The sequence below is a fragment of the Triturus cristatus genome, chromosome 4_2, assembly GCF_964204655.1.
Source record: "Triturus cristatus chromosome 4_2, aTriCri1.1, whole genome shotgun sequence".
Classification (NCBI taxonomy): domain Eukaryota; kingdom Metazoa; phylum Chordata; class Amphibia; order Caudata; family Salamandridae; genus Triturus; species Triturus cristatus.
Genome location: NC_140586.1, coordinates 511500634 through 511788991, shown reverse-complemented (window position 1 = coordinate 511788991; position 288358 = coordinate 511500634). Strand labels below are relative to the sequence as shown.

At 45.7% G+C, this 288358-nt stretch overlaps 1 long non-coding RNA gene across 2 annotated transcripts; it reads left to right on the top strand.

Moving 5' to 3' along the window:
* Positions 1-64492: 64492 nt before the first annotated feature.
* Positions 64493-287715, top strand: LOC146834643 (uncharacterized). Of its 2 annotated transcripts, XR_014960319.1 has the most exons (4): positions 64493-65699; positions 66919-67060; positions 209141-209277; positions 287585-287715. It is a non-coding gene; the product is annotated as an uncharacterized LOC146834643 (long non-coding RNA). The 2 variants fall into 2 exon arrangements; XR_014960318.1 differs by lacking the exon at positions 66919-67060.
* Positions 287716-288358: the final 643 nt, after the last annotated feature.

Here is a 288358-nt window from a genome sequence, read left to right as displayed (position 1 = left end):
TCTACTACGAAACATTCTGGCTCTGATTTCCTTGCACTGCTTCTGTCTCCTGGTTTAGGTGGGTCCATGTCTTTAACAATCTTTTATGTTCTTGCAATGTGCAGTTTGTCCACTCTTATTGTTTCTCCTAGTCATATTTTAGTTTTCTTTATTTTGTAATCTTTGTAAATTTGTGCATATGGTTTTAAGAAATGACTTTGTCATCTTACCAGTAGCTCTTGTAGGCATTGTAACTATGTATAGTTATGTAACTATTGTTATGTAAAAAAAACAAGTATATTTTAATTTTTACCCTAGCCAATCTACAAACTACTTTAATACTGACTTACACATTTTTTCAAAACAGTTTTCATGCAATGTTGCAGTTTTAAATCTACAGATGAACCTAGAAATATTACTACATGCACCTACTTCAATATAATAAACCTAGGGCAAAACACAAAACTTTATTTATTTGTTACCTTTTAACATTTAGCATCTTCTTGTACAAAACAGCTACGGCATATCTCACTTCTCGCTTATACATGGTAAAAGAACAGTTTATCCCTTCTGTAGTAAATTTTAAAATGAACATCAAGGCAAGAAGGCATATTTACAATCCCCAGGCACTTTCCGGAGCATCACTTTTTTTAATACACAGGCACCGTAATGTGGGGCTTTAAAGTTACAAAGCCGCACAAAGCCACTCTGCGTAGTTTTTCATGGACTTACAAATTCAAGTGCTTTTCAGGCCGCACTTTGCATGAAAGAAGCATGCCATGGTTGTTGCTGTGGGTGGTGCTCCCCAGGGGAGGTGTAGGGAGATGTAACAAGGAGAAATGCTTTTCTTTCTGCTCATTTTTTCCTGTTTCTATGTGTGCTGCATTCTACAGCATGCATACGCAGAGGAAAATACCTCTTGTTATTGTTTCTGTGCAGAAAGGTGTCCCTTCGGGTTGCAGAGGTGGCTAAAGCTTCCTATGGGAATTAAATTATAAACGCAACCTTATTTTGTGCACCAAATTCTCAGTCCCCACTGCACAGATAACCCCCAAACTTTCCCAATCAATAGTACCCACGTGAAATGTTTTTTGCAAAATTCATAGACATAGAAGCAAGACACATGCAGGTAAGACAGTACAATAAATTGTAAATCATTTAACTGATATAGAATAAATCTATATATACACAGATAATGTAACATAAAGAATAAATGAACCATATTGTATGGCTCTTATAAATTAAATGAGAAAAAAGACTTTAATTCAGTAAATCTCTCAGAGCCTCATAAAGGAGTGTATGTGCAAATTGTGGCACAGAAAGAGGCGTGGGTGGTGCACTGCATAAGCTAGGTGAAAGGTATTTTCGTTCAATAAGGTCTGGGTGCGCAATCAGGGTGGTGTTATCCGTCCTAACACCATCAATGAACAGCTGAGTAGTGTCTTACAGAGATCTGCAAGTACATCCCCTGGGTAGGCACTCCAATGGGTAATCAAACTAAGTTGATTCATGCAAAAGTGAATCCTTTTAAGATGCGTGTTTTTAAATGCTTTTATTCAGCAAATTAGTTCAATTCGATATTGTTTGGCATATCAAATGTTCATTTGTAATCCATACTAGCAGATCTATGAATCTTGATCTCCTATGCATTTCGGGCTGGGACGCCCTTGGTCACGGAGCACTGTTGAGGAAGGGAGGGAGGGATGAGTCAGTGAGGGTATACCGCCTGGATTTACACGTGCTTAATGTGACTAAGTGCAACAATAACTAAAACGGGTGTGTTTGCTAACGTTTTAGTGACTGAGTGAAGGTACTGGGTAGTGCAATGGAAATTACTGCGTGTGTTGGTTGAATGCGCGCTGCGCAATGACATGCTGGGTTCTGTAGCGCTGTGGGCGAAGAACACTTACTTCATAGATACCGGTGGCAAAGCGTGCCGTCCATCGCTTAGTCGAGGGGTCTGCGTGTGGTGCGGGCGGGTGCTCGTTATGTTTAAACACTCGTTGATGTGACGTGAAGAAACGTAAACATAAACAAAGGACTACTCGGAAATATGCACGGTGGCGGCCATCTTAAAATGTGGGAAGATAGAGTACAGGTAATGCAAACTGGGGAGAATGCAGAGAGACAATGTCAAAAAACAGAAGTAGTATTACATGAATAAACAGTAACATAATAAGCAATGCATCATATTAGTATTACAGGTAACAACTATACTCAATACGGTCATTAAGACCATGCGGCTTCAGAGTCTGTAACAGATAAATCCATTCAAGTTCTCTTTTTAACAAGAGTTTATGATTGTCAATCCCTTCTCGTTTGGTGAGGGTTTCAAGTACTATGAATTTTAATTGGGCGATGGAATGCCGAGCCTCAGCAAAATGCATGGCGATGTTGGATTTCTCAACTTTCAGCCTGATGTTAGATTTATGCTCGTTGAGGCGAGTTTTAATTTTCCGTTCGGTTTTACCGATGTACAGCTTTCCACAGGGACATTTCAAAGCATATATCAAATTCATCGAGTCACAGGTAGCATCAACTTGAAGTTTGATGTTGTGACCTTTCATTGGGTGCTGGATACTGTTGCCTTTGATGACACTATTGCAGTGATTGCAATTGAAGCAAGGTATGGTGCCACGGTGTTGTGTGTGGGTTTCAGTGGGTTTAGACAAAATTTCCTTGAAATTTCTGCTTCTTGTGTGTGCAAAAATTGGTGGTTTCTCAAAAATGCCCTTGAAGTCGGGTTCACTTTGTAAGATGGGCCAGTGCTTCCGTATAATCTTCTTGTATGTAGGGCTGGCTGTGGAGTATTTGGATACTATCACCATACGTTGTTCTTGCACTCTATTGCTTTTCAAAAGGCTATCTTCTCTGGTGATGAGAGCAACTCTAGATTGTGCTTCATTCAGAGTATGTTCAGGATATCCTCTAGCACGGAATCGTTCACGCATCTCATTAATGCGCATGATGTATGTCTGTTCGTCTGAAACGATGCGTTTAACACGCAACATTTGCGAATATGGCAGGTGTTGCTTCAGGGACCCTTGGTGGAAGCTGGAAAAATGTAAGGTATTGTTTCTGTCTGTGTTTTTTCTGTGTAAGTCGGTAATGAATCCCTCTGGTGTGATCTTGATATTGACGTCAAGGAAGGAGATATCTGTGTCACTTATGTGCCATGTTAGTTTTATTCTTGGATCTTTGCTGTTGATTTCTGTTAACAGATCCTGAAGAGACTCCTTGGTGTTGGACCACATGAAAAACAGGTCATCTATATATCTGACGTACATTTTGGCATGATCTTTGAACTTAGAGTTGGTATATATGTACTGTTTTTCAAAGTTCTCCATGTACACATTTGCATATGTTGGGGCAGCACAATTTCCCATCGCCATTCCGGATAGCTGTAAAAACCATTGATTGTCTAGCTTGAAGTAACTGTGATAGAGAATAAATATCATCAGTTCCATGAGGAAGGCCTGCATGTATGTCTTTATCTCACTGTTAAGCAAAATTTGTTCGATGGCTTCAATGCCTCCAAGGTGAGGTATAGATGTATAGAGAGAACTCACGTCTGCAGTGCATAAGATCAGTGGTGGCATATTGTTGACTTGGATGGATGATAGTTTCACAAGGAAGTCTGTAGTGTCTTTGATATAACTAGCTGTGTTAACAATGAGAGGTTGGAGGTACTTGTCGAGAAATTTGCCTGTATTCTCATGTATGGATCCTTTTGTTGACACTATTGGTCTACAGGGTGGGTCTGTAAGATTCTTGTGTATTTTGGGACACATGTGGATCGTTGGACTTCTTGGATGTTCTGTTATCAAGTAATTTTTAGTTCGGTCTTCAATTGTACCAGCTTCATGGGCTCGATTAATGATTTCTTTAAGTAGATTCTGGAACTCAATGGTGGGATTATTGTCCAGTGCCTGATAGGTCTCCGTGTCTTGTATATGTTCCCATAGTTTTTGTGTGTACATACTTGAGTTCATAATTACTAATGCACCTCCCTTGTCAGCCTTGGTACATTTTATTTTGGGGTTGTTGGCCAGTGCTTTAAGTGTGTCACGATCCTTGTTGGTAAGGTTGAATGCTCTCCTTGGTGCTTTGTAATTGATCGTCTGTAGATCGTTGCGTACTAGTGTTTCAAATAAATCAATACATTTATGACTACATGGAGCCTGGTAGGTGCTGGGGGGTCTTAAGCCTTTAAGCTCATCCTCTCTTGTGCTAGTTGTGGTGTTTGTTACTGGTAAGACATTGTCAAAGAAATGTCTAAGTCTTAATTTCCTTGTGAACTTAAAGGTACTGACCTCTAGTTGAAGCAAATTAGTCACAGTGGTTGGAATGAACGAGGTACCTCAAATTGTGGCACAGCACACTGCATCCATTGATAAACTATCTTATGTTGCAGGTTACCTGAACTACGCCATTTGTACTGGTAATGTAAAATTAAGGCTGGGGACGGCCAAATAGTGCTAAAGACCCTCTAAATTAGGCTATCTTGCTTATAAAGTTAGGCAAAGTTGGTTTCAACAGCGTTGGCGAGGGAGACTGGCATACAGCCAAAGTGGGCATAGACTCACTCACTTGAAGTCAATGAGTGGGTACAGGTAGCCTGCTAAAAAGGAAAATCTAAGGAATTCATACAGTGACGTAAAGCTAGGTGCCCAAGTGACTATAATTAAGTGAAAAAAACAATTACAAACTGTTCATTGTGCCCGGGAGTAATCGGGGCAGTAGGGCGGGAAATGTGCAGCAGGAAAAATTACAAGTGCACTGAAAGTGCTTCATCAGCATTCATCCCAAACGGAATTTTGCAGTTCATTAGGAGAATATACCTAGACTCCAGCCTCCGGAGTGCTAGCTGTCTGTTCCCTCCCCTTGGGTTCTTTGGGACAGTGTCAATTACAAAGTAGGAGAGGTCTTTTGCATTACCTCCATGGCACTGATTGATGTGTCTAGCCACAGGATAATTTGCATCGTCATTGGAGATTGCCCTGAGATGTTGTAAAATTCTTACCTGTATAGGGTGTATAGTGCTTCCCACTTATTTTTTGTTGCAGGTTCACTGCAAGATATAAACTGCAAAGTCACTTTTACAAGTATAGCTTCCACAGATTTCAAAAGGTGTCTGTCTGAAAGGTGTTAATACAGTCCTGGTGTTAATCCCGTGTCTGCAAATCTTGCATTTAGGACACTTTTGGAAGCCTCTATGTGACTTTAATCAATCATTGCCCTTCGTGATCCTAGGTGAGTTACATACCAATTCATTTCGCAATGATTTGGCTCTTCTAAATGATATAGGGGGGACTCGGGCAATGTTGGAGCCAATGACTGGATCACTTCTGACAAAATGCCAGTTTTTGTAAAGGATCATACGGAGATTGGTATGGTATGTATTATAGCCCGTGATAAGTCTAGGGGTACCTTCTGGTATGGTAGTTTTCCTCCTCTTACTATTGTATTGACTAAATAGTAAGTCTCTTCTCTTGATACATGATACTTTGTCCTGAACTTTTCTTAGTGTTTCAGAGCTGTATCCTCGAGACTCAAGCCTTGAAAATAAATCATTTGTAGCTACTTTTAGACTCTCTGCTGTGCTGCAGTCACGATTCATCCGAAGGCACTCAGCATGTGGAATACTTTCCTTGAGTTTGGTGGGATGGAAGCTGCTCGCATGCAAGATGGAATTACCAGAGGTTGGCTTCCTGTATGTTCTGGAGTGTATTTCATCATTTTGCTTCTGTTGCAGGTGAATAACAAATTCAAATTATTAGCATTGAGATCTGATGCAAATTTGCATGCTGACTCTTCAGACCCCTGTCTATATATATGTGAACCAAGAAACAACGTTACACGTGCTCTCAGGAATAACCACAGATAGAAGTGCACGTAGATTTATTTCTTCATAAATCCAATATGACGGATTGGATTTATGAAGTGCTCGCAGGAATAAGCCACAGATAGAAGTGCACGTAGATTTATTACTTCATAAATCCAATATGACGGATTGGGTTTATGAAGTAATAAATCTATGTGCACTTCTATCTGTGGCTTGTTCCTGAGAGTGCGTGTATCTTTGTTTCTTGGTACATGGATTATTGCCGGAGGCTCCGCCGGCTAATGTGCCACCTTCCTTTGGTTTCCAGGTTCCCGGAAAGAGCGCCTTTTCATATATATGCCTGCAAGGGTATTGTTCTGGCATATACTGGGTGCTCCCTTGTGTCTGGACAAAGCTAAACCTCTCTGAAGAGCTGTAATGACAGCGAAACACATGTCAGGGGTTGCTTTCTTTCATTTCAGGATGGCTTGGACGGTATTTTACTAATTCTAAGCTGTAATACTGTGGCTGGAGTGGTAAATGGCTTTGTCATTTTACAGCTCGGCATTGATAGCACTGTGCTAATACTATGCTTAAAGACTTTGCTGTAGAAATGGCAAAAGACTTTGTCCCTTTCTATCTCGGCATGGATAGCACTGTGCTAATCCTATGCTTAAAACCTTTGATAGAAAAGCAGACATTTGAGGTGAGCAAATTTAGAGTGTCGCTAGTGTTGAGGGTGCTAAGAGCTGCCTTCCACCTAAACTTGGAAACTACCCAGAGTTCTCTGCTTTTTTTTGCATAAATTATGTGTCACTCTATGCTTTCACGGGTATTGTTTTGATATATATTAGGATTTTTCTCAGTTTAGGAGTAGTAAAGTTAGGAGTCCTAACTTTACTACTCCTAAACTGAGAAAAATCCTAACTTTAAGACTTTCGGTATTCACAGAAGGCATTTAGGAGTCCTAAAGTTAGGAGTCCTAACTTTACTACTCCTAAACTGAGAAGAATCCTAACTTTAAGACTTTTGGTAACCACAGATGGCATTTAGGAGTCCTAAAGTTAGGAGTCCTAACTTTACTACTCCTAAACTGAGAAAAATCCTAACTTTAAGACTTTCGGTATTCACAGAAGGCATTTAGGAGTCCTAAAGTTAGGACTCCTAACTTCTGTGAATACCAAAATGAGTAAGTGCCTTCTGTGAATATCAAAATGAGTAAGTGACTTCTGTAAATACCAAAATGGTAATAAGTTTAGGATTTTGTCTTAAGTTAGTTCTGGGAATCTGTATATCTCAGTAATACATGTGTGAGTAACTACATATGTGAAAGGCAGTATATATGTGTGTTAGAGTATATAAATCGTTATAAGTGAGAGTGTGTGATTATGAGAGTAGCTGTATGGATGAGTGTGTGCATGTATCAGTGATTGTATAAGAGCGTAAGAATGTGCTAGTATTTGTATGAGTAAGTGATCTGGTGTGTGTATAACTGTATAGGTGAGTAAATGGGAGTGTGATTAATTATTTGCATGACTGACTAGGTGTGTGAGTACCTCTATGGATGAGTGGCAGTGTGTGAGTGTCTATATAGATGTATGAGTGCAAATGATAGTCCTGTACTGAGTGACCCTAAATATGAGTGATTGTACGGGTGAGTGAGTGGATGTGCGTGTGGACCTAAGAATCAGTGAGTGGGTATGTAGTTATTGGTGTTGGAGTGTCATTGGTTTTGAGAATGCCCGTCTGTAATTTAGAGTGGGTGTATCAAAGGTTATATTAGGGTGTGAGAAGATGCATCAATTTATCACATGGATGATGTCATCAGTGATGTCATCAGTGATGTCATTTGAGATGTCATCAGTGATGTCACTGCCCATGTCATGAGTGATGTAATATGTGACGTCATCAGCAGTGCATTGCGGGGGCGCGAGTTATAGTTAGCTGAACTAACTTTAACGGGGGAATTTCATTGGTTTTGTATGAATGAAATGCCCACCTAACTATAACTATAACTTTCCTAAAACCTATGGTTTTTTCAGTGAATTTCAAAGGTTTTTTAAATGCTAATTCCTAACTATAACATATCTGAAACCTATGGTTTTTTCAGTGAATTTCAAAGGTTGTTTAAATGATAATTTTTAAATATATTGTTATATTTAGTTTTTGTATACTGTTTTTCTACATTTTTTAAACTATTTATTTTTACATATTTTATTTTTTAAATTACATTACATATTTTTAATAGAAATTGAAAAAAAGTTTTAAAAAACATAGCAACTCTAATATTGTTTTTATTATTTTTATTTTTTTAAATGTATATATAATTTTTGTTATTGTTATTTTTTTCTATTTTTTTGGAGTCGCGCACCCAACGCTAGAGGAGTCTTCCACCCGATGAGTTAGAAGTCGTGCACCCAACGTGTAGGAGTCACACACCCAACGCGTGCACACCACAATGAGCGCCGTGCTGGGTGCGCGACTCCTAATTTGCCAGTAAAAAAAAAAATAGCACCTATCACTAATTTCTATTCTCCCCGGGGACCCCATCCCCCGGGGCCTATATACAACGTGTGGGACCGTAGGGGGAGCCCCAATGCCCCCACGGTCCCAGCCAGCTCCCCGCGTCCTTCGGGAGCCGACATTGCTTTTCCACACGGGGAGCTGCTAACATGCAGCTCCCCCTGTTGAAAAGCAATATGGTTTGCATTTTGAAAGAGAGAACCGATTTCCCTGCTCTCTCTTTCAAAATCCAAACCAAGTTTGCTATGACAGGGTGGGAGCCTCAGCTCCCGCCCTGCCATAGCAAACAGCAGTGTCCCGGGGGTGGGCACCCCAAGACACTGCAGGAGCCGTCCCTGGTGGGTGGCGGTCCCCAGGGCCATTGACGACTCCAGGAGGAGGGCCATGCGGCCCCCCTCCCACACCTTCCAGGGGTGGGGTTCCCTGGGGCTTAGGGGGGCCTTTGAGCCCCCCCACCCATTTTTTTGAAAGCCTCGGGGGTAGTGGTCCACTGGGATGGGGGTGCCCCTCTGGGCCCGCCCTCTAATTTAATATTTTTGCCTCCGGGATTTGGGCCCCCCGGTGGCTAATTATTAAAGAAGCGCGGGAGTCCGTGCTTCATTTTTTTACGGCAGGATCTGCCTGCGTGCATTTTGCCATTTTTTTAAATAAAAAAATGTTTTTGGGCCCTGGGGGTCCTTGTGGGACCCCCTAAGCAGGTCTAGAGGGTCAGGGTATTTCTACCCTGCCCCCATTATACGTTTTGCACACTTGATCCACTGATTTCTTGAGCCTCGCTTCTACCGAGGCACAAAATGGCTGCCAACACTTCCTGGTATGGAGTGTTGATAGCCAGTTGACAGCCAATTAGCATGCAACTCGTGATTGGGAGGGTGCGCGCTGGGTGCGCATAGGGTGCGCGGATCCTCCGAGGCCATTGATATATATGTGATTTTACTTTTGATTTTCTCAGCAACTACTGAACCGATTTCTACCATTTAACCAAAAGGCATGAGTGTGAACCAAGGGATACCTCTTTGCCAAATTTGGTGTAATGTTCAGCAGTTCGGGCTGTAGCTGCGATTAAAGGTTCCTATGCAAAATTGCATGGGGAAAACATGTTTTGGGACCCCTCTTTTTGCTCAGCCCCCGCTTCACAAATCACCCCTAGACTTTCAAGATAGGAGCGGACCGGAGCTCCCCACCAGTTTTGAAAATTTCGCGAAGATTCGTCAACCGGCGCCAAAGTTATTCCAAATAGAATGTTGTGGATTTCCTATGGATAATAGGTCCTAACTATAACTACCTACTGGTGAGCGCCAGTAGGTAATATATATATATATATATATATATATATATATATATATATATATATATATATATATATATTCTGCTCCAAGGTGTCCACCTGTAAGTAGCACTCGACCAGCAGCTTGATTTATGTGTAGGTAGGGACGGGGATCCGCTCGCAGGAGCCGCTCCGTAGTGGATTTGCCTGACGTGTTTCGAAGCTCCATATGCTTCTCTTCAGAGGCTTTAACGGAAACGGTGTGCACAACCGCTAACCCACTTCGCCATTTAACATATGACACACCCACCAATGGGAGGCTCAAATGAGACTGTGCATTATGGGAAGTGTAGTGCGGAAAGCACATAATCAAGTCCTATATGGACCCTGCAAGTGGGCCCGTCCTTGATCCTATGTACGGCTGCTGTTCCACTTTCGTGGCCCCCAAGACTTCCGGGGTGGTGCATACTCCGCGGCTGGACGGCCGCGTGTTATATTCTGCTCCAAGGTGTCCACCTGTAAGTAGCACTCGACCAGCAGCTTGATTTATGTGTAGGTAGGGACGGGGATCCGCTCGCAGGAGCCGCTCCATAGTGGATTTGCCTGACGCGTTTCGAAGCTCCATATGCTTCTCTTCAGAGGCTTTAAAGGAAACGGTGTGCACAACCGCTAACCCACTTCGCCATTTAACATATGACACACCCACCAATGGGAGGCTCAAATGAGACTGTGCATTATGGGAAGTGTAGTGCGGAAAGCACATAATCAAGTCCTATATGGACCCTGCAAGTGGGCCCGTCCTTGATCCTATGTACGGCTGCTGTTCCACTTTCGTGGCCCCCAAGACTTCCGGGGTGGTGCATACTCCGCGGCTGGACGGCCGCGTGTTATATTCTGCTCCAAGGTGTCGACCTGTAAGTAGCACTCGACCAGCAGCTTGATTTATGTGTAGGTAGGGACGGGGATCCGCTCGCAGGAGCCGCTCCGTAGTGGATTTGCCTGACGCGTTTCGAAGCTCCATATGCTTCTCTTCAGAGGCTTTAACGGAAACGGTGTGCACAACCGCTAACCCACTTCGCCATTTAACATATGACACACCCACCAATGGGAGGCTCAAATGAGACTGTGCATTATGGGAAGTGTAGTGCGGAAAGCACATAATCAAGTCCTATATAAGAATATAACACGCGGCCGTCCAGCCGCGGAGTATGCACCACCCCGGAAGTCTTGGGGGCCACGAAAGTGGAACAGCAGCCGTACATAGGATCAAGGACGGGCCCACTTGCAGGGTCCATATAGGACTTGATTATGTGCTTTCCGCACTACACTTTCCATAATGCACAGTCTCATTTGAGCCTCCCATTGGTGGGTGTGTCATATGTTAAATGGCGAAGTGGGTTAGCGGTTGTGCACACCGTTTCCGTTAAAGCCTCTGAAGAGAAGCATATGGAGCTTCGAAACGCGTCAGGCAAATCCACTACGGAGCGGCTCCTGCGAGCGGATCCCCGTCCCTACCTACACATAAATCAAGCTGCTGGTCGAGTGCTACTTACAGGTGGACACCTTGGAGCAGAATATAACACGCGGCCATCCAGCCGCGGAGTATGCACCACCCCGGAAGTCTTGGGGGCCACGAAAGTGGAACAGCAGCCGTACATAGGATCAAGGACGGGCCCACTTGCAGGGTCCATATAGGACTTGATTATGTGCTTTCCGCACTACACTTCCCATAATGCACAGTCTCATTTGAGCCTCCCATTGGTGGGTGTGTCATATGTTAAATGGCGAAGTGGGTTAGCGGTTGTGCACACCGTTTCCGTTAAAGCCTCTGAAGAGAAGCATATGGAGCTTCGAAACGCGTCAGGCAAATCCACTACGGAGCGGCTCCTGCGAGCGGATCCCCGTCCCTACCTACACATAAATCAAGCTGCTGGTCGAGTGCTACTTACAGGTGGACACCTTGGAGCAGAATATAACACGCGGCCGTCCAGCCGCGGAGTATGCACCACCCCGGAAGTCTTGGGGGCCACGAAAGTGGAACAGCAGCCGTACATAGGATCAAGGACGGGCCCACTTGCAGGGTCCATGTAGGACTTGATTATGTGCTTTCCGCACTACACTTCCCATAATGCACAGTCTCATTTGAGCCTCCCATTGGTGGGTGTGTCATATGTTAAATGGCGAAGTGGGTTAGCGGTTGTGCACACCGTTTCCGTTAAAGCCTCTGAAGAGAAGCATATGGAGCTTTGAAACGCGTCAGGCAAATCCACTACGGAGCGGCTCCTGCGAGCGGATCCCCGTCCCTACCTACACATAAATCAAGCTGCTGGTCGAGTGCTACTTACAGGTGGACACCTTGGAGCAGAATATAACACGCGGCCGTCCAGCCGCGGAGTATGCACCACCCCGGAAGTCTTGGGGGCCACGAAAGTGGAACAGCAGCCGTACATAGGATCAAGGACGGGCCCACTTGCAGGGTCCATATAGGACTTGATTATGTGCTTTCCGCACTACACTTCCCATAATGCACAGTCTCATTTGAGCCTCCCATTGGTGGGTGTGTCATATGTTAAATGGCGAAGTGGGTTAGCGGTTGTGCACACCGTTTCCGTTAAAGCCTCTGAAGAGAAGCATATGGAGCTTCGAAACGCGTCAGGCAAATCCACTACGGAGCGGCTCCTGCGAGCGGATCCCCGTCCCTACCTACACATAAATCAAGCTGCTGGTCGAGTGCTACTTACAGGTGGACACCTTGGAGCAGAATATAACACGCGGCCATCCAGCCGCGGAGTATGCACCACCCCAGAAGTCTTGGGGGCCACAAAAGTGGAACAGCAGCCGTACATAGGATCAAGGACGGGCCCACTTGCAGGGTCCATATAGGACTTGATTATGTGCTTTCCGCACTACACTTCCCATAATGCACAGTCTCATTTGAGCCTCCCATTGGTGGGTGTGTCATATGTTAAATGGCGAAGTGGGTTAGCGGTTGTGCACACCGTTTCCGTTAAAGCCTCTGAAGAGAAGCATATGGAGCTTCGAAACGCGTCAGGCAAATCCACTACGGAGCGGCTCCTGCGAGCGGATCCCCGTCCCTACCTACACATAAATCAAGCTGCTGGTCGAGTGCTACTTACAGGTGGACACCTAGGAGCAGAATATAACACGCGGCCGTCCAGCCGCGGAGTATGCACCACCCCGGAAGTCTTGGGGGCCACGAAAGTGGAACAGCAGCCGTACATAGGATCAAGGACGGGCCCACTTGCAGGGTCCATATAGGACTTGATTATGTGCTTTCCGCACTACACTTCCCATAATGCACAGTCTCATTTGAGCCTCCCATTGGTGGGTGTGTCATATGTTAAATGGCGAAGTGGGTTAGCGGTTGTGCACACCGTTTCCATTAAAGCCTCTGAAGAGAAGCATATGGAGCTTCGAAACGCGTCAGGCAAATCCACTACGGAGCGGCTCCTGCGAGCGGATCCCCGTCCCTACCTACACATAAATCAAGCTGCTGGTCGAGTGCTACTTACAGGTGGACACCTTGGAGCAGAATATAACACGCGGCCGTCCAGCCGCGGAGTATGCACCACCCCGGAAGTCTTGGGGGCCACGAAAGTGGAACAGCAGCCGTACATAGGATCAAGGACGGGCCCACTTGCAGGGTCCATATAGGACTTGATTATGTGCTTTCCGCACTACACTTCCCATAATGCACAGTCTCATTTGAGCCTCCCATTGGTGGGTGTGTCATATGTTAAATGGCGAAGTGGGTTAGAGGTTGTGCACACCGTTTCCGTTAAAGCCTCTGAAGAGAAGCATATGGAGCTTCGAAACGCGTCAGGCAAATCCACTACGGAGCGGCTCCTGCGAGCGGATCCCCGTCCCTACCTACACATAAATCAAGCTGCTGGTCGAGTGCTACTTACAGGTGGACACCTTGGAGCAGAATATAACACGCGGCCGTCCAGCCGCGGAGTATGCACCACCCCGGAAGTCTTGGGGGCCACGAAAGTGGAACAGCAGCCGTACATAGGATCAAGGACGGGCCCACTTGCAGGGTCCATATAGGACTTGATTATGTGCTTTCCGCACTACACTTCCCATAATGCACAGTCTCATTTGAGCCTCCCATTGGTGGGTGTGTCATATGTTAAATGGCGAAGTGGGTTAGCGGTTGTGCACACCGTTTCCGTTAAAGCCTCTGAAGAGAAGCATATGGAGCTTCGAAACGCGTCAGGCAAATCCACTACGGAGCGGCTCCTGCGAGCGGATCCCCGTCCCTACCTACACATAAATCAAGCTGCTGGTCGAGTGCTACTTACAGGTGGACACCTTGGAGCAGAATATAACACACGGCCGTCCAGCCGCGGAGTATGCACCACCCCGGAAGTCTTGGGGGCCACGAAAGTGGAACAGCAGCCGTACATAGGATCAAGGACGGGCCCACTTGCAGGGTCCATATAGGACTTGATTATGTGCTTTCCGCACTACACTTCCCATAATGCACAGTCTCATTTGAGCCTCCCATTGGTGGGTGTGTCATATGTTAAATGGCGAAGTGGGTTAGCGGTTGTGCACTCCGTTTCCGTTAAAGCCTCTGAAGAGAAGCATATGGAGCTTCGAAACGCGTCAGGCAAATCCACTACGGAGCGGCTCCTGCGAGCGGATCCCCGTCCCTACCTACACATAAATCAAGCTGCTGGTCGAGTGCTACTTACAGGTGGACACCTTGGAGCAGAATATAACACGCGGCCGTCCAGCCGCGGAGTATGCACCACCCCGGAAGTCTTGGGGGCCACGAAAGTGGAACAGCAGCCGTACATAGGATCAAGGACGGGCCCACTTGCAGGGTCCATATAGGACTTGATTATGTGCTTTCCGCACTACACTTCCCATAATGCACAGTCTCATTTGAGCCTCCCATTGGTGGGTGTGTCATATGTTAAATGGCGAAGTGGGTTAGCGGTTGTGCACACCGTTTCCGTTAAAGCCTCTGAAGAGAAGCATATGGAGCTTCGAAACGCGTCAGGCAAATCCACTACGGAGCGGCTCCTGCGAGCGGATCCCCGTCCCTACCTACACATAAATCAAGCTGCTGGTCGAGTGCTACTTACAGGTGGACACCTTGGAGCAGGATATATATATATATATATATATATATATATATATATATATATATATATATATATATATATATATATATATATATATATATATATATATATATTACCTACTGGCGTTTGCCAGTAGGTAATTATAGTCCTAGTTTCCATAGGAAAAGCGTTTTTTGATTTGCTAATAACTTTGGTGTCGTTTGACGAATCTTCGCAAAATTCTCCACAAGAAAAGGTCTATCCAGGTCAGCTCCTATCCTGAAAGTTTGGGGGTGATTCATCAAGCGGGGGCTGAGAAAAAAGGGGGTCCCAAAAAGTGTTTTCTCCATGTTAATTTCTATAGGAAAGTTGAGCCAAGGCTACAGCCCGAACTGCTAAACGGAATTACACCAAATTTGGCAAAAAGGTAGCGCTTGGTTCAGAAAGCGACCTTTTTTTTTTTAAATGGTGTAAATCCGTTTAGTAGTTGTTGAGAATTTCAAAAAATAAAAGTCTGAAAATATATTTCCCATAGGAAACTTTAGCCAAGGCTACAGTCCGAACTGCTGAACGGAACTACACCAAAATTTGCAAAAAGCTAGTTCTTGGTTCAGAAAGCGACCTTTTTTTAAATGGTGCAAATTCGTTCAGTAGTTGCTGAGAAAATCAACAAATAAAAATATCGATACCTATGGCCGCAGTGGGTTCGCGACCCCTGCCGACCACGAGCTACACTGTGATTGGCAACCATCTTGTGACTCCCCCCACGGTTCCCAACAGAGAGGCCAGGCCCCGGGGATGGGGTCCCCGGTGCCAGAAGTGGCCTGGGAGGGAAAAACAAATGTAGATGTGGGTATGCCTCGGAGGATGGGGTCTCAGAGGGGAATGTAAATTAATGAAAGTAAACGTTTTTTTTTCAAAAAAGCTTGGAGTCGCGATCCTAGAGCGGCTTTCAGCGCAACCCCCTAGTGTGAACACGAAGGGTGAGCGGCTCTCAGCGCGGCCTCCTAGTGTGAACGCACTGGGTGCACGGCTCTCAGCGCAGCACTCGGGTACTTCTCAGTTCTTTAAAACACCGAGGGGAATATTCTCAAGGACACATCGCCGAGTTAACAGCACTTTATCGCAGCCAAAATGGCGATAAATTTAACGCACCATTCACAAGCTGGTGCAAACAGCCCATATCACCAGTTTACCAGCGATAGCAGCCTCAAAAAACATCGTCACGGATGACTCGGGCTAATATCGCTAATGAGATACAGAGTAGGCGACCAGCAAGATCGGCAAAGAGAACACAAAACAGGCGATAAGGTGCGTTAGCACCAGGAAGTTTACACCTGCGCTCACCTAGTGTAAAGTCGGACTAAAACCTGCAACATGTTATGTTAGGTTATGTTATGTTATATTTAATTTATACAGCGCACGGCTACTCAAAGAGTGTTTCAGCGTTTACTCCGGAAAGGAAGATGCACACAGATCAAAAGCAAAGAGCAGCTTGTTTAGTTTTTTCCTAAAAAGCAATGGATCCTGGGTGCCCCGGAGCACCAGGGGCAACATGTTCCAGGCCAAACCAGCTTTCCGAACAAAGGAGCTCCCGCCAAGCCTTTGGCGATTGAACCTAGGGGTCTGTATCAGCAGCTGAGCGGATGAGCGCAACAGTCTCCCAGGTTTATAGAAGACATATCTCTTCTGAAGATAAATAGGGCCTAAACCGTAGAGCGCCCGATGAGCGATGGACAGCATTTTGAATTTTAGACGAGATTCAACTGGGAGCCAATGCAAGGTGCACAGATGGGTGCATACACTATGCCTAGATGACAGACCCAATAGCAGTCTGGCTGCCGAGTTTTGAACTACTTGCAATTTCTTGGCACGAAAACCTTTACTATTGACCAGAAGGGCGTTGGCATAGTCCAAGCAGGACAACATCAGAGTGCGGATCACAGTTTCTTTGGCACTTCTAGGCAGAAGGGGTATAAACTTCCTCAGGATTTTCAAAGTGCCAAAACAGGTCCCTGCCAACTTTTTCACTTGTGTCGAAAAGTAAACATTTTAATCGAACCAGACCTTTTTCCCACAATGGGCCAGGGAAAATCGGGAGGCCACAGCCTTTCTCTGAAAGCTACAGAGAAAGAGCCATACAAGAGCACCTCAGATTTTCCTTAGTTACACTTCAGCTGTGCATTCGCAAGCCAGTGAAAGACAGAAGACAGACAGTGTTGTGCAGCCACGAACGAGTCATCCTTCTTACTCCAGGAAAACAAAAGCTGAGTATCATCAGCATATGCCATCACTTTGACCCCTAATGACTCCGCGAGATAGACAGCGGAGTCACATAGATGTTAAAAAGAAGGGGGCTAAGTGATGACCCCTGCGGCACGCCAGTTGTCACCTACATGAAAGGGAGCCCAGCCAACAGTCACACCTGAATGACAACAGATGCCATGGAGCCAACGATCATGCAGCTCGGACACCCAAGAGTGCCCCGACACCCCTCGCCACCACCCCCTAGTCTGCCATCCCCCCCGACCCCCTCCAGACAAACAAATGTGACAGCAACCTTTCGAAATCTGGAACGTAACAAATCGGCTGATGTCGCACAATTATATCAAGATGCATGTGAGGTTGGACAAATGAGAATCACAGTCATATATGGATTTACATATAAAACATTTTATTAACAGAAAACAACAAAATAATCCCTCAACAATCTGTGAATCACAGCCTGCAAGACAAAAAGCAAGATAAGATTGTGTGTCATGCGCCTATCAAAGGTGAGAGAGAGAGAGAGAGAAAGAGAGATAGAGAAAGAGAGCGAGAGAGAGAGAGGGAAAGAGAGAGATAAAGAGTGAGAGAGAGAGGAAGACAGGGAGAGAAAGAGAGAAAGAGTGAGAGAGAGGAAGAGAAAGAGAGAAAAAGTGAGAGAGTGAGAGGAAGAGAGAAAGAGAAAGAGTATGAGAGAGAGAAAGGAAGAGATGGAGAGGGAGACGGAGTGCCGACACTGCGGACAAAACCCTCACAGCTCACCTTTCCACCACCGGTGTGTCTCCAACCACGTGTCTGGACATACTGTAGCGCTCAAGCTCACTCATCTGAAACATAGTATAGAATCAGTAATGGCAGAGTACATACAACTGCACACGCCTTCATCGCTGTCCCGCCCCTGCGCACCCAGGCTGTTGCACACCATCCACTCCTACTGCCCAGAGGTGTCTGCCTACCCCTGCGCACCCAGGCTGCTGCACCCCACCCACTCCCGCCGCCCAGAGGTGTCTGCTCGCCCCTGCGCACCCAGGCTGCTGCACCCCATCCACTCCCGCTGCCGTAGGGGTCTGCCTGCCCCTACGCACCCAGGCTGCTGCACACCATCCACTCCCACCGCCCAGAGGTATCTGCCCGTCGCTGCGCACCCAGGCTGCTACACAACATCCACTCCTGCCGCCCAGAGGTGACTGTCTGCAATTGCGCACCCTGGCCTCACTGCTCACCTTTCCACCACCGGTGTGTCTCCAACCACGTGCCGGAACCTACTGCAGTCCTCAAGCTCACTCATCTGAAACATAGTATGGAATCAGTAATGGCAGAGTACATACAACTGCACATGCCTTCATCGCTGTCCTGCCCCCTGCGCACCCAGGCTGATGCCAACTATCCACTCCTCCTGCACAGAGTTGTCTGCCCACCCCTGCATACCCAGGCTGCTGCACACCATCCACTCCCACCGCCCAGAGGTATCTGCCCGTCACTGCGCACCCAGGCTGCTACACAACATCCACTCCCACCGCCCAGAGGGGACTGTCTGCAATTGCGCACCCTGGCCTCACTGCTCACCTTTCCACCACCGGTGTGTCTCCAACCACGTGCCGGAACCTACTGCAGTCCTCAAGCTCACTCATCTGAAACATAGTATGGAATCAGTAATGGCAGAGTACATACAACTGCACATGCCTTCATCGCTGTCCTGCCCCCTGCGCACCCAGGCTGATGCCAACTATCCACTCCTCCTGCACAGAGTTGTCTGCCCACCCCTGCATACCCAGGCTGCTACACCCCATTCACTCCCGCCGCCCAGAGGTGTCTGCCTGCCCCTGCGCACCCAAGCTGCTGCACACCATCCACTCCCACCGGCCAGAGGTGTCTGACCGCCCCTGCATACCCAGGCTGCTGCACACCATCCACTCCTACTGGCCAGAGGTGACTGCCCGCCCCTGTGCACCCAGGCTGCTGCATATCATCCACTCCCACCACCCAGAGGTGTCTGCCCGCCCCTGCGCACCCAGACCTCACTGCTCACCTTCCGCAACCTGCGTGTAGAAAAGAGAGCCCACCACATGCCGCTGCAAGCCTCAAGCCCGGGGCCCGCAGACAGGGCATCCTCCATATCATGCAGCCCCAAAAGTCATGGAACTTCTATGATTGGGTAATGTGGTGAGGACGCCATCATGTCACCTCCGGGCCAGCGTAATGTGATGTCACAGGCCCCTGGGCCCCCATGCCCACATGCACACCACACGGATACTCCCCGAGAGAGGTCAGATGTGGCGTCGAGCACGTGCGCCCGGCCCTTTTTATTGACAAGGTCATGTGTCCTGTGATGCCTGTGCTTGATGGGTGTGGTGTGGGAGTAAACCAGCCGTAAGGGAGTGGCTGTGGCATACTGACAACTAGACCTGTGACCAGCAGATCACTACAATGAAAACCTGGGCCATGTAGCATTGTTGTCCCTCCCTGTAAGCGGAGTAGGCTGGCCTGGCATATGCCAGTCCTGCCTGAGGCTGTGAACAATGACTCCGGAGCTCTGGGCATGGTTCTGTCATGGGCTGTATGAGGAATCAACTGATACAGGTGTCCCTGTTGTAGTGCTGCTGCCACCCGGGCCGCAAGCGCCAATGTGTCACCCTGTGACCCAAGTCCCACAACATGGCCAACATGGAAGGTGGGAGAATCATTGACCCTACATTCATCCATGTAAAATGTAAATTGATACTTGTATAGCGCACTACTCACCTGCAAGGGTCTCAAGGCGCTTGTACGAATACCGCTGTGGAACCCATCCTGGCTTTCCCTGTGAGGCGTTCACTCCTGGGCACCCCCAAGGTGGAGGCCAGGCATCCTTAGCGTTGTGGGGGCTGTTGTGGAGATTAAGCAAGCTATTGCCCAGAGTTGCAGGTGGGACTCCATGATTGGAATGGCACCGAGGCGAGAATTATCAGGTCCGTGGAATTTTGAGCCCAAGACCTGCTGAGGCGGGGAATTGAACCCTGGTCCCGGGCTAGACCTCTGCATCAGGGTCTGCCGCTCTAATCATTGAGCCACACTTCTCCACATAAAAGGTCGTGGACATGACACATCTGTGTGGATATGAATGTTTATTGCACATTCAGTGGAGTGTTGCAGCTGTAGCAATACAGGGCTATGCAAAGCCCAAATTTCATTTTTTGGCACATGGAGGGCAGCCAATTAGAGCCAAGCTCATGCTCGGGGGTTAGGCTCCACCAACATATGTACTTATCCAATCACTCCGCCAATCCCCAAGCACTTATAAATTCACTATACAATCTCCTTGCAGTACTCTAATGAGTCAGTCTCTACCCATGTAGTTATACAATGACCCAGACAAAGTTACATAACCGAAGTCTTCCCCACTACCAGAGGTAACATGGTTGCGTGCGGTGTCCACAGCACAATGTAAAGTTGGAGGGCCCAGGGGCATCATGCATACATAATGAACACACGGACACAGTTAGATAGATAGTGGAACTGGGTACGGGCACGCTTGGGTCCTTTTTATTACCAGGGTCACATGTCCAGTGACGTCTGTGCTGGATGCGTGTGGGGTAATCATCGGATCACACACAGAGATTCAATCAATAAGGGTCCATGACTTGTGCTGCACTAAGGTAGGGGCACCAGATGTGAAATAACACACAAAATATTCTATTGTAAAGGGTCCATGACTTGTGGTGCACTGAGGTAGGGGCAGCAGATCTGAAATCATACACGAAAGATTCTATCATAAAGGGTCCATGAGTTGTGGTGCACTGAGGTAGGGGCATCAGAAGCATTCAGCGTGTGCGCAGCCAGCGATGATGCGTAGTGCGGGCAGGCCGCACTGGGAGCAATGTCTGTTGCCTACTGGACTGCGTCATCTGCAATCGCGACTCGATCTGAATTGTGAGCCCTGCTGTCCGCAGTGTACATCGAAGGCAGTAGTCAGCACAGACATCGAGGAATGCTTTTTGTCACTTCCTCTTGACAAAATCCAAGGACATGGAGTACAGTTCACTCTGCAATTAATAAATCAAAAATGAATTTGGATTGTGAGCTCTGCTGTCCGCAGTGTAGACTGCCATTCAGTGTTCCTTTGGACTTGCAAGATGAATTTGGTCATTGTACTAAAGCTATAACTGATATAAAAACCAGTTCTTGAAGCAAGGATACTAAAAGGATATTGTTAGGATACACTTGAAGGACATTGGTTTTGATTTTGGTGCACCTTCCCTTTTGTACATGGATTACGTTGTATTTTAATTGTGAGCCCTGATGACCGCAGTGTAGACTGGAGGCAGCTGTCAGCAATGGCCCACAGCCACGTGTCAATGACTTGAGTTGCATAGAGTTAGTGGTACCTGAAGCACTCAGCATGTGCGCAGCCAGCGATGATGCGTGGTCCGGGCGGGCCACACTGGATGCAATGTCTGTTGCCTAATGAATTCTGCCTTAATAAGGCTACATGGCAATGACTTGTGGTGCAGTGAGATAGTGGCACCTGAAGCACTGAGCGTGTGCGCAGCCAGCGATGATGCGTGGTCCGGGCATCCTCACTGGGAGCAATGTCTTTTGCCTAATGAATTCTGTGTCAATAATGCCACGTGGCGGTGACTTGTGGTGCACTGAGTTAGTGGCATCAGAAGCGTTAAGCTTGTGGGCAGCCAGTGATGATGCATGGTGGGGGCGGGTCACACTGGGAGCAATGTCTGTTGCCTACTGGACTGCGTCATCTGCAATCGCGACTCGATCTGAATTGTGAGCCCTGTTGTCCGCAGTAGTCAGCGCAGACATCCAGGAATGCTTTTTGTCACTTCCTCTTGACAAAATCCGAGGACAAAGAGTACAATTCTCTCTGCAATTAATAAATCAAGATTCAATTCAAATTGTGAGCTCTGCTGACCGCAGTGTAGGCGTATGGAACAAAAGATGAAATATGTATGGAATACATTGTCAAAATTTGTAGGTTTCAGGGACGTTATAGTTAGTTGCCCACTTGACTCTGAAATTAATGAATCAAGATTGAATTTGAATTGTGAGCTCTGCTGACCGCAGTGTAGGCCAGAGGCAGTGGTCAGCAAGGGACCACAGCCACGTGGCATTGACTTGAGCTACAGAGAGTTAGTGGTACCTGAAGTACTCAGTGTGTGCGCAGCCAGCGATGATATGTGGTTCGGGCGGGCTGCACTGGGAGCAATGTCTTTTGCCTAAACAATTCTGCATCAATATAGCCACGTGGTGGTAACTTGCAGTGCACTGAGTTAGTGCCAGTGGCACCTGAAGCACTCAGTGTGTGCACAGCCAGCGATGATGCATGGTCCGGGCGGGCCGCACTGGTAGCAGTGTCTTTTGCCTAATGAGTTCTGCCTTAATAAGGCTACGTGGCGATGACTTGTGGTGCAGTGAGATAGTGGCACCTGAAGCACTCAGCATGTGCACAGCCTGCGATGATGCGTGGTGCGAGCGGGCCGCACTGGGAGCAATGTCTCTTGCCAACTGGATTGCGTCATCTGCAATTGCGAGTCGATCTGAATTGTGAGCCCTGCTGTCATGCAGCCTGCATGGAGAACAGGGGAGTGTACATGACTGGTTTGGGTGGCCCGAGAGGGCGACCAAACAGTCATTACGCATTCAGGAGTGGGCAAACTACTCCTCCCCTACCCTGCTCCATAAGCAGAGCAGCCCCGACCACCTGCCCGCAGGGCACATTCTCAAGGACTTAACGCCGAGTCATCGGCACTTCATCGCAGCCAAAGTGGTGATAAATTCATCGTTCCATTCACAAGCGGGTGCTAACAGTCGACATCACTAGATTACCTGTGATAGCAGCCTAAAAAAACATCGCCATTCCTGTGCAAAAAGCCGCGACAACACCACTTCACAACATTCTCAACGACCAGCCAGATCGGCAATAAGATCACAAAACATGCGATAAGGCATGTTAGCAGCAGGGATTTAATACCAGCCCTGACCTGGTGTAAAGTCGGACGACAACCTGCACCAGAAAAGGGAGCCCAGTCCAGAGCCACACCTGAAGAACAACAGACGCCATGGAGCTACTGCTCATACAGCTCGGACACCCGAGAGGGCCACAACACCCACCGCCACCACCCACAGGCTCTCTACCCCGGGCACCCCCCCTGGACAAAGATACTGCACATCAATATTATGAAATCCTGAACAAAACAATTTGCCTAAAGTCGCACAATTACAGCAATTAACATTCATGTGTGGTCAGAAAATGGCGAATCATTTATCCATCATTGGAATTCCCAAAACAAAATTTCATTCAAATAGAACTCAAGACTATTCGGAAGAGTCATAGCGGGTCTTCACTTGACAAGCTGTAGGTCACAGCCTGGAAGACAAAATTCAAGAGAAGAAGGTGTGTCATGCGCTCATCAAAGGACAGAGAGAGGGAGAGAGAGGAAGAGAGAGAGAGGGAGAAAGAGGGAGAGAGGGAGAGAGGGAGAGAGAGAGAGAGAGAGAGATTGTACAAGGAGTGCAAGGCCGCTCTGGCTCTTGGCTCTACATGCCAACTGGTGTGTGTGTATCGCTATTGGTGCACCATAAGCCTAAGGCCTGGCCTCAATTGCAGCACTAAAGCCACATCACATTTCCAAAATGCAAGCAGTAGTCAGACAAACATTAGGGATGAAAACTCATTTGTCTCAATACATAAGGCGGAAGGACAGCTGCACCTCCGACCTTGGTCTTGAATGCAGCTGGCAGCCCCTGAGAGAGATACCATGGCAGATGATGATGACTCCCACACCACGAACTGCGCTAATGAAAGACCAACTTATCCACACCCCACACACAGAAGTCCCTGCTTGAGGTACCCCTGCATGGAATGCCCTTGACACTTACGTACACAACAACCCATTCTCCCAAATGTTGCACACACATACGACTCATTGCTCCAAGCTGTGGCATATCATCCACATAACTGCCGCAGAAAAGAAGAGTGCCGGTTCCATGAGACCCACCAATGCAATGGCAGGCCATCCCGGGCACCTGCACCACCCCCGTCATGTGGAACAGTACCGTGCATGCATGCCTCATTTATTTGAAGCACTGCCACTGGCAGTGTTGCGCATCAGTTACCATCTGAGCTTCCGTCTTGGGTGCGTCACCTGCGTCCAGCCCGGGTTCCACTGTCGATGATGCACATTCGAGTGGCCCATGGATGTCTGCCTATCCAACAAAACAGTAGCTGAACTGGATTATGACATGTGTGTGCGCCCCCTGTTGGATCAAGATCAGGAGTGTAACCGTGATACCCGTGCATGGGATGCCTTGATATTTTGCGTAAGTGCTGGCAGTTGTGCATGGGAGATTGCACAAGTCCTCATGTACAGTGACCACATCGAGGCGCTCCCTTATTGGGCTGTGTTGCGGATTGGTGAAACGGCGTGGACGGAGCACATCTGTCCGGACCAGTTAATGGATTGGCTCACCCTCGTGTTCGTTGAACTCGACAACGACGTCCTCTTGGAACTGATTGCCCCTGAGGCTGCGCTCGCCTTCATGGACGAGTAACTACGTTCCTGCAGCCACAACTCATTGTAACCCAGAGCACAGGTCCAAACACCTTGCCGCATATTTGACGAATGGTCACATATCCCACCACAACAGTGGACATGTCTGCATTCACCTGGACTCAGAATGCATGTGCGTGCATCTAAGCGTGTTGACACGCACCTGTGCAAGGTGAGGCAGTCCCATAGGTGGAGCTGCACGGCGTCGTTTGGCAGCGTTCCGAAATCGGACATACTGCTGGAGGGAGAGTACACACATGGCAAGGTAGTGCCACATGTGACCTTGATGGACCCTTTCACCTGAATACTGTCAACAGAGCAGACAGTCTGCCCAGTCCGGTTGTACAGCACTATGCAGATCCCCTGACAGGGGGCAAAGAGCAGACGCCAAACATCACATGACTCGTCCAACTAGGCAAGTTGGGCTGAGAACGTTGCCATCCTTAATGATTGGGGTTTATTTCTGCCTCCCCATTTCTTGCACCTCTACATGTTCCTATGCTGCCTGTTTGTGTCTGAAGCATTGGTCTGCATGTTGGTGCCCTTCTCTTGCCCGTACTGACACGCACATGCTAATAAAGTCTACGCAACTTCACTAGTGTTCAACTGTGATGAGTGTTGATTAGAATGACAAGTCGTGTGCCTCAATGAGGATTGTACGTACACAGGGAGGTACTGGCTGACACATTTCACTTGGGAGTGAGTTCCCATTGACAGCTCCACCTCTGTGAGCCAGACATTGTGGTTGGGCTAGTTGCTGGTAAACCTGTGCTCTTACGTGTCTACAGCAATGTGAGTATGGTGTCCAACTTCTTGTCATGTGGACCATTGTGATCCATCAAAACAGGCTGTGTCCATACAGGTGAGTGTGAGTAGGTATGCAAAGAGATGTTCTGTTGTTACATGTGACGGGGAACACTACTTCAGGGCTACTACCGATTTTGACATTTATGCAAACAGCCCTATTTAATACATGGATGTGGGGCTACTTTGGGGGTTTGCGAGATTGGTGTTCATGAGCAATGAGGTCACAGCTAGTTCACACCATCACAGTCATCTAATTGGCCAGGTGGGTCAGGGTCAAACATGCGCATTGATGTCATTTACCAGTGTTAGACCTGGCACCTTGGCATGAGTCTCCCTTCCACTTTTTATCGCTGTGCCTCATGTGTTTTGCTGGTGTAAGCTGCTCAGAGCACTGTGCTACTGCCAACCAGTGCCACAGTGCAAGTGCTCCCTATATAAAATGTATATTTTGGTTGGATTCCATGATTGGGTTATTTGGTTTACTGTCAGACCCCAGTAAAGTGCACCAGGAGTGCCCAGGGCTTGTAAATACAAATGCTGCTGGTGGGATTGCAGCACTGGTTGTGCCACCCACAGAAGCGGCCTGGTAACATGTGTCTAGGGTCTGCCATTGCAGAACCTGCGTGCAGTCTGGTACTGTCAGCGCTTGCCAATCCCTAAACCTTCCCTTAACTTCATATTAGTCACCCCTATGGTAGGCCCAAGGGCAGGGTGCATTGTAAGCATAAGGTAGGACATGCCCTGATGTGTGTGGCATGTCCTAATCGTGAATTACAGCCATTTTCGCTTTTCATTATTGTAAGGCTACCTGTTCTCCATAGGCCAGAATGGGCTGTTAGAATTGTTACATCCTATGATCCTAACAGACCCAGGGAACATGGTAGAAAATCGAGTTTAGTATGCCTGAACTCAGAATAATAAAATACATCTTTTAGCAAAGTTTATTTTAATGTTCTGTGTTTGCAAATGCCACTTTTAGAAAGTTGGCATTTGCTTGCCTAACCATTTCAGCCCGCCTCTGCGCTGATGTGTATCTGCTGTCTGGTTTGTGTGAGTGACAGGGCTGGGGAATTCCAGGAGACAGGCTGGGCAGCCAGGTGGTGAATAGGAAGATTACACCAGGATGGGTGGGAGGAGTGCACCTGGACTTTGAATAGGGCTGTGCTCTGCCACCACAATGCTGGATCCACCCCCTGTGGAGCGTCTGATGTCTCTGCCCTGCACACTGAAAGCAGAAGCCTGCATCATGTCAACAAAGTGCTCAGAAACCAGACCGAACTAGGAAAGGGCCCCCCTGGCCTGTAAGAACAAAAGAAATGTAGTATAAATGTAGGAGCCCTGCTCTTAAGAAATTAGATCCTGCTACAAGATGAACCTCTGCCTGAGGGGAAGGAACCGGGAAAGCTGTAGGAGGAGTACTGTCCCTGACCTGGGGGATTGGCCTGCAGTGGTTGCCTTGCTGCTGAAGGAGAGGAGAAAGATTGCTGATAAACTTTACTTCAACTTGTGCTTTTTAAGATCGCCAAGGGCTTGTGACTGAGCTTGCCCCCTGAACGAAGTCCCAGGACCAGTGGACTTCACCCCCTTGAGAATCGCCACCGAGAACCGCCGTTCTCACTGCAAACCCGAAGCCGAGGAAAGCGTGTGCTGCCTAGATCAGCGTGCACACTAGAAAGCCTGTGCCCCGCTGTCCGGCCCAAACAGCGTGACTAAGGCCCCACTACGAGCCATAGCTCGCACCGTGAAGGAAGGACTTTGTGCCACACTTTTGTTTCCCCTCTTCGAATCACACTGCTCTGGCGTGCCCCCCTACCCCTGTTGTGGGCAGGCTGTGGCACGTAGAGTGGTTGGTACGTCGCTCACCATCGGAGCGTACTACCTGCTTCGCACCGCTCTGAAAGAAAAGGCGCCGATCTCAAGGTACGGCTCGTACGCCGCACGAATATCAAGAGCACCGTATCTCTGCACCGTCCCCTCAAACAACGTGACTGAGGCCCCCTATGAGCCGTAGCTCGCACCGTAACAGGAGGACATCGCAACGTACAAAGCGCTTGTTGTCATCGCATCGCCCGTGACGAACTCTCCAAGATAAAGGTACTGTGTCCGCTTCGCACCGTAAGGTGTACGCTCCACACCGGAGCATCTGCAGCGTTTGTGAGCCCCGTTTGTTAGCACCGCAGGGTGTATGCTTCGCCCGGAGCACCTGTAGCGTTTGTGAGCCCCGTTCGTAAGCACCGCAGGGTGTATGCTTCGCCCGGAGTATCTGCAACGCTTGTGAGCCCCGTTCATAAGCACCGCAGGGTGTACGCTTCGCCCAGAGCGTCTGCAACGCTTGTGAGCCCCGCTCAAAAGCATCTTTTCATCCCGTACGGACCGTACGAAGTAACACGAACTGCACAGAACTATAAAAGACGCTGGAATCAAGAACTGCTTATTGCCAAGAGTATTGTGGGACTTGGGATCGTTATTTGCTATTGTGCAAAGTCTACCTATATATAAAATAATTATTTTTGATAAACTCAGTGTGGAGTCCATTTGTGGAGTTGCCATTGAATTACTGTATGTGGTCACAAATGCTTAACCATCACGCCCTGAGATAAGCCTTGTCTGCTCGCGCCAAGCTACCTAGAGGGTGAGCAGGGGTTGTGTTAGGAGTGTAACCCCTTACCCTGACTAGAGGAGAGGATCCCTGCTTGACACAAGTACCTACCTGTGCCAACCAGAGACCCCCGATTCTAACATTGGTGGTCAGCGGTGAGGATTCTGAATTTGCATTTGTGATTCATGTACAGTGATTTGGTGAACACCACTTAGTGAGTTCAGACCAATAACGCAGCCACATACTTGTTTGATTTTTGTTTGCCAAGGAATCTCCATTTTTGAAAAATCATGCCTGGTTCAGTCATTGTTGAGAAGGCGCCATCTGTAGTCTCTGAAAGCGAAGAAGTAGAATGGGAAGAGGAGAGACTAGAGAGCTACACCAAGGCCCAGCTGAAGGGCTTCTGCAAAAAATTCAAAGTCCCTCATGTTGGATGTAAAGTCAAAGCAGACCTACTCAAGGCGCTGAGGGCCTGGATTGAGTCAAGGTCACCTGGAGTTATGGAAAGCAAAAAGCTGGCTATGGAAGAAAGAAGAATCCAAATGGAGCATGAAATGAAGTTGAGGGAATTGGATCTAAAGGCTAAGAGTTTAGAGTCCACTCCCTCTGGTGGCAGCACACCGTCAGTGCAGGTAGAATCAAGGGTGTACATACCAAAAGATGTGGTGAAAGAATTTTTTTTAAATGATGAAATAGGGCAGTGGTCCAAAGCCTATGAGGTAGCCATGTCTTCCCACCGGGTCCCTGAGAAAGATTGGGGAGCGGGGTTGTGGGGACGGTTCCTTAGTGAGGGGCGGGACACACTGCTAGATTTACCCTCAGATGTTCATAATTCTTACCCATACATGAAGAATGCTTTGATGGCCATATATGGGTTAACTCCTGAATTGTATAGGCAAAGGTTCAGGGGTTGCACAAAGATTCCAAACAGTATGTATGTTGAGTATGCAACTTTTTTCTGCAGAGCACTGGATGGTTGGGTGAAGGGTAGCAAGGTTGATGATTATCAAGGGCTTCTTGATTTAATGGCATGGGAGCACTTGTCCAGTAATTGTTTTCCAGAGCTACGCCAGCACCTGATTGATAGTAGGCTGACTAACCCTAGGAAGCTTGCTGATGAGGCGGACCGCTGGGTCAGTACCAGGGTCCACAAGGGTCCAGTGGGAGACTACACCAAAGGTGGGCAGGGCCCCAAGCAGAAGAGTGGGGGGGACAGGGGTAACCAGAGGGAGTTCCCAAGAAGGCCCTAAAGTAATCCCCAAGGGAACCAAGGGAAAGGTTCTCAGCCTCCCCCACCCCAGAAACCGACCCGGGCCCCGACAGGTCCACCTGTTCAAAAGGGGCCCATCAAATTTACAAGTGTGGTAACATAGGTCATTTTGCATCTGATTTAAAGTGTCCTTTGTTTGGTAAACCAGCACCCACTGGTGCTCCACCCCGGCAGATGGCTAGTGTAGCCTTGGGGGAGGAGATGGCAGTCCAAGGTGGGTGGGGACCTGCAGAGATGTCCCTTTTCTCATTAGGAGACTGTGAGATGGTCCCCCAAACCCAGATGCCTGATAACACTAAGAAATACAGGCAGTGGGTGACCATCAATGGCCGTAGGGTGGAAGCTCTAAGAGATACAGGAGCCAGTGTGACAGCTGTCAAGTGTCACCTGGTGTCTCAAGAGCAGGTGGTCCCAGGAGCATTCTATCCAGTTGTTGCCGCTGACAACACAGAGAGTCACTGCAAGGTGGCTCAGGTTCCCTTTGAGTGAGGGGGGGTCTCTGGTACTCTTCAGGTAGCTGTGAGGCCCGCCATGCCTGTAGACTGTCTGTTAGGGAACGATTTGGAGAGCTCACCTTGGGCTAAGGTGGAGCGGAGTGCTCACTTGGAGATGTTGGGTATGCCGGATTGGGCATGTGTCACCACACGGTCCATGGCAGCAAGTAGAGGTGCTCAAGAGGTCCTGGAGCCTGAGTGGGAGGCCCAGGGACCGGCCTTAGAGAGAGGAGGCAGGGGGCACGGGAAACCGGCCCCTGAAGTTCCCACGGTCCAGGAGGAAACAGACCTTGAGGGGGATACCCTGGAGCCGACCGGAGAACAGATAGCTGAACTGGGGGACCTGCCTGAGCTGACCCATTGGCAGCAAGAAGGAGGCCCCTCCAGGGAGGACTTTTGTAAGGCGCAGAAAGAATGCCCTTCTCTCGTGGGTATGCGGCTGCAGGCTGCAGACCAGGCCGCAGGTGATCAGTCTGGGTTCTGTGCTGGTGGTATCCCAGAGCTTCAGAGCCTTCCTACTGGGGCTGGCTCACGTTGTGCCATTGGCAGGACATTTGGGGCAGGACAAGACCTTTGAAAGGCTTGTCACCCACTTTTATTGGCCTCAAATGCGCAGGAGTTCAGACACTCACTGCAGGACCTGTCAGACTTGCCAGGCAAGTGGAAAGAGTGGAAGGAAGCAGAAGGCTCCTCTCCAGCCATTCCCTGTGGTCGGTACCCCATTCCAGCAAGTGGGGATTGACATTGTGGGGCCACTGGACCCAGGACAGCCATGGGCAACAGGTTTATCCTGGTCCTGGTGGACCAAGCCACCCGGTACCCGGAAGCCATCCCTCTGAGGACAGTGACGGCCCCCGTGGTGGGACGTGCACTGATGGGAATTTTCTCCAGAGTGGGATTCCCTCTAGAGGTGGTGTCTGACCGAGGTACCAATTTCATATCCAAGTATATGAAATCCCTTTGACAAGAGTGTGGTGTAACCTACAAGTTCACCACACCTTACCACCCCCAAGGAAATGGGTTGGTTGAGAGATTCAACCGTACCCTCAAAGGCATGATAATGGGTCTGGAAGAACCCATGAGGCGTAAGTGGGACGTCCTCTTACCATGCCTTCTCTTTGCGTACCGTGAGGTGCCCCAGAAGTCTCTAGGGTTCAGCCCCTTTGAGCTCCTGTATGGCCACCCAGTGAGAGGACCTCTAAGTCTGGTCAAGGAAGGCTGGGAGCAATCTCCCAGGAAACCTCCCCAGAATGTATATAGCTACATGCTGGCCTTCAGGAATCAGACTAGGCGATTCAGGCAACTTGCTGAGGCAAATCTGGAAGCCAGCCAGGAGGAGATGAAGCAGTGGTAGGACCAGAATGCCACTCTGGTAGAGCTTCAGCCTGGACAAAAGGTGTGGGTCTTGGCCCCCGTGGAGCCTTGTGCGCTCCAGGATAAGTGGACCGGTCCCTTTGAGGTTGTGGAGCGCAAGAGTCCTGTTACCTATTTGGTGGACTTGCGGTCTCCCAGGAACCCCTTGAGGGTCCTACATGTCAACCGCCTGACGCCCCACTTGGAGAGGTCCCAAGTGGGCATGCTCTTGGCCACAGATGCTGGCATGGAAGAGGAGACCTAGCCTCTTCCTGACCTCCTGTCAGCCCAGGAGCAAGATGGGTCAGTGGATGGTGTCATCCTCTCTTCCACCCTGACCCCTGAGCAACAAAATGATTGTCGCCAGCTGCTGGGACAATTTTCTGATCTGTTTTCCCTGGTTCCCGGTGTCACTGATTGGTGCGTCCATGATGTGGACACTGGGGATAGTACACCTGTGAGGCACAAGGCCTACAGGGTGACTGACAGGGTGAGGGCGTGCATCAAGGAGGAGGTCTCCAAGATGTTGGCACTCGGGGTAATTGAGTCCTCCAGCAGTCCTTGGGCCAGCCCAGTGGTCTTGGTCCCAAAGGCTGCAGCGCCGGAAGCCACACCCGAACTCCGGTTCTGTGTGGACTACAGAGGACTCAATTCAGTCACCAGGACTGACGCACACCCCATCCCCAGAGCTGATGAGCTCATAGATCAGCTAGGGGCTGCCAACTACCTCAGCATGTTTGATTTAACGTCTGGGTACTGGCAGATCGCCTTGACCGATGGGGCCAAAGAGAGGTCAGCATTTTCCACCCCAGATGGGCACTACCAGTTCCGGGTTATGCCCTTTGGGATGAAGAATGCCCCTGCCACCTTCCAGAGGTTGGTCAACCAGGTGTTGGCTGGACTGGATTCATTCAGTGCTGCCTACCTGGATGATATCGCAGTGTTCAGCTCCACTTGGGAAGAACACCTGCGCCACCTCTGGGAAGTGTTGATGGCGATGCGGAGGGCAGGCCTCACGATCAAGGCGAGTAAGTGCCAGATCGGGCAGGGTTCCGTGGTGTACTTGTGGCACCAGGTTGGGAGAGGCCAGGTGGCGCCCCTTCAACCCAAGATAGAAACCATCCTGAATTGGGGGTCGCCCAAAACCCAGACAGAGGTGAGAGCCTTCCTAGGTCTCACCGGGTACTACAGGAGGTTTGTCAAGGGGTATGGCAACATTGTTGCCCCCTTGACAGCGCTGACTTCTAGGATGCAGCCCAGGAAAGTGATTTGGACTGACACCTGTCAGAAAGCTTTTGAGGCCCTGAAAACTGCTATGTGCACGGCGTCCGTGCTCTTGGCTCCCAACTTCTGCAAAGAGTTTATCGTTCAGACAGACGCTTCAGAGCATGGTGTGGGGGCTGTTCTTTCACAGATTAATGAGGAGGGCCTGGATCAACCTGTAGCCTTCCTTAGCAGGAGGTTACTTCCACGGGAACAGAGATGGAGTGCTATTGAGCGTGAGGCATTTGCTGTGGTCTGGGCGCTGAAGAAGCTAAGACTCTACCTGTTTGGGTCTCACTTCCGGGTTCAGACAGACCACAGGCCCCTCAGATGGTTGATGTATATGAGGGGTGAGAATCCAAAGCTGTTGAGGTGGTCCATTTCCCTACAGGGTATGGATTTCACGGTGGAACATCGCCCTGGTACAGATCACGCCAATGCTGACGGTCTGTCCAGATTTTTCCGCCTTAGTGATGAGGAACTCCCTGGGGTAGGGTAGTTCTCCCCACATTTCAGCTGGAGGGGACACGTGTTAGACCTGGCAGCTTGGCGTGAGTCTCCCTTCCACTTTTTATCGCTGTGCCTCGTGTGTTTTGCTGGTGTTAGCTGCTCAGAGCACTGTGCCAATGCCAACCAGTGCCACAGTGCAAGTGCTCCCTATATAAAATGTATATGTTGGTTGGATTCCATGATTGGCTTATTTGGTTTACTGTCAGACCCCAGTAAAGTGCACCAGGAGTGCCCAAGGCTTGTAAATACAAATGCTGCAGGTGGAATTGCAGCACTGGTTGTGCCACCCACAGAAGCGGCCTGGTAAAATGTGTCTAGGGTCTGCCATTGCAGAACCTGCGTGCAGTCTGGTACTGTCATGCTGACTGTGCAAGCGCCCCCGCTTGCCAGTCCCTAAACCTTCCCTTAACTTCATATTAGTCACCCCTATGGTAGGCCCAAGGGCAGGGTGCATTGTAAGCATAAGGTAGGACATGCCCTGATGTGTGTGGCATGCCCTAATCGTGAATTACAGCCATTTTCGTTTTTCACTATTGTAAGGCTACCTGTTCTCCATAGGCCAGAATGGGCTGTTAGAATTGTTACATCATATGATCCTAACAGACCCAGGGAACATGGTAGAAAATCAAGTTTAGTATGCCTGAATTCAGAATAATAAAATACATCTTTTAGCAAAGTTTATTTTAATGTTTTGTGTTTGCAAATGCCACTTTTAGAAAGTTGGCATTTGCTTGCCTAACCATTTCAGCCCGCCTCTGCGCTGATGTGTATCTGCTGTCTGGTTTGTTGGCATCGCATCGTCCGTGACGAACTCTCCAAGATAAAGGTAGGTTGGTGGTGGACTTGCGGTCTCCCAGGAACCCCTTGAGGGTCCTACATGTCAACCGCCTGACGCCCCACTTGGAGAGGTCCCAAGTGGGCATGCTCTTGGCCACAGATGCTGGCATGGAAGAGGAGACCTAGCCTCTTCCTGACCTCCTGTCAGCCCAGGAGCAAGATGGGTCAGTGGATGGTGTCATCCTCTCTTCCACCCTGACCCCTGAGCAACAAAATGATTGTCGCCAGCTGCTGGGACAATTTTCTGATCTGTTTTCCCTGGTTCCCGGTGTCACTGATTGGTGCGTCCATGATGTGGACACTGGGGATAGTACACCTGTGAGGCACAAGGCCTACAGGGTGACTGACAGGGTGAGGGCGTGCATCAAGGAGGAGGTCTCCAAGATGTTGGCACTCGGGGTAATTGAGTCCTCCAGCAGTCCTTGGGCCAGCCCAGTGGTCTTGGTCCCAAAGGCTGCAGCGCCGGAAGCCACACCCGAACTCCGGTTCTGTGTGGACTACAGAGGACTCAATTCAGTCACCAGGACTGACGCACACCCCATCCCCAGAGCTGATGAGCTCATAGATCAGCTAGGGGCTGCCAACTACCTCAGCATGTTTGATTTAACGTCTGGGTACTGGCAGATCGCCTTGACCGATGGGGCCAAAGAGAGGTCAGCATTTTCCACCCCAGATGGGCACTACCAGTTCCGGGTTATGCCCTTTGGGATGAAGAATGCCCCTGCCACCTTCCAGAGGTTGGTCAACCAGGTGTTGGCTGGACTGGATTCATTCAGTGCTGCCTACCTGGATGACATCGCAGTGTTCAGCTCCACTTGGGAAGAACACCTGCGCCACCTCTGGGAAGTGTTGATGGCGATGCGGAGGGCAGGCCTCACGATCAAGGCGAGTAAGTGCCAGATCGGGCAGGGTTCCGTGGTGTACTTGTGGCACCAGGTTGGGAGAGGCCAGGTGGCGCCCCTTCAACCCAAGATAGAAACCATCCTGAATTGGGGGTCGCCCAAAACCCAGACAGAGGTGAGAGCCTTCCTAGGTCTCACCGGGTACTACAGGAGGTTTGTCAAGGGGTATGGCAACATTGTTGCCCCCTTGACAGCGCTGACTTCTAGGATGCAGCCCAGGAAAGTGATTTGGACTGACACCTGTCAGAAAGCTTTTGAGGCCCTGAAAACTGCTATGTGCACGGCGTCCGTGCTCTTGGCTCCCAACTTCTGCAAAGAGTTTATCGTTCAGACAGACGCTTCAGAGCATGGTGTGGGGGCTGTTCTTTCACAGATTAATGAGGAGGGCCTGGATCAACCTGTAGCCTTCCTTAGCAGGAGGTTACTTCCACGGGAACAGAGATGGAGTGCTATTGAGCGTGAGGCATTTGCTGTGGTCTGGGCGCTGAAGAAGCTAAGACTCTACCTGTTTGGGTCTCACTTCCGGGTTCAGACAGACCACAGGCCCCTCAGATGGTTGATGTATATGAGGGGTGAGAATCCAAAGCTGTTGAGGTGGTCCATTTCCCTACAGGGTATGGATTTCACGGTGGAACATCGCCCTGGTACAGATCACGCCAATGCTGACGGTCTGTCCAGATTTTTCCGCCTTAGTGATGAGGAACTCCCTGGGGTAGGGTAGTTCTCCCCACATTTCAGCTGGAGGGGACACGTGTTAGACCTGGCAGCTTGGCGTGAGTCTCCCTTCCACTTTTTATCGCTGTGCCTCGTGTGTTTTGCTGGTGTTAGCTGCTCAGAGCACTGTGCCAATGCCAACCAGTGCCACAGTGCAAGTGCTCCCTATATAAAATGTATATGTTGGTTGGATTCCATGATTGGCTTATTTGGTTTACTGTCAGACCCCAGTAAAGTGCACCAGGAGTGCCCAAGGCTTGTAAATACAAATGCTGCAGGTGGAATTGCAGCACTGGTTGTGCCACCCACAGAAGCGGCCTGGTAAAATGTGTCTAGGGTCTGCCATTGCAGAACCTGCGTGCAGTCTGGTACTGTCATGCTGACTGTGCAAGCGCCCCCGCTTGCCAGTCCCTAGACCTTCCCTTAACTTCATATTAGTCACCCCTATGGTAGGCCCAAGGGCAGGGTGCATTGTAAGCATAAGGTAGGACATGCCCTGATGTGTGTGGCATGCCCTAATCGTGAATTACAGCCATTTTCGTTTTTCACTATTGTAAGGCTACCTGTTCTCCATAGGCCAGAATGGGCTGTTAGAATTGTTACATCATATGATCCTAACAGACCCAGGGAACATGGTAGAAAATCAAGTTTAGTATGCCTGAATTCAGAATAATAAAATACATCTTTTAGCAAAGTTTATTTTAATGTTTTGTGTTTGCAAATGCCACTTTTAGAAAGTTGGCATTTGCTTGCCTAACCATTTCAGCCCGCCTCTGCGCTGATGTGTATCTGCTGTCTGGTTTGTTGGCATCGCATCGTCCGTGACGAACTCTCCAAGATAAAGGTACTGTGTCTGCTTCGCACCGTAAGGTGTACGCTCTGCACCGGAGCGTCTGCAGCGTTTGTGAGCCCCGTTCGTAAGCACCGCAGGGTGTACGCTTCGCCCGGAGCGTCTGTAGCGTTTGTGAGCCCCGTTCGTAAGCACCGCAGGGTGTACGCTTCGCCCGGAGCGTCTGCAACGCTTGTGAGCCCCGTTCGTAAGCACCACAGGGTGTACGCTTCGCCCGGAGCGTCTGCAATGCTTGTGAGCCCCGCTCAAAGGCATCTTTTCATCCCATACAGACAGTACGAAGTAACACGAACTGCACAGAACTATAAAAGACGCTGGAATCAAGAACTGCTTATTGCCAAGAGTATTGTGGGACTTGGGATCGTTATTTGGTCTTATGCTAAGTCTGCCTATATATAAAATATTTATTTTTGATAAACCCAGTGTGGAGTCCATTTGTAGGGTTGCCATTGAATTACTGTATGTGGTCACAAATGCTTAACCATCGCGCCCTGAGATAAACCTTGTCTGCTCACGCCAAGCTACCTAGAGGGTGAGCAAGGGTTGTGTTAGGAGTGTAACCCCTTACCCTGACTAGAGGAGAGGATCCCTGCTTGACACAAGTACCTACCTGTGCCAACCAGAGACCCCCGATTCTAACACCCAGGGTGTACCTTTTTGTGCAATCAATGTCCATGCATTCATCCATACTGTCATACTTGATTAAACATAGACATGACACATCTGTGTGATTTAGAATGTTTTATTCACATTCTATGGAGTGTTGGAGCTGGCGCAGTACATGGCAATGCAAAGCCCACATTACATGGTTGCCCAGTGGAGGGCCAACCAGAGTCCTTTGGGGAATGACAAGTTACTTGGAAGAGGAAGAGTTCAGTCCGCAGCCTGATTCCTTTGTCATTGGTAACCAGAGCAGGAATGGCAGTCCATGTCGGGGTCCAGGTGAATGTCACAGAGTGTTTTGGGGGACAGTGGAAGGTGTTTTTCCAGGGCATGATGCAGAGGGATGAACCAGGCAGGAACCGGCCATATGGCGGGGATTAATGCTAGAACCTTCTTTCTCACACAGTCATTACCATCCACATATTAGTCCTCTGATATGTCTTCTGTGTCCGGTGTGTCAGGTGTGTGTGGTGGTGTTATGGCTGCATCACTGTGTGCCACCGACACATCAGGGTGCAGAGGTGTTATGGCCGCATCACTGTGTGCCACCGACACATCAGGGTGCAGAGGTGTAATGGCTGCATCACTATGTCACTGACACATCAGGGGGTGGAGATATGTATGTCGAAGTCCCTGCAGCAGTCATCTGGGACAGGCTCTGTGGCAGCAATGGCAGAATGAGGATCTGCAGGGCATGGAAGAGCCCAGCTACGTCTCGCTGGTGTTCAACCGTGGCAGCCATCCTTCCAGCCTGCATCCGCTCCATGTTCGCCATTGTCCTCCACTGCTGTGCCAACTCTGTTCTGTCCTCGCTGGAGCCTATCTGACTAGACAGTTTTTGTATCTGAGTAATGGCTCCAGCGAGGTCAGCCAAGAATTGTTGTAGAGCATGGAACGGACTGTGTGTGTCCGATAGGGACTGTAAGTGGTCCCTGATAGGACTTATACACCCAGGTTTGGCATCCAGTTTTGCTACCATGAGGTTGAAACCCACCCACACCTGTTCAGCCAGCTCCTTCTGGTAGTCTAACACACGGCGTTGGAATGCCATGTGTCTTTCCGTGAGGTTGTGTGAGCCAGCCGTGGTGGTGACTGCTTCCTGCTGTGTGGTCTGTGCAGGGGGTGGGCTCACCTCAATGCAGCTGGGCTGCCCTGCTCCTTGGGCTGGCGTGTGGAGGCTGTCCACGACCCGTTGGAGGGTGTCAGAGCAGTTTGCCAGGGTGTCCCCTTCATCATCAGTGAAGGGATGTCTGGTCTGCTCTGCAGGAGGAGTTAATTGTCCCTCTGCAATGTAAAGGGGAGATGCAGGTTAACAGTGTGTTCCATGTATGTTGATGCATTGTACATGTTATCAGGAAGACAGCGTGAAAATGTACACTGTCACTGTTTTGGGTGAGCCGGCTATTTGATGGGAGACAGTGGACATTTCGACTACATGACGGATGTGAGGTTGTACTCATACATTATCACCTCACAGTTTCCTCCTATGCCAGATGTGATTGGCCAGTTTCTGCGCACAAGCAGTACCAGTTGTGTCCTCTGTCCTGTAGTGAAAGTGTTGCACTTTGTACCACATTCACGTCAATATTGATGTGCTGTGATTGCTATGTGTGTGTGCCGCATTGTGGGAGAGTCGCCCCTGCAGCTCTGATTTAGCGGCCCCTTATCCCTTTGAGGTGGTGTGCCTTAAATTTGTGTGCTTTTGCGGTGCAGAGATGTTGGCAACTTGGGTCATTTGTGCTCTTGGACGGTTTTTGTACTCTTGTGCATTGTCTGCAGATGTGTTGTTGACGTCAGGGGTTGTATGTGCACATGAATGTGTCAGAGTGTGACCTGCGCCTTTGAGAATGTGATCCACACTAGGCCACCTCAGTGTCATGTCGTGCCCCATGTCATGTATTTTGACTGCAGCCATGCTATTGGTCAAGCAGTGTCACTGGCATCATCAGAGTGGCTCACAGAGCGGCTACTTTGCAGGATTCAGCACATGTGCATGGGTAGGTTGTGGGATTGGTGATAGGGAGGGGGGTCCCTTGTGCACATGGTAGACGAGGGCCTACTTGGTGTTTCTATGTGTGCTGCAGTGTGCAAAGGGTATCAGGGACATGTTCCACAATCACTGTAGGTGTGCAGTGTGCTACACATACTTGTGCATGTGTGCCATTGTTCCCATCTCCCCCGTCCCTTCAGTCCCTGGTCGTTACTCACCCTGTTTCTGTTGGGTCAGGTCATATCGAGCTGTGGCTGGACTCCCAACTCCTTTACCATCTCCACACTGATGACTGGGGCCACCATTTCCTCCAGCTCATCCAGCTCCTCCTGTGGCGCAGGACTTCCCCCTCCGGTCGCCGTTTCTGCCTTCCAGTTGGCAACGAGTTTCTGCTTGGTTTGGCTGTTCACGTATGACAGTGCCTCTTGACCCCCTCCAATGACCTCATCGACACTCTGACTGCATTCACGTTGTTCACGATGGACTGCCATATTTCCATTTGTGTTGCCAATGTCACAGTGGAGGTGACAAACAGTTGTAAGTAGTGTTCTATCACCTCTGTGAGGATGATCCTGTTGTCCTGCGGACTGAACCCCGTCTTCCACTTCTCCTTACCCTTCTCTGAACACGGTGTTCCTGGCTGGTCCTCTGTGGGGTTTGTGGGGTTCGAGTCGTCCTCTGCACTTGGTCTGGGTGCGTCCATGGTGCTACACAGTTTATTTTGGTTTAGGTGTGTTTTTTTTGTTGCTTTTATAGTGAATTTTCCCGCATGACGTGTGGAAATTGCAGGCCTGGCGCTGGTTGACGCTGATTTTTGTATCACGATTTGGGGTATCGCAACTTTTTTCGCGTTCATGTTTTGCATTTTTTCGGTGTCGCATTTATTTTTGCGTGGATTTTTGGTGCGTTGTCCTGTGACTATCGCATGGTGCCACTGGGTTGGGAGTACAATGTTAAAACTGTGTTATTTTGTCGTGATAGCCTGCGATGTGCCGAGTTGCGTTAAGCTAATTTTGCAATAATTATCACACGTTCTTGAGAATATCCTCCTATGTTTTTGCTTCTCACACTGTGAGAAAGCAGTGGGGCGACGCTCCTCCACTACAGCGGAGGAGCCGCCACTGTTGTTTTCTCAGGCGATACGTTTTAGGGGCGAGCATGGGAATGCATGTCCTAGCACATGCGTCTCGCTTGTGACACAATGTTCTATACAGTAAAGGGCTTGGAGCCCGCCCATGCTTACCGATTGTCTGCTTTTGTGTCACTCTTCTGTGTAACTGTTTTAATGTGTCAGTGCAGCCAAAACGTTGATTTTGCCGCTTGCTGTGGAGCAGTGACCAAGCACAGATTGATTCAATTCAATCAGTGCTCATCCGCTGCACCCAACGTGATGCTGGTACCATTTTTTAGTATTCCAGTACAGTGCCCTCTCCAACCTGTCTTGCTTGTCTCAAGTTTCTGTGAATCTTCTCTACTTCCCTAAACATGAGCGTGGATCCAGATGTCCGGCCATTTTTTTGTTATCTATTTCTGCAGCGCCGCTTCTACCCATCCCCATGGCAGACCTTTCTGTCTTCATCCCACACAACCTCACATGTTATCCAACCTGAGAGCATTGAGACGTGCACAATTCATTGTTCCTTCTTCTCCATTTTCAGTGTTTCTTTCTCATTGTCATATGTACGACTATACTCAGGGTCCACCAGGCCCCTCCTCCTGAATATTTTTCTTGCCTGAACTAAAACACTAAGAGAAAGTAATTTACCCAAGATCACATCAATTATTTCAGTTGGTGAGCCAGGACTAGGAGCACAAATAGTGAACATCTACTTTGCAAACAGTCCAACATTCTGATGCAATATTCCATAACCAGCTTCTGGGCACAGCAGCGTTCATTCTCAGATTATAGGGTGTGGGGAAGGGGACTGCAGCAGCCAGTCATGTCCCTGTCACATGGAAGCCATTTTGGTAGTTTGTTTTGCTTACATGGATGTTGCATGCGCTGCCAATCCCTGGCTGCTTTTTAGAACCTGAGTATCTCTGAGGCCTTCAAGTCACCCGGCTTGTGACAAGTGTGCAAACATGAGGGCAAACAAGTGAAGTACTGGGTATTTTAAACCCAGCGGTGCAGGGGCACACACCCTATGACTTCTGGGTTCTCCCTGTTCCAGACCTACAGAAACACAGAGTCTTCTGGGTGAAGTCAAAGATTCATTTATTGGCTGCAGACCAATTACAGGTATCCTAGAAGTACAACAGCGTGTATGTTCTCAGGAGACTGCTGAAAAATCATAGAAACGGACTTCTTCTTAAATACACTTTTTCCTGCTTCAGGCATACATTCCTAGGTTTATGATACGGCAATATACAAGTGTACATTTCAAACGAAAGAGCAGAGTCATGATGACCATCCCACATTCCAGTTAAGCCAGCCCACAATTATTTACACAGCAAGGTTCAGATCCCACATCAGATATCGATAGGCCCCAATAAAACACGGGCAGCTCCTGTTGATAGAAACAAGTCATAAAGCAGGAACAGTCAGGTGTGAAAGAGATTAGCCGGAGGCTTGTGTGGGATGAAAGGACTTTATGGCGTGTCAAGCCCTGATGCTAATCACAGGTGGCCGGAGGAAGGGGAGCTCGTGAGACCAGTTTGACCTGGGAGAGCAGAGCCAAGCTGCCCAGGTCATGGAAGAGTCATGGAAAGGCAAATGTGCTGTGAGGCCCGTATTTGCTTCATTATAGCCTATGTGAGGGCAATCACAAGATGGCCACCGCTTCCAAAATGGAACCCGCGTAATGATGCAGAATAACGTGTACGCAGTGCATTCATAGCTCGAACGTTATACAAAGCACTTGTACATACCGCATTAACCATTTGCGGTTCGCTAATACCAGGATAGACAGGGGTGGGGCCCTGTCCCCTACGCGGTCCCAGAGATTAAAGTACGACAGACCCTCCTTTTGCCCTTACATAGGCGATCACTATACTCATCTTAATCCGAGTCTAGGTCAATGTTCACAAAGTCATGGAGATGTTGCTGTAGCATCATCCTATTACTTAGCTCGTCCCTCGATACAGGTTTCCTTACACATAATGTAGCACAGAGGCCACATATCGCAGTAGCACACTGTATGCACAGACAGAACAGGAAAAGAATCGCTAAGATCATTCCAATGACCATTAGAACTTTCCAACCCCAGGCAGATATCAGTTCCCAGAACCACCCCACCAGTGACCAATCTCCTTTATCCACGTGTATGGATTCAGATATTCTATGGAGTCTGGAGATGGCTTGATAGACTGTTGGAGCGTTATCTGGTATGAAAATGCAACAACTGGATTGGATAACCTTACATACCCCACCGCGGTCTGCAAGAATAACGTCTAGAACCATGCGGTTCTGCAAAGTCATAAGGCGATCCGCTTGGAGCTCAGCTGTCAAATTACCGAGGGCACCAGCCGTTACATTGACAGTGGATTCAACCACACGAGTCAGTTGTCTCAGGTTCCTACTATTTACCATAGGTCCCCAAAACGGCAGGAAACCCAAGAAGAAGTCTCCCGCTTCCTGACCGGCAGTATCCTCCTTACTAATTACGCCCCTCACAACTCTGGTCTTGTGATAGTCAGAGGCAGCAGTAAATGTTGGCGGTAGCAGATTTGCAATATAACATGTGCCCGAGAAATCAGGGGGCAACCATGTATATGCTCGATCTTTGCAGATGAAATATGTGCCCTTGGCAGCCAAAAACGCAGGAGAAAACTGTGATGGGAAAGTGTACGTTTCAGTACAGTCACTTTCCCCCAGTTGAGCTCTAGGATTCTGACCATTACCTTGTAAGCAGAACCGACCTATGTGGGGTACGACCCAAATTGGGGATGAGATTTTTCGCTGTCTTTCACCCAGACTAATACTATACCCCGTTGCGTTCCATCCTACATAAGGTCTCAATTCTTCCTTGGGTATGGACGAGTATGCATCGATATCTCTGCTCATATCGGCAACTCCTTTCATCAAAGCCTTATTATTGGTGATAGGTCTAATGGAACGCGGCTGTCGAGGGGAGTACGTATCTAGAGCATAGAGAAACATGGTCTGGAATGCCCATGATGATCCATTATAACTAAATGGCAGCACCAAATAGGGAATACCCTTATTAATGGTATGTGGCATTAACCCACACACCCAGCAATTGGTTGTATTCATTACTAGTTGGTGCTGGTGCAAGAGCTGAATAAACGAGTTATTTACAAATTCTGATCGTCTGGTTTGTTCGTGTTCAGGCAGAGGGTGAAAAGAGTGTGAGGAGGCAGTAGGAAGAGGTATAGGCTGTACAGTGGGTGCAATGGGCTTTTGAGAGGAGAAAAATACAAATCCAACGATGAACATTATTATACTACATAGTATAAATAGGCACAAAAATACAAAACATTTACTCTTTATAATTTTACACATCCTTGCTTTAAAGTTCATTTCCTCAATGGGTCTCTCCATCTTAAAAAACTCCATCCTCTAATCGGGCCGCTCGCGGCGGATGAGTTTCTTCTGCTAAGGAGTACGCCTGTCAGTCCAGGGAAACGCCCTAGACCAACCAGAACCGTTGACCTAACGTCTTCGGCCTGTACCCCAAAGTCTTGGCACCGCGACCCTGCGGCTGAACCCGGATGGTGGTTCAAAAAACAAAAATCAAGAAAGTCCTTCAGATGGGAGAGCTTATAATGTCAAAAAGGAAAAATAGTAAGGAAATCTTTATTTGTCCATAGGCCTTGGTCTCAAATTATAGCGGAGACGGCCAGGTGCTGTTTGATCCTGGAACAAAAGTTCAGCTCTGTGGTGTCCAATCGATTTAACGGTGGCACAGCTTCTTGCAAAATATCGTTACTCTCTTGGTCTGAAGCTGTGCCTCTTATGCGTGCATCACTGAACGGCACAAAACGAGGTACAGTGTCCGTTTCAGAGTCGGCGATACCCTCCTGGACCCACCGGTCATATGGCAGGGGCAAGGGGACTACCTTGCAGTGGGTGCCATGGACCCAATTCCTTTTCCCTTTCACTCGAACCGCTGATCTCGTTGACAGAAGTACAAGGTGGGGACCGATCCAACGAGGCTCGTCGTTGCTCTTGCGCTGGAAATTTCTAATCAGCACCCACGTGCCAGGGTCGATAGAGTGTCCAGGAGTTTCAGAAGCTTGGGGAAGAGTATCATGCACCTGTTGATGTAAAACACGTGGTTTAACAGTCAAATCATACAAGTAATCGAGTAGTACTGGATGCTCGATCTCACTGAATTTCGTAGGCCTTGGTACACCCCATACGTTGGCCGGGCGGCCAAAAACCACTTCGTAAGGACTAAGTCCCACTCGTGAGTGTACGGTCATTCTGGTGGACAGGAGTGCTAAAGGCAGAGCGTCAGGCCATTTAAGACCGGTGCTCGCCTGGATTTTGGCCAGTTTAAGTTTTAGAGCGCCGTTGTAGCGCTCTACTAATCCAGCTGATTGGGGGTGATTTGCAGCGTGGAACTTCTGTTTAATACCTAGCCCCTCACACACATTCTTCATCACTTTACCCACAAACTCACTTCCATTATCACACCACACCATTCTTGGCATTCCAAACCTAGGGAAGAATTCTTTCACAAGGGTTTTGGCTGTGGATAGGGCAGTGTTATCCTTTAGAGGATAGGCCTCTACCCATTTTGAAAAAGCGCAGACAACCACCAATACATATTTCAGGTTGTTGCACCTTTCCATGTGGATAAAGTCCAGCTGCAAAACTTCAAATGGATATGATGGGGTGCAAAATGACCAGCTGGAGTTGGGGTTCCCCTACCAGGGTTATATTTCAAACATACCATACAATTCTTGACCACATTCTCTGCACACTTGGGAATCCCAGCATTCTGCCATACTGGAGCCAACAACTTACAAATTCCTTTCGTACTGATGTGTGCCATTCCATGTGCCATTGTAACTACTGGAAGCACATATGCATCAGGCAACAACCATCGCCTATGTTCTGTCAGATCAATCCAACAACCATTCTCATCCAACTTACCCACACTTTCTCTCCACTTGCTTAATTCTTTCTCTGTGGCTTCAGCTTGAAGCGACTTCACACTTTCTATTGTGTTTTCACACATTCCAACATCATCAACCCATCTTGCGGGGCCTGCAACATACATTCTAGTCTTTACATTCTGTGCCGTTTCTTTCGCGATCTCATCAGCAAACGCATTCCCACGTCCAACATCATCAGTGATTTTCTTGTGCGCACTGCATTTCATAATCGCAACTTGCAACGGTAGGGTCAGTGACTCAAGGAGATCATTCACCAACTTGCCATTCTGAATTTTAGCCCCATGCGAAGTCAGGAGCCCACGTTCTTTCCACAATCGCCCAAAACTGTGAGCCACGCCAAAGGCGTACTGGCTATCGGTGTATATATTCACTCTCATTCCTTCAGACAACACGCATGCTCTTGTGAGGGCGATTAATTCTGCTGCTTGGGCCGAATTATGTGGCACTCGTGCAGTTTCCACAACCGTGTGTAAAGTCGTGATAGCATATGCAGCAGTCGTGTCACCATTAGGGAGCTTGAAACACGAACCATCCACCCATAAAGTACCATCACACTCAGTCAGGGGAGTATCTTTTAGATCTACTCTCCCTTTCGTCTCTTCCTCTGTTCTGAACAGACAATCATGTTGCTCAATCTCATCTAGGTCTGCTGGAATTGGTAATAGTGTAGCTGGATTCAACGTGTTGCATCTCTTTATGTGTATGTGATTTGCTAACAGTGTGAGCTCATAGCCTGATAATCGCGCACTAGTCAAGTGTTGTGTCTTGGTCCTGTTTAATAATGTGTCTACAGCATGTGGAACCATAACGATCAATGTGTTGTCCATTACCAGACCAGCAGATTGTCGGATAGACATAGCTGCAGCAGCTGTCGCTCTCAGACAGCTTGGCAATGCCCTCGCTACAGGGTCCAAGGTTGATGAAAAATATGCGCATGGGCGCGGTCTGTCGCCAAAAGGCTGTGTTAACACTGATAACGCACAACCATCTTTCTCGTGAACATACAATGTAAAAGGCTTGCTGTAGTCAGGGGTACCCAACACAGGAGCTGAACATAATGCATTGCGCAATTCCACAAAACTTTTCTGGCACTCTTCAGACCATGGGATAGGACTCGGTGTGTCTTTGCATGTTAATGCTAACAAAGGTTTTGCCAACAAGGAAAAATTGGGGATCCAGTGCCTACAGTATGAGGTAATGCCCAAGAAAGCACGTACTTCTCTCTGTGTTCTTGGTACACTCAACTGTGCAATGGCTTGAATTCTTTCTGGGGTCAGCTTCCTTCCCTCCTTCGACAAGAGATGACCTAAGTAGGTCACTTCTTGTCGACAATATTGCAGCTTTGAGAGAGACACTTTGTGATGGAAAGCAGATAAATGACGCAACAATGATAATGTGGCTTCTTTACAGATCTTCTCAGTATCCGCGGCAATTAGTAAATCGTCAACGTACTGAATCAGGATAGCGCCACTAGGTAAAACAAGTGCATCAAGCTGCGCTTTCAAAGCTTGGCTGTATATTGATGGACTTTCACAGTAGCCCTGGGGAGCGCGTTTGAAGCGGAAGCTTCGGCCTCCCAGACTGAAGCCAAAAATGTCTCTGCTCTCCTCTGCAATTGGGATGCTAAAGAAAGCATTCTTTAAATCGATCACTGAAAACCATGCAGCAGAGGCTGGAATCATCGTTAACAAGGCAGTTATATCAGGGACAACTGGAAACTGTGGCACAACAATCTTATTAACCTCTCTAAGATCAATCACAAATCTGTAAACAGGTGGCTGTGAAGGGTCCGTTCGTTTTAAGACAGGTAAAATCGGACTATTGCAAACGTTGCCTCTTGTCTCTTCAATTACACCCTTATTAATCAAGTCGCTGACAATGTCTAACAATGCTTTCTGGCCTTCATTAGAGATTTTGTACTGGGGAATACGTGGCAGTCTGACATTAGCCTTTAAAGTTACCACGTATGGCGGTATCTCCAAGAGGCCCACATCATTGGGACCAGTAGCCCAAAGGACATCCGGAAGGGATGACAATTCAGGCGGCATTGTATTTTTAGACAAGTACATCGGGGAAATCACTTTCCTGCCTACTGTAAGTTGTACTCCTGACGGTGAACAATACAGTGTAGCATGCAATCTTTTTAACAAATCTAACCCTAGCAAATTTTCACCACAACCTGTTGTTAGAATCAGGGGTGCTTTCAGCTCGCAAGGCCCAATAGAAAGTGACATGGGACTAGAAATCGGGTTTCTAACTGGGGCGCCAGAAAAACCTACTGAAACATTTATGTCGCCAGACAAAGGTGCGCCAGGGAGTTTTGAATGCATGAGTGAACTCTTTGCAGCACCAGTGTCTAGCAGAAAGGGCTCCGTTACATTTGCTGTAGTCACCTCAACATACGGTCCGCTCTGATCCACTGGCACTGAAACAACTCCCTCTCTCTGTCTACGGCTGTCCTAGTAATCATTATTTTCTGCATCGCCGTCCTCTGCATAATAATCATTATTGTAGTACTGAGCTGTATTACTAGTCGCGTTGGCTTGCTGATCAAAGCTATTGATGGTATTTTGAGGCGGAAGAGGACGCGCGTTCTGGGGAACATTTCCACGCCCTCTGCCTCTAGGAGCTTGCTGACCACCCCTCCCTCTTGCGCCATACATATTGCCGTTACGCTGCATCAATTTAGGGCAACTATATTTAAAATGACCTTCCTCTTTGCAGTATGAACATTGGTTGGGACCTACAGGGACACGTGGTTGATAATACCCATTCATTTGCTGATTGTTCTGAAATTGTTGGGGTTGGTGATAGACACCTTGGGGTTGCCTATAATTATTCTGACCTCCACGTGGCGGATAGGCCTGCTGTAAAAGGACCTTTGTTTTTAGTTCTTTAATTTTCTTTTCTGTTCTATCTTTCTCGTCTTTATCTCTGTTTTCATAATACTGTGCAGTAGCCAGTATTTGCGCTGAAGAGGAAACAGCCCAAGAACTTTCTGAATCTTTTAACTTTTTACACAGGTCAGGAAGTAAATTCTGCACAAATTTATCCACAAATAACCGTTGGCCACCCTCAGTACTCATATCTTGCCCACTGTGGTCAATAAACGTTTCTTCAAACCTGGTAAAGAAGTCTGACACTGTCTCATCTTTCTTCTGCTTGCATGCAGATAGCTTGTCCCAATTTACGCGCATCGCGGGCATTATTGTCTTCATATACGTGATGATTCTACCAGGGAGTTCTGCTATTAAAGGCTCTGGTTTCGCGCCACCAACCTGTCTAGCGTCAGCAGCGATGATGTTAGCCCATGTGTCCCCTAGTTCTGCAGCATGATCCGTATTACGAATGGATCCCCACAAAGGCTGTGGAACCACATTCCCAAACAGCATATCTATGTCAGCCAGATTCATTACACAGGATTCTGCAGTTTGTGACAACTCCTTATAATAACCGGTAGGGTTTTTACGGGGATCAGGCAATGTCTGCTTAAGTGCTAACACCTCAGATCTTTTCCATGGAACATGTACCCAAATACGCTGAAAATGTGCTAAGACAGGTGGATTAGCATTTGGATCAGCAGGTCTCCAAACTGGGGGAACCTCACGCATCGGATATTGGCGTGCTTTTACCCTTTTTCCCACAGGGACATCAGGTTCAAACAATGACTGTTGACAATCATCATTCCTGAAGGATAATACAACCGCAACTGCTTTATCTACATCGCGATCCACAATGGTACCAGTTCCAAAATCAAATCTCACTCGACACAACTCCTGCGGGCTTGGGTCTTTACCACTATCATCCAATTCCTCACAGAGAATTTCGCACATTTTCTCAAAGACATACCTCTGTTTTGGGGCATCCCATTGATGGAAAACGTTGACAACTGATTCCACATCATATAGTGAAGGGAAAACAATCCATCTACGCGCCATGCGATCTATTACCTTTTTCTCATCGGGGTTAGGCAATTGACTGCGCAATTGCTTACGCTGTAAGCCAGGAGTCGCACAGGATGACTCAAAGAGAGGCGACATTAACGTAGTAACCACATTAGCTAAACGCTGTCGCGCTGAAGGAGAAGTTGAGGCGAAAACAGGGGGATAAACAGAGGGGAGGAAAGAGGATGTAGAAACAGGTACTGGAGTGGTGCAAGGAAGAGTGTCAGGGGAGGCAGCTGCTGAATTAGACAAAGTCGCAGGAAGCGCGGGGGCAGTTGGAAACACAACTGGCGGCCCTTGAGAGGGCTGCGCTATAGGGATAGGAGCCGGCTGCAAAGCAGCTGGCGGTAGCGGCAAGGCTTGCAGTATATTAACTGGAGGTGGCATATTCACAAGCTGGGGAGGCGCCGTGGCATTTTGAGCATACGGGGGTGGCGAACTCAACAAATGGGACATCAGGGGATCTTTCTCCTTTTCTTCGGACTCATTCTGCTTAGAGTGCGGTAAAGCTGGGTAACATTTGTCGATCCCTAACTTACGCTGTCTGTGCAATTGCTCATTCATCTGTTCCTCCTCATTGTCCTTGAATTGTACAGCTGCTTGCATTACCGTCATACCTTTCTCTCTCTTAGTCTTTTTCGCTAGCTTAATTTCCTTCTGTTTGGCTTCCTTCCGCCATAAGCGGAAAGAATCAAACATCGCCGGCCGGGCTTTCTTTTTAAACAATTTAATTTCCAAATTATCTAAAATATCGGTATCGAAACTACCATTTTGGGGCCATTTTAAAACACCGTCTTTTCTGGTGTAGTGGATCCATACTTCGTTATATGCAATGGGGCCTACGCCATGTTTTACATAGAGCTCATAAGTTGGAGTTCCAACCGGAGGAACCGGACATGATTCCTCCAGCTGGAAATCTCTTCCACAACCCAAACAAAACAATCTACCAAATATTCTAGAACCAGGCATATTCGCTCACTAGTCTAGATCCAAACGTCAAAGGATTATCGATTACGATAGTCTCGTGAATACACGAGTCCTCTGGCTTTGGCGTTTGCAAACTCCAAATTTCCAAATCAAAACGATCCCGAGGGATACCAAACAAATGGGAGACGCTCCACTTATACTTAACTGAATATTGATGATCGATGGCGTCACCAGAAGACTCTCTCGATTGTTTCGCTCTATCAAAACTCGTCAAGGGTCCAAAACAGGTTGATTAATCAGGGCAGCAGTCCTTCGTAGCCGTCGGGACGCGGAGAACCTCGCAGAAAAGACTTTCGGACCACGTCGACATGCAGGGGTCGATGAAGTGGCGGCCTTCCTCCGGAATTTCCACACAAAGCTCCTCACAAACCTCTGGCTTGGACTGGTACGGCTGAAATCTTCCCGAGTTAGGCGCCAAACTGAAGTACTGGGTATTTTAAACCCAGCGGTGCAGGGGCACACACCCTATGACTTCTGGGTTCTCCCTGTTCCAGACCTACAGAAACACAGAGTCTTCTGGGTGAAGTCAAAGATTCATTTATTGGCTGCAGACCAATTACAGGTATCCTAGAAGTACAACAGCGTGTATGTTCTCAGGAGACTGCTGAAAAATCATAGAAACGGACTTCTTCTTAAATACACTTTTTCCTGCTTCAGGCATACATTCCTAGGTTTATGATACGGCAATATACAAGTGTACATTTCAAACGAAAGAGCAGAGTCATGATGACCATCCCACATTCCAGTTAAGCCAGCCCACAATTATTTACACAGCAAGGTTCAGATCCCACATCAGATATCGATAGGCCCCAATAAAACACGGGCAGCTCCTGTTGATAGAAACAAGTCATAAAGCAGGAACAGTCAGGTGTGAAAGAGATTAGCCGGAGGCTTGTGTGGGATGAAAGGACTTTATGGCGTGTCAAGCCCTGATGCTAATCACAGGTGGCCGGAGGAAGGGGAGCTCGTGAGACCAGTTTGACCTGGGAGAGCAGAGCCAAGCTGCCCAGGTCATGGAAGAGTCATGGAAAGGCAAATGTGCTGTGAGGCCCGTATTTGCTTCATTATAGCCTATGTGAGGGCAATCACAAGATGGCCACCGCTTCCAAAATGGAACCCACGTAGTGATGCAGAATAACGTGTACGCAGTGCATTCATAGCTCGAACGTTATACAAAGCACTTGTACATATCGCATTAACCATTTGCGGTTCGCTAATACCAGGATAGACAGGGGTGGGGCCCTGTCCCCTACGCGGTCCCAGAGATTAAAGTACGACACAAGTTAATCTGCCAGTGAGATTCACAAGCCATATTTATTCTCTATGGGAGACTTGGACAGCCCTACACTATGGGGGGGGGGAGACCCCAATGGTGAGCCGAGAAGCCACAAGCATGCATACACTTTCCTGTGGTAGTGACGAGAACCACAGGTAACTGAGTAAACACGGGCTGTAGAAACAAGATAACCCTGTGTAGTGTTTAACACATCTAAAATATCACCAGACGTAATGTAAAGGTAGGAGTTACTGTCCTGTGCCCTGGCTCTCATCGCCCCTCTTCTATTTCACTGGCACACTGCCCATAATAGTGATCCTTTCCGGTGATGTGCCTCCTAAAAATGTGAAGAAATGTAGGCACTTAGTTTCTAGTCATTTAAAGCAGAACATCCTAAACCTTTATTTGATTTGTCCAAAGCTCCACATGTCCATGCTTTCTTTTACACTAACTAGATCTCACTAATTTCTTTTCTCGTTGATGTTTTACTTGCTTGCTAACCCTCTTTCTTCCTACTTAAATTCTTACTTATTTTCTTGCTTCCTTCCTCACTCTCTCCTTCTCGCGTGCATTCCTTTATTTATTTTCTCTTTATCCCTTTCTCACACCTTGTAACACAGTGCCTGGCTATCTGGTACCCCCTTTCAAAAAGGAGTTTACCATCTCAGGGGCATATTATCAAGACAGGCGAAAAAATGATCGCCGCTTTAGCGGCAGAAAACCGCCGCTAAAACGGCGATAATGGGCTTGATAATATGCTCTATGGAATTCCAATTGAAGCTCAGGTTAGATGTCCTTCACATCTAACATGGGCTTCAGTTGGAATTCCATAGAGCATATTATCAAGCCCATTATCGACGTTTTAGCAGCAGTTTTCTGCCGCTCAAGCGGCGATAATTTTATTGCCTGTCTTGATAATAGCCCCTCAGTTTTACACCTACTCACCAAGTTAAAACTTGCAACAAAAATTATTGATAATCACATAGGCGAATGTTAATGCCAAATGTCACTGTTTCGTTCATAAAAACCATAACAAAAAGCTTTTTCGTATATCATTATGGGTACCACAGTCATCGAAGTCCAATTTTACTGAGGATGCAATCATAATTCCAGTAAAATAATTCAGAAAAACACAGGAAGCATGTCAGTTACCCAAGTATGAAATTGTTTGTAGAAAAACACTTTTGAAATTCTCAAAGCTAAAACAGGCAAAGGTAATAATCTAAAGCAGGGTGGTAAAAGTGTCATGGTGCAGGCTGCTGGTCTCAGGCAAGGGCAATAAATAGTAACAGAAGCGTAAGCCCTGCATGCGACTGGATGTTTCCAAGTTTCTTAGTGCTATAGCCAGTTATGAATTTTTGAAAGTATTTGACAGACATTAAAGAAATAAAATTGATCATGAAGATATCAATTAAAAGACTATAAGCTAAAACAGACAGAGATATAACCCAGGGCAGGATAGTAAAAGTGCAATTGTGCCGGTTGACAGACTGAGATATAAGTAATAGTTAAACAGAGACAGCATGAAACAAGAGGAGTATTTGTTGCCGCGCTGTAGCTAGGTGTTTCCAGGTTTCGTAGTGCAATGGTCAGTCATGAGTTTTTGTGAGAGTTACCACAGTAAGAGTTGATGGGTAGTGTAGAAAGGTGGAATCTGACTGCATGGTTGCCCCTACTTTTTTCCTGGTGTTTTGATGGTTTTTGACTTAGTTTGGCTGGGAACCTGCTATTCAGGTCCCCAGCCTAGCTGATTTTTCTTATAAATTGATTGCCTGTGCTTTAGGTACACCACAGATTGGATCCTGAGGTACTGCCGCGGTCCCAGTGATTCCTCTCCTCAGGATAACGCTGATGCTATGTGTGGGTCCCCCGCCCATCCGTCCCCTGTCCGGTGTACGTATAATACCCTCGGACGAGAAGATAGGTGGGTGAGGGAAGGAAGGGAAGGAACAGCGGGGAGAGAGACCTGGAAGAAACAAGAAGACGGATTAGCCACGGCTCCTCTCTACCTCCCCGATACACCCCAAACTAGTCCTTCCCCCTACCTGGAATTCCTTCCTTCCTGCTACGAACGACGAGCTTGGGTCCTCACGGGGACGCTGGAGGGGTCTCTGGTGTTGGGGAGTCCAACTTAGGACGCTCTCAAACTATTCCCTGATCCGTTACCTCACGGGAGGGGCGAAGAGTGAGAGGAACCTATTCCCACATAGAGGTTCGCTCTGAATGTTGCTGTGGCGGGTGGTCTCAATGTGCCTTCCTCAATCGCCCTCCTCGTTGCTTCACGGGGAGGCGATGGGATAAAGGCTCGGAGCTTCCAGAGGAACCAGGCGCTGCCACTCACGCCCGGGAAATCCTGGGGCGGAGGAGCGCCCGGAGGTCTGAAGATGCGGGTGGCGCTGCCACTCACGCCCGGGAAATCCTGGGGCGGAGGAGCGCCGGGAGGTCTGTCGGTGCGGGTGGCGCTGCCACTCACGCCCGGGAAATCCTGGGGCGGAGGAGCGCCGGGAGGTCTGTAGGTGCGGGTGGCGCTGCCACTCACGCCCGGGAAATCCTGGGGCGGAGGAGTGTCGGGAGGTCTGGAGGTGCAGGAGGCGTCAGGGAGGACCGGCCCCTCAGCTGGTCCGGCGGCGCGGAGTGAGACCACCGCGGCGCGCTTACCTCCTTGGGGGTCGTCGTGTAGTCTGCGTCTGTGAGATCCTCGCCGGGTCTCAGGCGGATCAGAGAATCAGGGATGATGCGAGGGTCTGCTTGGAGCCGTTGGTCTTTGCCAGCTTGGACGGGAATCATTGGCCCCGCCTTCCAGGTTGCCGTGTCTTTTATGAACGCCCGCGGTGACGTGATGTTTACTTCCGGCGGGTGGCGCGGGGACTGCTGGGAGTTGGAGTCCTCTGCTCTCGGAACCGCGCCGTCGGCCCCTTGGATCATGACAGCACACCCCTCTTCACCCCGGCTACCGGACCGCCGGAGCCCCCGGGCCTGGAGGGCGAACGACGGTGGAAGGCCGCCACCAGTCGGGCCGCGTGCACCGCCGTAGCCGGCTCCCACGAGTTCTCCTCAGGTCCGTAACCTTTCCAGGCCAAAAGGTACCAAAGCTTGCCCCTCACCAGCTTAGAGTCCAGGACTCGGCGAACAACGTACTCCTGTTCGTGGTGCATCCAAACTGGTGCCGGGGGCTTCTTCACCGGGCACAGAGAGGGTTTGAGCAGCGACACGTGGAACACCGGGTGGATGCGCAGATGCGGGGGCAACCGCAGCAGCACCGCCACCGGGTTCACATGTCGTACCACCGGGTATGGCCCTATGTACTTCGGGTGAAACATGCTGGGTTTGCGGAAGCGGATGTTTTTCGTGGACAACCATACTTTTTCTCCCTTATGGTACACTGGTGCGGGTCTCCGCCGCTTGTCCGCTTGCGCTTTGTAACGTGTCTTTGCTACCTGTAAGCTAGCCCTGGCCTGTTTGAGAGCGGAGTGTATGGTGCTGAGTCTGGACTGTAGATCAGGAAGGGACACCGCCTCCCGGGGGAGAAGGAAGGGAACAAACCGGGGGTGGAACCCCGAAGCAAGAAAGAAGGGAGTGTGGTGTGTTGAGGCGTGTTGTGAGTTGTTATAAGCCACCTCTGCCACCCAGAGCAAATCAACCCAAGAGTCCGCTGCTTTATCTGCGTAACAACGCAGAAATTGTTTAAGGGTTTGGTTGAGTCGCTCTGTCTGCCCATCTGTCTGGGGGTGGAAGCTTGTGGACAGGGAGGAATGGATGCCTAGCTGCTCACACCACACCCTCCAGAACCGGGCGGTGAACTGCGCCCCCTGTCTGACACTATCCCCACCGGGAGTCCATGAAGACGCACCACGTGTCTCAACAGGAGTGTCGCCAATACCCCTGCTGAGGGGACTTGCTTGCAGGCGATAAAGTGTCCCATCTTCGTGAGATAGTCGACGACAACGATGATGGCGGTACATCCCTGGTCCTTCGGCAGCCCCACCACGAACTCTATGGAGATCCGCTCCCAGGGATTCATCGGGGTTGGAAGCGGCATTAGCAGTCCTTGTTGTCGTTGATGGTCCGTTTTCGTCTGTGCGCATACCGCACATTTTTTTACCCATAGCAACACGTCCGGTCGCACGGAAGGCCACCAGAACTGTCTCAACACCTTCTCCAGGGTCTTGGTCCCTCCCATGTGCCCTGCGCTGGGGATGTCATGGCACCATGAGAAGACGAGTTTTCGAAGCCGAAGCGTGGGAACCAACACCCTGGACCCCCACAACGGAAGACCCCGGTGTAGCCGCCATTCTTTGTGGCTTCGTAACCATGACGACCAGGCGAAGGTCTGGATTCCTTTCTTTACCCCCTGTATAAAGGACTCGGTCTTCAGACTGCCTATGACCTGTTCTGGAGCAAGAATGGATTGCTCGGGAGTCACCGTAGGGAGACACGGAGGACATTGGCGTGAGAGGGCGTCGGCTTTTCTGTTCAGCGCCCCGGGACGATACGTCACCACAAAATGGTACTCCGCGAAGAAGAGCATCCATCTCTTTTGTCTAGGCGAAAGATGACGGGCGGAACGCAGGAATTGGAGGTTGCGATGGTCCGTGAACACGGTCACTTGATGACGAGCCCCCATCAACCAGTGCCGCCATTCCAAGAAGGCTTCCCGTATGGCGAGCAGCTCTTTCTCAGAGATTGTATAGTTGAGTTCAGCCGGGCTTAGTTTTCTGGACATAAAGGCCACCGGATGGAGTAGCCCGGTATCCGGCTGCCGCTGAGATAGAACAGCTCCCACCGCTTCGTCGGACGCATCGGCTTCCACAAGGAACGGTAGCTCCGGCTGTGCATGACGTAGAATGGGGGCTGATGTAAACGCCTTCTTGAGCTGTTCGAATGCGGTCTGGGCTTCTGGAGACCAAATGAAGGAGGCTCCTTTGCGGGTTAACTTGGTGAGTGATGTTACCGTTTGGGAGAAATGATGAATGAATCTCCGGTAAAAGTTCGCAAAGCCGAGGAAGCTCTGTATTTCCTTCACTGTGGTCGGTTGTGGCCAAGTGGCCACGGCTTGCACCTTCCGGTCGGTCATGATCTGTCCTTCGGGGGTGAGCAGAACGCCAAGGAACTCAACGGTGGTAACGTGGAACTCACATTTTGTGAGTTTGCAGAACAGTTGGTTTTGTTCCAGGGCTCTCAACACCGATCGTACGTGCCCGACGTGTTCCTTGGAATCAGACGAAAAGATCAAAATATCGTCGATATAGACCACGGCGTATTTGTCCAGAAAGTCCCTCAATACTTCGTTGAGGAAGTATTGGAAGGCGGCCGGGGCGTTGCAGAGCCCGAACGGCATCACCAAGTACTCGAACAAGCCGAATCGGGTCTTGAACGCGGTTTTCCACTCATCTCCCGCTCGTATCCGAACCAAGTGGTACGCCCCTCGTCGGTCTAGTTTCGTGTAGATCCGCGCTTCCCGGACTTGTTCCAATAGGACGGGAATGAGCGGCAAAGTGTATTGATTCCTGATGGTCATCGCACTGAGGGAGCGGTAGTCGATGCAGCAGCGTAACTCGCCGTTGGCCTTGGGGATAAAAAAAAGGGGGGATGCCGCCGGAGAGCTGGAGGGACGAATAAATCCCAGTTTCAAGTACTTCTCTAAGTACTCTTTCAGATGACAGGTTTCAGGACCCATGAGGGCGTACACCCTGCTGCACGGAACGGTGGCTCCTGGGACCAGATCGATGCGGCAATCAAAGTCACGATGGGGTGGCAGTTTTTCGGCCTTTTGCTTATCAAAGACTCCGGTATAAGGCGCATAACAGTCGGGGAGAACCACCTCCTTCTCTGCTGCCGTGGCCACATGGTGCGTGGTTCCGTCTTCTCTCCCCAATGGTTCTTTGCTGTGACGGCAATGGATCTGGCAGAAGGGAGACGTGAACGTTACCGTGTTCGTCGCCCAATGTATCTTAGGTTCGTGCAGCCGCAACCACGGCAACCCCAGGATGATCTTACATCGAGGGGCTCGTATAATATTCAGGGTGAGCCACTCCCCATGTTCCTTCCCTATTGTCACCCACAGGGATGGAGTGACTTGCCGAATGGGACCAGATTCCAACTCCTTGCCATCGACGCCATACACCAATTCGGGAACGTCCTTAAGCAGGAGGGGGATTCGCAACCTCTCCGCTTCCTCGACATCCATGAAGCAACCCGTGGCTCCCGAGTCAATCATGGCTCTGACGTCCAGAGGGGTGTTGTCAACCGTCACTTGTGCGGTGATAAACACATGGTCAGGTTCCTTGGTGACGTCGGCCTCCAGTGAAGGGATGAACTGACCGCTTGAAGGCTTCCCTTCCCGTTCCTTCAAGCACGGGGGTTTTCCGCCGGTCCCTCGACGAGGCTGGCCGTTGTTTGACCTGTTCGGGACCTGCCGGTCTTCGGGCGCACCGGGCATTCGCGTAAGAAATGGCCCTTCTTCCCGCAATATAAGCAGAGGCCCTGTTTTCGTCGGTGGTCCCGCTCCGAGAGAGTTACGGATGCTCTCACCGTCCCTATCTCCATGGGGTCGGGCCTGGACGATGTTGCTTCTGACAAGCGGGGCTGCTCGAACGGCGAGGAGGCCTTGTCCTTCCGTTTGTGTTCGCCTTTTCTTTCTCGGAGTCGATATTCGAGCCTGGAAGCTAATTCTATCATGGCCGAGCATGTGAGAGGCTGCGGGTCGATCTGGGCGATGACGTCTTTCAGCTCCTCCGTGAGCCCTCTGTAAAAGATCGCGGATTGTTTCGTTTCCGGCCAATCGGTTTCGGCTACCAAGCGGCGAAAACTGTTGACATACCCCAGGAAATCGGAGGGGGTCTGCCGTAGGTCTAGAAGGTCACGATCGGCGGAGAAGGTGTCTGCTCTGCGGTCGAAAGTTTTCTCGAACTCCTGCCGAAAGGTGTCGCAATCGTATAGGAGGGCGTCGTCTCTCCGTACTATGGGGACCGCCCATTGCGCTGCCTCCCCAGCTAAGTAAGAGATCAAGAATGCCACTCGGGCCTGGTTCGTGAGGAAAAGCTTTGGCTTGCAGTGGAAGTGTAGTTGCACCTGGGTTAGGAAGACCTGCACTTTCTGGATGTCCCCGTGGAACCTCTCCGGGGGGGCCAAGGGGATGTGAGCCGGCATTTCTACTACTACCTGTGGTGTGGCTGACTGGGGTGGCATTCCTGCATCGAAGGGATTACGTTGCATGCGGTCTAGACGAGCATGCAGGGCGACGGAGTCTGCCCTGGACGCCGCTAGTTCTAGCTGAACTTGGGCCAAAGCGGTCATCACATCGTCCAGTGAGGCCATGTTTTCGCACCGACGAGATCAGGAGGAGAAATATTCGTGGGCCAATGATTCTGTCGCGGTCCCAGTGATTCCTCTCCTCAGGATAACGCCGATGCTATGTGTGGGTCCCCCGCCCATCCGTCCCCTGTCCGGTGTACGTATAATACCCTCGGACGAGAAGATAGGTGGGTGAGGGAAGGAAGGGAAGGAACAGCGGGGAGAGAGACCTGGAAGAGACAAGAAGACGGATTAGCCACGGCTCCTCTCTACCTCCCCGATACACCCCAAACTAGTCCTTCCCCCTACCTGGAATTCCTTCCTTCCTGCTACGAACGACGGGCTTGGGTCCTCACGGGGATGCTGGAGGGGTCTCTGGTGTTGAGGAGTCCAACTTAGGACGCTCTCAAACTAGTCCCTGATCCGTTACCTCACGGGAGGGGCGAAGAGTCAGAGGAACCTATTCCCACATAGAGGTTCGCTCTGAATGTTGCTGTGGCGGGTGGTCTCAATGTGCCTTCCTCAATCGCCCTCCTCGTTGCTTCACGGGGAGGCGATGGGATAAAGGCTCGGAGCTTCCAGAGGAACCAGGCGCTGCCACTCACGCCCGGGAAATCCTGGGGCGGAGGAGCGCCCGGAGGTCTGAAGATGCGGGTGGCGCTGCCACTCATGCCCGGGAAATCCTGGGGCGGAGGAGCGCCGGGAGGTCTGCCGGTGCGGGTGGCGCTGCCACTCATGCCCGGGAAATCCTGGGGCGGAGGAGCGCCGGGAGGTCTGTAGGTGCGGGTGGCGCTGCCACTCACGCCCGGGAAATCCTGGGGCGGAGGAGCGCCGGGAGGTCTGGAGGTGCGGGAGGCGTCAGGGAGGACCGGCCCCTCAGCTGGTCTGGCGGCGCGGAGTGAGACCACCGCGGCGCGCTTACCTCCTTGGGGGTCGTCGTGTAGTCTGCGTCTGTGAGATCCTCGCTGGGTCTCAGGCGGATCAGAGAATCAGGGATGATGCGAGGGTCTGCTTGGAGCCGTTGGTCTTTGCCAGCTTGGACGGGAATCATTGGCCCCGCCTTCCAGGTTGCCGCGTCTTTTATGAACGCTCGCGGTGACGTGATGTTTACTTCAGGCGGGTGGCGCGGGGACTGCTGGGAGTTGGAGTCCTCTGCTCTCGGAACCGCGCCATCGGCCCCTTGGATCATGACAGGTACCCTTGTGAGTCCCTAGTATATGGTATACTATGTACCCAGGGCATAGGTACCCCAGAGGCCAACCAGGGGCTGAAGCATGTATTATGCCACCCCTGGAAATCCACCCAAAATGACACCACAGGTCTGCTACTGCAGCCTGGGTAAGGTGGTGCATGCACCCCTTACTGAGGTATAGGTTCACTATACCTCACCTATCACTGCACATACAAACCTATAAGTCACTCTTATGGCAGGCCTTAACAATCCTGAAGGCAGAGTGCTTGGTTATATGTGAGAGGGTGCCCAGGAATGAGCTGAGGCCCTCTGCAGCCTTCGGAATCTCTTCTCCAGGGTTGTCAGTGGTGCAGCCTGACCATATACTCTTAAGTGCATTATAACCAAATGGTAAATGCTAACTTTGGACTGGCTGCATGGAAACATGTCGTGTTTGGTGTCAAACACCTTGGAATCATACCCCCACACTAGTAACTGGTGTGGGAGTATGATCCCACCCTTCTAGAGGGAAAGACATGGCAGCACTGGTATACCCGGTAGAAATCTAATAGAGCCCTGACATCACAAAATGGATTCTGCAGCCACAGACACAAGTCTGGCCTCCTGCTGCTGACCGAAACTTTGGCAGGGGAGGCCTGGACAATAGGTTTCCTGTCACAGTAGTTGTAACCACCTCCCAGACAGGCTAATGTGTATTGGTGCTGGATGGGAGGACTCTCAAAGTGCTTTGAAGTCCTGCACTGGGGGCACATTTGGTGTCCCTGTGCATAGTCCAGCTCAAACCGGTTCAGGTGCTTCCAGACCCTGCTCTGGCACGAAACTAAACAAAGAAAATGGGTGTAGCCACCCCTCTTTCCAAACCCTCCCATATGTGGGTCCCCAAAGTTAGTCCAACCCCTAACTTAGGAATAAGTAAGCAAACCCTGTAACCCGAAATTTAGATATCCCTGGACGAAACTCTGAAGCGGTATCCTGGAACTTCGACGCTCTACTCAAGACTAGAGGACTGAAGAAATCTCCCTTGGGGTCAAGGATTGACTCCCCTGCTTGGCAGGCACCAACAAAGCAATTTGCCGGTCTGCATTTCTGAAGCCCCTGCCGGACTCCGAAGTATTTGTAGCCCAGGAAGAGGATTTCAAGACATATGAGAGGCCGACCCAAGTCCCCAGCAAAGCTGTGACCCGCAGCCCTCGTGAGTGGCGTGGAACCAGAACTCCTGGTCACCGTGCACTTTTGCAAGTGCATTGACTTCTCGACATTTCCTAAAGTCGTGCTTGGGCTGACTTGTAGCCCCTACCTCGAGAACTGAATCCATTGAAGATTGTCGGCCTAGTCACCCCGAGTGACCCGTGGGCCGCCATTTTGTGTTTCGTCTTGAGGTCCCTTTGCGATCCCTGGTACGTCAACTGGTGGGTCCTGAGGGGGTAACTTTGAATTTCCTTAGGCTTCCCTGGTTGCTCCAGATGTGCCCTGACTCCCAAATAAGTAGTGAGTCCCACAGACCTTGCTGGTCTGCACTGAAGCATCTTTCTCATTTCTATGTGGATTGCTGTTGCCAAGGCTTGTTGTGTCCAATGTGGGCACCAGCACTGCAGCACTCGACATCCTTTGTGGGACAGCTCAAATCCAGCTCCTGGTTGCCTCGAAGCCTCCTGGGCCTCGTGGCTGAGGAGTCAAGCTCCACCTTCTTCGCCTGAAATCACCCGACATCGGTGGGCATCTGCCTATCGTCTTCCTGCTCACTGGCTAGTGACCCAGACTCTGTCCCCTCTGCTTTCAGGTTCTTCTCATCTTTGATCCAGGCTTTGATCTCTTCGGACACTTCTCATCTTGCCGGCAGCAGTACTTCTTTGCCAGCTTCCACTGAAATCAACGACACGACCCGACACCATTTGACACCTATGCACCCGGCTTCCCTGGGCGAGGTAACACGAGTACTCCGGTGCTCCCGTGGGTGCTAGCCCTAGAACATCCTAAGTTCCAAATGGTTTGGTCCTGACTCATTTCTAAGTGTTCTTCATTGCAATATTTTATTCATACTTATGAAGATATATTCATGGAAGTATTCAATAGTTTATACTTGGTATTCAATTCCTTTTACAACAATCCATATGTTCCCAACAATCCATATATTCCTATTCCAATGCATTTCGGCCTGCTGGCCTTCATCTGGGAAATCTAAGAAACAAAGAGTGGTATCTATCACTAATAATTCTTCAACAACAAACAATGTTTAACTCACTAGATCTTTGTCACATATTATCTGACACCATCAAGTGATATACATACTATGTTACGTTCGACAATTGAAGTAGCCATTTACATTTACGCGTATGGATTATTTTCCGTTGTTAAAACCAAATGCATACGTGTTTTTTCTGCTGTTAACTGGAGCCTAGTAACATTACTGCGCTAGCCAATCTGACTGTGAGATTAATTTGTAATGTTACTAGGCTCCAGTTAACAGCAGAAAAAACACGTATGCATTTGGTTTTAACAACGGAAAATAATCCATACGCGTAAATGTAAATGGCTACTTCAATTGTCGAACGTAACATAGTATGTATATCACTTGATGGTGTCAGATAATATGTGACAAAGATCTAGTGAGTTAAACATTGTTTGTTGTTGAAGAATTATTAGTGATAGATACCACTCTTTGTTTCTTAGATTTCCCAGATGAAGGCCAGCAGGCCGAAATGCATTGGAATAGGAATATATGGATTGTTGGGAACATATGGATTGTTGTAAAAGGAATTGAATACCAAGTATAAACTATTGAATACTTCCATGAATATATCTTCATAAGTATGAATAAAATATTGCAATGAAGAGCAACTTCAAGTTTGGAAAACTTTATTGATCAAAATTTGCTGGTGAATCCAGCACACCAAAAATCAGTGCCCTTTGTGACACTAGCACTGATCAGCGCTAGTGCTTTCCTCAGTTCATAGCACATACTCCAAAGCAGGGAGTAAACGAAGGAGCACGATTTACGCCTTTAACCTAAAGATTACCTTGGAGCTGTGCACGACTATCATCTAAATCATTTCTAAGTGTCCCTAATCTTTAAAAAACTAACTGCGACTTTCCCCATTGAAGCTAACGGGAGCTTGCTGCTGTGTTCTCACACTGCACACGGCCCCCGTGGGTCCCCTTTGTCACTATCTTCGGTGGTTCCTTGGGGTCCCAGCGATTCTACAGGCTCTAGGCATTGTGTCTAGTTAAGTCGTGGTTCTTATACCACTATTTTAGTATATGGTTTGGCTCGCCCTTAGGGCCTGACGTGTATTTGTGCTATTTTACTGTCATATTTGAACTGTAACGTATGTGTTTTGACCTCTAGCCTCATAAAGAGACTAGAAGGGTGTGTTTAGTAATAAATACATATATTTTATATATATACCTGGTGTGGATGTATTTCATTAACCACTCAAGAGATTATAGACTGGTAAAAACAAGCTGCTTTACATTCCTTCAAGACTTAGCCTGAAGGCTGCTCGCCATAACTACCACTAGGATAGCTTCCAATAAAGGTTGTCTTTAACCTATAACCAATAAGGGGTTGTTTGAACTGGTGCAAGGTGCCCACTATAACTAGTGGACAGCATATACCAGGCCAGCTTCTCACAGGTAGACATTAAAGGTGAGCTCTAAGGGGCAGATCTATATTGGAGATGCGCCACTTTTACGGCGCCGTTGCGTCACTTTTGTGACGCAGCGGCGGTGTAAACCCTGCGCCACGTTGCGCCATATTTACATCGGGACGCATCTATGGAGATGCGTCACGATGTAAAGCCCTGCGCCACGTAAAACCTGCGTCAGGTTTCACGTGGGCGTGTCGACAGAGGGGGGGGCGTTCCGTCGCAGGAACGCCCCTGAAAAGTGACTCAGTCAAATCTATAAGATTTGACTGAGTCACTTTCCCAACGCTGATGCGCCAAAACCCTGCGCCTGCTTGAAGCAGGCGTAAGGCTTGACGCACCATGTTAGGGATAGGGTAGGTTGGAACAGTGCTGGAGTTGTGTCGCGCTTGCGACGCAACTAAAGCACTGCGCCAACCTTACGCCATCGGATGCGTCACGCATCTGTTTATTCCTGCGCCATGATGCGCCGCATTTTAAATGCGGCGCATCATGTGTTAGCGCAAGGGTAAACTTGCGTGACGCATCATTCCTGGCGCATCCTTGCTGATTAGCAAGGATGAGCCAGGAAACATAAATCTGCCCCTAAGTGCTTTGACGAATTTCCCGCACCTCGATAAGGATCTTGCGTCAGAATGGGAAAATATATTGCATACTAATGCTTGTTTGAGTCAGTGTTTTACTTATTGACTGTCATTTGAAATGCTGTCTTGAATCTCACCTTAAGGGACACATTTTCTCATCTACTCAGGAGAACAACACCGGTCTGTGCCGACAACGGGCGCTTCTTTATCTTACGGATTTCCTAAGAGATAAAGGTCACAAAAAACACTCTTACGTCACGGGGCTGGAAATCGTTTAACTGTAAAATTGTCCATGTTCAGTTACCCAAAACCAAAACCCATCCCTGTAGAATGAGAAGACGACCGGAGGCCGCACAGCTGCGGCTATTACCCCAGTTTGCCGAGGTGGTTCAAAAGTGTACTGTGAGCCTGCGTTTTATTATTTAAACAAGGGAAAGGCCATGAGAGCCCGAGGGGACTACAAGCAGCGACAACGGAGCCAGTGTAGACGTGGTTAAGCGGTAACATTTAATAATGCGTGTTTAACTGACCAGTGGACGACAGATATAGATGGAAATGGATTGTGCGACGCAGAAAGCTACCGTCATGTCACACGTTACCTCACAGTGCATGCTAGGTCACACGCTTTACGTAACAGTTGTTCTTGTTCCCAGCGGAGTTGGTTGATGTGCGGTTCCTGTGGGGCCCCGCTCACACTCCTTTCTTGTCTGCCGCTTACAAGGTGGCAATTCCCGTGCCTCCGAACTTGTCTCCGACACTCCATCTTCTCCATGCATGATCCCTCACAGCCGCCCAAGGGACGTACCCGCCTCTGCTTGCTCCCAGCCCTCGCCTCGCAATGAACAACGCTCTAAACTCCGCCCTAACGTCGCCAGCCGTCCCGAAAAATGCGGCGCTTCTAATAATGCTCGGGTGATTCGACCGCCCGCTGTCTCTCCAGGGTTTCTGGCCCCTGAATTCCATGCCTGTCTTGGCAAATCTCGCGGTAAACTCAGCTCACTCTCCAATAACTCCTGCTGGGTTATCCCCGACGCCTCTGAAAAAGAATGCCCGTCCATGGACTCTGGAATAATCCGCCCTGCTGCTATCGATCCGGGTATTACCAGGCAGGCACCTATCCGCCAACGCCGTGCCCATGAGGGTCCATCTGAACCCTCCTCGCATGTTACAAATCAATCAAATAACTCTTGGATTACTTCGACCTCTCCTGTTACTTCCGGGATTATTTGTCCCTCTGCTCTTTCCCCACGCATTAACTGCTCTAAATCTCCCCTTTCTGCAAGGACCCCGGCCAGCCCTGCCACCTTGTCGGTGAATTGTAGCTCCACAGCAACTCCCTCTAAACTCTCCGAACCCACAGCATTCTCTTGAGGGGGAGCTCCCCCTGGGTTGGCATGCAGTGACGCGGTGTCCTACTTCCAATTTCTCCCTTTTATATCCACACTTGGCTACACAACGAGCACGTGTCTACCGTCTCCTGTACCGCAAAGTGCTTGTATATCTCTTATGGCGGTGTCTCTCTATCGTTATCGCTAGAAACCCCTAGCCTTCCTGTTGTGTCAGCAGTGTTTCGTTGTACCCTCAGTTTTCTCACAGGGGTTTGTTTAACTGTAATCCAGAATAATTTGGTCCCCCAACCTGCTCCTACCTCCTTTCTGCCCAGATATAATTTCCTATTCTAATTGACCAATGTTAGCGATAGTCCACCTGTTTGCTCTGTGACTGACTAAAGGAATATTAAAGGAAAATATAATCACCTTTGACCGTTGGTTTCCCACACTCTCCATTTCAAATTTTTATGATGGATACCTCTAGTGTACCCTCTTGAGCAAGAATGGCAAAACACTCTTTTCCACACTTGCTCTTGGAGCTGAGCTAATTCCTGCATGTTGCTGTGATCACTGACGACTAATCCTGGAGGCAAACTGGATTCATGCTCATAAAGGTGAGATGTTCAGGAGGTGCTGTTTGATGGTGGACGGGTCACAAGTCGGAGCCCACAGTGGCTCAGCAGATTGTAAACTCAGCATACTTTTGTTGTTGTTTGTCATTGAGGATGAGTGTGAGATGTTTTCAGTAAAGTAGGTACTCAGCTTGTAGAATTGAGTACATTTTTGTGTGCTAATTTAAAAGAGAGACTGGCCCAACCAATGTGCATTACTGAACTTGTTTCAGACTAGTGGGGGATTTATCAGTGATTTACGTACGTGGATTCTGGCTTTTTGTGCCATGTCAGCATTATTCCATTGTCTCTGCTAGAAGTTCTTGCAGAGGCTTTGTCTGAAGTGTAAGGTGATCTTAATCATGGGCCACTGACAGAATAAAATAGTGTGTCAACAGAATATTGTGTCAAGAATATCATGGACCAAAATATCTAGTAGGTAAGTTCAAATATTTAAGTATAGATTTACAATTCTTAACTCCACATCTACCTGCTGTGAAGATATTTCATCAATGTACATATATGTGGAGTTATATGTAGTATAACTTTGCTTGCCTATAGAAATTTACAGTCACAATATTTTTGTCCTTAATATTTTTGACTCAATATTTTATCCACATGAGATTTTTCCTCCAATATTTTGTCTAAATACCCTCACACACTATTGTAAAACATGATTAGTTTCTCCCTCATCATTTGTAAGTTATATTGTGAAGAAAGCACTGGTCAGGATCACTTCAAGTTAAGGACATCATCAATATAAAAACTAGAGTTCAGTGTTCTCCTACCCCAAGATCATCAGTGTTGTAGAATCTGTGTTGGCCAGTGGTGATTCAGGAAAATACTGCATTCTTACCCAGATCCCATAAGATTATGGTTTAGGATAGTTTTTATGAATCTGATGTTAAGTGAATTTGACAATTTTAAGCCTATACTATTGGCATGACAACCACCTACCAGCGTTATACAACGTTTAAGACAAAGTGAACAAGCATTGGCAACACCAATAGGTCTCGCTTTTGGGGCCTTATAAGTGTTTAGGTATGCAGCACAATATCCTTGGTGCAACAACATCAACTATTGCATGGCTAAACACTAATAAGGTCCTAAAGGCGAGACCTATTGGCTATGCCAATGCTTGTTTTATTCATGGGATCTTATGTATCCCTGTTTTGCTGTTTAACAAGCTTACGGATTAATTAAACCTCATTTTGACTGATAGACTTGGGTGAGAGGAATGTAGGTGGAGATGGAAAAGCAACAAGACTTGGCAAAGGAAGCACAAACCTGAAGCGACAACACTAACATGAAGGGACAGGTGTAAAAGAACAGGCTGACACTGCTGTAATGAAACAAATAAAAAGGTACAGGAGCAGAGGGGGAAAGGGGATGATGTGCCTTACGTGATTGGGTGGCAAGCAAGGGTCTTGTGGGGGATAGCGGTGGGAGCAAAGGAGGGTTGAACAAGCCCACGATCTGCCCTAAAATCGGCATAGTTGGTTGATAAACACTGCCTTTCAGTGGTCTTCGGGCTGGGTGCTGGGCGTGACGAATGCTGCTTAATTGAATGGACCAAGGTTTACAGATCCTACTGAACTAGATAAACAACTCTGTCAGGGACCCACCCTACAAAAAGCAGCAATTGAAACAAGGCAGGTGAAAGAGCGCCCTGGCAGTGCCAACAGATTGGAGGTGCCAATCTGCAGAAGCTGTTGTGCAGATTAATTTCTGTGCACATTTAGCAGGGAAGCAAAAAATCAATAGTCGAAGGTGAAACGTTCCAAGCAAAAAATATTGCACACAAAAAGTAAAATGGCGCAGGCAGAAACAAGCGAACCACTTTACAACCATGCGCCTCACCTCAGACGATCTAAATAACATGGTGAAAAGCCGGTGTTGAAAATTCTTCCACTTGGACTGAAAGTCATGCACTTTTATATTTGCGCTAAACAATTGCTTTATTTACATTTTCAAAAGGTTAATAAATTAGCTGCTGTAAGCCTCAAACAGAAAACGGCTCTGTCAGGGTTTTAGGCAGGGGTTGCACAGGTGAGACTGAGGTATTCTGCTGTATAAACAGCACACTTGTGGCTGTTATGCGCACAGTGATGCAATTAGCACTGCTTGTTGGCCGCTAGCACGGCTCGCTGGGGTATAACCTGAACGGTGTTTAGACTTTGTCCAGGTCTGTAGGAATGCACAGAAGGAGGGTGTGGTGATACACTGGGTTCTGAACAGCCTTGAAAACAAAACAAGTCACTGGACCTGGCTCTTGTCTGGTGATCACGAGATGTCTTTAGAGTAAAAATGTTCTACGACTGTTGTTGCAAGGAGTAGAACAGCATTATATCTTGTGGAGCGATTTATGTAGTTGTTACGTGCAGTGCTTTAAATGGAAATATAAGTTCAGGTACTCGCTGTTTAGATTACCTGATGCTCGTGAGAAGTTGTGCAGCTGCTTTTGTTTTCCTGTTTATTTACTATTGTAGCAATGGTGGTGTTCCAGCGCTGAATACCACAAATCCCTTCGCTACAGACCAGACCACAGATCTTCTTCTACAACCACATTTCATTCACTCGTTCACTGGTGGGGCCCATAACACCAATCATTCATTCTACTTTCAGATCAATGGTCCTCGAGAGAGGGGAGTCCTTTCTTTCTTCCATGTGCTGGAAATGGGAGGAAGATTGCACCAATCACCTGATGAGTAACAACAAGTTTACCTATACATCCCTACCTCACCAGAATCTCAATACCTTATAACCTAGCAGTTCCTCCCATACTATTGGCCATGGATCAGCCAGTTGCTGGGAATAGCAACACTTAATTCTTCTAAACAATATACATTGAAATACTTCAAATAATAACCCAACACAGTTCTTTAAATGAAATAATATGTTTATCTAATTAAAGCATAAGGAAATCATATAGCATTCAGTATGTTTGGCTCGCATATTTACCTAATCTGGCTAAATGGCGTCCTCTATGTCAAATTCAGATCTTTCGTCTCTATGCCCATAAATCAAAGAATCAGTTCGTAAGTTAATTGGGCATCTGATCAGTCCATCAAAGTCTCTGGTAAGCAGCTGTCCAGCAGTGTCACCATCCTCTCCGTCAGCATAATGTCGAGCAATCTGGTAAAGTGAAGGTGTGCTCGCAATGGAATAATATCCTACTCTCTCTAGTCTACTTTTATAGTAAAATTTTGACAACAAATGTTTCAATACATGTTTTAGAACAAATTTGATTGGTTAAACCAGAATCATTCTTCCTGATTCCCATGCATTAGATGTTGCATTAGATGCAGCTCTCAATTTATTAATAAAATAGCAACAGTTTCTAGTCTATTCAGGGCATGTTGATTCCCATGTGGGCTTGTGTCCTTAGTGTCATCAATTATAACAGTTCATAGTTTAAGAAAGTCCTTTGTTTGAGGCTTGGTACTTCTCCCAGGATGTCCTTCACAAGTACAGTCTGCCTGGGGTCAGGACGAGGTTATTGTTGCTCATCTTTTAGCGCAGGCGCACTTCACTCAGTGACTCTTGTGTCTTGCCTGTGCGTCAAAATAGGGATGGCAGCCATTTTGAGGCCACTCCAGAAAGGTCAACTTAAGCAAAGAAACATAAAACGTAATTAATACATGGAAATGACTATCAAAATGTTATTCCCTCACTAAACCCTCTATGTGTGTGTATTCATCTAGCAAAAGCAACACGCATTGCAGTTTATACTCACAATTTAAAGCACGATTCACAAATCACATCACAAAAGCAACATATAACATGCAAATTCTAAATATCTGACATTAGTATTCGTACGAAATTAGTTTATGTATCAATCAGGCCATGCAAATGCGATTCCCACGTGTATTTTCTAATTAGTAATGTTGATTATTAAACACACAGCAAACCATTAATACTATTAATATTACTCAGTTATTCATTTTAATTCTAAATGATAAAATGGAGGAGGTATACAATTCTTAGGGAAAACCTCGCTCCAGCAATCCCCCCTTTGGTGATTTTATCACCACAAAACACCCAAATTTAGTACCCTTTTACGGAAATTTGAAATTACTTCTTACTCATAGCTCAAAATTCAGTTTCTTCATATTCATCTCTTTTTGCTTTCTTATACATATTGTCTTTCCACTCATCTAAGGCTATCTCTTCAAAATCCTTTTCTGGATCTTTTCCTTTTCTCTTAAGTTTATCTCTTTTTATTTTGTTATTTGTTTTCTTTTTCCTGCAACACATACACCCTAATCTTATCACTAATACTGCAACTATCACACATGTTAATGGAAACAGAATTGTACCTATAACAGTACTACCTATTTTAGCTAAGAAATTTTTAATAGCAGCTATTTTCTTTCCCATTCTTGTCCATACATCTTCAACCTCCAGTGGTACAAGTTCATCGTGCAATTCAGTAATATTTTTAATATAAACTTTTAGATCTTTACTTTCATCTGGAATGTAAGTGCAACAATGTTGAACTTTCAGCATTCCACAGACTCCACCCTCTTTTGCCAAAAGAATGTCAAGGGCAAGTCGATTTTGCATCACCATAGCACGCATGGCAACCATTTCAGTATTAACCAATAAGAATCCATGAGCAGTGCTTGTTGACAAGCGATCCACTACTGTAGATAATCTTCTAATTTTATTTGCATTCAGAGTTATTCCCACTGCCGGTATCAATGCACAAAAGATGTCACCCACAATTTCTGCCCAAGATTCTCTCTTTCTTCGCACTAAATGACTATTTAAACTATTTACATCTTCTTCTCTGTCCATGTGAAAGATTTTTGGAAATACCAGGCCTACATAACATGTGCCATACCAATGGTCTGGCAAACGATAATATGCCCTGTTCCCACAGATAAAATATATTCCAGGAAATACTGGATCTCTTCCACCTTTGAATCCCCATCCACCCATGATTCGGTATGTATAATGTATAATAACAGGTTATCATATGCAGTTTGATTCCTTCTTATACAAAGTTTTCCTTTCTGAGGCCTATCTAAAGCTATCGTTGGTGTTGACTCTCCTTTTGTCAGGTGTTTCTCCATTTCTATGTCCCAAGCTGTTTTCTCAACCTTTCCTTCTGATGCCTTTTTGTGCATCTTATGCCTTCTTTCCTCAACCATATTCAAAAATGTATTTTCTTCTTTCTGCAAACTGCATGTCAAATTATATTTAAACACAGTTTCTAATGTTAGTTCACTAGTCTCTAGAAAAAATTTGCCTAAAACTTTAGCAGGTCTCACCTTATTTAGCTTATTATTAGCAGGCACTAATGCAAAAATGTTATCTACATCTGAAAAATAATACTCTAATTTCCCTATCTCATAAAATAAGCTAGCTATTACACTACAGGTTATTCCGTAAGTAGCTGGAAGGTGATGATAAGTCACTCCCTCTGCCACAGAAGCAGGTAACTGCATGCAGACATAGCAGTCCCTTACATCCATAGTTTTTACATATTCATACAATAATTTTGAAAATACATTATTAGAGAAATCATTAATAGAGCTATCTTTATGCAAATGAATGTTTGTTTCTACAGTTGGTACTACCTTTGAAATTTTACCTATTTTAGTTTTGTTTTGACCATTTCCTTCTATTGTATCTATTGTGACATTAAATGATATTACAAGAGCTAGGATGCGCCACAACATCATTAATAATCCTGTACAACAACAACAACATGTTTTACACCATCTTTTCATGAATGTACATCTACTTTTACTACCATCCGTGTTAGCCATTTTACTAAATAGACTGTGTCTCTTGACTTAGCCTCTTCTACTTTGTGACCAGTTTCTACCCCAAAGCTTCTAAGCTTCTACTTGGTTCTATTAGTGTTCTACTTCTTCTCTTTTATTATCGTTCTCCACATCAACAGCTTCTTTGATTATTCAGCTTGGCATCTCATCGTACTTTGCCTCCTTCACCCAATCAGGATACAGAATTTCCTGAATCTCTGCTTCTTCTTCTCCAATGTCGGACAAGAGAACTCTCAGGATTTCTGATTCTTCTTCTTCTTTAACCACTTTCAGTAAAGCCTCCTCTGGATTTCCTTGACTATCTGCCTCTTGGGATTCTTCAGGCAGGGCCACATACGTCCATTCCGGCGACTTATACTTTTGGTTAGGTTTGCTTGTTCTTCCGGATTCTTTTGTTACAACTGTTTCTTTTTCCTTTGATTTTTGCTGACTTGTGACTTCATTCACCTGTTCAGCTCTTGGTGATTTCACTCGAGACAGTCGATATCTTAGTCTTTTTATTTTGTTCGGCCAAACTTCTGGTTTTACAGTTCTTCTCAATTTACTTTCTTTGACATTCTTTTCATTCTTTTCTTCTCTCCAAGCACTCTTTCTCAGAACTCGACCTTCAGGTATTTCGTTCCCACTCTCTTCTGATTCTGTCCCAACTTGCTTTTCCTTTTCACCAGTTTCTTTATCCACCACTTGTTCTGGTTTCCCTACTTCTTTCCCTCCTCGGATCTCCGGCACGCAATCTTCCTGCTGACTACTTGTCCCTTCACCTAACTGGATGTTGCAGTTCCCTACATTTACTGCTTCTTCTTTGTCTTTTCCTTCCTTCTTTTTAGGTTCTTTACTGGGACCTTTCTTTCTCTGCTCGTCTTCAGAATCTGAGCTGTCAGAAATCTGCAATCTTCTTCTCAGAGAGACACTTCTGGGGACCAAAATCTGCTTTGGTTCATTTTCCCCCCTTTCTGAATCTTCACGTGTTTTTGGTTCTTCGTGATCTGATTCAGTACTTGACTCTGATTCATCATAATACTCTTTCTCCTTGCAATCAACCGGATTTGGTAGTCTCAAGGTATGGCTGGCATGGATCCAGTTTTTCAGTCCAGCACACTTCACAGCTGTCGTCGTGGTCAGAATGACTTGTCTTGGTTTTCCCCACCTGGGAACCAAACAGTTTCTTCTTCTGTGGACCTTTATCCTCACCCAATCTCCTGGGCTTAGATCATGGGCTTGCTTCTTTTCAAGGGTGGTGGCATCTGCTCCAACCTGATGAAACACAGAATGAACTGCGTCAGCCAGGCCTTTACAGTACTCCAACACCATGTCATCAGAAATCGTCATCAGTTTGTTGACTGGTATGTAAGCATGCCTCATTGCACGTCCCATGATTATTTCATGAGGACTTAGCCCTGTAGTTCTATCTGGGGTTGCACGTATGGTCATCAAAACTAGAGGCAAGACATCAGGCCATTTCATTCCTGTGGCTAAACACATTTTCCCAATTCTGTTCTTGATTGTACCATTCATTTGCTCAACCACACCAGAAGCCTCTGGTCGGTAGGCAGAGTGCAGTTTCTGTTGTACATTTAATGCTTCACTGACCAATTTCACAATCTCATTATAGAAATGCCCTCCTCTGTCTGATTCAAGGGTCACTGGGAACCCGAACCTGGGGATGAATTCCCTCAAAAGTAGCTTTGCTACTGTCAATCCATCATTTCTCCTCGTCGGGTATGCTTCTACCCACCTGGAGAATAGGCAGACTATGACCAGAACGTACCTCAATCTGTTACATGTTGGCATCTCAACGAAATCTATTTGCATTCTGGTAAAAGGCCCTCCTTCTCGGCCTATAGTTCCCAGGCTCACCACTGTCTTTCTCCCCGGATTGTACTTCTGACAAATTAAACATCTCTGGCATAGGCTCTCTGATATGATTCTGAATTTTGGGTTGTACCAGGTCTGCTTAAATGACCTGATCATGGCATCTCTCCCTATGTGTCCCTGGCCATGATACATCCGTGCCATGGTAGACAACATGCTATCAGGCATGACTGGTCTTCCATCTCGATAGACCCACACTTTTCCCTTGGTGCACATCCTGCTTTTACCCACTGCCTTGTTTCCTCATCTCCTGCTTCCTCCTGCAATTGTCTCACTTCTTCCCATGTCCCTACAATGTTAGTAAACATTAAGGAATAGGAAGTCATTTCTTTCTCCTTTGCCCGATTGACTGAATAAGGATTTCTGGCACAGTACTGTGCCATGTCATTGGCATAACGATTGCCAACAGTAACATAATCCTCCCCTTGGTTATGGGCAGCACATTTCACCACAGCCAATTGTTTAGGCAGCTGTATCGCCTCAATCAACTTTCCAACCACTTCAGCATTCTTTACAGGAGTTCCACTTGAGGTCAGGAAACCTCTTTGCAGCCACAACTGGCAAAAATCGTGGGCAACTCCGAAGCCATACTGTCTGTCAGTTATCACAGTCACTCTCACACCTTTCCCAATTTTGCATGCTCGAGTCAGAGCCACTAACTCTGCTACTTGGGCAGATTTCGCTCCTTTTAAATAGGATGCTTCCATCACTGTTGAAACCGTACACACTGCAAATGCTGCACTCAACACTCCTTCTTCTGTTCTCAAACATGACCCATCAACAAACATTACATAATAATTTTCTGCCAAAGGTACATCTTTAATGTCTGGTCGTGGTTTCGTACAATACACAAGCACATCCAAACAATCATGATCTGCTTCATCTCTCACTTCCACATTCTCACCATCAGGTAACAACGTTGCTGGATTCACATTCACACATCTTGCAAGGCTTACATTCGTTGCACCTAATATGACTTTCTCATACTTAGTCAGCCGACTATGTGTCATATACTGAGTACGACTCCTTGTTAAAAGAATCGCCACATCATGAGGTACAAACACTTTCAAAGGATATCCCATCACAATTCCTTCACTCTGCTCCAAACTTCGGCATGTTGCAGCCACTGCTTTCAGACAACCAGGTAAGCCTACAGATACTGGGTCAAGCATCGATGAGTAATATGCAATCGGTCTCCTCAATCTTCCATGCTTCTGGATTAACACAGAAAGTGCACATCCATTTCTTTCACTGCAATATAACTCAAATTCCTTTTCATATTCAAGCATACCCAATGCTGGGGCATCACACAATCCATCTTTCAATCGTTTGAATGCTGCCAATTCTTCCTTGTTCAATTCAAGGGGATCTTTTACATCACTCCTTGTTAGCCGTACCAGAGGTTTTGCAATCAGCGAAAAGTTGCTGATCCACTGGCGGCAGTACCCTACCATTCCCAGAAACATTCTCACTTCTCTTTGAGTCATGGGGGCTCTCATTCCTTTTATGATTCTGATTCTGTCTGTTGTTATTTTCCTCAATCCTTTTTCAATGTTATGTCCCAAATACTGTACTTCCTTTTTACAATACTGCAGTTTGGCTGGGGACACTTTCAATCCTCCATCTGCCAGGTGATTTAGTAAAGCTATAGTGTCTACTTCACAAGCTTCACGAGTTTTCGACGCCACAAGGAGGTCGTCGATATACTGCACTAATACTGAACTCTCGGGCATTTGCAGACTTTCCAATGACTTTTCAACAATTGATTAAATATTGAGGGGCTTTCTGTATACCCCTGTGGGATTCGGCACCATGCCAAAATACGGTCTCCAAACCGAAATGCAAAAATTTGCTGACTGTTGTGATGCAATGGAATGGAAAAGAACGCATGGCACAAATCAATTACTGTGTACCATTCTGCATCATGGGCAATCTGATACAAATTCACTGATGGATTTGGCACAATGGGACAGCATGGTACAACGATTTTGTTTACCTTTCTCAGGTCTTGCACTATTCTGAATTTCCCATTTGGCTTTTTCAGGCCCATTATGGGTGAATTAAATGGACTGCTCAATATTTCTCTCAGAATTCCTTGCTTGATAATTTTCTCAATTATTGGAGTTACTCCTTCAATTATTTCAGGTGTCAATCTAGACTGAGGAATGTTTGGATAACTAACTCCATCTTTGACAGTAATTTTTACTGGGTCTACATTTCTCATTAGCCCTACATCTTCTCCGGTAAAATCCCAAACCTCTGCTTTTACAGACAGTTTTAATTCTCTGGGCAGTTCATCTGGATTAAATATTGCATATGTTCCAATAGTTTCACATTCTCTGTTAGCTATGGTAATTTTGTACAATACATCCTCATCTGGTGTTTCAAAAGCTATTCCATCTGGAGTACAAAATATAGTGCAGTTCATCTTGCACAGCAGGTCCTTACCTAGCAAATTCACAGGACTGGTGTCACACACCACAAATCGGTGCATTTCAGAAAATTTCCCTATACTAACTTTTACAGGTTCTGTAAGGTACGTTTTTAACTGTTGGTTAGATACACCAACTACTTGGATTGTTTCATCCGAAAGAGGAAGATTCTTAACATCAGCTGATCTGACAGTAGATCGAGTAGCGCCAGTGTCCACTAGGAAAATAATGTTATCATCATTAATCTTCCCATCTACAAATGGTCCTGTCTGGTCTACTTCTAGAGTTGCACCAAGTACGCACTCTTCTTCCTCCCTTTGGCACCGTCAATAATCCATTTCCGAATCACTCTCATCATGTTGCAGCCAATACTGCGAAACAGTGCGAGCGCGTGATGGTTTATTTACCTGTTCTTCATTGTAGAATCCCGATTCTTTACTATTCTTCTGTGAGTTTCTGTTCTGTGGAAAAGGTGGTTTTGGCACCTGATTCTGGCAAGTAACCACCTGCTGCTGTTGCTGCAGTTGACCACCCACCTCTTTCCGCACCTGTGGATTCAATGATCGATTTTCAATATTAGTATTTGGAGGGTTCTTACACTCGGATTTCCAATGCCCTAACTCACCGCAATTGTGACATGGGAATTTCTTTTTAGCTTCTTCTATATTACCTTTCCCTTTCCCTGTACCAAATCGGGGTCTTACTCCTGGATTGTTCGCTTGTTCTACCAATTGAGCTTCCTGTCATTCGGCTACCTTTACCTGTGCCCACATTGCCTTTTTTTTCAGCTTTCGCTGTTTTGCCTCAATCTCATCACTGAAATATTTTGCATGTCTCAAAACTTCATCTATTTTCTTATTTTGCCAATCAACTGTATGTTGCTTTATCATATCACCAATTTCTGGGCATAAACCATATACAAACCTGTATACGAAATGACTCAAATCTTCATCACTCAGGTTCTCATTTCCACTAAACTGTTTAAAAGCCTGAATTAGTCTCTCATAATATGCATGTACTGACTCCTTTCTTTCTTGTTGGGTTATGTCAATTTTTACCCAATCAGTCTCTTTAGGGGGTACCTTATTTTTCAGAAATGCCATAACCTGCTAGTATTTCTTCATTACCTCTGGATCAGGAGCTCCCGTCTTAGGGTCCCTGGGATACTCTTGAGTGGGCCAATTTATCATCAGCTTGCACTCTGTCCATAAATCTGCTGGTACTATTATATCGAATAGACTATTCAAATCTATCCATAATACCTTTGCCAATTTTACAAACCTGTCTACCTGCCGGTACCACTCGACGGGATTTTCACGTAGTCGAGGGAAATCATTTGTGAAAGACAAAATGTCCTGTCTTTTCCATGGAACATGGACACACCCTCCCCTGGAATCTCTCTCATGGGGTATTCTGTCGTTACCTTTTCTTTCTCTCTAACAGGAAATGCTAAAACTGTCTTTTCTCTGATATTATCACGTCTTCTACACCACTTGCTTCTCCATCTGTCAACATCTCCCCATTTTCTCAACAAACCAATTATGTCCTTAATTTGACCTATCCTTCCTGTGGTATTCATGTTCTCTATATCCTTCTCAGTGATATCAACTCGATAGGATTTTTGCAGTGCTTTTACTCTGTCAAAATCTACTCCCATTTCATTCGCAATTTCCTCTAATCTTTCATGCAGGTTTTTCGCTCTCCAGGTTGCACTCTTACAAAGAAACAACAATTCCTCATCCTGGTAATTTTTCAATTTTTCAGTAGGGATGGTTCCTACTATTAATTCTTCCAATACCATTCGTAATTTTGCCACATCTATTGACTGGGATTCTTGATCCTTTTTCTGTAACTCTCTGATCGATTTGTTTAACTCATCTACGGAAGGTCCCACTGGATTGTTTACATTATTTTGTTCTGGGGTCTTTTGTGGTTCTAATAATGTTTCCATTGTCATTCTGCTCTTTTCAGCATAAATCTGATTTACAAATGGATTATTTGAAACATTCGGTTCAAACATATTCATTGTCGGTCCCCACGGATTGTCAATTTGACTCCGTTCAGTATTTTTAATTGTATTTCGGCTTCTGTATAGCACTGTCAAAAAATGTTCAGTATCATTTTTTTTCTCAAATATGGGTATTACTGGACCTATCGTTACTGGAACTGTTACAGCTTCTAGATACTTAGTCAATTCTCTTATTTTCTCTGTTAATTCTAGGGTAGTTTTGGCCTGTTCTACTGAATTCTCATCATTTACCCTACTTCCTGTCTGTTTTTCTATCTCTCTTGCAGAGGTACGTTTCCCTTGTTCTGGTGACATGGTCTCTGTTTTAATTATTCGTAATGTTTCTCTCATTGGGGCTCTTGGTGTCAATGCCTCTGGTTCTGGTAGATACGGTGGTGGGTTTTTGTAAAACACTTCATCAAGAACATCATCTTCTGATTCATTCACTTCATACCCGCTCGAATCCATATTCCGCCTTTTCTCAGTGCATTTTCTCCCTTCACTCTCTCCTATCATTCTCACGGGATACATACCATCAGTCATACTTGCATTCCGCCACCTTTTCATCTTGTCTTCATTTGTCTCATGTCCGTATGATCTACCAAACATGTATCGATAACCCCTACCACTTCTCTGTTTTTCTCGTTCATGCATTTCGTCTTCCCATTCCGTCAATGCCTCAAACTGCGTCGGTCTAGGTCTTAGTTCTAAGTTCATCATTTTGTCTCGGAGGTTTCTCAAGACAGCCAAATTAAAGGAACCATGTTCTGGAAACGCCAGGACTCCATCGTCCTTGGTGTATTTTACCCAATTATCTAACCAAATACAAGTATGATACCCATATTTTGCAATCATTGTAGATGCGGGTGTCTTCGGTGGAGGAAGTAACTGTCCTTCCCTAGTCTCAACTACATTATCTTTCTTGAACCACCTTTTAATTTTCCCAAACCACGATTTCTTCTTTTCTGGTGGTTGGTAATACATTTTCTTGTTTTCCGTGTACCGTTTAGTCTTCTTACAATGGTACCGCTATTCTGTCCTCTCACAGCGCGACTCTCACTAACACACCAATCAGGAGTGTCTACGTCACTATCACAATCCTCCAGTCTCAGCGCGACTCACACTAACGCACAAATCAGGGAGCGTTTACGTCACTCTGTATTCTTCCACTCCTAGCGCGGCTTTACACTAATGCACCAATCTGGAGCGTTTTACACCTTGAATCTACTGTCCAATCCCAGCGCGATCGTTCTGACGTTAGCAGCCGCTGCGGCAGCTCGCTCTGCTCTGCTCCCGTCTAGCCCTCCTTTACAAGACCGCTCCGTGAACTCTTACAGTAACTTTTACAATTCAATTAGTAACAACACTAAAACATCTCTATTGTCTGCTTCGCTAACCAAAGAACAGCAAAAGATTTTCTCACAAGAATTCCGTCTGTCCCGAGAGCAGCGCTTACCTCTGCCCTACTACGGAATCATTACTTCCGTTGATAAAGTAGCACATCCCTCTACTTCACCCTTCTAGCAAACATTAGCTAATTGTTTCTCTGGTATTTTAGAAATAACCTAGAGTTCCGCAATCAACCCAAATGCCTTTTTCATTCACACTCGTTCATACATGAAAATGTAGTACATACGCACAGAATCCTGTCTTTCCCGAGAACAGCGAACAGTCTGTCCTACTACAGAATTATGACACTCGTTAACAAAGCAGCGCTTCCCTCTACTTTGTCCTTCTAACAAGCTCAGAGAACACCTGCTACCTTTTCAGTGATAAGCGTTATCGGTATGCCAATTGGTTTCCTGGTACTTAAAGACTAAAATTTCACAGGTAACCTTCGCTATCATACACACTTCTCTCACACAGAGAATGTCTCTATTGGCAACACACGACGATGTCACCGAATTGAACCCAGACAATGCGCCGTGCAACTTCACTTGTCACACGTTTCCCCTGTGTACCTACAGGGCTACAACAATCCCGTCTTTCCTGAGAGCAGCATCTGCCTCTGCTCTACTACGGAACTGTTAAAACTTCTGACTTCCTACATCCCAGAAGCCGTGCAAACAACATATAACTCGACGCAACTCAACATAGAGTGTTAGTACATAAATCAATACCAATCAATAATCAATAAGCTATTTACAAGCAATCGTCGCTAAACCCAAAACAATAGCTAACCATCATTCTGCTACCAAGAAAACTGTTCCAGCGCTGAATACCACAAATCTCCTCGCTACAGACCAGACCACAGATCTTCTTCTACAACCACATTTCATTCACTCGATCACTGGTGGGGCCCATAACACCAATCATTCATTCTACTTTCAGATCAATGGTCCTCGAGAGAGGGGAGTCCTTTCTCTCTTCCATGCGCTGGAAATGGGAGGAAGATTGCACCAATCACCTGATGAGTAACAACAAGTTTACCTATACATCCCTACCTCACCAGAATCTCAATACCTTATAACCTAGCAGTTCCTCCCATACTATTGGCCATGGATCAGCCAGTTGCTGGGAATAGCAACACTTAATTCTTCTAAACAATATACATTGAAATACTTCAAATAATTACCCGACACAGTTCTTTAAATGAAATAATATGTTTATCTAATTAAAGCATAAGGAAATCATATAGCATTCAATATGTTTGGCTCACATATTTACCTAATCTGGCTAAATGGCGTCCTCTATGTCAAATTCAGATCTTTCGTCTCTATGCCCATAAATCAAAGAATCAGTTCGTAAGTTAATTGGGCATCTGATCAGTCCATCAGAGTCTCTGGTAAGCAGCTGTCCAGCAGTGTCACCGTCCTCTCCGTCAGCATAATGTCGGGCAATCTGGTAAAGTGAAGGTGTGCTCGCAATGGAATAATATCCTACTCTCTATAGTCTACTTTTATAGTAAAAGTTTGACAACAAATGTTTCAATACATGTTTTAGAACAAATTTGATTGGTTAAACCAGGATCATTCTTCCTGATTCCCATGCATTAGATGTTGCATTAGATGAAGCTCTCAATTTATTAATAAAATAGCAACAGTTTCTAGTCCATTCAGGGCATGTTGATTCCCATGCGGGGTTGTGTCCTTAGTGTCATCAATTATAACAGTTCATAGTTTAAGAAAGTCCTTTGTTTGAGGCTTGGCACTTCTCCCAGGATGTCCTTCGCGAGTACAGTCTGCCTGGGGTCAGGACGAGGTTATTGTTGCTCATCTTTTAGCGCAGGCGCACTTCACTCAGTGACTTCTGTGTCTTGTCTGTGCGTCAAAATAGGGATGGCAGCCATTTTGTGGCCACTCCAGAAAGGTCAACTTAAGCAAAGAAACATAAAACGTAATTAGTACATGGAAATGACTATCAAAATGTTATTCCCTCACTAAACCCTCTATGTGTGTGTATTTATCTAGCAAAAGCAACACGCATTGCAGTTTATACTCACAATTTAAAGCACGATTCACAAATTACATCACAAAAGCAACATATAACATGCAAATTCTAAATATCTGACATTAGTATGCGTACGAAATTAGTTTATGTATCAATCAGGCCATGCAAATGCGATTCCCACGTGTATTTTCTAATTAGTAATGTTGATTGATTAAACACACAGCAAACCATTAATACTATTAATATTACTCAGTTATTCATTTTAATTCTAAATGATAAAATGGAGGAGGTATACAATTCTTAGGGAAAACCTCGCTCCAGCAGTGGCACACTGCGCTTTAGCTTTAGATGTATAAAACTAAAGCTCTATGTGCCGCCATTGCCACGAAAGTCAATGCAGTGTTGTTCGGGGTATGGGCATGCCGCAGGAAGACAGCAGCAATGACGGGAGGGAGGGGGTATGAGCGATGAGGCAACAAATGGCCTACCAAAACAAGTGGGAGGAGTGGGGGGGAGTGTGGCAGGGACACGCAGCGTTTACCTTGCGGGAGCGAGCGCGATAATTGCTAACACATGGCGCCGCTCGCTCCTGCAAGGCAATCGCCAAACGTGCACGCGCTGCCATTCAAAGCAATGCAACACGTGCACATTTTTGCCTGTCGATTACAAAAGGTCTTTTTCCTAAGCAGCGCGTGCGCGCTGCATAGGCGAGACCTAAAAAGGTGTTCTGTTTGTTCTCCCTTCAGATAGCAATTGCCTCCATACCCCAAGTGTTAAATACACACAGAACTCAGTCACAGCAGCAGCCAATTTTTTAACAAGATAAACACCTTCCTAGGTCTATGTTCCCACCTTTTTACTGGTAAAACAGTACCCCCACTTGTGTTGCTGAGTCCATCACCCAGTACACAATAGGCTTCAAAACGCAATTTGGAGACAGCTTGGTTTTGACATAAAAATGGACCTCTTTTGGCAATGTGGGTAGCAGTGGCATTTGGACACAGGCTTGGCCATCACCCAGAGAAACCTACCAAACCCAGGCATTTCTAAATAGTAGACATGCAGGGGAGTCTCAACTGATGAGTTGTGTAGATCCCACTCCGTTGTCATACCCAGAAAGCTCTGCAAACCTCTCACCATGGCTATGTCACGACTTGCTCCCTGCGTTCTTGTGTCCACCACCAGGGGGCTGAACTGTGGGACTCTCCAGTGTTCTAATAACCTTCCAGACCCTCCATTTCATGTACATACTGACTTCCAGCCATTTGGACACTATTTGGGAATTGACATCCATTCCCAATCCATGCCGGGTTTTGTGGAAGACATCCTGCTCATGCCTGAAACTCCATTACCTAGAATTCCCTGCTCACTGCTTTGTCTCCACCCCTGCAGGCCAAGGATGGGAGGTGGAATTCAGCTCACCTGTAGCTGGCTGCTGCTACCCTGCTCACACCTGATGCATGTGATTACTGTGAGCTCTTTTAAGCCCCAGCTCCCTTCAGGCCAAGGGTGGTCATTGTAGCTGTTTTTTCTGGTGAGACCGATCCTTGTTTTCTGAACTCTTCAAATACCTTGATTCCTGAGCTATAGCTATTCCTTGTACCTGAATTTGCGCTGCCTGCAGTGCTACCTTGGTTCCGGAGTGCCTGAGCTATAGTTATTCTTTGTTCCTGTTCCTGGGCTTCAGCTATTTCTTGTTCCTCGTTTGCACTGCTCTCTTGTTTCCTGAGCTGAACTGCCTGCAGTGCTACCTTGACTCCTGAAGCTTTAGTAAATCCCTGTTCCTGAACTAGCACTGTCTGCAGTGCTACCTTGAATCCTGAAGCTTTAGTAATTCCCTGTTCCTGACTCTGCACTGCCTACAGTACTACCTTGACTCTTGAGCCTTAGCTCAATTCTTGTTCCTGCCCCAGCACTGCCTTCTATGCTACTTTGTTTTCTTGGTTCCTTAACCTGCACTATTCTAGTATACCCTTGTAGCCTCCCCATCTCTATATCCTTTTCCAGTCCCTGCCTTTCTTTCCATTTCCTTGGTTCCAGTTCTAGTTTGCTGTCTTTCTATTCTGTTGTCTTGCTTCTGTTACCTTGTATGTTTGTTACCTGCTTTCTGTCAAGTGTGCCCTGTGATTCCCTTCCTTTCCTGTTAAGCACTCCTCCTTGCTAGCTCCTTGCCTATTGTGCTTGTGTTTAGTTCTACCTCTTTGCTGTTACTGCCTTGTGTGTTTGTGTTTGATCGCCAGGATCCTTAGGTACAGCTGACTACCTAGGTGGTGTTTCTTGTTCACTGTGAGTATTGTCTTTGAGTTACAGTTATAACATCACCATAGGTATAAGCTCCACAGACCCTGCCTGTGCATGCATATCCTATATGTGGGTATTTTCAGTCAGTATCTGTAACAGCAATTGTGGGTTAGGAACTTACTGAGCTTCAGTCTTACCGTGTGGAGCTCCTGAGTGCTTTACCACACACTCCCCTTTATTGTTTATATTGTATTATATATGTCTTGCACGTCTGTCCTGGGTGTAGTTAGTCTGAATGCAAAATTGCCTTGTGAGTGCCCTTCCTCTCCGAGTCTTAGCCATCTTGTTCACTGTACAGGCTTCCCCTTTGGATCCCTTTTCCTCCTCTGGCTCTCTGTGTGATCCTGGGCAGCGCTGTACTCCTCTCTGTGTATGTTTTCTACCCCATTCCCAGTCCTTGCCCAAGTCCCTGACTGTGTTCATGACATAGTCCCGGACAGTCCCTGACAGGCTAAAATCATGCAATTGTCCTCACTTTCTGTGAGGGCACGTTCTAGGATGTGCAGAAATCCACAACATTCTCACCAACCAGCATTCCAATTCTTCTCCCTGATAAAAACAGTACCCAACTTGTGTTTCTCCTTCAGGTAGAAAAGACACAGTGTCTCAAGTTTAATTTAAAAATAAAACAATCTTGGGTTATTGTACTTCATTGGTTGTCAGCTATTAGAAACATTTTACAAATTAGATGTAACAATTCGAACAGTTGCATAGTGAAGTAATGAGCCATGGGAGGTATGAATCATGCACAGCCATTTAAAGGCGCATACTAACTAATAATCTGACTACTCACTTTCCCCAGCAATTCACTTTTGTGTGGTGTAAAATTGAACAAGTTGGAAATCACAGGCCTGGCTGAGATGGGAATTGAGGACAGTAATAACAACTCTCCGGTCTCTTTCCTCGCATGGTGCAAACTCTGCATCAGTGATATGTTACTCTTTTTGTCAGTTGTGGGACTGCAGTTGGCAAAGTGCTGATCCTGCAAACTTGCAACGTCCTGCAGAACTGATGCAGGATATGTTTCACCATTTACAGTAGTAAGACGGCCAACTGAGAGTCAAGGGGCCCGATTCACAGAACTAACTTAAGACAAAATCCTAAACTTACTATTATTTTGGTATTCACAGAAGGCACTTACTCATTTTGGTATTCATAGAAGGCACTTACTCATTTCGGTATTCACAGAAGTTAGGATTCCTAACTTTAGGGCTCCTTAATGCCTTCTGTGAATACCGAAAGTCTTAAAATTAGGATTTGTCTCAGTTTAGTAGTAGTACAGTTAGGAGTCCTAACTTTAGGACTCCTAAACTGAGAAAATCCAAATTTTAAGACTTTCTGTATTCACAGAAGGCATTTAGGAGTCCTAAAGTTAGGACTCCTAAATTCTGTGAATACCGAAGTGAGTAAATGTCTTCTGTGAATACCAAAATTAGTAAGTGCCTTCTGTGAATACGAAAATGGTAGTAAGTTTAGGATTTTGTCTTAAGTTTGGTCTGTGAATCGGGCCCCTGGAAAGGAATCAGTCTTCCCATGGTACTCTGTAGATAGACAACATACACATTGTACGTTGTAAGCTGGATCGGGGTTAGCCAACTTCTGATACCATGTGCACGTTTTACGGCATTATATAGCTGGGCTATCTCATCATTTTTATCCATTTCCTCCATGTATCTGTGGTAATCAAGAATACAGTTGGGTATGTGTACTTATGCAATCCCGCTCCAAACTTTTACTGAAGATTTTATGTTTTTATTTTATATTAAAGTAGTTTTATATATATTTTTTAAACAATAATTATTAAACAATATTATTATTCTTCCCTATACTCTACCATAAAGAGAACTCTGCAGTGTGGCTGTGACCTCAGCCTACATGTTAAAAGTTACTAGGAGTAACATTATACTCCTAAATATTATTCCAGCATGCTCAACTCCCTTTTTTTGACACGTAAGCCTGCACCTAGTAGTGAATTTACACTCAGAACTGGTGAATAGCAAAAAAGTGTATGTTACTAGTATGTGCAGTGGTAAATTTAAACATGAGTAAATCTGCACATGCAAATTTACCTTTGTGAATAGGTGCCAGCGACTTTACATTTCACCTTTCATGCATGAACCCTACTGTAGACTAGATGCAGGGTTTAATAAGTATCACTATTGTATGGCAACTCCTCACACAAATACTTTCCAGACACAGAACTTGAACAGTGCTGACTAAGTTGTCACTTTTCAAGCTGCTGCTTTTAAAGGAACTAATCCCCTCATTTCTACTTTGTTGCTGAATGTTCAGTGATCACTAATGAACTTGATTACCCAAAAGAGTTTAACACTTAATGAAATTGTTTTCATCTCAGCACAATGTAAAATCATGGGTAATTGAATGAAAATGAAGTGTGAGCTACTGTCTGTATGCAAAGCCATCTAAAAGAAATAATTACAGGTGTATAAATCTTTAGTTCATTCTATTAAAATGCTTATTGTTTAGCCAGAATTTCCAATGCACAACTGTGCCATTGAACCTTAAATTGTCCAGGAAGAAAGAAAACCCCTTTCCATGATTATGGTGATCACTGCCTAAGTGTAGCTCTTCCAAATGATAGCACAGTTCTTTACAAAAAAAGTTGTCAATTTAGACTCACATTGTTAGCTCCTGTTAGCTTATATTTATGAATATACAGGTTCCTTGCCTGCGGCACTGCATTATAACCTTTTACACTAACACATTTATTTTATCTGATAACAGTTCAACTAATTCCTGATCAACCTCAACCATGCACCATTTCCTTGAAACCCTTGTCACAGCCCAATTAAAGAACGAGTTTACCAATTGTATTCACATTCACTTCAAGGTAAACTAGTCTAGAAGCTTTAATGCTCACCACAGCATTTGTTTAGATGCAATATTGGCATATTTATTTAAAATGTCTCTATTACATCAATCAGACACAGCTAATTTCCCCAAACATAAATTAGCCCTTTCTCAAAATTGCTCATAAGGTAGTGACGTGAGGGACATCAATTGACTGATGCATGTTTCCACCCTGTCATTGGAATTAGAGCTGTACTGGTGAATCTACTGGGTAATTTTCATTAGGTATCATGTGATACCTGTATCAGGATGCTGATAGTGCTAGATCTTTCAGCTGTTTTTGACAGCGACAGCAACCCACTAACATTGGATCACCCACAGCATGTTGGTTTCAGAGGAAACCTTCTTGATTGGCAAAATTTCTTTTTTGTTTGAATATGCTTAGGCGGTCAGTTAATCTTCAACCTTTTTGTTGATCAACAATCTAAGGTAAACTATGGTTTCCCCAGGTCTTATCTTTCTAGCTGATTATTTTCAATTGGTATGTTTATCATACGGCTGCGCTAGTAGCCACTTTTCCACTCTCACATGTACATTGAAAACTCTTATGCAATCAGTCAGTATACAGAGGTTAACTGAATAAAATTATATGTACGTACAAATTATGTTTAGAAGATGGAAAAGTGGGTGGCCTCTTAATTCTAATTTCTGAGCCCACAGAACGAGTCTGTATTCTTTGTTTATCTGGTGAAATATTTCAAATGTTTTCTACGAATTAGCCATTTACTTCTTGCTGTATGATACATTTATTCATTTGTGTCTATTTTCTTCAGACACATTTTTCTGCTTCTCATTACTGTTCTTAAAATCATTGTAAGTTTTGTTGTTGCTCTTAGTACATCCCTCCCTCAAGACTGGTTTACTTTTTGGCCATTGGTTTTTAATTGAGGAGCTGTACTAACTAATTACCACTGCTTGTAAAAGTTGACGTTTATAGAAAGAGGCACTATCAATACTTTCCCTCCAATGTAAACAATCTTAGATACATTTGATAAATATACTGGTCTAAATATTAATGAAGGGTTATAGGACAATGGGGTAACCCGAGAAACCACCGGACCCGGGTAAGGTGCAGTACCAAAAAAGTGGTCACAGTGGAGATTAATTTAACAAAAAAGTCAAAACATCACCATAACAAATCAATTAAATCTAATTTATTCTTAATCATCACATGATTATATATTCAGAGGACAGCACACTTGTCTGTACATTTCGAAAATCGGTGCTCCAGAAAGAGGAAGGAGAGAGTGCTCAGGAAGAAATGTGCGCTTGTGAGGGTTGTAGAAGAGGAAAGGCAATGTGCAATTTATACATCATAGACTGATGAAACCTATCCAGCCATATGAAGGCAAATCTATACAAGACAGCATAGCATCTTAATGACACAGATGATTAATTTCTGTTGTCTGTACTTGAAAAAACAAAAAGGACCGTCGATGTTTCGACCCCCTTGTAAGATGTAGGTTGATTGTACCTTAGCCTTGGGTCTTCACCAGGACAAAAGAGAGACACCTAGGAACAGTGTGATCGGTTCTTATTAGTCGGGTGATGGAGAATACGAATTTTATTGTTATTGATTAATAACATTGAATGTTTACCAATTAAATCAATCTAGATCAATCAGGCAGTAATCTTTCAAAATGGTAGGCCCGTAGGCTCTTGCGTCAGAAGGGCGAGTGGGGAGAATTTACACTGTGCTGAAAGTGAAATGAAGCATGTATCAACATAAGTGCTAAGGGGGAAAGGGAAAATCACCCCTCGACCGTAGAAAATAATGTCACTTACTTCATGGTTAAATACTGTAGCAAGACAAATCTTGTAGGATTCTCAGTGGGATCAAAGACGCTAAAAAAGTTGAAAGACGGGGATTGAGTTGGACTCCCACATAGCCAATGGCCCAGTAGCAGACCTTAAATGTCATCACAGGCAATGAATTACCAAAATCCTCCTAAACAAATAAAGAGGCGTGTAAATAGTCATATAAATAGAGAGACTGAAGAGTAATCTAAAAGGTGCATTACGGCCACCAAACACTAACTTTGTCCAGACCTGGATTTGCTAGAAATCCAGTATGTTCTGTTACCATGTGGCTGCCTGAAACAGTAAACACGAGATCAGGGCTCTGACTCGTGTCGGTATCTCTAGTTGAACGAAGCAATGAAAAGCCATAAAGCAATCAATTACAGGTAAAAATAGTAGACCGCAACATACTTCTGTGTATTGAAGCGGTGATTGAATCAATTAATTCTAAACGAGAGGCAAAAGAATGTGAAGTGTTAATCACCCGTACGGCAATGTCCAGATCAAATTAAATTCCAAGGAGAAAGAAAATGCGTGCTCTAACTTACCCGTCTGTTCCGTTCGAAAGAAACATGAAACTGATGGACGGGCCCGGGAAGAGCAGCCTCTTAAAACGCGTTCAGAAGCGCGCATGCATGGTGCGCTGTCACGCTATCTAAGGATATTCGCTTTGATGACAAGAAGCTAACCTACCCTTACCTCCAGGATGACTATTACAAGCAGGATACTCAGCGACGATTCTCCAATAGAGGCAGAGGAGGTTATAGGGGCTACAAGCGTTTTACAAATGTTTCTGAATTGTCAGGCTCCAACAGTGCTGGAAGCGAGGGTGAGCGACCGGGCACGAGCTCAGGGTACCAACAGCAGGAAAACTGGTACCAGCCGCCACAAGGACCAGCTTGTTTAGAGGGTGCCCAATGGAGACCACCCAGAGGAAGAGGATACAACTGGAACCAAGGCCCACAGAGGGGCCAACAACAAAGAGGACAGCATTGGGGTGGAGGCAGACCCCGGGGTCAGAATAAAAAAACGGTTTGATTCCTCCAGGAGAACCACACGGAAATCCAGACCAGACGACCTGTATATCATGCCCAATCATCAACCTACCTTCCTACGAACTCACAGAGGATGAGAAAAAGGTTCTGAGCAGAGGTTTTTTGTTTGTGCCAACCGCCCACCCGAATCAATTCAACATAAAGACTGAATTGCACAGTTTCTTCCATAAAGCCAGACTGAGATACTATTTTAGGCATTCCCAGTCTTCACCATCAACATCGCATACAGGCTTAAGGGTACCCTCTACATTCATGCCACCGACACAAATGACATCACATAAAATTCACATAAATTTCTCACCTATGAGAGTGTGTATTGAAGATATGCTCTACCAAACAGTATGTCAAACATAACATCACTAAAAGTAAACAGGAGGCACTGAATTCTCTTAAAGGGAAAAAGTTGATTGTAATCAAGCCAGTCCCCAAAGGCGGAGCCATCATGGTTCAGATTACCCCTGACTACAAGACGGAGATCTACTCACAATTGAGGGACAGTGTGAGTTACACACGCTTGTATTCGGATCCCACAAAAGAAGCAAGCAAACTTATTATGCGAATCACGGAAGAAGGAAATACATTTGTTTTTTTGTCTGACCTGGAGTTTAATTATTTGAACCAGAAGCAACCACGCCTACCCACTATTTACACTTTACCAAAGGTTCACAAAAACATGGAGCACCCACCAGGATGCCCCATAATGTCTGCATGGAACATTGGCGGAGTCAACCAGATCCTACCTTCGGGACACAACGGAAGCTGTCAATTTGGTAGATGGTATTTATTTTGACCCTACTTGCTGTTATTGTTAACCATGGACATTGTCTCCCTGTACACCAGCATTACCCAACGGCCAGCCCTCGAAGTGATTGGCAGAGCTTTGGTTAAGAGACCTCTACCAGCCCTAATCCCGACAGAATTTATAATCCAAATCTTGGAGTTAGCCATGATGAGGAACTTCTTCTATTTCCAGGGCGAATACTACCTACAGACTAAGGGTGTTGCCATGGATGCTAGTTTTGCTCCGGACCTAGCAATTCTGTATATGGACAACTTTGAGGACACTTTCATTTACAGCTAAACCAATCCATTCATGAACCAAATCACCACCTGGAAACGTTATATAGATGAAATGTTGCTCAGCTGGACTCGGAGCCCAACAGAGCTGCAGATATTCTTTAAGTGGCTTAACGAGAGATCGAATGACATCAAGTTCACGATCCACTGGGATTCCAAGACCATTGACTTTTTGGACATCATGATCAACTCTGAGAACAACTCCTTATATACCACTCTCTTTAGAAACCCGCAGAGAGGAACACCCTATTCCGAAATGGCAGCCACCACCCCTGGGGTCTACGAGACAACAGAATCCGATGATCTTCTAAATCAACTTGTGTAACGGGGGTTCCCCAAAAGATTGGTGTCATGAGCCAGAAAAAGAGCATGGTTTAACCCGAGGGAGTCCCTCTTGACACCTAAGCAACGTATCAAGTAACCTATGGACAGGTTCATATGCGTCACCACATACTGCACATGCAGCAATGCGATAAAACGGGTCATCAACAATCATTGGAAGTTAGTCTCTGATGACTTTGAACTGTCAGACCCCCCCGGATGCATTCCTTTAGAAAAAGGGCAAGAACATACGGGACCATGTGGTCCGTACGCTCCTGGAAACCCCGCCACAGCCTTCCATTCAAACCTTGTGGCACTTGCCTGAGATTCTGGGCCATTTCAGGTGCGGCCATTGTAAGGCACGTAGGCTCACTATTGAGACCAAGCAGTTTCACTATAAACAACCCACAGTGGATTTACAAACACACACCAATTGTAACACCACTGACGTAATTTATGCCATCACATGTCCATGCGAACAGATGTACATAGGACAGACATGTCAGAAAGTTCATCCACTCATCTCCAACATTGTAGTAGGATCAGGTGTAGCACTGTGGGGACACCCCTAGTGGAACATTTACATTTTCAGGCACTAGGCCATCAACCTGAAACCGTCAAATAAGTGGTACTAGAGAAAGTTATGCTTGGCGTCAGGGGTGGTGACATAATTCAGTCCTTAACATTCATGAATGCAAATGGATGCACTCCATGGACACTGTTCGTGATGGCTTAAATGAATTGGATGCCACCAATGCCCAATTATCTTGTTTAAACAATGAATGAACATTATGTACACAAACTAGGTATATAACGGTATCTGCATACTTAACTTCATATATCGTGCTGCATTTGTGTCAGTATTGTTTACAAGATTCTCTAATGTTGCACCCAACGCAGTTCGTCTTCATTGTATAATTCCTGTGGCGACCGCACCCATGTTAAGGACTGACTAGATTATGATGCTTTACGTTACCATCAGTGAATCATCCAGCAGTTGTATGTAAACATGGTCTCTCCTGTCCTCTCTGTGATGAAGTTGTGCTCGCAATTGGAGATTCCATTGAGATATATTGCCTCCACTTGGTGGGTCCCGTACTACCCATGATATACATTATTAGTCATAATGTGAGGAACATGTCACTGTCTTGATCTTTAGCTTGCGTCATGGCGAGACTTTATGAAGCATTATGCCTAGTAATGGAGCGTTTGACTCGGCTGGGTCATTCTTAATTTACCAGTTCATTTTACACAATACGCACTTTCCCTCATATCATCTTTGGGATATATAAATCAATTTTTGTATGTATTTTTAATGCATTACCATCATGCCACCATGAGTGAGGCCACCAGTCATTCTTCTCCATGGAACCATTAGCCATTTTCTTTGAACCAAACAGACCCAGCTGGGTTCAATTTTTAATATCATGGCATATTTTAATCACTTTGTCTGCTGGAAATCTATCTAATCCAGAGCCTCAAATCGACGCGGCTGGGTTCGGTTTGCAACATTATGTTTTCTCTATGCCCCACGATCTCCTTTGAAGTCATGGATTCGCTTACCGTGTTTCAGAATCAACCGACCCAGGCGGGTTAGGTTGATTCTGTCATTCGTGACACAGGCCGCTTTTGAGCGTGCCTGCATTCAGCAGCTGACCTGACAGCGTGCTGCACATGCACGCTTCTGAACGCGTTTTAAGCGGCTGCTCTTCCCGGGCCCGTCTTTCAGTTTCAGGGTTCTTTCGGATGGAGCAGACGGGTAAGTTAGAGCTTGCATTTTTCTTTCTCCTTGGAATTTCATTTGATCTGGCCATCGCTGTACTTGTGATTAACACTTCCCCTTCTTTTGCCTCTCGTTTAGAAGTAATTGATTCAATCACCGCTTCAATGCAAAGAGGTAGGTTGCGGTCTACTGTTTTTACCTGTAATTGATTGCTTGATGGCTTTTCACTCCTTTGTTCATCTGTACATACCGACACAAGTCACAGCCCTGATCTCATGTTTATCATTTCAGGCAGCCACAAGGTCGCAGAACATACTGGATTTCTAGCAAATTCAGGTCTGGACAAAGTGAGTGTTTGGTGGCCGTAATGCACCTTTTAGATTACTCTTCAGTCCCTCTACTTATATGACTATTTACACGCCTCTTTATTTTTTTAGGAGGATTTTGGGAATTCATTGCCTGTGATGACATTTAAGGTCTCCTACTGGGCCCTTGGCTACGTTGGAGTCTAACTCAGTCCATGTCTTTCAACATGTTTTAGCACCTTTGATCCCACTGAGGATCCTACAAAATTTGTCTTGATACGGTATTTAACCATGAAGTAAGTGCCATTATTTTCTACGGTCAGGGAGTAAGTCTCCCTTTCCCCCTTAGCACTAATGTTGACACATGCTTCATTTTGCTTTCAGCACAGTCTGAGTCCTCACCTCTCACCCTTCTGACGTAAGAACCTATGGGCCTACCATTTTGAAAGATTACCGCGTGCTTGATCTAGCTTGATTTAATTGGTAAATTTTCAATGTTATCAATAAGCATAACATTCGTACTCTCCATCACCTGACTAATAAGAGCCGATCACATTGTTCCTAGGTGTCTCTCTTTTGTCCTGATGAAGACCCCAGGCTAAGGAACAATCATACTACATCTTATTAGGGGGTCGTAACGTCGAATGTCCTTTTTGTTTATCAAGCAAAAACAACAGAAATTAATTATTTGTGTCATTAGGATGCTATGCTGATGTGTATAGATTTGCCTTCATATTGCTGGATAGGTTTCATCAGTCTATGATGTATATATTGCACATTGCCTTTCCTCTTCTACAACCCTCATAAGCATACATTTCTTCCTGAGCTATCTCTTCTTCCTCTTTCTGGAGCACTGATTTCAGAAATATACAGACAAGTGTGCTGTCCTCTGAACATATAATGATGTGATGATTAAGAATAAATTGCATTTAATTGAATTTTTATGGTGCTGGTTTGACTTTTTTGTTAAATTATTCTCCATTGTGACCACTATTTTTTGTACTAAATACTAATGAAAGCAAAGTAAAAATAATGCAGACTGATCGCATTTAGATTCCTATGGGAAAAAGCGCTGTTAGGTCCAGATGTCCCTGAGCCAGAACCCCTGTCATTTTCTTCAGAACTGCTGTATTTACACATGTTTCTTTCTCCCATTAATTATTTTAACTTAACCTTACACATTCCTCCTGCAGGTTCCTCCTGCCACCCCCCTTCTATTTGAAAAGGCTCCCTTGAGCTAACGAGCTCTGGTCGATGCACCTGCGCCCAGCGAGTGGTACTGAGACCTGAGAAAACTTTGGGCAGCATCACCCAAAAAAGTGTTGCTCTCTACTGAAGAAGGACAATAATCCTGAAACACGTGTCTATGGATGGATACACAGCACTGGCTGCACCAACAAGGGTAAAAAACTAAAGCCTGGCACCGAAGAAAGTATTATCGTGCACTGCATTTATCAAGATGCATCGGGCCAAACTGAGTGCTGGAATGTGAGGCAGTGTGCGCCCACCCCCCTTCTAACTTAGCAATGTCAACAATGTCCCTAAGGGCCCTCCCCCGGTAAGGTCATAGGACATAGACAAAGGACCAAAAGCCAAGCAGAGTTCAAAGCATTGTTAAAAAAAACAAATTGGGAAAAAAAATATATATTAAAGAAATTCAATATGTTCGTTGAACCTATTGGCAAAGTGTGGTCTCTGGGATAATGTTATTATGGAGGAGGTGGTTAATCCATCAAAGTATGTGAACTCAAGAATGCAGTTCCTTCCAAAAGATCATCCCTGTCATTAGTAGAAAAAAGTGATGCCATCCAATCAAGTAGGTCGAAGGAACAAACGGGCTCCTCGTAATCTGATGCTTCTAAAAGCATAATTAGACAACTTGCGTGATAATTGACGAAGCTCTGATGCAGGAGGTCCTTTGCAGCCGCACAGATATCTCATTCAGCCAGTACTCCAAGTGCTGCTGCACGCGCCATACGGCCATCCCCAGAACAAGCCTGGTCATGAGCCTCTAGGGACCCATCAACTGGTTAATATCTGGGACTGGACATGACGTATTGAAGAGGCATAAATCCGTAGCCCAATAGGAGGGGCATCACTGACAGTAGAACTCTGGTTGCATGCAAGTAAAGTAGGCAAAGCGAAAGGTTTATCCATAACTCATGCTAAGCGTTTCTAATAGCAAGCATCCAAAGACCTGTTGCATGTGATAACGGTACAGTTGCAATTGGCCTGTGCAGTACTACAAGATGAGCAGCCATTGCGCAGCAGGAACAGAAGAACCAGGATTCCACCAGCTAATACCAGTATTAAAGGGACTCCTCTGAAGAAGCTGGAAAAAATAGAATGAATAAAAGCTGGTATTACTCCAAATATCGTCTGAAAGGAAGTCACAAGGCCGGATCCCACACATTAAAAAAAATGTGCAAGGCCTTTAGTGTCAGACCCATTAAATATTTGATGTATAAGCTCCCTAAAATGAAGTGGGAGGTTAGTGTTCAGAAGGGACTGTATATCGCTAGATGTCCTAGCCACCTGTAACTCGAAGGTCTCTCGAGCCGAAGTGAGGGCCACCTCTTGTTGGAATAATAGCGCATTGCGCCTGCTCAATTTGTTGAAATCCGTTTTCAAAGTGGGACTGGAAGGCCAAATGGAACTATCTACACTCCCATGTGGGGGCGGAAAAAGCACATTGCTACAAAAAATTACGCGCTGTGAAAATGGAATAAATACGGGATTCCTGCCCATAAACCACAGCAGTCTTGGTTGTTCAAAATAAGACAACTGCCGTAAGAAAGCAAAGTAAAAGCGGAAATTATTGACTGCACGTCCCGTGCAATTTAACGTGTTTACAAACCAGGGAATGTCCTACTGTGGAATCGCAGTCCTGCCCTGTTAGAAAAACTTCCTTATCCTCCCGCTGACATCTGCAAATGAAAGGCAGGGACCATCATTCATGGAGAATAGCGCTACCCAGTGGTTCAAAATGGCCAATCGGAAAATGTTGCATGCATGATTTAAATTGAAACAGCGATAAAGGGAGGGAGATAACCCCATGAATTAAACAATCAGCCGAGTCCGTTTCCTCTATAGAGAACGATAAAGGCTCCAATTGTTCAATATGCAGCAATGAGTATGCAGCATTTTTCATGGACATAAACCTCTGTTTATCAGTCAGATTAAACGGTAGAAACAAAGCAGAAGCATTCAGATAATCCCAAGGGACTTTTCCCATTTTGAGAGTTTGCAACGTCCATGCAAACTGCATAACAGATCTTAATTGATTCTGACCAAGATACAACACAGATATATCACTTTGAACAATATCAATAACAGATGAAACAATATTATCCAGTGTATAAATGCATGATGAAAGTGTATTGATGCTATTGTCGACCACCGCAATGACTTTTTCTCAATTGGCTTGATCAATTTGGCGCAGACGAAGAGCTCCAAATTTCGTTGTAAGCGGCATAAATAAATCTCTTAGATCTAGGACTCCTAGGCCCTAAGATGAAATCAGCCAAATTGATGTCATTTGACAAGAGTTTTAAGTGTTGTTTCACAGATGCTAAGGTGAAATGTTCCAACCATTGTTGGAATAATTCTCCCACCGAGTATGTGGTGACCAAATGTGTAAGTGGATAACGAGGATCCGGTCTAGTCTGTGTGAAACTATGTGTTACATTATAATAACGCAATCGACACGCATTGGAATTTGTTTGCCATATCAACCACCCAGATGAATCAATCTCAGAGACATTGAAAGTGTCATTTCTAAACAATTGATTTGTTCTGCATTCCGTCCATCAATTGTGTATCTTCGCCCTAAGTGCGCCAGGTATGCCCAGACGTGGGTCCTGGGCTCACTGTGCCACTGGAATCAAGCTATCCTGGCTGAAGAGGGGTGAAAACCCAAAACCGGTCTTAGGATGCTTGTTTCCGGTCCAGGGAGGACCTGGCTTGGCAGTTCGGGATGGACTGTTCCCAGGAGGCACAGGGTCAAGACTGATTTGCATATGGCCAGGTTCAAACTGGGGTGGCATGGTGAGCAAAAGAATGATGGATTTAACCCAGATCTCTTGACTGGGGGTGATTGTTTTGATTTGTTCTGCATTCCGTCCATCAATTGTGTATCTTTTCATTTCTAAACAATGCCTGTAAAACATTAATAGAATAGTTTGTCTCAGCAGGCCAATTGTCATATTCCGCTAAGGATGGAATGGATGGGATATTTAAATTCTTTACAGTGGTCAAGCCAAACCAAGTGGTTTGGTACTCTGTATCATTCATAAAATAACATTTTAATTGGGATCAGGCAGGCACGATGTAATGCTTCAGTTCCCAGAACCTGCAATAGTTTAGTGCTCCAAATTGACTTTAATTCGATGGTCTCTTTCCAGTGATCATAACCCTGTGTTGCCAATTTAACCCTAAAAGAGTTGGAGTAAATTATTTAGTGTGGGTCTATATACATATTTAAAAAATAAGGTTCTGGATTAGACGTGTCATAATCGGTAAAATATGTGAACTTATCTCTTAGAGTTTTAGAACTCACCTGTACAGGAGTAGGACAATGTTCCCATTGAGTGTAATTAAAAACTGGTCTTAACGTGTTTGTTCTATGCAAACAATTATGACCATAATGTTGATAACAAAAGAGATCAGCATAATTGGCAGAATTAAAATATAACTTTTCTGCATCAAAAACAGCATAATATTTTAAATCGGAAAACGATGCATGTACTGCTTGCACATCCCAATCGTCAGAATGTATATCCTGTGTTACTACATCTCCTAATGAGAAGCGAAATACGTATGGCACCCTGAGTCCCTTGGTCGGACCGGGAATTTCAAAAGCTGCATTGTCCCAAACGATGCCATCTGCAACCGGGAATTCTGAAATGTTCACAAGTGTCTGATCTCGTTCCATGATATGGGACGGTGTGTGAGGGGCAAGAATTCCATCGACCAAGTTCACAGCAGAGCTTTCTGGCAAATAATGACCATTGATGAGTAAAAAGAACACTGTCACAAAACCAATTGACATGAAGAGGAAAATTATGATAAGCACCAACCAAATATAGGTCAATGGAGGGACCGGATAAGTCTTTTTGAACCAAGAGAAGAAAATACTTAATTTAGTCGGTGGGACTGCCAAACTGGATGTCGAGGAGGATGAGTCAGAAGAGAAGCTGGCATGATCTCCAAAGTAACCACTTGTTGTTCTATTAATTAGAGGTGGCAGTGCCGGGTCCGCCTGATGTTGTTGAAGACTCGTCGGCACTTCATAGTGTACTCATCTGTAGGATATGTGTACTCAACGTCTGTATTGGAGGAAGGAGGCAGGACGGGTGAAAGGTCAATAGCAGTGTCCATCCCTTCCTTAGCCACACGAGCACCAGTGGAAGAGGATGAAGCCAGCGGATCCAATGAAATTGCATTGCACGAAACAACCGGCGTGACACTATTCAGAATCAGCCACACACACACAGTGTAACTTGACATTGTCCACTGAGATTCATCTGTTGTCTTTGTGACCAGGTAAAGGGGGTAAAATGATTGTACGAGTACCCTTCAGTCCAAGCACTGGAACCGGTGCATGATAAGACGGACCAAATTATTTTTTGTTCTCCAGCTTTTCTCGTACCAGATCTCTGATTTTGGCAACTGGAATCAGCAGTGCTGCATCAGTGGAAGAGGATAAATGTTCCATTGCATAGCTGTCACTGGTTGTTTGTAGATCTTGTAACACAGTAGAATGATTATCTACGTCAAAGGTTGCGGCAGCCGCTACAACGTCTAGACCATCAAGGTCTGGCACAAACATTTTAATGCCAAAGAGCATTTCGTATGGGGTCTGCCCACCCAGAGATCTTCTTGGGAGATTATTGAGTGCACATTGAACACCATACAAATGGGCCAGCCAGTTCCTGCCAGTACCTAGGACTCTAGCTGTCAAGGATTGCTTTAAGTCACAGTTCATTCGCTCCACAATTGAATTGCCCTCAGGCCTTTATGGAGACAAAAACTGCACCAGTACCCCCATAGACTTCATCATGTCCTTGTACGCCTTAATGGCGAACGCTGGACCTTGGTCCGAATGGAAGGTACCACAGGCAAACATCCCAACAAAGACACACAAATCCCTGATGACATTTCGAGCATCAGCACTGCATTGTGGCCACACCCAAAGGAATCTAGTGCACGAATCAACTGCAACAAATATATATTTATACGCAGTATCAGAAGAGAACGGACCGCAGTGATCAAGATATAAATAGCCAAACGGTTGATTAGAAATACAGAGCTGTGTTTGAGGTGGTCACATGACCGTAGACAGTTTAATCTGTTCGGGAGTTATATGCTAAGAGTATTTAGAGTGGAAACACTGAGGATAAACAGTTCCCTCCCTCGTTGCAGCTACCGCTGCCAAAATATCATTATCTATTTTAGTCATGGATCTTGTAACTTCTGCTACGGAACACGTGGCTACTTCAGATTTGGCCGCTTCATCAGCCAAACAATTACCAAGAGCATGTGCTCCCACACGCTGATAGCCTTGAGTATGTATAACATGTGTGAGGGGCAGATATTGTTTAAGGCCTGCCAGTCGAACCCAAAGTGTCTTATGCTTAATTGCGCTGCCTTTAGAGTCTCAGTAATCATTTTGAGACCAGAAGAATAAGTTGTCATTAAACAACTGAACACAGTAATTAGAATCGCATACAATAAGAGTATTCACATTAGGATCAGAAAACTCGAGAGCAAGAACAAGAACACGCAGCTCCACCAATTGTGTCATACAGTCTCCAAGTACCCGAGTATGCACTATGGAGGACTTAAACTCGCCGTTAACCATTGAGCCAGCAACAATTACACAAGCCGCTGAATAAGCGTGTTTGGAGCTGGTGACCGGTTGAGCCGAGCCATCTGTATAAATGTAAAGGAAGCAACGACAACTGAGGAAGATGAACATGTTCCTATTGTAAAAACTCCTGTGTCTGAAGCGCATGGTCAAAGATAAACGTGACATCAGAGGATGTAGTGTCTTCGAGTTAGGTATACCTGCCTTAGTCATGGCCTCCAAAGCACGGAAGGATGTGACCATAAGAATGTTTTTACCTTGCGCCAGTGAGCGTTCTTTCAAAACCACCATCTGTACCGCCGTCCAAAAATTTTCAACAGTGGGAAAACACATTTCAGCTGTAGTGTATAAATGTGATTTGTACGCATAGGTACTGTGTCTCCCTCAATAAACGTCAAGTAAGTGAAACCCACCGCCCCTGGAGCTGTACATATCACCAGGTTTGTCGTGTTATCATGTGTCAACAAGTAGTTAGTTGCAAGCATGTCAGATTGCAAAGAATGCAGTATGTTCCGGAAGCCAGCTGGCAGGAGAATATGTAGGTTGTATCAACGCATAAAGCGGTTTGATACGCTGGGCATAATTAGGAATGTATGTGTTCCAGAAATTCAAAAATTCCAGCAAGGACTGAAGTTTCTTCAGTGTAGAAGGGGGTTGCAATTGTGCACATTTCTCCAAGAAGTGGAGTGCGAGCCCCTTTCCTTCATTATTGAGCTCATAGCCCAAAAAGAGTACCGCCAAATGAGCGATGTGCGATTTAGCAAAATTTAACTTGCATCCATAGTCAGCAAATGATAAAATGATCCTGTCGACTCAAATAAGATGCAGCATAAGCTCCTGGTCCGTCAGATAAATGTCCTCAACGTTGAGAACGCATCTGTATCTATGTCGTGCAACAAAGACACAACACATGCTGCAAATGCCCGGGGCTATTCTTATACCCCATAGGCAAATGCGTACATTTTTCTAATTTCCAGCGGCGGTAAATTTCCAGTGTAGTTTTGTATTCTTTTACGAACAAGATTGTTCACCAACGCTGAGCTGTCAGTGTTTTGCACTGCAAATGTGCGACAATGACTATTCAAATTTCGGTAATCCAATACAATCCGATATGACCTGTCAGGCTTTGATATCATAAAAAGAGGATTATTCATCTGTGGTGTACATGGTTAAATCACTCCTTGATACTTTATCTGTGTTAGAATGTCAAAAGTGTGAGCCTTAGCTTCACGTTTGATTGGGTATTGTGGTTGTGGCTGTGGCATTGATCGTAAAGGTATCTCATGAGCCGGTGAATCAACATCCCAACCCACCTAATTATGATATACCGCTGGGGCAAGGGCCAAAGCCCACTCAGCTGCGAAAACCTTTGCATGCTCCTCAGGGACGTAACATGAAAAACTCGGAAGTATCACGTCCTCCCCTTAAGAAGTGGCTAACACAAATGGTAGAGGCCAATCTGTCTCCGCTAACAAAATGTCATACGAGGAGGTTAAATTCTTCCAGAAAACCACCTTGATTGGTTGTGGTATATCACCTACAATTTGGAAAATAATCTCAGAGTCTATCCGGGGCGGGGGGCAACCCGGGTATCTGCTGTTTCCACTGTAATGAATGTATCAGTTGCTTTCGCCTTCAGACAGAGACGCAGTGCCTCCCGCACTATGGTAACCTCCGCTGCGCTGTCAAGCAGAGTCACTGTCCATGTCCAGTCCAGGAGTCGGGTTCTCACCGTCTGAGGCATACCTCGCTGTTAAAGCGGAAACTCTTTTCTTCTGATGCAGAGGTCTAAAATGAGACAGTTCCTCTTGTTTGGCTTTAACGTCAAAATGCCGAGGTGGATCTCGTCCTTGTTGAGTGGTCAGACCTTTGCTTCGATCTTAGCGCTCCCTTCCACCAACTTGAGGTGTCCGATGTGTTCTGTAAAGAACGAGGAGAGCGCTGATCAGGGACCTGAAATCTATCAGGAGTCTTAATTTTTGCGCGCAAGTCATGAGTACGCGCAGAAGTCTCAGGTGTCGGTGAACCAGCACGCGAACCTTGCTTCTGCTGTTGCTGCCCAGTTATTTTTAGGAAAGAACAGGTGCCCATCTTTATCAGTCTGGGCTTTCTGTTGTGTTTGAGATTGTGTTGGCGTTTGAGTAAAAGGCTTAACTCCCAGACTATTGCAGCCAATGGTTTTATAAGCCTTTGCAATAATCTTTGGTAATTTGTGTGGTTTGTCTGCTTCAGTGACAGCTTCCAAGCAGTTTGCCACCTGAAAGCTTACAGCATCACCCTTGACATTAGCAAGGATCATATCAGCAACCACGTCGAACACCCCCACCAGTCTCATTGCCAACTCTTCAGCCGCTTCGGCTCCGTGTTCATCTTGAACGCGTTTTATCACGGAAGGGAGTACGGTCATGGAGGGAGTGAAACACTTAGAATATACCGCCGCAAACACCTTGGCCCAGGTGTTACAATCTGCTAATTCGGGAATCAAGTCTTTAGGCAAACTTATAGTTAATATCCTGTGTTTCTCCACAGGAGTGGTATTTGGAAAAACAGCCCACAGTTGTCCAAATTTCTCAGCAAGGCAATAAGGTAACTCATCCTTATTCTGTGGACGCTTGCCCATCACTGAATTAACCATAAGGGGACTGATGGTCACACCACCAGGACCCGCAGGTTGCGCAGCAACTCCAGCTGGTCCCACCAGAAAGTTGAACGACATGCACTGTATAACAGCTCTATGCACACGTATCAAGGATGTATGTAATACGCAGAGTTCTGCAAGCGTTGCAGTTGTCAGATAACATGGGTGTGGGGTATACCCGGTCAAAACGGGCCCTGTGGTCCCATCTAGTGATTAAGGGCCTAAACGGACTGGCATTATTGGGTGAAGAAGGGCTCCATTAAACCATATTTGGTGTTGCCAAGCCGTTAGCGGAACTTCAAGAGCCCTATAAGGCTGATAAACTTGAGGAAGGGCCGTCGCAGTATATTCGTGAAACAAATTATCTGTTCCATCCACCGCCGGAAAGGTGATCCAAGAATAAAACACTTCGAAGCGGTAAGCTGCATCCGCTTCTACAACAAAAATGAGCGCAAGACCAGCATCGGGGACTCCATTTTGAGTCAAATAAGCTGTGACTGCCGCTCGATTAGGTGGCGTAATATTAACCGCCATAATGAATAACAAAGAACGACAACCTAAAGGGTGGCAGCACAATAACGAGTTAAGAATAGAGAGAAGGAAGCTTTTGAAATTTCAAGCTTGAAAGAACCTTTACAGCATCAATATAGGAGGTTATTTCATCACAGCTGTCTCCAGAAACAGAAGTGAGAGGATTGTGGACAAGCACAAGCACTACTCGAGTCTCGCATATAAGAACCAGACCAAACGTTGGCGTCGCCATGTTGTGGGGAGTCTGCACCTACACAGGACTATGCATAGGAAAACAGGACCTTGGTGTATAGGGGTGTACCAACCTATCACCTTAGTACCCAAAATCCCAAAACGGACTTGGTTCTCCAAAAATCACGAAGCTACAAATGATTAGACAACCCAGAACACAACACTCCCGACTCTCTCAGGAATCGTGGTAGCAAGACATACCCTTTTGCTCGCTCACTTGTACTTGTCCACAATAAGAATTGGCAGAGCCACTGTAATAGTTCAAAAAGTTTATTTTAACTATAGTGCTCTACAATGCAGTATATGAGCAACTACCAGCAGCAAAATGCATAAAGTCAGAACGATTAGCATTGTTACAATTCCATAGAATACAAAGGGGGAAGTCATTTTATAAAGACAGTGGAATAAGGACTATAAGGCCTAACCACCCTCCCCTTAACTGGAAGAACTTTATTGTTTGGGAACCTACCGGACCCTCCTCAATCTAAACAAAGAATATTGACTAAAGACAAAAATGTTGGTTTGGACTCAAAAAAGCACACATTGCTACATAGTACTCCCTGACAGTGAAGGTAACTACTTTGTAACTTTGTGTATTGATGTGTTCCTTGTGAAAGGGCAGCATGCCATAACTCATAGTGAAGTCAACCAGTGGGCTGACACTTTGCCCCTTAATACATGCTGGAGTGGGTGGAAAAATGTGAATGACAGAAGCACAGTATTCTGGTCAAAGTCTGGATGAAAACCCCTTAAAGTAACTATGTTTTACACACAATATTAGTAAAATAAACAAATGTCTTGGCTAACAAAGACTTTAAGAAAGCCAGTCAGTCTGGCATTGGCTTCCAGCTTCTTGCCTTTAGGAAAGAAAATGAGAAAGAAAGTTAAAAATGAAGAAGGAAGGCAAGTATAAAAGAGGAAGGGAAGAACCTAATAAATAAAGAAAGAGGGAGGCAAGATAGAAAGAAAGAAAGGCAAGAAAGAATGAAAGAATATGGCAGGGAAGATCGAAAGAGCGAGACAAAAAAGAAAGGCAGGAAAGAAGAAAAAAAGAAAGAAAGACTGAATGAAAGACAAGCAGACAGCTTAGGTTTCAAAGATAGAACACCCTCACAAGCATATTGAAAATTCACGTGAGCTGGGGCTATGGTGTGAAAAAGCAGAAGTCAGATAAACGCTTCAAAAGGAATCTTTGACAGCATTGGTAGAAGACAAGAACTGATAACGCTGGAATGTACCCTGTGCTTTTATCTGGTTGAAAGCGTCCTCCTATTTTAGCAGGCTATCCAAAAAAGGCAACATTAAATTAATAATAAAGTCGAAACAAAAACACTGGCACTGAAGGTGTTGCAGGGATTCTGCACCTACACAGAACTTTGCACAGGAAAACAGGACCTCGGTGTATAGGGGTGTACCAACCTATCGCCTTAGTACCCAATATCTCAAAACCGACTAGCTATAGTGTCTCATTTGTTCTCCAAAAATCACGAAGCTACAAATGATTAGACAACCCAGAACACAACACTCCTGATTCTTTCAGGAATCGCGGTAGCAAGACATACCCTTTCGCTTGCTCACTCTTACTTGTCCACAATAAGAATTGGCAGTGTCACTGTAATAGCTCAAAATGTTTATTTTAACTATCGTACTCTACAATACAGTATACAAGCCACTACCAGCAGCAAAATGCATAAACTAAGATTGGTTAGCATTGTTACAATTCCATAGAAAACAAAGGGGGGAAGTCATTTTATGAAGACAGTGGAATAAGGACTATAAAGCATAACCACCCTCCCCTTAACTGGAAGAAGTTTATTTATATAAAGGAAGATCTCTGGGCTTTGACAGCAGACCCTATACCTTAAAGCCTGGATGGAAGGTTTACATCATAGGAACTGCAAAGCTCTTCTGCATGGAAAGGCTTTCTCCAAGTGTGTGTTAAAACAGCATGCATCCCCGTAATATCAAAGCACGAGTCTCCAGCATTGCAGCTGTATTTAACATGTTATGTGTAGGTGCTAGGGACTGACCTGAACAGAATAACAAGGGGCATTGTTTATCGACCTTGTACAATGTGTTCAGACTAAACTCCAAGAACTCAGCAGAGAACGCAAAAAGAAGACGGTTCTCATGTGAAAGGCATAAACAGAGTCTTGCAAAAATAAAGTTATGTAGTAACGTGCGCAAAAGCAGCATCATGGCAGCAAAGCTCATGCTAACTTAGCAATGTCGATAATGTCCCTAAGGGCCATATAACAAAGGAACCTACCTTGTGTATGAATGCACCTCTTGTGAAAGGGCTAAATGCAGTCACTCAAAGTAGCAAGCTAGTGGCTGAATTAGGCATCCCCATTGCCCCATGCCGTAATGAGCGGAAGCAAAATGTGAATGACACAATCGAGACCAATGGATTAAGAGAGGTAGCTGAAGGCCCCTTTATGTAAGTGTTTTATACATATTATTTTAGAAAAATCAAAAGGTCTTGGCTAATGCCAGACCTAATACTGACTGTAGAAACTAATTTCACTTTGCAACCATCCATAATATGCCACACCCCTGTATTGATGACATTAGAGTTCGCACAAGACAGCTAAACCCATGTGTAGCCAGAAGCTAAAAAAAACATAGGGTCTGATCCTCAGGGTCATAAACCTGGGCCTGCAGGTTTTTCACTTTGCATGTTTGTAGACTACGCTTAGAATTCTCAATCCTTTCCAGTTTATGCTTGCCTGTGCTAGTTGTAGTTTTCCAGCGATTACCTGAACATATTTTCTGAATTCCCTATTAACATTCCAAAATATACATCTGTACATTTTCGATATGAAATAAAGATAACAGGTTCAAACATTCTTCATAAGAAAAACATGATTCTACATGGAGAATCTTTCTCCCATACAACTCCATGAATTAGTGGGGGTGTACCAGTTCCTTCCTGACCTAGAAATGGATTTACTGTTTCTCTTGTAAGGAGTAAATGCTTTCCTGTTTTGAGGACCGAAAGAGGTCAGAGAGGAGTTTCCAAATACGCACAAACATATTTTTTGAGTTAATCACAAACATCCAGGGCGTTCCCGCACTGTAATTCACAAATTTCTTCAGTGGAAATAGATTTATAATTGCGAAACCAACACTTGTGAATCTTTACAGTTGGTTTGTACTTGTAAATTAGTCTGTGTGTGCAAGTTAAACTTACACATAAGAAGTGGTTTGCTAAATGAGGTTGTTAAACTCTACTTGAAAATAACCAAATAGTAGACAAGAGGAACTGAGTCGGGCCCATCACAAGCTGCGGGTAACACAGTTTGTTACATCATATTGTGTATTACAGCCTGTACATTTGAAGAAGACCAGTATTATTAATTCCACTGTAAGTTTCAGACTAGCTTGCATAGCCCCTCATTACTTCCTCATCTCAGTCCTTACTTTATAAAGAGGACTTCTGCCCTCCACCATAGATCATCACAACTTTCTAAATCAGAGTGTTATTACTGGGCTGACACAAGGACTAGTGCCCTTCCCAGATACTGATACAAACGATGGACCTCTCATCTCTCTCATACTGCTTTCTTTGTTGCTTATCAAAACCATCCGGTTGGTGCCGTCTTAATTGGTTACAATTGTATAGGTTTGATGTGGCTAAGCTAAGTCAGCACATTTTTTAATTAGTATTCATAATTGTTTATCAGTAGGCGGGCTGTGCTATGGTCAGTCGTCTTCTTTGGTTTATCTCGTCACTTCGCTTCTTCAGCACATTTGATACACTGTCATGGCAGGGAAAGGGGCACGCAGCTGTGCTGAGACAGGTCGTCCTCCTTTTTTAGGTTTCCCCTGCACAGCGGCTGTGCTTGTGAAATCTATTATTTGTAATATAAATCTTAAAAAGGGCTTACATCTCACCCTCTCAGTTTCCTGGATTTTCATTGGTTCCTGTGCTTGATACTTATTCCTTTTCTATTGGATGTAGCATATTTTCCTGCATTTACCAATGCTTGTTCCTCATCTGCTTCTATTATCAGTTTCCCGTAGCCGAAATACTGTTAACATCTGCTTTGTTGGAACTAATGTTTCATAAAGTTTTGCCTTTTTCTGCTTTTTTGTCTTGCAGCAGATTTATATAGCTCAATTTACCACCCAGTGAGATTAAGGGCCTCATTATGATGTCGAACGGACGCATTGTTGTGGATTTGGAACCGGCTAACCTCAGGTCAGCAGTTTCGAACGCATCATTTGCATGTGACCGCACTGTGCGGTTGGAAGCATCCATTTTCCCATGGCAGCTTGTGCGGCGTACGGAAAACGCCCACAGAATAAGCACCCATAGAAAATTAGATGTTTCCAAACATCCCTGAACCATGTGACAGGCACCTCACAGTACCTGCCACAAGGTGCAGGGATATTTAGGGGCACAATAGAAGGTCCCCCAGTCCTGATGCGGAGGGACAGGGGCCCTGCTAGGGGCCCCCAATGTCGCTTTCCGACAGCCGTTCCATGTCGAAAAGGCCGACATGGAATGGCCGACATCATAATCCCGATGACAGAAACGCCGCCCTTAAGGGATTATGGTGTGTTTCCGACCGACTGACAGGCTCCTTGAGCCCGTCCTCCTTGAGCTTGTTGGAAAGCGTCGGTCAGTCCCTCCTACTGCTGCCTCTGACCACACCCATCGGAATGCGTTGATTGAACCACAGCAGGAGATGGAGGTCGGGCCGCAACCGACAAGCCATCGGTTGCGTTTCGACTGCTATTGTAATGAGGCCCACAGTGTTTTGCCCACAATCACAGGATGTTGCGCCGCTGAGACTCGAAATGAGATCCCCAGCTCTCGAGTCAGCAGCTCTGTCTGCTGTGCCACATCCTCTTCACTGCTGTGCTACTTGTCAGGGAGTTATTTCCTTTGTCCCTTCGTACCCCACAGGGATAAAGAAAAACAGCTTATTATTCATCAAATAGGCGAACCCGATTCATTACCACCGCTTGTGTAGTCTAATTGCTGCTCATGTAAAGTGCTCCAGTCAGTACCTTCAGGTAGAGTTTGCGCTATATAAAAACAAAACAAAAACACAAATTGATGGCTATTCACTTAAGGCGGAGTGGCGTGGGCCAGTAGAGGTAAGAAATCACTTCTGTGTTGCATCCTTTATAGCTGAACAATTTGTCCTGCCAATAGTTTCACTAAAAGTAGTTTTGAAGACTGTTGCATAAAGGTTACTAGTACATGTACTTTCATTAATCCATTTCAGTTAAGCAATAAAAAACACAGTAAGCTTAACGATGTTCATTGAAAAACCGGCCCTGCTTGATTGTCACTTTCGTGACTTGGAACCGTTGGCATATTTAGTGTAGTTCCCTCCCTCATAAGCACTACTTAAAATACTTGAAGAGGATCAGGTTTTTAATTCAGCATTCAGCCGCTGGTGCCTTCGAATACCAAGGCTGCATGGACATCATTCCTATCAATACTTTTTGTCCCTGCTGCACTTGTAAAAGTTCTCCAAAGGTGCAGGTACTGAGTATCATTACTTTAATTTGAGAGGGAGAAAACTCCCACTTTCTACGTCAGTCCTGATTTCATCCCTAAATCTGCAGAGAACAGTGTCTGAGAAAGGTGTACACTAAAACAGCAACAGGCCAACGTGGAGCACATGCGATAATCCTGCAATTAGTTTAAAGACCTAGACTGGCACCTCCTCCCCTACCAATTATAACCTGCGACAGCTGAAATGAGACAACAGGTGTGGCCAGTTCAGAGGTTTAACCCCTTGCATGCGCAGGACGGCTAGGAGCCATCCTGCGTCACGGTGCTCGTGTGCACAGGACGGCTCCCGGCCATCCTGTCACATGGCACCGGAAATGCCTCTGGTGCAGGCACCAGAGGGATTTCTTTTTCTTCCCCAAAGCCTCGGGAGCTGGGGAAGATCTTTCTGTGTGCTTAGGGGGCTATCTCAGCCCCCTGAGCACGTAGAAAGATGGGAGAGGTATCATTGGAAAGGGGAGAATCTCCCCAGTGGATCCCTGCTTGGGAGTCGCCCCGGGAGGGCGATCCCCAAGCAGGGAACTACCCACTAGACACCAGGGAGGGCATTTGCTCCCCCCAAATGTATTGGCAACATTTAGTCTTTCTGCCACCCCTGGGCGACCGATGGGGGCAGTAGCCCCCAATCTGCCCCCCCAGGGGGAGCAGAAAGCCCACTAGGCGCCAGGGATTTTTTGTGGCGTGAAACCTTGACCTCAGGGCCAAGGTCAGCACTCTCCCCAGCAGCTGCGACTCTCCGCCGCCAGGTCTGAGCACATCCCCATGCAGGGTTCAATCCAGCTACCCGTCACAGCGCGGCAGGACCCGCCCGGCTGCCTCTGCCTCCCGGTAACCCCCAGTGCTCCCCTTCTGTTGGTGACTGTTTTGCTTTCTGAGTCTAATTACTGTATTTTTTAGTGTATTGCTGCGTTCTTTCTGATTCTGATTACTGTATTTTTTTGCTGTATCGTTTTTGTTCCCCTCTTTTCTGCTGCCTTGTTCCCTCATTGTGTGTATTTTCCACCCGTTTTCCCGCCGCTGCTGCCTCTGCGGCCCGTCCCGATTCTCCTGACTCCCTGCCTCCGCTCTCGCCCCCTTCTTATGTCGACCTCTGCGGGGGAGCGCGCGTGAGACTTTGACTTCAGGGCCAAGGCCAGCACTCCCCCCAGCAGCTCTGCCACTCCGAAGCCAGGTCTTAGCCCATCCCCATGCAGGGTTCGATCCAGCTACCCGACACTGCGCGCCAGGGCCTGCCCGGCTGCCTGCCTCCCAGTAACCCCTAGTGCTCCCCTTCTGTTGGTTACTGTTTTGCTTTCTGAGTCTAATTACTGTATTTTTTTGTGTATTGCTGCGTTCTCTCTGATTCTGATTTCTGGATTTTTTTTGCCGCGTCGTTTTTGTTCCCCTCTTTTCTGCTGCCTTGTATCCTCATTGTGTGTATTTTCTGCCAGTTTTCCTGCCGCTGCTGCCTCTGCGGCCCGCCCCAATGCTCCCGACTCCCTGCCCCCGCCCCCTCCCCTTCTTATGTCGACCTCTGCGGAGAAGCGTGCGTGAGACGTTGACCTCAAGGCCAAGGCCAGCACTCTCCCCAGCAGCTCCGCCACTCAGAAGCCACGTCTTAACCCATCCCCGTGCAGGGTTCGATCCAGCTACCCGGCACTGCACGCCAGGGCCTGCCCGGCTGCCTCTGCCTCCCGGTAACCCCTAGTGCTCCCCTTCTGTTGGTGACTGTTTTGCTTTCTGAGTCTAATTACTGTATTTTTTTGTGCATTGCTGCGTTCTCTCTGATTCTGATTTCTGGATTTTTTTTGCTGCGTCGTTTTTGTTCCCCTCTTTACTGCTGGCTTGTACCCTCATTGTGCGTATTTTCCGCCCGTTTTCCCGCTGCTGCGGCCCCGCCCCCGACCCAGATGCTCCTGCTTCCCCGTCTCCGCCTCCCTGCCTCCGCTCCCGCCACCTCCCCTTCTTATGGCGACGGCTGCGTGACGCGCAGGCCCATCTGTGCCCGTCCGCACCTGGTCCATGCCCAGCGCCAGACCCCCTGGCCCCCACGAGCACCACGGTGCCAGACACTGCTATGACGCCAACACCCTCCACGCGCTCAACGCCGGCCGATCCACCACCTGCTTCCAGGCCACCCCAAAACTCACCCACGGACCCTTCACCTGCCGCAACTGCAGCTCCACCAGCCAGCGCACACCTGCACGACCTGCCCTTCCCACCAAAACAGGCCACATCCACCTCAGTTGCATACTTCTCAACACCAGCTCAGTCCAGAAGTACGCTGTCGAACTTTGGGACCTCCAGCGCATACAAAACTCCTCTGCACGCCTCATCCTCGAATTCCCTCGCCACTACCACATCACCACCCCCCTAAGAGACCTGCACTGGCTCCCGGTACACAAGAGGATCACCTTCAAGCTCCTCACCCACGCTCACTAAGCACTCCACAATGCTGGACCAGCATACCTCAACAAACGGCTCACCTTCTACACTCCAAACCGCCAGCTGTAATCCACTGACCTCGCCCTCGCCACTGTCCCACGCATCCGCAGTACAAACACCAGCAGCAGATCATTCTCCCACCTCGCCGCCAAGACATGGAACACCCTCCCCATCCACCTGCGTCAGACCCAGGACCTGCTGACCATCAGGAGACTCCTCAAAACTTGGCTGTTCGATCAGTAGCTGCAACATCCACCCCCCCCCCCAGTGCCTTGAGACCCTCACGGGTGAGTAGCGCTCTATACAAATGGTTGATTGATTGATTGATTGTGGCAAGTTTACTTAGGGTGGGGGCTGCCTAAAACGGCCATGCCAATGTTCCCACGCCACAATTACAACCTTTCTGCCCCCCGGGCGGGGTTGGGGGCAAAAAGCACACTAGACGCCAGGGATTTATTTTGGGCAATTGGAATTAGGGTGGGTGCTGCCCAAAACAGGCATGCCAATGCCCCTCCAAAAATGTGTCTTTCTGCTCCCCCTGGGGGGCACATGGGGGCAGTAGCCCCAAATCTCCCCCCCCCCCTCCCAGGGCAGAAAGCCCACTAGAAACCAGGGATTCTTTTTTTTGTATTCATGTATGGGTGGGGGCTGGCCAAAATGGACATGAAAATACCCCCACCCCCAGAGAAATTCCAGTCTTTCTGCCCCATGGGAGCAGTGGCCCCTGATCTACCCCCTGGAGGGGCAGAAAGCCCAGTAGGCGCCAGCTATTAGGCTGGCTTTTTTTATGTGTGGGGGTGGGGGCTGCCCACAAGTGAGGTATCATTTTACTCGGGAGACTGAGAGGAACGCTGTGGGGTAGGACATTTGTGCCGGCATGGTAATTCAACCCAGAAATATGTGGAAAATGAGTTTTTTCAGCTACATTTGTGGTTTGCAGGGGATTCTGGGTAGGAACACATTGGGAGACCTACGCAAGCCATACCTCACTGGACTCTCCCGGGTGTCTAGTTTTCAGAAATGTGTGGGTTTGGTAGTTTCCCAAGATGGCCGCCGAGCCCGGGGCCAAATACCCAGATGACCACCCTTGCACAACTAGGTTGTTTTGTGATAGGTAATTTTGATGTCTCCTCAATAAGTTTTGAGCCCTTGCCTGTTGCGGGTAATTGACCCACCTACGCGAGTGAGGTATAATTTTCATCGGGAGACCTGGGGGAACACTGGGTGTTAGGAAATTTGTGGATCCACGTTGATTCCAGAACTTTCCCAGACAGAAATTTGAGGAAAAAGAAGATTTTTTCGGCTAAATGTGAGGTTTGCAGGGGATTCTGGGTAGGAAAATGTTGGGGGACCAACGCAAGCCATACCTCGCTGGACTCCCCCGGGTGTCTAGTTTTCAGAAATGTGTGGGTTTGGCAGTTTCCTAAGATGGCCGCCGAGCCCAGGGCCAACAACCCATGTGTGTTGCCCCATTGCATAACCAGGTTGCTTTTTGACCTTGCAAAATCAGGTTGCTTTGTGATAGGTCATTTTGATGTCTCCTCAATACGTTTTGGGCCCTTGCCTGTCGCGGGTACTTGACCAACTCATGCAAGTGAGGTATTATTTTTATCGGGAGACCTGCGGGAATGCTGGGTGGTAGGAAATTTATGGATCCACGTAAATACCAGGACTTTCCCAGACAGAAATTTGAGAAAAAAGTGATTTTTTTCAACTAAATTTGAGGTTTGCAGGGGATTCTGGGTAGGAAAACGTTGGGGGACCCAAGCAAGCCATACCTTGCTGGACTCTTCCGGGTGTCTAGTTTTCAGAAATGTGTGGGTTTGGTAGTTTTCCAAGATGACCGCCGAGCCAGGGGCCAAAAACCCATGGGACCCCCTTTGCAAAACCAAGTTGTTTTGTGATAGTTCATTTTGATGTCTCCTCAATATGTTTTGGGCCCTTGCCTGACGTGGAAACTTGACCCACCCACATGAGTGAGGTACCGTTTTTATCAAGAGACCTGGAGAAATGCTGTCTAGAAGGAAATTTGTGGATTCACGCAGATTCCAGAACTTTCGCACACAGAAATTTGAGAAAAGTGGGTTTTTTCAGCTAATTTTGAGGTTTGCAGGGGATTCTGAGTAGGGAAATGTTGGGAGACCAGCGCAAGCCATACCTTGCTGGTCTCCCCCGGGTTTCTAGTTTTCAGAAATGTGTGGGTTTGGTAGGTTTCCCTAGATGGCTACCGAGCCCGGGGCCAAAAACTCATAGGACCCCCCTTGCAAAAACCAAGTTGTTTTGTGATTTTGATGTTGCCTCAATAGGTTTTGGGCCCTTGCCTGTCGCGGGCACTAGGCCTTCCCACACAAGTGAGGTACCATTTTTCTTGGAAGACATTAGGGAATGCGGGGTGGGTGGAATTTTGTGGATCCAAACAGATTCCAGAACTTTCCACCACAGAAATGTGTGTAAAATGTGTTGGTTTTTTGGGGGACAAATTTTGAGGTTTGCAAGGGATTCTGGGTAACAGAACCTGATGAGAGCCAGACAAGTCATCCCATCCTGGATTCCCCTGGGTGTCTAGTGTTCAAAAATGTATAGGTTTGCTAGGTTTCCCTAGGTGCCGGCAGAGCTAGGTTTCAAAAGCTACAGCTAGGTACGTTGTAAAAAAAGGGTCCCTTTTCACTGTAAAAATATAGTGTGTCCATGTTGCATTTTGAGCCGTTTCCTGTCGCGGGCACTAGGCCTACCCACACAAGTGAGGTACCATTTTTATCGGGAGACTTAGGGTAACACAGAATTGTAGAGCAACTGTTATTACTTATTGACTTTCGATGCATGTCTGCCTTCCAAATGAAAGACAATGCGTAAAAAAGAGGTCATTTTGAAAAATGACCTATAATTCTCATGCTAGTATGGGTACTCACAATTTCGGAAATGTGCAAATATCTACTGTTTCTAAACTCTATATTTTGTTCCAATTTCAGAAATATATAGGTGTCTTTCATACCGATTTTTCCATGTATATATTTTCCCAAATTAATTCCCATATACCCGGTCCATAATAAAAAACCATTGCAAGACACTACTCAGTTTTTGGCTCTGGGATCGTCGGGTTCTAGGTGAACCTGCAAGTCCTATATATCCCCACAACCAGAAAGGTCCAGCGGATGTAACGGTATATTGCTTTCAAACAGTCATAATTAGAAGAAGTTACAGGTGAAAACGTTGACACACATGGCTGTTTTTTTCCAGTAATTTTCAATTTTTTCTATATTCAGCTGTTAGTTTCTATAAAGAAACCTTGAAGGATCTACACAAATTGCCCCTTGCTGAATTCAGAATTTTGTCTTCTTTTTTAAAATGTATATCTTTCCAGGATCCATTATTGCTTTCATACCCATTTCTACCATTAACTGGAAGGAGGTTGAAAGCACAAAAAATAGCAAAAATAGGCTATGCCCCAGAAAAATGCCAAAACTGTGTAAAACATTTTGGCTTTCTGACATAGGTCTGGTTGTCCCTGTAAGCTGGGAAATTGTGATTTCAGCACTACAACCCCTTTGTTGATACCATTGATACATCAGGTGCTTTCATTTGCAGCACTTTTTTCCCATTTTTCCCACACAAAAAAACATTTTGCTGTATTTTGGCTCATTTCTGGGTGTACCCTCCAGGGGTATCAACAAACCCTGGGTACTTTTAGAATCCCCTTGATGTTGGAAGAAAAGGACGGAAATTTGGCGAGGATACCTTATGTGGTCAAAAAGTTACAGGGGCCTAAGCACAAACTACCCGAAGGGGTTAAGGGAGAGGAAATTGATATAAAGATTAAGAGCAACTATGTGCCCTGGTTATAGAGTAAAACTGGATTTGGAATAATGGAGCTGTACTTACTGTAGGTGGGTTATATGCAAACGCAGCAGTCTAAAATTCTCTTGAACTCCCCCTTATGTCTTTTGTCCTCTGAAGTGAAGTTGTTGTTCCACTACACTAGACCGATTGTACTTCCTAGCCTGGTTGTTTACTTGCTTCCCCCATCCCCTTTGCACGGTACCTATGTCATCATATCTTCCCTTGATCGTGCTTCGTTTGTGGTGCAGGCTGTACTACTCTCTGTTCCTACAGTAATAAATAAAAAACTTTGGATCATTGTGAGTGATACTGCACTAGCTATAGATCTCTTTTCTGTTTGCTCTCTCTGCAGCCAAAGGCTTGCCATCCCTGGCATTTGACGCCGTAGTATAGTAATGCCACTCGCAAACTGAAATCATTTTAAATACATTAGATTTAAGGCAGGTTAAAAGAAGAACAGGTGCAAGTGAACACATGTAACTGGTATGTTAGCGTACATTCTTAGCTAGTCCTTCAAAAAAATACACAAATTCAAGAAAAATGTCTTTGCCGTTGCCTGGATTAGGGGCGGGCCAGAGTGTTGCACCAAATAAGCCAATTTCATTTTTAAATGCTTGTGGTTTTTTCTGTTGCATAGTCTCTCTATTCTTTATTACTTTAAAAATGCGGGACTGGGTCCAACATTTTGGAGTGACAGCCCCCAACGATTACAGTTTTTCAATTCCTCTTGTTGTGGTGTGTTCTCCTCGCAAATCCACCCGACATGTTTACTTGGTACTTATTCATGCACATTTTTTTCTCTCTCCCTGTCCTGCCTTATTCTGCAGATTTAGGCTCCATGCAAGGGTGACGATTTTTGTCATTATCACTTATTCCTGTTGCAGTTACCTTTGGTATGAGTAAGAAGCAGAGTAGAGAACAACTTGGTGCAGGAGTGTCATGTGTCCATTTGTCGTGTGTAACACTGTTGAACCGATGGATAAGAAGTGGCACCAACTTGAACCTCCGGTTCAGGGACGCAGCACTCTCCTCAACCCCCACTCAGGCTCTGCACATCTGTCGTCAGGACTCTGTGACAGGCTTCAGATACTTGCCACCCTCATTGTTATCCCTGCATAGCACCAGCTTGCTAACCAGCAGAAGCAGCCTAATGGGCATAGTACAAGCATTTCTGATCTTTTTAACACTTTAACACTTTCTATTCTTTGCTATCTTTAGAGGATCTGTTCTAGTGATAGGAGCAACACCAAAAAAAAGAAAATATTAATGACATAGTGAAACCTAATGCATTTACCAATGCTTGATTTGTTTATCTGTGGGTAATGCAGCTGTGCATAGCCAATGCGTTCTCCTTCTTGTTTTGGATCAGGGAGCGACTTCATGAGTTGTATTTGCAAGGGAAAATGCTGTTCAGCTAAGCCAGCACATCAGCCTTCTCGTTGCCAGTATGTGTTTATTGAGAGGACACGGCTTAGCAAAGCAGTGCGTCCTCCTTCTTGTTATCTGGAATTTAATTAACACGAGGATGAAGCTTAACTAGCGCGTCCTTCTTCTTGTTGGCTGTTTATCATTAGCGTGCCCTATTATTGTTATCTTCGACTGCGAGTACTCAGAGTTATTGACAATATATAACAGAATAAGTGGTACGGCTGTGCTGAGCCTGTGTGTCCTTAATTTAAAATATTGTTTATATAATGTAGCTAACTGCATCTTCCTTTTAAAAAGCTCAACTTTATGTACAGACCTTGTGCATTGTCCTTAAGGATCATGATTTGCTTTGTAACCTCAAGAAATCTCAGCTGGTACCCTTCCAAACTTTCCAAAGCATAGGAGTGATCTTTTAGCCACTGGAAGCCAAGGTGTTCCTTCTAGATTAAATGAAACTGAAGTTGACTCCGTTATTGCACAATCTTTTGAAGAATTTCACAACTGCAAGAGAGTAGCTCGAAGTTCAGGCAGAAATGACCGCCATGTCTAGCTATCATTCCGTGGCCCTGTCTGTACTTATTTGTGTGGGTCAGCACCAGTTAGGCCATTAGAATCCATGGTCACAGGATTAAGCAAACATCCTTTTTAGTGACACAAACTGTACAAGACTTGAACTGGTGGCTAATTCCAATCAATCTGGACAGGGTGTTGTCTTTAATGGTTCAATCTCCAAAGATCATCACAACAGATGCCAGTGTGATGGGTTGGGGGGCTATATGATCAGTTGCTCAGTCCAGAATATGTGCTCTCAGGTAGAAAGGAAACAAGTCTCAAATTTTAGAGAACTGGCAGCCATTTTCAGGGCTCTAAAAACCTTCCTTCATGTCATTCAGAAACAGACAGTCAGACTAAATACAGAGAAGCAGGTAACTAAGGTTAAAAAAAATCTCCAGGGTGTAACAAGGGTTTGGGTCTTGGCTCTAGAGAAAAAAAGAGCTAGGCAGAGTTCAGTCTCCTCTCGCTGAAAGCAATTTGTATTCTGAGGAGGGAAAATGGGCCTCCGGACCAGCTTTGCAAGGTGTTCATTAATCGAGAAGTATGGACCCCTGCAATCATCCAGCAGATGACTCAGAAATTTGGTCTTTACTTGATAGACATAATTGCCACAGGACAGATATCAATACTTCCCAGATTCTGCTCATTGGATCCTTCCAAGAAAGCCTGGGCTAAGGATGCCCTTACAGTTCACTGGCCAAAAGCCTTACTTTCCAGAGTTTCCAGAAAGGTAAATCAGGAAAAGACTCCGGTTCTTCTAATTGCCCCATACTGGGCTCAGAGACCTTGGTTCCCATTACAGCTATCCCAACTTATCTGTGGAGGTTTGTCAGATTCTTCCAACCAATCCATCATCTTTGTGAATTCCTCTTCGTCCAGAAGCCTCCTTCTTGAATCTAGAAGTTTGAAACTGCAGAGGTCACTACTAAGTTCCCTGCACCTGTTCAATTCAGTGAGATAGAAAGGCTGTGTACCCACAGAAATTATACTAGAACTTGGATTTGGAAGAACTTTGAGGTTTTGTGTTCAAGGAGTTTAACAGCTACAACTTTCCCCTTCTCCTCTTATCCTAGATAATTTAGGAATGACTTTTTGCTTGGACTTGCGGCTTCTAGCGTTACGCAGTCAATGTGCTGCCATTAGAGCTTTTAAGGATGTAAAGGATTTTTAAGTAAAAAAATTAGTTAATTGATTGCTTAAAACCTTTTTTTAATAAAATACTTGTTATTCATTCTCAAATACAAGGGTGGGATCTTTGTTTGTTCTTAAAGCTCTACCGGTCATCCCTTTGAACCATTAGATTCTGTTGCTTTCAAATAGCTAACTCTTAAGGGTTTTTCCCTAGTCACCATTACTTCTGGCAGAAGGTTGAGTAAAACTGGATTTCTTAGTAGAAGACCTATACCTTAAATTTCTCCCCAATAAGGTTGTATTAGTAACAGATCTGGCTTATCGTCCAAAAGTGTCTTCCTTTCATGAGGACATTGTTTTGCCTGTTTTCTTTCCCTCCCCCTCTTCTGAGGAAGAATGGTTGTTACACTTGCAAGATGTTCACAAGGCCTTTTCTATCTATAAGGTTCACTTATTTGAGTTCAGAAAGGGTCAATACCTGTTTGTAAATTTTTGGACTGCCAACAAGGGTCTACGGCCAAACTCTTCTACCTTGAGTAGGTAGGTTAAACCGACAGTTTCTCTAGTATGATTTGAAATGGATCATCCCTTCACAATTCAGTTAAAGGGAAGTCAACAAGAGCAGTACATTCTCATTTGTAAGGACTGGGATGAGGAAGACAGATGAGGAAATAGTGCTCATATTACGTACCAGTAATATTCATTACTCTGAGTTATAGCCTGCCTCGTTACAGTCCTATGTGCCCTCACAAGTTCTTATACAGCCTATAACTTGTTTTTATGCTTGGTATTACAGGATGTGAAAGAGGGTTAGTACCTCATTTGTATTAGTAGGTGGGAATGGCAGTATCAAGCCCTTGTGTTAGACCAATTATAATGCTTTATTTTTAGAAAATTGTGATGGTCTATGTGAATCCCTCATTATTAAGGACTGTGGTTAGGAAGACTATAACTCAGAGTAATGAAAATTACCGATAAGTAATCTGAATTTTGTTTTGCCACTCTTTTAATGTTAGGAATACAAACCCTTGCCCGGGGCTCCTAGTAATATCCTTCAGTTACTGACCTTAAAGAAATAAGGGGCATATCTACAAGGCGGCGATATGAAATTATCACCGCTTTTGCGGCCGTTTCAGCCAAAAAACGGCGATAATTTTATCGCTATATTAGCATGGTCACGCTATCGTGTGAAACCTTGCCTTAGCGCCTGAATTCCTAACGCCCATCTTTGCATCTCTAATGAGATGCAAAGTGGGTGTTCCTCCCCAGGATAACGGGAGAAATATCGCTAATCGACATTTCTCCTATTATCAAGCCTAACGCAAAGCAGCATAGCGACAAGAAAAGTAGCGATAACCTCTGTTATCACTACTTTCCTTACGCCTGCTTTGAAACTGACTTAGCCATGATATCCTATGGAAGGTGGATATCATGGCTAAGTATGTGAGGCCCTATCAGCAACCTATCGCCAAACTTTGTGGGATTATCGCTGGGTTTCCAGCGATAATCTCACGTTTGGCAGTTAGCGCTAGGATTTTTATCGCTTTTGAGATAAGTGTTGCTAGTAGCACGCTATCTCAGCGATAAAACTCCACGCTAGCCGGCGATAATTTTCCTAGCGCTAAGTGCGCTTAGCAATAATTATCGCTGGTTGTTGCTGATATGCTTCTAAGTATGCCCCATTTTTTAGATGGGCGCCAACATCCACCACATACAGGGAAATTTGTTTGTCTTTGAGCTAGCAGGAGGGCAATCTCCTTTCATAAACTGGTATAACTTTCATTTAAACTGTTTACATTTTTATGCATTATACCATATTAGATCCACAGCTGAATATGACACAAGCAAAAGGGCACAGTGAGTACTAATTGCGACGGGTACAAGGGATGCTCAGTACACCCTTTAGATAAATATGTATTGTACTGCTGTGAGACAGACCCTGAAGATTACAAAATTATATATAAGGAGTTGCAAAAAGTAAACGTTGTATTATTGAAACAATATCCTATTAAGGATAAAAAAAAATCCGAACAAATCTAGTGATATTCTACATATGCAATTAATTTATGGCAAAATATAGGGAAAAAAGTATTGTGATTCAGAATTATCCTGATGCAACAATATTTTTGTAAAGTATATTGATTTTTTGAGTAAGCAATATTGTTTTTAAGGATATCGTTTTCGGTAACATTGTTGGAAAAATAATTGTTTAATTTTTTAATGTGTGTTAATCTATTTATTTTATGTGTGACTTGTATAATTGTTAATATATTTTTTTAAATAGAGTTTGTAATTTTAAGTGATTTAGAATTGTTTAATTTACTTGTTGGTAGTAATTTATAATATAACCGTGGGTTGTTGGATTTTCAGAGGGCAAGGGTGGGAAGTTAATTAAGCACTAATTAACAATTATTAATTGTTAATTAATCATATAATTGATTATTTATTATGCAACTTGTTTAATACTGAGTCATATTTTAGGTGTGGCTGCTGGGTTTCTAGGGGTGGGAAAGGTGATAATTAAGAATGATCTTATTAATTTGTAATTAATTATGTAATTTATTATTAATTATGTAAATTGTTTAATACAGATTAATTTTAGTTATATTTTAGGTGCGAGCTACTCGGTTTGTATGGATATATGGTGGAAATTAAGTAATACTTAATAAATTATTTATATTTGTTAATTATGTTTTATTATATATGTAAATTGTTTTATAGTGATGTATTTTGGTTATATTTTAGGTGTGGGCTGCTGGGTTTGGAGGGGTATAGGGTAGGAAGGTAATTAAATAATAATATATTAACATTTAATTATTAATTGTTAATTATTTGATTTATTATTAATTCTGTAAAATGTTTAATACTGATTTATTTCAGTTATATTTTAGGTGTGGGCTGATGGGTTTGTAGGAGTATAGGATGGAAAGTTATAGCAAGTTAAATAAAATTTTACTTAATTCAATGTTGATTTTCTACATTGTTATTTGATTACTATGTAAATTAATTAAGTTATTAATAATTTTGTAAATGTTTTACCGTTTAAGTAATTTTACTATGTATTTTAGTATTTATATGTGTATTACACATGTATTTTTAAATGTGTTTTACTTTTTTTGGATGTATTAGTTAGGAAGAAAATTCATGCATTGTTTTATAATAATTAATATAATGTATTAAATATTGTTTTTATTTTGAATTTATATTTTGGTGTTTGTGAAAGTTTGTGCTATGATATTTGTTATTTGAAATATTTTGTTATGGATTAATTGAAATTAAATCTATTACTAATTATTTTATCTTCTTTTTGGCAGTTAGGGATGTTGAATTTACTATAGGTAATTTGATTTTTCCTTTTTTTTTATATGTGTGTTATACACCAAATTTGACAGAAAGCCCTAACTAACACCACCTTTGGCAGAAAGGTAAATTTTGGTGCACAAAGAGTGCTGTCTGTGTAAATCAGTTCAACAGTTTTGGAAAAATTAAGGTTAAATAAATTGTATAGCAGGCTGCAGAGGAGCCGCAGAACTGACATATCTCATGCTGAGATCTGATTGGTTGCCACCACATCAACCAAAAAGTGGAAGGAGTCATCTTAGGATTTGGGATTGAGTCCCAAGTCCAAGTGGAAGGAGCCATTTTAGGATTTGGGATTGAGTCCCAAGTCCTAATAAAAAAATGCATAAAAAGACCAGGCCTGGTGGTGGCATCAAAGCTGCTCTTGCACATGGGAGAATAAAACATTTGCCTTCCGACGCTCTCAGGCAGGGAAAGGCTTCCACCCCACCGGAGCAAAAGAAGTCTGCTTCTTTAGAGTTGGAGCAATCCTGGCTCCCGCTTCACCTATAATAGGTGGAAGCAGGGGAGTCGGTGGGGCTGCGGGGGGCCTTGACAACCCCTGCAGCCCCCAATGAGGGACGCACTGTGGGGTGACCTGGATGGGCACTGGAGCACCCCACGTACAACAAAAATAACATGACTAGTTGTGGGGTCTCATGGGTGGGCACTAGGACACGCCAATTTCTTATTAAAAATAAATACATATGCTGGGCTCCTCCCACAGCCCCCAAATATAATAATGGTGTGGGGTGCCCTGGTTGTGCATCGTGGCACCCCATAGATAAAATAAAGTGCATCCTCCTTCGCCTCACTTGCTGGGGACCTCAGGGCCCTAAAGCTCTCCCAGCGGACCCTTATAAAAAAAATTGTGGATTTTCCTGTGGGACATGACACCCAGAAAAAACATTCAAAAAAAGAAATAAGTGAATAATAAATGAGTGCTCACAGCTACTCATTTATTATTCACTGCTCCTTCAAGACGCACCCCATAATACCCTGGGAGGGCTATTTACATTTATTTTGTTTTTGGTGATGTCCGTAGAAGGGGCAGGGACAACACCCCAAAATGTTTATGTTGTGGGGGTTGTATGGAGTTGTTGTATGGAGTTCTGCAGCCCCCCAGCAACACTGGAAAAAAACATAAGTCTCATGGGCCATTGAAACCGTGGCGAACTCCTCATATTTTTCAGAAGGATTTTCCTGGCTGGAGTTTTTGCACTACAGCTGGGATTGCAGTGCCACCTAGGGTCCTATGGCTGCATTTCACGTGTTGGATATATATTACAAAAAATACAAGGCATGCCTCAAATAATCATACAAATATCCCTAGACCTGCAGGTCTAGTGACTTAAATAATCTACTCGACCTATTTGTAATGCTCTCGATCCATAAACTGGTTTTGAATTTGATCGTGGGCAAATATTTTAATTCATTGAGCTGCCATTTTCTTCATTATCACATATGAGAGCACTTCAAATGTGCGAGTTCAGCATGTCTGCTGTACAAAAAGCTCTTGTTGATTTACTGGGCTAAACTTTTTTTTCATATAAAATACAAATCTAGCCACTTCTAGGATGTACAAGAACCCTAAATTGCCTCTTAGTTCATTAACAGCATTGTCATCAGAGCGGGGCCAGGAATGTTTCTCAAATCATGTTTAAAAACTATCACTGTTAATAAATACATAACTAAAGCATGAAGTGGTAGCACACTGTCATTTGTAATCTCCAGGTTTTACATTAAAATTGCCACAAACTTTCCCACTGACATGCAGCTTTTATAGGGGCCGATTCTGATTCCGACCGCAAATCGTACCGACCGACATGGACCCGGAACGGAGACCGACCGACACGGACCGGCGCCGTACGACCCGTGCAGTACGATGCAACGCGTGTGAATTACAACTGACACATACGGAATACAAGCCGTACGACCGAGCCGTAGGGAAAACAGTGAGTCGCCCGGAAAATGGCCGTGATTCACACCGACCGACACGCACCAGGAATGAACCCGACCGACACGTACCCGCGATGTCCGATCCGCACAGTACAATGCAATGCGTGTAAAACCAGACCGACTCGCACGGAGCCGAAGCCGCATGACCGACACGCACAGAAAACAGGGACCTCAAGCAATAGAGATCACCGCGACCGACGCGTATGAAACACACAAGAAAGTCAACTTGAAAGACCCAGAGAAGCCCGCATGAGTCAACATCAGTGTCCGTCTCGGTCAGAAGAACGTCTCCTTCATGCCTAGAAAACCCAAAGGAAAAAATACAAAAAAAGGACCAAACAAGCAATGACAGAGTCATTAAATATTAAAAAAAATGAACAAAGACACACCCACAACTGCACCTATATAAAGGACATTAATCACTACCATGATCCTTTGCAAATTGAATACAACAGCCAGCAGAGAAAGCCATCACACGGCAACCACAGACACACTCACAACTCACCCATCACACAACTTGCACACCGTTAGCACCTCACCAAAAGCACTCACACATACACCTAGCAAAACTGACACTCACCCACCCTAACTTGCACCCTCACACACACATCACTCACCACCACTACCCATCACCATGCCCCCAAAGAAGAATCCAAAGTTCACAGATAGTGAGTTAGAAGTACTGGTAGACGAGATCATCAGAGTAGAGCCACATTTGTTTGGTACATTGGTCCAAAGGACCCCCATGTCACAGAAAACAAAGATTTGGGCGAGGATTGTGGACAAGGTGAACGCACCAGCACCAACGTTGCGCACAAAGGACGATATCCAGAACAGGTGCTATGACGTGCGCAGGAGGGTCAAGAAACTCATCGAGAAAGATCACGCCTTGAGTGCACTGGCGGTGGCCCTCCTGCCAAACCAGTATACTTCAGGTCCTGGGAGGAGAAGGTGCGGGACATCCTACCACCAGAGAGCGTCCATGGTCTAGCAGACATACCAGAGCCTGGTGAGTACACAACCAGCATACTCAATATTGTGTGGCAAGGGGACAGTGAAACCATGCACCGTTAGCAAAGCCACAGTAACCAATAGATAATCATCCCAAGATGTTTATGCCAGTCAGACAAACAAAATACCTGCCATCTCATAGTGACTTGTAACTGTGTCATGACATGTACAAACCCAAATAGAGCAAGGCAGTGGCACAAAGCTAAATAAACACCGTCAGACAGACGGTTCGCCACCACAAACACACTCCCTCACAGTGCAGATGACTGACAGGAAGGATTAGTGGGTATGCAGGTGAAGAGAGTGTATCCAAAAGTATGATGGGGTTTGTAGTCACAGATAATGCTCCCCCTCCCAATTGGCCCATCAAGACCTCAATGAACAATGCCCACATCACAGGGAGTGGAAAATGACTGATAAGATGGATGACACTGGGTCCTGCTGTGGGGAGCACAAGGCCCTGGTAGGGGTTGTGCGCAAATCAGAAGCAGGACACCACTGCCTGACATCCTGAAAGACAACTTGCACGCCCTCCAATGGAAGCACGTTTCATGGTGGGATGTCTGGCCGGGTGGGAAGGACTGACAGCTCTGACCATACTTACCAGCATGTGGAGACACACACATCCTTCAACACAAACTCCACACAACTCACCGGGTAGAATGCATTGACTCACACTGTAGTGAAATATCACCCAAAGATACACCACACTGGGTGCTGCTGTGTGAAGCATAGGGGCTCTCTTTCGACTTGTAGCCAAACAAATACCAGGACTTCACAGTCAGCCATCTTGCCATTGCTGTCACACTCCCTCACAGGGAAGCAGAGTCAAAAGGAAGGAAGTATGGGCATGCTGGGAAGGGGGGTGTAGCCAAAAGCATGATGGGAGTTGCAGTCACTTACATTCCCCACCCACCCACATGGCCCAGCAAACTCACACTGAACCATGTTCGCCTCACAGGGAGTGGAAATGGACTGACAAGATGTCTGACACTGGGCTCTGTTGTGGGGAGCACAAGGCCATGCTGAGAACTGGGCACCAACAAACACTAGGACTGCACAGTCAGCCATCTTGCCATTGCTGTCACACCCCCTCACAGGGAAGCAGAGTCAAAAGGAAGGAAGTATGGGCATGCTGGGAAGGGGGGTGTAGCCAAAAGCATGATGGGAGTTGTAGTCACAGACATTTCCCACCCACCCACATGGCCCAGCAAACTCACACTGAACCATGTTCGCCAAACAGGGAGTGGGAATGGACTGACAAGATGTCTGACACTGGGCTCTGTTGTGGGGAGCACAAGGCCATGCTGGGAACTGGGCACCAACAAACACCAGGACTGCACAGTCAGCCATCTTGCCATTGCTGTCACACCCCCTCACAGGGAAGCAGAGTCAAAAGGAAGGAAGTATGGGCATGCTGGGAAGGGGGGTGTAGCCAAAAGCATGATGGGAGTTGCAGTCACAGACATTCCCCACTGACCCACATGGCCCAGCAAACTCACACTGAACCATGTTTGCCTCACAGGGAGTGGGAATGGACTGACAAGATTTCTGACACTGGGCTCTGTTGTGGGGAGCATAAGGCCATGCTGGGAACTGGGCACCAACAAACACCAGGACTGCACTGACTGACATCCTGAAAGTTAACCTGCACCCACTGCAGTGGTGGCACGCTTCATGATGGGATACCTGGCCTGGGGGAAAAGGAGGTTCTGACTTGAAAACAAATAACAACGATGCTGGCCATACACCCACCTAAATGCTAAAACACATTGCACACGTGGTACCAGTCACCCACAAAGATAAGGCCTGGCCAAGATGTCTGGCACATGGGCCTGATAAATGATGTGGATAAAAATCACACATACACACTGCAACCGTATGTTCAAAGTCACTGTCTGGGGATGCAGTGTCCAGGGGTGCCCCCTGGCCTGGCTGTGGAGGTGTGTCTTGCACATGACAAGTGTGGAGAGCCATATATAGTACATTGCACAAAACACACAGGAACTCACATATACATCATTGACAGGGGACATCTGACAGTGAATGGAATGGACACACCAATATAGCCGTCACCATAGCATGGTCTCATTCACACTCTGTGCTGTTGTGATCTGCATTCCACTCCTACATCGTGCTGAAACATATGCAACCTTCACACAACCCACCACTCACTGACGTAGACACTGTAGACACAAGGTCTAACCTGGACTGCATTGGAGGAGACATGCTACTCACAGCAGCCAAACTACAACACACACACCACCGGCTCTCACTGTCATAAGCATTGAAAAGCCAGAGTGCTACCTTGCCCAATCCATGTCCCAATGGAGAACATTGACAAATCAAATCACATATGCACGTACAAAACTCAGCACCAGACCCTTTAACGATGGTGACATCATCACTTGTATGAAATGAGATGGGAACTAGGAACACAGGGAAAAAACACTTTCTCCTAAGAGATCACAGGCATACCGGACTGTGACCATGTCGTTACAATACACCAATGTGGCACACAAAGACTAGCAAAATCTGCTACCACACATGCCCCAATCTTACAACATATCCTCAGTGGAATTGCACGTATGTCCTTGTTAAAGCTCAAATGTGTACAGGGATGACACACCTGTGTCAGCAACGTGATGGCCCTTGAGTAGTAATGACCATGTACAGCCAAATCTATACATGAGCTGGGCATGCTCTCACTTCGACATGCACATTGAAATGTTTCATTTTGGCTGGGCAATGTGCCACAACAATATCCATCTCTGTCCGTGACAACCTTGGACAAAGCATTGTACAGGCACGCATCCTGACGTACAGTAGAAAATGTCATGTATGTGAAGCATTGATGCCTGTAGAAACCTAACTTACATTGTGTGTCTCTTTCAAACACAGGTTGTGCTGGGGACACAGCACCAAATGAAGAGGAGTCCCTGTCCCAGACTCTGGTGGACCCTCAGCTCTGTGGTATGGATCCGTCTCTGTCCTCTTCGGATGACGACGAACAACCTAGCACCTCCGGTGTGAGTCATCATGCAGCACCAGCAGTACCAATATCTGCATCCCCTGTACCCATGGCTCCAGTATCTGGCAACAGACAGGGCACCCCAGCGAACACGGACAGACCAAGGCCACAGAACACCGACAGCACAGGGACACAGGACCGCAGGAAGCTACGGACAACACCACCAGCAACAACACCCAGGGGGGCCCAGTGTCACCTGTGCGTGCCGCCGCAGGTCCTGCCCATGTGGATAGGGGTGCTGGGAGGGGTTGTAGGCAGAGGGCGCGCCTTGCAGACGGGTCTGGACTGCATGATGACCCCCAACTGGCACGCATCATAGATGCGTACCAGGATAGCACCGGAGGATTCGGCCAGGTAGTGGAGATCCTTAAGGACATTCAACATGAGCCGGCTGCCCATCAAGTCCGCATGGAGGCAAAGTGGGATGCACTTACTGCGGTGCATCGGGACATACTCCAATGCCTCCACCAGATAAGAACCAACAAGTCTACACCTCCCTGTGTGGCCACAACATCTGTTGCCGCACCATCTGCCAGTGCCACAGGGAGGGAGGATGACTCTGGCGGATAGTCCTCTGCACCGCAGACGCCTGCACCTGAGGATCCCCCCCCGCCCCCCAAGAAGAAGCGGGGTCGTCCGAAGAAGGACAAGTGAGACGCAGATGTCCATGCCCATCCCCCAGGGCCTCTAAACCTGTTCTGGGCAATGTTCTTTATGCGCAACCCGTTCACCTTGTCGTATCTAACACAACTCGCCTACATGACATGGAGGGTTCATGTTGGTCCAATGTAGCAGATGACTGTGGACTTTACTCTGGACATTTCAGCTACCAACAGTTCCAACTCTACTGTGAACTTTGGATTCAAAACCCAATGTACAGCACCCACCATCCTGTGCACTATCCTCACACATGTTTGCAAATAAACTTACCAGTACACTATACTTGCCTCTGTTGTGATTACAACTTGTCATGTGTCATGGAGATGTTGATCTGCTAAACGACACAGTGCATGCCAAATACTACAACAATGTGATCACCGTTATGTGAGTCATGGTGATGTGACACATGTGAGGGAGACACACCACTATGGCACCACAACACATACTCACCATGTCCATGTAACTCATCCCACACAATGATGTTGACCTGAAATACTTTGGAATGCAGACACCATACCTATCCACAGTCAGTGGTAACAATCCCACAGGTGAGGTAAGCAAATGTCAGTCAGATGTGGGAAGACAGACAACGCATCTAACAAAGCATAGCACAGGTTCATTACACATCAGCAACATGTTTATTCCACAATAGTTGCAAGGCAATTGTACGTTACAGTGGACACACAGTCACAAAGTGTCGGAGAATTGAAGTCCAGGGATGTGTGGCACATCACTTGATGGGAATTGACACTGGTGTTGGATTCTGGGTGTTGGGGGTCATTGTTGACCAAACAACAGGCAAAGTACCCTGGGAAGGACAGACACAAGACACAATCAAAAGCACTGCAGAACAGGAGAGAAATGCAACACACATGCACAAAACATGTCAAAATAAACCTACACAGAAACAAGTTAGCAGTTCGACACTATTGTGGAGTACAGACCACCTGAAAGGACACATCACTGCACGCATCCAGTCAAGTGACACACAGACACACTTAAACAGTAACAGAGCGGCCCCAACACATTTCAGGCTAACTCAATACATTGACATAACAACCCTGTAAACTCACATTCAGGTGAAGAAGTTGTTGATGAGCTGTGTGCGGACGTCACCCTCATCATCATCATCACTGGCATCATGGCTCAGGTCTGGATCCTCCACAGGTGGCGGAGGTAGGTCATCGTCATCCTGGATGAGAGGCAACTTCTTCCGCACTGCCATGTTGTGTAGCATGCAGCATACAAGGATAATTTTTTCACACCTTTGCAGGGTCGTATAGGAGGGCCCCTCCGGTCTTTTCAGGAGACCAAATGTCCGCTCAATCACCCTCCTGCTCTGACCATGTGCTTCATTGTAGTGCATCTTGGCTGATGTCACAGGGTTCCTGAGGGGTGTCAGCAACCACGGCATGTTGGAGTATCCGGAGTCACCTACATACAAACAATTGAACAATTAGCTGAGTTTTGAAAGAGGGTGGCATGCAACATAGCCAAACACACACAATGGGAAACAGTCAGTACACACCGACAAGCCAGGCACGCTGTTCTGGCATCTGTGACATCAGCGTTGCAATGCGACTACTCCTCATGATGTAGGCATCTTGCGCAGAACCGGGGAAACGTGCACACACGTGTGATACACATGTCTGCAAGACATGCCACCAGAGCATTGATGGAGTGGAAATGTTTCCTGTTCCGAAGTGCCTGCTCATGTACCCGTGGTGTTACCAGGGCCACATGTGGACTATCAATAGATCGGATGACGTTCGGCATCCTCCCCAGTGTATAGAAAGCATCCTTTATTTCAGTGAGTTGACCTGGGCTAGGAAACTTGATGTACAGGTCAAGGGAATGCCACATCCCCTCCAAGACATCGCATAGCGCACAACTGAACATAGTTTGCGACATACCACCAGCAGTTTCCACCGTTTACTGGAAGGTACCAGTAGCAAAGAAGTGCAGGGCTGCCATCACCTTCACCTCCGGGGTCAGTGCTGTAGGGTATGTCCGGCCAGGTAGCAGATGTGGTGCCAACTGCTCCGCCAACTCCTCAATCAGTGGCCTGGTGAAGCGCTACCGTCGGATGCAGTCGCGTTCCTGCATGGTTTCAAGGTCTGGGAACGGTCTATGGACAGCTGGTGCCCTGCAATACAGAAATGAACAAAGGAAGATTGTCGATTCATCCACCCATGTGGCTATGACCAAGCAAAATATCACATGATTCATCATGACAATACACAATGTACTGTTGGGTATGGGCACATATGTCACCTACATGCATATCACCTCACATCTCAAGTCCACATGTCTACATAAGTTCCATGTATTGCAATGGCCAATCATTGGGCTGTGTCACAGTACCTATGTACTGCTGTCACGTTACAAACACACACCACAGTGACAAGTGAGGCCTGATGTCTCCCAGGCATCACAGCTCTTTGACATGCAGATACCCAGGGTCCCTGTATTGCCACATGGAGACTGGCATGACATGGCGTATCATGTACATGCCACAAAACAACCGGTAGTGGCCACTGTTGTCTCTGCAGGCCCTACATGTACGTCTAGTAGACACACACACACCATCAATGCTGATGCACAAACCGCATGGATGTGGAGACTGTCTCCCATTGGGCACATGGGATCAGACACATCTAAGACACAACATGCACACAGACTGTGGGTGTACATCAGAATTGTAGCTATAGGTCTCACTGTGATGTTCATTCCATCACACCCAGGACTCAGGGTGTATGTGACATGTCCTAGACATATCCAACCTGCAACTGTGTGCATGACTCATGACCATAACTGTACAGTTACACATCACAGTGGTAATGTGCACAACATGCAAAGGATTCTGTCACCATGAACACGTGCACAGCCTGGGAGTGGCTGCACAAAAGTGTCACACAACCAACCACATTTTTGCCCACCAAAACACACAGGTAATGCAGCCTAACATGCCATGGGACACAGTGTGGCACATGCTGTAGTGTGGTAGGTGTGCACCTGAGTCCCTGGCAAGTAATTGTGTGTGGAACAAAGTAACACCAATGTCAACCGATGCAGGTGACTATCATGCGTACGCATTGCACAGTTCAGGACCCAGCCGTGCGTACGCTTAGACATTGACTGCAATGAGAACCGACGCGCGTGACTATGCATACGCATTGCACAGTGCAGGACCGAGCCATGCGTATGCTTAGACATTGACTGCAATGAGAACCGACACGGGTGACTATGCGTATGCATTGCACAGTGCAGGACCGAGCCGTACGTACGCTTAGACATTGACTGCAATGAGAACCGACGCGGGTGACTATACGTATGCATTGCACAGTGCAGGACCGAGCCGTGCGTACGCTTAGACATTGACTGCAATGAGAACCGACGCAGGTGACTATGCGTACGCATTGCACAGTGCAGGACCGAGCCGTGCGTACGCTTAGACATTGACTGCAATGAGAACCGACGCGGGTGACTATACGTACGCATTGCACAGTGCAGGACCGAGCCGTGCGTACGCTTAGACATTGACTGCAATGAGAACCGACGTGGGTGACTATGCATACGCATTGCACAGTGCAGGATCGAGCCGTGAGTACGCTTAGACAATGACTGCAATGAGAACCGACGCGGGTGACTGCGTACGCATTGCACAGTTCAGGACCGAGTTGTGCGTACGCTTAGACATTGACTGCAATGAGAACCGACGCAGGTGACTATGCGTACACATGGCACAGTTCAGGACCGAGCCGTGCGGACGCTTAGACATTGACTGCAATGAGAACCGACGTGGGTGACTATGCGTACGCATTGTACATTGCAGGACCGAGCTGTGCATACGCTTAGACATTGACTGCAATGAGAACTGATGCGGGTGACTATCATGCGTACGCGTCGTGCAGGCAGGGACCGAGCCATGCGTACGCCTTGGCCATTGAATCGTATGGAGACCGGTGCGTGTGTATTTTCAAAATACCAGTTGTACAATCAGTTGACCAAGCCATACGCACCCATTGGCTCTGGACTGTCATGGAGACGGATGCGGATTCAAAACTTGTACGAGTTGTGCGCAGGAAATTCAGTTGGATGCCTACAACAATGTTGCAATTTCTAGCGTTTTATGAAGGTGAAGATTTGAATGATGCGGAAGATGTGTACGAGTCGTACAATTCCATGGATTGGCCAGATTCATAGAATGCAACCGTGTTGGACTTATCACTTGGGACACATGGTACAGATTCTGCCTCTGCAGCACTGATATAAGGCTGGCTGGCCCCCAGGGAGCTCACTTGCCTGCACTACATGCTACTGGACCTGTCTCTGCATCCTCTGGCTACTGCTATGGCACGTACTCTGTAGAGGGCCCCAGCCTTCACTGAGGAGGAGAACCAGGCCCTGCTGGACGGGCTCCTTCCACAGTACAGCAAGCTGTATGGGAAACCAGGGGAGAAGTGAGTGTGCAGTCCACTGCCTTCCTAATTGTGCATGTTGTCTGACTAGCAGTACTAGCAGTGTGTACACTAGTGGCAAGCGTACTCACTGAGTACTTTCATCCCCCAAAGTGTATAAGTACATGTAATGAACAGGTGTTCTGCAGCAAATGTGCATTTGTGCAAGCTTCAACTTCCCAGGCAAGGTTAACATGTCAGACATGCAGGGCATTTGTCCATTTCCATGGGTGCACTACCTGTGTAACTAATTTCCCTTTGTGATGACGACATGTATATCCAACTGTGTGCAGAACAAATATGGGGCATGTGTGTTAATGGACTTTTAACTTTGTCATCCTCACAGGTTGATGCCCACCAGAAGCAAGATATCTGGCTGACCATCGCCCGGGCAGTTCGATCAGTGGGGGTCTACAAGCGCGGGATCCGCAACTGCCAGAAGAGTTGACAGGACCTTCGTGGCTAGACCCGGAGGATCGCAAGGGTCAAGCTGAAGCTGTCACCTCCTCGCAGGAGGGGCGGACACCGGACCCTGACCCCCCACATGCTCCGGATACTGGCGGTGGTCTTCCCTGACCTGGATGGGCAGCTGAAGGCCAGACAGCAGCAAAGAGGGGGTAAGTCCATTCCTAATCTGTGTACTATGTCTGACATGCTATTTGCAGTCTTGTGTCCTGGTCACACTTCCACATTACGTAGTTCTTGTAGTCCAGGACCCATGTCCCTCAATTGTTTGATGCACCCTCCTCATCTGATTCACAGGTGTGGCCCCATACAGTCTGTGGCTTGTGTCACTAGGGCACTGTGTCCCTGCAGTCAGATATGCTTCAGCTTACGGATAGCATCTGTTCCCATGACTCTGTTGTGTGTTTCATGGGTGGGTCAATTGTTTACACAATGCCTGAGATCTGACCTGTCATCTGTGTGTGCCCTTGATATGTGTTCCAATTGGTGGTCTGACTCGCCACATGTGCCTGGGGTATTTCAAACACACCCATGCAGCAAGGGACTCCAAATTGTGGGCCTCAGTAGTATGTACATCAAGCGTGTCACACTTGCTTAGCCACCTGACTACTGTCCAGGGCTATACACTGTTTCACGTAGACCTGGGCAGTCATGCCTACTCAAGGGCATTTAGAAACACTCTGTAATCCCACATCTGTGTATATCAACTTACAGGTTGTGCTTAGTGACATGAGCCTTCAGGTGTCTGCCTCTGTGTCATTGTGGTCTGGCTTCCTTTATCAGGACAACTGGGGTGTTCATGAGTGTAAGGGTCAGCAGGACATCTGAGATGTGACTATAAGAGACCAGGCCTGTGTGACATAGAGGTGTGTGATCACTTGACAGAGCACAATGGTGTATGCAACTGTGAACTTCATGCAGCTGTGTTTCATGCACATCAGACTGTGATGTGCTCATGTGCAGGGAGTTGTATTTGCAGAGACTCATATGTCTGTTTTGTATGATGTGGGGTCATCTGGGTCCGGGATATGTCGTTTGCAGGGGATGGACAAGTGCACTTGTCAGCTGCAGAGTTTGCTTTACCCATGACCTATGATTGTGACACAGTGCATACTGTTGTTGTCTGGATGCCCTGCCCTGCCCCGGTGACAGGAGACAGTGATGACAGGCATGCCACTGCCATGGCTTTTAACTTGCTATGAGTGATCCTGCATTGGGCTCAGATGTGCTCCATGCACCCCATTGTGGCATTGACTATCGGGACATGAGAACATCATAGTGTGTGTTGCTGGTATGCATCACAAGCATGTGAAATGAGAACCTGGCCATCCCTTCATCCTGACACCTGTACTGAGTCAGTGGCAAGAGATGTGATGTGTGTATAGTGACATACTCCTACATGTCCACTTGCATGTCCAAAATATGTGTAGGTGGTGCATGTCTGCACATTGGGGTATTAGCATCCAACATGCAACAGACATATGTGTGCAAGTCCAGGAGGGATAGGAGTGCCATGGTTGATGGCGACACTGACAATTGGCTTATTCTAAAGTGTGAGCACTTTGAGCAGTGTTCAGCAGATGCCAGGGCTTGCCCTGTGATGTGCTGTACTCACTGTGGTGTGTGCGGTCAGTGCAGGTGACTGATGTTCTTTTTTTCCTAATTCTATCCAGATACATCCACGGCCACAGGAGGGGACAGCTCCATGGACCAGGAGGAGCCACAGAGCCTGACTGGGACGGAAGGTGAGGATTCGGAGCGACCCAGTGGCATGGAGGGCGAGTGGAGCCACACCGAGGAGTCCTCAGCACCATCCACCCTAGCTGAGGGCCACAGCAGCTCAGAGGATGACTCTCTTGTGGAGGCGGGTGTTAGCAGCCACCAAACCCCAACTACTGAGGCTGTCCCCGCCACCTCCACCACCATCACCACCCTCCCATCATCTCCCATCCCAGAGGTCCGTGGAGGCTCCCGTGTTCGGGAACATGTCTCCTTTGTGCCAGGCACCGCACCCCCTGCCCCTGTGTTCCCTGCTGCCCTGAGTGTGGAGTCTGTGGACTTGCTTTGACAGATCCATGTAGGGCAGACATCAATGCTGAGTGTCCTTCATGCACACACCATTCTGTTGACACAACTGGTGTCGTTCATGGAGGGCATTTCATCGGGCATGTCTGCCCCACAGAGGACCAATCAGTCCATGGCCTCCTCCCTGACGGCCGCAGTGTCTGTGTGTGCCCTTGATATGTGTTCCAATTGGCGGTCTGTCTCGCCACATGTGCCTGGGGTATTTCAAACACACCCATGCAGCAAGGGACTCCAAATTGTGGGCCTCAGGAGTATGTACATCAAGCGTGTCACACTTGCTTAGCCACCTGACTACTGTCCAGGGTTATACACTGTTTCACGTAGACCTGGGCAGTCATGCCTACTCAAGGGCATTTAGAAACACTCTGTAATCCCACTCCTGTGTATCAACTTACAGGTTGTGCTTAGTGACATGAGCCTTCAGGTGTCTGCCTCTGTGTCATTGTGGTCTGGCTTCCTTTATCAGGACAACTGGGGGGGGGTCATGAGTGTAAGGGTCAGCAGGACATCTGAGATGTGACTATAAGAGACAAGACCTGTGTGACATAGAGGTGTGTGATCACTTGACAGAGCACAATGGTGTATGCAACTGTGAACTTCATGCAGCTGTGTTTCATGCACATCAGACTGTGATGTGCTCATGTGCAGGGAGTTGTATTCGCAGAGACTCATATGTCTGTTTTGTATGATGTGGGGTCATCTGGGTCTGGGATATGTTGTTTGCAGGGGATGGACAAGTGCACTTGTCAGCTGCAGAGTTTGCTTTACCCATGACCTATGATTGTGACACAGTGCATACTGTTGTTGTCTGGATGCCCTGCCCTGCCCCGGTGACAGGAGACAGTGATGACAGGCATGCCACTGCCATGGCTTTTAACTTGCTATGAGTGATCCTGCATTGGGCTCAGATGTGCTCCATGCACCTCATTGTGGCATTGACTATCGGGACATGAGAACATCATAGTGTGTGTTGCTGGTATGCATCACAAGCATGTGAAATGAGACTCTGGCCATCCCTTCATCCTGACACCTGTACTGAGTCAGTGGCAAGAGATGTGATGTGTGTATAGTGACATACTCCTACATGTCCACTTGCATGTCCAAAATATGTGTAGGTGGTGCATGTCTGCACATTGGGGTATTAGCATCCAACATGCAACAGACATATGTGTGCAAGTCCAGGAGGGATAGTAGTGCCATGGTTGATGGCGACACTGACAATTGGCTTATTCTAAAGTGTGAGCACTTTGAGCAGTGTTCAGCTGATGATGCCAGGGCTTGCCCTGTGATGTGCTGTACTCACTGTGGTGTGTGCGGTCAGTGCAGGTGACTGATGTTTTTTTTTCCTAATTCTATCCAGATACATCCACGGCCACAGGAGGGGACAGCTCCATGGACCAGGAGGAGCCACAGAGCCTGACTGGGACGGAAGGCGAGGAGTCGGAGAGACCCAGTGGCATGGAGGGCGAGTGGAGCCACACCGAGGAGTCCTCAGCACCATCCACCCTAGCTGAGGGCCACAGCAGCTCAGAGGATGACTCTCTTGTGGAGGCGGGTGTTAGCAGCCACCAAACCCCAACTAGTGAGGCTGTCCCCGCCACCGCCACCACCATCACCACCCTCCCATCGTCTCCCATCCCAGAGGTCCGTGGAGGCTCCCGTGTTCGGGAACATGTCTCCTTTTTGCCAGGCACCGCACCCCCTGCCCCTGTGTCTCCTGCTGCCCTGAGTGTGGAGTCTGTGGACTTGCTTTGACATATCCATGTAGGGCAGACATCAATGCTGAGTGTCCTTCATGCACACACCATTCTGTTGACACAACTGGTGTCGTTCATGGAGGGCATTTCATCGGGCATGTCTGCCCCACAGAGGACCAATCAGTCCATGGCCTCCTCCCTGACGGCCGCAGTGTCCCTCCTCCAACAGTCCCTCAATGCTCCTACCCCTGCCCCATCCATAATTCCTAGCACCCTACCTGTCCCAAGCACACACACCCAAGCACATACACCCAAACCCACAGACACGGGCAGCACACCAACACCCAAACCAAGGGCTAGACGTGCACACAAGCAATCTCAGGGGACTGATACCACACTCACAGGGGATGGTTTGTAAACACACACACAGGCATCCACAACCACTCTGCAGTCCTCCGATACATCTCCCTCCCAGCCCCCTTCCCTTGCCTCACCTGCAACCCCATCTACCCAGAAGCTCTTCCTCTGTGACCTTGGCCTCGTCCCCACCGACCCAGCAGATCCAGCTTACAAGGGGAAGAGTAGGTCCCCACACACAGAGGGGAGTGCTCCTCACAGCTAGATACCCTCCCCCAGGCGCAGTCAGACTGAGGCCCCCACCTGCAAGTCCCCCCGGAGCCGGAAGAGCAAGACCCTGCCCCCGCCCGCAGCACCACGACAAAGTCTCCGTCCTCCATCCCCCAGGCCACCACTCCACAGGTTCCCCTGACACACCCTGCCCCAGGTTCACCCACCCACAAATACACCATCCCCAAAATGCTCAGGCCCTCCCCCCTATCACTTGCTCTTCCACCCCCATCACCCCCGGTCAGACAGTTTGTGCCACTGATGTGGGGACCATGTCCCCCCCTCTGTCCTGCCGACCTCACCTGAACCCCATTCCGCTCCCATTGAGTTAGGCACTGTAGTGGAGTCCACGATAACCCCGTCTGACTTGGGCACTGCAGTGGGGACACAGTCCACTCCATCTGACCTGCCCACTGCAGTTGTGCCTGCACCCACCCCATCTGACTTGTGCCCCACAGCTGTGACTGCACCCACTACTTCAGTCAGCTCCACTGCAGTTGCCAGTGACTGTCCTGCATCCACCACCCCTTCACTGCCTCCTTCTACTGAGCCCTGATCTTGTCCCTGTGGGGCCTGGCCTGCCCCCATGTCTGCCCCTCCGAGGGGATGTCTCCTGTCCTTACCAGTGCAGGCAAGCAACGTGTGACATTTGTCACTCAAGTTAACTTTTTGACATTTGGATATGGACTGGCCATTGGCCTTTGTTTTGAAAGGACTTTGTATTTCAAAATTGCTGAATAAAGCATTCTTCTTTATCCTTGTGAATTTGATTTAGCTGTACATTATGTTGATTATGTTTAGCATGACCTTGCAGTTGTAGTGCTGGATTTCCAATGCTGAATACTGAGGTGTTGATGTGAGATACTCCATGTGGTCCATGAGATATGTATCCTATTCTGGTCTGTATCCATGTCATCCTTTTCAGCTAACTGGGTGTGTCATGATTAACAATTTGTGAACATCTCTGTACACATTTCATTTGCATGGTCACATCTGTGGCTTGCACACATGCACATATGATGTGCTTCACATTGTCCAATTTGTCTATTTCCCTGACTGTGGGTGCATCTCCACTGGACATGTAGGTGTGGGCATCATTGGTGTAGGAGCAACTGGGTCCTCTGTGCAACTTGCTAGACATATGTATTGAGTATGTGCAGATGACTTAAGGGACACTCCCGTACCCAGGCTGTTGTGACCAGAGCCTTCTATGTGTGGTAACTGATGGCTGACTGACCAAGTGTTCTGCTGACATGACTGAGACTTGCTGGGACTATGTTTGGCACAGCTAAGTTTCACAGGAGTTTAGTCCCCTCAAGTAAGTGTGTTGTTCCGTGACATTGCCTGGGCCCATGGTGTGTGTTGTGTGAGCGTGTGTGTGTGTGTCCACATCCCTTTTAACACACAGGCAGTGTTCCCTTGATATGTTCCTGTTATTGATGCTTCCTGAGTTGCACTGTGTTCATCCCACATCTTTGCCATGGGCTACCAGATGTGTGGGTGCATGACACACTACTGTTAATTGGTGTTTCATCATTGGTATTTGTCAGTTCTGAGTGGTAATGATGTGGTCAGATGCAGATGGGACACAGTCATGGGTCCCCAAGGCACTTCTTTGTTCGCAATATCATGTAGTTGTCCCTATGTGGTACCTTTCAGTGGTTGAGACGTGTGTGTGTGTGACTGCTCCCACTTGTCAGGTTCAGGGCTGCAATGTTGTCAGTTGTCAGCATGTGTCTTGTGGTTCTCCTTGGCTTCTGCATTGTCCTGGGACTGTGGCAGGTATTCCGAATGTTGCGGGAGCTTTGACTTCATGACCATGTACCACATACTGTGCAGTATGTCTGTCATTCACCAGGGTTGTAGACTGTCCTTGTGTGATGAGTCTGTGCACCTTGGTTCCTCCAAACATTACTGCGTTTGTTATGGGTGCATGTGCAATGTCACCTGTCCATGTGGGCTTCACAGATGCACATTGGTGCAATTCAAGGTGTGTGGTGTGGAGGGTGGACTGATGTAAATGTTTGAATGGATGGGCCCCTAGCTCCCATTTGTCCATGGATGACGGGCCATGCTGAGTGATTTGTGTTTGTGTAGGTGTGATGTACGTTTGTGGCACAGGACACATGTCTGGGTTCCACAGTTTGTACGACATCTACCTTTGTCATCACAGTGGACGTATCATGCATGCTTGTGTCACCCCAATGTCTGGTTCCTGGGGGTAGTGCTGTTGTGTGTCAGTCTCTTGCTGTGCTAGTAGCTGTTCATTCTAGCTTGTGTCACATGTGTCTGTTGTGCTCCCTCTCATCTCACAATGCCTGATTGCCCACCAAGGGGAGCTCATTGATGGGTTACTTTTGTATGGCACTGTGTCCACATCTGTGTCACTGTGGTTCAGCCCCCCTAATGTGTTGTGTAGTTGCCTGGGGATATTGAGACACACACACACATGTTGTGTCAGATGTGCAGTGTGAGGTTGCCTCTTTGTGTTTGTGCATCTGCGCCAGTGCATTGGTATTTCTGTTGTGGGCCATTGTCTGGATGTTGTTTTTGTGATTTACCCTGCTGTCCCTGTGAGTCATATCACATCATTCTGCACATTCATCCTGGTTGTTAGGTCCCATTGCTGGCTTGGAATGGGAGTTTGTGACCTGACACCTACAGTCTACACAGGATGTTTTGATTTGTGTGCCTATTTTCAAGATGTGTGTATGCTTTGTGATGGTCACTTCTGCTTTTGTGTCATTGTACATCGTATGCATTGTCAGCACCCATGGGTGGTGCTTGTCTGCACATGGCCGAGAGTATGTTAGGGTTTCACAGCACTGTTAGCCTCACCACATCTCTGTGGGTATGGGACAAAACCACTACTTTGCCCCCAAAGTGTTTCATGTGTTGGGACCAGGAATCATACATGCTGTTTGGCATTTGCAGATTTGACCATGATGACACTTACCTTTTGGTCACTGTGGACCCCATCACCACAATGCTCAACATTTGCTGCAGTTTGGAACCACAGACTTAACTTTTGTTCTAGACAGTGAGGGGGTGTTAGTTTTACATTGACACAGTGCTATAGTGATGCTTGCCTTGTGTAGGCCACACTCAGTTTTTTGTCACACGTGATGGTAGTTACATTGCATGTTCAAAGTCATAATCACTGTTGTGGGCATTTGTCACAGACTGCACACTTTTGTCATGATGTTAGGGGGGATGTATTTTGCTGACATACCTAATGTTGGTGTATGATGGATGTGTGGCGCATCACCAATCCTATGGGTGGGGGTGGCAGTAGTAATGGGCAACATAAGCCCTATGGGTGGGGTGGCAGTAGTGATGGGCAACAGGTCCCCTATGGGTGGGGTGGCAGGAGTGATGGGCAACATAAGCCCTATGGGTAGGGGTGGCAGTAGTGATGGGCAACATAAGCCCTATGGGTCGGGGTGGCAGGAGTGATGGGCAACAGGTCCCCTATGGGTGGGGGTGGCAGGAGTGATGGGCAACAGGTCCCCTATGGGTGGGGGTGGCAGTAGTGATGGGTAACAGGTCCCCTATGGGCAGGGGTGGCAGGAGTGATGGGCAACATAAGCCCTATGAGTGGGGGTGGCAGTAGTGATGGGCAACATAAGCCCTATGGGTGGGGGTGGCAGTAGTGATGGGCAACAGGTCCCCTATGGGTGGGGGTGGCAGGAGTGATGGGCAACAGGTCCCCTATGGGTGGAGGTGGCAGTAGTGATGGGCAACAGGTCCCCTATGGGAGGGGGTGGCAGGAGTGATGGGCAACATAAGCCCTATGAGTGGGGGTGGCAGTAGTGATGGGCAACATAAACCCAATGCGTGGGGGTGGCAGTAGTGATGGGCAACAGGTCCCCTATGGGTGGGGGGTAGCAGGAGTGATGGGCAACATAAGCCCTATGGGTGTGGGTGGCAGTAGTGATGGGCAACATAAGCCCTATGAGTGGGGGTGGCAGGAGTGATGGGTGTTGGAAATGGCCCTTTTTGCAGGGTCATCCCTTAACTTTTTGCCTTCCTCCTGTATTTTTTCGAACCTGTTTTTGTTGGCTTTATGACTCTGGGCACTTTACCACTGCTGATCAGTGCTAAAGTGCATATGCTCTCCCTTGGTAAATATGACAGTGATTTGGGATATCCCTGATTGGATTATTTGGTTTACCTGTTAGTCCCTAGTAGCGTGGCCTGTGTGTGCCCAGGACTGGTAAACAAAATGCTGCTGGTGGGCCTGCAGCCCTGGTTTGCGCCACCCACAGAAGCAGCTTGTAAAGTGTGTCTTAGACCTGCTACTGCAGAGTCTGTGTGCAGTCCAGAACTGCCATCTTGGCTGTGAAGTGCACCCACTTCCCAGCCCCTGAACCATCCCTTGGCATCATGTGAGTCACCCCTATGGTAGGGTGCATTGTATGTGTAAGGTAGGATATGCCTGATGTGTGTAGCATGTCCTGGTATTGAATTACACCCAATTTCGTTTTTCACTACTGTAAGGCTACCTGTTCTCCATAGGCCAGAATGGGCAGTTTGACTATTACATTCTATAGTCCTAACTGACCCACAGAACATGGAAGAAAAACAAATTTAGTATGGCTGAGCTCAGAATATTAAAATACATCTTTTAGTGAAGTTTATTTTTATATTCTGTGTTTGAAAATACCACTTTTAGAAAGTAGGTATTTTCTTGCCTAAGCCTTCCAGGGTGCTCTGCTGTTATGTGTATTGGCTGTCTGGTTTTGGAGGGACAGGGCAGGCTGAGTCAGACCTGGTTTGAATAGAGAGATCTGCATTGGAGTATGGGGAGGGATTGCTCCTTGACCTGAATAGGGCTGTGCCTGGCAAGGTGAATGCTGGCTCCACCTCCCACTGTGCGTCTGATGGCAGAACCCCTCTTTCTTAAAGGAAGGATGCAGCCTGGTAAACAAAGTGCTCCAGGACTGGGCAGAACTGGTTCTGGCTGGGTTCAGTGACTTGTAGCTTTTGAGAACAAAGACTTTTGGGGTATAAATATCTGTTCTGAAACCCCTACAATTTGTATTGCTCCTGGACAACAAGAAGAACCTCTGTCCGTGTAACTGAAGGAATCTGCAGGAGGTGACTGTCGTTGTGCTTGTGTGCTGTTTCTGGGATTGATTAAACACTAACTATACAGACCGTGTGGTCATGTATATTGGAAGGGTCAAGAGGTACAAGGAGAAGTACACCCTCCTGGTTATGAATCAAATACAATTTATAGTACTTCACTGATTCTTTTTATCATGACGCTAGAGGTATTAGATGGAAGATTACAATGTGAAGCTCTTACTAGTGGAAGATCAAGTGGGAAAAACCTTTGTTTTTATTTATTTTCCCTCACACACCCTAGTGGTGTCATGCTTCATCATCGGGACACCGCGACCCCTACAAGTCACGGTGGGCTCGACCAATATTCCAGGGAGCTCTTAGATCATATCATAGGCCAGGGGATAAAGATTAAAAGTTCACAGTTAAACCCCAGTTTCCCTTTATTCTTGGGTTTAACGGGAATATTAAAATTCAAAGACAGTAGGGTCCAATGGAATGTTATGGTCCTAAGACCCTTGGGCCAACATGTTTCGATCCTCGTACGCCCACTGTTGTGGTGCTGGGACTTTCTTCAGGGCTATGTCGTCCCCTGGTGTATTTAGGAAATGGGGATTACCCTATCCTAATTGTAATAAAGGGCAGATAGCTGCTCCTTTTCAATCATTCTTTTATTAAAAAATGACGTTATTCCATCTGTAAATGAAAAAGGAAAAAGGGGGGGGAAGAAAATGACACAAGGGCATATATTAATGTACCGAACTCATAGGGCACCAACTATAGCCATTGTGTAGATAAACATCCCCAATTCATCTCCAGCATGCTGTTATGTTTAGTGAATCTGTACCAAACAAAGTGGTTTAGACACCACGTGTAGTTGTTTTATGTGGCTGTCAACCCAATTTTTGGTGTTCAGACACCCAAACCGTTTACACCGTGCATTTGACACTCACTTATCTAAAAAGGCATATATCGTTTGTGAATGATAAAGTTAATTGAAAGACGTGTTTTTTCTATGATAAATTGAACACAAGAGTGTCTTACCCCACGCTAGAGATGGTAAATGCCTGTGTGGATTCCCACCTGCATGGGCGTATCCCTGATATCGATAATCGCGGTAGCGTGTTGAGCCAGTCAAATATATAAACACACGTCATTTTTCGAGTTGTTTATAAGATTGTTGAGGTGGCAGGTATCCAGCACAAAACAAACAAAGGAGCACACAAAACACAGACGAAACCGCCGTTATTATTTCTATATTATATCTGTTACCATGCTAACTAGAAAGTCCGGTATTCTTGATATTAGTAACCGGTTCGTAAGGCATTACTCACGGTTATACCGGTCTCACCCCTCAGCAAACCTATTTGGTGTGGAGTCCATCGGCTTTGAGCGACAGAAATTCGCTCGCATCATCTCTTTAAAAGGGGAGAAGAAAGTCTCCCAGGACCGTTCATTTCCGGTTGTGTGCGACCTATCGCGAGATTGCAGCGTGATTTCCAAGGCTTTTTGAAAACATTTTTTTGTAAATACATAAAGTCTTCAAAAAAGGGGTACTATTATGGAGTGAAGAGGCCCTGTGGTGTGGCTAGATCGGCATCCGTCTGCCGCTTAGAAGAGCGGTGAGGGAATGTTAGTAGAGCAGTTTGCAATGCATTGTGGGATTTGTAGTTAAAATCTCCTAAAAGTGTCAGTAAATGGTGAAATCTTGAATCCAATGTCTTGGATTTGTGCATGAGCGTGACACATGAACACGGTAATGTACACACATTGGTGTCTTAGTCTACTATGTAGCATCATGTGAAGCGCAGGAGTCAGATATAAGGCGCGTTGGAAAACGCGCTGTGTAATTACTGTATATGGGATAAAACTGGTGGTTAATGCGAGTACACAAACCGACTGTCCACTGTCATGAATAGAAGGACCATGCTATTCGTTGCCACCACCCTTCATGATTGAAAAAACCGGGGAACATTTTTGAAAAAATTCCACAATTGTCTTTACTAGTACCTCTTTGTGGTAGGAGAATCATGTGTGTAAATCTATGTGAGGATAACCGACTGACGTCTTATATGAGCCGCAGGGAAGCACTATTTGTTTATATGAACCCTTATGAGTACAAGAGGAACGGTCTACGTGATGTGTCTATTGTGGAACCTCAAAGTGGGATGAGGTTTTTTACAAAGATATCCGCCTTAATGAATCTGGGTATAGGCAGCCAGTGATGATTCAACTCTTTTTGTTTAGGTGATTCCAAGGAATGGAATCATTCAATCCATGAATGTGGGTTTTTAGACGGTACACCCACCGTTGTTCACGCTCCAGCAGTTTTTTGGTAAGGTCTCCCTCACCTCCAATTTTCTCAATGACAGTCCATTGTATGTCCATGTCTGTGTGTTGCATTTCTATAAAATGCGCTGTTAGTCTGGTGGCACTAATAGCTCTTCGGATGGTACTTCTATGTTCGCAAATGCGAACCTTCACCTTTCTTCCTGTCATCCCGATGTAAATGAGATGGCAGGGGCATTTGATCATGTAGATAACTTTCTCGCTGTTACAGTTCGTATGGGATCTTTGTTCCCATGTGTGATGCATGCCCAATTCAATCTCTTTTGTGTGTTTTGTAAACTGACATACCACACAGCTGCCGCAAGGATAGTGGCCTGTAACTGGTGGTTGTTGCCACAATGTGAGTTGCTTGGGAGTGTTTTTCTTCATATCTGAGTGTATCAGACTGTCTCTGAGACTTTTATTCCGCTTAAAGGAGAACATCGGTTTCTCAAATTGTAATTTGTTGGAAGTGAGAATCTGCCACTTTTTATTAATTATCTTTTTGATGGCGTTGGAAGATGCATTGTACGTGGTAACACAAATGATAGAATCCTTAGTATCTCTCTGGTTGGTCTCGAGAAGGAGAGATCTGGGAGTATTGCGTGACCTTTTCTTCGCTTTTTCAATGATGTGTTTGGGATATGCTCTCTCTTGTAATTTCTTTTCCAATGTCTCTGCTTCGATTTTATACTCGTTGATGTTTTCACAATTTCTGCGGATACGAAGGAACTGGCCTACAGGTAGGTTCTCACGGAGGGAGCGTGGATGTGCACTTTCAAAATGAAGAAGACTGTTCTTATCCGTGGGTTTCGTATATAAAGTGCTTGAAAGGCCCCCGTCTTTTGCACGGATTTTGACATCTAAGAAGGAGACTTCGTTGTGATGGTATGTCATTGTAAATTTTAGATGAGGGTTAAGTTGATTCACCCATCCATGAAAATCAACAAGTGTTGTGTGGTCTCCCTTCCATATCAACAGGACATCATCAATGTATCTCCACCATTTATAGATGTTGTCAGAATAGGGGTTGGTTGACCAGATATGTTGTTCTTCAATCTGGTCAACATACAGACACGCTATGCTAGGAGCAAAGGTGCTGCCCATCGAAGTGCCATGGACTTGGAGATAGAGCTGATCTTCAAACCGGAAGAAGTTTTCAGTCAGTGCTATTCACATTAAAGTGATGATCCAGTCAATTGGGGCATCCCAGATCCATTCTTCTTTCCTGAGTCGCTTGTTGATCATCTCGATACACTCTTTCTGTGGAATGCTAGTGTATAGCGCTTCTACATCCAAGCATACCAACAGGTTGTTCAAAGGATCATACGTGACTTCCGATATTAGATTCAGTAGATGCTTAGTGTCTTGGACGTATGATCTGATGCCCTTAACAAGAGGGCGCAAGAACCAGTCTGTGTACTGAGAGAGGGGTTCTAACTGGGATCCTATCCCAGATACAATAGGTCTACCCGGTGGAGGAGTTTTGTTCTTGTGTATCTTTGGGATAGTATAAAACACTGGAACCCGTGAGGTATCAGGGTTTAAAAAATCGTGTTCCTTCTTGCTGATCCAGCCCTGGTTTAATGCTTCCGCAGTGATGGTACTGATTGTTTTCCGTAAGCGTACCATTGGATCTTTGTTGAATATTTTGTAGAACTTAGTATCAGTGAGGAGATTAAGACATGACATTCTGTATGCATTAATGTTCTGAATCACCGTGGCACCGCCCTTATCCGCGGATTTTATGATGATGTCATTGTTCATGCTTAAACTTTTCAATGCATTTCTTTCTTTTTTACTCAGGTTATCATAAGTGACATGTTTGAATGGTAGTTCATCAATTTCTTTTGTAACACTTTCCTCAAAGGCCATCACCTCAGGTGGCATGAGCGACGTTTGGGGGCAAAAGGTAGATTTAGGACGTAATGTCGTGTGTAAGGTATCTATCTCTGGTGCCTCTTTTCCCATGAAAAATGTTTTGATTCGTATTTTCCTGAAGAACTCGCTAAGTTCGCACCGTAATTGGAACTTGTACAAATATGTGGTGGGAACAAAGCCGAGACCTTTGTTTAGGACTGATATTTCTTCTGGATTGAGCGTGTAATCTGACAGGTTCACCACGAGTCCTTGTTCGTTGCTCCTTGAGGTCCCCTTGTCATACTCCTTGTGTTCATTATAGGATTGTTGTCTTCCCATTGAACTTGTTTGTTTGTGTTTGCTCTTCTGCCGCGCCTCCCTCTCCTTCCGCCCTGTCCTAAAAAACTAGTTGGATTATAATTTGGTTGGAAAAAGGGTGCGGATTGATATGGAGGGGGCCCGTGGAAGGGAGGAGGGCCATGAAACTGGACTGGGCCAAATGGATTCGGCCAAGGGTACATTGGGGGTGGTTGAAACCCTTGGTTGAAGTTACCCCTTCTGGATCTTCTCTGTTTTCCTTTCCAACTTTGCGCAGAGCCGTCACTAGACCATTCATCAGGCTCAGATCCTGAATTGCTCGAGTCTCCTTGATTGGACGAGCCGGAATCTATGTTGTCTTGCCCCTTGTAATCCTCTCGTATATATGGGTATACTTTTTCGTGGGCAAATTTTTTAAGATCTTTCTGAAGTTTGTTTACCTTACTTTGCATTAGGAAGTCTTTATGTTCTGCAATCTCTTTATTGACCTCTTCTAATTTCTCTTTGTATAAGGTGATTTTTATTTCAGTCAGTAAGGCATCTTCACTTGTTTTGATTTTTACCAAAAGTGCCTCAGATAGACGTTTCGCGGTGTTTATTATTAGGATTAACCAATCGCGTGTACATCGCCATGCGATTAGGGACCATTCTTTTTTAAACAATGGGTCATCTAAAAAGATTCTGGGTGCATTTGTTACTAAGAGACCCCTAGGTGCAGCATTTCCCCGTAGATATTCTGTGAGAATTGCTCCATGTAGGAGGATCTTCATTTGGGCACGTTTCAGTTCTTTTAATTCGTCCCAATTTTGAGCTTGATTCAAACTTTGGCTAATGTTGGTGTCTGGAAATAGTGATGGGCCGGCCAATATTGCTGATGCTATTTCATTCTGGGATTGGCCTGCAGTAGTTGTCACTGGACTTGGAAGAAGAGGAAAAGGACTTTGAAGAGAACTTTTATTTCAACTTGCTAAAGCAATCACCCAAGTGCTAGAAGAGAGCTAGCCTCCTGCTGGAGTCTCAGGCACATCAGACTCCACCACCCCTCCCAGCGAGTATTTCTATCTGCAGGTGAGGCTCCTGTGAGTTCCAGGGCCTCTAGTTCTACTACGGAGAAGAGAGTGCTGAAAATCGTCGCTAATGCCCGTTTGCGAGCTGCCGCAGCTGAAGAGCGTACGAAAAATCATCGCGCTGCTGCGACCGAGCGCTCGCAAACCAACAGGTTCGGCGCATCATCCTCCCTTGCGGCAAGGATTTCAACGCATCGCCGGCTTAGCGTGAAGAAGTTTGTCGCTTTGTCCCGCACGCATCTGTAGATCAGTGCATCATCCTCCCTTGCGGCAAGGATTCAACGCATCGACGGTCTCGCATGAGGAAAATCATCGCTACAGCTCCTTTGTGACATTTTGGTTATTTTGCTAGAGAATTCAGGTACTTTGTAAGTAAAAGGGTCACAGAGACCACTGCTTTGAACTGAACTCCTCTTTGCACACTTTGAACTATTTTTGCAGCATTTCAAGAGTAACCCTATTTTCTAGTAGTGTGGCTTTTTACGGTTATTGGTCTTGTGTTAAGTCTATATATAGAGATACTTATTTTTTATAACTACTTGTGTGGTGTCCCTTTGTAGTGTTCCTCACTGTGTTACTGTGCATGGTCATAAATGCTTCACACACTGCCTCTGAGATAAGCTTAGCTGCTCGTGCTACGTTACCACAAGTTTGAGCAGGGTTTATCAGAGGGTGTAGCCTGCTTACTCTGACTTAGGAAGAAGGGTCCCTACTTGGACAGTGGCCAGCCATTGCCAACTAGAGACCCCCATTTCTAACAATGGGCAACATAAGCCCTATGGGTGGGGGTGGCAGTAGTGATGGGAAACATAAGCTCTATGGGTGGGGGTAGCAGGAGTGATGGGCAACAGGTCCCCTATGGGTGGGTGCGGCAGTAGTGATGGGCAAAAGGGTCCCCTATGGATGGGGGTGGCAGTAGTGATGGGCAACATAAGCCCTATCAGTAGTGATGGGCAACATGATGGGCAACATAAGCCCTATGAGTGGGGGTGGCAGTAGTGATGAGCAACATAAGCCCTATGAGTGGGGGTGGCAGTAGTGATGGGCAACATAGTCCCTATGAGTGGGGGTGGCAGTAGTGATGGGCAACATAAGCCCTATGAGTAAGGGTGGCAGTATTGATGGGCAACATAAGCCCTATGAGTGGGGGTGGCAGTAGTGATGGGCAACAGGTCCCCTATGGAAGGGGGTGGCAGTAGTGATGGGCAACATAAGCCCTATCAGTAGTGATGGGCAACATGATGGGCAACATAAGCCCTATGAGTGGGGGTGGCAGTAGTGATGGGCAACATAAGCCCTATGGGGGGGTGGCAGTAGTGATGGGCAACATAAGCCCTATGAGTGGGGGTGGCAGGAGTATTGGGCAACATAAGCCCTATGGGTGGGGGTGGCAGTAGGGATGGGCAACAGGTCCCCTATGGGTGGGGATGGCAGTAGTAATGGGCAGCATAAGCCCTTATTTACCGCGAGTCGTGGATCGGAGCAACACATGTGATTGCTACAATACGTTATCCTTAGGAGATCATTTACGCTACCTTGGGCCAAACTCGGCTTTGCAACTCCGTTGTTCACAACTTACTAAAGCTTCAAACTGTTGGAGCACATCGGACCTTTCGATAAGTCCTTTTACTGATTTCATCTTTAACTTACATTTTATCCCTGAGCCGGGACCGAATTATAACCGGCGGAGTGATCGAATTTGACAAAGTTCTTACGCCATAGATCCCTGAAGAAGTCTTGGGTTTTAGCTGGGCATATCGATCTACAATAAATAAAAGAACACAAATCACCTGGAGTGTTCTGCGATCATTGCACTTATTGAATTTACTTTAATGAGCATAGTATTAGATGTATGTTGATGCATAATATGGCAGTACTAGTTGCGCATCTCTTCTTTATGTGTGCACAGGCCTATACAGTATAAACCTAAGGGCATTTGTGTCTATTCGGAGGGTTCAGGGTTTTTCCCTTCGCCTGTAGCACCATACTATTTTTCGAAATCCGAATACTTTGCGAGGAAAATGAGGCGCCTTTGCATACCGGAATAACACAAACCCGTTTGTTTGCAAACATAAGCCCTATTGGTGGGGTTGGCAGTAGTGATGGGCAACAGGTCCCCTATGGGTGGGGTGGCAGGAGTGCTGGGCAGCATAAGCCCTATGGGTGGGGGTGGCAGGAGTGATGGGCAACAGGTCCCCTTTGGGTGGGGGTGGCAGGAGTGATGGGCAACATAAGCCCTATGGGTGGGGGTGGCAGGAGTGATGGGCAACAGGTCCCCTATGAGTGAGGGTGGTAGTGGTGCTGGCCATTGCAACCCCTATGGTGGCCTGTTGCTAGTGGCCAGGATATGGAACCCCTGGGTGTGTGTGACATTTGGCGGGTACATGTCGTTTGTATGGTGGGTGTCTGACTTACTGTCTGCGCCGTCCGCGTCTGTTCCTGAACCGGTCATAGATATACAGTACTGGTATGACCTGCGCGATGGGATTCATGATGTGTTCGTCTAGTACACGCTTCTTGTAGCTCCGTCTCGTACCCCGTTGCTAGCTGGTCCGTCTCGTAGCCGTGGATTGTGTTCTGGCACGAATCGTACCTGATATGCTTCTTTTCCGGATGCTGTGACGTGCTGTACGTGGCAACCCGTCCGTCGCGTATCATTTGCGCATCATACTTGTCCAGCCGGAAACTGCTGTGGATACTGCTTCCGGGCGACTCGGTTCGGCGTTCGGAGTAATGGCTCGGACGAAGTATGAAGCTTGAATCACATCCTACGTGTCAGTCGGATTTGTGTCAGTTATGCGCATCAGACTTCATCGCCCGGACGGACAGGCTCCGGGTACGAGTCGGTCGCAAGGTAAGGCTACGGACAGCTCTCGGAGAGCTGTCCGACCCAGATCGGAATCGGCCCCATAGTGTACAAACAATAATGTTTGAAAATTGAGTTTCCGCAAATATGTGTCATTTGCACCTCACCAAGTAAAGTGTTCTGGTTTATTTTCCTCTTATTTAACTCTTTGTTTGCATCACACTTCTTAGTTACAAAACAAGCGCTTTTGCCATTCCTGTCATATTTTGAAATATTTTTAATGTTCATTTACAGGCTATTTATATAAATGTTATGAAAAATAGCTGGCATCTTCAGACAGCTCACTTGACAAAAACCTCTAAATCTAGGAAGAGAGAGAAAAATAAACCTCATTTTCCAAGCAGCAATTAGTTAAAAGACAAACTAACATTTGACCTCTTTCCTTGAACAGGCAGCAAATGTGTCAAGATAATAACAAAATGTAATGGCATCTTTATTGCTCATTCACTTTCTGAATGAACAGAACACCTGTTTTTTTCCAGCCTAAGTTTACTTGCCAGATGGGACTACTAGGTGCTAAAAATATCTCGGCCTGATAAAAGTTTATTCGCAACTGCAAGTGGGTGAGTAGATTTTTTGGGGCCTGATAGGTTTATATGCATCATTTTTATATTTGCACGTTTTGGAGTGTAAAAACTTAAAAGGTAGAACAAAAGCATATTTGTATTATTTTGTTCTTAAAACAAGTATGTCTAACTTTTTTTTTGCATTTGCTACTCTAAAAATGTAATGATAAAAAATATGTAAAAAGAAAGGGCCACAGACATGTAGGTCACTAAAACTTTATTCACTGAAATATACATTTGATTAAAATCATTGGAAATGTTTGGAGAAAGATGATAGGTCGGCTTTAAATAAAGGGTGGATGTTGGGTGCACAGGGGGAGGGGGAGTTTGGCTGCCTGCGGAGGTTGGTAGCAGGGTCTGGCTATATGCCAAGCCCTGGTACCAACTGCCAGCTCCACACGGCTGAATGCCGTTCGTGGTTTGGGGTTGGCTTTACATATGGTAATAAAATATTACTCCCAGTTCTCGCCAGTCCTCGTCCCATTCATTACAATATACGATATATATATCTTGTGGATAGAAAAAAGAACAAAAGGAACGTGGATTACCTACTCACCCTCCCCCACCCCCATCGGGAGTACATAAGATGTACTTAACCCAGCATTCCTTCTGTTCTTTTTTCTGTCTGCCAACAGAATGGGATGAGGATGGGCTGGTTGCTGCTCAGATAGGAATCTCTGTCTAAAGTCAGTCTACTGCATGACCGAAGTTTGCCCTCCAGACTTCGTCCGCATTCCGGCTGAGCCAGACGCCCAGATACCTGGTGGGCCCGGAAGCCCACTGAAACGAGTAATCCGGAATGAAGGGGACAGTGGCATCCGTCGGAGGGAAGAGGATAGGTTTGTTTCAATTGACCTGAATGCCTGATAGACCCCCAAAGCGCACCACCTCGCAGACCATGGGACCAAGGTTCTCTTGGGGATAGCGGACATAGAGGGTGATATCATCCGCGTACATGGAGACGACCAGGGCTCGAGCAGCAAAGCCAAGACCCCTCTGGGTGTGATGTTGACGGAGTCTGATGGCAAAGGGTTCCATAGCCACAGCAAAAAGCATGGGCGAAAGCGGACAACCCTGCCTCGTGCCCCATGAGACGGGGATGGGCTCCGAGATCTGACCATTGATTCGGAGGCGAGCAGTAGGGAGAGAGTAGAGGAGATGGACCATGCACAGAAAAACCGGGCTAAAGCCAAGGCAGAGAAGAAGATAAAAGAAGAAGGGCCATTCAAGGGTGTAAAAAGGCCTTGGTAGCGTCCAAAAGGACAGCCACGGCCGGGAGAGCGGGGTTGATCTGGTGAAGTACAGTGAATGTAGTTCAGAGGTTATGCGACGTGGCACGCCAAGGAATAAAACCGGACTTGTCCGGTCGAGCAATCATTGGCATGAGGGGCAGAAGGCGGGAAGCCAAAAGCTTTGCAAAGATGTTATTATCCATGTTTATGAGGGATAGGGGACGATAAGAGTCGAGGAGCTCAGGGGACTTGTCTGGCTTCAGGAGTAGTGTAAGCAGAGCCCCGCGAAGGGACGGGGGGGAAGTGGCCGGACTTGAAGGAGTCATTATACATAAGTTCAGGATGAGAAGGGGCGCAAACGCTTTATAGAAGGACGCTGGCAGGCCGTCGGAGCCTGGCGCCTTATCCACAGGCAAGCTGTTGATGAGTGCCAGAATCTCCTCCCTAGAGAAGGGCTTGTCAAGATACTCACGATGACCAATACCTAGCCAGAGGAGCTCCAGCCTATCAAAGTATTGATCAAGGATGTCGCGCGAGGGAGTGATCTCTGCAGTGTAGAGGTGAGTGTAGAAGGCAGTGACCCTAGACACCACCTCAGTAGGCGAGGTGGTGCGCCCTGGGCCACCAGCCTGAAGTGCTGTGATATAGCAGGCGGTGTGAGGCCGTCACAGGAGACTGCCTAAAGTCTTACCCGGGCGATCGTCCTCGCCATAACGGCGAGCCTTTGCCTCTCTGCCCAAGAAGGAGAGTTCTCTGTCAGCCTCTTGTTCAAACTCAGAAAGTTTACCCCAGAGTTGTGCGACGGTATCAGGATTGGGAAAGAGAGAGTGCGAGGAGTCAAGAGCCTTGATTTCCCTCTCCAGGCGCTCAAGGACACAGCGAATGGAGCGCAAGACACCGTATTGCTTGTAAATGCATTCGGCCCGGATCACCACCTTAAAACCCTCCCAGAGTGTGGAAGGGGAATCCACGGAACCGGTAATGAGCTCAAAATAGTTCTCTATTGCCATTTGGATCTCGTCACGAAACACTGAGTCGTGCAGTGCATTGGGCTGCCGCCAGGCAAACATGCGCTTCGGTGTGCGGGGGGAGCAGGCTGAGGCGGACGGGAGCATGATCGGCAAGCGTGCCCGCCATGTGTTCAACAGAAGATACCCATGCGAAGGCGTCCCGAGGGGTAATCCAGAAATCTAAACGGTACCAACAGCCCAAGGTGCCTGTAACACACGTACCCTCGCTCGCTTCCGGGTGGGTGTGTCGCCACGTGTCGAGCAGGGAGTTTTCAGCTAATAGGGAGAGCAAGAGGGATATGGGCCGCGGGTGTAAAGCGCGGGCCCCCGAGCGATCAAGGGTGGCTGAAGGCGTAATGTTAAAGTCACCCCCCCCACACAGCAGGGCAGCAGGACCCAGGGAGGAGATCTGCTGCCAAACCTGTGCAAAGAAATCAGGGTCGTCAGTGTTAGGGCCATAAATGGCAGCGAGGATCAGGGGTTGAGCCGAGAGCGTGCGAAGGACAATAACAAAGCACCCCTCAGGATCTGCAATAACTGTGGTGTACGCCAGGGGAGCCCTCGATGTATGACGACACCCCACAGGAGTAACAGGAGTAGAAAGAGGAGTGAATCCCTCCCCAGTGTCTGGAGTGAAGCTGAGAGGCAGTGGTAGGTAGTAAGTGGGTTTCTTGAAGGATACCGATGTCAACCTTTTGGCGGATGAGGTGTGCATGTACAAGGCGAGCCTTCCGATGGTCATTGAAACCACGTACGTTCCAAGTCCAGAGCATGGTGGCTTTCATGATGTCTTGTTAGAGGGGTAGCCATAATATCGGAACAGATGCAGGGCAGGTGACGAATGTGCTTGAGAAGGGATGTGCAATGCAAAAAGCAGTGTAGACAAGAGAACAACACAGATTAGGTCATAGAACGAAACCAACAACAGGCCTCGAAGATGAGGCAACAAACCCGTGAATCCCCCCACCCGCCACCCATACCAACCCCCCGTCTTATTTATTTTATTTCTTTATTTTAAAGGTTTTATATAGCGCTGGCTAGGCCCGGAGGTATCAGAGCGCTTTACATGAGTATCAGATCATAATTGCAGGTTACATCGTTACAAAGGTTACACAGTTATTAGAGCCTGGCAACATAGTGATAAGTAAGGTCGAGACAAACAAAAAAGGACATATACGTAAGGGAGAAAGCAGGCAAGGGGAGAGATTCAGGGGAGGGGGTAAGAGCACGGGAAGTAGACAGAGAATGGAGGAGGGAAATAGGAGGGGAGGGTGAGAGACAGCATGGAAAGAGGAGGGGGAGGGTGACGGGGACACAAACCGGTAGACGAGTCAGAGCTGTGTCCAAAGTCCAGTAAGCTGTGATCCCAGGGGAAGTGGTATCATTTCCCCATCTCTGTTGTGAGAGGTTCCCTATATGCAGTGGCCTCTCTCAGAGGGGTCTCTGAGACTCCAAGGCCTACATACTGGATCCTTCCCCAAAAAGGGGAGAGGGAGTGCTTTGGCAAGGGGTGCCATACCATACCTCAACTGTGAGTGGCTCCCTAGGCGCTGTGGACTCTCTCAGCAGGTTCACTGAGACTCCAGCGTATAAATATTGGATCTTTCCCCAACAAGGGGAGAAGGAGTGCTTAGTCAAAGGGCACAAATGGACAGGGGGCTAGGCGGTGTAGCGGGCAAGGGGAAAGATTCCGGTAAGAGGGGATAGGAGCAAAGGAAGTAAGTCAAAGAAAGAAAGAGTGCTAAATGGGAACAGATAGATAGATAGGAGACAAGGAAAAAGCAGAGTTACAGAAATACGATGGGGGGTGGGCGAGACAGGGAGACGGGGAGAAAAACTGTGCCCAAGGTCCGGCTGGGTAGGTGACGGTCAGGGGATGAACCAAGGCCGATCTCCTCAATAGCTGAACAAAGCGGCTAGATCTGAAGGTATCAGAGCACTTTACATAAGGTTCCACATAGTTGCAAACTTACATCAGTTACAAGTTACCAATGATACCAGTAAAAACATTTAAGGAGCATAGAAGAAAAGGAAAGTGGAGTGAGAAGGGAAAGGGGGTAAGGGGAAAAAGGGGTAGGGTATAGATACGACGGAGAGACGAAGGGAAAGTCTGCCCAAGGTCCGGCTGGGTAGGTGACGGCCGAGGGGGAATCTGCCACCCATCTCCTCTTCAGCTATCATGTAGCTCCACCAGGCATTGGTCAAATAGCTAGGTCTCAACAGAAAAACATTAAAGGGATAGAAAGCAAGAAGAAGGGAGCATAGAGGGAGAAGGGGGTAGGGTGAAGGGGTAGGAGGGAGATTCGACAGAGTGACAAAAATGGATCAAGGAGAGTTGGGAGTCCACAGGAAGGAGACAACAGCGGAGAAACTGACAAGACAAATGTCCTAAGTCCGGCTGGGTAGGTGACAGCCATAGCGGTGTGCCAGAGCCAATCTCCCCAATAGCTGTCGGAGCAGCTCCACCGGGAATCGGCCATGTGATTCGTGCTCAGCCGGCTTAGTGTAAAGATCAGGAAGTGACCGAAGGTCATTGACTCCAGAGACGGGCGAGTGTAGAAGACGAGGGTGGCAGGATAGGAAAGAGAATGAGGATAGGCTGCCATGTTATAGTCAGGCAAGTTGAGTCAGATTGATGTCATGGGGGCCAATATGGGGTCAGGCAAGAGATTCTGCCCCTGGTGTTCCATTCGGCCGGTCCCCAGTCTCAGGTGGGCCTCTGCATCTCTCTGTGGTTCTCAAAGCTGCAATGTTTTCCGTAGTGTGACAGGGCTATGGGCTGCTGAAGGGATGAAATGGAGCGCCCGCTGGGGAATAGGGAACGCCTCCCGCTGCTGCTGTAGAGGAACTGGTTGGTGAGAGGGTCCGGAGTCATCCCAAGGCATTATGTCCGTCACAGGCGCCATTTTGAAGTCAGGCTGCGCCGATTCCAGTTTAAATCAGAGATCAGTGGAATATATACTTTGCCCTGGCAATTCATGCCCATTTTTGTGCCTGCCGGTGACCCCAGATAGCCGTTGCAATGCCTACCTGGGCAGCCTGCACCTCTCCCCACGCTGTGCAGCATAGAGGGGAAAATGCGGCTGCCCGCGGCCCCCTAAACGGGCGGCCCCCCTTAGTCCCATTTGGGCATTTCCCCACCCCCACTAATAATGGGGGACTCTAGGAGGAGTACCCTTATCAGTCGGGTCACTTCCGGCACGTAGAGGAGGGGGAGGTATTTATGCCTCCCCCGGCCATCTTGGCGTCCTCTTTGCACCGGACACGCCGTCTCCCACCCTACCGCTTACCCGGCGTGGGGTTGGTAGGCGAAGTACATAGGATGTTGTAATGTTTTCTTTGTCGTTGCAGGCGGAGTTACAGGGCGATCTGGAAGCATATGGGTACAGAAAGGTTACCTCTGCAAGAACACAATAGAAGTGCCAGAGCCAAATCATAAGATCCTCGTGTAGAGGTTCCTGGAACAACTACGTCGGCGCCCCGTTAGTCCTTCATGCGGTTGTGGGCCTGAACAACCGGGTTTGCCTTGCTACGCTCCGCCCTGAAAGGGGCGTGAGTAATAAGGGACCAATGTGTCACGTGATCCAGTAAGGGGATCACCCCCCATAAGGGTAGCGCTGATTGGTTTCTCTGGTACAGCTGCCTGCCCTTGGATCGCCCGTAAGATAACCCACCATATTGCATACTTTTGTATGGAATAAACCTGCAGCAATATTTTCCCAAACAAAAGTTGTGTTGTGTATTTATTTATGCATGCATACTCTGTTGTGGTAAGGGTGGGGTGGGATGCCATAATGGGACTATGGTGGCCGCGTCTTTGGCTGTTTCACCCCGATGTCACTCACCGGGCCGTTGGGCACCACTGTCTTCCCCGATCCCCCGGGATTAGGTCGAATCAAGTCAGGAGCTCTCCCGAATTGGATTCGTCCGCAGCAGCTCCCGCTAGAGGATATTTGCGGTGAAATAAGTCACCGGTCACAGATGCTCCCGCACTGAGCCAGCCAGCCGAGAGCTCCCGGAAGTGGAAGGTAACGTCCAGCTCCGCTTTCTCCGGAGTGGTGAATCGCTGACCAGCCACCTGAGGAGCACAGTCTTCGGCATCAGGACCTGCTGGGGAGCAGCAAGGTGCAACAGCACTCACCCCTGTGTCGTCCAGCGATGTGTCCCTCTCGGCCACCACCCATGTACTCCAGGGGTCCCTGAGACCGTCTCAGCACTGTCCTCAGTGTCGGGATGTACAGGGGAGCAGCGGGTTCAGCAGCACTCAGCCCTAGGATCGCCAGGCGATGTGTCCCTCGCAGTTGCCACCCAGGCTCACCAGGGGTCTCAAGAGACCGTCACTGCATGGGTATCGCAGCACCGCAGCAAACGGAGGCGGAGGGGCTGCTGAATGTCGAGATGAGGTAAGTTGCAAATAGGTTCGGGCGATCCAGTGCTACAGGGCACCCAATGCAGGGGAGAGAGAAGGGTAGCTGGCGGGGTCTGGAACACTCATGTTGGGTGAATTAACATCGAGTAGTCGGTGTTCTAAAGCTACCACCCTGGGAGCTTCGTAAAGCTGCCCTCGAACACCAAACGGTGCATTTCCGCTCATTGCACAGGAGAAGTCACGCAGAGTCAGTCGTGGACCAGTCTCGATCAGGAGCAGAGGGAAGTGTTGAGAAACCAACCCCACCCACCCATGGAACCCACAACAGGCAAATAGAAGGTCCAGAAATAAGTTGAAGGGAATCATTCTGCAGAGACGCGGCTTAGCTCAGTGAACACCCCTGTTACTAGTACAGGGTGACCATTTTTGTCCCCGCTAAGCCGCCGCGCAGGGAGTTTGACACTGTGGAGACCATGCGTTGGGCTTGGGAGGGCCTCCGGAGATACTCTGGCTCCAGCCTGCTCTCCGCTAATGCCATGCCCATTGCATACAACCCGGTCTTTCCCTCACTGCACACAGCTTGGATGGTTAAACAGGCCTGGGGTTGGCCGTGTTATCCAATCTCTACACTGATGGCAACTTTTTCTCTCTTCCAGCGGAATCCGGCCCAATGGACACACTGCTCTATTATCAACTCAGGGTGTCTTGCCGGAAGCTGCCTTCTACTTTCCCTCTGCCCCCTCCCTCGATGGCTTCTCTTGACCTGGCTTATACTTCTACCTCTCCCCGCAAACTGGTCTCCAGACTTTATGCAACCATGTTGGCGGCGTCCCCCATATCGGCTGACCGGGCCCACATTGCCTGGAGCGAGGATCTAGGTATTGCTCTTTCTCCGGAGGACTGGATGTACTGTTGTAAGCAGACCAAACGTCTGTCGCCTAACTATCGCCTGTGCTTCATCCATTTTAAATATTTAAATAGACCATATCTCTCCCCCGCTCAGCTTTATAGAATGGGCCCCGCTCCCAGCGATATATGTCACCGTTGCTCGGCACCCGCGGCGGACTTTTCTCACCTGGCCTGGCTGTACCCCAGGCTTTCAGCGTACTGGCGAGAGGTGTGTACCACCAATACTGAGATTACCTCCTCATCTGTATACCCTGACCCGTTGGTCTGCCTTTTGGGCTTAGTGAAACACTGCCCGGATGCCTCTCGCCGCTTCACCGCTATGCTATTTGTTCTCACAAGTCGCAGAGTCACCGTGCATTGGGGTTGTAGGCCCGCACCCAAGGTTAGCGCTTGGCTTGAAGACTCCGCGAGTTGCCAGATTTTTGGGAATAGACACCGGCAGCTGGCCAACCTCGTGACATCTGGGGCCCCCTTGTTTCATACCTCCTCCGCCGGAGTGCATATCCCTCTGCGACCTCCCCATGCTCCCTGTTGGTACATCGACCGCGGCGGCTGCTGGTGCTGGTCCGTAGAATTGTGCTGGTCCCCTGCTGTACGCTATTGATTGTTTGCAGCCCCCTCTCCGCCAGTACCCTGTCTGCCTCCTGCGCCCCTCCATGTCCTCCCTATTTCAGCTCCTATTTCCCCCTCCCTGATTCAGCTGTATGCTATTCATGTACAAGTGCCTTTACGATATATGTAACCGATGCGATCTTTTTTCTCTCATTGATTATTGCTGTATTGTTGTCCTTTTTTATTGTGTAACATGATATGCAACTTTCAACAAAGGTCTTTAAAAAAAAAAAATAAGGTTTGCAGGGGATTTTGGGTAAGAAAACGTTGGGGGATCCATGCAAGTCATACCTCGCTGGACTACTTCGGTGTCTAGTTTTCAGAAATGTATGGGTTTGGTAATTTCCCAAGATGGTAGCCGAGCCCAGGGCCAAAAACCCTGGTGATCCCCCTTGCAAAACCAGGTTGTTTTGTGATAGGTATTTTTGGTGTCTCCTCAATAGTTTTGGACCCTTGCCTGTCGCGGGTACTTGACCCACCCATGCGAGTGAGGTACCATTTTTATCGGGAGACCTGGGGGAACGCTTGGAGGTAGGAAATGTGTGGATCCATGCAGATTCCAGAACTTTCCCACAGAGAAATGTGAAAAAAATGTGATGTTTTCAGCTAAATTTGAGGTTTTGCAGGGGATTCTGGGTATGAAAATGTTGGGGGGCCTAAGCAAGCTATGCCTCACTGGACTCCCCCGGGTGTCTAGTTTACAGAAATGTGTGGGTTTGGTAGGTTTCCCTAGATGGCCACCGACCCGGGGCCAAAAATCCAGGTGACCCCCCTTGCAAAACCAGGTTGTTTTGTGATAGGTAATTGTGATCTCTCTTCAATACGTTTTGGGCCCTTGCCTGTCGCGGGTACCTGACCCACCCATGCGAGTGAGGTACGATTTTTATCGGGAGACCTGGGGAACGCTGGGTGGTATGAAATTTGTGTCAGCCCGGTAATCCCACAACTTTCCCACACAGAAATTTAAGAAAAATGTGTTTTTTTCAGCTAAATTTGAGGTTTGCTGGGGATTCTTGGTAGGAAAAGGTTGGGGGTTGCACGCAAGCCATACCTCGCTGGACTCCCCCGGGTATCTAGTTTTCAGGAATGCATAGGTTTGGTAGGTTTCCCAAGATGGCCGTAGAGCCCGGGGCCAAAATCCTAGGTGACCCCCTTGCAAAACCAGGTTGTTTTATGATAGGTAATTTTGATGTCGCCTCAATACGTTTTGGGCCCTTGCCTGTTTCGGGTACTTGACCCACCCACGTCAGTGAGTTACCATTCTTATCGGGAGACTTTGGTGGAATGCTGAATGGTAGAACAACTGATTTCTTTTTTACACCAGAGTACTATGACACAGTAATCCAAGGAAAATGTGTGACTATAGTCACATTTTGAGGTTTGCATGGCATTGTAAGTAAAAAAAAACTCCCCATTTTTTTTGCTTTACAGAAATATCTAAAGTTGGTACATTTTCCCTACAGACAGACTACACCTTAGCACAGAAAGACAGATAAGACCAATTTGACTGCCTATCCATCTGTTCCTCAAGTACTCTGACATACTGGTTGGATTTGAAACGAGGGTGAGTGAAAGGTTCAAAATGTATATTTAATATCAAGAGATTTGTAAAAAAGGAAATGCACTGTTGATAATTAAAAGATTAAAAACCTGAACCAATGACTCACAGTTCGTGAGCTGCAAAGCCACGACAAGGCACCAACCTCTTTACAGGCCATTCAAACCCTTTTCATACTTGACACACAAGACCATTCACACCACCAGCTGCGGCCCCAGCACATTACAGCACTCACATCCACAGACAATGTGGAGACAATGTACACCCTGGCAGAGAGAGACAGAAAAGACAAATATTACTTCAAAATGAACAATTCTTCAAGTACTCATACATACTGGTTGGGTTTGGCACGAGATTGAGTGAAGGTTCAGAGTGTAAAATTCTATTAACAAGAGATTTCACAAAAAGGAAATGCACTGTTAATATTTAAAAGGTTAAAAACCTGAACCAATGACTCACAGCTCATGAGCTCTAAAGCAGGGCAAGGCACTAACCTCTTTACAGGCCATTCACACACCTTTCATACGTGACACACAAGACCATTCACACCTCCAGCTGCGGGCCCAGCACATTACAACATTCACATCAACAGACAACGTCATTCAAGGGCCCCTCACTTTCATATGCCCATATGACTGACACAGCAATCACACCGGCTGGTGGTTGACATAGTGTCTGCAGTGGCGTTTGACTAGCAGAGTGTGTAATGACCAGCAGCAAGTCACTATTCACACACTTCCAGCCAAATGCCAGCCCATGCACACCGCCAGCCAAGCACCAGCTCGCTCACGCATACCGCCAGCCAAGCGCCAGCGCACGCATACCGCCAGCCAAGCACCAGCCCACACACACTGCCAGCCAAGCCCCAGTCCACGCCTCCTGCCAGTCAAGCCCCAGCCTGCGCATACTACCAGCCAAGCGCCAGTCCACGCACATCTCCAGCCAAGCCTCAGTCCAGGCACACCATCAGCCAAGCGCCAGTCCACGCACACCGTCATCAAATTTTTTTTAACAAAAAAGAAAACACAAACCAATTGCAACTTGATACAAAACTATAACTTCAAAAACAATAGCAGTAACTAAAGACATCATTCTAATGCCAAGTGTGAAACTGAACAACTATATAAAACCATACAGACCAGGCAGTACACTATTAGACTCACGGTTGCTCCCAAAAACTCTTTTGAGTGTGATACAATCTGAAACATGTGGGCACACGCAGCCCAGGATTAGAAGGACAATCAGCACAGGGCATACGACTCTCCTTCCGCATACCTCTTCGCAACAGAATCTACATCTCTTACAGGGATTGGTTTTTTTGGGCATCGGAGGAATTAAATCAGGAAAGTGGTGATCTTTCAATCTAGCCACATCCTACACCACTCAAACCCTAGGAATACTTGCCTGTTCCACTACAACAGCCTGCCTTTCACAGACTTCTTAAACTGAACAAAAGTAATCTTTTGCGCAGGAGAACACTCCTTGCACACAACAAAAGCATTAAAAGTTGCTCAATTGAAGGGATGGATAGCCAACTTCTTATACCAAATGTAAGCCTTACGAACAGCAGTGTAAGGTTCCAACCTCTGATCTCCTCTATCGACACCACCTATGTGCTTATTGTAGTCTACAATGTACACAGGTTTGCATACTTCAGCAACCTGATCCCAAACAGTCACACGTGTAGTACTGTTATCATGAATGGTAGTCAGCATGTACACATCCCTCCTGTCCACAAATTTCACAGCTAGCAGTTCCTCACTACGCAAGGCACTGCACTGTCCCCTCTGAAGCTTTTTGCAAACAAGCTCTCTTGGGTAACCTTTACTGTTAGAGCGAATTGTGCCACAAGCATAAGTGTCCTCTCTGAACAATTCCTTAAACAATTGCACAGCAGTGTAGAAGTTATCAAGGTACTAATGGTGACCTCTGTTAAACAGTCCTCTAGCAAGGTCCCACACAATTTTCTCTGAAACTCCAAAAGTGGACGGACAACCAGGTGGGTCAATAGTGGAATCCCTACCAGTGTACACCCGGAAATTATAGACATATCCTGTCCTACTCTCAGACAACATATACATCTTAATTCCATAACGTGCCCTCTTGCTAGGAATGTACTGCCTAAAAACTAAACGCCCCTTGAACAGGACCAAAGACTCGTTAACAGCTATTTCTTTCCCTGGAGTATAGATCTATGAAAATCAATCTTCAAAGTGATCAAGAACAGGCCGAATCTTCAAAAAGACGGTCACAGTCAGGGTGATCTCGTGGCAACGCCAAAGCATTATCAACAAAATGCAGTATCCGAAGCAAAAGTACATACTGATCACGACTCATAATTGCAGGAAATATGGCCGTTGTCATCAAGGGACTGGTAGACCAAAATGAAACCATGGACTGCTTCCTTATCAAGCCCATCAAAAAAGTCAAACCCAAAAACGTCATCTCATCTAGATTTGTGGGAGTCCACCGGGTAGCTCTAAATCATGCCTAAGTCTGCCACTGTTGTCCCTCAAAAACTGTTCAACATACAAATTAGTCTGCTCAACAATCTGAGCCAAAATACATCATCCATAAACAACTGAAAAACCTGTATAGGCAAAAGAAATTCACAATCCACTCTACACCCTGCATCACCACTAAAGGCAGGCAACACCGGCTGCATCATGTTTGGATCAACCCAGAGTCCAGCACTTCCAGTAGGAAGCCTTGCAGCCTCAGGCTGCAATCCCGATGTCACTTGCTGCACCATCGACACAGCAGTGTCCTCTGAAACAGGCGCTTCATCCGCACTGACAGTAGCTTCATCTGCACTGAGAGTAGCTTATTCATCAGATGATTCCTCGTGGACAGAAAACTCACGGACAGAATCAAACACTCCCTCCTCTCCCTCAGACGCACTGTCAGTCTCATAATCCTGCTCAGAGGAAGATTAAAAAAGCATACCAACCACCTGCTGAGCAGTAATTCTACAGCTAGCCATAATCCTCACTAATAAAGCTAACTTGTCAAACAAGTCAACAACAACAGCAAACACTTTGTAAAATAAGTAATAAACAAAATGTGGATTTATCACAAAGACCTTATACTCCAAAACTATACCACTCACATGCCAGAAGCAGCTAAACTTTCCACCACCTACTCTGCACAGACACAGTAAGGACCAACAATATCCAACCAAAAAAGAAAAAGAAAAGAAAATTACACATAAGACAACGCAAAACACATCGCACAGAACTAAATATGCTGCTATTATGACACCACTTACAAAACATTCATTCATGCATGACAATAATACTCATTTGGAGTAAACACAACAAAAATGTTTTCCTTGCCAAAAAAATGCAACTACGCAAAACTGCAGATCAACCACTGCCGAAACCGCTAACAAGAAACAAAAGCTTTGCATAAGAATAAAAAGGAGAAATAAAACATTACAATCACATATGCATATAATGCACTAGTCCACACTATCCACCAGCCAAGCAAAGGTGGTAGGTGGGCCTAAAACCATAAGGCCGATCTGCCCCCAAGGGGAGCAGAAACAGCCCAAAAATTCACCCTCATAAAGGGGGAGCAACCCTTGCCCAAGGGGTCACTCCCCAACACCAACATTTAAAAAAACCTTGGTGTCTAGTGGCTTTTGCCCCCCTTGGGGACAAATGGGCCTGAAAGCATAAGGCCAATCTGCCCCCAAAGGGGGCAGAAACTGCCATAATAATCACCCCATAAAGGGGAGCAACCCTTGCTGAAGGTGCCACTCCCCAACAACACAAACACAATCTCTGATGTCTAATGGGTTCTGCTCCCGTTAGAGGCAGATAGGCCAAAAAACATAAGGCTGATCTGCCCCCAAGAGGGGCAGAAATGGCAAAAATATTCACCCCCATATAGGGGAGCGACCCTTGCCCAAGGGGCCGCTCCCAACAACACTAAAACAATCCCTGGTGTCTAATGGCTTGGGGGGAGATGGGCCTAGAATCACAAGGCGGGCAGAAACGGTCAAAATAAATGATCCCCAAAGGTTTTTGGTTGATTGCCTAAGGGGCCACTCCCCACTAACATATTTTTTTTTTAAAACAAAATCGCTGGTGGCCTAGTGGGCATACAATAAAATTAATTGTTTATTTGGCCTGACCTTCCCTCCCAGGGGGGCAGAAACGGCCCAAATAAAGGCTCCCCAAAGGGGAGCGACCCTTGCCTATGGGGCCGTTCCCCAAAAACATATTGCTCCCCCAAGGGGAGCGACCATTGCCCAAGGGGCCGCTCCCCAACAACATGAAAACAATCCCTGGTGTCGAATGGCTTCTGCCCCCCTTGGGGGCAGATGGGCCTAGAATTACAAGGCCCAAGGGGGCCAGGAATGGCCAGAAACTTCCAAAATAAATGATCCCCCAAAGGAAAGCGACTCTTGCCTAAGGGGCCGCTCTCCAAAAACCTATTTTAAAAAAAAAATCCCGGGTGGCTTAGCGGGCACACAATTGTCATGGATCCAGTGCTTGTGCCTGCATGCGTGTGCTCCGTATTCCTGTTGGTGTAGCGGTCTAGCTTCCATATCAGGAAGCAAAACCACAGGTCACCATTAGGGTACTTCCAGGTGAGACCGCATAAGGACCATCAGTGCTCAACCCTCGGTGCTTCTGATCCTGGATTCGAGGCGGAGTTGAAGCTTTGGAGCATTCCTTCCTCCTTCCCTTCTGTCGGATACCAGGTACCGTAAACCTACGTATCAGCACCAGAGTGCCCCCAACCAAGAGCGTGCCAGGAGGCGCGTTTGCAGAGTGGTGCAGAAAGGGTGTGTGGCCTGTGTCCACCTCTCAGCAGTTTCACTATCTGGTGCTTAGTGGTCATGTCAGGTAGGCTAGTTGGCCACTAAGGACCCCCAGCAGCGAAGGGGACTTTAATCCCCATCCAATAGTGCAGCAGGAAGTGCATTTGCGGTGGGGAGAGGGGGCGTGGCCTGCTATGAGAACTTAACAATGCTGCTGTTTGGGACTTACTGGAGGTAATAGGAGGGGTAGTTGGCCCCCAAGGATGTCCTTGGGGGCCAACTATCCCTCCTGTTAACTCCAGTAAATCCCACACAGTGGTATTGCTAAGAGGTCTTTGGACGCCACGCCCCCCTTTCTCCACCAAACGTGCCTCCTGGCACAGTACGGGTTGGGGCATGAAGTCCACTTTACTCCTGAGGGACTTTGGGGGCCAAGAAGCCCTACTGGTACCTCCTGTAAGTCCTACGCTGCGGAATTCCTGAGTGCTGGTTGGAGGCCCTTTGTCATTTCTGCACCACTCTGCAAACGCGACTACTATGTTATTGTTATAAATTATCATTTTAAAAAACATAGAAATTCACTGAAAAAAACATAGGTTTCAGGGACGTTTTCGTTAGTAATTAGCATTTGAAAAACATTTGAAATTCATTGAAAAAGCCGTAGGTGTCAGGGATGTTATAGTTAGAAATTAGCATTTAAAAAACTTTGGAATTTCACTGAAAAAACCACAGGTTTCTGGGATGTTAAAATTAGTTAGACATTTCACTCATACAAAACGACAGAAATTTGGCCGTTATAGTTAGTTGAGCTAACTATAACTCGCGCCCCCGCAATGCACTGCTGATGACGTCACATCACTATGTTTTTTTCAGTGAATTTCAAAGGTTTTCTATGTGCTAATTACTAACTATAATGTCTCTGAAACCTATGATTTTTTTCAGCGAATATATATATGTGTGTGTGTGTATGTGTCTGTGGGTATGTGTATGTATATATATATATATATATATATGTGTATTATATATAATCTCATATTGTAATGAATTGGACGAGAACAACAGGATTGGGAGTAATGAAGATTACTGGTAAGTAACTGTGCATTACTTTATGTAAAACGAAAAAAACGTGACAGTCACCGAAACAACCAAAGGTTAAAGTAATTCAATGGTTAGGTGAAATGTTCAATAACAGCGTAACGTTTTCAACAAAACAAAAGTCAGAAATACACCAATTATATTTATCTCAAGTAACTATAACTTGTGCCCTAAGGTAACTATAACTCATGCCCTCGCCATGCACTGATAGATACTGCACATATTACATCACTCATGACATCTTTTAAATCTCCATTAATAATATCACTGCGGCATTTGCAATTAAATTATTGATGAGAAAACTGTGCATGGCGGGGTCGCGAATTATGGCTACCTCGGGGCGAAAGTTATAGTTACATTAGGGCACTTGAGCTCACTATAACTGGTGAATGTCTGTGGTTTTTAGAGTTTAAAACATTACAATATTACTGAACATTCCACCTAACTATAATGATATTTCAACCTTTGGGTTTTTCAGTGATATATATAATATATCCAAATCCAAAATCCTCCGTGGAGAATAACGAGTGTGGACCCATATTTTGTGTAATTTTTTATTGTACACTCAATCTGCCATAATGCGTTTCGGCTGTGAACGGCCTTGATCACATGACAATGCTGGCTCAATAGATCGGCCTTTGTAAACAGTGCTCGTAAACCAAATGATGAAAATAGACAACATACTGTGTGTCTGCACCAATGCATGATTATATAACAGTATAAATACTTTTTTTTTAACCCCTTCGCTGCCAGGCCTTTTCCCCCTCCTGTGCCATGCCCTTTTTTGGCTATTTGGGGTAGTGCGCGCTGAGGCCCCTGTAACTTTTTGACCACATAAGGTATCCACGCCAAATTTGCGTCCTTTTCTTCCAACATCATGGGGATTCTGGAGGTACTCAGGGTTTGTGGATTCCCCTTGAGGGGTCACAGAAATGAGGCAAAATACAGCAAAATATAGTTTTTTGGGGGGAAAATGGGAAAAACGGGCTGCAAATGAAAGCCTATGGGATTTTCCCTGCAAGTGTTATCAAAAAAGGGTTTGTGGGGCTGAAATCACCATTTTCCCAGCTTTTAGGGGATACCAGACTTTTGTCAGAAACCCAACATTTTTCACACAGTTTTGGCATTTTTCTGGGACATAGCCTATTTTTGCTATTTTTGGTGCTTTCGACCTCTTTCCAGTTAATGGTAGAAATGGGTACAAAAGCAATAATGGATCCTGGAAAGCTATACATTTTAGAGAAGTAGACAAAATTCTGAATTCAGCAAGGGGTCATTTGTGTAGATCCATCAAGGTTTCTATATAGAAACTTAAAGTTAAATATAGGGTAAATTGAAAATTTGTTGAAAAAAAGCGCCTTTTGTGTCAACGTTTTCACCTGTAACTTCTTCTAATTATGAAAGCTCTTTGAAAGCAATATACCGTTGCATCCGCTGGACATTACTGGTTGTGGGGATATATAGGACTTGTAGGTTCACCAAGAACCCGATGAACCCAGAGCCAAAAACTGAGCAGCAACTTGCAATGGTTTTTTATTATGTACCGGGTATATAGTAATTATTCTGTAAAAATGTGTACATGGAAAAATCGGTATGAAAGACACCTATGTATTTCTGAAATGGGAACAAAATATAGAGTTTAGAAACAGTAGATATTTGCACATTTCCGAATTTGGGAATACTCATACTGGCATGAGAATTATCAGTCATTTTGTAGAATGACTTCTTTTTTACACAATGTCTTTCATTTGGAAGGCAGAAATGCATCGGACGTCAATAGGTAATAACAGCTCCTTTACAAATCTGAATTACCCTAAGTCTCCCGATAAAAATGGTACCTCACTTGTAGGGGTAGGCATAGTGCCCACGACAGGAAATGGCTCAAAACCCAACGTGAATACACCACATTTTCACAATGCAAAATTACCCTTTTTTAGCAAAGTGCCTAGCTGTAGTTTTTTAACCCTAGCTCTGCCGGCACCTAAGGAAACCTAGCAAACCTATACATTTTTGAAAACTAGACACCCAGGGGAATCCAGGATGGGGTGACTTGACTGCCTCCCACCAGGTTCTGTTACCCAGAATCCCTTGCAAACCTAAACAATTGCCAAAAAAACACTTTTTCCCCACATTTATCTGGTGGAACGTTCTGGAATCGGTGTGGATCCACAAATGTCCACCCACCCCGCGTTCCCCAAAGTCTTTCGAGAAAAATGGTACCTCACTTGTGTGGGTCAGCCTAGTGCCCGCGACAGGAAACGGCGCAAAACGTAACATGGACACACCTAAATTTCGTAGCGAGAAATGACCCTTTTTTGGCAAAGTGCCTAGTTGTAGTTTTTGAACCATAGCTCTGCCGGCACCTAGGGAAACCTAGCAAATCTATACATTTTTGAAAACTAGACACCCAGGGGAATCCAGGATGGGGTGACTTGACTGTGTCCCACCAGGTTCTGTTACCCAGAATCCCTTGCAAACCTCAAAAATTGCCAAAAAAAACACATTTTCCCAATATTTCTGTGGTGGAAAGTTCTGGAATCTATTTGGATCCCCAAATTTCCACCCACCCAGTGTTCCCCAAAGTCTTCCAAGAAAAATGGTACCTCACTTGTGAGGGTCGGCCTAGTGCCCGCGACAGGAAACGGCGCAAAACGCAACGTGGACACACCTCAATTTCGCTGTGAAAAATTACCCTTTTTTGGCAAAGTGCCTAGCTGTAGTTTTTGAACCATAGCTCTGCCGGCTCCTAGGGAAACCTAGCAAACCTATACATTTTTTAAAACTAGACACCCAGGGGAATCCAGGATGGGGTGACTTGACTGCCTCCCACCAGGTTCTGTGACCCAGAATCCCTTGCAAACCTAAACAATTGCCAAAAAAAACGCATTTTCCCTACATTTCTCTGGTGGAAAGTTCTGGAATCTGCGTGGATCCACAAATTTCCACCCACCCCACGTTCCCCAAAGTCTTCCGAGAAAAATGGTACCTCACTTGTGTGGGTCAGCCTAGTGCCCGCGACAGGAAACGGCACAAAATGTAACGTGGACACACCTCAATTTTGTAGTGAAAATGACCCTTTTTTGGCAAAGTGCCTAGCTGTAGTTTTTGAACCACAGCTCTGCCGGCACCTAGCGAAACCTAGCAAACCAATACATTTTTGAAAACTAGACACCCAGGGGAATCCAGGATGGGGTGACTTGACTGCCTCCCACCAGGTTCTGTTACCCAGAATCCCTTGCAAACCTAAAAAATTGCTAAAAAAACACATTCTCCCCACATTTCTCTGGTGGAAAGTTCTGGAATCTGCATGAATCCTCAAATTTCCACCCACCCCGCATTCCCAAAGTCTTCCGAGAAAAATGGTACCTCACTTGTGTGGGACGGCCTAGTGCCCGCGACAGGAAACGGCACAAAACGTAACGTGGACACACCTCAATTTCACAGCGAAAAATGACCCTTTTTTGGCAAAGTGCCTAGCTGTAGTTTTTGAACCATAGCTCTGCCGGCACCTAGGGAAACCTAGCAAACCTATACATTTTTAAAAACTAGACACCCAGGGGAATCCAGGATGGGGTGACTTGTCTGCCTCCCACCAGGTTCTGTTACCCAGAATCCCTTGCAAACCTAAAAAATTGCCAAAAAAAACACATTTTCCCCACATTTCTCTGGTGGAAAGTTCTGGAATCTGCGTGGATCTACAAATTTCCACCCACCACACGTTCCCCAAAGTCTTCCGAGAAAAATGGTACCTCACTTGTGTGGGTCGGCCTAGTGCCTGCGACAGGAAACGGCGCAAAACGCAACGTGGACACACCTCAATTTCGCTGTGAAAAATGACCCTTTTTTGGCAAAGTGCCTAGCTGTAGTTTTTGAACCATAGCTCTGCATTTTGCGCCGTTGCCTGTCGCGGACACTAGGCCGACCCACACAAGTGAGGTACCATTTTTATCGGAAGACTTTGGGGAACACTGGGTGGGTGGAAATTTGGGGATCCAAGTAGATTCCAGAACTTTCCACCACAGAAATGTGAGGACAATTTGTTATTTTGGACACATTTTTAGGTTTGCAATGGATTCTGGGTAACAGAACCTGGTGAGAGCCAGTCAAGTCACCCCATCCTGGATTTCCCTCGGTGTCTAGTTTTAAAAAATGTACAGGTTTGCTAGGTTTGCCTATGTTCCCACTGCGCTAGGGCCCAAAATCCACAGTTATGCACATTGCTAAAAAAAAGCCGGAGCCCAGTGGGCTTTCTGCCGCCTTGGGGGGGAATCGGGGAAGGGGGTTTCATCCCGATATGCCCCTAAAGGGGCAGAAAGACTGTGGCTATTTTTTGTGGGGGTGGGGGCATTGGTATGACCATTTTGGGCAGCCCCCACCCCCATGCATAAAAAAAGCCTGCGTACTCGCTGGCGCCTAGTGGGCTTTCTGCCCCCCCCCAGGGGGCAGATCAGGGGCCGCTGCCGCCAACTACCCTCCCGGGGGGGCAGAAAGACTGGAGTTTCTCTGGGGGTGGGGTGGGGGTATTGTCATGCCCATTTTGGGGAGCCCCTACCCCTACACTAATAAAACAAAAAAATCCATGGTTTCTAGTGGGATTTCTGCGCCCCCCAGGGGGGGCCAGATTGGGGGCTACAGCTCCCATCTGCCTCCTGGAGGGCAGAAAGACTGTCATTTTTGTGGGGGGGGAGGGTGGGGGCATTGGCGTGCCCGTTTCGGGCAGCCCCCACCCTAACAACAATTGCGCAAAAAAAATCCCTGGTGGATAGTGGGCTTTCTGCCCTTCTGGGGGGGAAGATTGTGGGCTACTGCACCATCTGCCCCCCATGGGGGGGCAGAAAGGCTGTAATGGTGGCCGGGGTGGGGGCATTGGCGTGCCCGTTTCGGGCAGCCTCCACCCTAAATAAAATCCATAACCCTAAAGAAAATTGCGCGAAAAAAATCCCTGGCGTCAAGTGGGCTTTCCGCCCCCCCCAAAGGGGCAGATTAGGGGCCAATGGGTAGAAAGGCTGTAATGATGGCGGGTGGGTTGGAGCATTGGCGTGCCCGTTTCGGGCAGCCCCCACCCTAAAAAAAAAACTAAAAGTCCCTGGTGTTTAGTGGGCTTTCTGCCCCACCGAAGGGGCAGATTAGGGGTTAATGCCCATCTGCCCCACGGGGGGCAGAAAGACTGTAATAATTGGGGGGGTGGGGTGGGGGCATGGGCCTGCCCGTTTTGGGCAGCCCCCACCCCTATTCTTTTTTTTTTTTTTATTCCCTGGTGTCTAGTGGGCTTTTTGACCCCCGGGGGGCAGATTGGGGGCCAATGCCCCATCTGCCCCCCAGGGGGGGAGAAAGGCTGTAATGGTGGCAGGGGGCATTGGCGTGCCCGTTTCGGGCAGCCCCTTTCTAAAAAAAACTAAAAACTAATCCCTGGTATTTAGTGGGCTTTCTGCCCCCCCAAAGGGGCAGATAAGGGGCCAATGCCCCATCTGCCCCCCGGGGGGGCAGAAAGACTGTAGTAATTGGGGGGTGGGGTGGGGGCATGGGGCATGGGCCTGCCTCTTTTGGGCAGCCCCCACCTCTATCTATATATATATTTTTTTAATTCCCTGATGTCTAGTGGGCTTTTTGTCCCCCCTGATGCCCCATCTGCCCCCCAGGGGGGGCAGACAGGCTGTAATGGTGGCAGGTTGGTGGGGGCATTGGCGTGCCCGTGGCAGGCAGCCCCCACCCTAAAAAAAACCTAAAAACTAATCCCTGGTATTTAGTGGGATTTCTGCCCCCGAAGGGGCAGATTAGGGCCGAATGCCCCATCATGTAGTAATTGGGGGGTGGGGGCATGGTGCCAATGGTTTTTGGGGGGAGCAAAGGCCCTTGCCCAAGGGGCCGCTCCCCCCTCCCTGGTGTCTAGTTGGTGGATCCCTGCTTGGGGATCGCCCTCCTGTGGCCATCCCCAAGCAGGGATCCACTGGGGAGGGGAGATTCTCCCCTTTCCAATGATACCTCTCCCGTCTTTCTACGTGGTCAGGGGGCTGAGATAGCCCCCTGAGCACGTAGAAAGTGAAACTGAAATGAGCCTCTTGGCTCATTTCAGTTTCACTTTCAGTGTAATGACGTCGGCGCGACGTGCGTGCCGATCGTCATTACACTGAAGGGGGGGGGGGCCTCGGGTGCTGGGGAAGCTCTTCCCCAGCTCCCGAGGCTATTTTTAATTAAAGGGAATCCCTCTGGTGCCCGCACCAGAGGGATTCCCCAGGGAATGCCTCATGACGTGCTGGACTCGTCATGGGCACATTGCGACTGTGCTCCATGACGAGTCCAGCACGTCATGGGCACAGAAGGGGTTAAACCATTTTGTATACAATTAAAATCACATGCTGTGGTTACATTGTGTGCAGATCGGTACCTTGTGCTATACAGAATTAATTATTAGCTCAAATGCATTTTTTTATATATAGATATATATATATATATATATATATATATATATTCACTGAAAAAACCATAGGTTTCACACACGTTATAGTTAGGAATTAGCATTTAAAAAACCTTGCAAATTCACTTAAAAAACCATAGGTTTCACACATGTTATAGTTATCTGGGCATTTCCCTCGTAAAAAACCAATGAAATTCCCCCGTTATTGTTAGTGCAGGCAACTATAACTCACGCGACCCCAATCCTCTGCTGATGACGTCAGATATTACATCACTGATGACATATGTGTCTTTCTGAAAAAAAAAGAAAAATTAATATATGTATAGCTAAAGCTAAAGATGAATGGAAGAAGACATGGGTAAATAAGTGTCTAAATACAGTGATGTAATATCTGACGTCATCAGCAGAGGATTGCGGTCGCGTGAGTTATAGTTGCCTGCACTAACTATAACGGGGGAATTTCATTGGTTTTCTACGAGGGAAATGCCCAGCTAACTATAACATGTGTGAAACCTATGGTTTTTTAAGTGAATATATATTATCTACTGGCGGTCGCCAGTAGATAGTTATAGTTAGGACCCTGTTTCCATAGGAAATCCGCAACATTCTATTTGGAATAACTTTGGCGCCGGTCGATGAATCCTCGCGAAATTTTCAAAATAGGTGGGGCGCTACGCTCCGCTCCTACCCTGAAAGTCTCGGGGGGATTCGTCAAGCGGGGGCTGAGAAAAAAGGGGGGTCCCAAAACGCGTTTTTCCCATGCATTTTTCCATAGGACCTTTAGACACAGCTACAGCCCGAACGGCTGAACAGAGTTACTTGAAATTTGGCAGAGAGGTAGTCCTCAGGTCAAGGAAGTGCCTTTTGTAGGTCTGGTGTAAATCTGTTCAGTAGTTCCTGAGAAAATAGCATTTAAATCAATATATATATGTGGGCGGAGCCTAACCACACATCTCATCCTGAGATCTGATTGGCTGTCAGCACTTCATCCAAGAAGTGTTGGCAGCCATCTTGGGACCAATATACATGATAGCACCTCATTAAAAAGCATTGCAGTTAATAGAAGATTTTAAGACTTTAGTTACATTATAAATCATTTGTTGATGGTACCATACTCATTTTAGGAATTGTGGTATGTTCTAAGGTGATTTCACCATGTGAAAAAGCCTTCTGCTGGGATATCATGATTGAGAGAAAAATATTTTCTCATGCTTTTACCACAGAGGTTTGGAAGGTGATCTATAAGCTAAACTGAGAGCTTATTTTCTGTAAATTCACATTATCTTTCTCAGTCATGTGAGAATGAAGTCTGACATTCTCAGTAAAACATGTACATCCAACAAGGGCAGAGACTGTCAGTTGATTCCTTTGTGTTCTACTGCAGCTTTCCAGAGTGTTCCAAAGAACTACTAGAGCGCTAACCGTCCTACTTATGATAAATGTATGGCACACCTGAAGCCATCTTGCTTGGATTAAAGTGGTAACTCTTAAAAGATTTAATTTAAAAAGGAACAAAATGAGGGGGTTCATTTTTCCATAAAAAGTATGATTAGTGCTGCAGAAAGAAAAATTAGGGCACATTTTGAGTGACTTCTCAAATCCTGACATGCAGACTGAAACATGCACTTTCAATACCAGCAGCAGTTTTCCCTGGTGAGCAGTAGCTTTACTACAGTGATCTAATGAGCAAAAAGAGTGCTAAAATTCTGATTTTATGGCAAATGTGTGACACATTTGAATGCCTTCTTGATGGAATCAAAGTAAAAAACTGAAAGTATTTCCTACTGAGGAGACTGCAGTAAATGAGGAAATTAGGAAACTTCATAACAAATAAGTCTCCCAAGATGGCCACCAGAGACAAAAGAGCCCAAATGTAGCCCAAATATCACCCAGATGTAGCCCAAGTATAGCCCAATGACAGAATGTCCAAGAATGTTCTTAAAAACAACTAGAGCACTTACTGTCTTCATTATGACAAAAGTATGGCACACCTGAAGCCATCTTGATTGGAATAAACTGGTAACACTTAAAACATTTAATTTAAAAGGGAACACAATGAGGGGATTCATTATGCCATAGAAATTATGATTAATGCTGAAGAAAGAAAATGAGGGCACATTTTGAGTGACTTCTCAAATCCTCTTCTATTTCATTAAAAAATTCTGACATGCAGACTGAAACATGCACTTTTAATACCAGGAGCAGACTTCCATGGTGAACAGTAGTTTTACTACAGTGATCTAATGAGCAACTAGAGTGCTAACATTCAGAATTCATGGCAAATGTGTGACATATCTGAATACCTTCATGATGGAATCAAAGTAAAAAACTGAAAGCATTTCCGACTGAGGAGGCTGCAGTACATGAGGAAATTAGGAAACTTCATAACAAATAAATCTCCCAAGATGGCCACCGGAGACAAAAGAGCCCAAATGTAGCCCAAAATCACCCAGATATAGCCCAAATATAGCCCAATGACAGAAGTGTGCAAAACACTTATTATTTTGTGTTTTTGCAGTGTTATATAGTGCAGACTTGTCAGGTATTGGAGTGCTTTACATGAGCATTGGTTACATCACACAAGAACAAATTCATTTTGGTTGTAGACATGGGGAGACTAAGTGATTTGACCAGAATCACAGAATGTCGAGCTGAAGCAGAAACTTCAACCTGGTTCCCCAGTTGCAAAGTCTGCAGTTCTGGAAGTAACACCACATCCTCTCCCCTAAGTGCAACATTTAATCAAGTTGTCAACTAGATAAAAAAACATAAAGATAACAAATAATTTAAAAGTGCTTTGTCGCTATTTGAAAACTCAGAAAATATGTCCTTATTTTAGTCTTTTAGAGCACTAACCATAATTTTGATGCCAATAAGACCCTCTCATATATGTAATTTCTAAAGGAATGCTCTAGGTATTACAGTTTTGATTACATCAAGATGATGTCAGGCGTTCCACACTTGTGTAATAAATATAGAATGTTAGCAATCTAGTTGTTCATTAGGATACTGTTGAGAGGCAGAGGCCAGGGGCACGGACTCTGAAAATTGAAGGCAGGTAGGAGGGTGCAAAGGCAACAATTTAACCACACTGAGCAGGCAGGAAGGGCCGTGGAAGCACAACAGACTATGGAGGGCAGTGGAAAGGGGGGCAGGGGCAACAAGCCAACAATACAGGACTTGCAAGAGAGGCTGTTGGAGGGAAGATCTATTACGGGTCAAGGAAGCTAGGGGCGGTCCCCAGAGCCCCGGGAGCCACCACAGAACTGAGCAGGAGAGTGAGTCAGGGACAAAAGGGGCACCTTAATTTGAGCCGGGGTGCCTAGGAACGCTTGCTCCAAAAATGAAGAAAACAGACATATGAGACATGGAATTGGAGGCAGAATACAATGGCAGTTTAATGAGAAGATGCAACTTCAAAGAAACCGCAGAATAGAGACATAAAGTACAAAATACAGAATCCAGATAATCATACAGTTGTCATGATATTCTCTGTATCTCAATTAATGGACTGACAGAGAGAGAGAGAAAACACATCTATAAATGCATCATGAGAAACAAGTTACACCAAGGAAAATGTTACCTAGGGACACTCACATTTACTCTTAGAGCAAGCATTCCTGCAATTACAATACAACATCTTTTAAATGCAAAAGTAAAGAGAACAATGGTTAAACATAACATGACATTTCATATAGGTAAAATAGAATAAGATACTTCAAGCAAAGCAGAGCAAGACATTTTAAGCAAAGGAAGACAAGAGCTCCCAGTTCTTGGGGAAAACCTGCACAGCCTGTTAACCTACATACAGACGGCGAGGTTGTCCGTCGATATCTGTGGGTGCTCCCTTTTTATATCATTTTGTGGGCTCCTTTGCACGCTACATCTACCTACGTATGCTACCCAAAAGCTTCGTCTGCAGATTTTACCAGACATTTTGTCATTTACCCACTTAATGCTGACAATGGACTGGGTGAAAAGGTCAGTCTCTCAGGCCAATCGCTTATCGTAAGTTCCATAGAGCAAGCAGAAAATAATGGGTATTGTACAGGAATTCAATATATTCATGTATAAAATCTCCTCAGTTCTCCTAACTTGACGCTCTGCGGTTGCCACTTCCTTAAAAGCGGGAAACCTGCCCAGGAAGCAAGTACCAGTCCAGGATGCAGCCTACTGTATGTCGACAGCTTCAGGGGGATGTTGAACTTTGATACCGAGCACGGAGCACTCGGGTAGGGTGGGGGCTACTAGTTTGGAGCAGAAGGCCTCGCAGACCTGCCTTCAGACTGCTATACACTAAAATTGCAGAGCTATGGTCAATTTAACAAAGAGGCCTACATATTGAACAGAAGGGCCTACACAGGGGTTTTATGCTGGCTGAGTGGTAAGGATGTCTCAGGATAATTATATAGCAACACAGGACCCGCTGGTCAATTTAATACGGCCTACAAATGCGGCTGGCAAGGCAAGGACAAGGGTCTCATACTTCAGGTGTGGACAGAACGGGCCAGGGGCCCCCTGTGATACAAAATCTACCCTCCTTCAAGGCTGTGGCAATGTAATAGACCATTGTGGGCAGAAGGAAGAGGCAATGGTAGTACAACCATACATGCCAACAGACCCGATTCAGCCAGGAAACGTCCAATGTTTTTAAGCTCAAATGGGCTTTATTTGATCTGTCTCCTGTCTACAATATCCTCTTTTTCAATGTAACTCAAAGGGGAAAATCAATACCCCAGTTTTTTTTCAAAATCTCCCTCTTACCAAGTTCAAAATGTTCGCAAGTATGGTACATTGGATCATGGAAGGAAATGGGATAGGGACATGGACTTGGATAACAGAGGACAGGAGAGACATGGAGAGGTGCACCAAACTGACCCTGCAGGGCAGGCATCAGGGTTTGCAGCAGCACAATACACCACACAGGGCATGCAGGACGGGAGTGCAGCACAACAATCCATAGAAAGCAAGAGGGAGGGGACAGGACCCTGCACATGGACAACAGAGAACAGAGGGGCAAGAGGCAATGGTAGCTAGCTGACCATAATGGACAGACAGGAGAGAAGGCTGCAGCATAACAGACCATAAAGGGCAGGAGGGACGGATCAGGGGCATTACAATGGAACAGACAAGCCAGGAGGGAGGGAGTAGGGGTCTGCACATGTAAACAGAGGGCTGGGGGAAAGGGGGCAGGGCAGGAGCAGCAAGATAGCCATGGAGGTCAGGCAGGATGGGCACTAGAAGCAAGACACAACATGAAGAGCAACAGTGAGACTGTGATGGCATACACACAGACCATGGAGGGAAGGTGGGAGGGGGTCAGGGGCAGCTAACTGACCACACAGGGAAGGTGGGAGGGGCCATGGCAGCACAGAAGACCATGCATGGCAAGTGGGAGGGTTCAGTGGCAGCACAATGGCTATGATGGGCAAGAAGGAGGGTGCAGGGGCATGCACAAAGGACGATGGAGGATAGAAGGGAGGGTCAGGACCTGTGCACAGACAAGAAAGTTCAGGGGAAGGGGCCTCACAACAGACCACACGGGGCAGGCAGGAGGAGCAGTTGCAGCACAACAGACCAGGGAGGGCAGAAGGGTGTGGCAGTACAATGGACCATGTAGGACAGGAGGAAGAGGATAGAGGCATGGCATGTGGACAGGCAGGGTGGAGGTGGCAGGGACAGGTTACAGTCATCTGACAATGCTAGGCAGGTGGAAGGGGAGTGGCAGCTCAACAGAACACTCAGAGTAGATAGGAGTGGCAGGTCCATGGGACATGGTGGGCAAAAAGGATGGAGCAGGGGCATGCACAAAGACATCGGAGGGCAGGGGGAAGGAGAATAGGGGCAGCAAGCTAAGCACAGAGTTTAAGCAGGAGGTCAATGATGGGGCATAGAATTGGGCAATGGAGGGCAGGAGGAGTGGACTGGTACATCATACTAAATTGAGGGCAGTGGCAGCACATCAGACCATGCATGGCAGGAGGGAGGAGGCTAGTCCATGGATTCACACAACAGAGGATAGGGAGGAGGGGGATGGGGCAGCAAGCTAACTGTTCAGAGAAGGCGGGTATTAGAAACTTTATTGTTTTTAAAACATTTTGTCTGTGCAAACTACTTAAAATATGAACAAGTATGCAGCATAATCTCACTTTTATTCAGGAAGAAGAAGACGTTAGTGACTGTGACTCCGGGCTCACTTGGCAAAAACACCCCCTGACCCTCCACCCCCTATCGCAAAATGTAATGCCCGTGAAAAGGGTAGGTGAACACAGTGTTATATAGAACATAGTCCTGAGAGCACGATTGAAAATGAAAACTAGATATAGTGTATGGTATAAACTATGCACCAAAAAGTGTGATATAAGATGAACCAGGCGTGAAATATAATATGCAATACATTGTGCGCAATGACAGATTCATTGGAGAGAGCGAGATAGCACAGGCACTAGCGCGTGCTATGCGATATGCGCCTTGGAGTGTAATATGCACAGGGCAGTGTTGTGTAACCTAACTAGTCTCTAAAGTTGTAATATAAAATATGTGCTGGGGAGTGTAACGTTGCATATGCACTGTGACAAAGATATGGATCCCAAATTGTAATATGTATGGCATAGCACTGTGCGTTATAACATAGGCATCGAGGAAGGCACGTTAGATGGGGCAATATAACCCGTGCGAAGACAAGTGTGGCATGACATTTTCACGGGGTGGTGTTACAGTGCACATGGGCTAGAGAGTGTCATAGCATATGCACTAGCTAGTGGAATACAATACAGAGGTGTGTGGCACTCGGCAGGCAATGGTGGGTGTAACACAGCATTGGGCTCTGTCAGGAGCGCGCTGTGACTCACAAGTGATGTTCGTCCCCTTTCCAGAGAGTAAAATAAAAAGTATTACACATCCGGCAGTGGATGTGTGTTTTATTAACTGTGAGGGGGGTTTCTTGCATAGTTTTGGTCGAATTTTTGTCGAATCCCCTTTGAATGGCTTGGTGTGCATGTGTATTAAATGTGCCCGTCAATAGCTACCCATGTTTGTATAAATAAACGACAAGGGTGTCTACCGGCATTAGGCACGGTAGAGCATCAGACATGTCAGAGCTTCACTAGTGGTGTAAATACATTCCACGTGGATTAATTGCATGCATAGTCGCCTTTTAATGAATATCACGCAAATCGTCATGGTGATAGGTACGTACGGTTTGTCCAGCATGTCCTAGGTGTGTCTATAAATATATATTTTTTAAAAATAATAAAAAACAGTGGCCGGCCCTGGGGATTGGGGTCAAAAAAATATAATTAGGAGACAGGCCCTGGGGGATGGGGTCATCAGGGCCAATAAATTAGAATAAGAAGGGGAACCACACAGCCCCCCTTCTTAAAAAAATAAAATAAATAAAAGACTGGCATCGTGCCGGAGGCCATGCCCCCTCCATGCAGCACTCTGCAAACGCGCCCCCAACAGGCATCTCCAGTATGCGCCAGGGAGCTGCGCTGCAGACAGGTGTTCTGAGGCCAAGCCCCTTTTTACACCTCTCTGCAACGCAGCTCTGTGGCGCTTACTGGAGGTACCTAGTGGTCTAGTGTGACCCTAGGGACCCTTAGGATTCAAGGGGACTTAATCTCTCAACTTAGAACAGCCACAGGGCGCGTTTACACAGTGGTGAAGGGAGGGGACGGGGCCTGAGGTGACGTGTGCAAACACGCACCATGGCACGTTTTAAATTGGGGATATAATTTCCCTTCAATACTGAGGGCCCCTGGGGGCTAACTAGCCCACCAAGTGCTTCCAGTAAGCGCTACTGAGCTGCATTGCAGAGAGGTGGTCCAGGCCGTGCCACTTTTTACACCTCTCTGCAACGCAGCTCTGTGGCACTTACTGGAGGTACCTAGTGGGCTAGTTGGACCCTAGGGACCCTCAGGACTCAAATGAACTTAATCTCCCAACTAAAAACGGACACAGGGTGTGTTTACACAATGGTGAAAGGAGGGGACGGGGCCTGAGTTAACGTGTGCAAAAACGCCCTGTGGCCTGTTTTAAGAGGTAGTTTTAATCCCCATGCCCTATTATATACTAGGGGCTTATAGAGGAGGTAAGGCTAATCACAGGGGGACCCCAACGCATAATGTTCCCTAGTGTATGTAGGTGTTTTCACTGTATTCTAAGTGTCTTTTAACATAGCACTGGCTCTAGGACTGGTTAGTCAGACTCAGTTACCACCAGTATCCGTCTGAAAAAGTTGAGGGTACAGGATGATTTTGCAACAAGGCTTCTTTCTGCTCTTCTTTTTGTTCTTTCTGCACGTTATCCTTCTTCCTGCACTTATCTTCGTATTTGAGGACTTCTGTTGCTTCTTTCTGCACTTCTTTTGTTTCTTTCTGTGCATTTTTTCTTCTTTCTTCACATGTCCTATCTCTGTAGGCATAGTTAGAAATTAGCATTTAAAAAACCTTTGAAATTAACAGAAAAAACCATAGGTTTCAGGCACGTTATAGTTAGGAATTAGCATTTAAAAAACCTCAGAAATTCACTGAAAAAACCATAGGTTTCAGGGGTGTTATAGTTAGCTGGACTTTTCACTTGTACAAAACCATTGAAATTCCCCCGTTATAGTTAGTTCAGCTAACTATAACTCGCGCGCCCGCAATGCACTGCTGATGACGTCACATATTACATCACTCATGACATGGTCAGTGACATCACTCATGACATCACTGATGACATCTCAAATGACATCACTGATGACATCACTGATGACATCATCCTTGTGATAGAGTGGCAGACCTCCTCTCACCCTAATATAACCTTTGATACACACATTCAAAAATAGAGACTAAAATGTTCAAAACAATGGACATACCAATACCAGTTACAACAACCTCTTCAGTAATTCTAAGATCCACATACACATCCACTCATTCACCAACAGTCCAATACAGTCACTCATACATGTACTCACTCATCATATGTACTCATACACCTATACATCCTGTTACACAATGCCACTCATCCATAGAGTTACTCACACACATAGTCACTCATGCTAATAAAGAATCAAACATACATTTACTTGCATATACAGTTATTCACACACCACCACACTTACTTCTACGGAAACTTACACATACTTAGTCTTTTAAACAATCACTTATAGAAACACATACTTATTCATACAGGAACTCTTTCAATCTCTCACTCTCACATATACTCACATATATACACCAATAGTCACATATACTAGTTTAAAACATATGTAGTTACTCATAAAGACACTATTGAGACAGTCATTCACTCACTAACACACCCATACACACACTCATCCACCCATACAGTCCTGCACACATACTGTGTTCAACACATACAAACAGTGAGTCACTCATTCATGCACCTATGCACTACGTAATACCCCCACCGAACCATGCAGACACTCAGACTGATACTCAAAAAACCAACTAATAACCTATATAGACACCCATGTAGCTACTCACCAACCCATGCAGCCACTTATACACAAAATGAGAGACTGATACAGATATTTACATATTTAAACATTACTCACTAAGCCATGTATTCACTATGATACACTTAATCAGTCAGTTACACAATCAATTTTTCAAAAACAAATCATCCATTTAGACACTTATATACCCATTTATTCTTCCATCGACCTTGAGATATACATATATAAAACATATTTAATTTTCAGAATAACACACATTCACTGGATGATGTCATCAGTGATGTCATCAGTGATGTCATTTGAGATGTCATCAGTGATGTCATGAGTGATGTCACTGACCATGTCATGAGTGATGTAATATGTGACGTCATCAGCAGTGCATTGCGGGCGCGCGAGTTATAGTTAGCTGAACTAACTATAACGGGGGAATTTCAATGGTTTTGTACAAGTGAAAAGTCCAGCTAACTATAACACCCCTGAAACCTATGGTTTTTTCAGTGAATATATATATATATATATATATATATATATATATATATATAAATATATATATTATTTTTTTTTTTTCACCAAAAGAAGAAATGCTCGCACTCCAGGATGTAAGTATCAAGAACTTTTTACTCCGATTTACAAACAGCTCTACACCTTCGAATTTCCTTAAACAAACCAACGCGTTTCGACCACTCTGGTCTTGCTCATGGTTAGCTGTGTTCTACATGGAATGTCTTTATATATACAACTGCCCATGCAGCCCTTATGATGCATCATGGGAAATGTAGTACACATGGTGAAAACGTGATTTTTTATATATATACAGTGCATACAGTGTTATTATTTACAATTTTGAATGGTGAACCAATTTGTTCTTTTATATATACATTTATTGTATATTTTTTGTTTGCGTTTTAGTAATGACTTAGTGCCCTGATTGTATGATATTATGGGCCGATTACGATCCTGGAAAAACCCGGTACAAACCGTGGGTCGGAGCGTTTTCTCCGTCCGACTCGTACCGGGTTGTAAAACTTTACAAACATGCAATTACGATTCGTACGGAAACACCATTTCCGTACAAATCGGAAAAAAGACCAACCGACAGAAAGATACATACAAATGTGATCCGGGACACCGCGGACGTGACGTCAGGACGGAGTTAGGCATGTTTTTACGTACCAGCAATTACGATTCGCACCGACTGCAGTCCGGATGGGAATATTTTTACGGCACCCAAAAAGTGCCGGAAAAGCTAAGTATGCGGTGATGCGAGCTGATTAGGGGGCCCGGTACGTGCCGTACCCCCCACCGCCCCCCGTATGTATGGGGCGTACCCCCCAGCCCCCCGTATGTATGGAGCGTACCCCCCAGCCCCCCGTATGTACGGAGCATACCCCCAGCCCCCCGTATGTATGGAGCGTACCCCCCGTATGTACAGTGCGGACCCCCAGGGGGTACGCTCCGTACATACGGGGGGCTGGGGGGTACAGGGGTACGCCCCGTACATACGGGGGGCTGGGGGGTACGCTCCATACATACGGGGGGCTGGGGGGTACAGGGGTATGCCCCGTACATACGGGGGGCTGCGGGGTACAGGGGTACGCCCCATAAATATGGGGGGCTGGGGGGTACAGGGGTACGCCCCGTACATACGGGGGGTGGGGGGGTACAGGGGTATGCTCCGTACATACGGGGGCTGGGGGGTACAGGGGTACGCCCCGTACATACGGGGGGCTGGGGGGTACGCTCCATACATACGGGGGGCTGGGGGGTACAGGGGTATGCCCCGTACATACGGGGGCTGCGGGGTACAGGGGTACGCCCCGTAAATACGGGGGGCTGGGGGGTACAGGGGTACGCCCCGTACATACGGGGGGCGGGGGGTTACAGAGGTATGCCCCGTACATACAGAGGGCTGGGGGGTACAGGGGTACGCCCCGTACATACGGGGGGCGGGGGGGTACAGGGGTACGCTCCGTACATACGGGGGGCTGGGGGGTACGCCCCGTACATACGGGGGGCTGGGGGGTACAGGGGTACGCCCCGTACATACGGGGGGCAGGGGGGTACAGGGGTACGCTCCGTACATACGGGGGCTAGGGGGTACGCCCCGTACATACGGGGGGCTGGGGGGTACGGCGCGTCCATCCGCGGGGGGGCTGGGGGTACGGCGCGAACATACGTGGGGCGGGGGGGGGTACGGCGCGTACCGGGCACTTGTTTGGACATCTCCATGGTTGCTATGGGAGTTCGCTCCGGACGGTCTTTTTTCCATACAGTTGTACAATCGGACGGATGGGACGGATCGTAATTGCGCATTTGGACTTCAGTTTTCCCATTTGTACGTAAAAATGTCCGGGGACGTGACGGAGACTTTTCCCGACCCGAGGACGTGTGGGGGAATTTTCCCAATGCGATTTGTATGGACTTTTTCCCATACGAATCGTACTTGGCAGTTTGTACGGCGCTTTTACCATTTGTACAGAAAAAAGTCCAGATTCAATTCGGTTGGGGAAATTTTTTCCAGGATCCTAATCGGCACCTATGCCTCATACAACTTCATTTTATGCCTTATAACCAATCAGTACATGATTTTTTTCTCTCTTTTTGATAACTTTTTTAGGTCTTTTACATTACAGATATTTAGATCTTTTTTTTCCTCTTCTACAAGCTGGTTATTTACAAGTGTACATAAAAATATTTCATTCAAGTTGTCAAAAGACTGTGAGAGAAGTTTCAAAAAAATCAAACAAGCCTTTGAAACTGATACTGAAATGGCCTATTTGAATCCAAAGCTTCATATAGAAGACAGAGGTTGTTGTTGATGCTAGTCCCATTGGGTGAGGCGCTATCCTGGAGCAGCATAGCAGACAACTCCATGCTTGAAGGCAAATTGTGGCATATGCCAGTAGCAGTTTGTCCCAAACAGAACATGCTTACTCTCAAACCAGGAAAGAAAATTTCCCCATGGTATGGGCTTGTGAACATTTCCATGTATTCCTGTATGGAAAACCTTTTATGCTAGTAACGGATCATCGAGCTTTATTGACTATCTTTAGCAATCCAAAAGCCAAGATGCCTCCACACATTGAATTGTGGGGACTACGAATACAAAAGTTGGATTACACCATTGTACATCGTCCAGGGAAGAATCAAAACCCTGCTGACTACTTTTACAGAGTGCCTATACAAGGCCAAGGTACTCAATTCAGAACGGCTGAGCATACATTGATTTCATTGTAAAGTCAAATGCAACAGCTGCCATATTGTAAACCCAGATCATCATTGCTACGAGCCATGATAGTGATATGCTGAAGTAGATACATATAATTGCACATCAGTTGTGGAACCAACAGGCTCGACCCCTGGCCAGTGATGGTGAATACCAAAAGTGCAAATACGTTAAAGACTGATTGTCTATAATTCTAGAAGGAGTTTTACTGCAAGGGTCGAGAATCCTAATTCTGGAGAGTTTAAGACAGAAAATAATAGAAGTGGCTCACGAAGGACATCGTGGTATTGTTGCCACCAAGAGAGCTCTTTGAGGTGAAATTTATTTCCATATTTAGATGAGAGGGTTGAAAAGGAACTCAAGGCCTGTCATCTATGTAACTGTCTCTCTACAAATATTACCCAACATACTCTTACCATGTCTGAACTTCCTAAGCATGCAAGGGAGTGAATAGTCATTGATTTCTTTGGTCCACTCGAAAATGGACATCAGCTGATGGTAACTGTGGATGAATACTCTCTTGGTTTTCATCAATAGAGGATCTCCTATTCACAACTCATGAGCGAATCATTGTGAGACTTGCTGGCATTTTTGCAACAAGGGGTGTTCCAGTCATTTTAAAGTCTGATAATGGCCCACCATTTAGCAGTCGAGAATTCATGGGTTTTCTGGAACTTCTGAACATAAAGCATCAGAAGAGTACACCTTTGTGGCCACAGGCCACCGGACTTGTTGAGTATTTTCTGAGTGCGCTAAAGAAATCACTAGAGCCTGCAACTCTTGAGAGGCTCAATTTGCAAACTGTTGAATTCCAACCCACAAGCCTATCCTTCAACACCTCACTTGACCACAGGCGAAAGCCCTGTGACTTTGATGTTCAGGAGAGCAATGACAACCAAATTACATCAATGGGCCAACAAAAGAGAAGGAGGCGAGAATGCAACTTGACTGAAAGGCTCGGTTAACAAGGAAAAGATGAAAGCTGACAAGAGGCGACATGCAAAGAGCATTGAGTCTAGGACAGCAGATCTAGTGATCGCTCGTCACTTGCGAAGGAGAAAATCTGATGCTCCATATGATACTGCACCTTTCCAGGTTGAGTCCACCAAGGTGCATATGGTGACTGCCAGAGTCCTAGGAATTCTGTTACCCGAGACTATTCTCACTTTCACCATTAGATTCATTGCTCTTCAGATGAAGATGGTGAAAAAAGACTGAACCTGAAAACCCAGTGACTGCCGTTACTTCTTCATGATGTTTCAAGATCAGGTAGATTAATATATATATATATATATATATATATATATATATATATATATATATATATTATCTACTGGCGGTCGCCAGTAGATAGTTATAGTTAGGACCGAGTTTCCATAGGAAATCTCAAAATTCTATTTTGAATAACTTTGGCGCCAATTGACGAATCCTCGTGAAATTTTCAAAACTAAGGGGCCTTCCGCTCCGCTCCTACCCTGAAATTCTCGGGGTGATTCGTCGAGCGGGGGCCGAGAAAAAGGGGGGGTCCCAAAACGCGTTTTCCCCATGGATTTTTCCATAGGGACTTTAGTCGCAGCTACAGCCCGAACGGCTGAACAGAATTACGTGAAATTTGGCAGAGAGGTAGCCATAAGGTCCATGAAGTGCCTTTTGCAGGTTTGGTGTAAATCTGTTCAGTGTTTCCAGAGAAAATAGCATTTAAATCAATATATATATCTGTACGCGCGCAGCGTGCGCGCTGGGTGCGCGCACCTTGCCGTGCGCGAGCGCAATTCTGATTGGTTGTTAGATCTTAGTAAACATTCGAATCGGTCGAAACCAGGAAGTGTCGGCCGCCATTTTGTCTCTCGCACTCTGAGGGGGTGAAAAACAAATGTGGAGAACGTGAAAAGGGGGCAGGGTGGACAGTTCCTGACCCCCTAGCAGTGGTCAGGGGTTCCCAGAAGGACCCCCAAGGGCCAAAAAACAATTTATTTTTTTTTTGAAAAATCGCCGCCATCCAAAAAGCGCGCACCATCCAAACGGAAAAAATTCTGCCAAGTTCGCGCAGCGTGCGCGCACTCCGCGATTTATCGGAAAAAAATGTATTTGGCCCTTGGTGGCGAAGCGCTCCGTGTGCACACGGCACGAACTTTGTAAAGTGGCCGGGTGGTGCGCGGAGCGCACCGTGTGCCCACCGCGCGCGCACGGTGCGCGAAGCGCTCCGTGAGCGCTTGGCACAAACTGCGTAAAGTGGGCGCGCAGTGCGCGAAGCGCACCGCGTGCCCACCGTGCGCGCACGGTGCGTAAAGCGCGCACGGTGCGCGCGCCGTGAAAAAGTTTTGTTTAAAAAAATATATTAATAAATACATAACTTAGCATTTAAAAAAACGTACAAATTCACTGAAAAAACCATAGGTTTCACACACATTATAGTTAGGAATTAGCATTTAAAAAACCTTGCAAATTCACTTTAAAAACCATAGGTTTCACACATGTTATAGTTAGCTGGGCATTTCCCTCGTAAAAAACCAATGAAATTCCCCCGTTATTGTTAGTGCAGGCAACTATAACTCACGCGACCGCAATCCTCTGCTGATGACGTCAGATATTACATCACTGATGACATATGTGTCTTTCTGAAAAAAAAAAAATGTAATATATGTATAGCTAAAGATGAATGGAAGAAGACATGGGTAAATAAGTGTCTAAATACAGTGATGTAATATCTGACGTCATCAGCAGAGGATTGCGGTCGCGTGAGTTATAGTTGCCTGCACTAACTATAACGGGGAAATTTCATTGGTTTTTTACGAGGGAAATGCCCAGCTAACTATAACATGTGTGAAACCTATGGTTTTTTAAGTGAATATATATATATTCACTGAAAAAAACATAGGTTTCACACATGTTATAGTTAGCTGGACATTTTACTGATAAAAAACCAATGAAATTCCCCCGTTATAGTTACTGTAGGCAACTATAACTCACGCGACCGCAATACTCTGCTGATGCTAATACTGTATTTAGACACTTATTTGCCCATGTCTTCTTCCATTAAATTTTAGCTATACATATATTACAAATATTTTTTTTTCATAAAGACACATATGTCATCAGCAGAGGATTACGGTCGCGTGAGTTATAGTTGCCTACAGTAACTATAACGGGGGAATTTCATTGGTTTTTTATCAGTAAAATGTCCAGCTAATTATAACATGTGTGAAACCTATGGTTTTTTCAGTGAATTTGCAAGGTTTTTTAAATGCTAATTCCTAACTATAACGTGTGTGAAACCTATGGTTTTTTCAGTGAATTTGTACGTTTTTTTAAATGCTAAGTTACTTTACGCCATTTGTGGCGTGCGCGCCCACTTAACGCAGTTCGTTCCAGAAACACTCACTCACTGGATGACGTCATCAGTGATATAATTTCAGATGTCATCAGTGTGTCATCAGTGATGTCACTGACCATGTCATGAGTGATGTAATATGTGACGTCATCAGCAGTGCATTGCGGGGGCGCGAGTTATAGTTAGCTGAACTAACTATAACAGGGGAATTTCTAGGGTTTTGTACAAGGGAAATGTCCAGCTAACTATAACGCCCCTGAAACCTATGGTTTTTTCAGTGAATTTCTAAGGTTTTTTAAATGCCAATTCCTAACTATAACGCCCCTGAAACCTATGTTTTTTTCAGTGAATTTCAAAGGTTTTTTAAATGCTAATTCCTAACTATATCAGGCCTGAAACCTATGGTTTTTTCAGTGAATTTCAAATGTTTTCTAAAGGACAATTTTGAATGTATTAATTGCTATACTGATTTTTTTAATACTGATTTACTACATTTTTTAAACTATTTATTTTTAGATATATTTTTTTTAATTACATTATACATTACAATACAAAATATACTTTCTCAGAATTAATTACTTTAGTTTAAATACTTGGCAAATAGGCAACAGGCTTTTAAGTACAGTAGTTACAGTTGTTGCAATGGGCAACACAATTTCAAACACAAAGCAACATTGAGCTCAATGTGAATTTGTAGTTAAATGCGATTAGTTACTTTATGGATTACTTTTCTAACCACAAGACTGGATCCTAGATTCAGTCCTTGGACATCTCCTGTAAACAGTTGAGTAAAAGCGCTTTGGTTACAGTAGTGATTTTTAAGGAATATTATTGTATTTTAAAAGTTGACACTTAGAAACTTTTTCCCATAGAATCACCAATGTTATCCTATGGCAGAAAATTCACTTAGCAGGTAACTAGTGTTATCGTTACTTTTTCTTACTCGGTGGTGGATCCTGGATCCAGCACTGGCCAACCTCCTGTAGACAGTTGAAAGAATGTGTTTTAAGTCATACAGACGATTTTTTAGGAATATTTTTAGTTTGTGAAAATAGACACTTAGAAAATTTTCTGGTGAAAACCACACAATGGATTCCTATGGAAGGAAATACAAGTTACTGGTAAGTACGCTTAGAATTACTTTTCAGGGTCAGTGCTGGGCTAAAAGATGCAGCCCTGGGTTCTCTCCTGATAACAGGTGAGTAAATCGGAATTCGTAGTTCGGCTGATTTTAGAGGAATATTTGTACATTTCAAAAATGGACACTTAGAACATTTTCTGGTGAAAACCACACAATGGATTCCTATGGGAAGAAATACAAGTTACTGGTAAGTACACTTAGAATTACTTTTCAGGGTCAGTGCTGGGCTAAAAGATACAGCACTGGGTTCTCTCCTGATTACAGGTGAGTAAATCGGAATTCGTAGTTCGGCTGATTTTAGAGGAATATTTGTACAATGGTGAAGGAAGGGGGAGGGGCCTGAGGTGACGTGTGCAAACACGCCCTGTGGCGCGTTTTAAGTTGGGGAATTAATTCCTCTTCAATCCTGAGGTCCCCTGGGGGCCAACTAGCCCACCAGGTACCTCCAGTATGCGCCAGGGAGCTGCATTGCAGAAAGGTATTCAGAGGCCACGCCCCTTTTTACAACACTCTGCAACACAGCTCCGTGGCGCTTTCTGGAGGTACCTGGTGGGCTAGTTGGTCCCCAGGGACCCTCAGGATTGAAGAGGAAGTTATTCCCCAACTTAAAAAGTGCCACAGTGCGTGTTTGCACAGATCTCACCTCAGGCCCCGCCCCCTACCTTCACCACTGTGAAAACAAGCCCCGTGGCGCGTTTTAAGTTGGGAGATTAAGTCCCCTTGAATCCTGAGGTCCCCTGGCGGCCAACTAGCCCACCAGGTACCTCCAGTATGCGCCAGGGAGCTGCCTTGCAGAGAGGTGTTCAGAGACCACACCCCTTTTTACAACACTCTGCAATGTAGCTCCGTGGCGCTTAGTGGAGGTACCTGATGGGCTAATTGTCCCCTAGGGGACCTCTGGATTGAAGAGGAATGAATAGCCCAACTTAAAATGCGCCACAGGGCGTGTTTGCACAGTATCACCTCAGGCCCCTCCCCCTACCTTCACCACTGTGCAAACGCGCCCCGTGGCGCGTTTTAAGTTGGGAGATTAAGTCCCCTTGAATCCTGAGGTCATGTGACGGCCAACTCGCCCACCAGGTACCTCCAGTAAGCGACAGGGAGCTGCGTTGCATAGAGGTGTAAAAAGGGTGTGGCCTCATTACGCCTCTCTGCAATGCAGCCCCCTGGCGCATACTGGAGGTTCCTGGTGGGCTAGTTGGCCCCCAGGGACCCCCAGTATTGAAGGGGATTTCGTTCCCCCTCTGCAAACGCACCAGGGGGCGCGTTAGCAGAGTGATGAAAGGAGGGGGCGTGGCCTCCTCCCAATCCCGTTTTTTTATTTTTCTCCTTTTTAAGAAGGGGGGCTGTGTAGTCCCCCTTCTTTTTCTTATTTTTTGGCCCTGGGGACCCCATCCCCCAGGGCCTGTCCCCAATTTGTTTTTTTTATTTAAAAAAAAAAAAGAAATCGTGAAGCCCTCCCGAGGCCATAATTTGCCCCGGGGAACCCATCCCCCGGGGCATGGCCCTTTTTATTTATTTATTTTTTATGGAGGGGGGCTGCGTAGCCCCCCTCATGTGGCACATTTTGGCCCCGGAGGCCCTATCCCCCGGGGCTGTTTTTTTTCATTATTTTTTTTCATTATTTTTTCTGGAGGGGGGCTGCCTAGCCCCCCTCCTGGGCCACTACTGGCCCCGGGGACCCCATCCCCCGGGGCCTGGCCTTCACGTTCGGGACCGTGGGGAGGTCCCAATCCCCCCACGGCCCAACCGGCTCCCAGCGTCCTGCAGGAGCCGGCATTGCTTTTCCACATGGGGAGCAGCTAACATGCTGCTCCCCGTGTGGAAAAGCAATCGTCTTTGGTATTTGGAAGAGAGAGCAGGTTTCCTGCTCTCTCTTCCAAATACCAAAGCAGTTTGCTATGGCAGGGCGGGAGCCACGAGGCTCCCACCCTGCCATAGCAAACAGCAGTGTCCCGGGGGTGGGCACCCCGGGACACTGCAGGAGCCGGCCCTGGGGGGTGGCAGTCCCCAGGGCCATCTTTGGCTCCAGGAGGGGGGCCGCGCGGCCCCCTCCCACTGAATTTTAAGCCCCGGGGGGTGGTGGTCCCCGGGGCTTGGGGGTCCATAACGGACCCCCTATTTAAATATTTAGTGCCCCGGGAAGGTGGCGGTCCCCGGGGCGTGTGGGGGCGGCTCGAGCCCCCCCACACTGGTATTTTTATTTTTTTGTTTTTAAAACAAGCCCCGGGGGGTGGCGGTCCCTGGGGCTGCGGGGGGCCATGAGCCCCCCCGCATACATTCAGTTAAGCCCCAGGGGTGGCAGTCCCCGGGGCTGGGGGGCCCGCATGGGCCCCCCATTATGATAAACACATTGCCCCCGGGACTTGGCCCCCCCGGGGGCTAAATAACAACGAAGCGCGGGAGCCTGCGCTTCAGTTTTTTTTTCATTCGCGGGATGCACGAACCCTACGCGCATCCCGCGATTTAGGTGTTTCTACCCTGCCCCCTTGTCGCGTTTTGCGTCTTTGTTTTTGTGAAGATGGCTGCCAACACTTCCTGATTCAGAGTGTTGGCAGCCAATTGGCATAAGGCTCGTGCTCAGGAGGGTTCGGGGAGGGTGGGGGGGAGGATCCGCGGATCCTCCCCGGCCATAGATATCACTAACTTTTAACTCTAATTTTCTCAGGAACTACTGAACGGATTTACACCATTTAAGCAAAAGGCACGAGTCCGAACTGAGGACTACCTCTTTGCCAAATTTGGTGTCATTCCGTTCAGCGGTTCGGGCTGTAGCTGCGACAACAGATCCTATGGGAAATTGCATGGGGAAAACGTGTTTTGGGACGCCCCTTTTTTCTAGGCCCCCGCTTGACAAATCACCACGAAACTTTCAGGGTAGGAGTGGAGCGGAGTTGGCCAAAAGTTTGGAAAAATTTGCGAAGATTCGTCAATCGGTGCCAACGTTATTCCAAATAGAATGTTGCGGATTTCCTATGGAAAATAGGTCCTAACTATAACTATCTACTGGCGACCGCCAGTAGATAATATATATATATATAATAGGGTTATTCATATATGTAATGCGTTTACAGTGAAGTACGCTCCCTACTGTTGCACTGACTGGAGTAGTAATCGTAAATGTAACCCCTTCAATGTCCAACACTTTTCCTACTGTTGCACTGACTGTAGTAGGAATAGTAAATCTAACTCCTCCATAGTCCAACACGTTTCCTACTGCTGTGCTGTTTGCTGTGGTAACAGTAAATTTAACCTCTCCATAATCTAATGCCTTCCCTACTGTTACTTATACTGGAGCAGAAATAGTTAATCTAAACCCTCCAAAGTCCAACAATTTCCCTACTGTTGCATAAGGTAAGGCTCAGGGGATGAGTTACCGAGCCCTAGATTTTATAACCAGTAACGCGTCTTGACTGACACGCAGTCTTGTTCACACACCAGATTTTTTTCAAACCAAAACCACACTTTTACATGCTAATAATTTAACAAGAAAACAGACATTTCTTGTGAAAGCGTTGTAGGATAGTACAACTGTGGCATCCATTTTGTAGTGTGCAATTCCTAATGTAAAGCAATACACAAATACATGTAGCCAATTTCTTGTGTTATAGATAAACTTTTCATTATACAAGATGTATGTTATACCACATTTTAATATATATATATATATATATATATATATATATATATTTACTCCACACTGTCCCCTTAAAGCCAAGGAAACACTCGGACACTCCGTAGAAAGCAAATATTTAATCCAGCAAGCAGAACGACGCGTTTCACCTTTACGGCTTTGTCACGCTCGTACAGTCAACCTTACACCATGTTTAAATACACCATGAAAAGTAAGTTTAACCATTAAAATTGAAAGCGGTGGTAATATTGTTGTCTTAGACAAACAGAAGTATTTGGCTGAAGGTTTGAGACAACTTAATGTTACTACCTGCTATTGTGTATCCAGCATGGCTGAGGTTTTACAATCTAATATCATGTATAGGGAAACACTTGTCGAATGGAGAGAGAGAGGTTTGATTGAATGGGAGGAATTCAATTATTTATATTGTGCTCATCCCAGAATACCTATTCTATACCTACTCCCCAAACTTCACAAGAGTATCAGTGACCCACCGGGTAGACCCATTGTGTCTTCTATGGGGTCATTGTTAGAAAACACATCCAAATTCATTGATTATTTTCTAAGACCTTATGTAGTGGCTCTACCTTCCTACCTGAAAGATACCACCCATTTCCTTACAACTGTTGATGGTATACATTGGGAGAAAGATTACCTCTTGGTCTCCCTTGACGTTAGCAGTTTGTACACCAGTATCCAACATGATCTGGGTGTGCGGGCTGTGAATCATTTCTTCAAATCTAGATCCATTTCACTGACTAACCATTCACAGATGATTTTGAAGATGATTGAGATCTGTCTCAAAAATAATTTTTTTATTTTTGATGACACCATATACAGGCAGTCACAGGGCACAGCCATGGGAACCTGCTTCGCCCCCAGCTATGCCAATTTGTTCATGGGCTGGTGGGAGGAGCAGGTTGTCATGGAAATGGCGGAATTCATCAATGTGGCCCTGTGGCTGCGCTACATTGATGACATATTTTTTATTTGGTGTGGTGATGAAAGGTCTGTCAGAAACTTTATTGACAAACTGAATGAAAATGAATTGAATCTTCAGTTCACTGAACATGTCAGTGAAAAATCTTTAGAATTTCTGGATGTCTGTTTGGAGGTAGTAGACAACCAACTATGTACCAAACTTTTCCGTAAGAAAACATCAGGAAACAGTATATTGAGTGCCAACAGTAGCCATCCACGCAATCTGATATACAGCATCCCTTACGGAGAGCTACTAAGAGCTAAAAGAAACTGTAGCTCTAGTGAGGCATATATGCATGAAAAGAAAATTATGTGCCAGAGATTCAGAGAACGGGGATACACGAATAAAACAATTCAGGAAGCTATTTCTAGAGTAGAACTTAAATCTAGGAATGATCTGTTGTATCCCCAATGTAAGAACGAACAAGAAGAAGGTCTCAGATTCATCACCACATTTTCAGGCCAGGCAACTGAAGTACGCCAGATCCTCAAAAAACATTGGCATGTGTTGCTCACTGACGATCATCTTAAAAAGAACCTGGCTAGTAATCCCCAAATTACTTTTAAGAGAGGACGTTCATTACGAGACTTATTAAGTCACAATCACATTACTGAACGTGAGAGTAATTCCTTTAAGGGGATACCAGGTTTTAGGTGTTGTCGGAAATGCAAAGCATGTAAAAACAGCAGTGATTGTAACACATTACTGGTACCTAACACCAATAGAGAGTTTGTTATCAAGAAAAAACGTACCTGTAATACCACGTACTGTGTCTATGTTCTGATCTGCCCGTGTAACATGTGGTACATTGGGAGTACGAAACATGAGGCAAAGAAAAGAGTCTTGGAACATCTTCGTGCCATACGAAATAATAACAAACAATATTCTTTGGCACGACATTTCTTTGACAATCACATGCAAGATGACACACTGGTTCGAATGGTGGTAATTGACACTGTTGATCTGGGTGTAAGAGGTGGCAATAGAGAATTGTCACTCAGAAAGTTGGAATCTCGATACATCATCGATTTGGGCAGTCTGGCCCCTATGGGGTTGAATTTAAGTGAGGAATTGGCAGTACATTTGCACAATTGAATTGAACATGTATTGTCTGCTGTAAAGAGGTTTTCAGGTTTTAACCCTAATTCTTTTTCATTTCCAGATACTTCTCTCACATGTGGACTATTTAGTTGAAGAACATCTAGGATCTATTTGTATGTGGACTCTTGTCATTTTGTTCTGGTCAACACAATTGCCCACTTGGGCGTAATCTTTTGGAGGCATGCACTATGTCTCGTATTCTTGCACATTTTTTGCATATGTATGATGTTGACTGAATAACCTGTGAATATGTTCTCTCCTATTTTGAGCTGTACAAGTGTTTTTCTTGATTTGGATTTACACTATTTTGAGTTGTTACCCTCACATGCAGCTAATGTGGCCATTGCCTGCTATGCTTCAAATGCGATATGTATTTATACCTCACTGTCCACTCGGAGGTTGATTATGTGGTGCTTCCCCCCTCTTCCATTCTTTTCAGCCTACATTCGGTAATGTTATATCATTCCGTTTATGTAATGTTATGGCTCGTTTTTGTAGGCATATTGACTAATTTGTATATTTTTTGGTATTCTATATTTATGAATTTATAGTAATTACCATCTAACTTTCTTGTTATGAATGAAATTGGTGATTATCGCACTGTTATTTTCAGGCTATACTACATTGTAAAATGGCCGCCGCATTAGCGCTTTGATTTAGCCATATGTGTATGAGAAGTCCGCTTTCAATTTTAATGGTTAAACTTACTTTTCATGGTGTATTTAAACATGGTGTAAGGTTGACTGTACGAGCGTGACAAAGCCGTAAAGGTGAAACGCGTCGTTCTGCTTGCTGGATTAAATATTTGCTTTCTACGGAGTGTCCGAGTGTTTCCTTGGCTTTAAGGGGACAGTGTGGAGTGTATACGAGGAGTTCCGGTATCCTGACTCGGACCGCCCGCGACAGCCCTCGGTTCATTACCGGAGTTGGTGGAGTGTATATATATATATTTATATATATATATATATATATATTCACTGAAAAAACCATAGGTTTCACACATGTTATAGTTAGCGGAAATTTTACTGATAAAAAACCAATGAAATTGCCCCGTTATAGTTAGTGCTGGCAACTATAACTCACGCGACCGCAATCCTCTGCTGATGCTAATACTGTATTTAGACACTTATTTGCCCATGTCTTCTTCCATACATTTTTAGCTATACATATATTACAAATATTTTTTTTTCATAAAGACACATATGTCATCAGCAGAAGATTGCGGTCGCGTGAGTTATAGTTGCCAGCACTAACTATAACGGGGCAATTTCATTGGTTTTTTATCAGTAAAATTTCCGCTAACTATAACATGTGTGAAACCTATGGTTTTTTCAGTGAATTTGCAAGGTTTTTTAAATGCTAATTCCTAACTATAACGTGTGTGAAACCTATGGTTTTTTCAGTGAATTTGTACGGTTTTTTAAATGCTAAGTTACTTTACGCCATTCGTGGCGTGCGCGCCCACTTAACGCAGTTCGTTCCGTGCGCGCACGGTGCGCTTCGCGCACCGTGCGCGCACAGTGAGCACGCGGTGCGCTTCGCGCACCGCGCACCCACTTTACGCAGTTAGTGCCGTGCCCACGTTACGCTAGATGGGCCATGTACGCACGATGCGCTTCGCGCACCGTGCGCACATGGAGGACATATTATGCGCTTCCTTGTGATAGGTAATCTGTTGAAATTTTTTTGGGAATTTCTGTGCTCTGATAAGCCATGCACAAATGGTGGCCTTCGGCCACCATTTGCACACGGGGTGGAGAAAGTGTGGATTTTTTTTTTTTTATAATTTTTTACCGTACGCTTACGGTAAGCGTACGGTAAGCGTACCCCGCGAAATTGCCGAAAAAAAAATAATGCCGTTTTTGCTCTTGGGGGATGTTTGGGGACTCCCTCAACATGACTATGTGAGAGGGAGTTGTCAAAACATCCCCGTAACATGTTTTTGGCCATCATGTTTGATAAACAACACTCAGTGCGAGAGACAAAATGGCGGCCGCTGCTTCCTGGTTTCGGCCGATTCGAATGTTTACTAAGATCTAAGAGCCAATCAGAATCGCGCTCGCGCACGCCACCGTACGCTTACCGTAAGCGTACGGTAAGCGTACCGTAAGCGGGCTCAGATATATATATTGATTTAAAGGCTATTTTCTCAGAATCTACTGAACAGATTTACACCAAACCTACAAAAGGCACTTCCTTGACCTAGGGACTACCTCTCTGCCAAATTTCTAGTAATTCTGTTCAGCCGTTCGGGCTGTAGCTCGTTCTAAAGGTCCTATGGAAAAATGCATGGGAAAAACGCGTTTTGGGACCCCCCTTTTATCTCAGCCCCCGCTTGACGAATCCCCCCGAGACTTTCAGGGTAGGAGCGGAGCGTAGCGCCCCACCTATTTTGAGAAATTCGCGAGGATTCGTCGACCGGCGCCAAAGTTATTCAAAATAGAATGTTGAGGTTTTCCTATGGAAACGTGGTCCTAACTATAACTACCTACTGGCGACCGCCAGTAGGTAATATATATATATATATATTCACTGAAAAAACCATAGGTTTCAGGGGTGTTATAGTTAGCTGGACATTTCCCTCGTACAAAACCCTAGAAATTCCCCTGTTATAGTTAGTCCAGCTTACTATAACTCGCGCCCCCGCAATGCACTGCTGATGACGTCACATATTACATCACTCATGACATGGTCAGTGACATCACTGATGACATCTCAAATGACATCACTGATGACATCACTGATGACATCATCCATTGAGTATGTGTTTCTGAACAGTTTTAATATGTTTAATATATATAGGGAAAGGCCTGTTGAAAAATAAGTGGGTGTACAAGTGTGTGAATGGATGATTTTCTAGGTGCGTAACTGACTATAAGTGAGTCATTAAATGTATTTTACTGCAGACTAGTGACTAAACTGTGTGAATGTCTGTATGTGTCTGTGTGTTGGTGTATAAGTGGCTGCATGGTTTTGTGAATAGCTATATGAGTGTCTATATGGGTTATTCATTGGTTGTCTGAGTATCTGTATGGGTGCCTGAGTGTTTGTGTGGGTAGGGTGTGTGTGACTCTGTGACTAGATGTGCGAGTGGGTGATTCACTGGGTGCATGGTGCATCTGTGATGACTGTATGGTTGGCTGAGTGTATGTATGGGTGTTTTAGTGATTGAATGTATATCTCAGTTACACATGTGTCACTAACTACATATGTGAAACGCAGTGCATATATGTGTAACAGTATATAACTATCTATATGTGAGAGTGTGTGATTTTGGGAGTGGCTGTATGCGCCATAGTGCAAGGATATCTGTGTCATGTGCTGTTTGTTTTTTCTGCAGGAAGACACATAATTTGTTAGTATTTTTGTGAGTAAGTGAACTTGAGTGTGTTTAACTGTATAGGTGAGTAAATTGGACTGTGATTAATTATTTGCATGACTTACTAGATGTGTCAGTACCTCAATGGATGATTGGCAGTGTGTGAGTGTCTATATAGGTGTATAAATGCACAGTGACTGTAAGTATGAGTGACTGTAGAGGTGAGTGAGTGGAGATGTATGTAGACCTAAGAGTCAATGAGTGGGTGAGTAGTTATTGGTATTGGAGTATCTATGGTTGTCAAAATGGCCGTCTGAAATTTTGAGTCGGTGTATCAAAGGTTATATTAGGGTGTGAGAAGATGCACTAATTTATCACATGGATGACATCATCAGTGATATATACACACACTCATTCTTCCATAGGTTTCTCCCTATATATATATTAAACATATTTAAAATTTACAGAAACACACACTCACTGGATGACGTCATCAGTGATATAATTTCAGATGTCATCAGTGATGTCATCAGTGATGTCACTGACCATGTCATGAGTGATGTAATATGTGACGTCATCAGCAGTGCATTGTGGGGGCGCGAGTTATAGTTAGCTGAACTAACTATAACAGGGGAATTTCTAGGGTTTTGTACGAGGGAAATGTCCAGCTAACTATAACACCCCTGAAACCTATGGTTTTTTCAGTGAATTTCTAAGGTTTTTTAAATGCCAATTCCTAACTATAACGCCCCTGAAACCTTTGGTTTTTTCAGTGAATTTCAAAGGTTTTTTAAATGCCAATTCCTAACTATAACGTGCATGAAATCTATGGTTTTTTCAGTGAATTTCAAAGGTTTTTTAAATACTAATTCCTATCTTTAACTTATCTCTGAAGATAGCATTCTTTTTTAAAAGTAGGGTGCACATTAGTTTTGTGGAAAAGCATCTTTGTGATTGGTTAAGAAAAAGCAGTTTCAACGTGCAGTACATATCATAGGATAAAATTTGCTCAGCTCAACCACACCTGCTACTTGCATTTGGAAGGCACTGTTCGAACTTAAAACAATCGTCAACTTTTTACCTCCATGTGTCGTTAAATGTTAAAGAAAATGTTATAAAAAAAATCATAAAGTTTTAAAAAATTGATGAACTTTTAACCTGCACGTATTGTAGAATGTTCTAGAAAGTGTGTTGATAGAATACGTTGCACTTCTGACTTCTATGTGTTGTTGAATATTTAAAGAAACGGTTCATATGGAAAATTAAAAAGAAACCAATAGAGAAGTTTTGAAACCTAAAGGAATCAAGGAACTATTCTAATTTATTCTTTACATGTATTTATGTGTGCAGCAACAAAATTATAGAAACAACAGCACCAGGAAGAGGAAGAAGCAGGGAGTGGGGGGAGGGGGGAAAAGGTGGGCAGAATGGCACACATGCACAATTAAGTACAACACACATATAGACTAACAATGGCCAAAATGAAACACACCAACAAGGAGCACAAGTCACACAACCTGCCAACATCACACCACTGAACAAGCATAGAAGTGAAAACCACGCTGCATTCATACAGGATGTGTACAAAGGCTAGTCGTTGGTGTTGTGGGATGTCTGCGACCGTGGTCATCATGGATGAGATGCCCAGCATGTGGCACATGGTCGAGTTCATTGTGTGTTATGTTGCCAAACGGCTGCTCCTCCCTCCCACGAGCCCCCACACTTTTGTACGGTGAGCTGTTGTATCTCGTGCACTCGTACGGCACGCCATTGTAATGCCTATTTGCGCATGTCCTGCTACAATCCAATAACAACATCACAGTGCCGTTTGGAGGTGGTGCATGCCACTTTACAACATCGACTGCTGCGGCTCTTGTAACAGGCCACACCAGAACACAGAGACACACTTACCGCACTTCCTGTACACAGACATGTCCGAGACACCCCGTTCCCCTTGCCGGATAGGCACACCCCTGCACGGACCTGTAAACCCCAGACCAGCAGACGCCAGTTGTGCATGCAGGAGGATGCATACGTAGCTACATATCCAGGCTCACTGCCAACGCTGAGGTGACAGCACACTATGATGTTGCATGGCTCATGCCTATCATGCTAAGACAATGACCACAGGGACACACTTACTAAGATGTGGGTTTGGGGGGCATTGGCGGTCCTGGAGTTGTTGAGATGAGTCTTCTGGCCCTCATGGGTATCCCTGTATCATGGTCATTGACTCTATGGCACCTGTGGGTGTTCTGGTGTGGCTCTTGGCTGTGTTCCCTTTCATGGTGCAGGTAGTTGTCCTGCTTAACACCAGCAGAAAGCAGGTGTAAAATCCCTGGTGCTAACGTGTCTTATCGCCGGAATTTGTTTCGCATTGCAATTGGTGTGAAAGTTGTGATGTGATTTTTTTTGTGTGCACAACAATATACGAACTGAGCAGTGTATCTCGTCAAGATCCACCACCTGACGCACTATTCCCAATCAATATAAATACAATGAGATTTCTTAATAGATTTTGTGTGTACACTGTAAGTGCAGCCAATACCTCAGTGCAATACAATACAGGATTTTAGTATTTAGAATAAATCGCAAAGGTGCACCTCATGTCTTTTTGCATGGGAACGGCTACTCTCCATTTCATTATCAGCACTTTAACGGAAGTTAAGTTGAGATAAATCTAACACACTATTCAGAAGTTGGTGCAAACTGCAGATATCACCAGTATTCCAGCGATAAGTGCCCCAAAAGGTAACACCATGGTGGACTCCATCAAATAACAGTAATAAGAACAAGAAAGAGTCACACAGCAGTTAAGAGAACAACCAAATACATTATTATTATTTTTTTCAAACTTTATTTTTTATAATAATAAATATATAAACGATAAACTATTTTCAAACTTTATTTTTTTATTAACATAAATATAAACAATAAACTAATAAACAAAATGTAACAACAATAATACAAAACAACAAAGCGGAACACTCCTGTGGGAACCACGGATGTCAACGACAGACCTGGAAAATCAAAAAGATTGTTAAAAAACAACAACATGGTATTCTCAACAAAATACCACAAGAAACAAATCACAGATATATAAAATGTATACAGCTAACAAACTTTTATAAGTTTAACTTACAAAAACTGTAAATGTTGCCGCTTTAAAATATTTACCGAATCTGAGGAAATTTTTTTGCAGAAGGCACCACGCCCACAACGTTTTTCTTCAGTGGTGAAGAAATGTTTTACTTTTTCCAAGGGGCTAACAAAGACCAATGCCACCTTCTTCATTCACAAGATTTGCCAAAGAGTTCTGTTACGAGGGGATCCTAACAAAAAATACTCACGCGGCACAGCAAGTATGATGAAACACCTAAGGACCCTTCATCCAAACAATCTTGCACGAGAAGAGTGCAAACAGATGAGAAACACTCCTGTTCTGTATCTGTAAAAAAGAATCACAAATAAATGTATATTAATAACTTTCAAATTTATACTATTCCATTACTGTAAAAACACATTTGATATAAAAACTGACTAAGAAACTATAGCCCTGAACCACAAGTGTGACGATCGTTAAAACACTACATGCATAGTGCATACTACTTTGAAGCAGTTTATGCCCTAAAGCCTGCCTCACTAAAAGACTACATGCTAACTGACTAAATGATTACAGTACTATAAGGAGACAGACTGAGTGAGTGACAGGGTGTTTGCTAGAAGAGTATGAATACTAACTAGGGAATTGAAGGTGTGAAACACAACTGTGTAGGTGATTAGAGGACTGCATCAATACTACATAGGCATTTAAAGCAGTCCATGTGCTAAGGCCTGGCTCACTGCATGACTACTTGGGTACTGAATGAATGATTAGAGTACAGCAAGGAGAGTGCCTAGGTGAATTTATAAGTGCTAGGCTTTTCGCACAGGGAATGGATTAGTACTTGGTACTGAATGAGTCACTAGAGGAGTGCAAAGGCAGTCACAAGTGCTGGACTGTATGGATACTGACTAGGAAATTGAAAGTGTGAAAGACAAGTGTCTAGGTGGTTAGAAGACTGCATGCATAGTGCATAGGGGTATGAAGCAGTCCATGTGCTAAGGCCTGGCTCAGTGTATGAATACTTAGGCACTGACTGAATGATTAGAGTACTGCAAAGATAGTATCTTGGTGAATTTATAAGTGTTTGGGTTTTAGCACAGTGAATGGATTAGTACATGGTGCTGAATGGGTCACTAGAGGACTGCAAATGGAGTGACAGGGTATTTCCTGGAAGTGTATGGATACTGACTAGGGAATTGAAGGTGAGAAAGACAATTGTGTAGGTGGTTAGAGGACTGCATGCATAGTGGATAAGGGGTTAAAGCAGTCCATATATTAAGGCCTGGGTCACTGGATGAGTACTTGGGTACTGACTGAATGATTAGAGTACTGCAAGGAGAGTGTCTGGGTGAATTTATTAGGGTTTGGCGCAGTGAATGGATTAGTACATGATGCTGAATGGGTCACTAGAGGAGTGCAAATGGAGTGACAGGGTGTTTGCTGGAAGTGAACGGATACTGACTGGGGAATTGAAGGTGTGAAAGACAAGTGTGTAGGTGCTTAGATGACTGCATGCATAGTGGATAGGGGTTTGAAGAAGTCCATATGCTAAGACCTGGCTCTGTGCATGAATACTTAGGCAGTGACTGAATCATTAGAGTACTGGAAAGAGAGTGTCTTGGTGAATTTATAAGTGTTTGGGTTTTGGCACAGTGAATGGATTAGTACATGCTGTTGAATGGGTCTCTAGAGGACTGCAAAGGAAGTGACAGGATATTTCCTGGAAGTGTATGGATACTGACTAGGGAATTGAAGGTGTAAAAGACAAGTGCATAGTATGTTAGAACACTATATGCATACTGCATAGACATTTGAAGCAGTCTATTTGGTACTTAGAAACTGACTAAATAATCAGACTACTTCTAGGACAGTGCTTAGGTAAAACTTTTAAATTTTCAGTTCTGCCACAGTGAACAGTATAGTACATGGTACTGCACCTTAGTGTCAAACCCTGACTCATTTTATCAATGCATAAGCAAAGACTAGCTTCTAATGCTACTAAAACTTGACAACATGAGAGGTTTTAAATTAGTTATCTGTCAGCAAGTGTATGTTTTACAACACTTATCTGTCAGCAAATACACAATGTTACCAAACACTTCTCTCACAGTGGTTCGCAAATGCACACAGACTCACAGTGTGATTCTAGACAACAACCACTATACCCAGGAGTTTACCAAAACTAATTCACAACAGTGGAAGTGGTAAAGGAACTGCACACAATCTACATATTTCACGACTACACTTTAATGTCAATGCCTGACTATTTAATCAACGCATAAGCAAAGACTGGATTCTAATGCTACTAAAACTTCACAACATGACAGATTTTAAAACAGTTATCTGTCAGCAAATACATGATGTTACCAAATGATTCTCTCACACTGATCCCAAATACACACTAACTCACAGTGTGATTCCAGACAAGCACCACTATCCCTATGAGTTTACCAAAACTCATTCACTACAGTGCAAGTGGTAAGGGAACTGCACACAATCTACATATTTCAGGACTGCACTTTTGTGTCAAAGCCTGACTCATTTAATCAAAGCATAAACAAAGACTGGCTTCTAATGCTACTAAAACTTGACAACATGACCGGATTTAAAACAGTTATCTGTCAGCAAATACACAATATTACCAAATGCTTCTCTCACAATCCTTACCCAAATGCACACAGACTCACAGTGTGATTTTAGACAATCAACACTATCCTAGGAGTTTACCAAAACTCATTCACTAGTCTAGAAGAGTTAATGGTACTGAACACAATCTACATATTTAAGTATAGCATATCAGTGTGAAAGCATGACTCATTTAATCAACGCACAACCAAAGACTGGATTCTAATGCTACTAAAACTTCACAACATGACAGGTTTTAAAAAAGTTATCTGTAAGCAAATACATGATATCACCAAATACTTCTCTCACACTGATCCCAAATAAACACTATCTCACACTGTGATTCTAGACATGCACCACTATCCCTAGTAGTTTACCAAAACTCATTCACTACAGTGCAAATGGTAAGGGAACTGCACACAATCTACATATTTCAGGATTGCACTTTTCTGTCAAAGCCTGACTCATTTAATCAAATCATAAGCCATAACTGTCTTCTAATGCTACTAAAACTTCACAACATGACAAGTTAAAACAGTTATCTGTCAGCAAATACACAATGTTACCAAATGCTTCTCTCACAGTGGTTCCCAAATGCACACAGACTCACTGTGTGATTCTAGACAAACAACACTATCCCTTGCACTATACCAAAACACATAACATAACTCATTTCACCAATTCATAAACAATGACTGGTTTCTAATTCTACCAAAATATAAAAACTGCACAGTTATCTGTTTACAAACACATGAAAAACACAAATGCTTATCACAGAATGGTTTCTACATGCACACACATTGTAGAAAAAAAAAAGTACTCCCTACACTTTAGCAGGAAAAATACATTAGTCTGATTAAAATCAAAATAGTCTACATACATCCCCTCACAATTAAATAACTCATCTTTCAAGTTCTTTTCTTTTACAGAATCTCTGCACTGTGCACCTCTCAGCAAAAGCAAAGAATGAAAAAGTTTCCCTTTCATTTTCCACACATATACATGTAAACATCAAATCACAATCCGCACATTACCTCAAAAGCAAACACACATTTCTATTGGTTGAATATTTCAACCCTTTCCAACTGAAATACATTTCAACCCTTCCCCCAATCTGACTTCTGCCTGTTACCATAGAAACAGGTCATGGAACACTGCACTGAGCTCACAGGTCACAAGTTCAGCACACAATGTTCCTACACAAGACATGAAGTGTGCTTGACTTTTCAACATATCAGCTTATCATATATTATGTTCCTTACAATCTGTTTTTGTTAACCAAAAACAATCATACCTTAAAAAAACAGAGATATACACCCTACCTTTCAGTGTAGAAAGTTGTCATACAACCAATGATTTCTTGTCGTTTTTCAAAAAACGTTGCCATGGATCCGCGCACCCACCGCGAGAGAATCCGTGCATCCAACGCAATAGGATGCGCGGACCGTGCGCGCATTTCCCCGTGTTTTTTTTTTTTTAAAAGGGTGCCCCAGGGGGACCCCTAAGCACCTCTAGAGGGTCAGAGTATTTCCTCTCTGCCCCCTTTATATGTTTTACACACTTATTCCCCTTGCATCTTCAGCCTCGCTTCTACCGAGGCAGAAAATGGCCGCCAACAGTTCCTAGAGAGACACTCGACAGCCAATTAGCATTCAGCGCACGATCGGGAAGGTGCGCGCTCGGTTCGGGGAGGGTGCGCGCTCGGTTCAGGGAGGGTGTGCTTACGGTGCGGGTAGGGTCCACGGATCCTCTGCGGCCATAGATATCACTAACTTTTTTACCCTAATTTTCTCAGGAACTACTGAACAGATTCACACCATATATGCAAAAGGCATGAGTCCGAACTGAGGACTACCTCTTTGCCAAATTTGGTGTCATTCCGTTCAGCGGTTCGGGCTGTAGCTGCGACAACAGATCCTATGGGAAATTGCATGGGGAAAACGCCTTTTGGGACTCCCCTTTTTTCTCAGCCCCCGCTTGACAGATCACCGCAAAACTTTCAGGGTAGGAGCGGAGCGGAGCTGGCCAAAAGTTTGGAAACTTTCGCGAGGATTCGTCAACCGGCGCTAACGTTATTCCAAATAGAATGTTGCGGATTTCCTATGGAAAATAGGTCCTAACTATAACTATCTACTGGCGACCGCCAGTAGATAATATATATATATATATATATATACACTCATTATTTTGTGTGTTTTTGGACAAAATTAGTGGCAAAGATATTGTTTTCCGATATTTATGTGCTTACCGTTATAAGTATTGGAACACAATATTGTGTTAAACATTATTTTTGTCAACAATATTTTTTACCACAATTTTGTGCCAGTGATCCAAGCAAATTTAGTGAAGCGGCGAGAAATGCTGTTTAACTCTTATGAACTTGCACTGCTTTACATTGTACTGTGTCCCAGATCCTTACTGTATCTCAGATCATCTACTAATTTTGTTGTATATATGCTTCACGTCATGTAAATAACCTAAGTGCATAAATCCTAGTGTTGAAACAGATCGCCCCAGCTCGAAATACTACTTCCTGTCAAAATATAGTCAAGCATGTTTCTTATCATGTTAATCAAGTAGTAAGATTGTTTTCCAAACCCAACTATAAGTAATATATTTCTGTAACATCCTTCATTGTAAGAAGTATATTATTATTCATAATGGCTGCTTAAGTAGGACATGCAATACAAGCAAGGTGGAATTTTGTATAATTGTATCCTATTTGAATCGCTAATAGCGAGGCAAGAATCAGCATGTCAAGGATATTTTACACCCCTAAGAGAAGTGTCTTGCCAAGAGATTTAAAACAGAACCATTAGTTTATTAGATATGTTGCCAATGTTCAGGATACATAAGGGCTGGGCACACTTCCAATAAGTCTCTAGGAACCGAAGTATGGAATACTAATCATTCACAAATTGCACAACTTTCACTGCATTATTTTTTCAAAACTCTGCAATCATAGCCTTTTTTGATGGCAGCAAGTGTCTAGGGGCCTGAGTACGAGTTTGGCGGTGTGGGAGCAGGTCGCCATGTCAGCGTCCCACTCCCACATCGTCAAGCTCGACCACCTGACAGATTTGGAGTTTTCTCCTGGCCTGGCGGGTGGTGTATTGGCGGTCCCAGGCAGTGGGCCTTAGAAAGGCACTGCAATGTGAAGACCAAAATTCCTCCACAGAATGGGCTGTTAAGTCCATGCTGAGCAGGAACTGGGGTTATGTGTAGACAGGGGGGCATAACATGTGCCCTCCTGCATGCATCCCCTGGACCTGAGGCAACAGGGGGCCCTGTAGGGCCCCCTTAGTTTCCTCCCCGCCACCTTTTTCATTGAAGGCCTACTACCATGAAAAGGGTGTAATTGAGGAAACTTGCAATATGCTTGGTGGTGCCGCAGGGATCCATGGCAGTTGCAACAGTCATTTGTCGGTCCGACCGCAAAACTTGTAATAGGGTGTTATGACCGCCGGTGCGGCAGTGTCCGCACTGCCACCATGGGTTTGGCGGTCCATTGGACCGCCAAACTCATATTTTGATCGTAGGTATTCTTTGGTTTCTATGACACTGCTGTCAGCACCAATTGTGAAAATCACATCTAGTGAGAAGTGACAATTGTGCAGTCTTGACTATGTCCTCAGGGTCAACTTCCAAAAACATTTTTGGCTCAGTGATTCACCCCGGTACTTGCCAAGTTGCAAATTGCCTTTGCTCTGATCCATCTCTTACAGTTCTGGATAGGTAATTGCAATTTGGAGCATACCAGAGATTTAGCATATTTCTTAGGAAAGTGAGTTGTTGAGCCATCTGGATCAGAAATGTATTTAAGCTTGCAGTGCATATATCACTTGCATACCAACGCTGTAGCACATGGCATTTGAACTACAAATGGAAATAGAAGGTGAAAGGTAAAATGACTTAAACATTTTTTCATATTGTTGATAGATATGCTAACATAACTGTGCTTGTTCTTGACAGTGTTAGAGGCTGATGATCATATTATATATGTTTGCTATTTGCAGGACGAAGAAATCAACTGCAGGCACAAATTAAACATTGCTTGGGTCAGATAAATGGGATAAGACAAGAAAAGTTCAGATGTAGACGAATATGTTTCTGGTCTGCCGTCCTCACCCATCTCGTCATCTAGCCCCACATGGTATGTCACTTTCTGATAAAATACGTAATGTCACATATTGCTTATCCGTCATGGAATTTCCTCCAAAATTCTTAAACAGTAGAACCTTTCTGTGCTTCTTTGGGTTCCTAGAAAATATATGCATTAATATTTTTGTAAATCATTTCGAAAAGAAAGCATAAGTATGGGAACTAATATTTTATGTAGTTTTCACCTATATCCAATTGAATCAAATCAGTCCAAAAAAGCATGGTCGATAGCCGTTGGACCTGGCACTTTTGCAGGGTTATCCCCAAACGTTTTGCCTTCTACTTCGTCTTTTTCTGACACTGTTTTTGTTAGCTTTAGCACTCTGGCACTTTACCACTGCTAATCAGTGCTAAAGTGCATATGCCCCCACCATTAAATCATGATATGATTAGTTTACACCTATTTTGTCAATTTAATTTACTTGTCAGTCCCTTGTAAGGTGTTATACCATTTACCTAGGGTAAGTCAAATAAATGGGCCTGTAGCGGTGTTTGCGCCACCCACAGACTCAGCCTTTCAAAACTGTCTGAGGCATGCCACTGCAGGGCTTGCATGTGCAGTTTACTATCACGTTGACTTGACATTTAAAACTACTTGCCAAGCCTTAAACTCCCCTTTTACTGCATATAGGTCACTACTAAGGTAGGGCCCTATGGGCAGGGCACTGTTTAGGTAAAAGGTTGAACATGTGCCTTTTTGTGTGGCATGTCCTGGTAGTGACAAACACCCTATTTTGTTTCTTAATACTGTGAAGCCTACTCCTCTCATAGGCTAGCACTGGGAATTCTCTTATATATGTTTAAGTGATAATTCTTGATCTGAAAGGAGTAGCGCTGCAACGTTTGGTATGTTTAGAATGGTAGTGATAAAGCACGCTTACTGGTGTAATTGGAGTTTTTTATTATTATTTTAGAAAGTGGGCATTTCTCTGTGCTTATAACTCTGTGTGATTTGCAGCCTGACTCCAATCCATGTCTGGGCATGGTTGACAACTAAATTTTGTGCATACTTTCCAGACACCCATCACACAGGAGGGGCTGGGTACATCTGCATACTGATAATCCTCCTAGGCTGGGAGAGACAGAGGCAGGGCGCACACACATTTGTATAGGCTGTTTCCTGCCCTCACACAAATGGCTTGTGTATCCCCTACTGTATGTCTTGAGCCAGGTCTGGGATTAAAAGTGAGTCTTGTATAATTGTAAGGTTTCTTTTGAAGTGCCCCCTAGATCAAAGACATTTTATGTTTAAATTTCTTTAATGAATTTTATACATTCAACAAATACATCAGCAGGATGAAATATGCATCTTGACATCCCACAATGTGGGAGGAGCTGTAGAATTATTAACTAAACAACCCAAACATCATCCCCCCACCCCAAGAAACGCACCCCTCCTCCCGCCCCCTCCCACAGGTGAAAGTGTCCACGCTAGTTATGCTGTGCCTTGAGGGCCGTCCAGTAAGGCACAACAGCCTCAAATATTTAGGGCAGGTGATTTCGTAAAATTCCGAAGATTGCAGCAATAAAAAAGGGTTCCCACAGGGTGGGGAATGAAGCACTCTTGTCAACAAGTGAAAGGGAGACCCTCTCCATACAAAGAATGTACCAGCCCGTGTAACTAGGTAAGCAACTGGTTCCCCAGTGTGTAAGGATATTTTGGCGAGGCGCCCCCTCTGCGTGATTTGAGAGGGAACATAAGAGCGTTTCGTAACCCCAAGAGAATGTATGCTGGGAACCGGGGTAGTTCTGTATTGAAGTGAGTATCTATATCCTGTAGTACCTGCGTCCAGTAGGACTTTAACCAAGGGCAATCCCACAGAATGTGGGTCAGGGTACCTAGAAAACCACACCCGCGCCAACACATAGGATCTTTTGATGGGTTGCATTTGTGGAGTCCGGCAGGAGTGAAGTACCAATAAGTTATTTTAGAGGCCGTCTCCACACTAGCCACGTTACGAGCAGTGTGTTAAGCTCTGTAATAGATGTCCTCCCATTCTCACTGGGTGAGAGTACGCTCTAATTCTAGTTCCCATCCCTTTTGGCTCAGTGAATTGTGAGGTGTTGGTGCCTGTCTGATTAAGCAGTATAACTGTGATATGAGATGGGTGTCATCCGTTTTAGATAGTAGCCACTTTTCAAATGCAGTTAAGTGACGCTGCGCCAGCAGACGGACGTCTGGGTGCATGACCCAGTGTCTTATCTGTTGATAATGAAAGCGTTCTGATTTGTGGAGACTCTGCTGGCTACGGAGGTCCTTAAAAGGTGTGTCCTCGTCGAAGAAGTGTCCAATCGATCTACTCCCCTCCCTTGTCTACCGTGTAAAGGCCTTTGCGTCAATCCCCGGGGAGAAGGCAATATTTTCAACAATGGGAGTCAGAGGGGACGGAAAGGTAGTGAGGTTCCTTATGATCGCTATTTTGTCCCAAGCCCTAACAGGAACTCTTGTTACGCACGAGAGATAGAGATTCTTAGGTCTGGCCGCCTTTGGCAGGAAAGGGATCTGCCATAATGACCACCCTGCTAACGCCCGGTCTATGAAAAGCCAATGCTTTTTGGATTCCGGGCGTGACCATTCCACAAACACTTTGACCTGGGCCTCCCAGTAATAATCCTGTAGGTTTAGGATCCCAGGCCCCCCTCCCCAGGAGGCCTATAACCTAAGTTGCGCCGCATTCTGGGTCTTTTGCCCACCCAAATGAAGGATTCTAGCTCCTGAAGCGTGCGCAACATGCTCGGGGTGGTTCCACAGAAAGGGTTCTGGAATAGGATCTTCTGCAATATAGACATTTTAATGGACTTTATCCGGCCAAGCCAGGACAGCGCGTGTGGTCTTCATCGGAGTAAGTCTTCCCTAACCTGTCGGAGCAGAGCGGTGTAGTGTAGCGTTATGGTGTTGTGTATTGATGCTGAGAGTTGAATCTCCAAGTAGGGGATCCCCACTGTGGCTCATTGAGTGGGTAGTGCACTTTTCAGGGAGCTGAATGTAGAGGGCCTCAAGGTAAGATTGAGAGCCTGTGATTTGTGGACATTTATTTTGTAGCCTGCAGCTTGGGAGAAGAGTTCCAATTCCGACAGCACAGCCGGGAGACAGGTCTGGGGGTTCTCTAATGTCACTATTACGTTATCTGCATATAGACGGAGTGTATGTGTATCCCCCCCAAAGAGAACGCCAGAAACTAGCGGTTTGTCTCGAATTCTCGAATCCATTTGCTCCATGTATAGGGAAAAAAGCAAGGGGGTAGAGGGGGCCTCTGACAAGTCCCTCTCTGAATGAAGAACGGGGAGGTGTATTCATTTACTCGGACAGTGGCTTCTAGGTTTGTGAATCCACTGAAGACCAAAGCAACGAACCTCTCTGGGACCCCAAAGTGCTGCAACGTCGCCTTTAAATACCTCCAATTCACTCTGTCAAACGTTTTCTCGGCGTCCATTGACAGTAGTAAGCGCTCGGTGTCAAAACGTTGTGCTTGATCAATTATATTGAGTATGCGTTTGGTGTTGTCTGCGCATTGGCGATTAGGCATAAAACCTGCCTGTCAATCAGCCCAGGCAGAAGAGGCGACAGTCGGGATGCAAGTACTCCAGGGAACAGCTTAAAATCGATATTAAGGAGGGAGATGGGCCTGTATGAAGCGCACTGCTGTTTATCTTTCCCTACTTTGGAGATTACAATCACAGATGCCCCTAGCATTGACTTGGGAAGGATAGATGATGATCCTATAGCGTTGTATACTCTAGTGAGAATGGGAGCCAGTATTTTTTATGGGACAAAAGGTTTTATGAAACAGTACGGAGAAACCTTATGGACCTGGGGATTTTAGTGGTTTAACCCCTTCAGCGCAGCGCGGATTACCGCGCTGTGCTGAAGGGTTCTTGCACGGGCGGGGCCGTGACGGAGCGGTTCCATCATGCGCACAGCGCGACCGACGCGCATGACGGAACCGCTCCGTCACAAGCATCGAAAGGGTTAAGCTTGACAATAGCTGAAATTACCTCCTCAAATCTAATCGGGGCTTCAAACTCTTCTGCTTGGTCAGTGGTGATAGTGGAGGTTGGAGCTCCCTGAAGATAGTGCGTTTGGGTCTGCGGGGAAAGATCCTGTGCAGTATAACGTTCTGCATAGAATTGGCAAAAGGTTTCGTCAATGCGCTGGTCAGTAACCATCTCCTCCTCATTGGGGCAGTCACAGAGCGAAAGTGGATGTCTGCCTCTGCGTTTGTAGCCTGTGAGCAAATAGTCTCTCTTCTCTGTGTGCCCCCCCTGTGTAAAAGTTATGTCGGAGTCTAAGTACTGCATACTCTGCTCTATTAAGGTCGAGCGCTGCTAAATGGGAGCGCAACGCTTCCAATTTTCTCCAGACTCTTGGAGCCCCAGTCCTCTGATGTATACCCTCTAACTCTTGTGTCTGTTGCCTAAAGAGCTCTCTCTTCTCCCTGCGTATCTTATTGTCTAAGCCTGTAATTGCAATGAATTCACCCCTCACCACTACCTTTAGGGCATCCCAGAGAATGGCTGTATGGGTTTCAGGAGTATCGTTCACTTCCAGATAATCTTGCAATGCTTTGGAGATTTTTTGAACCACCTCCGGCCTATGTAACAGAGTATCACAGAGACACCAAGTCCGGGAAGTGGTTGGACCCTGCAGCAGTGAGAGGGCCAGGGTGACTGCCTAGTGGTCCGATAGAGTACGTGATTGAATATCTATTTGCTTGATATAAGGTGTTAAACTTGTCAGGCCTAGAAAATAATCGATGCTTCCCCTCTTCGGAAAGGGCCCCTGTCTTCCCCTGTCTTTAGGCTGAGCAATCTAAGGCACTGTCAAAAACTATATTTAAGTCACCACCCAAGAGAATTGTCCTATCTTGGGAAGCGCTCATTTCATGCACTACTTTCTACAGGAATTCCTCCTGGCCCTCGCTGGGAATGTAAACTGACGCTATGGTGAGTGTTTGTGAACCATCGGAGAAGGAATAGGCTAAAACCGTTCCTTCAATTCTGCTTGTTTAGGTCCCATCTTATCCGGGAACTTGTTGGATAGTAGGATAACCACTCCTGCTTTCTTTGTGGAAAGGGAGGAAAAAAACTGATGTGGGAATGCACGTGTACGAAGTCTATGTGTGTCCCCTACTAGGAGATGGGTCTCTCGAGCAAGCAAATGTGGGCTTCAGAGCGTTCTAAATATGACAGTATGGCCCGGCGTTTGATGGGGTTATTCAAACCTTTTACATTCAAGGTCAAGATCTTAAGGGTTTGGGTCATCTCAATAGACCTGAGGATGGAGCTGAGGAGCTGCGCTGTGGTTCCTTGGGGCATCGGGTGTATACTGGCATGATGTACCAGCCTAGCTTGGCTCTTAATGGAGTAATGTGAGGGGCGCGGGTGTGTCCGGAGGAGTGCCCCAAACTAAATATTAACCCCAACAAAATATAACAGATTGACGACATAAAACGTAAATGTCCTGAGATTGCATTCCCACTGTATGAGGGTGGCAGAGTTCCAGTTCGCAGAACTGCCCCCTCCCCCCTGGCCCCAGCCGAGTTATAAAGGCATGGATGCGCCAGTTTGATCTCTAGTACAAGGGGCACAGATCAACTCAAGCTCTGTCACTGACAGGCTCAGGCTGGGCCTGTGGAGTCCTCTCCCAAGGACACCAGGACTGCCAGTCTCTCTCTCACTATGGTTTCTGGGTCGGGACACATCTTCAGAGGGTCTGCGCCCATTGTCTTCCAGCTACCTCGTGCCCGACCTTTACCCGATCAAATGGGCGAGGATGGGTCTGCTACAGAGTCGTCTGAGATGTTCAGCAGTTGGCTAGCCTCCTTGACCGAGCGGATTTGCTGAATCTTCCTGTTAAGGTGGATGAGTTGGAACGTGTGCCTCAACGAGTACGGGATTTTGCTTTCCCGGAGGTGCGAGGTGATGGACTGGAAAGCTCTCCTTTTCTAGAGGGTTGACGCCGCCAGGTCTTGGAAGAGAAGAGGCAGATGCCCCTGATATTGTAGAGACTGCTATCCTTTTGTAGTACTTGCTCTTCCAATTGAAATTAATGCACGCAGGTTAGAATATCAGGGGGAGGGCCACCCAGGGCATACTAGATGTGTGCTGTCCAATTTGATCTCCATTTCCTCTGGGGCGACGAGGATTGACCAGAAGAGGCCCTCCACAAACGCTGCAATGTTCTGGCCTTCTGACCCTCGAGGGATACTGCGGATACGAATGTTGTGCCAAGAACGATTCTCTTGCCCCGCATGAGCCTGGAGGTCTAGGTGCTGGTCCCTGCTCGCGCTTTGAGTCTCTAACGTGTCTACCCTATCACCTAGGGAATTCACATCCTTCCTCACCTCTCTGATTTCCTGCGCCATTTCCATCTTCATCTGCTTTAAATCTTCCCTTAGAGATGCAAATAATGACTCAATCAGTGCACGAGTAAGAGGAGCCTCAGTTTCCCTAGTGTCCGTTGACTCCGTAGTTTCCACATTGTTTGTTGCCGGTGTTTGAAGTAACATATCTTTGATGAATCTGTCTTTTTGTCCCCCCTTCTCGGTTGCCATGGTCTTAGCTCTGAATATTCGGTGTCTCTCCCCACCTACTAGTGTTCCAAAAGCGGACTCCCTTGTTGCCGCTCTTAGGGTAGGGCCGGCACTCCAGCTGCCCCTGGATTTGCCCAGCGCCTTTAGGTCTTTGACGTGATGGTAGGTGTACTTTATCTACAAGCAGCTAGGAACACTGCTCGTCCACAGGACGGGCAGTGTATGAGAGTATGTCACAACCCTTCCAGTCTTGCCTATTAGCAGTAGGCTCTAACCAGTAAGTCTTTTAGGGTGCGGGGGCCTCTCTGAACATACAGCCCTGATTTGTTTAAGGGTCTGATGTTGTGGCTCTGCAGCTTGGGCCCCCTCTGAGGGGATTGTATCCTAACTCCGACTTCTTCTTGCCTAAGCTCCACCGCAGGCATCAGGGCTCTCCTAGATTGTATTCAGGACCTCTTCTCCTCAGGCCCCCACTAGTTGAGTGTGTCGTGGCCATGGCAACCAAATACTCCACATGCCTCTGAACAGGCAAAGGAACCACTGAAAACTCCTCCTGTCAAAGCTGGCCCCCTCCAACTGCTCGCAGGGGCCACAAGAGCCGATTCGTTCACTGGGGCTAGTACCTCTGGACGATGCCTGATACGCCGCCTGCCCGACTCTTGCGGGCCAATCGTGGCCTGTGCTGTGTAGTTCAGTCATCCTGGGGCCTAGCTACGGTGAGCGTGTCTTCCGGCATCGGGTTTCTTTTTTGGTCCGACTCCCCCTTACGCCCCTGTGCCCCCGGTCTGGCCCCGTCTCAAGCTGATGCGTCACTGCTGCATCCTAGTGCTGCCCATCCTGGCTCACCGCGTCCGCCCCGCCCGGGGCCAATCATCCACTTCTTCAGGCCTCTCCGGGCGTCACACGCCTCTTTACAAGCTGGGGGGCCTCCGCCTGCGCGCTCGCTTTCTCCGGTCACCCGGTACCCTTTGCTGGGGGCCGCGATCTTGCCGCACCTGCACTCCACTCGTCACAGCCCCTCCTTCGTGTTGCATCATGGCTAGATCTTGGCCTATCCGCCACTCTTCTCCGCAGCTTTGCCGGACATCAGGGTATCGGTGGGGTGAGATTCTCGCCACGACCCTACAGCTCCTCTGTGCAGGCGTCCCTCTTGCTCCTCCACCTTCAAGGCAGTGGAATCACTCTGCTGCGTCGCTTCCTTGCCACTCAGCCTAGCTCAGGTCCTTACTCCGGCAGCTCCACTCCGACCCACAACACCGCGGTAAGGAACTCGAGGCACCGCTCCCGGACACAATTGAGTCCAATTGTTCTCCAGAGTTGCCACGAGGCGATTTTAAATGTACTGCTACTCAATGCTTAGGCCGGGGCCCGGGTCTAGAACCGGAGCGACAAGCAGGCATGTCCTACTCGGTCCCCATCTTGGCCACGCCCCGATCAGAGACATTTTGAGTATAAGTGCACTGGCTCTGACCCCATGGACTCATCTGGGCAACACTTCTGTTAATGTCCTGCTACCTGCTACTTGCTGGGTTGCCTAAAGGACTCACTGGATTGCTTTCTGCTTGTTTCCCACTGCCAGCTGCTCCCTGACTCTGTTCTGTAAGGGTACTGTGGCACTGACCAGAGAGATCACCATAAAGACTGTTAAACTAGCTGTGTTGGTATCTCTGCCTACTGCTGCCTGCCTTGTCCTTCTCCCCCCAGTGTTCTTCCAAGCAAGCCCAGTGCATGGTGGGTGCTGGTTGTCCTCCTTGTCTCTAAAAGTATAGCGCCTGGGGAGCGCTTAATTTTCCACTTTTTTGATACCCGGTACAGGGAGAGCGCCTAATTTTTTCTTTCTGTCCCACATTGCCTGGTGAGCGCTTGTTAACTTTAAATCCCTGCTGCAGTGCAGAGCTCGCCATGAGTGCCCTTAACTGGGACTGCAGTGCAGCGCTTTCCCTCTTTAAAATACTGCTGGAACGCAGAGTTCTCCTTGAGTGCCCCAGCCTGGGTGCCCAACGACACCAGTGTGTGAGGCGTCCCTTTCCGAGACTGTGGGGCTCGTAAGCGAGTCCGCCAATGATCAAGGAGAAGGTCAGCCCGCTGAGTAACAGCATTTTCTCTAAAGGAAGTGTCCACACTTTTCTCTAACCTCGTGATCCTGGGAGACTGAGCGGTCTTGGCATTGTTAAACTGCCTGACTCCACTAGAGAACATACGGAATGGTTTCGGAGCAATCGAAAGAAAAATTCAAGGCACAACGCAGGATTGAAACAGTTGCGTCCACCCCGATAAAACCGTTACTTACAAAGTCCACGTATGATCATATTGGAAAAGCTGTACTCCACCTGAAAAATCGACACCATTTCAAAACACAACATCTGGACTAGAATAGTATGGCTGGTTTCTGATTCATCAGAACAGATGGGATCGGTTGATCTCTAAATTAGCTCTTTATGAGTTTTAGGTCCAGAGGAGAACCCTACCAATTCATATTTGGGTTCGAAATGCGCGGACCGCTAAGTGATCAAACAAATGTGAGAGATAACACACTATTAGGCAAAAACCCCTGTTGTTTGAAATGTTGTGAAAGAATGATAACTAATCTTTTTTAAATGCACTGGGGACCCTGAATAGTGCACTGTTTTGACGCTGCCCTTAACAAGGTTGTGAAAAAACTCAGTTACATAAATCTCAACCTGTTTGGGCTTTATTGTATTTTTTTTTCACCTTTGTGGTCACTTATTTCTTTTTTTCTGTTATTGAATGTGTTCATTCTCTTTTTAACCCTTAACTGCTGGGCCTTTCCCCCCCCCCAGTGCTGAGCCCTTTTTTGGCTATTTGTAGTAGTTCGCGATTAGGCCTCTGTAACTTTTTGACCACAAAAGGTATCCACGCCAAATTTGCGTCCTTTTCTTTCAACATCATGGGGAGTCTAAAAGCACCCAGGGCTTGTGGATTCCCCTGGAGGGGTCCCAGAGTTTAGCCCAAAATACAGCAAATTTTTGTTTTTTCAGGGAAAAATGGGAAAAAAGTCCTGCATATGAAAGTGGCTGGGTTTTCCCTGCAAATGGTATCAAAAAAGGGTTTGTGGGGCTGAAATCTCAATTTTCCCAGCTTTTAGGGAATGACAGACTTTTGTCAGAAAACCAAAAAATGTTACACAGTTTTGGCATTTTTCTGGGACATAGCCTACTTTTGCTATTTTTGTGCTTTCAACCTCCTTCCAGTTAAAGGTAGAAATGGGTATGAAATCAATAATGGATCCTGGAAATCTATCCATTTTAGAAAAGTAGACAAAATGCTGAATTCAGCAAGGGGTCATTTGTGTAAATCCATCAAGGTTTCTTTATAGAAACTAACAGTTAAATATAGGAAAAATGGAAAATTAGTTGAAAAAAATAGCATTTTGTGTCAACGTTTGCACCTGTAACTTCTTCTAATTATGACAGCTCCTTGAAAGTAATATACCTTTACATCCACTGGACCTTACTGGTTGTGGGGATATATAGGACTTGTAGGTTCACCAAGAACCCGACGAACCCAGAGCCAAAAACTGAGCAGCATCTTGCAATGGTTTTTTATTATGTACCGGGTAGATAGCAATTATTCTGGGAAAATGTATACATGGAAAATTCGGTATGAAAGGCTCCTATGTATTTCTGAAATGGGAACAAAATATAGAGTTTAGAAACAGTAGATATTTGCACATTTCCGAAATTGGGAATACTCATACTAGCATGAGAATTTTTCGGTCATTTTTCAAAATGACTTCTTTTTTACACATTGTCTTTTATTTGGAAGGCAGAAATGCATCAAAAGTCAATAGGTAAAAACAGTTGCTTTACAAATCTGAATTACCCTAAGTGTCCCGATATAAATGGTACCTCACTTGTGTGGGTAGGCATAGTGCCCACGACAGGAGCAGCTGAAAATGCAACGTGAACACACCACATTTTTACAATGAAAAATGACCCTTTTTTTGCAAAGTGCCTAGCTGTAGTGTTTGAACCCTTACTCTGCTGGCACCCACTGAAACCTAGCAAACCTATACGTTTTTGAAAACTAGACACCCAGAGGAATTCCGGATAGGGTGACTTGACTGGCTCCCACCAGGTTATGTTACCCAGAATCCCTTGCAAACCTAATAAATTGTCCAAAAAAACTAATTTTCCTCACATTTCTGTGGTGGAAAGTTCTGGAATCTGCATGGATCCGCAGATTTCCACCCACCCCACGTTCCCCAAAGTCTTCTGAGAAAAATGGTACCTCACTTGTGTAGGTAGGCCTAGTGCCTGTGACAGGAAATGGCACAAAACACAGCGTGGACACACCACAATTTCACAGTGAAAAACGATCCTTTTTGGCAAAGTGCCTAGCTGTAGTTTTTGAACCCTAGCTCTGCCGGGACCTAGGGAAACCTAGCAAACCTATACACTTTTGAAAACTAGACACCCAGGGGAATCCAGGATGAGGTGACTTGACTGCCTCTCACCAGGTTATGTTACCCAGAATCCCTTGCCCACCTAAAAAATTGTCAAAAAAACAAATTTGCCCTACATTTCTGTGGTGGACAGTTCTGGAATCTGTGTGGATCCACAAATGTCAACCCACCCCGCGTTCCCCAAAGTCTTCTGAGAAAAATGGTACCTCACTTGTGTGGGTAGGCCTAGAATCTGCAACAGGAAACGGCCCAAAACGCAACGTGGACACACCACATTTTCGCATTGAAAACTGACCCTTTTTCAACAAAGTGCCTAGCTGTAGATTTTGAACCCTAACTCTGCCGGCACCTAAGAAAACCTATCAAACCTATACATTTTTAAAATCTAAACACCCAGGGGAATCCAGGATGGGGTGACTTGACTGCCTCTCACCAGGTTCTGTTACCCAGAATCCCTTGCAAACCTTAAAAATTGTCCAAAAAAACACATTTTCCTCACATTTCGGTGGTGGAAAGTTCTGGAATCTGGGTGGATCCACAACATTCTATGCACCCCGCGTTCCCCAAAGTGTTCCGATAAAAATGGTACCTCACTTGTGTGGGAGGCCCAAGTACCTGCGACAGGAAACGGGAGAAAACGCAATGTGGACACATCACATTTTCGCAGTGAAAACGGACCCTTATTCAACAAAGTGCCTAGCTGTAGATTTTGAACCCTAGCTCTGCCGGCACCTAGAGAAACCTAGCAAACCTATACATTTTTCAAAACTAGACACCCAGGGGAATCCAGGATGGGGTGACTTGGCTGGCTCTCACCAGGTTCTGTTACCCAGAATCCCTTGCAAACCTAAAAAAAATTGTCAAAACAAACAAAAACACATTTTCCTCAAATTTCTGTGGTGGAACGTTATGGAATCTGCGTGGATCCACAAAATTCCACACACCCCGTGTTCCCCAAAGTCAACCGATAAAAATGGTACCTCACTTGTGTGGGAGGCCCGAGTACCCGCGACAGGAAACGGCCCAAAACGCAATGTGGACACACCACACTTTCGCAGTGAAAACGGACCCTTATTCAACAAAGTGCCTAGCTGTAGATTTTGAACCCTAGCTCTGCCGGCACCTAGAGAAACCTAGCAAACCTATACATTTTTCAAAACTAGACACCCAGGGGAATCCAGGATGGGGTGACTTGGCTGGCTCGCACCAGGTTCTGTTACCCAGAATCCCTTGCAAACCTAAAAAAAATTGTCAAAACAAACAAAAACACATTTTCCTCAAATTTCTGTGGTGGAAAGTTATGGAATCTGCGTGGATCCACAAAATTCCACACACCCCGTGTTCCCCAAAGTCAACCGATAAAAAATAAAACCTCACTTGTGTGGGAGGCCCAAGTAACCGCGACAGGAAACGGCCCAAAACGCAACGTGTATACACCACAATTTCACTGTGAAAAACGATCCTTTTTTGGCAAAGTGCCTAGCTGTAGTTTTTGAACCCTAGCTCTGCCGGGACCTAGGGAAACCTAGCAACCCTATACACTTTTGAAAACTAGACACCCAGGGGAATCCAGGATGAGGTGACTTGACTGCCTCTCACCAGGTTATGTTACCCAGAATCCCTTGCAAACCTAAAAAATTGTCAAAAAAACAAATTTGCCCTACATTTCTGTGGTGGACAGTTCTGGAATCTGTGTGGATCCACAAATGTCAACCCACCCCGCGTTCCGCAAAGTCTTCTGAGAAAAATGTTCCCTCACTTGTGTGGGTAGGCCTAGAATCTGCAACAGGAAACGGCCCAAAACGCAACGTGGACACACCACATTTTCGCATTGAAAACTGACCCTTTTTCAACAAAGTGCCTAGCTGTAGATTTTGAACCCTAACTCTGCCGGCACCTAAGAAAACCTATCAAACCTATACATTTTTAAAATCTACACACCCAGGGGAATCCAGGATGGGGTGACTTGACTGCCTATCACCAGGTTCTGTTACCCAGAATCCCTTGCAAACCTTAAAAATTGTCCAAAAAAACACATTTTCCTCACATTTCGGTGGTGGAAAGTTCTGGAATCTGGGTGGATCCACAACATTCTATGCACCCCGCGTTCCCCAAAGTGTTCCGATAAAAATGGTACCTCACTTGTGTGGGAGGCCCAAGTACCTGCGACAGGAAACGGGAGAAAACGCAATGTGGACACACCACATTTTCGCAGTGAAAACGGACCCTTATTCAACAAAGTGCCTAGCTGTAGATTTTGAACTCTAGCTCTGCCGGCACCTAGAGAAACCTAGCAAACCTATACATTTTTCAAACCTAGACACCCAGGGGAATCCAGGATGGGGTGACTTGGCTGGCTCTCACCAGGTTCTGTTACCCAGAATCCCTTGCAAACCTAAAAAAAATTGTCAAAACAAACAAAAACACATTTTCCTCAAATTTCTGTGGTGGAAAGTTATGGAATCTGCGTGGATCCACAAAATTCCACACACCCCGTGTTCCCCAAAGTCAACCGATAAAAATGGTACCTCACTTGTGTGGGAGGCCCAAGTACCCGCGACAGGAAACGGCCCAAAACGCAACGTGTATACACCACATTTTCGCAGTGAAAACGGACCCTTTTTCAACAAAGTGCCTAGCTGTAGATTTTGAACCCTAGCTCTGCCAGCACCTTGGGAAACCTATCAAACCTATACATTTTTGAAAACTAGACACCCAGGGGAATCCAGGAGGGGGTGATTTGACTGCCTCTCACCAGGTTCTGTTACCCAGAATCCCTTGCAAACCTAACAAATTGTCCAAAAAACACATTTTCCTCAAATTTCTGTGGTGGAAAGTTCTGGAATCTGCGTGAATCCACAAATTTCCACCCACCCCGTGTTTCCCAAAGTCTTCCGATAAAAATGGTACCTCACTTGTGTGGGAGGCCCAAGTACCCGCAACAGGCTAGGGCCCAAAACGTATTGAGGCGACTATAAAATTGCCTATCACGGGGGGCATGGCTAGCTGACCTTGAGAATGGCCGCTGCCTGAACGAGCTCCTACCTTCCCGCCGTCTATTCTGCCCCATCCTGTGCTACCCACGAAACTCACCTGTATTGAGGCGGCTGGATTCCTCTCCCTACCCCGCGGAGAGGCTTTTGAACTCCTGGCGGTGTGCGTGCGGGCTTGCGTTGCCCTTCCCGGCTGGATACTGCTGGCGGCTCCCCAGAGCAGACTGAAGTGGGAGGAGGGACCTGGGCGTGTAGGTGGTCGGACCCTGTGGGCTCTGGGACTGTTGGTGCGGTGCCCCCTGCGTGACGGTGGACTCGGGGAACCTGAGGCCGTGACGGGAAACGCTGCCCAACATCAACAACAGAGGTGAGGATCCCCGGTGGTCGCCGTCGCGGCTGGAGGCCCCGGCTCTGCGGCCTTCACGGCGGGGCGTGGCGCTGTGGTTCCGGAGGCCGGGCGGCAAAGAACTGAGGAGCCCGACCGGAGCTGCCGTGTGTGATGGCCCGGCTGAATGGCCCGGGAGAGGGTGGCGGCCGTGATTGGTGAGGCCTGACAGATGCGGCACGACCTCGCAGGGCAAAATCGAGGTCCCGGCTGTGGCCTAACAGCAGGAGTGACGGGTAGAGAGGGCCGGAGTAAGGAGCGCCCTGCGAATACCACTGCTGGGCGGAAGGTGCTTGAAGACTGCTGGGGTCTGTGAGAGTGCCAATTGGTCGCCCTGCTGTGTCAAAAAACCTTGTGAGCCAAGAGGTAGGAGTGGGGGTGGATGTGGCTGACCCCTGGGGGCTGATGTATAGCTGGGGTCACGACTGGAGGGACCCTTGAATGGCAAACTGGGGCTACATAGGCCCGGCTGATGAGACCTGAAGTGTGGGACGGGCTGCTGATACTCAGTGTGGAAGACACTGGGGCGCGCACTGAGAGAAGATACCGTGTCCTTTGGTTCTGAGGGGCGCTCTGGATTGAAGGTGTCTGGTGCGGAAAGGTCCCCCTTTGACTGGAGGTGGGAAGAGAAGGCCAGCGCTTTTTACGTGCTCGCAGGAATCGCGAAGAGGGTGCTGTTGAACTGCTCGTGAGGGAAGGCACCCTGAATGGTGAACCCTCTGCGCCACATGCGGGCAGACCGCTCTTCGGAGAGCTGAGGTGGGCACCGGAGGAGCGTTCATTTCTCCGAATCCATGATGGTATGGGAGGCTTTAGCACCTCTGCAAGACACTACTGTAACCGAGTGACGTGGAGAGCGGAGGGAGACGCCAAGTGCAGGTAAGGGATGCATTTGACTCCGTCATATTGAGGACCATAGTTACGACTTGAGAGGTCCAGTCTTGGCAGCTGAGGCTTTGGGGCTGAGATAACAAGGAGGTGGCCTCAGGAGTATTGCGCACAAACTGGGTCACTCCTGTCAACAATTTGAGAGTGCCTTGTGCCCTCATCCAGTGGGTGGCCCGGTACTACGCAGCCATGGCGGCGGGAGGGAATGGCCCCAAGGCTAACACCCAAAAGCAGCTAGCAAAATTTGCATGGTCCAAAGCAGGACACCGGGGTGAATTGCCGCAATCGGAGAGGGACGGTGGGGCGGCTGCCTCTGCACAAGGCCCAGAGCCAACTCTTCATGATGTCATGGCGGCTATCAATGGGGTGTGTGCCTCGGTGGACACGGTCACTGTAGAGGTCTCTCTGATTAGAGCTGACTTCCGTAAGATGGACGAGAAAGTAGAACTCAAGATAGTCACCAGCGCCCTGTAGACGGATACGTCGGAACTTCAAACGCAAATCCTTGAAATGCAGAAGAGGCAGGAGAGGATGTCGCAACAGCTCGATGACTACGAAGGCTGGGCCCGTTAAAATAACATTCGTATTTTAGGGGTTCCGGAGAGAACGGAGGGGCCGGCCGCTGACCTATATGTGGAGGATCTCATTACGAAGCACCTGAAGCCCAAGACTTTGTTTAGATATTTCTCTATTGAGAGAGCCCATAGGGTGCCAGGAGGTAGACCAAAACCAGGAGCGCCCCCGAGACCCCTTATTGCCCGGGTGTTCAACTACCGGGATAGGGACATCATCCTCCAGACTGCACACTCCAATCCCCCACTGAGGATAGATAATTATGAGGTAGCTTTCTTTCCTGATTTCACGGCCAAGGTTCAAGCTCAGCGCCGCAGTTTCCAGGCGGTGAAGAGGGAACTACGAGATCGGGAGGTGAAATACGCAATGCTCTTTCCGGCGCGGCTGAGAGTGGAGTCGGAGCGCAAGTCTTGGTTTTTTGATTCACCGGAGACAGTCTGGGAATGGCTAGATGGTTGGAGCACGGCGGGAAACCACAGAAGAGATCGACCTGGGAGACCGGGCCAGCACAGAGGCGCCCGTGCAGAGGTGGCAAACAATGGCTCGGCAGAGAACAACAGTCAGCCTACGGAGCAGGACTGAACGCCTAAAAGCGCAAGTAGGGGGACATGGGGGGGCGGAAATTTCCAACACAGCGAGACTTTCATTATCGGACCTAATGTAACGGCGCGATTTGAGGGGTTTCATTGCTATGATCTGACAAGGACTAGATGTGGGTGGCTACAATGCAAGTTAAATGTAATGTTTATATGCGGGAAGGGGGGCCATATCACCCCGTGCATTTATGACATTCTGGGGGGGAGAGAAGCACTCTGCCATGTTTGGGGGTGAGTAGTTCTGAATCCATGGACAGGGGTCCAGGGTGGGGGGTTGGGGTTGAGGGGGGGAGATGGGGGATGTTTGAAGGTTACTCGGTTTATTGGTGGGATGTACGAGTCAAAGTTCCTAGGGAGCGATGTGATTGTGAAGCAGAGGGGGTGATCAATAATGGATGAACTGTCGTATAAGTTTTCTTCAACTGCATTGATCCGTTTGAGTGATGAGCATTTTGGGATATGGGATGGGGGGATAGAGACAGGACACTTTCTGTACTGGCCTGGAATGTTAACGGGATGGGGGACAAGATTAAGAGAGGAATAGTGCCACAGTATCTGAAGCGACACTCTCCTGATGTGGTTCTGCTGCAGGAGACACACCTGGTGGGGCAAAAGACTAAGGCCCTCACTAGATAGAGGTATAAAGTACTGGTCCATGCAGAGTACACATCGGGGTCCAGGGGAACGGCGATTCTGGTTAAAAAATCCTTACCTCTCATAGTTTGTAAGATATGGGAGGACCCGGCGGGGAGATTCGCAGGAGTGGAGGCCCAATGGATCGGTAGAGCGCTTAATATAATTTCGGTTTACTCACCTCCCGCTCTGGGCAAGGTAGCCTTAGAAGACCTTGGGGGGAGATTGACGGGACTCCAAGAAGGCGCGTTGATTATGGGAGGCGACTACAACATGACGTTGGATGACACAGTCGATCGCCATCCACCGAGATCACAGGCAAAATCCAATGTCTTGATGGCCGATTTTGTGGCGGCGCTGGGATTGGTGGCTGTAGCTCGGGCGTTGCAGCCCATGGGCAAGCTCTTCACCTTTTTCTCAGACATGCACCACAGCTTATCACGTATAGATTACTTCCTCACACATCTGTCATCTGTGTGCAATTTCGTAAAATCCCAAGTTCTGCCGAGGGGCATATCTGACCACTCCCCGGTCTGGGTGGAGTATACACACTGGGAGAGGCAGGCACGTACCGCCATCGTTATCAACCCATGGCTTCTACACGTACCGGACATTAGGGAAGAACTCCGTAAACAAACAGAGAACTACTTCTCGGAAAATGTTGAATCAGTCAAATCCGCTCAGACAATATGGGAGGCATATAAGGTGGTTCTGAAAGGGCAGGCCTTATCTTTGAAGATGGGATACATCACTAAGAAGCGTGAGCTTGTGGCGCAGGTGGAACATGACCTTCTTAACTTAGAGAGAGAGCATGCATAGCACCCTTCTCCTGATACGGCGCACATGCTTCTACTGAAGCAGGATGAATATCGGCTTTAAACCAGGGAACATATGTTGGCCAAGTATCGCCACACCCAGCATAGAGTATATGAAATGGGGGTTAGAGCGGGCAGGACACTGGCTTGGTTAGAGAGACGAGAACAGGGATCGAGATGGGTACACAAGCTGACGACGCCAGGGGGTGACACGGTGTCACATCCACAGGAAATTGCAGAGGAATTCGCAGCTCACCCAGAAAAGGTGTATTCCCCCTCTACTCACTACGCGGATGAGGACTCGCGCAAGCTTCTCCAGGATAGTAACGTGCCAGTCCTCTCAGAGGTGGATAGGGAGACATTGGATGAGGCTTTCTCAGCTGACGATGTTTTGGCAAAGCTATAGGGCAGATCAAGTCGGGGAAGGCGCTGGGACCCAACGGCATCCCAGTTGAATTTTTAAAAGCTACTGCCTCCCGCACGATCCCGCATTTAAAGGCCATGTACGAGGAGAGTCTGGAGATGGGCCGGTTGCCAGTGGATCAGAGATTGGCTACTATTGTAGTAATCCACAAGACGGGCAAACCGGCGGATGTATGTGGCTCCTATAGACCGATCTCGTTGATTAATGTGGAGGCAAAGGTGCTAGCGAAAGTTCTAGCCAACAGGCTGGTATCGGTTATCGAAACATTGGTCCACCCGGACCAGTCTGGGTTTCTACCTAGAAGAAATACGGCCCTCAATTTAAGGCGCGTACATAATGTAATGGCACGTAGGAAATACATTGAGGAGGACACCGCGGTGCTGTCACTCAATGCCTCAATTTCCTTTGACTCCATAGAATGGCCATACATGTTTGAAGTCCTACAAAGGATGGGTCTGGGTCCCAAGTTTATAGCCTGGGTTTGACTGTTATACACAGATGTCTTGGGACAAGTGAGGGTAAATGGTCATACGTCCCAGGTATTTAGGCTCCGAAGAGGTACTAGACAGGGATGCCCTCTATCCCAGTTGATATTCTCTCTGTTGCTAGAGCCCCTGGCGGCTTGGATACGCAAGGATGTTATGGTCCGAGGGATGCGATGGGCGGATGGTGTGGAAGATCGAATATCCCTATATGCGGACGATATACTGCTGTACTTGGCTTCCCCATACAGATCCATATCGGTGGTGCTTGACATCTTTACAAATTTTGGTAAATACTCCGGATATGCGATCAATTGGCACAAGTCCGTATTGTTCATGCTGCAGGGCACGGTTCCGAGGCTTCCAGCAGGATGCGCTATAGTGGTGGCGGGGGAAGGGTTTGAGTACTTAGAAATTTTTGTCACGTCCGACCAAATCTCTTTTATAGCTCTAACCTGGCCCCCCCGTTGGCTAAATTGCGAGCGAATGTGCAATATTGGAGATCCCGTCCACTTTCGTTGCTGGGAAGAGCTGTGCTCTTTAAGATGCTGGCCCTCCCTCGCTTCCTGTATATCCTTCAGAATTGCCCATATAAAGTTCCAGACTCGTATTTCAAGGTAGTGGAGAGAGAGGTCCGTACGCTGTTGTGGGATGGGAAGGCCCCAAGGGTGGCACTAAAGAAGCTAACAAAAAGCTGGTACGATGGAGGCATTGCGCTTCCCGACCTGCAACTCGACTATTGGGCAGCGCAGTTGGTAACTGTTAATTATTGGATATACCGTCCTCCGGATGACCCAGCATATGCTCTTGACTGATACCAAACAGATCGATCCGGCTACCTGGGAGCCCTGTACACAAGCGATAAGAAGAATAAGGGGCGATTCTTCGGGCCCACCCTACACACTTTGGAGATCTGGCAAACAGTATGGTCTCGACTTGGCTGGACTGGCATCCTTACAAAGGCAACGCCACTTTGGTATACGCAGCAACTGGGCATGCTGTGTTACCAGCCTGGGTTTGATAAGTGGGAGCTTATTGGTATCTCAACAGTAAAAGACTTAGTTAAAAAGGGATCTCTACTTTTACATTTGAGGACCTCCAGAAGCAGTATCACCTAGGTCGGGGAGAAACATATAGATACCTGCAAATCCGGCATGCTCTGATGACGGCCTTCTCGTCCTTTGCGGACATACCAGAATCTTCACCACTCGAGGATAGGTTGCTAGATGGGCCCCTAAATTCGAAGGCAATATCTCTCACATATAAGAAATTATGCAATAATCTCCCGGATACCTTTCCAAGACTCAGGGAGCGGTGGCAGGGTGATCTGGGATTGATTAGTGATGAAGACTGGCAGGATGCCCTTATGTCCCCTCAGGAGGCAGCCATTACACTTAAGTTTAGGCTGATCCAATTGAGGATATTACACTGCTCATACATGACAGGACAGACACTAGCGAAAATAGGATCCAGACCATTTTTTGATAGGCAATTTTGATGTTGCCTCAATAAGTTTTGGGCCCTAGCCTGCCGCGGGTACCTGGGCCTCCCACACGAGTGAGGCACCATTTTTATCAGGAGACCTTGGTGAACACTGGGTGGTGGGAAATGCGTGTCTGCCCGGCGATGCCACCACTTTCCCACACAAAAATGTGTGGAAAAAGTGATTTTTCCAGCAAAATTTGAGGTTTGCAGGGGATTCTGGGTAAGAAAACGTTGGGGGATCCACGCAAGCCATACCTCCCTGGAACCCCCAGGGTGTCTAGTTTTCAGAAATGTGTGGCTTTGGTAGGTTTCCCTAGCTGGCCGCAGAGCACGGGGCCAAAATCCCAGGTGACCCCCTCGCAAAACAAGGTTGTTTTGTGATAGGCAATTTTGATGTCGCCTCAATGCGTTTTGGGCCCTAACCTGTCGCCGGTACTTGGGCCTCCCACACTAGTGAGGCACCATTTTTATCAGGAGACCTGGGGGAACACTAGGTGGTAGGAAATTCGTGTCAGCCCGGCAATGCCACAACTTTCCCCCACAAAAAAGTGTGGAAAAGGTGATTTATTTTTTCAGCTTAATTTGAGGTTTGCAGGGCATATTGGGTAAAAAAAAGCAGCGAGAGCCACGCAAATCATTCACCCTTGTACTTCCCCCTTTGTCTCCTACTCAAAAATGTAAAGGTTTGCCTAGGTGACGACTGAGCTAGGGCAGAAAGTACCCATTTTGACAAAAAAAATCTTACAAAAGGCCATTATACCGACACAAATATAAATCTAACACTAATTTGATAAAGCTAATCCACCACTTACACTGGTTGGTTTTAGCACCTCCAGAAACGTTAGCTTCAAAGCACAAATACTTATCAAAGTATATAAATATTGAAGCTAAGCCTTCTGAAGGTGAGCCATAAAGCCACTTCACGGCACCAACCACTTTATGGTCCATTTACACGCCATTCACACACCACACACAAGATTTCCATACCGCCAGCCACGGGCCCAAACAATCATATCACTTGCACTCACACAAACATACTGCCGCCATGCAAGGGCCCATCACATTCATATGCCACAAGACATAATGACTTTGACTATATTTTACCACCTGTCAAGTCTCCACCTCCTTCGTCTAGAACGTTACCGAACGCATGCCCAGTGAACCTATACTAATGGCTTCCATGACAGCCACATGAGGCTCAGGAAGACATGTCTTTCATGCACCATTAGTGCACTCACTATGCTAAATCCAGTGATGTCATTTGAGATGTCATCAGTGATGTCACTGACCATGTCATGAGTGATGTAATATGCGACGTCATCAGCAGTGCATTGCGGGGGCGCGAGTTATAGTTAGCTGAACTAACTATAACAGGGGAATTTCTAGGGTTTTGTACGAGAGAAATGTCCAGCTAACTATAACGCCCCTGAAACCTATGGTTTTTTCAGTGAATTTCAAAGGTTTTTTAAATGCCAATTCCTAACTATAACGTGCATGAAACCTATGGTTTTTTCAGTGAATGTGATTTTTTTCATGTGCAGAACAATATACGAACTGAGCAGTGCATCTCGTCAAGATCCAGCACCTGACGCACTATTCCCAATCAATATAAATACAATGAGATTTCTTAATAGATTTTGTGTGTACACTGTAAGTGTAGCCAATACCTCAGTGCAATTAAATACAGGATTTTAGTATTTAGAATAAATTGGAAAGGTGCATCTCGTGTCTTTTTGCACGAGAACGGCTAGTCTCCATTTCATTATCAGCACTTTAACGGAAGTAAAGTTGAGATAAATCTAACACACTATTCAGAAGTTGGTGCAAACTGCAGATATCACCAGTATTCCAGCGATAAGTGCCCCAAAATGTAACACCATGGTGGACTCCATCAAATGACAGTAATAAGAACAAGAAAGAGTCACACAGCAGTTAAGAGAACAACCAAAAACGTTATTAATTTTTTTTCAAACTTTATTTTTTATAATCATAAATATGTAAACGATAAATTATTTTCAAACTTTATTTTTTTATTAACATATATATGAACGATAAACTAATAAACAAAATGTAACAACAATAATACAAAACAACAAGGCGGAACACTCCTGTGGGGACCATGGATGTCGACAACAGACCTGGAAAATCAGAAAGATTGTTAAAAAAAAACAACATGGTATTCTCAACAAAATACCACAAGAAACAAATCACAGATATATAAAATGCATACAGCTAACAAAATTGTATAAGTTTAACTTACAAAAACTGTAAATGTTGCCACTTTAAAATATTTACCGAATCTGAGAATTTTTTTTTGCAGAAGGCACCACGCCCACAACTTTTTTCTTCAGTGGTGAGGAAATTTTTTACTTTTCCCAAGGGGCAAACAAAGACCAATGCCACCTTGATCACGTGCAAGATTTGCAAAAGAGTTCTCTCACGAGGTGATCCTAACAAGAAATACTCGTACGGCACGGCAAGTATGATGAAACACCTAAGGACCCTTCATCCGAACAATCTTGCACGAGAAGAGTGCAAACAGATGAGAAACACTCCAATTCTGTATCTGTAAAAAAGAATCACAAATAAATGTATAATTATAACTTTCAAAATTATACTATTCCATTACTGTAAAAACACATTTTATATAAATACAGACTAAGGGCCTTATGTAGGTAGCCCAACATTTACCACTTCATAAATACCGAATTTTACCGATTCGGTATTTATGAAGTGGTAAATGTTATGTAGATAATAATTCGGTAATTATTACCGAATCGGTAAAATTCGGTATTTTAGAACCGGTATTTACCGATTCGGTAATAATGCATCCCTTGAAGCCAGTTACCATTACCGAATCGGTAAATACCGATTCGGTAATGGGGGGAGCACAATCAAGGGTGGCAGGGTGTCACAGTGACACCCTGTTGCACCCCTGATTCTTGCATGTGTGCACATGTGGCACACATACATGCCCTAAGGGCATGTATGTCTGCCACATTGCACACTTAAATGTGCATAAAAATGCTTTTTTTCACCTATTCGTCATTTACCACCAACTTTTAGTTGGTGGTAAATAACGAATCCCCACAACACCCACACACTCCCCCTACATATCATTACAGGATTCGGTATTTACCGAATCGGTAAAATTACCGAATCGGTAAAATTACCGATTCGGCAATTTTACTGATTCGGTAAATACCGAATCCTGTAATGTGCCCCCTACATTGCAAAAGCCTAAATACAGGTCGGTAACGGTATAATTACCGAAAATCGGCCGTTACCGACCGGTATTAGGCTACGTACATATGGCCCTAAGAAACTATGTCCCTGAACCACAAGTGTGACGATGGTTAAAACACTACATGCATAGTGCATACTACTTTGAAGCAGTTCATGCTCTAAAGCCTACCTCACTAAAACTCTACATGCTAACTGACTAAATGATTACAGTACTATAAGGAGACACACTGGGTGAGTGACAGGGTGTTTGCTAGAAGAGTATGAATACTAACTAGGGAATTGAAGGTGTGAAACACAACTGTGTAGGTGATTAGAGGACTGCATCAATACTGCATAGGCATTTAAAGCAGTCCATGTGCTAAGGCCTGGCTCACTGCATGACTACTTGGGTACTGAATGAATGATTACAGTACAGCAAGGAGAGTGCCTAGGTGAATTTATAAGTGCTAGGCTTTTCGCACAGGGAATGGATTAGTACTTGGTACTGAATGGGTCACTAGAGGAGTGCAAAGGCAGTGACAAGTGCTGGACTGTATGGATACTGACTAGGAAATTGAAAGTGTGAAAGACAAGTGTCTAGGTGGTTAGAAGACTGCATGCATAGTGCATAGGGGCTTGAAGCAGTCTATGTGCTAAGGCCTGGCTCAGTGCATGAATACTTAGGCACTGAGTGAATGATTAGAGTACTGCAAAGATAGTATCTTGGTGAATTTATAAGTGCTTGGGTTTTAGCACAGTGAATGGATTAGTACATGGTGCTGAATGGGTCACTAGAGGACTGCAAAGGGAGTGACAGGGTGTTTCCTGGAAGTGTATGGATACTGACTAGGGAATTGAAGGTGTGAAAGACAATTGTGTAGGTGGTTAGAGGACTGCATGCATAGTGGATAGGGGTTTGAAGCAGTCCATATACTAATGCCTGGGTCGCTGGATGACTACTTGGGTACTGACTGAATGATTAGAGTACTGCAAGGAGTGTGCCTGGGTGAATTTATAAGTGGTTGGATTTTGGCGCAGTGAATGGATTAGTACATGATGCTGAATGGGTCACTAGAGGAGTGCAACGGGAGTGACAGGGTGTGTGCTGGAAGTGAATGGATACTGACTGGGGAATTGAAGGTGTGAAAGACAAGTGTGTAGGTGGTTAGAGGACTGCATGCATAGTGGATAGGGGTTTGAAGAAGTCCATGTGCTAAGACCTGGCTCAGTGCATGAATACTTAGACAGTGACTGAATCATTAGAGTACTGGAAATAGAGTGTCTTGGTGAATTTATAAGTGTTTGGGTTTTGGCACAGTGAATGGATTAGTACATGCTGTTGAATGGGTCTCTAGAGGACTGCAAAGGAAGTGACAGGGTGTTTCCTGGAAGTGTATGGATACTGACTAGGGAATTGAAGCTGTAAAAGACAAGTATATAATATGTTAGAACACTACATGCATACTGCATAGACATTTGAAGCAAACTATATGGTACTTAGAAACTGACTAAATAATCAGACTACTTCTAGGACAGTGCTTAGGTAAAACTTTTACATTTTCAGTTCTGCCACAGTGAACAGAAAAGTACATGGTACTGCACCTTAGTGTCAAACCCTGACTCATTTTATCAATGCATAAGCAAAGACTACCTTCTAATGCTACTAAAACTTGACAACATGAAAGGTTTTAAAAGAGTTATCTGCTAAAAAATACACGATGTTACCAAATGCTTCTCTCACAGTGATCCCAAATACACACAGACTCACAGTGTGATTCTAGACAAGCACCACTATCCCTAGGAGTTTACCAAAACTCATTCACTACAGTGCAAGTGGTAAGGGAACTGCACACAATCTACATATTTCACGACTGCAATTTACTGTCAAAGCCTCACTAATTTAATCAAAGCATAAGCAAAGACTGGCTTCTAATGCTACTAAAACTTGACAACATGACCGGTTTTAAAACAGTTATCTGTCAGCAAATACACGATGTTACCAAACACTTCTCTCACAGTGGTTCCCAAATGCACACAGACTCACAGTGTGATTCTAGACAAACAACACTATCCCTAGCAGCTTACCAAAACTCATTCACTACAGTGGAAGTGGTAAGGGAACTGCACACAATCTACATATTTCACGACTGCACTTTAGTGTCAATGCCTGACTCGTTTAATCAACGCATAAGCAATGACTAGCTTCTAATGATACTAAACCTTGACAACATGACAGGTTTTAAAATAGTTATCTGTCAGCAAATACACGATGTTACCAAATGCTTCTCTCACAGTGGTTCCCAAATGCACACAGACTCACAGTGTGATTCTAGACAACAACCACTATACCCAGGAGTTTACCAAAAATCATTCACTACTGTGGAAGTGGTAAGGGAACTGCACACAATCTTCATATTTCAGGACTGCACTTTTGTTTCAAAGCCTGGCTCATTTAATCAAAGCATAAGCAAAGACTGGCTTCTAATGCTACTAAAACTTGACAACATGACCGGTTTTAAAACAGTTCTCTGTCAGCAAATACACGATGTTACCAAATGCTTCTCTCACAATCCTTACCCAAATGCACAAAGACTCACAGTGTGATTTTAGACAAGCAACACTATCCTAGGAGATAACCAAAACTCATTCACTAGTCTGGAAGAGTTAATGGTACTGCACACAATCTACATATTTAAGTACAGCACATCAGTGTCAAAGCATGACTCATTTAATCAACGCATAAGCAAAGACTGGATTCTAATGCTACTAAAACTTCCCAACATGACAGGTTTTAAAACAGTTATCTGTCAGCAAAAACATGATGTTACCAAATGCTTCTCTCACACTGATCCCAAATACACACTAACTCACACTGTGATTCTAGACAAGCACCACTATCCCTAGGAGTTTACCAAAACTCATTCACTACAGTGCAACTGGTAACGGAACTGCACACTATCTACATACTTCAGGACTGCACTTTTCTGTCAAAGCCTGACTCATTTAATCAAATCATAAGCCATAACTGTCTTCTAATGCTACTAAAACTTCACAACATGACAAGTTAAAACAGTTATCTGTCAGCAAATACACGATGTTACCAAATGCTTCTCTCACAGTGGTTCCCAAATGCACACAGACTAACTGTGTGATTCTAGACAAACAACACTATCCCTTGCACTATACCAAAACACATTTCTTCATCTAGAAGTAGTACTACATTTTAGTATAGAAACATAACATAACTAATTTCACAAATTCATAAACAATGACTGGCTTCTAATTCTACCAAAATATAAAAACAACACAGTTATCTGTCTGCAAACACATGAAAAACACAAATGCTTATCGCAGAATTGTTTCTACATGCACACACACTGTCAATAATATTGTAGAGAAAAAAAGTACTCCCTACACTTTAGCAGGAGAAATACATTAGTCTGATTAAAATCAAAATAGTCTACATACATCCCCTCACAATTAAATAACTCATCTTTTAAGTTCTTTTGTTGATTAAGAAGTATATCAGTCACTCACCATATTATCTCTGCACTGTGGACCTCTCAGCAAAAGCAAAGAATGGAAAAGTTTCCCTTTCATTTTCCACACATATACATGTAAACATCAAATCACAATCCTTCACACATAAACTCAAAAGCAAACACACATTTCTATTGGTTAAACATTTCAACCCTTTCCAACTGAAATACATTTCAACCCTTCCCCCAATCTGCCTTCTGCCTGTTACCATAGAAACAGGTCATGGAACACGGCACTGAGCTCACAGGTCACAAGTTCAGCACACAATGTTACTAAACAAGACAGGAAGTGTGCTTGACTTTTCAACATATCAGCTTATCATATATAATGTTCCTTACAATCTGTTTTTGTTAACCAATAAGAATCATACCTTTAAAAAAACAGAAATATACACCCTACCTTTCAGTGTAGAAAGTAGTGATACAACCAATGATTTCATATCTTTTTAAAAAAAACATTGCCGTGGATCCGCGCACCCAACGCGTGAGAATCCGTACACCCAACACGATAGTATGCGCGCACCATGCGCGCATTTCGCCGTTTTTTTTTTAAAAATGGGACCCCCTAAGCACCTCTAGAGGGTCAGAGTATTTCCACTCTGCCCCCTTTATATGTTTTACACACTTATTCCCCTCGCTTCTTCAGCCTCACTTCTACCGAGGCAGAAAATGGCCACCAACAGTTCCTGGTTTCAAATGTAGAGAGACACTTGACAGCCAATTAGCATTCAGCACGCGATCGGGAGGGTGCGCGCTTGGTTCGGGGAGGGTGCGCTTACGGTGCGGGTAGGGTCCGCGGATCCTCCCCGGCCATAGATATTTATGTACTTTTAACTCTAATTTTCTCAGGAACTACTGAACGGATTCACACCATATATGCAAAAGGCACGAGTCCGAACTGAGGACTACCTCTTTGCCAAATTTGGTGTCATTCCGTTCAGCGGTTCGGGCTGTAACTGCGACAACAGATCCTATGGGAAATTGCATGGGGAAAACGCATTTTGGGACCCCCCTTTTTTCTCAGCCCCCGCTTGATGAATCACCATGAAACTTTCAGGGTAGGAGTGGAGCGGAGCTGGCCAAAAGTTAGGAAAATTTCACAAGGATTCGTCAACAGGCGCCAGACTTATTGGGAATAGAATGTTGCGGATTTCCTATGGAAAATAGGTCCTAACTATAACTACCTACTGGCGACCGCCAGTAGGTAATATATATATATATATATATATTCACTGAAAAAACCATAGGTTTCACACACGTTATAGTTAGGAATTAGCATTTAAAAAACCTTGCAAATTCACTGAAAAAACCATAGGTTTCACACATGTTATAGTTAGCGGAAATTTTACTGATAAAAAACCAATGAAATTGCCCCGTTATAGTTAGTGCTGGCAACTATAACTCACGCGACCGCAATCCTCTGCTGATGCTAATACTGTATTTAGACACTTATTTGCCCATGTCTTCTTCCATACATTTTTAGCTATACATATATTACAAATATTTTTTTTTCATAAAGACACATATGTCATCAGCAGAAGATTGCGGTCGCGTGAGTTATAGTTGCCAGCACTAACTATAACGGGGCAATTTCATTGGTTTTTTATCAGTAAAATTTCCGCTAACTATAACATGTGTGAAACCTATGGTTTTTTCAGTGAATTTGCAAGGTTTTTTAAATGCTAATTCCTAACTATAACGTGTGTGAAACCTATGGTTTTTTCAGTGAATTTGTACGGTTTTTTAAATGCTAAGTGACTTTACGCCATTCGTGGCGTGCGCGCCCACTTAACGCAGTTCGTTCCGTGCGCGCACGGTGCGCTTCGCGCACCGTGCGCGCACAGTGAGCACGCGGTGCGCTTCGCGCACCGCGCACCCACTTTACGCAGTTAGTGCCGTGCCCACGTTACGCTAGATGGGCCATGTACGCACGATGCGCTTCGCGCACCGTGCGCACATGGAGGACATATTATGCGCTTCCTTGTGATAGGTAATCTGTTGAAATTTTTTGGGAAATTTCTGTGCTCTGATAAGCCATGCACAAATGGTGGACTTCGGCCACCATTTGCACAAGGGGTGGAGAAAGTGTGGATAGTGTTTTTTTTATTTTTATTTTTTGACCGTACGCTTACGGTAAGCGTACGGTAAGCGTACCCCGCGAAATTGCCGAAAAAAAAATAATGCCGTTTTTGCTCTTGGGGGATGTTTGGGGACTCCCTCAACATGACTATGTGAGAGGGAGTTGTCAAAACATCCCCGTAACATGTTTTTGGCCATCATGTTTGATACATAACACTCAGTGCGGTAGACAAAATGGCGGACGCCGCTTCCTGGTTTCTGCCGATTCGAATGTTTACTAAGATCTAAGAGCCAATCAGAATCGCGCTCGCGCACGCCACCGTACGCTTACCGTAAGCGTACGGTAAGCGTACCGTAAGCGGGCTCAGATATATATATTGATTTAAAGGCTATTTTCTCAGAATCTACTGAACAGATTTACACCAAACCTACAAAAGGCACTTCCTTGACCTAGGGACTACCTCTCTGCCAAATTTCTAGTAATTCTGTTCAGCCGTTCGGGCTGTAGCTCGTTCTAAAGGTCCTATGGAAAAATGCATGGGAAAAACGCGTTTTGGGACCCCCCTTTTATCTCAGCCCCCGCTTGACGAATCCCCCCGAGACTTTCAGGGTAGGAGCGGAGCGTAGCGCCCCACCTATTTTGAGAAATTCGCGAGGATTCGTCGACCGGCGCCAAAGTTATTCAAAATAGAATGTTGAGGTTTTCCTATGGAAACGTGGTCCTAACTATAACTACCTACTGGCGACCGCCAGTAGGTAATATATATATATATATAGATATATTCACCGCTTTACTATTCCAAATGAAAATCACGCCGTATTATAGCACAAAGGAAGCCCTCCAGTCGAGAAAGCAGGTAACAAAAGTTGTTTTAATTGATGGCCAACAGTCAAAGAGTATATATATATTTGTATATAGATATGTACATACATATATATATGATTCACTCCAGGGCCGGTATTAGCGCTGGTGGCGCCCTGTGCGACAATGTCTTCTGGTGCCCCACAAATGACCACTTCTGCCATGGATTCCCTCACTAGCACCATTCAACAGTGCCCCTCAAGTCTCAATAACCACTGTCTCTCAGATTCATTTAGTTTTATAGCAACACTCCCACCAGTGTACGGTGTCAGAGCACTTTACACCACACACACTCACATTGCACAATCGTACTTCAGTTTATAGGAAATGCTACATCAGACAGGACAAGGTGTAGTGTAGCAGTAACATGCCATCTATACTGGCAGGTAATATAGTTTATTATAGCACAAATCCAGAATTTAAAACGTACCATCATTGTTAGGGGTTCTCTTTCATAATAAGAATTATTTTCTACCCAATGAACCCTTTTCACAAGATTAAGATGATGAAACACTGGGCAAAAAAACATAAAGCTCTAACATAGCCGTTGAAGTTTACATGCAGCATTAGTATGACAGTTTAGCCCAATAAAACCACGAAAAACAAAAGGGCACAGAAGCAGTAACCCACTAACCTCTTTACATTATATGCACTTTGTTATGTGCAGGCCTATTGCTCCCCTAGGAGCCGATTGTGGACCCCACAGAAATGCCCATATTTATCTAAATAAATAACTGCCCCCATGGGGGTCGGCCACTGAGCAGAAGGACCGACCCCCTGCTAATATCACCGACATTTAAAAAAAAAAAAAAGAAAACGTCTTTTTTTTTTAATTTTTGGGGGGCGATCGCGCCCCCCAGGGAAATCCAGGTAAATGAATTTATAAATGTGCCCCTACAGAAATGCCCATATTCATCTACATAAATATTTGCCCCCACAGGGGGTCGGCCACTGAGCAGAAGGACCGACCCCCTGCCAATATCGCCGCCATTTAAAAAAAAAAAAAAAACATTTTTTTCTTTAATTTTTGGGGGGCGATTGTGCCCCCCAGGGACAAACCAGGTAAATTAAATAATAAATGTGCCCCCGGGGGGAGGGTGACCCATCACCACGAAGGCCGACCCTCCCCCAAAGACATCCCTGGTGTCTAGTGGGGTATCCTGGCCGTGGATCACAGCGCTGCTGCGATCCATGGCCAGGAAACCCTTTCAGGAAGGCCTCGTTTGAAAGGGGAGACTCTCCCCTTTCAAACGAGGCCTCCCTGAAAGCTGGGGAGGCCGTTTCCAGCCAGATTCCCCCATCGGAGTCGAGCACGGCCTTACGTGCTGCTGTCCTCGGCTCCGGTGGGGAAATCAGTGACGTCAGAGCGCCTCGCGGCGCACTGACGTCACAGATGGGCGGGAGGGGCTTCGGGGGGAAGACGCGGAAAGCCTTCCGCGTCTCCCCCAGTAAAAAAATTTTAAAAAGGAAACTCCGATGCAATGCGCCGAACCATTAGTTAGTGCCCTCCCTGGTGACGTCCAATGGACGTGTGCAGCACCAGGGAGGTAGTGCTTGCGTCGGACATTGGCCAACGCAAGCACCAAAAGGGTTAAAGCATTGCACTCAAGCTTATTCATTTTTATGTCTAATTTGTTGTTTATGTCATGTCCAGGTCTTGTCCAAAGATATAATTTGTGATGGTCAATTTTTTTGTATTTGTGTCAAAACTGAGTTTGTGGTCTGTTGATGTATTAGTTTATATGTTGTTCTTGTGTAAACCGAAGTAAATTTGCGAATAATTGAGTTTCCCTCTTAAAAAAATAAACCCTCAAAATGAAGGAAAAGAAATACAAGCATTGGCATAGCCAATAGGTCTCGCCTTTGGGACCTTATAAGTTTTTAGCCATGCAACAGTTGATGTTGTTGCACCAAGGATATTGTACTGCATAACTAAATACTTATAAGGTTCCAAAGGCGAGACCTATTGGCTATGCCAATGCTTGTTCTATGTGAGCTGCATTCGGAGGAAAAAGCCTCTTGTGATTGTTTTTGTGCAGGAAGGTTTTCCTTCCTGCACAAAAATAGTCATCCCTGCAACGCAGGCACCCTTGCACCATGGTGCAAAGGTGCCTGCGTTGGCCCACAGCAGTCCATTGTGTGCAAGCCCAGGGAAAAATGACAGGAATGCACTGTATCTGGTAAATACAGCACATTCCTGCCCTTTTCTTTTGCCGTCAGGCAGCACAGCAGGAAGGCCTGCAGCACTGCCCGCTGGCAATAACTCATAAGTGAGGCCCCATGATTTAAAGATTTCCTGAAAGGGAGCAGGTCACTCATGGATTTGATAAGCAGCGGCAGGTATTGCAGGTTTTAGATGCACAAATCACAAAGCTTCTTCCACCCAAAAGCATTTTTGTGCACTGAGGATGGTAACGTCTTGATAGTAGATACATCGATGGAGTACACTTACTCCTGATTGCTGTCAACATACAACATTCAGTGGTCTGTGTGGAGGTACATCTACCAGACTTTTGCCTGGTATACTCCATTAGAAAAATCTGGAGTGTAATTCTTTGTGGCTGACTCAAGGGTTGGGGACCATTGCATTGGTTTTCATGTAAATAAATTCATGGCAGTGTAATGTACACATTGCATATTGCTCTGAACTCTGAGTCTCCGAGATCTGGGGATATTGTGCGTGCACTTTTTAACTTTACATTGTAGTGCACTTCTGACCACATCCCATCAAATGTTGAGTCTTGGGGTAATGCCCCAAAATGAATCTTGAAATGAGCAATGCTGTGTAATCTGGAAAACTCCAAGATCTTCCTTCGATAGGTCGGGAAATGGCTTGTGACAATGGAAGAGCTGCCCCCCTTCTGGACAGGAAGGCGGGAGATACAATGGAGATACCATGGACCGCGTGAGACCCCAGGAACTTCGGCTGCAGAGGAAAATGAGGGGTGACAAGGGGATTCCAACCAAAATTAACAGATTCCACTCTAAATTTTTCATTCTGCGATCGCGGACCATGGTGCAGTTTTACGCAAAGGTTTTCTTAAAGACCCCAGGCTCGAGTTTGCATCAGTGGCTTAAGGAAAATGATGGCCCCCACTGCAAAGTACATGGAGGCGGCCCTCCATCATCCGGACCCAGTCAGCACTCAGCAGCTCTCAGGCCAGAGGACCGCCGCCCGTGCACAGAGCTAGGGGGGCCTTCCGGCACCCCGACGGGCTCATGTTACGCCACTGCGTTGCCTCACAAGTTACGCAGTGTAGTGAAAAGCTTTGCTCTTGTTCTATATTCACAAACGATATCTAATGTCTTCCACTGAGGGAACCTGGCATTTGCCTTGAAATACCAACTTTTTTGCCCGGGAGGAGGGGCGTGGGGCGCAGCTGCTGCTGCTGCGGGTCATTGACGCAGGTCAGCGTCGTGACACCTTGGCGGTGCCAGAAAGGAAGAAGTGAATCAATGGAATTTGGGACCATCACGGAACGTAACCTCCCATCATTAAGGGATTGGATTGGACTAGGGATGTGCATTTCTGGGGACGATATATAGATGACATCTTTCTAATTTGGACGGGCCCAGAAGTGCACCTCCTTCAGTTCTTTGATTATCTTAACGATAATCCGTTTAATATACACTTGACCATGAAGAAATCTAGGACGACCATCCAGTTTTTGGATTTAGAGGTATATGTTGACATGGATAAATTACATACTACACTATTTAGAAAGGACACAGCTGTCAACAGCACATTACATTTTCAAAGTGCGCACTCCTCAAGTACTAAATGTGCAATCCCCTATGGAGAATTGGTATGAGTACGTCGCAATTGTAGCAATGACAGACATTTCGAAATACAGGCCCAGGCGACATTACATCGATTAAAAAAGAGGGGTTATAAAGAATCCGTCCTCAATTCAGCTTTGGAGAAAGTTAAATGTGTAAAGAGGTCCGATCTCTTAAAACCCAAAAATAAAGTTAACACTACCAAACGTGAGCATTTGGCATTTATTACCACGCACTCACAACTAAATCAGGATGTGTACAACATTCTACTCAGACACTGGAAAATCTTGTTGGGTACAACTGGGGTAGGATCACTTGTACACGACAAACCTTCAATGACTTTTAAAAGGTCAGGTACTTTAAGAGAAGCCCTATGCCCGAGCTACACAGCCATCAGACATAGCAATCCTGAAATGTGGCTCAAACGATCGAAAGGTTTTTTTGTCTGTGGAAATTGCAATATGTGCCAGTTGGGTATGAACAAAACAACATGGTTTTCATATAACAATCAATACAAATATGAGATTAAGTACTTTCTGAATTGTCAGTCGACATATGTAATCTATGTAATTGTTTGCAACTGCTCTAAAATATACGTAGGCAGTACAGTCAGACAATTACGTGTACGAATCCAAGAACATAGGAGAGCATGCTTTAACAATGATGGTTCCAATGCACTAGGTGCCCATGTCTGTACGTCTGAATTGCCCAAATCAAAATTTAAGTTTCAGGCAATTGATCAAGTCCTCGCTGATAGACGCGGGGGAAACAGGGAGTTACGACTCAGACAACTCGAGGCACTATGGATTTGTAAATTGAGATCTGTTACATTAGGGCTGAATTCTGACAATGAGATGCATTATCTGTTGTAAGTGGTATGTTAGATTCTAGCATATTACATCATTGTGAACTTATCACTAAACTGTGTTATTTAACAACATCATTGACATACCCTTCAAATATAAACTGTTGTCTTTGTGCTAAGCAGTTCCAACTATGTTAGTTGGATATGAGACTGTCATTTGTTTGGTATTACAATTGTTCGCTTTGATATTATGGGTATTCTCTGGCTGTCATCCATTCTGAAATATGTAAGTTGATTATCATTAGATTCCTATATACTTGGTCAGGATTTTGGAAGTGACTATGTATTATGTAAAGTTGGACCCAAGTGGATATATAGATGTAGCATAAATGACTGTCTTTATATGCTCTTTACCTATGTGTCTCTGGGTCTGTCTCCCTCTCCTTTGTCTTGTTCCGGTCTTCTACTCTTACGAATAATGAATTTCTGGTTAAATGTTGTATGAATGGTGGCTACACCACTTAGGGTATTTGTGTCCTTGATTCTTGATTTGTCATACCGTTGACGACCTCTTGGGTTTTCCGGATTGCATTCGCACTGTCGCCATGGCAAATGGGAATAATGAAAACTAGAACAGCTTCCCATGGGTATTCGTATCATAAATCCGAATTAGGACATTTCTATTTCGCTGTATTTTGGAGGTTTCTTTGAGGCTTTTATGTTCGCTTTCACATTATCTTTGTGTTATGATAAAAATGGTGAAAATTAGAACATGTTTGTGTAGCGTTTTATGTATACGCTTTGGTCCTTTTGTGCCTGGGATGGAGCTGTCAATTTTGATAAAGTTTTGTTGAAACTTTTTGAATTTGCATCACGAGGAAACTTATTGTTGACGTTCTGTTTTGTATTGTTCTCTTTGGTTGTCTTTAATACCAAATAACGTCTGAGTTCAGGGCAGTGAGCTCGACCATATTTATTGATTAATTCGCCTTTGGCTATGCGGCCATTGTTTCATTTTCCCCGGCCATAGATATTTATGTACTTTTAACTCTAATTTTCTCAGGAACTACTGAACGGATTCACACCATATATGCAAAAGGCACGAGTCCGAACTGAGGACTACCTCTTTGCCAAATTTGGTGTCATTCCGTTCAGCGGTTCGGGCTGTAACTGCGACAACAGATCCTATGGGAAATTGCATGGGGAAAACGCATTTTGGGACCCCCCTTTTTTCTCAGCCCCCGCTTGATGAATCACCATGAAACTTTCAGGGTAGGAGTGGAGCGGAGCTGGCCAAAAGTTAGGAAAATTTCACAAGGATTCGTCAACAGGCGCCAGACTTATTGGGAATAGAATGTTGCGGATTTCCTATGGAAAATAGGTCCTAACTATAACTACCTACTGGCGACCGCCAGTAGGTAATATATATATATATATATATATATATATATATATATATATATATAGATATATTCACCGCTTTACTATTCCAAATGAAAATCACGCCGTATTATAGCACAAAGGAAGCCCTCCAGTCGAGAAAGCAGGTAACAAAAGTTGTTTTAATTGATGGCCAACAGTCAAAGAGTATATATATATTTGTATATAGATATGTACATACATATATATATGATTCACTCCAGGGCCGGTATTAGCGCTGGTGGCGCCCTGTGCGACAATGTCTTCTGGTGCCCCACAAATGACCACTTCTGCCATGGATTCCCTCACTAGCACCATTCAACAGTGCCCCTCAAGTCTCAATAACCACTGTCTCTTAGATTAATTTAGTTTTATAGCAACACTCCCACCAGTGTACGGTGTCAGAGCACTTTACACCACACACACTCACATTGCACAGAGACAATCGTACTTCAGTTTATAGGAAATGCTACATCAGACAGGACAAGGTGTAGTGTAGCAGTAACATGCCATCTATACTGGCAGGTAATATAGTTTAAGTCCTTATTCTGGGACAGCACAAATCCAGAATTTAAAACGTACCATCATTGTTAGGGGTTCTCTTTCATAATAAAAATTATTTTCTACCCAATGAACCCTTTTCACAAGATTAAGATGATGAAACACTGGGCAAAAAAACATAAAGCTCTAACATAGCCGTTGAAGTTTACATGCAGCATTAGTATGACAGTTTAGCCCAATAAAACCACGAAAAACAAAAGGGCACAGAAGCAGTAACCCACTAACCTCTTTACATTATATGCACTTTGTTATGTGCAGGCCTATTGCTCCCCTAGGAGCCGATTGTGGACCCCACAGAAATGCCCATATTTATCTAAATAAATAACTGCCCCCATGGGGGTCGGCCACTGAGCAGAAGGACCGACCCCCTGCTAATATCACCGACATTTAAAAAAAAAAAAAAGAAAACGTCTTTTTTTTTTAATTTTTGGGGGGCGATCGCGCCCCCCAGGGAAATCCAGGTAAATGAATTTATAAATGTGCCCCTACAGAAATGCCCATATTCATCTACATAAATATTTGCCCCCACAGGGGGTCGGCCACTGAGCAGAAGGACCGACCCCCTGCCAATATCGCCACCATTTAAAAAAAAAAAAAAAACATTTTTTTATTTAATTTTTGGGGGGCGATTGTGCCCCCCAGGGACAAACCAGGTAAATTAAATAATAAATGTGCCCCCGGGGGGAGGGTGACCCATCACCACGAAGGCCGACCCTCCCCCAAAGACATCCCTGGTGTCTAGTGGGGTATCCTGGCCGTGGATCACAGCGCTGCTGCGATCCATGGCCAGGAAACCCTTTCAGGAAGGCCTCGTTTGAAAGGGGAGACTCTCCCCTTTCAAACGAGGCCTCCCTGAAAGCTGGGGAGGCCGTTTCCAGCCAGATTCCCCCATCGGAGTCGAGCACGGCCTTACCTGCTGCTGTCCTCGGCTCCGGTGGGGAAATCAGTGACGTCAGAGCGCCTCGCGGCGCACTGACGTCACAGATGGGCGGGAGGGGCTTCGGGGGGAAGACGCGGAAAGCCTTCCGCGTCTCCCCCAGTAAAAAATTTTTAAAAAGGAAACTCCGATGCAATGCGCCGAACCATTAGTTAGTGCCCTCCCTGGTGACGTCCAATGGACGTGTGCAGCACCAGGGAGGTAGTGCTTGCGTCGGACATTGGCCAACGCAAGCACCAAAAGGGTTAAAGCATTGCACTCAAGCTTATTCATTTTTATGTCTAATTTGTTGTTTATGTCATGTCCAGGTCTTGTCCAAAGATATAATTTGTGATGGTCAATTTTTTTGTATTTGTGTCAAAACTGAGTTTGTGGTCTGTTGATGTATTAGTTTATATGTTGTTCTTGTGTAAACCGAAGTAAATTTGCGAATAATTGAGTTTCCCTCTTAAAAAAATAAACCCTCAAAATGAAGGAAAAGAAATACAAGCATTGGCATAGCCAATAGGTCTCGCCTTTGGGACCTTATAAGTTTTTAGCCATGCAACAGTTGATGTTGTTGCACCAAGGATATTGTACTGCATAACTAAATACTTATAAGGTTCCAAAGGCGAGACCTATTGGCTATGCCAATGCTTGTTCTATGTGAGCTGCATTCGGAGGAAAAAGCCTCTTGTGATTGTTTTTGTGCAGGAAGGTTTTCCTTCCTGCACAAAAATAGTCATCCCTGCAACGCAGGCACCCTTGCACCATGGTGCAAAGGTGCCTGCGTTGGCCCACAGCAGTCCATTGTGTGCAAGCCCAGGGAAAAATGACAGGAATGCACTGTATCTGGTAAATACAGCGCATTCCTGCCCTTTTCTTTTGCCGTCAGGCAGCACAGCAGGAAGGCCTGCAGCACTGCCCGCTGGCAATAACTCATAAGTGAGGCCCCATGATTTAAAGATTTCCTGAAAGGGAGCAGGTCACTCATGGATTTGATAAGCAGCGGCAGGTATTGCAGGTTTTAGATGCACAAATCACAAAGCTTCTTCCACCCAAAAGCATTTTTGTGCACTGAGGATGGTAACGTCTTGATAGTAGATACATCGATGGAGTACACTTACTCCTGATTGCTGTCAACATACAACATTCAGTGGTCTGTGTGGAGGTACATCTACCAGACTTTTGCCTGGTATACTCCATTAGAAAAATCTGGTGTGTAATTCTTTGTGGCTGACTCAAGGGTTGGGGACCATTGCATTGGTTTTCATGTAAATAAATTCATGGCAGTGTAATGTACACATTGCATATTGCTCTGAACTCTGAGTCTCCGAGATCTGGGGATATTGTGCGTGCACTTTTTAACTTTACATTGTAGTGCACTTCTGACCACATCCCATCAAATGTTGAGTCTTGGGGTAATGCCCCAAAATGAATCTTGAAATGAGCAATGCTGTGTAATCTGGAAAACTCCAAGATCTTCCTTCGATAGGTCGGGAAATGGCTTGTGACAATGGAAGAGCTGCCCCCCTTCTGGACAGGAAGGCGGGAGATACAATGGAGATACCATGGACCGCGTGAGACCCCAGGAACTTCGGCTGCAGAGGAAAATGAGGGGTGACAAGGGGATTCCAACCAAAATTAACAGATTCCACTCTAAATTTTTCATTCTGCGATCGCGGACCATGGTGCAGTTTTACGCAAAGGTTTTCTTAAAGACCCCAGGCTCGAGTTTGCATCAGTGGCTTAAGGAAAATGATGGCCCCCACTGCAAAGTATATGGAGGCGGCCCTCCATCATCCGGACCCAGTCAGCACTCAGCAGCTCTCAGGCCAGAGGACCGCCGCCCGTGCACAGAGCTAGGGGGGCCTTCCGGCACCCCGAGGGGCTCATGTTACGCCACTGCGTTGCCTCACAAGTTACGCAGTGTAGTGAAAAGCTTTGCTCTTGTTCTATATTCACAAACGATATCTAATGTCTTCCACTGAGGGAACCTGGCATTTGCCTTGAAATACCAACTTTTTTGCCCGGGAGGAGGGGCGTGGGGCGCAGCTGCTGCTGCTGCGGGTCATTGACGCAGGTCAGCGTCGTGACACCTTGGCGGTGCCAGAAAGGAAGAAGTGAATCAATGGAATTTGGGACCATCACGGAACGTAACCTCCCATCATTAAGGGATTGGATTGGACTAGGGATGTGCATTTCTGGGGACGATATATAGATGACATCTTTCTAATTTGGACGGGCCCAGAAGTGCACCTCCTTCAGTTCTTTGATTATCTTAACGATAATCCGTTTAATATACACTTGACCATGAAGAAATCTAGGACGACCATCCAGTTTTTGGATTTAGAGGTATATGTTGACATGGATAAATTACATACTACACTATTTAGAAAGGACACAGCTGTCAACAGCACATTACATTTTCAAAGTGCGCACTCCTCAAGTACTAAATGTGCAATCCCCTATGGAGAATTGGTATGAGTACGTCGCAATTGTAGCAATGACAGACATTTCGAAATACAGGCCCAGGCGACATTACATCGATTAAAAAAGAGGGGTTATAAAGAATCCGTCCTCAATTCAGCTTTGGAGAAAGTTAAATGTGTAAAGAGGTCCGATCTCTTAAAACCCAAAAATAAAGTTAACACTACCAAACGTGAGCATTTGGCATTTATTACCACGCACTCACAACTAAATCAGGATGTTTACAACATTCTACTCAGACACTGGAAAATCTTGTTGGGTACAACTGGGGTAGGATCACTTGTACACGACAAACCTTCAATGACTTTTAAAAGGTCAGGTACTTTAAGAGAAGCCCTATGCCCGAGCTACACAGCCATCAGACATAGCAATCCTGAAATGTGGCTCAAACGACCGAAAGGTTTTTTTGTCTGTGGAAATTGCAATATGTGCCAGTTGGGTATGAACAAAACAACATGGTTTTCATATAACAATCAATACAAATATGAGATTAAGTACTTTCTGAATTGTCAGTCGACATATGTAATCTATGTAATTGTTTGCAACTGCTCTAAAATATACGTAGGCAGTACAGTCAGACAATTACGTGTACGAATCCAAGAACATAGGAGAGCATGCTTTAACAATGATGGTTCCAATGCACTAGGTGCCCATGTCTGTACGTCTGAATTGCCCAAATCAAAATTTAAGTTTCATGCAATTGATCAAGTCCTCGCTGATAGACGCGGGGGAAACAGGGAGTTACGACTCAGACAACTCGAGGCACTATGGATTTGTAAATTGAGATCTGTTACATTAGGGCTGAATTCTGACAATGAGATGCATTATCTGTTGTAAGTGGTATGTTAGATTCTAGCATATTACATCATTGTGAACTTATCACTAAACTGTGTTATTTAACAACATCATTGACATACCCTTCAAATATAAACTGTTGTCTTTGTGCTAAGCAGTTCCAACTATGTTAGTTGGATATGAGACTGTCATTTGTTTGGTATTACAATTGTTCGCTTTGATATTATGGGTATTCTCTGGCTGTCATCCATTCTGAAATATGTAAGTTGATTATCATTAGATTCCTATATACTTGGTCAGGATTTTGGAAGTGACTATGTATTATGTAAAGTTGGACCCAAGTGGATATATAGATGTAGCATAAATGACTGTCTTTATATGCTCTTTACCTATGTGTCTCTGGGTCTGTCTCCCTCTCCTTTGTCTTGTTCCGGTCTTCTACTCTTACGAATAATGAATTTCTGGTTAAATGTTGTATGAATGGTGGCTACACCACTTAGGGTATTTGTGTCCTTGATTCTTGATTTGTCATACCGTTGACGACCTCTTGGGTTTTCCGGATTGCATTCGCACTGTCGCCATGGCAAATGGGAATAATGAAAACTAGAACAGCTTCCCATGGGTATTCGTATCATAAATCCGAATTAGGACATTTCTATTTCGCTGTATTTTGGAGGTTTCTTTGAGGCTTTTATGTTCGCTTTCACATTATCTTTGTGTTATGATAAAAATGGTGAAAATTAGAACATGTTTGTGTAGCGTTTTATGTATACGCTTTGGTCCTTTTGTGCCTGGGATGGAGCTGTCAATTTTGATAAAGTTTTGTTGAAACTTTTTGAATTTGCATCACGAGGAAACTTATTGTTGACGTTCTGTTTTGTATTGTTCTCTTTGGTTGTCTTTAATACCAAATAACGTCTGAGTTCAGGGCAGTGAGCTCGACCATATTTATTGATTAATTCGCCTTTGGCTATGCGGCCATTGTTTAATTTTCAATCCACAATTCGAAGACATTTAAATTACTGTCATCGATAAAATAAGTTCAACAAATTTAAATAAGAGTTTTCTTAAAATGAGGAATGATGGCGTACTGCCACTTAGGAATGTATCAGTTTTCATTGGAGCAATAACAAACCTCGCTATGGTTTGAGGAAGTAAATATACTTATCCAATTAGGACGACTATTTAAGGACACGTGGTATCTGACGCGTTTCCTATCTACGTTTGAATAGCATTCGCGGTTCCGTGATCCTAGAACTCGGAGTGATATGGAGTCGCTTGGACAAAAATACTAAGTAAGTGTTGCCAGTATCTGCTAATGATTGGAATTCTTGCCATATGACTCACCTTACTTGGTGGTTTTTTAGAACGTCTAAAAATACAATGACGCGAGCACCTGTTAACTACGGAACTCGTGTCTTCTGTTTTACATTTACAGATGGGTTAAGCGAATAGGTGGTATCTATTTCTCTTTGCGACAACCTGTCTATACATATGATTAAGTGTCAGTCGTAATACTTAGTCTGGCTGACATCACCCGAACGTCGTATGTTTACCTTCTTTTAATATATTGGTCTGTATAAACCCACTAGACACCGATAACTTTGATACGGCGCTGAATACAGTATATACGTGTCTTTTTGTGAAAGCCGTATTTTAAGTCCCGTTTGATTATATATCCTGATCAGGATTAGTTTTATATAACGCCATTTTGTATTTGGCGTAAAGGTTTTTCTAATACGTATGGTTCTAAAGAAACTAAATATGAAATATTACTTCAAATTCTTTAATATTTATTTTGTAGTGCTCGGATAAGAATTCACCAATCGAAGTGAATGGTTTTGGCTACTTCTGATTGTATGGAGAAAAGCAGTTCTTCTATTGATTGTGACCCATTGATGAACTTTCCGTTGGCCTGATTCCCATTAATTGGGATACTTGAGAAGACCTTTTTCGCTCAATTATAAAGGTACAATTGCACTACCGTTGCATTACTACTAACACAGTAAATAGCTGGTTTTTTGGCATCTAATAATTAGTCGCATTGATTGTAGTGTTACCAATACGATTATTTTTTCTGACATAGTGATCCATAGTTGATGTCGAGATAAACGTTAGGTTTCGGACTGGATCGGACTACACTCCAATCCTTGGTGAGATTTTTTGTGAATGTTTGTCCACCTGTGGTTTATTGACATACCCTTCAATCTTACTGGCTAACTTATCACTGCATACATACCTAAGTTGTGGTGAACATGTTTGAGAACTTATAGTTCTCCCGTGTCGTGTTTCTGAGCACTGCATGTCTTGGATTTCCATGGTCTTTTGGGTCTATGCATACATTGTTTCTACGTTGTTCATTCTTTTCTTTTTTCTCTCCTTCACATGTCGTCGTTGCTTTACATATACCTCGTATGAATTTTCCTATTGGTATTTGGATTTTACCCAATAGTGTGGATGGTTTTTTAATGTCTGTTCTTCATTCTTGGGCTCTTTCCTTCCTCCTATCCGGTTTCGTTCTTCTCTCTAACAATTCATTTTGCTTCACTTTATTTATACATTTTTTGGCACTTACATGTCTCTACTGTCATTCATGGCAGAGGATGACTTGAATCATCTGGCTATTACCATAAATTTATGATCTTTTCGCAATGTGACCATCATTTATTTCTTTGTTGGTTACACTATATTAACTGCAATATTGTATTGACTGTAATTTTATCAATATCATTTTCTGAAAAATGTATGTTGTTCTTTACAGCCCTGAGGAAGCCCGCTGTTGGGCGAAACGCGTTGGCTGTTTCTCTGCTACAACAAATTAAAAGAACTTATTCTTTCTTTATGTATACTTGTTTTTTTAAATACGTTATGCACTATCATTATTGTTATTCTGCTGTCACTTTGCCTCTCTGTTAAAGGAATTTGGAATTTGGGACCATCACGGAACGTAACCTCCCATCATTAATCCGCGATAAATATCTGAGAGTACGTCACGGTGCACACAAATGTAAATTTTGAATGGCTCTAGTGGTAACCCAGCAGCCAGGGGCAGGGTGAGGTTCTTGGCACTTGGTGATTTCTTTCGGCTGCCTCTGAACATCTTATTCTACAGTGCCCTTTTATGCTGATCACAGTGCTCACTAAAATGCCTCCTTATACATGTACAATTTATGAAAATTCGTGTTTATCTGTTTCTGTGCAATAACCAGTGGTGTGCAAAACACTTTCTCACTGGAAAATCTTTACGGAGTTGGGATGGCACCTCTGTAGGAAAACGAAAGGGATGAATGCACACTAATAGCTCCTGAGAAGGATGGACAACCATAGTTATAGGGGTTCTGCAACACACCTGAGCCCACTAACCCCAAACGGCCCAGGTGAAAGAGCACTACTTGAAAAGGGAAGAAGCAACTCTTAAGGAGGGATGATGGGTGAAACCGGCAAACAAGAAGTGTTGAAAGTTCACAGTGGAAAAGGGTTGTGGAAAACATTAGAAAGAAGCAGCACAGAAGTGACTTGATGAAGGTAGGTCACTCCCCCCGACCCCCGCTGCAGCTCCGCCTGCACCCCCGCTGAGGACTACTGACCGCTGCCGAAGTTGAGGCCCTCCACCACCCGCAGGCTTCCACCTGCGCCTCATCCCTGGTGGCCAGTGGTGGCCTTAGGTTCGTATCCGCTCTGCTGTGCCATATCTGTCTGCCAGCTCCTCTTCTGTGCCCCCCTGCCCCCCGGTCGCCGTTTTGCTCTGTGCCCCCTTTTTTTGATTCTGTGCTCCGTTTTTCTGACTGCTGTTGCCCCCTTTTTTGATTCTGTGCCCCGTTTTTCTGACTGCTGCTGCCCCCTTTTTTATTCTGTGCCCCGTTTTTCTGACTGCTGTTGCCCCCTTTTTCGATTCTGTGCCCCGTTTTCCTGACTGCTGTTGCTCCCTTTTTCGATTCTGTGCCCCTTTTGCTGTCTTCTGTGCCCTCTTGATCCTTGCGCCTTGCCTGCCTCCTTCCCGCGGTCGCTCCGCTCCGCTCCCCTGCCCCCGTCCCCGCCGCTGCTTCCCCTGCGGCCGCACCCCCTCCGCGTCCATTCACTGCCCCTGCAACACACCTCTCTGGTGGCCAGTGGTGGCCTTAGTTTCGTATCCGCTCTGCTGTGCCATATCTCTGTCTGCCCACTCCTCTTCCGTGCCCCCCTGCCCCTCGCTCGCCGTTTTGCTCTGTGCCCTCTCTTTTTGATTCTGACCTCCGTTTTTCTGACTGCTGTTGCCCCCTTTTTTGATTCTGTGCCCCGTTGTTCTAACTGCTGCTGCCCCCTTTTTGATTCTGTGCCCCATTTTTCTGACTGCTGTTGCCCCCTTTTTTGATTCTGTGCCCTGTTTTTCTGACTGCTGTTACCCCCTTTTTTGATTCTGTGCCCCGTTTGTCTGATTGCTGTGCCCCCTCTTGATTCTATGCCCCTTTTGCTGACTTCTGTGCCCTCTTGATCCCTGCCCATTGCCTGCCTCCTTCCCGCGGTCACTCCGCTCCGCTGCCCCACGTCCCCACGTCCCCACCGCTGCTTCCCCTGCGGCCCCGCCCCCTCTGCGCCCATTCGCTGCCCCGCAATACACCTCCCGGCTCCCAGCTGCTCCTCCCTCCCAACCTCCCCATAAATGGCAGCCGCTGCGCGGTGAGGAGAGCGACCCTTGACCTTCCTGGTAGGTCGCTCCCCCCCGCTGCAGCTCCGCCTGCACCCCCGCTGAGGAGTACTGACCGCCGCCGAAGTTGAGGCCCTCCACCACCCACAGGCTTCCACCTGCGCCTCATCCCTGGTGGCCAGTGGTGGCCTTAGGTTCGTATCCGCTCTGCTGTGCGATATCTCTGTCTGCCCGCTCCTCTTCTGTGCCCCCCTGCTCCCCGCTCGCCGTTTTGCTCTGTGCCCCCTGTTTTTTATTCTGTGCCCCATTTTTCTGACTGCTGTTGCCCCCTTTTTTGATTCTGTGCCCCGTTTTTCTGACTGCTGCTGCCCCCTTTTTGATTCTGTGCCCCGTTTTTCTGACTGCTGTTGCCCCCTTTTTCGATTCTGTGCCCCGTTTTTCTGACTGCTGTGCCCCCTCTTGATTCTGTGCCCCTTTTGCTGACTTCTGTGCCCTCTAGCTCCTTGTCCCTTGCCTGCCTCCTTCCCGCGGTCGCTCCGCTCCGCTTCCCTGCCCCTGTCCCCGCCGCTGCTTCCCCTGCGGCCCGCCCCCTCCACGCCCATTCGCTGCCCCTGCAACACACCTCCCGCCTCCTCCTCCCTCCCCACCTCCCCATATATGGCGGCCGCGCGCAGCGGACGCACCGCTGGTGCGCCTAAGGCAAGCCCGTCTGCGCCTGTCCGTGCCTGGACCGCGCCCAGCGCCAGAACCCCTGCCCTCCGCACCAGCCACGAAGACCGCCTCTGCTACGACGCCAACACCCTCATCGCTCTCAACCCAGGAAGGACCCACACCTGCTGCATGGCCGCCCCAAAGCGCACCCATGGTCCCTTCACCTGCCTGAACTGCAGCTTCTCCTGCCTCAAAGGCGCAGAGACACCCGCCACGAAGGAACCCAACCAGCTTAGATGCATCCTGATCAACACCCGCTCCGCACGCAAACACGCCGTCGAGCTCTGGGACCTACTCGACACCGCATCCCCGGACGTCACCTTCCTGATCGAGACCTGGATGAACGAAGCCTCCTCGCCAGACATCGCCATAGCCATCCCCGACGGGTACAAGATCACCCGCAGAGACCGCACCAACGGGGCCGGAGGAGGAATCGCCATCGTCCACAAAAACACCATCTGGGTCTCAACAAACACCAACGACACCCTCAGCACCGCCGAACACATGCACTTCCAGATCCACACGGACCCCAAGACCACCCTAAGAGGCACCCTCGTCTACAGATTGCCAGGACCCATGCCTCAATTCTGCAACTCCATTGCCGACCTCATCAGCACGCACGCGCTGACCTCCACTGACTGCATCCTCCTCGGAGACCTGAACTATCATCTGGAGAACAACAACGACAACAACTCCTCCGCCCTGATCGACAACCTCGCCAACCTCGGACTAAAACAGCTCGCCACGACGACGACCCACATCGCCGGTCACACACTTGATGCCATCTTCTCCTCAAGCCCCCACGTCACCTTCAGCCACGTCTCCGAACTCACCTGGATAGACCACCACTGCATCCACTTCTCCTTCCGAAAACCCCTCACACACCACCGCACCCTACAGATCCCCCACCGCTGCTGGGGCAAAGTCACTGAAGAACAGCTACAGCAAGCCTCGCACTCAACCCTCCGATCAACCCCACCAACCCCGATGATGGTGCACTCACCCTCTAATGCTGGATGTACGACTGCGCCAACACTGTAGCCCCGCTGAAAAAACCCACCAACAGAGACACCAGCAAAAGAGCCAGCTGGTTCACTTCGGAACTCCTCGCCTCAAAGCACACCTGCCGGAAATTGGAGAACATATGGCACAGCAACAAGACGCCGGACAGCCGCGCTGCCCACAAAGATGCCATCCACAACCACCACCACCTCATCAGGACCGCCAAAAGGACCTCCTTCACAGACTGCCTTGACAACAACGCACACAACAGCAAGGAGCTCTTCAACATCGTGAAGGAACTCTCCAACCCCAGCTCCAGCGCCAACAACATCCCGCCATCGCAAGCCCTGTGCGACTCCCTCGCCACCTTATTTCACCGAAAAATCACCGACATCCATGACAGTTTCAAACCCCGGACAACCCCTGAGGGCCTCGTCGCACCGGACTCACCGCACCCCACCGTCCACAACTCCCTGACAACCTGGGCCAACGTGAGCATCGAGGACACAATCAAGACCATTGGCACAATCCACTCCGGATGCCTGTCCGACCTTCTCCCACACAACATCTTCAACAAAGCCGGCAATTCCATCGCACCCCACCTGCGAAACATCATTAACCTCTCCTTCGAGACCGCTACCTTCCCTGAAAACTGGAAGCACGCAGAGATCAACGCCCTACTGAAGAAACCCAAGGCGGATCCGAGCGACCTCAAGAGCTTCCAGCCCATCTCCCTGCTTCCATTCTCAGCAAAGGTCATCGAGAAGATAGTTAACATCCAGCTTACCCGTCACCTCGAAGACAACAACATCCTGGACCCCTCCCAATCAGGATTCTGCAGCAACCACAGCACCGAGACCGCCTTCATCGCCGCCACAGACGACATCAGGATCCTTCTAGACAACGGCGAGGCGGCGGCCCTCATCCTCCTGGATCTCTCCACCGCCTTCGACACCGTCTGCCACCACACACTACGCATGCGCCTCTAAGATGCAGGGATCCAGGAGAGGGCCTTGGACTGGACCACCTCCTTCCTCTCCGGCAGAACTCAGAGTCCGCCTCTCCCCATTCCGGTCCGAGGCCTCTGAGATCATCTGCGGCGTCCCACAGGGATCCTCCCTCAGCCCGACGGTCTTCAACGTCTACATGGCACCACTAGCATGCATCGCCCGACAGCACGACCTCAACATAATCTCCTATGCCGACGACACGCAGCTGATCCTCTCCCGCACCAAGGACCCTCTCACCACCAAATCCAACCTCCACCAGGGAATGAAGGCCATTGCCGACTGGATGAAGGAAAGCCGACTTAAGCTGAACTCAGACAAGACGGAGAAACTCATCCTCGGGTCCAACCCCTCAGCATGGGACGACTCATGGTGGCCCGCATCACTGGGGACCCCCCAGCCCCTACCGACCACGCACACAACCTGGGAGTCATCCTCGACTCAAAACTCACCATGACCAAACAAGTCAATGCAGTCCCTCCACCTGCTTTAACACCCTCTGCATGCTCCGCAAGATCTACAGATGGATCCCGACAAACACGAGGAAAACAGTCACCCAGGCCCTAGTCAGCAGCAGACTCGACTACGGAAACGCCCTCTACGCCAGAGCCTCGTCCAAGCTCATCAACAGACTACAAAGAATCCAGAACGCCTTTGCACGCCTGATCCTCGATGTCCCGCGCCACGACCACATCACCCCCCACCTGAGGAACCTGCACTGGCTCCCTGTCGACAGAAGAATCTCCTTCAAGCTCCTGATCCACGCACACAAGGCACTCCACAAAACCGTCCCAGCCTATCTCAACAGTCGACTCTCCTTCTACGTACCCAACAGGAAACTCTGCTTCACTGACCACGCCCTGGCCACGGTCCCGTGCATCCGTGGAACCACTTCCGGAGGCAGATCCTTCTCCCACCGCGCCGCCAAGACCTGGAACACCCTCCCGCTCTACCTACGACAAACCGAAGACCTGCTGACCTTCAGGAGACAACTCAAGACCTGGCTTTTCAACCAGTAGCAGCAGCACCCCCCCCCCCCCCAGCGCCTTGAAACCCTTACGGGTGAGTAGTGTGCTTTACAAATTAACTGATTGATTGAAGGCATGCTAAGTAGGGGGAACGGAAAGGCAAGAACTAACCCGCCTCTGAAGTTCGACTGCAGGTATGGGAATAGGAGTTTGTTCCACACTTGAAGCTGCATACCGAAAGGACATTGTTAATGCAACTTACCTAGTGCAGGCGGATTTGTGCCCTGGCGATGCGGGGGAGACCCCCAGGGCGGAGTGAGGCGGTCAGCCAGAGCACTAAATGCAGCAGAGGAGGAGTGAGTACTGAACTGAAGAGGAGTTGGCGCCTCATTAAGGGAAAGGTTGCATGTGTGCTAAGTAGGGGGAGAGCGAAGTGGGAGGGTAAAGCAAACAGTGCAAAAATAATAGCAGACCTTTTAGATCGTCTGTCCCATTGCAGACGCAGATAAACGCATGATAGTCAGTCTTGGCCTTGCTATAAGGATGGCCTGGTTCGCACCTCCAGCGTCCCCCAGCTCCCCTCCATGCACGCATGCACACTGCTTCGGTTGCCCTTCGGCCTTGATGGCTCTCCTCAGTAGGACGCAGTATGAGTCCTGGTGTGAGTAAGGTGCCCGTGTCTACATACAATTTGCTACCGATTGAAGACTATCTGGTTTTTGCTGAATAAAGTGTGTTAGAGAGACAAAAGCAAGCATTGAACAGGATAGGACATCTCTTCTGGGCGTGATGTGTTAGCGAACAACCTTGTTCACTTTGTCGTAGTTTGCGCTGGAACTGCGTAATTTCTGGCCCCTACTCTCCTTCCCATCGGGTTTTTTTTTTAAATCACAAAGCACTGCACCACAAGGGCTAAACCGCGAGCTATATAATATGCTAAGCATTGTGCAAAACAAGGGGCACTGGAAATGGCAGGGGTGAGAGATAGTTAACCTCTTTGCTGCAACCCGCCAGCCTTAACCCATGTAGGATGATCACCAACCTCCACTCCTCCCCCCCCCCCCCCCAAGTAACCCACTGAGCATGACTGCAGCCATTGTTTAACTGGTTTTAGCACGTCGGACTGCTGGTAGGCCCTAGGAGCCTGCTTGTTTATTTCGGTCCACAAAGGGAGACCTCCCTGCCGCCCTGCCTCCCCCCCCCCCATCCCCAGCTGCAGGCCCCATGTCCTTCGAAAAGAGACTTTCAACACTGCCCCCATAAACACTGCAAGGACGCTCGCTTCCGAGGAGCCAGGAAATCTGGCACCAACTACACACCTCAATCTGGCAAATTGCCAGAAACAGCAGCAGTAAAACCTATTTGCGATGGGTGGGGGTCACCCCAGAACAGAACCCATGGGCCGAGAGCCCCCCTTGTCCAGGAAATAGATGTTTTGCTTCGTCCCTCCTCTGTCTGCGAAACATGCAATGCTGCTGCTAATATATATATAAAAAAGTTTATTTCCCAAAGGTTTGAATATCAGAATCTACTTGTAGGCCGTCCGTCATTGGCTCGTTAACATCTTTCTTAATCGGTGCTTCATGGCACTCGCCAAATCAGCCGTGCTCCCAAGCCGTTTCGAAGGAATGAGATATGAGCCGGCTCGTCATGTTTTGAACCCGTGACCTGCCTGCCTGCACGCACGCTGTACTCACGCTTGGTTACTTCTGCAAGAGGCTGACTCAGTCTTTTCTGACTGATAACTGGTACGCACCAAAATCACAGATTAAAATCCCTAAAATAAGCCTTTGGTTTATGATGTTTTTCATGTTAAATATATATAATTTGCCAGCAAAGACTTGCGTTTCGGAGCAGAAGGGGGCGGTGGAGAGGGGTGGAGTAACAGTGGGAAAGTGTGAAGAAGCAATGAGAACCGAACCGAAAACTACATTCCTAAACAAGCGCGGTTGCCAAAGTGAAAGCGACTGCGCTGGGTTAATTAGTAAGCCGATAATGGAATGCAGCTAATTAGAAACAGATGGAGCTGTGTGGCAGGCTGCGCATAACCGCAAGCCATAGGCTGTGTGCGGCTACAATTCCAGGCAAGGTGGAACATGCACCCGCCTTTGGCCAATTGCGTGCTGTCTTTCTTAGAAAGAAGCACGTAATGGCCAATAGTGTGGCAGCCCCCAAAAAAACACACGCACGAGCTTGTGGTCCTAGTTTGAAGCCCTTACAAAAGCCTCGCAGAGCATCGCATGCCCGCTGGCTCAGGCGAGACCTAGAAAACTGATGTTTTTGGGTCACATTAAGTTGTCATGTGTGCTCTAATGAAATATTGATCAACTAATATCAGGACTGGCATGTATGTTGTTGTGTGCTCGTTAATAAGTGGCCTAGCCTTACTGATTATGGGCCAAAACCTTCTTTAGTTAATTTGAGTCCACTGTCAGCAGCGCAGGTAGGGAGGTCTGCTGACCCGAGTGGCTGCTCTTAAACCATGTGCTGCTGATCAAAATCACTCTGCGTGTGAGAAAATCCTTCCACGCTCCTTGCAGCGTCTCTATCTTGGCATTAGTAACAGCAGACTGAAAATCTATGGAGGGCTCCGGCCACGCTGTAGGTCCAGGGTGGCTATGTTGCTTGGGAAAATGGCGTTGGTTTCAGAAGCTGCACCAAGTGCACGCAGGCAGCTGCCTTTTGCTAAGCTGCACGTGGTAGACCGGCAAAGGTCTCCCCGCTGAATTAGACAGTTTGTGCCTCCTTCTCTGCAAGGGCGCAATTTGGGGTCATTCACTAGAGCATTGCATTACGGGGTGAGCCCTCGATCAGAAACTTATCACGTTTGTGATCACTTCTTTGAATTACCATATTCACTGTAGAAATCACCCAGGTGCTGCTATGCCCTATGTTCTTACTGGTGATGTTTGAGTGATTTCATAACCAATTGCTGCATTGCATGCCCTGATGTTTTCTAGTGTATACTGTTTCGATACCTACACTGTCAGGATAGTGTGTGCTATGTCTGCAGTTGCACAATGTGTACAGTTATCATGCTTCATGTGTGTACTTCCTAGTGGAGATTGTGCCATGTTCTAAATAACCACTGATAATGTGTTGTAGGTCACTGATGATCATTGTATTACTCACAATAACAAGTAACTTCTTGTAGGAATTGTTTTATTTGCACAGTACTTACATTTTAGGTAGTTTTGGTCTTATGATAACTACAATATAGATACATATTTTTATATATCCAGGTGTGGAGTCTCTTTTGTGGTGCATTCATTGTTTTACTGGTGTGAGTGTGTTGTGCCAATGCTTTAAACATTCCCTCTGATGTTAAGCCTGACTGCTCTGTGCCAGGCTACCAGGGGGTGAGCACAGGTTATCTTTGGTGTGCAATTTACCCTGACTGGAATGGTGGGTTTTGCCTGGCTTAGGTGCATACCCTAGCCAACCGGAAACCCAATTTCTAACAATGACTGAAAACACTACTTCAAAAATACACTTTAAAAGTTGAATGGTGCCCATAGGCTTAAACTTTAACAAGTGAAAATCGAGCACTATCACACCAAGGACTCGGATTCTAGAAGCTTCTCTACCCCGACATACCAGCAGGATGCCAGTGAGCTTTCTGCTGAGTGAGGAAGGATCTCAGGTCACTTTGTCAGTGGCTTTCTTTTAATTGAAAACATTTGAATTTGTTTTTAGGGCACCTGAAACTAATTCCAAGTATTTCTCCCCTGACCTGCCCTTCACTAGTCTTCACTGAATGATGATGAATGAATGAAAAATTACTTTTATTTGATTTGGTTTAAATCATAAAAGGGTGGGACATCCACCAATATGCACAAAGTACAAGAGTGATTACATCAATGAATTAATTAACATGAATCTCATTAAAATGTACATTAAAACAATTTTAAAAAGGATAGAAATAGCTTGGAGATCTAAAAGAAGACTAGTACTGTTGATTGAATCCAGTAATTTTTCCAGGATAAAGTGCTTGGTGCTGTAGTATACTAGAAAGAAAAAAAATGTTCATTTGCACTTTATCTAAGATGGAGACTAGTACCGTTGGTAATTTCCTGTTGTTTCGCCAAGGTGAAGTGTGTGGGGCTGTGAGTAAATGGACTTCTAAATCGCGATTTATCACCTTGCGTCCCCAGCTGGTTCTAAATGGCTGTCGCTCTTTTCTAGTTCCTTTGCTGCTTTACTCAGAAACGTTATTGCATTACAAGACAGTTGTTCTGTCGAGCCTCCTAGGCATTTAATTACAGTGGTTCTGCAAGTCCTTATTTGTTCTTTTTTCAATAATGGTCGCAGAAGGGCTTTCCGTATGTGTAGGAATGCCGGACAAATACATAGGAGGTGGAGTACTGACTCTTCTCCTTTGCCACAAAGGCGGCAATCCACTGTGGGCCAAGCCCGTTTCCATTTTGGAGTAAGATCTTTTGATGAATACACACTCAGTCTCAGTAAAATCAGTTTCCACTTTTTTTGATTTGCAAAATGTTCTGTCAGGTATGGTTGGGGTTTAAGCTTTTTATATGTAGGCATTAGCATCCAGGCGTTGGTTTTTTTAAGTCAAGGAGGCTTTGTCTGTTACCTGAGATTGTAGCTTGATGGTTTTGTTGACTACTTGTTTGAATTCAGGGTAAGACGATATTGTATTCCAAGCGTCCTCTAGTTTTAGAGCTGCAATGGATTGTTTTAGGGAAAAGCAAACTCTGTTAGTCGATCTGGATTGCTTTTGAACCTCCAGCCAGCAAGTGTGTGCTAAAGAATCTTCCTCTGCTGCCCTCATTCTCCAATATTATTTGACAAGTGCCCCTTGTCTTGTTGGAATCTGATTTTTTAACCCAAATTCTAGTCTGATCAAGGCTTATGGACTATGGCGTGGAATTAGAAATAGATTCTTAAAGAGGCAGGTTTGAGCAGTATTTAAAGTTGTTGCATCCTTTGTGTTTAGAAGTTCAGAACCATACGTGATTGATGGCAAATATTTTGCTGCGACAACTGTTAATAAATGTGTTGTTTTAAAATGTCGCTCAGTTTTTTTTGTGCAAAATTTTAAAAGCAAATGATAGCTGTTTTGCTTTGACTTTCCCTAGTTCTAGATGTTGCTTGAAAATGAGGCGTTGGTCTAATAGTACCCCCATATATTTGTGTCTGTTCCCACCTGTTCCAGGGGGTTGCTGTTTAAATTTCGGTTGTTTTTATGTGAGTTTGAAAAACACATAACCTTTGTTTTCCGAAAGTTTATGATTAATTGGACTGAAGCTGTATATAGTGCTTATTGATTTATCAAGCGTTGTAGTCCTCTGGGCGTTTGAGAGAGCAGCACGATGTCGTCAGCATTTTGCAGGCTTGTTGTTCGAACATTGCCCAGTTTTGGGGGGTTCCCTTGTGCTAGGCGAAGGTTATTGTCTAGGTCGGCTATATAGATGTTGAATAAACAGGGGGCCAAAACACACCCCTGTTTTAAGCCATTTACGGTTGTGATTTTGGTTGTTAAACTTTGACCATTCCCCATTTTAATTTGGACCCATGTTTTTGAGTATAGATTGTTAATTGCGTCTAACAGTTTTGCAGGGGCTCCCCAAGACTTCATTTTAGCCCATTGCAAGGATGCTTTGAGATCTACAAAACAGGTGTACAAAACTTTTGAATTAACTATTGCTTGATTGGCCAAGAGCGTGACAGCTGATAAATTTGTTAGGGTGCCCATCCCTGCTCAAAAGCCAGTTTGCGTGTTAGGGATCAGTTTTGTGTGATTGATCAAGTTCTCTAGATCTTTCAGGAGGTTTGTTGCATAGATTTTAGCCTCAACATCAATAAGGGCAATTAATCTGTAGTTGGAAGGATCAGAATGAGCCCCTGATTTATGTATTGGTTGCAGGATACTTCCTCACAATGAATCTGGAATGGTGCTGGTCTCTAGTGTATATGCAAACCAGACCAGATTGCTGGGTCTTTTTTAAATAAAGCGTTGGGCAGAACATTTGGTCCCGCGCCCCATCAGATCTTTGTTGTTTTATTGCTGTTTTTGTGTGATCTGTAGATGGTTGTCTTGAGGGTCGGGCCTTGATGTTTCAAGTGAGCATAGATGAGAATTACCTTCTGGCTAGTTGATTTGAAGGTGGGGGTGATTTTTCACTTTTGGTGTATAGATCCTAGGCTCTAGTCTTTGATTACTTCTTGATGTTAGGGCCTGGAAGTTCAATTCCGGAAGGTGATGGTCATCCGGGTCCCTTTGTTTAGAGTGGTCTTATTGACCCTTGTCTCCTTCGATGTTTTGTTTTTGACGGAGGCCCCTGAGAGGGTCCGAGTGTTAAATGTGGCCTCTATGTGCACTCTCCACGTGTTTTCCGTTATTACAGAATTGAAGTGCCTATTCTTCCCATTTGTTAGGAGATTAATGAGTGCCCAAAACTGTTTTGAATTTTGCTGCTTGCTGACATAAAGCATTTTCGACCAGAATTTCTCCAGGTAGGATCGCTTTGCCACTTTAATATCTTTTTTTAGGTCTCTTTTCATCTGTTCAACTGTTATCAAGGTCTGCCGGGTGTGTTGGGGGCCCTGATTTCTCAAAAGTCTATGAGATTTGTTTAATTGTCTTTTTTTGTATCCTTAAAGTGTGTGTGTACCAGACTGCCCCGGTGGTCGTAAACAATTTTTGGCTTTTAGATTTGTTATGTTTAATCTTTTGACTAAAGTCTCCCAGGCTTCTGTCCCTAAAGGTTTTGTATCATGAGGTGTCAGTAGAGCAAAGCATTGACTCCATGATTGCATCTACATTGTTTTTATTCCACATATTAGCCGTTTTAGATTATATGGTTGGGTTGCTAGTGTGAGGGCACTTGCTGGCTGTGTTCTTTCTTGCATGTTAGTCAATCTGAAGGATTGAGGGTAATGGTCGCTGTCTGCTCTTTCCTTTATTTGGAAATTTGATATAAGATGGAATAAATCAGGATCCGCTAAAGTGAAGTCAATCGTTGATCTTGATTTAGCTGTTACTCTTGTAAAAGCTGCAGGGCTATCCAGTGGGCTTTTTCCATTTAAGGTGAACGGTGAGAGTTTGCCCATTAATGCAGCACATCTCTTGCCCGATGTATTGCATCTAGATGAAGTGCCCTGTCTGGCTTGCATGTATGATGGCAGGTGTCCTTCGTGGGCTTTCATTAGGTTCATATTAAAATCCCCGGACAATATGATGTTGGGGTGCGAGTAGGTGCGTTTTAAAACTCTGAGTGCAGCGACCAGTTGTTGGATTTTTCTCGCCTTCTGCTTGTGAGCGGGATGGATGTAGATATTCAGGATTAACAAGGTGCTAGATGGCGGGGCCTCAAGTTTTGTGCATTGCATCCAAGGGAAATCTAGGTCAATGTCCTCAACTTTCCATAAAATGTCCGTTGACATGTAAGCCAATAGACCACCTTTTGGTCTGCCATGGTTTTCCTCCTTTATTGCTGGGTTAAGGTGTTCTTTGTAACCTACTATAAGGGTATTTATTGTGTGCCATGTATCTTGCAATAACAGTATCTCATACTGTAAAATGTAATTTATGAAGTCTGTTTTGTCTAGTTTGGAAGATAAACCATTCACGTTCCAGGAGCAGAACTTGCAGCCTTGGGCTATTTTGGAGTTTTTATGTAAATATGTTCATGGTGCGTCATATTTTGTATTTGTAGAACTCAATTGTGAATTGTCCTCGAAGGTAGATATTTCAGGGGATGAGACTGGGATTGTAATATGCCTGATTGATTGGCCAGCACCTGTTGTTTGATCGGGGTTGTCTGGACTGTTTGCTCCTTTTAATATACCTCCTGTGCATTGGGGTTGTTGTAGTTGGCTTGGATAGTGTGGTGATTCCACCTTTTTTAATTCTATGCCCCATGCTGCGAAGGCCTTCTTATAGCTCAAGATCTGGTCAGGGATGAGGTCACTTATCCAAGTTTCTATTGTTATTTCAGACCCTATTTGATTCGGATTGGGTTTGAATTCAATTCTTTCCAGATCCCTTGATTGAATACGATTCAGGACTGGAAGGGTTTCTAATAGCCTAATTATTGCACCCCTGTTTAATATATCATGGGCTCCTCTCGAGGTATAGTCTGGGACGAGCTCTATCTGGTCGTTGCCTTTGGTATGAGAAGCATTTGATCCTATTTTCCTTCTATTGATCATAGGCCTTTTTGATGCTTCAAGTGTGCATTGACTGAGTAGTGCCCCTTGGTGATTTACTCTGACTTGATTTTGTTGGATATGTTCGGTGGTCACGCTGCCTTTCCAGCAATGAGAACTTTTGTTCACTTCTTTGATGACCCTGCAGTCCTCTGGGACTTCCGTTTTCCTGGCTGAGTCATCCTGGGTGCGAATTTCACTTGATTTTATCCTAATTTCCTGAGAAAGTTGACTTATACTGGTTTTGTGAGTAGCTTTAGTTAATGTGTTGTTGAGTTCCCTCTTAACCAAAGGTTTGAACATGTCATAAATTTTCGTTGTTTGCAAAGTTTTGGTGCTTTCTGGTTTAGGATTTCTTGAGACAGCGGCTTCTTTTTTTATTGAACTGTTATGCTTTGGTATGTTATTCATTACCGTGTTGATTTCGGCTCCTTTTTTTCGTGGCCATTCTCGATAAGTGCGGTGATGTTTGTGGGCAGGTCTTATTTAATTTGCATTTCCTTGCTTTCCTCAAGCGATTTCGTTCCCTCTTTGTAAGTGAGGTTCTCGGACTTGTTTGTTCTTTGGTTCCCACTGCTTCCTTTTGTAAGTAATCTTCATTGGAATTTGTAGCAGGACCTTCTAGTTGTTCAGACTCATTCTCGGTGTCAGGTGCGTTTCTACATTCGTGGTCTTGGAGCTTTTTTCTCACTGTCACTCTTGGATTATTGCCACTTGGGCTCTTCCCGCCAACTCTGTCTCTTTCCTTGGGTATTCTTTCCTTGGATGGTAATGTAGGGTTTATTTGTGTTTCCCTGACTGCCCCCAGCAACTCTGACATTATTGTTTGAACCCTTGCGAGTTTATCAATTATTTGGGGGCAGTAACAGGTATGATATCGATGTCCTTTTCTTGTTGAACCTTCGTTTTCATGGTGCTTCAATCTTGCAACTTCTGTCATTTCACCTGGATGTATAGTGCTAAGACATTTGATAGCTCGACTTGGGTGTCTAGCTTGTCGGTGTGGTATGTCATGGCAGATCCAATAGTTTCCATGATGCTTAGTAATAATGGCCAAACAGAGCTGGTTGGTGGATGTATTTTAGCATCCATCAAGCCTGTGGTTCTAAAGGAGGGGCCAACGTGGCCTCATGGGGCACAACCCCCATTGTCTTTAGTTGTAGTGGTCCCCGTTCCGTCTGTTGGGTGGGCTGGGATGCTTTAGGGGGTGCATTGGGGGGTGTCTCAAGCATGCCGGGAATCTGTGTTTGAGCGCGAACTAATTGCGCACCAGGTTGGTCCAGTGGTTGTGTTTGTAGAACTGCTGATGAGCTAGATGGGACACCAGGGCTTTGAAAAGCTGAAATTCCAGCACACAAGATCTTCATTGAGGCACTGTAATGCTTTTTGTTGTTGGGATTGTTGATATTGACTTAGTTGACCTAATTGTACCGGGCTCACCCACTGATTGTGTGTAATTTCCAAGTTTGTGCCTGACTCTATATGAACTAATGCCTCGACGACCTGAAGATGGTGTCCTTGGCAGTTTGTTACTGGATTCAAACGATTGTGTGTGAGGCTATCATGGCTTTTATCGTCTTTTATGGATGGCATAAGATCCCCTTGTTCCATTCTTTGTTCTTTTGCTATTTTATTGTCGCTGTCGCTAATCCCGATGCCCTCTCGAAATGTGTCATCGATGTCGTCGATGTCATTGGTTGTGATGTCTTGCTTGGCTCCTTTAGCTTCCTTATATTCCTTATTAGTTTATTAGTCTTCACAACAGCTATTTTTGAAAGATGCCCCTCCTGTGGTGGAATGAAGTACTGGATGGATGTACAGATCTTCGTAGTGTGCCTTCAAAGTTTATAAATGTGAAAAATCTGTCAAGAGATGAGGTTTTGCATCACAGGATCTACATTAATAGCCATAATCATTTAAATAATTCCCCGCCTTTATGTAGGGATGATCGTCTTTTTCTGTAAATATGAGGTCGCAATCAGGAATAGGGATTAATTCTGAGCATTTGTGGACTGGAAGTAAACCAAACAAACATGTAATTTTAGCAATCTGAAACATATTCACCAGGATCCATCTACTTAAAAACAATCCATCTCTTTTTGGATAGTATCCTACATATTACTGGGCTATGAATTGGCTAATAAACCTCTGCCAGAGAAACCTAGAGTTCATTCCACTAGGGGGGAATAGCTCCAGAACCTGGCTGAGAAACATCCTTCTATAAAATAAATGCTAGGCGACCATTTCAGTCCACATTATTCCATGCACTATGTCTTGGTTCTGATACAAAAACTGACTAGTGCTGGTCAAGCTATTCAGAAGAATCTTTGTGGACTCTGTAATCAAGGTTCTACCAGTATCTCATGTCAGTTAGAGTTTCTAGTCCTCAAGTTTTGAAGACTCTACAATGCAGTGGAGTCCTGGTACCTTATTGTAGGAATCTTCATTAAAGTTCAGTGACCCTCACTCCTCCCTGACTTTATTTATTAAGCATCCGGTGTAAAAACATCCACATTTTATTCCTAGCCATTACTATTCGTTTAAAAAAGAAACAACTCTGAGTCATCTGCCAGTATAGGGCATCATGGGTAAAGGAAGCCCAGAAAGTTTAAGGAGTGAGGCTTATTTTTTAACTCTTAAAATGTCATCTGGTGAGACTGCAATTTTCCTCACCATGTGGATATTTCAGCAGCAATTTGTGTTAAAGATTCTGCATATAACACATAGTTTTGAGGAGGGTTTGTGGGTACTACATAATGTCTAGACTTTGGAAACTCTTGTGGTGGGTGTACTGCAACACAGAAATGTTGAACACTTCACCCTTTCTACTGACATATGGACATATATTGATATAAAGTATTCCGGCGTCCCCATATGTAGTGGGAAATTATTCCAAGGATTATGATGTCAATAAAGATTCCTTCAGTTTAGAAACAGAACTACAAGTAAGTAATAATTTCTCACAAGGCTGAAGTTAATGAAAATGGCCTGCCTGAAAGCCAAGCTGGAATAGCCTGGCACCAGGAAAAAACTCCCATTACCTTCTCTTCCACAATTTTACAGCTGCTTCTACTGCATTGCATCTTTGAAGAGCCTTTAAAGCCCTCGCATTTATTTATAGCTTCACTATTCTGTCCATCAACACAGAGCATCCAGTTCCGAAAAAAGATCAGATCAATATCACTTTTTCCAGGATTGGCCTTGACTACACAGACATCAGAAGATGATGATACCCACCTTTGCAGCAGCCTGAAATTGCACTAGGCATGCCTGAGGCAGTTCGTCCATCACTTGACCACTGAGGGATGAAAGGCCAAAATTATTACAGAACAGAAACAAGAGAGGAAGGTCTTACCAAAGAACAAAGAGAAAAGGTCCCCGAGCAGAGCACACAAGGAAGAACATTGCAGATAATACATGCCTACCCAAGAAAGGGTCATCCTAAATATGAACATACTAGAGATGACGGCACTAGTGACAAGGACCCTTCCATGAACATTGTTGGGAGCTCATTTATGTTTCTCACTTTCAACCAATCAACAGAACATGTGACCCAGCCTTCACATCATATTTGGTTGCACAATCTCTGCATATTATTCCCTCTAGAACAGTGGTTCCCAAACTTTTGACTCCTGAGGACCCCCATTGAGTCACCACTGGAAGCCGGGGACCCCCAAGCAATTTGTCGGATTTAAATTTCAAACATTAAAACAGTAATTCGAAAAAAATAAACACGTGTGTGCACACAAAACAAATACTCAAATTACTAACGATTTTAGGGGCATACTTACAAGTCCCTATCGCCATGGGAATGTCACTTTTTGCGATGTTCCTGTGGCGATAGGGGCTTCACCTTATTTACAAGGCAGCATTAAGCCACTTATTGTGGCTGAACGCTGCCTTGTAAATACCATTGTAGGATGTCAGAGCACTTTACATCACACACATATAGAGATAATGAATCATAAGTGTAAATCAGTGTATAGAAAATGTTACATAAGGCAAAGGGGACTACAAGGTGTAGGATTCACATGTCATTCATGCTGGTAGCAAATACCAAACAGTGTGCCAGTGCTGCACTTAACTTACAACATCATCTTTTACTGCGTGTATTGATTGAAACAATACCACTAATGACTACTTTTTCAGTCAGATTTAATCAACAGCAAATTCTTGAATTACATTAAATTTTTCTTTACAACAAATATTCCATAACCCTAATACCACATCTCATAGTAATATCTACATTGTTTTTTTAACATGAATTGTTGAACTTTTTAGACACCTCCTAACGTTATACAACAATATTGACATATACATCACTAGCTTTCTATACACTCAAACCCACTCACACCCATTCATATCCTTTGTAACATAAAAACAAACTAAGTGATATTGCATACATAAAACAAAAACGGCCATCAACATAGACAGGATTTTGTATTTTTTGAGAACTTTGATCTTTGTTTTTAAGCTTTCACGAATAGATTGGCCATAAATTATAAGGTCTACGGCTACGCGTTTCGAATCCCTTTTCTTCCTGGGACCCTCGTCAGGACCAGTATTCACTGAAAGAAACAAACAAAACTTTGTTTACCCAATGACCTGCCTCTCTCTGCCTCAAAACTCTGCCATTTCTTTCATCGCTTACCTGCAATTTAAATGCAGTCAGAAAACTCCAAGAGTATTAGGCGTATTAAGCGTCCAACCTCTGCCTAAAAGCCTATAATACAGAACCAGTTTAAAACCAACTCAAATTATGTCACTCGTCATTATTACTGACGGCCTGTTTGGTCACAATATTAGTCATTTATTCTTACTTGAGGTGTCAACAGGTGGAAAGGACTCAAGTAATTCGTAGTGTGCAACAATCTGTAAAGTGAATCAATGTTTCAATTTAGCGCAATTGTGTTATCAAATAAACGGTGAAAATAGAAAAGAAAAATGGCAATGGTTGCTGTGCGCTACCTTTAATGGATCTTGGTCCGTGGACCGGGGTGGCTTCGGTGTTGCCAATTGTACTCGAGCACTGTGAAGCAAAGGGGACAAACGTAAGGAATTCTTTCTCCAAAATAGCATGTAAAGCGCCATGTCATGCTATCTAACGCCTATTTGTTCCGCTTCTTTCAAGGGAAGAGTATCATCTTACCTTTGTGTCACGAGCGTCCAACGTATCTGTGGCGGGCTAACAATCAGCTGCTCTGCTTCTCTCCGATGCCGTGAAACTTTACCGGCTTAATCTTGGCGCGTGACGTGTGTTTGACGCGACCACGTGGAGCTTCTTGGAAATGTAGTTCATTAACACTGGCTTGTAGTTTTCTTTGCCGTATCCTACCAAAACGCTCAATTGGATTGTCTGCAAAACTTTATTAGTTGGATGTTGTCAATTTCCAGCCGGCTGGGGTTGTGTTAGCCGATGCTCTGCATCTCAAGATGGACCGATGGTCCCGAACGTTGACCCGATTTATAGGTGGCTCCTTGTGCATAAAGGACGGCTTCGGTCAACGATTTAACAATCTGTCATAAAAAGGCATGATACTGGCTTAGCCATCTATGCCGTCTGATGTAATAATTTTTGGATGGAAAGTTTCCTGAGTTCTGTGTTTCTATCACTCACTCGCTTCAAGCCTTTTCACAGATTTTTCTTTTTATTTGTACCGTTATAGAATGTACACTCCCACACGCAATATATAATGCTTGAAGTTTCCATTAATAAAGCCCAAAGTTGCACCGGTAGTGCTTAAATATTATAGATTTCTGATAATTTGTTTAAACCATCTACTGATGTGTTAAATTTGATGATCAGCATTGCTACGCGTTTCAATAATTTCGAATCCAGATCTCCTCCTCTGGCATCTTGTTCTCCTTTCATACTGGTAGGCATTTTTAAAGAGTGCTTGGTCTGGAGAAGCACAGACTCAGGATTCAGAACATAACACAGTGGTTAGCATTGACTTTAAAAAGAAAAATGTATTTCCACCCTAATAAACCTTTTTAGCAGCATCAGGATAATGATAGACTGGGAATAAACATATGTTACTAACTTTTACCATGCAGTTTGCAAGCAGCTCTTTGATGACAGTTTATAGGACACTGTGCTAGATTACGATTGTCCCTTTGGAATTGCACAGTGACAAAAGAATCTCTGTGACAAAATCAGTAACCCACTGACCTATGCACATAAAATACTGTTTTTTAAAATGCATTATACACGTTCTTTGCAGTAGGTATATTAACCCTCTGTGTCACATTAGATAAGTCAAAGGTGCCACTGGACAAAACTCTCCTCTCTCTCCAGCAGGTATATTAATCACTGGCATTTTCTTGTCACTTTTATAGTTGCTGGAAAACTGCTAATTTTACAATGAACTTTGCAGTTCTTTTAAAACTGCTGAGTGCGGACCCCCTGGGAATGTGCCACGGACCCCTGGGGGTCCTCGGACCCCAGTTTAGGAAACACTGCTCTAGAATGTTATCAGTGGATGACATCCTCTCCTTCCAGCAGCGATAAAGTAGGACAGTAAAGTAATTGAATATGCCGGCGCATCCACCTCTGCTGCGTGAAGCAGGGCTACTGCAAAGCCTCCCAAGGTCTCAGGAATATCGCATCGCCTTTGCCATCTTCATTGTTATAGCTTTTGGGAACCTTAGCGCAACTACAGGTACTGTTGGGCACGAGAGTGTCGCATTTTGTGCATCGAGAGTCGCATTGTGCAGGACACTGATTTTTACATCCTGGAGTACTTTCTGCAAACTCTTGAACTATCTTTAAAGTAACCTTTTTAATTGTATGTTGGTTTTTCTGTAGTATTTGGTCTTGTGAAGTTTTTAGTAAAGATACCTTATTTTTCTGAAACTGGTGTGGAGTAAATCTGTGGTGTTTTCACTGTGTTACTGTGAGTGTTGGTACAAATACTTTACACATTGCCTTTGATAGCCTAGACTGCTCAGGCCAAGCTACCTAGAGGGTGAGCAGGGGTTATCTCAACAGTGTATCCCCCTTTCCCTGACTAGAAGCAAGGGTCCCTACTTGTATAGTGGTACCTACCCTGCCAACTAGAGACCCCCAGATCTAACAGAGACCCTCCAACCAAAATCACAGGCATGACCAACAGTTGCAGTGGTCTTGGAATCTACCAAGCTTCTTTAAACATTTCTCTGACAGCATCTGTTTTTCACCTGGTATGAAAAAGAAGACTTTAAGGGAATACTAAATTAGATAATTATCACTCTTTATAAATGGACTGTGTGGCAATAAGGCTACGCCTGATCTTTCCTTTTATGCATATTACCATGGCATGTTTATGAGACAGATATCTCAGCTGCATTTTACCCCTGTAACATCGCAAGCATAGCAGAAGATGTTAGACCTAGTTCTATACATCTAATCCTTTTAGGCGACATGTCAACAATAAGATCCAGAAAATGACATTTGAAGCAGGGACTGCAGTTAATATGTGTGTAGCTAAAGAGACATTTTTTTAGTGGTCCCCTTATAAGCTACAGCCTCAGCTGTGGCTCACATGCTGTGTGGGTAAAGTGCTGTAGCAGTGTCAAACCCGAATCAACAACAATCCACTGCAAAAGGAAATACTCTCCCCTGAGTAAATATTGATTTAATTTTCCTATCTTTGCTAGGAATAACGGGAATGAAGGTTGCAATACTAACCATTTCACTCTGTGGCAGACTGCAGATGTCCAAAAGTTCAGACCCACTTAAATAGCTTGAGGTTTCTAAATCCCAGCATTGTATATTGGTTAAACTGATAAGCCTGTTAGAGGAATCTGGGGAAAACCAAGGAAAGTGTTAGGAGAAAATCAGGACTGAATTTGCCCCCTAGCGGGATTTGCCTCAGGTAGTGCAATCTGGAAACGTCTACAAAAGAATGTCAGTGAATATCAAGGATTTGGGGGAGCAGCTGCAGTTAATGAAAAGGAGGAAAGAGCTAACAACTGGAGGATGGCATCAACAATCGGCAGATGGAAAATGAATGTCTTACTATGTGTAATTGTGGTGTGCTGTAATGAGCTCCCTTCAGACCACGATAACAGGCAGGAAATCAAGGACGCCAGAAGACAGTCAGGCCACCAGCTGAAGAGCAAGACTTAAGGCGCAGAAGGCGGAAACATGCAAGAGGCAAAACAGTGCAAGAGGACCAATGAATGAAACAAAAGGGAAGCCCTAACAACGGGATGGGGACCAGAAAAAGAGAAGATAAAAAAGGTGCAAGGACGGGTGATAGGTGCGAACTCTAGTAAAATGGAAAGCCTCAGCAGCACATTGCTAGGTGTCTGCTCCGTAAGGAAAGAAGCCTGAACTTTTCCGCCACCAACAGTACCCCAGACGTGACTCGGGCAACCTTAGGAACTGATGATGTACAAAGAAACTGACTTGTAATGATTACGTGGAAGTAATTTCCACAGCTCTGTTCCCCAAACCTTCCAGGATTTCCAGAACCTATGGGTATCTAAATGTCTAGATCTTTGCTTCTGTACTTGCCAGTCATGAAGTCTGAATTTTCATGGTGAAAGGGGTTGAGAGTACCTCTCAAAGAAATAAAGGCATTTACTGTTGCTCTTTCTTAGTGAAGAAAAGGGGTTAGGAACAAGAATATTGCCCTATTCTAGATGCCAAGATAGCAAAAAATGACTAGAGATAATCATCCAGAATATTGACAGTAAACCAGTTTTATCCTAACTTATACAAAATAGACTGGATGTGTTCCAATGACTTACAAGATGCCCATTTTCTCATTCCAATTTTCAAAAACACTTGTTTCCTGAGTTTCCAGAGCGGCAAGAACTATTATCAGAGCAGAAAACAGTGCTTTAGCCTAAATCAGCTGCCTCTACCTTCTCAAAAATGCATAGTGGCTGTGGCATAGTTTCTTTATCAGCAGGGTATATGCTAACCAGTATAATGATGATTGTCTGAATTAAATGTAGTACTAGACCTGAATACAGAAACGGATCCACTTCAACCTTCTCACCATTTCAGGCAATTTAATACTCAGCTGTTTTAGACACTAGTATTATAAAAGTTTTTTCTTCAGATGACAGACTGTCTTCTATACCAAACAGATGTCACAGTCTCGAGTGATTTAGCATCCACAGTCAGACAGATCGCTTCTATTTAGGCTCTATTGCATTGTGTCTTACCAGGAGTAGATGCCAAATTGCACAAGACTCTTATGGAAATCCAGGACGACCAGTGGTGCCCTGGCACCACTGGAGCATAAGACAAGGGAATTGACTTGAATAGTCTAGTTTTCAGTCTAATGTAGTGGTGTCAGAGAGGAACTTGTTAGGGTATTCCTTTATAGAAGCAGTTCTGGGCTCAACAATACTAACAGACTATTAAAAGGAGGGGTGGGAATGCAATAAGGTGGTCTGCCAAAAAAGCAGCCATATCACAGGTACATGCTGGACCTGAGGATGTTCATCAAGCCCCCATATCTTTCTTGCTTGCAGTCGACGCTAGCCTATCTTGGTACAAAGAGACAACACCATGGTGTATTCTTGGGATTAGGTCCAGAGTAGTAAAATGAAAATGAAAATCCCACTTGATCCAAACCTGGTTTCTTTTTATGAACATTCTTGTAATAGCACTTCATTTGTCAGATCTGTAGAATTTGAAGGTAAATGCCCCCAACAGGTGCCTACTAGAAGAGCACAAAGTGGCAAAGTATGATTTGGATGATATGGAGAACTCTGGACTTGTTCATTGCTAAAGGAAAAACTAAATTCAGTCTACACCCCACATTCCTAAATATTCATTCCTTTTGATAGGCAGGTGGAGAATATTTCTGTACTTGCTACCTCTGAACCCAATACTTGCAAAGGTGTTCACCAAACTAAAACAATGAGCAGAAAAAATAATCTTTCACTCCAGCCCGGCATCGACAGGACTGATAGAGACATCTTTTCAATCTATACATTTCATCACACATGATGCTTCTGTGAAGGCAGGACCCTCATTCTAGTATGTGTAGGAAAATCCTACATGCCAGCCTACCATCACTGAGCTTGGCTGTGAAGCAACATCAGGTCCAAGGGGATATGGTCCAGTGCTATCAGAAAGCAACCACAACTGTGTGGAAGCAAAATATTTCCAAATGTTTGATTTGATTATGAAATTATGGCTTATAAGACAATGATTGAATAGTATTCATGAACAATATAAACAACCAAGTACTGGGACACATAGGAATACATTTATGATGATGTTAAACAAGTTATAATGGAGTAAATAATGTATGTTTATTTACCATGGAACAGACAACCAGGTATCAGATTATTGCCAGTCCCAAAGAACAGGGATCACCTTGTGTGCTCTGCCTTAAAGGTGTAAAGCCACTCTGCAGACTAAATGCCAGAGCAAGCAAACAGTTACCACAACTGGTCAACTTCATAACCAATGAGTTGAATTACTAATGGTCTTTTTAATATGACTTCCCAAAAAAATCAGTCCACAAAACCGGTTATTCAATACTACAGTTGGCAGCTCAAATCAACATTTTACTAAATAGCATTCAGAGATATTGCATCCAAAATGGCAATAAAACCATGATTTACATTGCAAGACGGTTTTATGAAATCTTTCCCAGCTTGATAAATTCCAAGTCTTCGACTTTGATCTTGGTCAAATTACTCCAAATCACTAGAAAATGTTGTTTTAGGAAGAGGTGTGGTGCTGTGGCCAGGGCGACTGACTCTGGAATCTGGGGATCACAGTTCGATCCCCGGTGCCGGCGGCAGATTAGCCCAGCACCATGTGACTCTGGGCAATAGCTTGCTTAATCTTCCGACAGCGCCTAGAGACCCTAACGGGTGATTGTTCGCGCTTTACAAATGTGGGTATTATTATTACCATTGCATTTCAGATTTCAAGTGCATACGTCAGACTCCTCGATCCACCTCCAAAATAACCTGCACTTACATTTCATCAAATATATAGCCTACTTGCTATGTTAAGAACTGACATGGCTATGTGTGATATTTATGTTCTGAAATGTAAAACCGTGTCCCATTAAATACGATTGAGGCAATCGTTGCAGTTACACACAAGTGTTTCCCTTTTCTCCTAGATATACATGTTTATGTCACATGTTGTTTCAGCCTTACACTGTCTTTAATATTCTGGTATGGAATTCAAAGGCCAATAAATGTTTGTCATCTGATTTAAGTAATATTCACATGTTTAATAATTGTCTAGTGAGAGTTAATGACATTTTGAATCCTATTGTTCATGTGAGAATATGAAGTCACCTTCGTAGACCAGGTTGCCTGCTCCCTCAAAAAGCTTTGGGCTCCAGCAAGTTGCTTTGTTAACTTGATCTGCCTTTTTCTTAGTGCTCTCCGAATTATCCCCTTTTTTAACCAAGGACACAAAAGTTCTCCCTAGTTTTTATTTTTCTACTAACCATTGTAGACTATAATCTCATGCTCAGTACCTTAAGAAGTGCAAAAACCGAATGACTATTGTATACATCCAAGCACACAGAGACGGGTATAATGAAATGTTGATACCCAGCTTGTGCTTTGTTTTTTACCTTTACATATTTATTTATAACGACGTTATGATATTTATGTTCGTTTTATAATTTGCACTTCATACTTCATCAGTGTTTCCAGATAAATTAAGTAACGCATGCATTGGCTTTCATGCAGTGAAGTATCACATTTTCTTTAACCAGTGATGTGAGCACCAGTCTCCGCACCCCATTGGAAATTGTAAGCAATACATGAAGCCTATTATAAGGAGCATACGTCCAGGGAGTGCTAGGGTACCGGGATTCACAGCCCCTGAAGGGGAGCATTCTCATGCTGGCAGTTTGGTCCAGACTACACGTCAGATAGTGCCAGAGTGAGGTATCACATGTAACCAGCAGCCACTGTACAGGCACAAGACCCCTGAAACTTCCAGTAGCCCATCTCCCGCATTTCATAAATGGACTAGGCGAACAACAAGTGATTAACCCACATCAAGAAATATTGGCTGTCTATGTAAGTCAACTTCTGTAACTTGGTTTGTTGGTTGACTGGGGTGTAAGCCCAGGTCATGCAGCAACCACAGTCCTTGTCATCGTAAGGCACAAACAAACCACAAAACAACCTGTGCTCACCCCCTTGGTAGCTTGGCACAGAGCAGTCGGGCTTAACTCAGAGGCAATGTGTAAAGTATTTGTGCAAAACTTCAAACAGTAAAACAGTGAAAACACACCTGGAGCCCACAACAGCTTTAGAAAATTGCGTACGTTTTGATAAATAAAACAAGATCAAAATGACAAAAATCCAGTTAGTAGAACCGGAAATGTTGAATTTCAAAGTTTATAGTGAAAATAGCTGCAAAAAGTATAAAGCACCATTGGGAGATATCTGGCTGTGCTGGACCAGGGAAAAAGTCACAAGTTTAGGCTCAACTTATTTGAGCGCAGGCCGGCTACAGGAACCTAGTGAGGCCCACTGAACAAAGTCCCTTAAATCCTAGTTGCAGAGCATTGCATGGATTCATGTTGAAGATGCGCCACGCAGCAGGAGCAATGCATCAGTTCTGAGATGCAGTGAGGCTGTGGTGCAAGGTTCTGTTTCATCGATGTCAAAGATCTCATAAGCAGGACTTGATGTCAAGTCCTGGCATCGGCGTTGCAGCGCTTGGCTAGCGATGCATCGGTTCAGAGGAGCTGCAAGGCTGCTGTGTGGAGTCAGGTGTCATCAAGGCTGCCATCAACTTGAGATGAGAGGACCTTGACTGGAGATGCTCCCTGCCGTCTGCGATGCATTGGTTACGAGGACTGTGAGAGTGATGCTGATTTTCTGCAAAGGGTCCAATGCACGCAGTAGTGGAGATGCATCGTTTCTGCTCGAGGAAGCACTGCTCAGCTGGGAATATACATCGGTTCATCTCGGGGATGCACCACACAGCAGAGAGGATGAGTCGGTTCCACTGACAAGCACCTCAGGACCACTTCCAAGGGTCCCGGACTGAGGTGGTACAACTTGGCAGGGTAGACTCAAAGATGGCAGAGTCCTGGTGCGGGTGTAAGGAGGTTGGACGCCTGTCATATCAGTGGACGCTTCAGATCAGGAGGCCAGCCAAACAGCCCTTGGAGTCACTCTGGGTTCTGGGTTGAAGAGATGCAGGTCCAGTCCTTCTCAACCAAGCAAGAGGGCAGCAGGCAGTAGATCAGCACAGCAAAGCAGGAGTCCAGCAGAGTGCAGTCTAGCAGAGTAGCAGTCCTTCAGCAGCACAACAGTCCTTCTTCTTGGCAGAGTATCCATAGGTTCGGACGTGTACTGAAGTGGTGGTGTCTGAGGTCCTTCTTTTATACACATTTGTGCCTTTGTAATGGGTAGAAGCTTCTTGCGGCATGCCTTTGAAGTGCACAGTTTCACGGCCTTCCCTGTCCTGGCTACAGATTAACTACAGGGGGTAAGCAGCCCTTTGTACGGGAACAGGAGACAGCCTGTTCAGGATTAAGTAAGGCTGAGCACAGCCCCTTCTGGCCCATCTTGCCAGTGATGGCCCACTTAGGCACACCTGAGTTCCCATTGTTTGTGGCTGTCTAGGGGGAGCACACAAAGACGAACTGCCACCTACACCCAGTCATGTGACCAGAAACAGGAACCAAATGGCTAAGGCAAGGAAATGCCAACATTCTTAAAGTGGCATTTTCTGAATTGTAATTAAAAAACAGGTTCACCATAAGTTAGGATTTTAAATTAGGATGCCACAGACACCACACTTGAACCAGTCATATCTGTCTATTTGGAAATGACACTTTTAAAAAGAAATAGGGTAATCCCAATGTTATCCTATGGGAGATATAGGCCTTGCAGTTGAGTTTTTCACTACCAGGACATGTAAAATGTAAAAGTACATCTCCTGCTTTTTAAATACATTTAACTCTGCCCTGTGGGTTGTCAAGGTCCTACCCTACGAGTGACTCATATTTTTTAAAAGGGAAGATTTAGGTCTGGCAGAAGGCTTATTTTGCCAGGTCGAAATGACAGTTTAAACTACTCACACAGGTTCTGCAATGGGAGGACTGAGACATGCTTAAAGGGCTACTTAAGTGGCTGGCACAATCAGTGCTGCAGGACCACTAGTAGCATTTAGTTTACACGCCCTGGGCACATGTACTAGAGGCACCGGGCACTGTATTACAGGTTTATTAGTAATTTAAATATACCAATTGGGTATAATCCCATATTACTATGTTTAGAGGAGCTTAGTAAAGTGTTGAGAGAAATTAATTCAGCGAAAATTAGGAGGAGGAAGGCAAAAGGTTTGGGGCGACCCTGCAAAAAGAGCCATTTCCAACACTTTCACATTTTAAAACAGTATTTATCACATTTTCTGTCCGGAAATTTATTTCCACCTGTTTTAATTAAGTTTTATTTTTACCATATTCAAGGTAATTCACTTTGATTTTACAACCTATACATCTGATGAGTATTCCCGTTTTAGCTTGCAGTAAAATGTTGGGTCTATCACTATATTTCTACTTCAAACTGTAACTATGTGTTATGTAAAACATTTGTAATCTAAAAAGTACCCGCCCAGGGAACTCAGTTGTTATGTTCCTCCAACAGTTTGTTATCCACATTTCTCTTATCACATTCTAGTTTTTTTAATTTGCTCTCAACTAGACCCCATACACAACAATTTTTTTTTTGTACAGCAATTCTAAGATATTCCTACTAAAATCAGACAGCATTGTGTGTCTCATAATATATCAAATCCCTAACATAAATTGAAATACAAAAAAAACTTACCGATACCTTCTGGCATTCTCTCCGTTTCTCTATGTCTCATTCTCACTCTTTCTCACTAACACACACACTTTTCTCCCTTAACTTCTTAATCTTTACTTTACAGCACAGGCATTAACCCACCACGCTAGTTTATGATGTGCTCTGCAGATCACAAAGAACTTGGTATTGAAATCACATCTATCTGCAACAATAGGGGACCATGACTGTACCTTATCAAAAGATACATTTACTATACAACATCATTTATAACCATCACAGAAACCTAGATTGTTTGACAGTAGACACATCTAGACCACAATTGTATAGTAACAGCCTAGCCCACCGACTCTTCAATCACACAGTACAATTTATTAATCAATTGTGCGTGGAATTCCTTTTTAAGACCTTCTTCTGATGTCTTATTAAGCTTCTGGTGAGCTTTATTTGTAGTTAAAATAATTCCTCTTCTCCCAGCCATATCCCTTAAACATTGACTATGATCTCAAAGATTCAGCAGGCTCCAGTTAGATGCCTTCATCAGGATGATAGATAATAGGTCTGGCAAGATAATAGTTAATTGTGCATTCAAAGATGTGTCTGTAAATACAAATTAAACTAGATTCAATTTTGATATTTAACAACTTAACCAGATATTACCTAATTCCTACCCCACTGTTTATATCAAGATTCTGTCTTCATGAAACTATCAATTCAATTTATTTTTAATTATTTTGGAATGCAAAAATGTTCTACTCCATAAAGCATAACATCATAGTTATTTTAATTGCAAACCAAATTTTCAAATGATTTTAGTATCATACCAAGATTTATTATTGTATACAAATCCTTATATCCCAAACAGGTCAATTATCCCCTTGTATAGTTATCAAAACAGTATTCTTTTTTTTTCAATCATTCATCCAATTCACACACAAAAAACATGTCACAATTCAAAGCTATAGTTTCCAAATTCTCTTTTTAGATATAATATTATTTCTTGTGTTTTCTACATATACCATATCTATTTCCATTCTCAACTCATTATGGCAATGTATATATTTAATCTTGCATCACATCCATATATCCCTACACTTTCTAAAGGTACATACATTCAATAATTATTGGTCCGCACTTACTACCCATTCTAGTTCTGTAAGAACATATTTATTTATGCACGCCAATATTGGGATGAAACAACATTAGGTTTAACTTGTATTTTCATGGAGTACGGCTCTTAATCTATTATTCCAAGTATCACCCCATTTTATTCTACAATCAACTTCCTTCATAGTAGTGATTGTAACAAGCAGGCTAAATCCTTTTTATTTAAGGTGCCGTTATTTATTCTGTATCACTATAGAGCCACAATGTGACTTCTGTGTAAAAATAGATTCTTCTACATGTCTACCTCTCTTATTATGTTCTCCCCCTCATGTCACCTCACCTTTTCTCATGATATTTTCCTCATAACACATATTATTTCATGCAAAGTCACTTATTTATTTTCCTCTGTTGCCGGCATGCTCATGGTCCTGCATCTCTTTAGGGGCATACATACACCAAACATTATTATTAAATGCTTCAAAAGAGCTATCCTTTTTATAAGCTATTCCCCCAAAATTGTCATACTTTATATTGCAGTCTATTTATGTGTTCCCTGCTGGTGAGCATATGCACTCATTGGCCTCAGGCTATATATTGTCAGTGTCTCAGAAGTAACTACTCTAGCCAGAAACGGATACCTTCCTTCATGTCTGTTACTACTCTCCCCAGGAGTAACTATTGACTAAATATGATATTTAACTAGTAATTGTTATTTGCATAGTTAATTAACACCTGTGCAATGCAACCAAGTTGAAAAAAATAAAAAAACATGAAAACCACACTTAAAATAAATACATATTGAGCAGCAGTTGCGTAGTAAGGGCTCTAATTTATCAGTGTTCCGACTCTTGGTTGCGTAATGGAAAGTGCAAAAATGTGGAGCATACATAAGAACAAGTAGTGGATTTCCTGTCAACCTGTCTGTTGAGGGTTTATGGTTTTAGGCACTTGGGCAAGGGGTATAAAGTGAGGTGGTTAAGAGACCAGTTTGTAAGCTGCAGATTAAAGGCCGCTGCTTCCATTGCGACTACAAGCTCTGATGGGGGAACGTGTTGGCTAGCTCTTGGCCTTTTCTTTTCTACCAGCTCACAAAACATTACCAGCCTGCAGTTGAGCTGTGAATCCTCTGGGTTGAAGCAAGCCAGCACTACCTGGCTCTGCGAATCCCTCTTGAGTGGAACTGAGTTTTGAGCAATCGTAATCATTCTCCCTACAGTTCATTGAAAATTCAGAGCAGGTGTGGTAGGCCTCCAGTGGCTGAGCCGCATAGTTCACAGCAGTTTGAGAACTGATCTTTCTGCCATGGTGGAAGGTGCAGGGCTAAAGGAAGAATCCCCAGATGATGTTTGTATGAACTTTCTTTGAGTAGCCGAGGCTGAAATATCCTTGAGGAGCAAGTGCGCAGCAGCCATTGATGGTCATCCAGGCATGAATGTTGCCTGAGAATGTGGCCTTGCCTCTACTAGTGATAGGCTTTTAATTGATTTCCAAACCAGCTTTTTGAAGGCTGCCTGACTGGTTGGCATATCCCAGGCCTGGGACAGCCAAGTGTTTGTGAGGGATTCCTGGAGGAAATGTTTGGCAGGCGATGTGCTCCAGTGCTGAAACTCTTGCCATAGAAGGTGATTCAGGGTGTTAGGAGAAGCATGCCTGATCTTATGCCAGCAGACAATGAATGCACCTTACCTTGCCAAGGACTATTTTGTTAGGCCAAACTCCAACCGGATCTGTGGCGCAGAGGCAAAGTTTGGGATGTTAAAGATGAGTCTGTAAGCCTTGACTAGTATACTGTACAGAGTCTTAGAGTCTCTGCTTCTCAGGGCTTCGTTTCCCTAGGATATGCTGGTAGTATTTTTAATAGAGCTACCTGGAGGAGAGGTGAAAGTGTTGGTCCTGTCAGCTGCAATTTGAGGTTCCTTAGCGTCACTGCCAGTACCATTTCCTTCCTTTCGATCGCTTCCTTCTGCATGGAGAATTATGTCCCCTCATCGATTACTATGCCCAGGTACTTGTAGTTTGTTGTAGTTTGGATCCCTGTAGTCCCCAGATACTAGGCTGTTATTTTTTTCCAGCCGCCGTTGATGGCCATTGTTATAATTTTCTTGAGGTTTACGTCCAGGAAACTCTCTGTTCTATATGTCTGCAATGCGTTAAGGTGTTGCATGCCCACCTGTTTGTGGCTCACCAGGACCACTTTATCCGCATACAGGAAACTGGATGGCGTTGTTCTCCCCAACCTGGGGAGTTGCAGGAGTTCAGTATCTGCATCTGATCTGCCCTATAGAGGTTAAATAGTGCAGGGGCGAGCACACACCCCTGTTTTAAACCTTTGATGGTTGGAACTCGAGCTGGAGAGGTAAATGCCCTTGCCCAGCTTCACCTGGTCCTAGGTGTCTGTGTGAAGTAGGATTAACATGTCCAGCAGTGACGGCGAAATGTTGAAGTCGGCCAATTTCTTCCAGAGCCTAGCCCAGTCTATGTTGTCGAATGCTGCTCTGAAATCAATGAAACAAATATGAAGGGGCTGCTTAGAGCATCTTGCAGCGTATATGAGCATTGTCATGGCCAGAATGTTGGTACTTGTGTCCCTAGATTTGGAGAATCCAGTTTGATCATGTGGGATGATGGTGTTTGCCTATGTCCAGGCTTGGAGTATCTCGAATAAAGTACCTGTGAAATATTTTGCCTCATTGTTGATCAGAGCGACCAGGCGGTAGTTTTTGGTGTAGATTTGTCTCTGCTTTTATGAATTGGAGAAATTACTGTTAAAAATATACAAATCCAAGTGTATTGCCATTGCAAATTATGGCTCTGATGTTTGGGGTTACAAAAATTGCAGGGGTTCCATACTCACTGTGCAAATGGACTCAAGGTGCACCTCCCTGATGAGGCCCAATGTGACTACAACTAGTCTAGGGTTGCTAGTGTTTCCATTTTGATGGCACCAAACATCACAAATAGCATTCAGGAAGGGATAAAACCCTACAATTATTATTTTTTGGTCAAGCCTGGGCATCGCATGCGCTGCGAGCCATCTGCATTGAGTTAGGGATTTGAAACCCCGCCCACTCTCTGCCCATATTTTTCATTGGCTAGTGCCATTAGCCTTTGTAAATGCTGGCTTCTGATTCCCTAATTGCCTTGTTAGTCCCTCCTTAGTACCGCCTTGTCTTCATTTGAAACCCCTCATGGCGACTGGCCCTTTTACTTCTGTTGTGACACCATATGTTTTAAATCGTCCATAAGCACTTTAATCTTTAAAGGGTTTTGTCCTACAGCAGGCACGATGTGCTTTCCTTACATTCAGCTTGCCATGCCCGCTTTCACTTTCCAAGCAGCTGGGACAATGGCGGCCACTACTTTGGCGCATTTACAAGAGTTTGAGCTATTGGCATTGTAAATGCGAGACCTATGGCATTACAAATATTTATTTTGTCAAAGCCCCCATGCCGCACATTCATGTGCATGAAGGCCATGCCCCTTTCTTTAAAAGAGCAGTGTCTGAGGAAAGGTGGCCGCTATTAAAGGAAAACTGCAGCATGGGAGCATTAATAGAGCGCTTACTACCCCTGATGATGCATTGAAGCGCTTTTTCGACAAGTAGCACGCTACTCTGGAATCCAAAAATGATTAGTGGTGAATTAGTATAGTGAGATATGAAATTAATTTGAGCGGTGGACATGTTAGTCTGTTATTAGGATTGCAAAGGATAGTGAATGGATAGAAGAGGGAAGGGTTTGCATTTATATAGCACTGGCAACCCCTGATGAGGTGTTGAAATGCTTTTCGGCAAGTAGCACGCTACTCCGAGACCCAAAAAGGATTACTGATGAATTAGTATAGGGAAATATGAAATTAATTCGCGCGTTGGACTTTTTAGTCTGTTATTTGATTTGAAAAGGAATAGCGGAGGGATAGAAGAGGGAAGGGTCTAGAATGTTTTGGGTTATTTTGGAGTTCATAGCAGTAGGAGGAGGTTTAGGATGAGTAAAGGGGAGGTGGAGGGGGAAGAGTTAGAGGGAACGGTTTAGAAATGCATGTTTGGGAGATCTGAATAGTAAAGTAGGTATGAGATGATGAAAGGAGTAGTAGAGGATGGAAGAGTCTAGAAAGGGTTATATTAGGGATCATAGTAGTGGTATGGGGTTTGGGATGAATGAGAGATTGGAGGTAGAGGATATATTGAGAGAGGTATAGGGTGAGTTAATGTAGCGCATTGGAGATGCTGAATTAGAAGCAAAGTAATACATTTAAAGATACATAAATACATGGATGATATATATGGCTAAGGAAGGTAAAATATGTAAATGTGTAAATGTAAGTTATATTTAATAAACTCAGACTTTCAAGTGTTGCTGTACTTTAAGCTAATTTATTTGTTTTTATTATATATTTTTGTAATTCAATAGTGAAGCAAATGGAGATAAACAGTTATGATTTACTTATTAATGCAGTTACATGTATGAACATAGAATAACATAATTATAAGTAACATGCGCATTTGTTAAGCATAACTAACAAATATCTATATTTAAAACATAATTATTATACACGTTTATACAAAGCAATACACATATGTAGGTACACATCTATAGTCCAAATAAATACTTATATACAGAGAGATATGCTTTAAATTTGTGTTTGAATATGGTGGTTATGTGGGGAAAAGCCAACTCTTGAGAAGTATTCTGAAGATAAGGTAGTTATCCGTTGGATCTTATGTTAGGTGGTAAAGAGTTCCATAGTTTGACTGCTTGAACAGAGAAGGATGTGCCACCTATGGTTTTTTTCTTGTATGGTGGGATTTCGAGTCGAAGTGCCACACTAGAGCAGAGGTTCCTTTGTTGAATGTATTTTGTGATTTTATTCCTCATGAAGAGCGGTCCTATTCCATGTATCTCTTTGTGGGTGATACAAAGGAGCTTGAATGTGGACCAGTAACCAATGAAGGATTTTCAAGGCAGGGGAGATATGGGCTTGTGTCTTTAAATGTAAGAGTTGTCTGGCAGAAGAGTTCTGAATCCGTTGTAGTCTTTTCATAGCAGTTAAAGATTATCCATGGCAGAGGCTATTGGCGTAATCAACTTTAGATAGAGCAAGAGAGATAGTAGCCTAGACCTTGTGTAGAAATCCCAGGTAGAGTTTTTATAGTAATGAAGCTTGATCTTACTAGTTTGTCCACTTGGGCATTCATTGATAGCTTGGAGTCCATGATAATTCCGAGGTTTCTTACTTCCTTTGATACTTTAGGAGGTGTTCCCATATCATCAGGCCAGACGGCGAGTGAGTCATAATTTTTCCAATCGCCATGTGAGTATTTCCGTTTGGAAACATTCAATTTGAGATGGCGCCTCGTCATTCATTGATCCACGGCTTTGAGACAACTGAAAATTGGTGAGTTTTCAATGTCTTTGGGGGCTTTCCAGTTTTAGGAGAATTTGTGTGTCATCTGCATAGTTATAGCATGTGAGGTGAAATTGATTGATCAGTGCCGGTACTGACTTTATGTAAATGTTGAAAAGCATGGATGAGATGATAGAGCTTTGAGGGACCCCTGCTTTTGTGAAGTACGGTTTGGAAGAGAAAGGGGGGCATGGATGACATTAGTTCTGTTGTAAAGGTAGGATGTGATCCAGTCCCCTCTACGCTGGCTTTGTAGAGTCTTTGTATTAGAGTGTCATGGTCAACCTGTCAAAGGCAGCTGAGAGGTCCAAGAGAAGTAGTGCAGCAACCCCATTCTGGTCAACTTTGTTCTTAAGGTCTTCCCAGATGCCATTGAGGGCAGATTCTGTGCCTCTTCCTGAATGGAATCCTGTTAGGAAGTCTGAACATATGGAATTATCTTCAACGAATTGTGATATTTGGGTGAATGCTGCTCTTTCTATCACTTTTCCCAGGAAAGGTCTATTTGAAATCAGTCTGTAGTTGTCGGGTTAAACTGGTCCAGGTTTGTTTTCTTTAGTTATGGGCGTATGCATGACTTTTTAGTTCTTCTGTAGATATTCCTGTAGTTAAGTAATTGTT